The 238819-nt window shown below is 37.2% G+C and overlaps 4 protein-coding genes, 3 long non-coding RNA genes and 1 pseudogene across 13 annotated transcripts; 4 read left to right on the top strand and 4 right to left on the bottom strand.

Annotated features, from left to right (window-relative positions):
- Window positions 1–10818: 10818 nt before the first annotated feature.
- On the top strand, window positions 10819–11107 carry LOC125110013 (40S ribosomal protein S29-like; annotated as a pseudogene).
- Window positions 11108–22403: 11296 nt separating this feature from the next.
- On the bottom strand, window positions 22404–67138 carry LOC125110014 (uncharacterized). The gene is made up of 4 exons (XR_007130414.1): window positions 67049–67138; window positions 51614–51694; window positions 45734–45885; window positions 22404–22557 (listed from the first exon to the last, which is right to left on the bottom strand). It is a non-coding gene; the product is annotated as an uncharacterized LOC125110014 (long non-coding RNA).
- Window positions 67139–67279: 141 nt separating this feature from the next.
- Window positions 67280–97896, top strand: CFAP36 (cilia and flagella associated protein 36). The gene is made up of 10 exons (XM_047745290.1): window positions 67280–67592; window positions 70417–70481; window positions 71232–71333; window positions 83348–83462; window positions 86912–86999; window positions 88669–88720; window positions 91048–91150; window positions 94903–95042; window positions 95234–95383; window positions 95919–97896. The coding sequence occupies exons 1-10, from the start codon at window positions 67478–67480 to the stop codon at window positions 96018–96020; spliced, it is 1032 nt and encodes a 343-aa protein (XP_047601246.1). The 5' UTR covers window positions 67280–67477; the 3' UTR covers window positions 96021–97896.
- Window positions 97897–98151: 255 nt separating this feature from the next.
- On the bottom strand, window positions 98152–167246 carry PPP4R3B (protein phosphatase 4 regulatory subunit 3B). Of its 4 annotated transcripts, none has more exons than XM_047745283.1 (16): window positions 166678–167245; window positions 165328–165383; window positions 155427–155525; window positions 145440–146063; window positions 137811–137888; window positions 136380–136496; window positions 134893–135009; window positions 120851–120982; window positions 119679–119781; window positions 117326–117367; window positions 115169–115327; window positions 111381–111550; window positions 108502–108641; window positions 107943–108106; window positions 105825–106018; window positions 98152–99837 (listed from the first exon to the last, which is right to left on the bottom strand). In XM_047745283.1, the coding sequence occupies exons 1-16, from the start codon at window positions 166817–166819 to the stop codon at window positions 99742–99744; spliced, it is 2433 nt and encodes an 810-aa protein (XP_047601239.1). In that variant the 5' UTR covers window positions 166820–167245; the 3' UTR covers window positions 98152–99741. The 4 variants fall into 4 exon arrangements, with proteins under 4 accessions (XP_047601239.1, XP_047601238.1, XP_047601241.1 ...); XM_047745282.1 differs by having other exon boundaries at window positions 107943–108127; window positions 166678–167242; XM_047745284.1 differs by lacking the exon at window positions 98152–99837 and having other exon boundaries at window positions 105854–106020; window positions 107944–108127; window positions 166678–167246.
- On the bottom strand, window positions 163272–165321 carry LOC125108894 (uncharacterized). Its single transcript, XR_007130041.1, has 2 exons — window positions 164063–165321; window positions 163272–163962 (listed from the first exon to the last, which is right to left on the bottom strand). It is a non-coding gene; the product is annotated as an uncharacterized LOC125108894 (long non-coding RNA).
- Window positions 167247–167322: 76 nt separating the features above from the next.
- LOC125108893 (uncharacterized) lies at window positions 167323–191455 on the top strand. 2 transcript variants are annotated; one of them, XR_007130039.1, is made up of 4 exons: window positions 167323–167535; window positions 177966–178081; window positions 186366–186467; window positions 189803–191455. It is a non-coding gene; the product is annotated as an uncharacterized LOC125108893 (long non-coding RNA). The 2 variants fall into 2 exon arrangements; XR_007130040.1 differs by having other exon boundaries at window positions 167327–167535; window positions 177963–178081.
- PNPT1 (polyribonucleotide nucleotidyltransferase 1) lies at window positions 179056–225028 on the bottom strand. Of its 3 annotated transcripts, none has more exons than XM_047745286.1 (28): window positions 224839–225028; window positions 218252–218312; window positions 217632–217706; window positions 216819–216924; window positions 215916–215965; window positions 214821–214884; window positions 214678–214725; window positions 213660–213773; window positions 208076–208262; window positions 207121–207172; window positions 206661–206718; window positions 204780–204876; window positions 204221–204323; window positions 200080–200150; window positions 198295–198331; window positions 196074–196140; window positions 195902–195991; window positions 194693–194746; window positions 189756–189862; window positions 189221–189292; window positions 189066–189129; window positions 187461–187544; window positions 187063–187146; window positions 185883–185989; window positions 185746–185801; window positions 183787–183865; window positions 180438–180485; window positions 179056–179333 (listed from the first exon to the last, which is right to left on the bottom strand). In XM_047745286.1, exons 1-28 carry the CDS (start codon window positions 224997–224999, stop codon window positions 179175–179177), a joined length of 2355 nt encoding a protein of 784 aa, XP_047601242.1. In that variant the 5' UTR covers window positions 225000–225028; the 3' UTR covers window positions 179056–179174. The 3 variants fall into 3 exon arrangements, with proteins under 3 accessions (XP_047601242.1, XP_047601244.1, XP_047601245.1); XM_047745288.1 differs by having other exon boundaries at window positions 217632–217702; XM_047745289.1 differs by lacking the exon at window positions 224839–225028 and having other exon boundaries at window positions 217632–217737.
- On the top strand, window positions 183021–183547 carry LOC125108892 (guanine nucleotide-binding protein G(I)/G(S)/G(O) subunit gamma-5). The gene has a single exon (XM_047745291.1). The coding sequence runs from the start codon at window positions 183107–183109 to the stop codon at window positions 183311–183313; it is 207 nt and encodes a 68-aa protein (XP_047601247.1). The 5' UTR covers window positions 183021–183106; the 3' UTR covers window positions 183314–183547.
- Window positions 225029–238819: the final 13791 nt, after the last annotated feature.

Genomic DNA, 238819 nt, shown 5'->3' with positions numbered 1-238819 from the left:
GGTGTTGCTGTGTTGTGGAAAAGCTTTATTTGCAAAAAGAGATAATGGGTCAGCTTTGGCCCCTGAGCCATTGCTTGCCTACCTCTCAACTAGTATTTATTATATTTACACTGGATGCTAAGCAAAACAAAAATCAGGACTGAATTCTTTTCCAGTCAGTTAATTAACTTTATAAATAATAAAATTAACCATCCAACTGTATTGTATGATTATGTTCTGGGAGTGCAGAAGAGTTGGTCTTCAAATTGCTTGGAAATGGAATTCCACCATTCTGGTGTATCAGATATAGTTCAAATTGCTTTCAATCTCTCGTGTTACCACAGAAAACCTTTCCCCAGATATAAAGTTATTTTGGGGGGATTCTCTTGAGTCCCAGCAGGAAATAGGGGGCATTCTGGAAGCACTTAACTAAACAGAATGTTGTGAAGGGACAATTTAGATGAGGGGAGTTAAGTGAACCAACGGAGGGTGGTAAAGCCCGCAGGGAATAGCAATAGTGAGGATCCCCTTCAGTCCTCTGCCAGAAGGGGCAAGGGGAGGAAACTGTCACCAGAGTTCTGGAAGACCATAGTTTTGTTAGAGGAGCCACTGGATGGGAGCTAGGTCCATAGAGAATGGGGTCACGGCCATCATCATGGGGCAGAAGAAAAAATTGGGAAAGAATATCCCAATCTCTATATTCCTCTCACATATATTACCAGCCAGCACTCCCCACTGCTGAATGCCATGAGAAGCAGAGAGCAAGAGAACCCAGATGATGCAGTCCACAGAGGTCAGCCTCCTGGCACAGAGAAAGACAGAGAGACTGGAACTCAAGGCCCCAAAATAGAGCTATCTAACATAGAGCTGCATGTGAAAAGTGTGGATAACACCTAGAACCATTTATATAGATTCTCTGATAGCCATACAAGAGGGCAATTCTTTTCAGATTAACAGAAGCTTAACTATTTGGTGGAATGCTGTGATGAAACAGAGGGAGCTGATAAGCATGTTAAAAATAAAATGCCAGGGTGCCTGGGTGGCTCAGTGGGTTAACCCTCTGCCTTCGGCTCAGGTCGTGATCTCAGGGTCCTGGGATCAAGCACCACATTGGGCTCTCTGCTCAGCAGGGAGCCTGCTTCCTCCTCTCTCTCTGCCTGCTTCTCTGCCTACTTGTGATCTCTGTCTGTCAAATAAGTAAATAAAATCTTTTTAAAAAATAAAATGCTATAAAATTTGGGGCTTATACTCCCACATACATGACCTGTTATTGCAAGGTATAAACCAAATCTTTTTTTTGTTTTTTTTTTACTGACAGATCTACAGTATCAGTGCCCTGCAGTATCTTGTCCATAGTATGTGCTCTATAACAGTCAAATGAATAAATTTGTGAAAATAACCAATTTTTCCTTTCATTTAAATGACTTGATTTGTACATAGCAGGAAATTTAATTTATTAAAAAATATTATTTTAAAAGAAAATAACAAAATTAGGTTAACATGACTATGGGGTACTTGTGATTCTCTTCTCTCTGTCCTCTACTCACAGCAAAAACTGGAAGCGCTACATACAAACCAACCTTCACTAAAACCCATTCATCAACCTTTGTTTAGAATGTATTCCTATTTGAAATCCTTAGTCATCATTTTGTTTCATAAAAATAAAATGGACAACAAATCAGAATTAGGTTCTTTACTCATATTTGATAAAATTCAATTAGCCTCTTCCAAAATCACTGTGACATCAACACAGTAGATAGTCATGGTACTGGATGCAATAATGTTAGTAGGTAATATCAGCTCCATCTTCTATATCTCACAAGACATGAATCATGTGAAAACTTTGAGTCTAAATTAGGAAGAGATTGGGGCGCCTGGGTGGCTCAGTGGGTTAAGCCACTGCCTTCGGCTCAGGTCATGATCCCAGGTCCTGGGTTTAAGCCCCGCATCGGGCTTTCTGCTCAGCAGGGAGCCTGCTTCCTCCTCTCTCTCTGCCTGCCTCTCTGCCTACTTGTGATTTCTCTCTGTCAAATAAATAAATAAAATCTTTAAAAAATAAATAAATAAATTAGGAAGAGATTGTTTGCGTGTTAATGTCACCTTTCATAATTGCATGCATACATTCTGTGGAAATTTACTAGCATAAGTCTAACAAAAGGTTTCCACGTCCTGCAATGGACATATTTTGATCCCAGAAGGCTTTAGATCTCACCTCTCTTCTTTTTAGTTTAAGGTATGGCAATAGTGTATCAATTATATTATAGCTACAAACGATTTTCGAGTTTTGGTAATTCTGAGTCATTTACCCAGCTATCTCTGTCTCCTTTATTTTCTCTCTCTTTCTTTTTTTTTTTTTTTTTACTGTGGTCCTCTCTAACTCATACTTGAATTATTTTTAACAAGGGTCATAAGAACAATGGCCATATTTTTCCTGTAGCACAATGTGAAAGCACTTTTCTTTTACTCGTATTGCAAGGGCATATCGAATTACATGGAATTGGCAAAAAGCAACAAGATTTTGTGTGGAGCAAATCCTGCCAAACTAATTTCTTTTCTTTCCTTTTCTTTAACCAACTGCAGAACCTGACAGATGGTATAGTAATGATTACCTCCACAAAACATCATCTGTGTCTACTTACCGATATATATATCATGTGTTTTTAAACATAGTGTGGTACTCAAGTCTGAGGTGGAATCATGAAAGGAATGCTTCCTCTGCCCTCACTGCACTCTTGAATGCTGATCTCAGCATAAAGGCGTAAATGAGACTGGAATCAGTTACTGAGTGTGCCGAGTACACACCGACTGTACATCATCCTTGTCTCCAGAGAAGCCGGAAAGTGGAATTCCACCTGGCCTAGAAATCAAGTGACATGGTGCTACCAGGATTTCTCCATACTGTACATAACACTCGTGTACTTTTGTGCAAAAGGACTCCCTCCTGTCAAGTACTATAAAAAAGAAAAAAAAATCTGAGCACTAAGAAAAGGTGAAGAAATTAAAATTCACCAAAAAGTTCCTGTATATTTCAAAAATAACCCTTGAGTAAGGCCTGATGCTTCCTGAACATGTGAGAAGCACCAGCCACATGCCGCAATGCCAGGCTAAAATTTTATCCAGTGTGATTTGTCCGATATGAGAACTTCCTGCTTAGTTCCTTTTCTTTTGTCCATTTTGTCAGTGAATATGCATTTTGAGTATTTATTACGCCCCAGGCACTAGGGATACAAAGATGAATAAGATGTTTCCTTATAACACATGAACCTTCTGAGACTTTATAGTCAGCTACTCTAGAACAGTGCTATGCGTGGTATGTGCCATTCGAAGGAGAAACAGGGTTCTTTTTTTTTTTTTAAGATTTTATTTATTTATTTGACAGACAGAGATCACAAGTAGGCAGAGAGGCAGGCAGAGAAAGAGAGAGAGAAGGAAGCAGGCTCCCTGCTGAGCAGAGAGCCCGATGCAGGGCTCGATCCCAGAACCTTGGGATCATGACCTGAGCCGAAGGCAGAGGCTTTAACCCACCAACTGAGCCACCCACGCGCCTCCAAGGTTCGGTTTTAATGGAAAGTCAAGAAGGGCTTTCACGGAGAGATGATTTTCAGCCAGGCCTTGAATGAAAAGTAGATGTTTAATGGGGAGAGGAGAATCAGGGAATTTTAGGTGGGAGAACGACAGAAGCAATGCATTTAACTACAGAGGAGCACAGCGTGTCTGGGGAGTCATGAATAGCTTCATGTGGCTAAAAAACATACTTTCCCAGGGGTGAAGAATTGTGGGAAATGACAGTTGAAGTCATTGTAAGAAAGCAAAATATCACACTAAAGAATTGGCCTTTATCCTATAGGTAAAAGGGTTCATCTGCCGCTTAAAAAAAAAAAAAGAAACAAACAAACAAACAAGGAAATGATATCAGACTTCTCCTTTAAGAGGAAAATTCTAGCAGCACTGTAGTGGGGGTGTTGGAAAGAGGTGAGACTGCAGATAGAGAAGCCAGACAGGAGTTCTTCCTACTAAAGTTTTATAGATTCAATTTATGTTGCTTTTGTTTGTTGCAAATTTAATATTGACTTTCTTGAACTTTGGTGACAGACAGGAGATCATGAACTCGACCGCCAATCCACCAACTTGTTCATGTTGCCCTCTATTGGCAGAAAGGAAAGGAAGTTACCGTCGAGGGCATTATTTCATATTTTATTAGCTGACAGTACTTCAGTTTCTATTGCAACTATGTGCCAGTAACTGTGCTGAGAGTAGAAGATTAAAAAAAAAAAAGAATCTCAGGAAATTCATAATGTAAGAATAAAAATAAAATTAAATTATTGTTATATGTTTTAACATATTTAATCTTGTTATATGTCTTAACATCTTGTTATATGTCTTAACATATTCAATAATAAACACGTTAACAAAAACTATAACATATTTATGTAAGTTAACTTGTGAGAATATGTCTTCATTGCAGGAAAATCAGACACTGCAGATAATAAGATAGGAGAAAGAAAGGAAAAATATTGAGAAAAAAATCCACTCACAATCTCAACTACATAGATGCTTCCAAATTGTCACACAGACACACATATGCACAAGCACACACACGAGATCATACCAGAGATAATATATATTTTTTCCCACTTAATAAGATACCAGGGCTATATTTACAGGTTAATAAAAAAGCTTTTAGAATGTAATTTAGATAAGATTGAAACCAATTAAAATTTTTTCCAGCTTTCTTCAGATATCATTGACATATAACATATGTAAATGTAAGTTGTACAAAGATGTAATGATTTGATACACGTGCCACAGTACAATTGATATACCTCCATCCCCCACATAATTACCATTCTTTTCGGTGTGGCGATAACATTTAAGATCTACTTTCTTGGGTACCTGGTGGCTCAGTTGGTTAGGCAACTGCCTTCGGCCCAGGTCATGATCCTGGAGTCCCATATGGGGCTCCCTGCTCAGCAGGGAGTCTGCTTCCCCCTCTGACCCTCTATCCTCTTATTCTATCTCTTTCAAATAAATAAAATCTTTTTAAAAGTCTACTTTCTTAAATCTTACAAGTATATAATAAAATGTTGTTAATTACAGTCATTGTTCTGTATATTAGATCTCCAGAGCTTATGCATCTTATAGCTGTAAACTGGTACCCTTTGACCAACATTGCTCCATTTCCCCCACTCCCCAGTCATTGGCAACCACCATTCTATTCTCTATTTCCAAGAGATTTTTAGATTTCACATGTAAGTAAGAACATATAGTATTTGTCTTTGCCTGACTTATTTTTTAAAAGATTTTATTTATTTATTTGACAGACAGAGATCACAAGTAGGCAGAGAGGCAGGCACAGACAGAAAGAGAGGGAAGCAGGCTCCCTGCTGAGCAGAGAGCCCGATGTGGGGCTTGATTCCAGGACCCTGGGATCATGACCTGAGCCAAAGTCAAGAGCCTGTGGCCCAACTGACTGGTGCCACCCAGGCGCCCCTTATTTTCAATTTTTTGAGGAAACTCCACACTGTTTTCTATAGTGCCTGTACCAGTTTACATTCCTACCATTAGTACATAAGTGTTCCAATTCCTCCACTGCTTTGCCAACATCTGTTACCTCTTGTCTTTTTGATAATAGCCTAACAGGTTATAACATATATGATGTATCACCTGTCAGGTGGTAGTGACTTGTATATCCCTGGTGATTAGTGATGTTGAACACCTGTTCATTTACCTGTTGGACATTTGTATGTCTTCTTTGGAAAAATTTCTGTTTGGTCCTCTGCCAATATTTTAATCAGATTTTGTTTTTGCTACTAAGTTGTATGAGTTTCTTTTATATTTCAGATATTAACTCCTTTTCAGATATATGGTTTGCAAATATTTCCCCCCCATTATGTAAGTTGTCTTTGCATTTTGCTGGGAGTTTCTTTTGCTCTTCAGAAACTTTTTAGTCTGTGTAAGTTCCACTTTATTTTTGCTTTTGTTGCTTGCACTTTCGGTGTCATATCCTAAAAGCCATTGCTGAAGTCAAGGAACTTTTCCCTTATGTTTTCTTTCTCTAGTTTTATAGTTTCAGGTGTTACATTTAGGTCTTTAAGCTACTTCAAGTTAATTTTTGTGAGTGGTATAAGAGAGAGGTCCAATTTCATTTCTTTCATGTGAATATCCAGTTTTCCTAAAGTCATTTATTGAAGAAAGAATCTTTCCCCATTGAGCTTTCTTGGTTCCTTTGTTAAGTAATAGTTGAGCACATATGTATGTATTTATTTCTGGGCTCTGCCCTGTGTTCCCTTGGTTTATGTGTCTGTTTTATGCCAGTTACCATGCTGGTTTGATTAGTGTAGCTTTGTGATAAACTTTGAAATTAGATACTGTGATTCTCCAGCTTTGTTCTTTTTTTTTAAGGTTGTTTTGGCTATTTGGAGTCTTCTGTGGTTTGATATGAATTTTAAGATTATTTTTTCTATTTCTGTGAAAAATGCCAGTGGAATTATTATAGGGATTACACTGAATCTATAGATTACTTTGGGTGGTATAGACATTCTAACAAGAGTAGTTCTTTTTTTTTTAAGATGTTATTTTTAAATAATCTCCACACTCAACGTGGGGCTCAAATCCACAACCCTGAGATAAAGGGTCCCATGTTCTACCAACTGAGTGAGCCAGGCGCCCCAACAGTAATTCTTCTAATCCATGAACATCAGATGTATTTCCATTTATTTGTTTTCTTCAATTTCTTTCATTAATATCTTATAGTTTGGATCTTTCCCCTGATCTTTCACCTCTTGGTTAAATTTACCCCTAAATATTTTATTGTCTTGATGGCATTGTAAATGGTATTGTTTTCTTAACTTCTGTTTCAGATCATCTTTGTTAGTTTGTAAAAATGTAACAATTTTTGTATGTTGATTTAGTATAATGCAACTTCACTGAATTTGCTTATTAGTTCTAAGATGGTTTTGATGGAGTATTTAGGATTTCCTGTATAAAAGATTATGTCATCTCCAAATAGAGACAGTTTTACCTCTTCCTTTCTGTTTTGAATGCCTTTTATCTCTTTTTCTTATCTAATTGCTCTGGCTAAGACTTTCAGTACTGTGATGAATAAAAGTGATGGGGGCAGCCTTGTCTTGCTCCTGATCTTAGAGCTTTTAACCTTTCACCATTGAGTATAAAGTTAGCTCTGGCTTCATATATGGCTTTTATTATGTTCAGGCGTGTTCTTTCTAAATTTGTTGAGAGTTGTTTGTTTTTTTTTTCATGAAAAGATGTTGGATTTTAGGAAATGCATTTGCTACACAGTTTTTTTAAGATTTTATTTTTTTAGGTAATCTCTACACCCAACATAGGGCTTGAACCCACAACCCCAAGATCAAAAGTTTCATGCTCCACTGAACGACAAACCTTGGTGCCCCAAGATCATATTTTTTTAGATCTTTCATTCTATTAGTGTGTTGACTCACATTTATTGGTTTGCCTATGTTAAACCATCCTTGCATCCCAGTGAGAAATCCCACTTGATCATGGTCTATGATCCTTCTAATTTTTTAAAAAAATTGTTATTGTGGTAAAATGTGAATAACATAAAAGTTAACCATTTTAAACTGTATAGATCAGGGGCATTAAGCACATTCACATTGTTGTGCAAACATCACTACTACTCATATCTAGAATTTTTTCATCATTCCAAACTGAAACTTTGTACGCATTATATAATAACTCTCCACTCTCTTCCCTTGATCCCCAGCTATGGGTAACCATTCTACTTTCTGTCTCTATGTCGTTGAGTAATCTATGTACCTCATATAAATAGAATCATACAGTATCTGTCCTTTTGTTCTGGTGTATTTCACTTAACATAATGCCTTCAAGATTTATTCATGTTGTAGCATGTACCAGAATTACATATCAGGGGTATGAAAGCCCAGCTCTCTTGTCTCAATCTGGGAAAAACTCTAAGGTGTAACTAACATCCCAGAGTTCCCCTGTGGAATAGGCTGAAACTACCCTCAGTGGGACTTTGCCTGAAGTCATACCTTTGCGTGGCTTTTCCCCCTTCCTTATCCTGCTTCTCATATTCCCGTAATCTTTGATCCAGGGAGGACTTTCTTAATTAAATCATCTGCACTAGAATCCTCATCTCAGGATTTCCTTCTGGGAACCCAACCCAAGGTGTCAAGAAACAACTTGTACCTCAAATATTTTTTAAAAGTCCTTTAAAAAAAAAAAGGAAAAGGGCAAAAGACTTGAACAGATAGTACATAAAAGAGCATATCCAGATAGTCAATAAACATATGCAAAGGTACCCCACTTTGTTAATCATCAGGGAAGTGTGCACTGAAATCACTGTGGTATACTACCCACACCCACCTGAAAAGCTCAAATGAACTTACCAAGGATTGGTCAGGATGTGGAGCAAACAGAGCTCTCATATTGCTGGTGGGAATGTAAACTGATATTTCAGAAAACTTTTAGCTTCATAGACTAAAGCCAAATGTGCATATTCTGTAATACAGTAATTCCATTCCTAAGTACATATCCATCAGATATGTGTGACTATGCGTCCCAAAGGCATGTGCTGGAATGTTCATGACAGCACTATTTGTAATAGCTTCTAACTGGGAACTACCCAAATACCCATCAACAGTTAAATGGATAAATTAGAGGCACCTGGGTAGCTCAGTCAGCGTCTGACTATGATTTCAGCTCAGTCATGATCTCATGGATCTTGAGATTGAGCCCACTGTCGGGCTCTGTACTCAGTAGGGAATCTGCTTGAAGATTCTGTGTCTCTTCCCACCCCCCCACTCTCTCTTTCTAAAATAAATAAATCTTAAAAAAACGAACAGGGAAATAGCACACTATACAGCAACGAGAATGAATGATGAGAATAATATAGATGATTCTCACAATCTAATGTTGAATGAAAGAAGTGAGACACAAATTAGTGCATATTGTAAAATTCCATTGATACCAAGAACAAAAGTAGATAAAAGTAATCTTTAGTCTTAGAAGTAGATAGTGGTTAGTTACCATAGATAGTGGGGCAGTAACAGGAAGGAAGCACAAGGCAGGCTTTTGAGGCACTAATAATGTTTCATTTCTTGACCTGGTTACAGGTTACCCTTGTATTTTAAAAACTGTATATAATTTAAAAGTAAATCCTCTTAGAATAATTGAATAAACTATTGTACAGCAGCCCAAAAGCATATTACACAGCTATAAAAGAGAATGAGGAAGATCTCTATGAACTGGTATAGACTGATTTCAGGATAAAAATTTTAAGTGCAGGGGCACCTGGGTGGTTCAGTGGGTTAAAGCCTCTGCCCTCGGCTCAGGTCATGATCCCAAGGTCCTGGGATTGAGCCCACATGGGGCTCTCTGCTCAGCGGGGAGCCTGCTTCCTCCCCTCTCTGCCTGCCTCTCTGCCTACTTGTGATCTCTGTCTGTCAAATAAATAAATAAAATCTTAAAAAAAATTTTAGTGCAAAAAGCAAAATACAGAAGGGTATTTACCTTCATGTAAGAAAAACAGGAAAAGAAAATACATCTCTATCTGCTTATTTGTGGAAGAAGGAGAAAGAGGAGGAGGAGGAGGAGGGACAGAAAAGAAAAAGAAAGGAGGGGAATGGAAGTGAAGGGAAGGGAGAGGGGAGGAAGAATAAACCAGAAACCAGTGAGGTTGGTTGCCTACAGGGAGTGGATGAGAGCAAAGTGGAAAAGAAGTAAGAAGAGTAGGAACAGGGTAAAAGGACTGAGAGGGTACTGAGAATTTTGTAGGTAAACTTCCTTGGATAGTGCTGACTTTTAGAACCATGTTAATGTTTCACATTTGCAAAAAATAAGTTATCTAATTCAACCAGGATGTGAGAGACACCAAAATAGAATACAGATAGTAGCAAATGAGCCCAACTATATTACAAAAGAGTAACCTAATCGCACTGAAGGACAGACAAAAACTCATCCAGGTAACTTTGGACATCAATATTTTGACTACATATTCTAAGGAGGTGTTTGACAAATTAAGGCCTACAGACTATATCCAGTCCACTGGCTACTTTTGCAAATTAAATTTTATTAGACTCATCTACGCTTATTCATTTATATGTTGCATATAGCTGCTTTTGCAGTACAATGGTAGGGTTAGTAGCTGCAACAGAGATGGTAGGATACCCAAAACTGAAAATACTTCCTATATGGCCCTTTAGAGAAAAAGTTTGCACACCCCTGCACTAGGGCTAAAAAGAAAATAGAGCTATGCATGAATATTGTACTATAGTTAATAATTTTGTTCTTCAGAAGGGAATGGGTTAGAAATTCTGAAACTACTTTATGTCTATCATGGGATAAAGCCAATAAGTAAATATATTGTGAATACTGACAGCAAGATTTTATATAGTAATGACGTCAAGTGATTCTGATTTAAGCTATTATTTTATTTATTTATTTATTTATTTATTTATTTATTTATTTATTTAGAGAGAGTGAGAGAGCGACCACGAGAGGAGGGAGGGTCACAGTGAGAGGCAGGCTCAATTCTGGGACTCCAGGATCCTGACCTGAGCTAAAGGCAGACACTTAACCAACTGAGCTACCCAGGTGTCCTTAATCTATTATTTTAATGGAAGTTTTAAGAGAATTTCTTTTTCTCTTACCTTTTACCACAGAAAATTTCAAACATAGAGAAATTAGTGTAATAAACCCATGATGCAGTTCAATAGTTATCATTCTCTTTTTGATCTTGTATTATCTATTTACCTCCTGCCCCCGTTTTTTCCTCTTTTGGCTCGTGTATTTTAAAGCAAATCTTACTTTTTGCCTTGCTGCCTCCAAGAGAACAGGATGGGCCACCTGCATCTCTTTTGGAGCGATTGTGGACATTTAGCAGGAGTTCTCGTTCCTGCCGGGTCTGCTCAAACCACCCTGGTCTGATCTGGAAATACTGCCTCAGTATGCGTCGCCAGGGTTTCCGTCAGTACTCGAAGGATATTGGCCTCATTAAGTTGGATTAAGTGGACTTCTTTCAATGGGTCATCCAAGATATCTACCTTAACTGCAGATATCCAAGATATCTACCTTAATGGCAACTCCTTGTACATAAATTAAGAATACTCTAAAAAAAAAAAAAAAAGAGCAAATCTTAGATGCATCCTTTCAAATACTTCCAGTATGCAGCTCTAACTTATAAGGACCTTTTTCATTAGGCCCAGGTGGGACTCAAACTCACAACCTTGAGATCATGACCTGAGCCAAAATCAAGAGTCTGATGCCTAACTAAGCCATTCATGTATCTTAAAATGTATTATATTTTAAAGCTACAGTAATTAAGACTGTATTTGGCCAGAAATGGAAGGATAGGAGTTAGGGAAGAAACGATTTCATATGCTGTTAATAGGTGTAAATCGGTACAATTTTTCTGAAATGCATTTTGGCCATATGAATTAAAAGCCTTTAAAATGTATACCTTTTTATGCTAAGTGAAATAAGTTGGTCAGAGAAAAACAAAAGCTGTATGATTTCACTCATGTGTGGAATTTAAGAAAAAAAAATAACAAGTGAACAAAGAAAAAGAGACAAACAGACTCTTAACTATAGAGAACAAACTAAGAGTTGCCAGAGGCGTGATTGGTGGGGGGATGGGTAGAATAGGTGAAGGGGATTAAGAGTACATTTATCATAATGAGCACTGAGTAACATATAGAATTGTTGAATCACTATATTGTACACCTGAAACTAATACTGCATGTTAACTCCACTGGAATTAAATATTTTAAATGACTATAAGTGTACAGCTTTTTATTATATGCAAATTACCCTTACATGATTCGAGAAAGAAAGAGAAAATTAAGTGGAGAAAGTAATAATTGTTGAACCTAGGCTTCATTTATACTACTCATGTAATTTTTCTGTCGATTTGACAATTTTCGATACACAAAGCTTTGTTTTTTAAAGTGTATCTACTTGGGGGCCTGGGTGGCTCAGTCGGTTAAGCGTCTGCCTTCAGCTCAGGTCATGATCCCAGGTTGCTGGATGAAGTCCCACATCAGGCTCCTTGTTCAGCAGAGAGGGGACTCCCTGCACTTGTACTCTCTCCCTCTCTTTCCCCATGCTGTGTCAAATAAGTGAATAAAATCTTTAGTAAAAAAATAATAAAATAAATGCATCTACTTGACCTGCAAGTTTAGCAATTTTTTCAGAGAACTAAAGATCCATACGAAGATAAACATACAATGAAGAACATGGAAGTATTTTTTTTTTAAAGATTTTATTTATTTATTTGACAAAGAGAGAGAGGGGGAGGGAATATAAGCAGGGTTAGTGGGAGAGGGAGAAGCAGGCTTCCTGCTCAGTGGGAAGCCTGATGTGGGGCTGAATCCCAGGACCCTAGGATCATGACCTGAGCCAAAGGCAGATGCTTAATAACTGAGCCACCCAGGTGCCCCTGGAAGGATGTTCACAGCTATGTTATACATAATAGTGAAGAACTAAAAACAACCAAAAGATTTAAAAGAAGAGGACCGTGAATCATTGGGATACAGGTATATAATTAAGTACTGTGCAACCATTTGAAATCCTCTTGTAGAATATCAATATTGCCATGCAAAATTTGCATAAAATATTGCAGTTTTTATTAGAATGCTTTGTTTGCAAGGGACAGAAAATGATCTGAGCTGCCGGGCCAGTTATCCTCTGACTATCTCTCTGCTTCCTGCCCACCCCTCCTTAGTGTGCTTTGTGCTGTTGGGGCTGAGATCTTCATTTCTTCCTGGTTCCTCCTCCAAGTTTTCAAGTTTTAACAGTCCCAACCATGTTCCTCTGTTTCCTCCAACCCTAATGGTGGTATCTGCTTCCTGCAGTGGCTACCTCTGTGATGCCTTGTTTCCTTTTTATCTTTTCATTTCATCAATAGTTAACACTTTTTTATAAAAAATAATTTCTGTAAACACAGCTAGTGAGGTGTCAGCCTCTTGGCAGCTTCTTGGAGCCAAGAAGGAGAATGTAATCTAAGGATTCAATGTGTCTTCCAGAATCTGAGGGCAGAAATACCTCAGAAGAATCATGGGGTATTAACATGGTTAGCAACCAGGAACCCAGGATATGCCTTCTCATTTCCTGTCTTGGCTTCTCTGTTGAATTGTCATTTCTCTGCCTAACAACTGTCTCTGCTGCTCAATTTGCCCATCAGGTTACCACTATACTCCAGCTTTGAAGTTATAAACTTTACTTCACTCAAGACAGTGGATCAGTCAGAAAAAGAATGTTATGGCCTCAAGTTCAAATTCCTGGTAGAAACATCGGATGGAGCAGTTTTGGGTCTGATTTCTATGCATGATGTGATCATCTGTGGTCAGGGAATGAAGTCATACAAGTAGAGATATGGTTGTGTGGGGGCCCATCTTCAAGGAGAAGGAAGTTAAACTAGGTCATTGTGAGTCGAACCAACATCCAAAAAGAATTGAATACATTTGTTGAGTGGAAACAAAATAGAGCCATGTATAATACAATCCCGGTTCTGTAAAATAGAACTAAGCTAACTTTATATAAAATATCTGTTACTAATACGTATCTTAGAAGATCTGGGAAGGTTTTGGTGAACAGGAAAAAATTTTTTGTCTGTTTAACTTTTCATTATGAAACTACTTCAGCCTTACAAGAGTTGCAGAAACAGTACAAGGAATTTCTGTATACCCTTAACTCAACTTCCCCAAATGCTAAATGTTGCATAATCACATTCTAATGATCAAAACTGAGAAAATAACACAATTAAATGCCACTAATTAATCTATAGACCATATTCAGCTTTTGTCAACTGTCCACTAATGTCTTCCTTTACTTGGACCAGGAGGCAACAACTCAGGATCACACAATACATTCGGTTTCCATGTCTCCTCAGTCTCTTTGATATGGGATAGTTTCTCAACTTTCATTTGCCTGTCGTGACCTTGACACTTGTTCTCTTTGCCATAAGTAAGTATTTTCTGGGGAGATACTTTGACATTATGTAAAAATCCCACTTCTCTACACTCTAGCCCACTACTCTTGGCATCCATTAATGATTCTTGGCGGAAACAATGTTTACTATGTGTCTGGCAAATGGTGATTTCTTATTTCTATCACTTCTTCAACATTTCTTGAGATTCTATTTTAATGAAGAGATTTCTCTACTCCACCGATTGTTTTTATTCAATTTTTTAATAAGATGAACTTATGGACATCATTTTTATTCCATGGGTTATAATATGTTATCATTACTTTTTTTGCATGAATTGTCCCAGATTTAGACATTGGGACCCCCTCCATATTGGTTCCTATGTTCTTTCAACATGCCCTCATCATTTTTGACCACCTATTTTTTGGCATTACAAGATTGTTCCAGGCTCCTTTTGTTCTCTCTCTGTTTCAGCCCTGGAACCCGCCATTTCTCTAAGGAGGTTTGGTTTCTCTTTATTTTTTGGAAAAGTGTATTTATCGAAAAAAATCTGGGCACCAAGTACGTTTGTTGGTACTGAAGTATCACTGCTTCTAGGCCCTCTCAGCAGACAGAGCTAGGAAATATATGTATACACACATATATTAATATCTGTATCTATCTATAGGCACACACCTCTATTTATCCAAAACTATTTTTAAATCAGTTTTATTGAGGTATAATTGGCAAAATTATATATATTTAAGTGTACAACATAATTTGATATATGTATAGATTGTCAAATGATTATCATAATTAAGTCAATAAAACATACATTGTTTCACATAAGTATCTTTTTTTGTCTATGTGGTGAGAATGCTTAAGATCTATAGACTTGGCAAATTTCAAGTATATGATACAGTAATATTAATTATAGCCACCATGTTGTATGTTAGATCCCCAGAACTTATGCAAATAAAGTAAAACTGTTCTTCTTGCCCTCTTCATTGTGTCTATTCTCAGGTTTTTTGTTCCAGTGATGTGCCAGAACTCCTCCAATGGACTGCCAGACACCCACAAAGGTATTCTCATCTGTGAATGATTGTCAAAACTGATTCTGTGGTGAGACAAAAGCAGAAAACTCCTATTTCACTGTCTTGCTCCTGATACTTTTTATTCCCACCCAACATAATAGGGGTCATTCCAGCCTTCCTTCTTTTCTTATTTGTAATTCCTTCTGATGCTGCAAATACTAATAAAAGAATTAAAACTTATTCAGGACCTACTTTCTATCAGAACTGTGCCAAGAGCTTTACATCCAGATCTCACTTAATTGCTGTGATAACCCTATGGTAGGTAATATTTTTAGCTGCATTGTATAGAGAAGAGAGTGAGATATCAAGAGGTTAAGTAATACTGCTACTTATTGGTAAAGCCAAGATTGGGACCCATGGAGTCTGACTCCAGAATTCTTGTGCTTGATCACTATGCAATAGCCTATTAATAAAACCTGAAGAAGCTAGCACAGTATAAACCAATCTCACCCATGCATAGAGATATGATAGTTTAACCAGAGGGATTAAACAATTACATATAAAATTTCAAGTACTAACACTAGAAGAAAATATAAGCAAACACTTATTCAATCTCAGGATGAGAGCGAACTCTGGGACCTTATAAATGTCCACTCCCTAGCTGCATCAGTTTCTTCAGGATGTACCAACTCTTTCAGCAGTAACCAGGCTAAAAAAGAAATGTAACTGTATGTACTTTTTGTCAAAGATCATTGTTGGCTCGTCTGCCTCCCTCCCTGTTTGAACTCTCTTTGCATTTGCCTGCTCTGTCAGACAGATCAGCTTTGAACCTGAGATTCCTCTTCTGCTTGTTCTGATTTTGGCATCCTGACCCTAGACTATTGGTCTTGGCACTACTGACCCAGTAACTCCATAGGAAACTGACCTGGTAATTACCCTCTTGGCTCCATTTATCACAGCCGCATGCCCGCTTCCAACCCAGGAACTCAGGGCTCTACGATACCCCTCAGCCCCCCATCTGTCCAAGGCAGGAGTTCTTGCCAAAATACACATGCGAACAAACAAGAAAAGATGAATAGATATGACTAAACAGTGGCGTGTAAGACTTCTAGTCTTCAAGACAACTTACAATTCTATGATTCTATATACAAATAAGTCTATACACATTTGCAATAATTGATTTTTAAGTTGCTAACATTTCTCTGTACTTAGTCTTTTCCTAATACTACCCATTTTTTTAAACAAATTTGGATTTTGAAAAATTTCAAACCTACAGGAAACTTGACAGTACAGTGAACACCCACATACCTCTTACTTATATTCAGCGATCAAGAATTGAATTTTCCAGGGAGTGGGGGGATGGAGTAACCGGGTGATGGGTATTAAGGAGGGCACGTGTCGTGATGAGCACTGGGTGTTATATGCAACTAATGAATCATTGAACACTATGTTGAAAACTAATGCTGTTACTATATGCTGGCTAATTGAACATACTAGTAAAAAAAGAAATAATGGGGACGCCTGAGTGGCTCAGTGGGTTAAGGCCGCTGCCTTCGGCTCAGGTCATGATCCCGGGGTCCTGGGATCGAGCCCCGCATCGGGCTCTCTGCTCGGCAGGGAGCCTGCTTCCTCCTCTCTCTCTGCCTACCTCTCTGCCTACTTGTGATCTCTGTCAGATGAATAAATAAAAAATCTTTAAAAAAAAAAGAATAAAAAATAAAAATTAAAGAATTGAATTTTCCATCAGGTCTAAATATTTATTGTTTCTACCTCGCCCCCAAAATCATGTGCCTTTTGAATTTTGTTGCATGCCATAGGTTTCAGGGGTCCATTGACCAATCATTCCATGTTTGGCGATTCATTAGAAGGACTTATAAGACTCAATATCAGGTTACACCCTTGGCTAAGGTTTACCACAGCAAAAGGTACAAAGCACAAGTAACAGGAAAGAGATAATGTATTCGGCAGAAGCCGGAGAGATCAGATACAGGCTTTCAAATCCTTCCCTGTTTAGGGCCACATAGGATGTGCTTTCTCTCTAGCAGAGGACATGTGCAAAATGTCTTCATTCAGGGGAGTCAGTTCAAGCATCAGGGTCTGAGGTTTTTAATGAAGGTCTGGTCACAGAGGCGCATTCTGGTACATGGCCATACAGAAACTCAGGACCCTATCAATAAAATCAGTGCACACCAGCAATCTTGGCATTTGTGCAAAGCAGTTCTGACAAGCTGGTAAATCATGGGCCACTGTTCCAGGTGTATATGACAAAATAACTAAAATTCAACATCAACTTCCAAAGACCATACACCCAGGGGTTGGTGATGGTCGGTTATGGGTCTAGGTGAGGAGAAGGTTGACAGACCTAGTGTATTAACTCCTCAAATCACACCTGTGCTCATGTTGTTCCTCCCATTTGAATTGCCTTTCCCAGATGCCTGGCTCAAGTCCCACATTCTCTGCAGCACCTGCGCAAGGGCCTTCTTGGAGCAGGTATTTTGTAAACATGTGCTCAGGGAAGGAAACTTGAATGAAACCTGCCCAGATCTATTCAATCCAGTGATCTCTTCCTCTCCACTGACTTTTCCATTTATTTTATAATTAATCATATAATGCCCAGAGATAGCTCTTCTACTCCCCTCTGATACTGTCATTAAGTTTTTCAAGTTCCTCTGTTCTCTTTGACCATTTTGTTAAATGCTGATCATGTCTTAGGCCCTTTATATATATTCTGCTGCTCCTAGAACAGAGTATTGGTTGTAACATACACTTAAGCATTTGTGGATACTGATTGATCCTGGTTCACAGGATCTTTCCACAATTTAATTTTTAATTAATATATGAATAGTAAGGAGTGAATGGGCTAAGGTTGGCTACAATACATGCTGAAATGATTTTGCCCTGGTACTGATATAGGAAATTCAAGTCTTCCAGTCTTGTGAAAAAAGAGTTAAAAATAAAAATGGATTTTTAAAGAATATATGTTACAGAGAATAGATGCTTGAGGAGCATTAACTTTTAGAGACGGCATTGTCTCTATATGGCATTGGTTAAAGATCACGGAGCTTAGAACTCCAGAAGTAAAAGCAACCTGAGAAGTTCTTGCAGATGACTTACAAAAAGGGAGGATGAAAATGAGACATTTCATTCCATCTAATGTGTGTGTGTGCGGGGTGGAGGGGGGGTGGTTAGGAGAAAGAAGTCATTGCAACATGGGAGGACTACTGGGTTGGTCTACGCTACGAGTAGCAACAGGAGACAAGGGAGACCCAAGCATCACATGTTTCTACATCATCAAGTTCTAGTACTTGGACAGAAGCACAGGCCACCAGGAGAGTGGTCGTCACTAATCAGGATGGTGCTCCCCCAGCATTAGGGTGCACCAGAAGCATGCAGAAGCCTTGTAAAACACAGATTGCTGGCCCGGCTCCCAGAATTTTTGATTCAGTGGGTCTAGAGTAGGGCCAAATCATTTGCATTTTAAACAAGCTCTTGGGTGCTGCTGCAGGACTCCATACTACACTTTGAGTATCCAGGTGCTGTAGAATTCATGCACGCAGAACAGTGTGCATTTTCAGTATCCTAAGTGCAATTCTCAGCAACCAACTAGCTCCTAAGTAGCAGAAGTTAGACGTTATCACTTGTCACTTGGTTAGTATTTTGGTCATATCCACCTACATGAGGTCACTGTCTTTCGTATACAAATAGGAATGCTTTTTTGCTGCAGTGGTACTGCTCTTCAGAATCTACTTTCTTTCTTTCTTTTTTTTTTTTTTTTAAGATTTTATTTATTTATTTGACAGACAGAGAGTACAAGCAGGCAGAGAGGCAGGCAGAGAGAGAGGAAGGGAAGCAGTCTCCCCGCTGAGCAGAGATCCCAATGCAGGACTCTATCCCAGAACCCTGAGATCATGACCTGAGCTGAAGGCAGCGGCTTAACCCACTTAGCCACCCAGGTTCCCCCAGAATCTACTTTCTAATAGGATTTCATGCCAGAAAATTGAGAAGAATGACATCAAAGTGTTTCTGTTAACACTTAAAATGGCCAAATTTGGTCAAATTTTAATCAATACTGCTATTAATTAGTCATCATAATATAAGGTCAGATGTCTCATCACAATTTGTTGTTTGAATAGTGTTCTTGCAATTTGTTTTCTTTGTTCTTCTTTGAAGCTTCCCAGGAACGGAGAGAAGTGGAAAAATAATGGTGTCCACATTGCATGTGGTCAGTTTTTGACCTGGCACACGAATACCCGACAGACACGAAGTGGAGTGAGCTATTACCAGCAATCTGTTCATTCTACCCTCCAGTAGGCACAGCAAACAGGATGTGTTCCAACTAGGCCGTAGGTCTCCTTGAGAGCTAAATACTACATATGGCATTTGTTGAATCATTTTATTGTCCACAAAACAGAGAGCTATTTATCAGGAGCATAATTCACCAGGAAAACCCAGGAGCTTTGAATCTATAGATGATGATTACATGTGCAAAGAGGCCGTCTTAACCAGTCCCCAATTCAATGAATTTCAATGTTTCAAGGACATGTATTTTGGTTATGATGTTTGCTGCTATAGTATATTGGTATTTTTTTCCCTCCAGATCAATGTTAGCCCACTCTGCTTATAATTACCTTCAGACTTCCATTGTAATGGTATCGTGGGGGGTGCAGGGGAGGAAATTCCAGAAAGTTCTAGGCCAGCTGTTCTGCATGGTCTCTGCTAGCGAAAAACAGGAGGTGGATCAAAGTTTATGTGCTACAAAATCTCAAGACATAAAAGCTTTGATTCTTCTTGTTCTCCTAATACCCAATTTAACACACACAAGCCAAGGAAAGTGGGGAAAGAATAGGGAAGGTGGGGGAGGTTGCAGCAGGGAGAGTTTTACCCAGTTAGGCTCCACCCCTTCTTTTGACAACAGTCCTCTCTCACCCAGGAAGCCAAGGTCAAGTGACCTAAAGTACCTCAACCTCCTGCCAGAGGGATTATTCATGGGTTATGATTCAGAGCAGGTGACACAAAATGAGATAATCCTTATCTTTCCTCATCAGGTACTCAAGATCAAGCCCAGAGTTCGTTCCTTGCTCACCAGGGAGTCTGCCTGAGATTCCTTCCTTCTGCCCCTCATCCCCTAACTCTCGCAGGTGTGTGCTCTCTCTCTCTCTCACATAAATAAATAAATCTTAAAAAAATTAAAATAGAGGGCCCCCCTGACTCTGGGGTTATGGAGCTAGAAGGAAGTGAAGCTAAAGGGGCTGGCATGCCTTGTAAAAAGTCGTATCAGTAATAGAAGAGAATGAGGCCAAAACATAGAGAAATAGACCCGTGAGGAAGAAACACAATGCAGAGGGAGAGAGAGAGAAAGAGAATGAGAAGAGATTTCAATATCCTTTGAGTCCCTGGGTCCAGAGTGCCTCTGGTTGGATCCTTCCCTATTCTCACCAAGACCACAATCAGCTAACGCCTCTTCTGCTTAAATTAATTTGAGTAGGATTTTTGCCCCTTGAGTTATAATAGTAAGGCATGTTGCATTTTCTCTATTTCTGAGTCATGGTAACTATTTTTAAAACCAATCTCACTTCCACCCCAGGAGGGGAAAAAAAAATACTGTGAGAAATAAAATTAGATTTAAACATTATTAGTTAAATGTGTCTGATATTTTGTCTGGAATTTGCCTAAAAATACACTAGTTTGACGTATAGGTGTTTGTGCTACATCCCAGATGTCACAGTCTGGACAGGAGTCCAAGCCCCAGGCAGAGGGGATCAGTTAGCAGGTCCAGGGACCTTAATCACTAGTCCGTCCCTCAAAGGAGGCAGGCGCAGTACTTTACGTATTGCTATCCCAACATGCACCAAGAGATAGCAGGTATTTTTTTTTTTTTTAGTATGAAGTATAACTACAAGCATGACCGTACTAGCGGGCGTAACTATACTATCCAGGTACACGTCCACTTCGCATAAATGGAGGGTAAGCACCTGGCAGTTCAGATGGCCAACAGCCGTTGAGCACCCGGAGCCTCTAGTGCTAACTTGTTTCCTTCTGTGTCACCCTTCTTAACACGGAATTCTTCTCCTTGAGCTGATTGGAAGGTTGGCTCATCCTGTCAGCCTACAGTGTGTTGGCCTCCAAGTGAATCTTCCAGGCAAGCTATCTTGTTGGATTGCCAAGAACAAGAAGTACGGACTTCATTGAGGTTAGAGGGACTGTGTGTGCGACCACCCTCTTCAACCTGTTGGCTAATACATGTTGGTATCTGGAAAATTTAGGTCTGAGACTAGGTTATGTCATAAGAGAACATAGTAATGATGTTGTAGGACAGGAAGCATTATCCTAAGGAGGGTCCTTATCCACCTTCGGTATCTGGAATCTGTTATTTTTTCCAGAAGAAGCTGACAATTCCTGAACGTACAAATTGGCTTAGATCAGATCTCACTGGTGAGAGAAGTTGCTCCATTCTCTCTGATGACTTAGAGTCGCAAACCGTCTGGGATTTTACCCAGTTTGGTTTCTTAATATCTGCTTCTAGTTTCACGCTTCTGTGATCTCTTTTTGCTGCTCTAATCCAGTTTAGTTTCTGGGTATTGGTTTTTATGTTTGCTTGACGTCCACCTCTGGTTTTGCACTTAGACTAACTCACACTTTCAAATGCTGTGCAGATCCACCCCATTCCCCCTTCTAGCCCCAGACCTGTTTCATCTAACACAGAAAGAGTTTATTTCTTTTTTTTTTTTAAAGATTTTATTTATTTATTTGACAGAGAGAGATCACAAGTAGACAGAGAGGCAGGCAGAGAGAGAGAGAGGGAAGCAGGCTCCCCGCTGAGCAGAGAGCCCGACGCGGGACTCGATCCCAGGACCCTGAGATCATGACCGAGCCGAAGGCAGCGGCTTAACCCACTGAGCCACCCAGGCGCCCCAGAAAGAGTTTATTTCTATTTTGAATGCGGAAAACCTCTATCACTGTACATATCACTAACAATAATCTGTCCATAACTAGAGTATCCTGCATTTTTACCTGAAAGCAGAATTTATACAACTAAAAAATTCTTCAATCTTTTTTTTTTTTAAGATTTTTTTTAAAAATTTATTTATTTGACAGAGAGATCACAAGCAGGCAGAGAGGCAGGCAGAGAGAGAGGAGGAAGCTGGCTCCCTGCTGAGCAGAGAGCCCGATGTGGGGCTCGATCCCAGGACTCTGAGATCATGACCCGAGCCGAAGGCAGCGGCTTAACCCACTGAGCCACCCAGGTGCCCCTCTTCAATCCTTTTTTTAAGATTTATTTATTTTAGAGAGAGAGAGAGAGAGATCGAGCATAAGTGGGATGGAGAGGGGCAGAGGGGAGGGAGAGAGAGAGAATCTCAAGCAGACTCTCTGCTGAGCTCAAAGCCTTGACTCAGGGTTCCATCTCACAACCCTGAGATCATGATCTGAGCCAAAAATCAAGAGTGGGATGTTTAACTGACTGAGCCATCCAGGTACCCCCCCAATGTCTTCAATCTTAAATACTATGTCACCATGTAATTTCTTGAGCTTCAGCTGTAAATATGTGTTCCTGATGCAGAGACCTTCTTCTTTGGCTGCAGGCCAATTTGTTCATATAGCAGCATCTTCTGCCCATTTGTAGCCACTCCCTTGAAGAGACTGAAAAGAATAGAAAGGTTACTCCACTTCCATCAGGAAAACTACCTTTGGACTCTTCTCACCTATTAGAGAGCATTTCCAACATCTTTGTTTTGGCCTGAAGAAAAATACGCATGGACCCAACAAGCAGTTAAACTAGAGCTGCCCCCATGGAGATGGGGAGGAGGGTTTGATTTTGACAGAGACCTGTGTCCCACAGATATACAATGTGCAGATGGAGGGATGTCTGTATGAAGTTCCAGAAGGATGTTGGATATTAGATGCCATGGCTTGGGAGATCTGCTCACACCCAAGTTCCACATGGAGGAAGGTGAGCCACCTGCTCTCAAGAGACTGTTCCTGATTATGGAACACCTGAAGTGGAACCACACTAACCTTCCCTAAATATCCTAGACTTTCTAATTCTGCCCCTTTAGTTTCCATTATTACCCCAGGATTGTGGCAATATTTATTGTACAACTGTATCATGGAACAAATTCACACATATCATGAGTAAATGCACAATTAAACAGATCTAGATAAAATCATTTATATTTATGCCAACAATGACTTCTTTTTTTTTCCCCCAACAATGGCTTTTTGAGGATATCTTCTTTAAATACTATGTATTATGGAAGGTTGCAACTGCATGAAGTAGATTGATACTTTGGTTACATCAGAAATTTCTATGCAGCAGGTTTGGTTCTAGCTAATGGAGATATTGACTGCCCTAAGTCCTTGGAGCAGCTGGTCAGGACCCCTGGCTGCTTATCTTCAGCTGTAAGGAGTCTCTTCTTCTTGTTCCAGTATGCCATATGAATACTATATTATCATTTCTATATGTGCCACTTTGTTGAGAAGCATTTGTTCGTATGATCCTATAATGGTTTAGTGCTAGGGGCAATGATGTTCTTTAGCTGCATCTCCTACCAACCAAATAATTTTAAACAGTTGCTACCTGAATTCAAGAAATACATTATCAGATGGAAGGGCAGAGCCAGAATAAAAGCAAGATTTATCCCAGGAGTTATCTAAGTTCCTATGGTATTAGGTACTCAGTAAGGTTTCTGGAGAGCATTTCTATCCAGATATAAAGGTGTCAAATGGGATTCAGGAAACAGTTTTTTCCCTAGTTATATAACCATAGAAAAGTAGAGATTAAAGGCTGAACAGAAGTAAAATTTTGAAACTAAGCAGAAGTAAAATTTAGGAACTGAATCCAAACATTCTTTTCCCACCATGAAGGTCAAACCTATCAGAAAGTCTCTAATACACCCTGGAACTCTATCTGACATTCCTTCCTTCTTCCTTTCCTATTTTGTCATTCAATCGAAGTGTCCTGATTTAGGAGGGTTAGGCTTTCTGTACTCTCTGTCTCTCTATAATTAGAGAGGAAATAGTGCTAGAGAAGTAATTTTTCTATCCTGGCTGCACACTGAAAATTGTCTGGAGAATATTTTCCCCAAAAAATCTATTACTTGAGTCTTAGCCCAAATCATTAGTTCCTAAATGTGGCCCCCACACCAGCATATTAGCATTACCTAGGAACTTGCTAAAAATGCAAATTATTGGACCCCACCTTAGTTGGACTGAATCAGAAATTTTGAGGTTGGTGCTAATTTATTACTTAGCAATAAATTTAACCAAGAAGAAGCAAAAATTACTGACTGAAAATTATAAAACACTGCTGAAAGAAGTTATGGAAGACTTAAATAAATGGAAAGGTATTTCATGTGTATGGATTAAAAGACTTACTATTATGAGGATGACAATACTTCTCAAAGTGATTCAATGCAATTCCTCCAAGACTTTTTGGACTTTTTGGAAGAAATAGCAAAGCCAATCCTCAAATTTCTATTTGGTCTCAAGGAACTCCAAAGAGCCAAAACAATCTTGAAAAAGAGGAATAAATCTGGGGGACTTTTCAATTTCAAAACTTACTACAATACCACAGTAATCAAAATACTGTGGTTTTTGCATAAGGAGAGGCATTTAAATCAATGAAAGAGAACTGATAGTCCAGAAATAAACACACATATCTACAGCCAATTGATTTTTCACAAAGGCACCAAAACCTTTAGATGAGGGAGAGAACAGTCTCTTCAACAAATGGATCTGGGAGAACTGGATGGACAACAATGTGTGAAAAAAATGAAGTACACTTATACACAAAAATATATAAAAATGTATGGTTGAAGGACCTAAATATAAGAACTATAAAGCTACAAACAATAAAACTCTCAAAACAGGGGTGCCTGGGTAGTGCAGTCAGTTAAGCATCTGGCACTTGGTTTCAGCTCAGGTGGTGATCCTACGGTTGTGAGACTGAGCCCTGTGTTGGGCTCTGTGTTCAACGTGGATTGTGGCTTGAGATTCTTTTCCCTCTCCCTCTGTCCTCCTGCTCATGCTCTCTCTCTCTCTCTCTAAAATAAATTAAGAAATCTTTAAAAAAAAAAACCTCTCAGAAGAAAACATAAGAGAAATCTTCACACCTTTTTCTTAGTTAATTCAGGCTGCTATCACAGAATACCATAAACTGGATGGCTCATACACAGCACACACTTATTTCTCATGACTGTGGAGGCTGGGAAGTCCAAGATCAAGGTGTGGGCAGATTAAGTATTTAGTACTCATTTTAAACATAAGCAAAGAACTTGAATGAACTTTTCTCCAGAGAATATACACAAATAGACAACAAGCATATGAAAAGATGTTCAACATCATTAGTCATTAGGGAAAGACAAATTGAAACCTCAATGAAATACCACTCCATACTAAGGTTGCCATTTTAAAAAATTTTTATCTTTAAAAGATTTTATTTATTTACTTGGCAGAGAGCAAGAGAAAACACAAGCAGGGGGAGCAGCAGAGGGAGAGGGAGAAGCAGGCTCACCATTGAGCAGGGAGCTCTATGCAGGGCTCAGTCCCAGGACCCTGGGGTCATAACCTGAGATGAGGGCAGACGCTTAACCAACTGAACCACCTAGTACCCTGTATTTTTTTTTTTAAATAGGAAAAAAGAGTTGAGGCACCTGGGTGGCTCAGTCAGTTAAGCAACCAACTCTTGATTTTAGCTCAGGTCATGATCTCATGGTTGTGAGATCAAGTTCTGTGTTGGGCTCCATGCTCATCAGGGAATCTGCTTGAGTCTCCTTCTGCCCCTCCCACCCCTGTTCCCACACTTTCTCTCTCTCAAATAAATAAACAATCCTACAAAATCTTTTTTAAAAAAGGAAAATAAGTGTTGACAAGGATATGGAAAATTAGAACTCTTGTACATTCCTGGTAGAAATGTAAAACGGTATAGCCACTGTGGAAGACAGTTTTGCAATTCCTCAAAAAGTTATACATAAAATTACCATAAGACTCAGAAATTCTGCTTCTAGGTATATCCAAACAAATTAAAAACAGGTATTCAAACAAATACTTGTACATAAATTTTCATAGTAGCACTATTTATAATGGCCAAAGGACTTAACTGTCCACTGAATGATGACTTCATGTAGTATATCCATACAGTGGAATATAATTCAGTCATAAAAAAGAAAGAAGTACTGATACATATGACAATGTGGATGAACCTCAAAAATATTACACTAAGTGAATGAAGCCATACACAAAAGGCCACATATTGTATGATTCCATTTATATGAAACATTCAGAATGGGTAAATCCATAGACACAGACTCCTGGTTGTCAGGGCTGGGTGGAGTAGAATATAAGGAGTGGGCACTAATAGACACAGGGGTTTTTTTGGTGGGCTGGATAATGAAAATGTCTTGGAACTAAATAGAGGTGATGGACACAACATTGTGAATATTGTGAACATTGTGAATATACTAAATATCACTGAATTGCACAATTAAAATGGTTAATAATTATACTTAATGGTGAAAAACGGAGCTTTTCCCTTAAGATCAGGAAAGATAAGAATGTCCACTCTCACCACTTTTACTCAACAGAGTATCAGAAGTCCTAGCTACAGCAATCAGACAAGAGAAAGAAATAAAGTCATCTAAATTGTTAAGGAACAAATAAAATCTTCATTATTTGCAGATGACATGATACTATATATAGAAAACCCTAAAGACTCCACCAAAAAACTACTAGAGCTGATATATGAATTCAGTAAGGTCACAGGATACAAAATCAATATACAGAAATCCATTGCATTTTCGTAAACTAATAATGAAGCAGTAGAAAGAGAAATTAAGAAAAATAATCCCATTTAAAAATGCACCTAAAATAATAAAATATCTAAGAATAAACTTAACCAAAGGGGTGAAAGACCTGTACTTTGGAAACTATAAAACATTGATGAAAGAAATTGAAGATGACATGAACAAATGAAAGATACATTCTATGCTCAAGGATTGGAAGAACCAATATTGTTAAAGATGTCCATATTCCCCAAAGCAATCCACAGATTTAATGTAATACCTATCAAAATAACAACATTTTTTGTAGATCTGGAACAAATAATTTTAAAATCTGTATGGAACCAGAGAAGACCCCAAATAGCCAAAGCAATCTTGAAAAAGAAAAATAAAACAGGAGGTATCTCCATGCCAGATTTCAAGATTTACTACAAAGCTGTAGTAATCAAAACAGCATGGTACTTGTACAAAAAATATACACATAGATCCATGGAACAGAATAGAGGGCCTAGAAATAAACTCATGATTATATGGTCAGTTAATCTTCCACAAAGTAAGCAAAAATATGCAATGGGAGAAAGTCTCCTCAACAAATGGTGCTGGGGGAAAAAACCTAATCTTCCAATTAAAAAATGGGGTAGAAGACATGAACGGACTTCTTTTTAAAAGATTTTATTTAGTTGAGAAAGAGATAGCGAGAGTCCCAATGTGACAGAAACAGGCCTAGAAAAAGATTGGATTGGTGAAAAGATCTACTGGTGAAAAGATTATGGGGGTACCTGGGTGGCTCAGTGGCAGATTACATATCTGCCTTCAGCTCAGGTCATGATCCCGGCGTCTTGAGGCCGAGTCCCTTATTGGCTTGATCCCAGGATCCCGGGACTGGGACGGTTGGGCACTGGGAATTGTTGAGCCACTGTATTATACACTTGAAACTAATATAACACTGTGTATGTTAACTATAGTGGAATTAAAATAATAAATACGTTTAAAAATGGTTATTAATTTTGTTAGATGAATCTTATCTCAATTAAAAAAAAAAACTTTCAGGCAAATAGATTATCAGGTAAGAGATGCAAAAGTGCATGGGAGGACACGCTGGATGCCATAAGGTGACTGGACAGTTGTTTGTGAGTATATGGGCTCCTCGTCTCTGGACATGCCCAGACAGAGGGTTATGCAAGGGGAGATGGCTCATACATATTCAAGTGGAAACACAAACAGGAACATTGTGTTTTGTAAAGTTCATGTGACAATATTTGCACTCTCAAGCTGCTGAAGCTCAAGCCACATGAGATGAATAAAGGCTGTGATGTTGTAAGAATCTTCAGACATTTCTCACTAAAGTTCCATAGCAATAAAAAGGAAGAAGCAATTATGTCTTTTTTTTTTTTTAAGATTTTATTTATTTATTTATTTGACAGAGATAGAGAAAGAGAGAGAGAGCAAGAGAGGGAAAACAAGGGTGGGGAGTGGCAGAGGGAGAAGCAAGCTTCCTACTAAGCATGGAACCTGATGTGGGGCTCGATCCCAGGACCCTAGAATCATGACTTAAGCTGAAAGCAGACACTTAACAACTCAGCCATCCAGGCGCCCCTATTGTCTTTCAAGGGAAAATCCAAACTAGTCCAAACTACTTCAGAAGGCAACTTTCAGAATATTAGTTATACAGTTCGTTTCCTCTAATCCTGAAGATTTCAGCAGTAGGGATCCCTAGTTGGTCTTGTTTGGGTACTTTCCCCTTGTGTTATACTGCTCAAAATGCCAAGTCCCTGATCACACAACATTGTGAAAGTACTTGATGTCGCTGATTGTGCACCTAATAAAGGTTAAAATGATAGGGCTCCTGAGTGGTGTGGTTGGTTGAATGTCCAACTCCTGGTTTCAGCTCAGGCGGTAATCTCAGGGTTGTGAGGTCAAGTCCTGTATCGGGGCTCTTTCTCTCCCTCTGCCCCTCCCCCTACTCCCACGCTCTCTCTCTCTCTCTCTCTCTAAAATAAATAAACAAATCATTAAAAAATGTAAAAAATGGTTAAAATGACAAATTTTATGTTATATATACATAACCACAATAAACAAAAATTAACAATAACTTAACAATAGCTGAATACTGAAAATTTCAGTAAAGCAATTTTAGAGCAATGAAATATAGTTTTTAATCTTTTTAGGAGTTAAATGATACATGATATATATGGACTTAAATAAATCTGATCAAGTTAAGTAAAATTGATGCAACTGTGTTTGACTTTGGGAGTAAGAGAAAGAGACAGTTAGAAAAAGACAGGTGACCAGAACTTGACATTTCTTCTTTCCTCCTGAGAAGAAAATACTTTTTTTCAGGTGTTGTCAGTTTTAGTACTGGACCCCGAAATGACCTTTAAATGTATCATTTCTAGCAAAAAACAATATTTTCATCAAACTAACCTATATTAGTCTAATGGCTTATATTAGTAATAGAGGGAAAAATATTCCTTAATGTTACATCTGTAAGATTGGATTCAAAAAACCATGGAGCCTGGAGGAAATGGAGAAGTGTATAGATAAGTCAGAATAGCCATCTATTAATCATTGTTCAGAATGAGTTTGAGTTTATGGAGATTAACATGTTGTTCCTTTACTTTTGTGCACGTTTTAAATTCTCTACAGTAAGAATTTTATTAAATTTAAAAATAAGAATTTTAGAACAAAAGTATAGTTGGGTCTAGTTTATGTCTCATGCTCACCCCTTGACTACACAGGGAGGTGAAAGGGAAATTTAGGGGGAACCTAGGAGGCTCCTTTGGTTTATGTACCAGGTGAGCACTTGGGTTTACTGTCCGTCAGTGAGACACAAGGGAGAAGAGGTAATTTCTCCCTCTCCCTCTGCCCCTCACCCCCCCACTCTCTCTCTCTCAAATAAATAAATAAATCTTAAAAAAAAAAAAAAAGAGTGACCATACTTTGCTGTTTGCTTGTCACCATTCCAGTTCACATACCCCGTCTTAGTATAATTAGTATTTATATCACTTTTCACTCTTAAAATTGTCACGGTTTGGAGATGCCTGGTCGGTTCACTGGATTAAGTGTCTGCCTTCGGGTCAGGTCATGATCCTAGGCTCTGGATGGAACCCCACACTGGGCTCCCTGTTCAGTGGGGAGCCTGCTACTCCCTCTTCCTTTGTCCCTCACCCCGCGACTGCTCCTGCTCTCTGCCTCTCAAATAAATAAATAAAATCTTTAAAACAAACAAACAAACAAACACAAACCCAAAGATTACTGAGCCCCACACTGAGAGTTTGCAATTCAATATGTCTGGGGTGGGGTCCCAAGAACTTGCGTTGTTAACAAGCTCCCAGGTGATGTTGCTGTTTTCGGTCCACACTCTAAGAACCTCTGCTTTAGAGTATTGTGTCCAAATCTGACGTCTCAGCTTCACCTGTAGAACTGTTAAAAAATACTGCAGGCCTGCAGATTCAGATACTCTGACCGTGGAATTTAAGAATCTGCATTTTTAATAGATTTCACAGGTATTATTTCTTAAGTGTTCCTGACACAATTTTTTGGATAGGCATTTGGGGACCTTAGTAAGATTCTGTGGGCACTGATTAATCAGAGTGGCAAAAGACAGAAGAGGCTAACATGTATCTTCCCAATGTGACAGAAGCAGTCTTGAAAAGAGTGCCTTCTCACTGGTGAAAAGATTATGGGGCACCTGGGTGGCTCAGTGGCAGATTAAGCACCTGCCTTCAGCTCCAGTCATGATCCCAGGGTCCTGGGGCCCAGCCCCTTGTTCCTGCTCAGTGGGGAGCTTGCTTCTCCTTCTCCCTTTGCCTCCCCCCTCCCCACTCGATTGTGCTACATGCTCTCTCCCTCACTCTCTCAAATCAATAAAATAAAATCTTAAAAAAAAGGTTATGTAATTGAAGATGAACATAACCTTACATAAATATTCAGGAAGACTGATCCTTGCTAGTAATTTAAAAATTTAAAACCAGATATCAGGGCGCCTGGGTGGCTCAGTGGGTTGAGCCGCTGCCTTGGGCTCGGGTCATGATCTCAGGGTCCTGGGATCTAGTCCCACATCGGGCTCTCTGCTCGGCGGGAAGCCTGCTTCCCTCTCTCTCTCTCTCTCTGTCTGCCTCTCCGTCTACTTGTGATCTCTCTCTGTCAAATAAATAAAAATAAAATCTTTAAAACCAGATATCAATGTCTACCTCTTAAATGAGCAAAACATTAAAATAGTAGATTAGAGACATTATTATTAAAATAATGTAATAGATTAATCTGATTAGATTAAGGGCAAGATGCTGTTGGCAATGGTACACTGATAGCTCTTTTTGAAAAGTGATTTAATAGGGCACCTGGGTGGCTCAGTTGGTTAAGCATCAGCTGTCAGCTGATCCCAAGGTCCTGGGATTGAGTCCTGCATCAGGCTCCTTGTTCCACGGGGAGCCTGTTTCTCCCTCTGCTTCTCTCTCTTTCTCTGTCTCTCATGAATAAATAAAATCTTTGAAAACACAAGGAAAAAAAAGTAATTTAGCAATCTCCATCAAGAACCAGAAATGTTTGATTTTGTCATTTTTGATTCAGTTACCTTTGACTCAATAATCTCACTTCTGGAAATCAGTCCCAAAAAAGTAATTCACAATATATTTAAATACATTAAATTATAATATATTAAAATTATATAAAATATAATGTATTAAATTAATACAAATGAAATATATAAAAGATTGCAATAGTACAATGATGGAAGCAATCAGAATCTCTAAAAATAAGACATGGGGGAGAAGGAGAGGAGAATTGAGTTGGGGGAAATTGGAGGAGGAGACAAACCATGAGACTGTGGACTCTGAGAAACAAACTGAGGGTTTTGGAGGGGATGAGGGTGGGGTTTGGGTGAGCCTGGTGGTGGGTATTAAGGAGGTATTATGGAGCACTGGGTGTGGTGCATAAACAATGAATCTTGGAACACTGAAAAAAAATAAAAAAAATAGAATATTGGTTAAGTAAATATATGCCCTTAGTGGACTACTATAAAGCAATTTAAATGATGGGTTAATTATTCATTAATGAAAAAATAAATTAGTTGCCAACCTGTCCCCAAAGGGTTAAACTAATTTGTGCCCTTCCCAGAACTGTACCTGTCTCTTCAGTGATGATGCACATTATCATTTTTAAAAAGCTGTTAGTGGTAGGGGTGCCTGGGTGGCACGGTTGGTTAAGTGTTCAACTCTTGGTTTTGGCTTGGGTCATGATCTCAGTGTCCTGATCTCAGAGTCATGGGATGAAGCCCCAATTTGAGCCCTCTGCTTGGGATTCTCTCTCCCTTTCCCCTCCTCCCCCCACTCTCTCTCTCAATAAATCAACCCTTAAAAAAAAAGGTGTCAGTGGTATCATGTGTTGTTTTATATATAACTTCCATACTGGGAAAATGCTTATACTTTTAAAAGATTCTGTCAATTGGGGGGGGGGTGTATATATATATGCCATCATTGAATATCCATATTTTTATTTCTTTTAATTTCTATAATTGTGGGGCATCTGGGTGGCTCAGTCAGTTATTCTGCAGCCTGTGGCTCAGGTCATGATCTGAGAGTCCTGGGATTGAGCCCCACATCGCCTGCACAGCGGGGAGCCTGCTTCTCCCTTTCCCTCTCCCTGCCACCCTTCCTAATTGTGCTATCACTCTGTCAAATAAATAAATATTTTTAAAAATTTTCTATAATTTTATGTGAATTAAATTTCAAATTGGATTAATTCAGGATACTTTCTGCCCCTTAAAGGTACTATTCATTGAGGGTCTAATGGTATCTAATATTTTTCCTCTTACTTAATCCTACATATTTGATTCATTGAATCCTGATTACCCACGAAGAATGCATTTTCATTTGTGTATATTTGTATTTGTCTAAAAAAAGAATAATACTTAAAATATATCATGAGCTGGAGCACCTGTGTAGCTCAGTGGGCTGAGTGTCCCTGCCTTCGGCTCAGGTCATGATCTCAGCAACCTAAGATTGAGCCTGAGTTGGGCTCCCTGCTCAGCATGGAGTCTGCTTCTCCCTCTCTCTCTCCCCCTCCCCCTTGCTCATGCTCTTAATTTCTCTTGCATATGAATAAATAAAAAAATCCTAAACAACAACAACAATAACAACCTTCCATATCATGAGCCTTTAAAATGTTCTAATACTTAGTCCCAGTAATCGTATTTTAGAAAACAAATGCTAGGGTTATAATCCAAAATAATTATAATATTTCAAAAGTATCTAATAATAGAGAAAATTTTAGAAATTTTATTTATGAGGTGGTTTAAGAACATGGGAAAATGTTATAATATTAAGTAGAAAAGCAGGAGATTAAGCTTGAATATTTACTATGATCATAACTATGCAAAATAAATTTATTATGATCATAACTATGTAAAACAAGCATTTAAAATACTGTGAAATCTCTAAAATGCTAGCCTGGTTATACTCAAAGCATGAGAGAATAATTTTCTTTCAGAGTGAGCATGCATTACTTTTATATCTAGAAAAATAAAAATACATGAAGACTACTTTAGTTGAAATTCACAGAAACGCAACTCAAATTAATTTAAGCCAAAAAGGGAAAGGATTTGAACGGAGAGGGAGGAGGAGGGAAAGAGAAGTTCATGGAAGGATCTGGTTTCAGGCCCAGGTGGAAATTATATTATGAAGTCTCTCTCTTCTACCCTCCCCCCAAGTCTCAGCTCAGCTTCCTCTGTGTAGTGACCTCATTTTCTCCCCTCTTCCAGACTGCCAGAGAATTAGGTTGCCCACAGCTCTAGGCTTACAGCATCTGCTTTTGGAATCTCATTGTGAAGAGACCTCTCTCCCCTAATGTCTACATATCAACCCCATGAGGGACTCACAGCCTCTGTGTGGGTCACATGCCCACCTCTATACTCATCACCATGTTTGGGGAATGCAGGATTAAGACTGGGTGGGTTTCTAACATGTACCCATATCTGTTCCAGAAGAGAGGATCTGGTACTGCAAGAGAGAAACAACACGATGGCCAGCCAAATTAAGGAAGGTACTGGGCAGCACAGTACGTTATCACAGTTCGCTGTTATCATTCACACTCTTGCCTTTCTGAAAGGCAAATTCCAAAATGCCCCATAATGAATTAACCTAACAGCCCCACGTACCGTTCATCTCCCAACAAGACAACATAAGGTCTCATCCAGTGACTACCTTGTCTTAAAGTCTATGTCTCTGGGCCATATGCTTTCCTGCTGGTCAGGTGGAAACAGGGCTGCTCCTGGGCCTGCAATACAAATAGCATTCCAATTGCTTCCCTTGCAGTAAGTTCTTTAGTGGTTCAGTTTTGCTGCCCCTAGGTCCGTGCATGTGGGAAACAAGTCTCCCATCCCCATCATATTCTCGGATGCCACTGCCTTAGCCACCAACTTCTTGTTGCTCTCGTTAAGGAGCCTGGGTATTGCTTTAGGCTTTGAACAGTCAAAGGCTTTGTTTCCAAGTTGGGTTTTTCTGGCAATGCAATCCTCTTCAGATCTCAGCTGGCTTTTCCCCAATATCCTATGTGGAGATTTCATAAACTAAGTGCAATACCAGAAATATTACTCTGTCCTCATAGTTTGATTCTCTTAACAGATCTCAGCTTTGCCCACCCTATAGGCTCTGCCCCATGATGGTTACTGAGGCTGCAGCCCAGTGGATGGTAGTGTTCTGCCATGGGCACGACTTTTAACTATACTTGGCAGGGAAGAGCACCACTGTTTATGAGAAAGGGGCAAGGGACACAAGGTTCCCTAAATTTTACTGAGTCTCTGGTGTGTTTTCTGTCTCACGCCTTTGTACTGATTTTAGATTGAGACACGGGATTCAGCTTCTCAAATCTGCAAGAAGAATTACATTTGACTCTCAGTTGTCCTGGAATGCTGGCTAGAGGCAAAAGGGGCCTCTCAGTCGGCTGTCACCTTTGTCCTTTCAGACAGGTGAGCTTGGATTCAAGCTTGTCTCTTCCTCTTAGCCTAGCGGGGTTCTTCCTCGCTCTTCTACATTGGCATCATTCTGGTTTGTTTGCATGACCACAGAAACCAGGCATCATGTTTGACTGGACCGGGTCATGTGCCCACCTCTGACTGAACAGGGCCTATGGGAGAAAGGGAGGAGCGCCAGGAATCCATGCTGAGGTCGACTCCCAGCTGCTATTTTACCTTTATTTTTAAAAGAGGTTGGCACTTCATACAAAAATTAGCCAATTTAATACTGAAAATGTATGAGTAGAAAAGATTCTTAGGATCACACCCTCATGCTTAAAAATTGCAGGGTGATCTCAAACAGAATGAGAAAGAGCCAGAACCAGAGAACAAGGATAATGACAGAAGACTTTGTCACCCCGTTTTACAACATCAGAAATGCAAGAGTCAATTCTGTAAATATTCAGTGACTTCCTTGGCTTTCCGAAACCAACAGCTTCCACATGTTTGACAGGTACAGTCTAAGTTTCAAAGTACTTTTAAAAGGTACATCCATCAGATGGGGCGCCTGGGTGGCTCAGTTGGTTGAGCAACTGCCTTCGGCTCAGGTCATGATCCCAAACTTCCAGGATCGAGTCCCGCATCGGGCTCCCAGCTCTTTGGGGAGTCTGCTTCTCCCTCTGACCTTCTCCTCTCTCATGCTCTCTCTCGCTCATTCTCTCAAATAAATAAATAAATAAACAAATAAAATCTAAAAAAAAAAGGTACATCTATCAGAGCTCAATCCATCATTCTCATCTACATATATCTTTTGTATTTATAAAATATTCTGTTATTAAAATCTCATTTTGGGCACCTGGGTGGCTCAGTTGTTGGGTGTCTGCCTTCTGCTGGGGTCCTGAGGTCCTGGGATCTAGTCTGCATCGGGCTCCCTGCTCAGCGGGGAGCCTGCTTCCCCCTCTCCCACTCCCACTGCTTATATTCCCTCTCTGGCTGTCTCTCTCTGTCAAATAAATAAATAAAATCTTAAAAAAAATAAAAATAAAAATAAAATTTTGCTTCTAGGTTACATTAGCATTTAGTGACTACCTATACTGACAACCTTGAGGATTTCCTCTCCAGTCAAGAGCCATCTGTCAGCTTTGAACCTCCCACCTGGAAGCTCTTTCGGTTCTAGTCTTTTTGGTTTTGCATCTTGCTTCTTTGTCTTGTTTTTCCCCATAGTCGCAAATCTAATCCAGATGCCTGGACTTGCAGGTCTGCTCCTCTTATTCATGGAGATAGACTGGAAAATATAACTTCAACATTTTGCTAAAACTTTTTTGAGTTAAAAAAAATAATCTTTTTATTGCAGAGCAATTTCAGTTTTACAGAAAAGTCACAAAGATATCAGAGAGAGTCCCTGTATGTCTGTCCTTCATCTCCTAATGTCACCTGATGTTATCATCTTACCTAGCCAGGATGCATTTGTCAGAACTAGGAAATTGACACTGTTACATTACTATTAACTAAACTCCAGGCTGTATAAGGATTTTTACCCAGTTTTCTACTAATGTTCTTTTCTAGTCCAGGATTCAATCCAGTATAGCACATTGCATTTAATCTGCTAAATTTTAAAACAAGCTATTTTTCAAGTCATTTCCAGTTAAGCTATGACAATTATGAGGAACGTGACATTTTAATATTTAAGATAAAATATTCATCAACAAAATCAACACAAGTTGTCAAGATGCCACTTGTTCTGTGATTATGAGCTCCTCTAGGAAATAATCTCTATTATTTGTTTGGCATATTTTAGCTATATACAGTTTCGTACATTCACTTCAGGATGTAGTTTTGCAGCAATAAGAGTTGAGAAAAGTACAAGAAAATTCAAAACATTCTAACTTAGTAGAAAACACTTTCATTCTTCCTAACGGAATTAGTAGAGTTGGGATTTTATTGCAGTGACATGCTACAAAGGTAGGGGGAATATAATTTCTGAATACATTACGGATCGGATCCACTCATCATAGTGCAAGCCACAGAAACCACAAAAGACCACAGAAATCGATTCCTGTCCAACCAATTTCTCTGGGGGAAGAGCACTTGTCAACAAAACCCAAAGTTCTCTCTAGGAAAAGAAAGCTCTCTCTAGGAGTAATATCTGGAATAATTTGGAGGAAAGTTAAAGTGGCTTGCAATTTTACACCAAGATCTTTTCAGACTTATAGAAGCTATCTTGATATAAGAACTTTGTTCTAATTTGCATGTGACTTTCATTTTAAGAGAACAATTTTGTAGGTATTATAACAAAAGAGCTATAAAGAATTCAACTTGAGGTCAATTCAAGGACTTCTCTAACTTAAGAAAAATATAGAACTTTGCTAAGTATATATTCCATCAATAACTACATTTAGTAGTTATTTTCAGATGTTGTGATCAATCATAGCAATCACATGTAAAATTCCTATAGTATCTCTCTCTCCACCCCAGAAAAAAAGATCCAAGACTTATTTAAATTATTTTGTAAAACCAAAGAAAGCAAAGATAGGTGAGAAAAGCAACGGGAAACAACAAAATATTTTGCCAAGCATTAGTCTATAAGTAAAGGAGGCAAATGAAGAGATTATGTATTTAGATTTTCATTTAGCAATTTGTTTTCTGGAGGAATAGGAAATATAGTAATTTAGCTAATTGATTTATAAAAGGAAGAAAAACTGAACATTTACATAGCACCTTAGTGCTTCTTACGCATGTCTTATAATTTACTGAATAGTTAAGAGGCAACCTATAATTTAGGGTGAATTTGTAATTCACCCAGTGACCATGGGTGCTGGCACACCTAATTGTCCTCTGAAGGACAATTGTGCTAATTGTCCTCTGAAGCCACTTCAAAAGTAACCTCCTCCATGAAGTCTTCTGCTTACTTCCAGTCCCTCCATCAAAGAAGAATCTGCCCTCTTTCTTCTGTGCTCCCAAGGCATATGACCAACTTAACATACTTGTATGATAGCACTAATCACGTTGTCACCTGTTCTAGGAATAGCATCTTTTTTTTTTTTTTAAAAGATTTTATTTATTTATTTGTTAGAAAGAGAGAGAGAGGGAGCGAGCATGAGCACAGGCAGACAGAGTGGTAGGCAGAGGCAGAGGGAGAAGCAGGCTCCCCGCTGAGCAAGGAGCCCGATGTGGGACTTGATCCCAGGATGCTGGGATCATGACCTGAGCCGAAGGCAGCTGCTTAACCAACTGAGCCACCCAGGCGTCCCTAGGAATAGCATCTTATCCAATATTTTATCTTCATAAGTAAGTGGCAGTGTTATAGGTTGAGTTTTTCTTTCCCTCTTCTTCCAATTCATCTGTTGAAGCCCTACCCCCAATAACTCAGAATGTGATTGTATTTGGAGATGGGGTCTTTAAAGAGGTTATTTAGTTGAAGTGAGGTCTTTGGGGGTGGGGCCTAATCCAATCTGTCTTTATAAGAAACTTGTGCATGCAGGGGGCGCCTGGGTGGCTCAGGGGGTTGAGCCTCTGCCTTTGGCTCAGGTCATGATCCCAGGGTCCTGGGATTGAGTCCCGCATCGGGCTCTCTGCTTGGCAGGGAGCCTGCTTCCTCCTCTCTCTCTGTCTGCCTCTCTGCCTACTTGTGATTTCTGTCTGTCGAATAAATAAATAATCTTAAAAAAAAAAACAAACTTGTGCATGCAGAGACATAGGGCTGAGCATTCACAAAGGAAGGACCAGATGAGGGCACAGCAAGAAGGCTGCCATCTACAAGGCAAGGAGAGAGGACTCGAAGAAATGCCACCTGCCGATATCTTGATCTTAGACTTCCAGCCTGCTGAAATGTGAGAAAATGAATTTCTGTTTAAACAAACAGTCTGTGGTACATTGCTAGGCCTAGCAAACTAGTACAGATTCTCACAGGTGAATGGCAGAGTAAGTGCTTAAAAAATGGTAGTTAGTATGTGTAATCAGCAGTTATTATATATATTATATTGTTATATAATATATATATATATATATATATATATATATATATATATATATACTTCTTGTATACAGATTATTCATGCATGTGCTTGGCAAGTTTTAGGAATTTATGTGTCTCTGCATTCATGTCTCCTTTATGGTTGCCTTTAGGTTCTATGGGTGTCTGTTTGTGCATTTGGCAGCTTAGTGAGTTATTTTTCTAAAGCTTTGCATTCAAGAAATTTGGAAAGTATTCTTAGTCACTACAAAGACTTCTATCATGGATAAAATGGATTCCCTAAGGCTAATAATTTTGTTCAGCAACTCAATTGTACAAATATTTTCTTCAAGCAAAGGACACAGAAGTTTTTCAAGATTCCAATTAATTCAGGAGTTAAGTAGCTCTGGATTTAATTTATTTTTTCCAATGATTTTTTAAATAAATTTTTAGTTTTTTCAAAATTAATTTTTCCTAAGACATGTGGTAAGGAAATAAAGTAAGAGTCGATAATTTTTGATAAAAGCACAAGAATAGAAGTCCACAGAAAAAATTGGGTCATAAAATTTGAGGTCTTACCTGTATGATTTGTGGACCCAAGGGAAACATAATGTGATTCTCGACACTGTAAGAGCTTCCACTCACTTGTCTTGAGGGCCTTGAACAATCCAGTTACAGTCTACCTGTTCTGATTTCACCTTCCACCTTGTTCCCCTTTCTCCTTGTTCTTCAGCCTCAGAAGCTTCCTTGTGGATCCTGAAACATGCTGAACTAATTCCATTTGCTTGGAGGACTGCTTTTTATGCATCCCCTGTCATTCTCTGTCTCCTTACCTCCCAAATTCCCAGCATCTATCAGTATCACGGCATTATGTCTTTGTTTACCTGCTTATTGGCTCTCTCCCCTCTACCAGATTTTCAGCTCCATGAGAACGGAGGCTTTGTTAAGAAATGTTAATTGGACTAGAAATTTGTAGCATCAAACATTACAGCTTTCAATATTCCTTAATGATATAATGAATATTGCAATGAAGTAGTCAAACAATGCTGAAGAGATGTTTTCTACTGTCGATTGAGTATATTAGATCATCCCAGAAATCTGTTATTTTGTACTATGTAGTTGACCCCTTTGAGGGTGTCTATTCTGCTGAGAATTTTTTGTCTAGTGTCTTGGAACTGTCCCTGGTCCTCAGAAATGGATCCTTCAAAGCTATACAGAAGAATGCTGTCCAGGAGAAATATAATGTGTACCACATTTATAGTTTAAAATCCTCCAGTAGTAATATTTTTTAAAAAGCAGAAAGATTAAAAGTAATTTTAATATTTTAATATATTATTTAACCATGATATCCAAAATATTATAATTTCAAAATGTAATAAAAATAAATACAATTATTAATGGGATATTTTATGTTCTTTTTCTCTTTTTTTTTAACCAGTGTGTTCAATCTGATGAGTATTTTCCACTGGCAGCACATCCCAAATTCAGATGGTAAATTAAAAAAAAATAAAAATTTAGTTCTACCCAAATAGTGAAGTTGTGGGTAATGGAAATATATTTTACACTGCTTCAGCTTCAAAATTTAAACCGATAACAAATAAAATGAAAAATTCCTTTACTCAGTGTCCTAGCCACATTTCAAGTGTTCCATAGCTACATGTGGCTCGTGGCTCGTGGCTCTGCCTTAGTGCACAGGCAGAGCAAGCAACCCTGTCTCCTGGCCATCCTTGATTGGAGCAGCCTTCTGACCACAGCTTAGCCAATCAGATTCTCTCGCCCAGGAATTTGAATTTTGAACTGAGATACGCAGAGATCAGAGATGGTGAGCTCTGAGTCATGTTTAATGGCAGAATTCCAAAGGGAAGCTTTGTGAGCAGCTGTTGTCAGGGTCCCCAGAGCTTCCCTGTCTTCTGCCTTTCCAGAGGCCTGTTTAGTAGTTCAGTTCTTCTTGGATTCCATGAGAGAGCCCAATAGATTTCCAGTAAGTTTTTATTTTCCCTTGAGCCAGTGCTAGCTGTTTCTGTTACTTGTAATGACATTAACAACAAAAATAAATAAAATGAGCAAAAACTCTTAAATTTCTTTAAAAGGAGACACATGGGAGGACATAGTTACACAAAAGGGTATACATTTATGCAAAAGTGCTTTCAGTACCTTGGAAAAATCATAATTGTCCAGAGTGTTATCAACTCCGAACGCAATGGAACAGGGTATAGATAATTCAAAACAGTAAATTGTTACAAAAAGAGCATCTATTTGATTTTGGAATACATTTGTGTGAATTGGGGGTGGGGATGAGGACAGAGCAGAAATAAGACACAGCTTCCTAATTGTTTTACAGAGAATTTAATCAGCATGAATTCTCCAAGAATGACGTTGATCACACAGCAGGTGCTTGATAAATGCATGTTGATTAATTGACTTAGAATACACCAGCTGTCGATGAAAGAATGTGATCCACAATCAAACCATTTGACAGAAGAAAGCCAGGATGGCTTTTAAAATTAGTAACAACATGGAATTCTATATGCAAATAATCCCTTCTTTGCTTCCCCTCCTTGATGAGAACAAGATAATCATACTCTGCATTGGGAGGAAGGTGTTTAGTATTTAAGACTGTAAACCTAGGTGAACACATTTTCCAGTTATTTGTTCCCAGTTTCCATTAAGAATTTGGAAGGCCTTTCAGTGGTATATATCAAGTCTGTGTGTGGGTGTGTATGGAAGGGGTTTGGAGGCTGGGAGAAGGAAATGCAATCATAAATGATCTCTCCTGATCATGGGGAGCTTTGATTTTATCTCTTCTTAGCATCAGATAATCAATATTTAAATTTCACAGCGTAGGGAAGAAAAATTAAAAAAGAGGTTCAGAATAACAGGTTTAAATAGGTGGAGATGAATGTAATTAATCTAGCAGAGTATAACTAGCATACTAGCTAGACGCTAGTATAACTACCAGTTTACAGAAATTATCAGAAATAAGAATACAGACAGGGACACAATCAGCCAAATCCAGAATATGGGAAATTCTTTAGAACAAATGACCTGACTTTTTATTTTTTTATTTTATTTTTTTTTTTTTAAAGATTTTATTTATTTATTTGACAGAGAGATCACAAGCAGGCAGAGAGGCAGGCAGAGAGAGAGGAGGAAGCAGGCTCCCTGCTGAGCAGAGAGCCCGATGCGGGGCTCGATCCCAGGACTCTGAGATCATGACCTGAGCCGAAGGCAGCGGCTTAACCCACTGAGCCACCCAGGCGCCCCTGACCTGACTTTTTAAACAAATAAATATTCTATAATTATGTTGTAAATGTCACAACTACTAGAGGATAGTGCCACCCCTGGTAGAACATTATTTTACGGTAAGTTCCCTATGTACAAATTCCGGGGTAGGGGTGGGGGTTGCATGCAGAAATTTATTGGAAAGATACCTCTGAGGAAGTGAGGAAGATAAGACTAGACAGTGGAAAAACTGACCTAGTGAAGTTTCAGCTGAGGCCTCAGTCATCCCATGGGGAGTTCTGGAGCAGGGATGACTCTTCAGAGTTGTCCCAAATTGAGACAAGGGGGCCAGGCTTGGTATTCGTGCCTCAACCAGTCCCTTGATGGGTTCCCTTTTAGGAGGGGCTATAGGAGGCAGTTCTTTGCAGCCAACGGGTGATCCTAGTGAAGGACGTGGTTGTGGGCTAATGGCACTTGATATTCCCAGCAGCTGGGGAAATATAATCATGTCAAGTGGGGCACTGGCTAGGAGATGTGGAATCAATAGATGATTTTTTTTCCCCAAATGGGAGATACTACAGAATGTTTGATACTAATGGGAATGATTTCAGTAGGCAGAAAACATCAATGATGCAGGAGAGGGAAAGAACAAATGCTGGAGAGAGAACCTTGAGGATGTGGAACGCAGTGCACAGCTACAGGAGGTGGCTCAAGAAGGGAGAACCAACATCATATTCACAGTTAAACTGAAGGCGGCAGAAAATGCGGGCTCTGGTGCTGGTAGACCAGTAGCTGTGGTGGTCGCTGTGGAACTTCTCTTCTTGGTGAGGCAGGACGGAAAATCATCAACGGGGGGTCAGGAGATACTGGAGGTTGAAGAGAGAGGAAAGAAATGAAACAGCTCTCTTAGGACAGGCAGAGAGGAATGGGCTAGAGAAGGTACCGGGACTTCATTAAAGGACCATTTGCAGTTGAGGCCATGAATTTACAGTGAGTATCTTCTGCGGGGTTGTTTTTCTGCAGTCATATCTGGCTGCTGGGTGTGACACAGGAGGACAGTTGGCTTGAACTGAGGTGGGAGTTTGGCCATGAAGGGTAGTGAAGGGAGAGAGGAGTAAGGGATTTGAGCGAGTATGCAAATGAGCAATTACAATGATGGAGCATGGAATTTAAACTGAGGACGGAGAGAAGAGAGGTGAAAAGGTGCTAATGGCCTGTAGATTTCAGAAGCAGAATTATGGGAATCAAGGTATAGGGAGAGTGAGCTGGAAAAATAGGAGGTGGTGGTACATATAAAGCGAAAATATAGAGTCAAAAAAATCAGGGATTTGGGAAAATAGTCAGTCTTATGCACTGATAGTGGGAATGTAGATCTGTATCCCTTCTCTTGATGGTGGTAGTGGTGAGGTAACATTGCAATACCTATCAAAATGTTAAATGCCTTTGGCAGACCAATTTTTCTTCCTGGAATTCATCTAACAATTATAGTTACACATTTGCATTAAGATAACAGGGTATTCTTTGCAGCATTGTTTGTAAAAGCAAAATACTGGAAACAACCTAAATATCCATCAATAGGGGACTTAATAAATAATGATACAGTTCTAAAGGCTGGTATACTATGCGGTCATTACAAAAGAATGATTTTAAAGTTATCATTTTAAAATCTCACTGTAGGGGAGGGATGCCTGGGTGGCTCAGTCGCTTAAGTGTCCCCTTTGGCTCAGGTCATGATCCTAGGGTCCTGGGATTGCCCCCTACATGTGGCTCCTTGCTCAGCCTACTTCTCCCTCTGTCTGCCACTCCCCTTGCTTGTGCAGGCTCTCTCTCTCCCCAACAAATAAATAAAATAAAAATCTCAGTATAGGGGCACCTGGATGGCTCAGTCCATTAAGTATCTGCCTTTTGCTGAGGTCATGATTTCAAGAGTTATGGAATAGAGCCCTGTTTCATGCTCATATCTCAGCAAGGAGTCTGCTTCTCCCACTGTCCCTCCCTCCCCTCAACCCTCAATGTGTTCTTTCTTGCTCTTTCAAATGAATAAATAAACTCTTCATAAATAAACAAAAAAACAAATAAATAAAATTCCATCCATCCATCCATCCATCCATCCTCAGTGCAACTGACTCAAGCAAGGGTCATCAATGGATGCTAATATCATCAAGTCAAAGGTGATTGGGGAACAGGATATTTACATTGTCTTCAAGAATCACCCCATAGACTATTTGTTTTTTTACAAACGGGAAGGATACCTTTGAATCTGAAAAAGATGATCAATAGCATCATCGCCAATGAGATGAACTGGCATTTTCTGTCCTCCGATGTGATGCGAGGGGAAGTGCATACTTGTACTATGATATTCTTACAAAAAGTGTTTAATCTTAACAATCTAATCATGATGAAGGACTTAGATAAATCCAGAACGTAGAGCATTCTTCTACAAAGCAATTGTCTGGACTCAGCAAAAGCGTCACATGTACTGAAAAACACCCTCTCCCCACCCCGCAAAAAAAAAAAAAAAGAAAGAAAGAAAAGCAAGGGACAACAAAGGAGACTATAGAGATATTTCTGTTATGTGTAATGAATGAGCCTTGATTGAATTCTGGATAGGACAAAGCTATAAAGGACATTTTGGGGGATAACTGGGGAAATTTGGATATGGGTCATGTCACAGTATGTTAATATTAAATTCTTTGGGTCTGATAATGGGATTGTGGTTTTGTAAGAAAATGTTCTGTTGTAGGAGAAAACGCAAGTGGTAAACTGTCATGCTGTCTGCCATGTGCTTCCAAATGACTCAGCAAAAACAAAAGAGAAATGAAGCAAATGTGGCAAAAACTTTTAACCATTTATGAATCTAGGTAAAAGATGTGCAGATATTTATTGTACTAATTTTTTTCAGATTTTTCTGTAGGTTTGACATTTTTGAAAATAAGCTTTTGGGGAAAAGAGAGTAACGTAGAGCTCTAAGTACTGATTATTATGTTATTATCATTGGAACCAAGATTTTCAGCCTAAGTGAAAAGAGATGGAAATATAAAATCAAACCAGCCAAGTAAAACTCACATCCTAAATTTGAACAGTCTTTTACATGATCTCTAAAGGCCCCTGTGGAGAGGAAAATGAAATCTTTGTATCTAATATTTCCATCAATAATATTTATGTAGTTATATTATTTATATTGTTATGATACATTATTATTAGTAGTAATTTTCAATTTTTAGAGGCAGCCTATGAACCAAACTGGAGAAAATATAAACACCAAGCTTTATAGGGGAATTAATCTTCTCACCTAATGTAGTGATTTATCAATAAATCAAGAAATAGCAGTAAAGGCCCCTTATTCAGAACTAGGGAAGCAGCCACCAAAAAGCCTTGAAAACAGAAATAATGAAAAGTGGTTCCTTTTGGGAAATCAGATTAGGAGTGGAAGAGGATGGGGCAGTAGACAATGGTTTTCATTAAAAGCCCTATTATATTATTGTTTTTCCCCCCTGTGTGATTATTGCGAAAAAATGTCTTAAAATAAGAAAATTTTAATAAAGCAAGGGAATGGCCTACAATTTATAGCCCCTGTGTGGGCATAATAAAAACCCGATGTTTAAATTTTCTGTTTCACAGTTTCCAGGGCATAGTTAGTTATTGGAGGATATATATAAGCATCCTGGGCAGAGAAGCCTCCTGTAGAGCAGGGGAGAGAGGGGCTGGGAGAAGAGGGGAAAGGGAAGAGGGAGGGAGAGGAAAAGGGGGGAAGGTGGGGAGAGGGAGAGAGAAGCTTTATTGAAATGTAAGGTTTGGCTGTCAGAGCAATTTTGAGTATTAATCATATTATTCTCTATCCAGTGGTGTCCCAGCAATTAGAAACTTGAGCCAAAGCTCTGGGGAAAGATGGTTATTAATTTAGACAAGAGTGAATACCCGGGAGCCTCTGAAGGTGTGAGCTGTGCAAGTCTCAGGCATCTGGAGGTGGCAGGGAACACTGCTCTCTTCTCAGCAGGCAGGAAGGCTGCATGGGTCCCAGCAAGGATCCTTGGGCACCACTGGACTCCTTGCAGAAACACATGCAGTGCCTGGTGAGTTTTGAGAAAGAGAGAGAGAGAAATGAGGTCCTGCATTGCTGGGAGCGTAGGCAAGCTAGAAAAACACTGTTTTCCTAATGTTATTATAAGCCATGGTAGCCACAGCCATGTGTGGCCTATAAAAACATGATCAGCACAACTGATTTTATAGCAAAAAGCATTAAGGGAGACAAACAGCATTATAGTGTGATTAAAGATACATTAAAAAGGGAAGCATAAATGCTATAATGGTAAGTCTCAGATATAATCCAAAAATAAAATAGAGTTTTGAATTGACAGAGAGGCAAGGATAAACCCTTCTGGCTGCAGCTTATGGGAGCGAACACGGGGTAGATTATACTATTGTTCCCTATTTTCTGTCGCTCTGCCTATGAACGGATTATGCTCGCCCAGGCATAGCCATCAAGTTTGACCTCATTGCTTTGTCTATGGAATGTATGTGGAAGTGATGTATGCCCCCCATCTGAGCAGAAGCTTTAAGAAACATTTAACATTTAAGAAACATTCTAGGGAAAAAAAAAAAAAAAAAGAAACATTCTAGGGAACAGAGCTGTAGCCAGTTTGTGCAGTGACTGAGTAATAAACCTTTGTTGCCGTTAACCACCAGGAGGTGGGTGGTTGGTTGTTCGTAACCTACTGAAAGCTAACTAATGTATCACAATCTTCAAGCCTTTTACTACCAACACCTAGAAAAGCTAGCTGAATTGTAACAAATATAATTTTAAATGCATGTGTAAACTCATCCAGGACCTTGAAATTAAGGGATACTGAAACAAACTGTAAGTGTTTGAAATAATGCTGCAGGTATAAATAGCAATGAGAAACAAAAAAGAGATAGAAATGCAACAAATTAACCTAGAGAGTCTAAAAAAGGAAATGAGTAATATCCTAAAGCAAGCAAGAAAAAGGGAAATATTAAAATTAAAAGCAGAAATGAACAAATAGGGTAATAGAGAAGCAGAATACTAAATACATGTACCCAATGACCATTCATTTAAAAATTGCTTCTATAATGTATACCCTTCCTGTTGTGGTCCTTTTCTCTTATTATTAGGCTTGATTATAAGCTATCATGAGTTTGATGTTCACTTTGAGAAAACTAGTATGTTTTTGGTAAATTAATAAATAAGAATACAATAAATTACGGTTACATATAGGAACAATTTAAATTCTGAACAAATATTTATGCTTCCTTTAACAGAATGCATTCTCCAGCAGAAATTCTAAATCTTGACCATAGAGTTGTCGTGATCTAAGTCAGTGTTTTTCAGCTGAAGGCTGCAACCTAATGAATCATGAAATCAATTTAGTGGGTTGCAATTTACATTAAAAAATGGAAGAGAATAGGGCTGCCTAGGTGGCTCAGTCGGTTAGGTATCCCACTGTTGATTTTGGCTCATGTCCTGACCTTAGGGTCATGGGATGGAGCCCTGTGTTGGGCACTGTGCTGAGCATGGAGCCTGCTTAAGATTTTCTCCCTGCCTCTCCCTCTGCACCCCCCCCATCCCCTTGAGCTCACATGCACTCTCTTTCTCAAAAAACAAAACAAAACAAAACAAAACAAAACAAAAAAATGGAAGAGAATAGAACGGAAAATATCAGAGTACAGTACATGTAGTAAAGATAAGCACTATTTCATGAAACATTGGTTTTGAGTTATATAATGTGTGTGCATGGGAATTCTGTGTGTATTAGGGTGACATCAAAATGTATATCTTACTGTAGGTAGGCTGGACTAAAAAATGTCTGAAAATCACTGATTTAGGTCCCTGTAATCAAAAGTTATGGTCAAAATATTTCCCAACTGGTAAAGCTTGGGTACAGCAGAGTCAAAGCTGGATACAGTGTCAGAACAGGACTCCAGGGAAATCTGCCTCGGCAGGGCCTTCTCCTTTTGTTCTTGGATTGAGAGTCTCTATGAAAAGGCAGGATGGCCAAGGCAGCAAGTGGGCTTAGGGCAGTGGCATTATGCATAGTTTTCTTTCTTTCATTTTTTTTTTTTAAGATTTTATTTATTCATTTGTCAGAGAGAGAGGGAGGTCAAGAGACCAAGCCTAAGCAGGGAGAATAGCAGGTAGAGGCAGAAGCAGGCACCCTGCTGAGCAAGGAGCCTGATGTGGGACTCGATCCAAGGACTCTGGGATCATGACCTGAGTCAAAGGCAGATGCTTAACCAACTGAGCCACCAAGGAGTCCCACGCATCATTTTCTATTGCTGCAATAACAAATTGCCACAAATCTAGTGGCTTAAAACAACACAAATTTGTTATGGTTTTGTAGGTCAGCAATCAGGCTCAGGTGTCACCGAACTGCAACCCAAGGTGTGAAAAGAGCCTCCCAGGGGCTCTAAAGGAGATTGTTTCCTTGACTTTTTCAACCTCTAGAGGCTACTCACATTCCTGGACTTGAGGCCCTATTCCTCTGTATTTAAAGCCATCAACATTGCATCTCCTCTAACCCTTGTTCCATAGTCTCATCGTTCTCTGATCCCAGCTAGGGAAAAATTGGCTTGTAAAGATCCATGTGATTAGACTGAGCTCACCGGATAATCTAGAATAATCTTATTTCAAGATTCTTTTTTTTTTTTAAAGATTTATTTATTTATTTGACAGACAGAAATCACAAGGAGGCAGAGAGGCAGGCAGAGAGAGAGGAAGAAGCAGGCTCCCCGTTGAGCAGAGAGCCCGATGCGGGGCTTGATCCCAGGACCCTGGGATCATGACCTGAGCCGAAGGCAGAGGCTTTAACCCACTGAGCCACCCAGGCGCCCCTTATTTCAAGATTCTTAATCGCATCAGCAATGTCCTTTTTGCCACATTAGGTTACACTTTCACAGGTTCTAGAGGCAGAGGGAGTGGACATCTTTGGGGACCATTATTCTACCTACCACAATGGTTATGGACATGTTTCATTGTTTGAACAAACAGCATAGCCACACCTGTGCAAACTTTAGCCTGAATGCAAGTACCATTGGTCTGTGAAATGGACCCCTTTAGGTCTCTATGCAGCACTCTAGGAGTGTGTCTTTTTTTTTTTTTTTTAAAGATTTTATTTATTTATTTGACAGACAGAGATCACAAGTAGGCAGAGAGGCAGGCAGAGAGAGGGGAGGGGGGAAGCAGGCTCCCCGCTGAGCAGAGAGCTCGATGTGGGGCTCGATCCCAGGACCCTGGGACCATGACCTGAGCCGAAGGCAGAGGCTTTAACCCACTGAGCCACCCAGGTGCCCCTAGGAGTGTGTCTTGAACGTTTACCCTACTGTCGAAGAGTAGAGAGGGGAAAGTTTAAGTTACACACACCAATATAACTTGATCCACTGCTTCTACCTTTCCAGTATTTTCCTGGAAGGATTTATTATTAAATGAATCGACTACTTTAGTTCAATAAGAACTGGGAGACCATTGTGCATAACCAGAAGAAAAGTACCTTACGAAATATCCTTCCTTTATCACATGTGAAAAATTTAAATGCACATATATATAAATTTACTTTATTATTTTTACATTAATTTTCATTGGTTATATAGTATTTCATGATGACAGCAAGTGGCAGCTTAAAAAAAAGTATTTCCAGAAACCCATTCCAATTTTTATAATAAAATATTTCACAGTTCTGAAAGAAGTCCCTAGAACAGCATTTCAGATTGGTACCCCACAAGATATAGTCATTAACTTAAGGAATCTATGCTTGTATTTATACACTCTGGAAGAAGCAGGCCAAGTTCATTTTAACCTACTGAGCCACCCAGGTGCCCCAGACGAAGTTCATTTTAAGGGCTGTTTTAAGTTCCCAAGATTCTAAAAATTAAATGTACTTTACTAAAAAGAAGAATTTTCAAACAATCTTTGAACTGATCTATACATATTTACTCATAGAATATCATCCTGTTCCGGGGCGCCTGGGTGGCTCAGTGGGTCTCTGCCTTCAGCACCAGAGGTCCTGGGATCGAGCCCCGAAATCAAAATCAAAATCGGCTCTCTGCTCAGCGGGGAGCCTGCTTCCTCCTCTCTCTCTGCCTGCCTCTCTGCCTACTTGTGATCTCTGTCTGTCAAATAAATAAATAAAATCTTAAAAAAAAAAAAGAATATCATCCTGTTCAGCATTACTCATTGAATATTTCTTATACCAACTAACAAAATAGGAATGAACTCATTTTTGAGTCAGATAAGCCACAAAATCCCAGTGAACTCCAATGAAGCATTTTGTGAATCAGAGTGAGGGTGGAGGAAATATAAGGAAATTTTTAAAATTCCACATCAGGCATCAACTCATGGTAATGCGAGCTTTTTACAAATGCTAGTGGATATGCCTGGGTGGAATATGAAAGGAAGCTAATTTGGGGACCTAACTTTATTATGCTGTTTTACTTAGTTATCTAAAAACATGGAAGGATGCTAATTTATGTAGCTTTTGTATTTTTGGTGACTCATTTTTGTTCTATTTTAAAGGAGATTTTACATATAATTAGTAAGCTAGATTTTTTTTCTTCTTATGAAACTCATTGGCTCTTGCTACTCAGACAATAGAAAAGGTTTTTATTGTTCTTCTACCTCAATCTTCAATTTTAGAGGCAAAATGTTTTCTAATTGGAAAGATAGAGTCTTTTTTAAAATGCATGCTGGCCTCTCAGATTAATTATCTAGATGTCTGCCCCTGGACCTGTTCTGTCCTGTCCATTCTTCACTTTCTCCACCATCCTTGGCTCCCGATCTGTCTTGTGGGGCTGCCACCTTAATAAACCTCAACAGCAAGATTTCTCAGGAAATTACTGGAAAGTGATTAGTCCTTTACACTTATCCATTCCATTCAGAAGTAATTTCCCACCAAACATAAATGATGAAAAATGATTAGCATCTACCTAAATGATGTTATTGTGCCGGTTTTTTTTTTTTCTTCTGTTGGCACAATGCCACACTCTCTCTTCTGTAATCTATAATTGCAGGGGAGGGAAGGCTATAACTCTATTTCCTAAATCCTTTACCAACTGGCTTCCAGTCAGGTGTGGCCAATGGGAATCACTCTAGTGGGAGAAAAGAATAAGCCGTTCTAGTCTGGTCCCAGTGGTAGAAGTGTCTCAATGGCAGATTGGCACAGGCCACGGGGTGCCCCTTTGGTGAAGGTGGAGTTTGACATGGGCCACACAGTAAATTTCTGGCAGCAAATGCAGCTGGAGGGCTCCAGGCTGAGTGGCAGTAGCAGCTTACTCATCTCTGGGTGACATTCCTTTCTCTCTCCCTTTTTCCTCTAGCCCTTCCAACACCTTTGCAACCCTTTTCCACAATTAAATCCCTTTCTGTTTGAACTATGTACAGTGGTTTCTGTTTTCCTGACTGGATTAATTGGACTGATCATATATGCTATCAGGTAGGTTTTAGGCACTTCCTAGTCCCAGGCATGTGGAGCTCCACCTAAAAGCAATGGATCATGGAGTTCAACTGAGTCCCGTTTCAAGGGTACAGTGAGATATACCCAGTGTGTGGTCTGGACACTCTGAACAGTGGCTACGGGCAAGTGAAAGTCCTTAGCCAATGGGCAACAGAAATAGCCCAATTGATCTGCAGCTCAGAGATACTGCAGACTAAGTTCTCAGGCTCTGGTAGTTCCTTGAAAACGCACTGAGAATATTTCATAATTTGCAAGTGGGGGACAAAGTTGGTCAGGCAAGAGAAAGTGTAGTTACCTAACTGAAGTTGGAATGGTGGTTTAGGGGCTGTCCTACCTAGTTCTTCATTCCAGTAGGACCATCTCAGAGTCTATTTCCAGGCATTGTTTCACAGATCAGGGATTTTGGATGGGAACCCTAAAAGGAAAAGAGCTAATTAGGGTTACATTTCCTGTGAATGGTTAAAGCCAAATTCAAGGGGTTCCTGTGACTGCCACAATTTCTGGACTCCTCAAATTCTCCACTCCAGGAACAGGTGATGCATTTATCTGGGAGAGCCTTTACTTAATGTCTTATCTTCCCTTAAGTTCTGTTCATGCTCATCACTATAGCCTCAGGGCATACAAAGTGCTACATATATTCATTCAATTAATATGAAATCCCTACTTTATTGCCAACATATCAGCATAACAGCAACGTCCTCAAAAGTTTCAGAAATTTGGGACGCCTGGGTGGCTCAGTTGGTTAAGCAGCTGCCTTCGGCTCAGGTCATGATCCCAGCGTCCTGGGATCGAGTCCCACATCGGGTTCCTTGCTCATCAGGGAGCCTGCTTCTCCCTCTGCCTCTGCCTGCCATTCTGTCTGCCTGTGCTTGCTCTCTCTCCCTCTCTCTCTGACAAATAAATAAATAAAATCTTTAAAAAAAAAAAAGTTTCAGAAGTTTATGGCAACAAATTCTGAACACTTGTAGGGTAATTTTTTCCTCTAACAAAATCTTCCCTATGTATCCTTGAATGCCTAAGCAGAAATGGCTATTTCTTTTTTTAAATCTTTATTTTTAAAGGCTTATTTGAAAGAGAGAGACAGAGCAAGCAGAAGGAAAGGGAGACAAGCATAATCCCTGCTGAGAGGGTAGTCTGACGTGGGGCTCCATCCCAGGATCCTGAGATCATGACCTTAGCTGAAAGCTGAAATCAGGAGTGGGATGCTTAACTGACTAAGCCACCCAGGCACCTCAGAAATTGCTCTTTCTTTCCCCTTTCTTTCTTTCTCTTTTTAATTGCTATTTCTAAATTGATTTGTAGATATTCTGGAGTGTGATTTGGCTTTGTTATCCTAAATCTGTTACCAAGAGCCTTCTGCGTATACATGACAGGCCAGTGCTCCCAACCCCAGCAAGACTCAAACTTTAATAAACATGACATGTATGAAATGAGTAGGTACTACTTTTGATTAAGAAAATAGACAACAAGGGGTGCCCAGCTGGCTCAGTCTAAGTAGAGCATGCAACTCTTGATCTCCAGATCGTGAGTTTGAGTCCCATGCTGGGTGTAGAGATTACTTAAGAATAAGATCTTAAGGGGTGCCTGCGTGGCTCAGTGGGTTAAGCCTCTGCTTTCGGCTCAGATCACGATCTGAGGGTCCTGGGATCAAGCCCCACATCGGGATCTCTGCTCAGCGGGCAGCCTGCTTCTCTCTCTCTCTCTCTGCCTGCCTCTCTACCTACTTGTGATCTCTGTCGAATAAATAAATAAAATCTCAAAAAAAAAATCTTAAAGAATAAAATCTTAAGAAAAAAATAGACAACGAAAGAAACTTTCATTTTAGGGAGAGAAATATACAATACTTTAAAAGTTTGTGTAAAATGTTTGGAAATATATAAAATTGAAATAACATTCATAAGTAACAACAATACTCAGTTTGAAAAATATAATTAAAATGGAATCCTGATTTACAATAGCAGCAGATGTGAATATATGTTAAGTGACTTTTAAGGAAAAATGTATCACTAATACGAAGAAAACTAGATTTTCCTGAAAGATATTAACTAAAAACAAAAGTGATATTATATTTTAGAAGACTAGTATTTTAATACTGTCATTTCCCACCAATTAATTAATATACTTCCAGTTATTAAACAAAGTCCCAATAAAAATATTTCTGGGAGAACTGAGCAAAATACTTCTGAAATTTATTTGAAAAAACAAACAGGCAAAAACAGCTAATATCGTTAGCCATCATAAAAAATGATCTTACATTACATTCATTTTTAAAATGAGGTAATCATGCAAAAACAGATAAAAAGAATTGGCTTTTTTTTTTAAATTTAATTATTTTTATTAACATATAAGGTATTATTTGCCCCAAGGGTACAGGTCTGTGAATCATCAGGCTTACACATTTCACAGCATTCACCATAGCACATAGCCTCCCCAATGTCCATAACTCAACCACCCTCTCCCTACTCCCGCACCCCACAGCAAGCCTCAGTTTGTTTCTTGAGATTAAGAATCTCTTATGGTTTGTCTCCCTCTTGATTGGCTCATATTTTTTATTATTTCCTGTGTTCACACTATTATTTGTTAGCAAAACGTTTCCTAAGAAACAATGCAAACTTAAATTTGTGAGCTGGTGGGGACCCAGGGAATAAGATTATATTTTATCAAAATGCTGGACTAATCTCAATTACTGATCTGAGTGAGGGGTATCATTTCCTTTCTGCTCCTTCCTAAAGAGTTTGCCACTTCTCTCATCCCTCCTAGAGATGGCCTCCACCATCAGTCTCAGTGTCTTGATAGAAACATGGGTTCTTCTCTTAAGTATCCAGGCAGCCCAATATTTCAATGTATTCAATATTTGAATTCTAGCCACTGGTAAATTCATTTAAAATTAGCTTTTGGTTTTTTATATTTAGGTAGCTACCATTATTCTCAACTAGTGAAGATTATGATTTGATTGATGAATTAATTTATTAAATGCTGAAGCTTTAGCTTCAAATGAATGGCTGTCTCAACTTCTCTAAAAATAGTACTTTGCAATCTGTTAATGAAAAGATAACTCACTGAAATAAATCCTTGACCCTATTAGGTCATTTGAAGCCATAAAACTTTTTCAGTATGTGTTCAAATTGCTCCTACAGAAATATAAGAAGCAACTCAATGCAGTAGTGCTATAATAATGTAACCACCAAATCTTAAAATTTTCATAATAATGGAGCTGGGTGTGGGGGCTGTGTGTAAAATTGGTGTACACCGGTACAGATTTTTAGCAAGTTTAAAGTGTAATTACAGTAATGGATTCAGTAAAATGGCTTCCTCTTTGTAAAGGAGTTCAATGATATGGCTGTAATTTCCATACTAAAGTGCCAATTCTATTCTTAAGTTCTCATTACATTTTTTTTGCCAACTCTTGATCATTTTTTTAACCCATATCCAGTTTATTAATGTAATTATCCATCATTATATATGTCATATCCATGTTCATGTCAGTATTTCAACCCAATCACTTTATTTAAAGAAACCAACAAAAATTCAGATGCGAAATTACAAAGACACCTAACAGCAGAGCTGAAAGCATGTGAACAAAGAGGTACAACAACAGCAAAATGCCAGTGAGAGGAAAAACAGATACTTCTCAGAATGGCAAAAGGTGTCTCAGACAGAAGAAAAGTATTAAACCAAATTTTTTAAGTGCAAGCATAAATGATTTTGAAAAGAGCAGAGACTGATATTGATTTTCAGTTGTCAAAATATTGGCAAGTGAAATTTATTTATGCATAATAAGGAAATGTTTCGTGCTGAAAACATTCTGGGTCCATACTGATTAAATTTCGTGCTTTGAAGCTGCATTGTCCAATATGGTAGCCACGAACCACATGTGGCTACTTAAATTAATTAAAATTAAATAAGAATAAAAATTCAGTTCCTCATTGGCACTGCCCACATTTTAAGTCCTCAGAGCCACAGAAGACACAGGTATGCATTGCACACACAGAAATAGAACACTTCCATCATGCCAGAAAGTTCTGTTGAACAACATTGTAATTCATCATGTGAAGGGTCATAATGAAACTTCATCAATATTATTCACCCGGAAGTTTACCATAACTACTTTTTTTATTATCCAAGCCATGACTTAGTTCCAGAGGCAAGTCATACAACTAGATAAAACAAGGGTCAAATTCTTTAGTGCTTCCCACCCCCAACCAAGAAAGACTTCTTGGGATATTGTTATCTACCAGAACCTGAGAAATGCAATAGCTTCTTGTGAAAACTATATGGGCAGCAACTTTTGACATAGTATAACATTTCAGGTGCTGAATCACTAGGCATAATTTTACTCTTTGCATGATTGAGCAGAACAGCTGAGAAAAATAGAGGATTTTATCCACTTTATGTAATAGTGTAACCAGTAGCATGCCCAAACAGAAGTAATCTTATAATGGGTTTGGTAGGCATTTCTTTAACATGTTGGGGTGGGGAAAATAACCTTTATTGTAGCTTGTTAAGGTTCTGAATTGTAAAAATGCCTCTACTGTAATAATACAAGCATTTCTTTATCTTCATTTTGAAATCTTAAAAATAGCGTTCTTTCCAGAACTGCCTCAGGAACGTAATAATAATAATAAAACAGATAAAAATCATTATATATTTATTCTGGAACATAAGACATAGAAAATTATTGGGTGAGATCCAAATTCTTTTATAAGCTAAACGTAGCTCTAACACTATAATCCAATAAAGATATGACACACACTCCAAAATTTACAGACAAACCTTACTTATGAATATTAGGCACAAAAACCTGACACTATAAGGAAACAATAAAATAACGACATAAATTGATTAAATAAGAAAAAGCATATGATCCTCTCAGTAGATGCTGAAAGGCCACTGGATGAAATTCAATACCCATTTATATTCTTAATAAAAACACACTATTATATAAACTTAAACATCAGTATCTTTTCCAAATAACTCAATTATACATAGTTAAGCTATATTATTTATCAATGTTATTAATTTTTTTATGTTTTTATGTCATTTTTAACTAATATAATGACACATGAAATACAAGTAAGAGAAATAAACAGTGGAAAGGCAAATAGAAGAATTTTATATTTTTCAGATTACATAACTGTATAGCAAGAGAACTAGAAAGAACTCATAATAACTTTTAATAAAAACAGAAATTAAACATTTAACCTACAAATATCAATATATATCTGTAAAATCATCAAAATCCGGTTGGAATATACATAAAATAAACCGATCCTCAAGTAAAATTCTTAGAGTGATATTTATGATCTTTATAAGGAAAACTGCAATCCTTATTAAGGGATACAAATGGAGACCTAAATAAACGGGGAAAGCATCGTGTCCTCTCATGAGAAGATGAAATAGAAGGAGCTTGATTTTTTTTCAAATTAACTTATAGGTTTGGTGCTATTCCAATTAAGACTTTAGTCTTGGTGGCCTTAAGAATAATACTAATAACCTTTATGGGGGAAAAAAAGCATAAAAGATTTTATCTGATAATAAAATACATCACATAATAAAGCACATTACTATCAGATAATTAAGTACATTACTACTGTTTAAAACAATGCCTCTGGGCGCCTGGGTGGCTCAGTTGGTTAAGTGACTGCCTTCAGCTCAGGTCATGATCCTGGAGTCCTGGGATCGAGTCCTGCATCAGGCTCCCAGCTCCACGGGGAGTCTGCTTCTCCCTCTGACCTTCTCCTCGCTCATGCTCTCTCTCACTCTCTCTCTTCTCTCAAATAAATAAATAAAATGTTTTTTTTTTTTTTTTTTTAATAAATAAAACAATGCCTCTGACTAATCTTCCGGGCTGCGCGCGCTCGGGCCCACCTCCCCTCCACCCCACCATAGGAAACCAAGTTCTCTAAGACTTCTTGGTCATCCTGGAGCTGGGTCTTGGCAGGTGTGGATTTCTTCCCCTCCTTTTTCTTTTTCCCTGTGGTCTGCCATCTGGTGGCCTGAATCAGTAACTCGGTTTTCAAGGCTGAGGGACACCTAGGGCTGGCTTTCATTACTCCTTTATACTTTTTCTGGTTAGCCAAGGAATTAGAGGTGAGCGCCTGGGTCAAAGGGCTCTAAAAGACATCTTCCAGTCTTACTTGAAAGTACTCCTATTTGAAATGACATGGTGCCTGAGATTTGTAAAAATGTTAATAACTGTTGAAGCATGGGGCTTCTTTTGTGTATATTTGTAAATCTGTACAATAAAAGGTTAAAAATAGAAACAAAGCAAAGAATCACTGCTCCCACAAATATAAATGGCCGGCGAATATATGAAAGAATCCACAGTCTCATTAACAATAAACATAGGCAAATTAAAACAAGTAAATGAGTCACCTGGGCGGCTTAGTCAGTTATGTCTGCCTTGGGCTCAGGTCATGATCATACCGGTCCTGGCATTGGAGCCCTGTGTTTGGCTTCCTGCTCAGCAGGGAGCCTGCGTCTCCGTCTCCCTCTGCCATTCCCTATGTTTGAGCTCACTTGCTCACTCTTTTTCTCTCTCAAATAAATAAATTTTTTTAAAAAAGTAAATATTTTTTAGTTTTCAGATTAAAAAAAAATCACCAAAACACTAATACTTTTTTAGTGTTGAAAAGGTGTGGATAAATAAAAACATAATCTTTTGACAGGAGTATCAGTTGGTATTGCCTTTTGCAGGGCAATTTGGTAATATGGAGGGAAAATTTTAATGTTGCACAAATGTTTCATATCCTTATACCTGGAATTCCACTTCTCTTATCTGAAACTACTCAGGCAAGAATGCAGAAGTATATGTCCACTAATGTTTATTGTAGCATTGTTTATAAGAGCAAAATACTGGACATGAACATAGACAAAATATAGAGATATCCCTATATAATGGAATACTATGCATCCATGTAAAAAACAATCCCTTTGTATTGATATTGAATGATACCCTTGGAAAAATGAAGTAAAAACTGTGTATAAATGGGAATGGTCTCATTTTGGCTGAAGAAGACCGTAATACATGTTAACATGTGCATTTAAAAAATCTGGAGGCCAGGGGCACCTGGGTGGCTCAGTGAGTTAAAGCCTCTGCCTTCAGCTCAGGTCATGATCCCAGGGTCCTGGAATTGAGCCCCACATCGGGCTCTCTGTTCAGCAGGGAGCCTACTTCCCTCTCTTTCTGTCTGTGTCTGCCTCTCTGCCTACTTGTGATCTCTGTCTGTCAAATAAATAAATAAAATCTTAAAAAAAAAAAAATCTGGAGGCCAATAACCCCACAATTACAGTGGTTTTCTTTAGGTGGTAGGAAAACATAGGAGACTTTCACTTTCTTCATTGTATAATTCTGTAATGTTTGAGGGTTTTTCAAAGCACATATATTACTTTTCCAACCGAAAAAGCAATCAAGATAAAATTAAAAAAAAAATTTTTTTTAAGATTTTTATCTATTTATTTGACAGACAGAGATCACAGGTAGGCAGAGAGGCAGGCAGAGAGAGAGGAGGAAGCAGGCTCCCCACTGAGCAGAGAGCCTGATGTGGGGCTCAATCCCAGGACCCTGAGATCACGACCTGAGCAAAAGGCAGAGGCTTAACCCACTGAGCCACCCAGGCGCCCCGATAAAATTTTTAAATGAATAAATAAAAGAGCGTTTCCCTGCCATCTTTAAGAAATGTTCCATTATTGGGCGCCTGGGTGGCTCAGTGGGTTAAGCCGCTGCCTTCGGCTCGGGTCATGGTCTCGGGGTCCTGGGATCGGGTCCCGCATGGGGCTCTCTGCTTGGCGGGGAGCCTGCTTCCCTCTCTCTCTCTCTCTCTCCGCCTGCCTGCCTCTCTGTCTACTTGTGATCTCTCTCTGTCAAATAAATAATAAAAAAATAAAATCTTTAAAAAAAAAAAAAAAAAAAAAGAAATGTTCCATTATTAAGCTGATTCCCTCCTGTCTCCCAAACCAGCACGGTTGCCAGATAGGATGGTGCTATCTATTCTGAAGGTGAGAGAGGCATTTATTATCCTTTTTGTTTAAGAATCTTGATCTCAGTGTGCTGGGCTCCAAAGATGACTCTCAAAATTCACTTTATTGTTTCTCCCAGAATATTCTAAAAGGTAATAAAGCAAAGAGGATGCTCAGTGGCTTCCTTATGATGAGAAGACTAAACCAAGTTTACCAAATCTGAAGTAGGGGCTTCTACAGTGGTGCACAAGATGACCCACTGGCACTCAGGGAAAACATGTTAGAATTTCAACCTACATATTTTTATCTCGCCCTTTGTTAATTTCAATTTTTTTCAGGTTTTGTTTTTAAAATTCTCTATTATACAACTGTGTATATTATACAATTGTGTATACATGTATATATCATACATATTTGTACATATATGTAGTTCATTGGTAAATATATATTTACATATTAAGGGGAGTACTTGAAAATTTTTTACTGGTTAAAAAAATTTAGAGGCCATTAACCTAGGCTGCAGCTCCTTTTAGGAGAACAAAAACCAGATATAAGGCATATATAAACATGTTCTATAAATTAGTTACCCTCCCCAAAGTCAGTAACAGAAGAAAACAAAACAGAGAAATAGGTGAGTAAATACACAGGCGACAAATGTAAGAGTCAGCTTAGTAGATAATAAAAGGTAGAAGGAAAGAGAAGGGAAAAGAGATAGGAAAATTATTTACACACATACAAGTAAAACAGTGGAGAAAAACTCCCATTATAAATAAAGAAAGGGAGGTAAAATAAAAAGAAATGCCACAAAAAGACCCTGAACACTTAGCGATGAAATGAAAATAAGCCATCTGTCATGCACTTGGAATTTAGAATGTACCAGATCCAGAGCTCTTTATTCTGAGTATTGAGCACAGTGGTTGGCACACAGTATGCACTCCATAAGTAAAGAAAGGTTTTTAAGCTATGCCATTTTATACCAAATGCATGTATTTAGCCATTATTTGGAAAGTCATTGTGTTTTTGTTATTTCTTTGCTGCTATCTTATTAAAAAAAAATTTTTTTTAGGTAGACACCACACCCAACCTAACACAGGGCTTGAACTCATGACCTGAGATCAAGACCTGAGCTGAGATCAAGAGTCAGATGCTTAACTGACTGAGCCACCCAGGTGCCCCTTCTTTGCTGCTACTTTAAATCAAGCTGCTATTTTTTTTTTAATAGATTATGAGGAATAGAAAACAAAAGACATTGAAAAGAGAATGAAAATTCTGTGATGCCACATCTGCACATGCAATAAAAATCTAAGGATTCATTGGAGAATTTGAAGATATGGCAGGTAACTATTTATTTGCCAACACGGAAACCTCCTCTATCCCTTTGCTGTTACATAGACCAAATAATCAAGAAAAGATATTTACAAAGAACCTACAGTTTTGAACTTCTAAAAAGTCTTTCCATAGTCAGGATAAAAGCAGTTTATAGGATTAAAGCAGTGACTTTCTTTTCCGCTCTCTTTACTTGAAAGCTGAAATCATAGCATTAAGAGTAGCAATTAGATAGTTCATTACTGATGTTTTAAATGTTCTATAAATTACATATGAAGATGGCATTTCTACTGCACAGGTATTTTTAAGCCTATTCCTGATAATAACTTTAAGCCATCTGACCTAGAATGGCAAGCATGTTTCATTAATATTAAAAAAAACAAACCCTGCTCTGTAGATAATCACACCTTTACTCTCACTCCCAGGGTCAGAAAAAAGAAAAGATTATTTTTAGGCAAATACGAGGCATTGTATATTATATATTATGATCATCATTCACATATTCATCAAATATTCACTGTGGATCTCTTAACGCCAAGCATTGTGTTGGAGATGAATGAGATTAAAGAGCCTGCTTTCTCCAGAATTCACATTTCTCTGGTCATACTTTGATTAAATTAGCATTTTCCAAAGTATCTGGGATGTATTTGTGCACGTGTATAGATGTGTAGACTCATGGATGTAAAGGATAAGAATTACTTAGCATTTAACCATGATTATTGCAGAATGCACAATACTTTCTCTTAAAAAAAAAAACCTTCATGGGTACATATGTCTTTAAGAACTGCAAACTATGTGATTTAGCAGTTCTATTTGTAGAAATTCATCTTCATAAAATGATAAAGATTAGATGCAAAGACTTAATTACAAGGGTGCTCAGTATAGAATTATTTTCTAAATAGTGGATGATTGTTTAATTAAACTGTGTTATGTTTATACAATGGGAAAGTAGGTGCTATAGACTGAATCATGAGTACCCCTATAATTTGTATGTTGAAATCCTAACCCCTAATGCGATGGTATTAGGAGGTGGGTCTTTGGTAGGTGATTAGGTCATGAGGATGAAACCCTTCTGAATGAGATTAGAGTCTTACAAAAGGGATCCCAAGAGAGCTCCCTTGTGCCTTAGACCTGAGGGCACAGCGAGAAGACTGCTATCTATGAACTAGGAAGTGTGCTCTGGTCAAAGACACCAAATCTGCTGGATTGCTCAGCCTCCGGACCTATGAGAGATAAATTTCTGTTGTTTCTTTCTTTCTTTCTTTTTTTTTTTTTTAAATTTCTGTTGTTTCCAAGCCACCTAGTCTTCCGTGTTCTGTCATAGCAGCCTGAGCTAAGACATTAGATAATATTAAAAAGAATCATGCAGAAATATTTTCATTGATAAGGAAAATTTTCTGTGATGCATTATAAAGTGAAAGTTGGAAGGTGCCTTGCTGCTTAAGTAGCAAGTACAGGGAAGTATAAGCCCTGACTTTGCTCTGAACCTGGGCAAGAAGCTTGACCTGAAAAAGTATTGGTTTTCCCACCTGTTGTGGGTTGAGTTGTGTTCTCCCCAAATTCATATGTTGAAGTCCTAACCCCCTACATAAGAATTTTACTGTATTTGGAGATAGGGCCTTTTAATAGGGGTAATTAGGTTAAAACATGGTCATTGCTGGAGGGGCCCTAATCCAGTGTGACTCTGGAGGGAAGGAAAAATCTCTTCCTCTACCCTCTCAGGTTTAGTAGCTGGGGCCTGAGAATTAAACTGACTAAAGAATAACAGGAGAGGGGCGCCTGGGTGGCTCAGTGGGTTAAGCCACTGCCTTCGGCTCAGGTCATGATCCCAGGTCCTGGGTTCGAGCCCCGCATCGGGCTTTCTGCTCAGCAGAGAGCCTGCTTCCTCCTCTCTCTCTGCCTGCCTCTCTGCCTACTTGTGATTTCTCTCTGTCAAATAAATAAATAAAATCTTTAAAAAAAAAAAAAAAGAATAACAGGAGAGAGTAACAGGGTAAGAAAAACACTTAACTTTAAGTATTAATAAAATTGTATGAGCATGGGGGCTTCACAGAAAAGCAGTGAAAAAAGTCAAAGGGCAGATAGACTTGGGGGCTTAGATACCTTTAAAACAAAGGGTGATAAATTGTGGAGAAGTGACTAGACAAGGGAAAGGGGATTTGGGCTTCTTGAGTACATTAATTGTGTAAAAGTGAATAGGAAATATGTGTGGAGGGACAAAGATCCTTCAATGTAAAGTAAGGGTTATTTTAGTAAAGTCTGTTTATGCAAACTCATCTCATCATTGACTCCTTGTCTGCAGTAATAAGAGTGCTCTTCTCACCTCTCCTCTTCCTGGTACTCTCCCAGGGAAAGTCTCTTCTCATGGGAAATTTATGCCCTGCTTTGATGCAGATGGTGAGAGAGCAGAGAATTCTCAGTTGCCTTCATTTTAGCTCAAAATAATCAATATTCTGAAAGTGGCATATTTCGGGATATCATATTCTGACTCCCCTTCAACTGATGTCCTTATAAGAAGAGGAAATTTAGATGCAGATGGGCAAAGAGGAAAGACCATGTGGACACAATGAGAAGGCAGCATCTAGGAGCCAAGGAGAAAGGCCTTAGAAGAAACCAACCCTGCTGACACCTTGATTTCAGACATCCAGTCTTCAGAACTGTGAGAAAATAGGAATCTCTCATTTAAGCAACCTAGTCTGTGGTACTTTGTTGCAGCAACCTAGCAGTCATATAAGATGGAGAAAATCTTAAAATCATCTTTATTTAGCTTTCAAGGTTGCACTGAATCAAACAGATGTAAATACCTTTGTAAACTACAAAGCATTATACAAATGTGAGCAGCTGTTACTCACATGGACCCTGAAAAACCTGGAGGAATGCAGTCATCCTGTTAAGACTGGACTTTACAGGGGTGCCTGGGTGGCTCAGTCAGTTGAGCATCTGACCTTTGGTTTCAGCTCAGGTCATGATCTTGGGGTCGTAGGATTGAGTCCCATGTTGGATTCCACTCTCAGCACAGAGTCTGCTTGAGAGTCTCTCTCCTCCTCTGCCCTTCTCCCTGCTTGCATGCACCCTTTCTCTCTCATAAGTAAATACATCTTTAAAAAGAGGAAGACTGGACTTTATAACCCTTTTTAAGGCAGAGGCTCAGTTCCCACACCGAGGATGGAAAGAAGCAGATTTCAGCAGAACTGTCATGAAGAACACAAATGATTTGGCAGTGAAAGGAGAAAGGCAAAAATAAAAAGAATGGTTCCTTGCTCCCATGCTGCAAGTTGTTAAACAAACAAACTAGACTATATATATATAACAGTAATAGCTAATATGTATTGAGCATTTATTAACCACTAAGCATGGTCCCAAGTGCTTTTTTTTTTTTTCAAAGATTTTATTTATTCACTTGAGAGAGAGAGAAAGAGAGCCTGAGAAGTGGGAAGGTCAGAGGGAGAGGCAGACTCCCTGCCGAGTGGGGAGCCCAATGCAGGACTTGATACTGGGACTCCAGGATCATGACCTGAGCTGAAGGCCGCTGCTTGACCAACTCAGCCACCCAAGCGCCCCTCAAGTGCTTTTTATAAGTGTTCTATAATTAAACCCCTATCAACCCTATGGTAAAAGTAATGTAGATATGTGTGCATGTTTACGTGTGTGTGTGTATGTTTGTGTGTGTGTGAACAGTGTGTATATATATGTTTATGTGTGTATGTGTTACCTATTTTGGTCTCTTGTGTTACAACATATACCTTCAATACAAAAATCTGTTTATACGTAGTAGCTAAAAAGTAATAAAACTGCCAAAATAAGAAGTCATGGTTTTTTAAGAGATGACTAATGTTTTGTACCACTGTGAAATGGGAAAAACACTATCTGATTGAACAAAGTGACCTATGGTAAAATGCATGACACACATTCACATTGTCTTCTTTCTCTTACACCAGCATACCCACATGTGTTGCCCTGAGTACGTGTACTGTTCTGTTGAGCTTGTGTTATTTCATGATGATCATGTTGAATATATTTTGTTAAAACTGTATGAGTACAATGGGTCTAAGATCCTAAGTAGTGAATACAAAGAAAAGCCTTACATTTTGAGGTGAAAGTTGAAATAATTAAATGTTTTGAAATAAATGAGAAAAATCCAAGGCCTGAGGAAATCCACACTGCCCACATTCAGGAATAATGCTGAGAAAATAAGCGAGAGGAGAGCTTGTGTACCCCAGTTATTGTCTGCTTCTAGTGAAATGGATAAGCACTTGGAAGAAACTGAAGAAGACTGATGCCAAGTAATTCCAAGTACAGTTGAATAGCATTTTGTGTCCTCTAGGCTCATTAGAAACCATAAAAAGCAACTTTTTTAAGGTAAATTTTATCATCATTAAAGATTTTATTTATTTGACACAGAGAGAGAGAGATCACAAGTAGACAGAGCAGCAGGCAGAGTTGGCAGGGGCGGGGGAAAGCAGGCTCCCTACCAAGCAGAGAGACCGATGTGGGACCCGATCCCAGGACCCCGAGACCATAATCTGAGCTGAAGGCAAAGGCTTTAACCCACTGAGCCACGCAGGTGCCCCCAAGTAACTTCTTTATAAAAAGAGGAAACTGGCAGAACAAAGGTGGGATTTCTATTTTAAGCTGACTTAGGAAAAAGAAAAACAGAATAAGAAACTACAGAAATCCACCTCTGGTGTCACAATAGGTAGCCTAAGAATGATGATGTTCTTCTTTCCTTTTACCTCTACTCAGTAATTCAAAAACCACAACACTTTACCACACCCATTTCCAGCAAGTGGTGTTTGGAGCATAGCTCTCCACTAAGGAAAATAATTAACTTATAATCTCCCATTTAAAGTCTACATGGATAATACAAAACCTCCATATAATAAAAGGCATGATGAACTAAATCAAACGACAAATGACAAGCATGTCACTGCAACATGTGTCAAAGGGTTAAAATTCTTATAATAATGTATAAAAAGCTCTTATATATCAATAAAAAAAAGAACATCCCAATAAAAAAATGGTCAAAATATATAGAAAGCTAACCCAGGAACAAACACAAAGGTTAATCCATGTCAAATAATGCTCCACTTCAAATTTAAAAAGGAAACTAAAACTATGTTTTATTTTTAACCTAGTAGATTGGCAAAGACATTTTTCAAAAAGATTTTTTAAATAAATTCAGTAATTTTCCATTTGGGAATTTATTCAAAGGAAATAATGAGACTTGGGTTCAAAAATATATGTGAAGTATGTTCATTGCAGAACTCTTTGAGTTTTAAAAATTGAAGTAATTTAATCTAGCAGTTGAAGATTAGTCAAATAAATCAAGACATCTATACTTTCATTTAGGAATTCTGCAGTAATCTACCCCCTAGAATAGTCCATAAAATCAACAGCTCTTAGTGACACAAAGATGTTTATTTCAGCAGTTTGTAAGGAAAAAATGGTAGAGTACACCCACATCACAAAGGGAGAAAAAGACTGCACATTAAGCATCACATTTCTGCAATCACTAAGGTATTCTGGGTGTGTGTATATATATATACACAAAGTAAAAATAGACTAAATGGTAGTTTATAGAATACTATGCAGTTGCAAAAAAGGAGCTCTAAATTTTCACACGAAAAGTTGACCTCATAGTGAAAGTTCTGTGACTACACATATAATATTATCTCTTTTATATAAATATATTGCTAAAAAGAAAACCACAGGCCTAAAATGGTGTCACTTAGGTTAAGGCCCGGAACCAGTAAACCAAGACTTAAAAAAACCCAACCTGTCATTTTGGCCTAGAAATGTAACCTCTAACCAGTCAACATGGGATTTTCTCGGTCAGCATTAGGAAACTTACTGATACACCCTTTTCGTCCCCCTCAGGAGGGTGACCTTGCCTCAAACAATGGATTCTTTGCTAACAATTTCCTTTTTCTCACACCTTTAAAAAGTCTTTAAAAACCTTTCCTTTCCTGGCCCTTTGGGGCTCTCCTCTACTTGCCAGATGGGATGCTGCCTCATTCATAAATTGATACAGTTAATTGGATCTTGAAAACTTACTGTAACAACATACAAGGCTGTTGAAAGAGATTTGGGGACACCGAATACCTTGGCAATGACCTCTGAAGACCCACTCCACAGTGGACCCTAATTTAAAAATTTGAGTTAGTGCTGTCTGACGTAAGATTTGGGTTACATAAAATGTAAACATTTACTTAAATGAACACTGAATTCGATTTTGCCCTTGAAAATCTCCTAATTCTAGTTTTTTCTATCTACCCATGAAAGGTTAAAGACCCGCCTGGAACTATGAGATAGAAAGAGAGACCCGATCAGCAAAGCTCGGCTTTGTATTTTCAAACAACCCTTTCATTGCAAAAGTTATTGGGCCAGTGGGTTTGAAGATGGTTGGCACTGAAGTAGAGGGTATACAACGACGAACCAAAGCTCTTGAAGCCCTTACAGAAGTAAGACCCGTCATCTCGCGTACCTCACTGCGCCATTTCCTGGCTCGCACGCACTGCTCGGAAGAAGAAACGTCGAGTCCTGCTAGGGCCTCCAGCCAATGGCTACACTTTTGCTCTCAGCCCTAGCAACTCCGGGCCAATGGGCGGAAGGCTATCTTTTGATTAGGTACGGTCCTTTTCCAGCCAATCGGAAACGTTCTTCAAATGCGCCTCTCTGAGATCGCAGGCTCCAGCCAAGCAGGCTTCACTTCCGGGAGGCTGTCCTGGGCGGCTGCGCGTGTTGCCATAGCGACCATTTTACGTTACTGGTTTGTAGGTTTCGTCCCGGTACCAGGGCGACTGCGGGGACCACTCTTTCTTCTCCCATTCTTTCTCGGCCCCCTACGGCCCAAGGGCCTTACGCAGGCTCTGGGGGGTCTGGCCTAGGGTTCCGCGGCGCCCCGCGGAGCGGGATGGCTGCGGAAGAAGAGGATGAGGTGGAATGGGTGGTGGAGAGCATCGCTGGGTTCCTGCGAGGCCCGGACTGGTCCATCCCCATCTTGGACTTTGTGGAGCAGAAATGTGAAGGTAAAAACCAGATCCCGAACCGACCATTCTTTCTCTCCTCTCTCTCGCCAGCGATCGGCAGAAGGTGGTCACCACGAACCATCTCTTATCTCTCAGGTCTTACCCCTGTCCGCCAGGTTCAGAGCTGGTTTGTTGGAGGTATTGCTGTTACTGCGTCAGTGTCTTCCTTAATGGAACTGAAGACAGGGACTCCCCCTTCTTTGGGCCCAAGCACACATCCGAAAATCATTAGATTTCAATCCTATGTTGTGTCTCTCACCTTATCCTGCACGTTTCTTCCTTGGGCAGGTGCCCTGTTTGGGTGGGCTTCAACAATTTCCGCAGAGACTGGGGAGGAGAGATAGGAGTTTGCCTAGTGTTCCTTCCTGATCTAACAGTTAACCGCAAAGGGAGCACACGCTGTTACTCCAGCAGGCCCAGAGCTGGCGACCCAGTGGCATGTTTGCCCTTACTGAGATCTCGGACTCTCGGATATACCAAAAATGGGGAGCGGGGGGAGGTATCTTGTAACAACCTTATATATAAGGTATGTAAAGGTGGTCTAATATTCCCTGTGAGGGCAAAGGACCTCCGGGTCCTGATCATTCACGCTTAGATTCTGCGTTCAGTTCTCCGAGACAAACTGGAGCCCAGGTATGGAAAAGGAGCTAGAAACCATGCCATATGAATGAATGCCCAACTGATACCATGGGTGTTTAGCAGGCAGGACTTGTAGGGTAGTAATATCCATCAATCATTTGAACATCTGCCTTATGTTGGAGGGTTTAGACTTGTAAGCTTCAGTGGCATAGAGCTAGGGTTAATGCGTACAAGCCACAGACAAATTTCTATGGAAGGAAGTGTGCCATAGCAGAATGTATCCCAGTTAAGTTAGCCTATCTCAGAAGATAATGAGTTCCCCAGAGGGTAGCAGTGTTTAAATGGGTTTGACAGCAACAATGGAGATAACCATCAAATGGTTGGTTATCCTGGATGAGTTTTTTTTTTTTTTTTTTTTTTCCTGGATGAGCTTTTGAGAGTCCTTTCAACCCTAAGGGTCCATGAATTTGGTAAAGATAGACTTTAGTTTGACCACTGAATCTTTTCGTTACCATAATCAAAATTATGCCATAATAAAAATCCAGATAGTATTTAAGTATTGTTTTTATGTGTAATTTCTAAAGACGTTTAAAATAATTTTTATTTGTGATCTTTTTAAGAATTTAAAATTCTGAGACGGATGAAGCATGTGGAATTCTGACCTCCTTTGGGAGAAAAAAAGAATTATGTCACTCTTTCATTCTATTTACCCCTCTGACACTAAATGCTAAAATGAAAAAAAAAAAAAAAAATTAAAGCAGTGCTCTTTTTATCCCCAAATGTCAAAAGTGGTTGCATCTCAGTAGTAATACATCTGACTGTGTAATTTCACAGGGAAGCAGTAATCCTCAACTTTATATACATGTAATGTAGTAATTTGATTTTAGAACTAACTAGAAACAGTTTAAATTACTGCTGTATTGTGTGTATGCCCAGTGTTACACAGAGCAGATGCCAGTAGAGGTGGAAGTAACATCCCATTGTCACTTGAAATAAGTGTTAATACTAAAGTGACTTTAGGTTGTTAGTGTGCTAGTCTTTAAAGATTAGTTTTGTACAACCTGTGATATCAGCATTTATTTCAATAAGCATTTATGGAGTGTATGTGGGCCAGAAGCTGGGGATAGAAATATGAATGAAACAAAATCCTTGTGGCTGAGAAGTTTATGATTTAGTGTGGAAGACAGGCAGGTAAATGGAATTTAAATCTGAATTGGCAGGTGTTATAATAAAGGAGGGCATGTGGCTCTATTTTGAGTTCAGAGGAAGGGATCTAACCAGCCCAGGAGTTGAAAGTGGGTGGCAGGTCTTAGAGAATGTGCCATTTGCAATGTCTTGAAGAATAGTTGGGAGAAGAGGACTGGGTAAAGACAGAAAACTCTAGGAACACCTGAGCAAATGTACAGGAGTTTGAAGCACGGTGTGTGTTATGTATGGTGATATTCCAAGTACTGATGTATGTTAAGAGTGCAAAGTTTGGGTTTTGGATGACAGGAGATGAAACTGGCCTTCTAAGGATTTTGCATTTATTATTTAGTCAAAGAACAGTCATTGAAGAGCTTTAAGTAGAAAATTAAAGGAGTTAGTTTTGCATTTTGGATCATTTAGGGGGAATTTTAAGAAGTTTATTGTTAACAATTCATGAATTTGGCCTGTTTCCCTAATTAATTGTCATTTCTTGATGGAATATGTATCTTTCTAATCCACATTGTTTCATACATATGATCATTGAGTAAACATTTGTTTTGGTTTTATTTATTTTAATTTCATTACTGATTTATATAGAGCAAAAATGGCCTAGTCACTTACAGTAAAATTTATATCAGCAAATTATGATAACATAATCCAGAGCCTGTTGTAAAAGGAATTAATATTTAAAAACTATTAATAATATTACATTAAAAGTTTATAAATTATTGCCTTTTATTATTGAAAGTAGCAAATTAGTGTTTGTCTTACATATGAAATAGATCTTACATATGAAACTATAAACAAACATGAAACTTGTTTACAGTTAACACTGTTATATGCTATACATATAACATTATTACAAATATACATATATGAATATATCGTGTATATATATGCACATAGAGTTTTTTTAATTCAAGAATTCAAAGCTGAAGAGCTAGGTTATAAGAATGAGAATTCTATTGTAAGATGTAAGGAGTGCACTTTTATATTTGCATTAATGAAATGATTTGTTTTTGCACACTATACAGTAATATTTTTCTTTTAAATTTAGTTTTTGATGATGAAGAAGAAAGCAAATTGACATATACAGAGATTCATCAGGAATACAAAGAACTAGTGAGTATTTTTTCCATTGATTATTAAAGGTAATTAAAATAATTTTAGCTTTTCTAAATTAAAAACACGGACTTTTTCCATTTTAAAATTCCTTAATTAAAAAAATCCATTCTTGGTATACCTGGCTGGCTCTGCTATAGAGCATGTGACTCTTAACCTTGGGATTGTGAGTTCAAGCCCCATATTGGAAATAGAGCCTCCTTTAAAAAAAAAAAAAAAGAATAAAAAATCCAATCTACCCTAATAGTACTACTAGTTCCATCAGGCCCTAAGGCTTCTCTGAGCATTTCATCCTTTTGACTTCTTATCTCTTCTACTCTAGAATCTAAGAAATGAATTTAGGACAACTATTTGAAGGGATCTTGCATCTAATCTTTAAATTTTATTCTTAATCTTCTGCTGATGCATCTAGAGAAGTGTTAGTTATTAATTTGCCATGGTTGTCTTGTGATTTTTAAAAATGCCTCTGAGTAGCAGAAGAGTTGTACCCCATTGACTGTCATGACCCTGACCATTAATTTCAAGTAGAGGAAGTAAAATTTCATTTGATTCTCTGCAAAAATTTTAACTTTCCATTGTTTGTGGGTATTTTGGTAAAAGACATTGTCATTGCCATATAGTATAATTTTATGTAGATTAATAATTGCAAGCAAACATTTGATTATCCTTTTTAAACTCAACACTTAACATGAAAACTGTCATTTGGAATTTTTCTACGTAAATTGGAAAAGTTACACTTTCTCTTTTTAGGTTGAAAAGCTGTTAGAAAGTTACCTCAAAGAAATTGGAATTAATGAAGATCAATTTCAAGAAGCATGCACTTCTCCTCTTGCAAAGACCCGTACATCACAGGTTCTGCTTTTGTGTCATTCTGCTAACATATAGTTTTAATAAAAATGCCCAGCATTTCACTTAAATTTGCTATATTTGTTTGTCGAAGGATACTATTTTAGACATTTTATGAGTAAAAAGCTAATTCATCACATATGGGTTCTTTTTTATAATTACCTTAAGAAATGATAATTTGTGGGGCTCCTGGGTAGGTCAGTTGGTTAAGCGTTCCATTCTTGATTGCTTTTGTCATGATCTCAGGGTCATGGGATCAAGCCCTGTGTGGGGCTCCCTGCTGGACCTGAACCCTGCTTGGAATTCTTTCTCCTGCTCCCTTTGCCCCTTCCTCTCCCCTCTCTCTCTGTCTCTTAAAAAAATAATAATAATAATAATTTGAGATATTAATGAACTAATGCAGTTAATGCAGTTAAAAAGGAACTTTTCAATTGCAGAACTATGATAGATCACAGTTTTTATTTATATACACTGTTCTATTGTTTTATTTATATATTACTGTTTTATTTATTTATTTATTAAAAAAAAAAAGTTCAGGATAGGGATATGTTACTACTACTCAAATAGCCTTCTCAACAAGTTGCTTTAGCTTTCCATCTTCTCTAAATAAACTGTAATTCCTTAGCCAGATGATAGGATTGTCTGTGATGTGACCCTAAATTAGATTTTCAGTCTCCTCCTGCTCTAGTTCCCTGATATGTTATGTACTATTGTTATTCCAGGCCACTTGATCTTGTAAGCATCCATGCGTCTGGATTTGCTCATGCTATTCCCTAACCGTGGAATGTTTGGCCCTCACCTGCCCACCCCAGTATTTTTTCCTTACCAGATAAATCCTTCTTATCATGAGGGCCTTGCTAAAATGTTACTTCTTGTGGCAAATTTCTCAATCTCTGGTATGCTAGGGTGGACCAGCACTCATTCTATCTCACTGGACATTTTCACATTTTTGGTACTCTGCCCCAAATTATAGTTTCTTAGAAGTCTGTTTGCCTTACTAGATTATAAATCCTTTGAGATGTTTTTAGTATCTTTGTACTCCCAGTGTCTCATCTCATAGATGTGAACCTAGTTAGTAGTAGGTAGTTCTTAATAAATGTTTCTTTTTTTTTTTAAGATTTTATATAAATAAATATATATATATAATTTATTTATATTTATATATATAATTTATATATATATATTTATAATTTATATATAAATTTATATATATAATTTATATATATATAAATATATATAAATAATTATTTGACAGACAGAGATCACAAGTAGGCAGAGAGGCAGGCAGAGAGAGAGGAGGAAGCAGGCTCCCCGCAGAGCAGAGAGCCTGATGCGGGGCTTGATTCCAGGACCCTGGGATCATGACCTGAGCCGAAGGCAGAGGCTTAACCCACTGAGCCACCCAGGCGCCCCTTAATAAATGTTTCTTAACTTAAATTACTTTTTATCATGGCTTAGAAGAGGGTGCTTTGACTACTATTTAATCCAGTGCTTCCTACTATACTTCTCTATTACACAAGTTTTCTTATTTCACAATCATCTCTGATTCTAGAGATAGAACATCTTTAATATAACATGACATTTTGAAAAAATGTTTAAATATTATTGGTATGCCACAACTAATGTAAATAAGCATCTGGTTTTATTCATTAATAATGCTATAAAGCAAAAGTGGTTTTAAAGTTCACCAATAGCTTTGGGGCGCCTGGGTGGCTCAGTGGGTTAAAGCCTCTGCCTTCGGCTTAGGTCATGATCCCAGGGTCCTGGGATTGAGCCCCATGTTGGGCTCTCTGCTCGGCGGGGAGCCTGCTTCCCTTCCTCTCTCTGCCTACTTGTGTTCTCTGTCAAATAAATAAAAATCTTAAAAAAAAAAGTTCACCAATAGCTTTTATTCTTTATGTACCATAAACTTAGTTTAAGGAGTAATAACAGGATTTATTTTCTTCTCCTTTTTAGGTGGGCAGGAATAATTTGAAAATTATTAACTACTATTTAGGTTTCTTTTATGATGTTGATATTTGTTTTTCAGGAATGTTTTTTACTTTGGTGAATATTTGTCAACCTCTCAATTAAGTCATTGTGAATGAGCCTGAATTACTTTGTGAATAAAGATGTTCATGCTAATAACAGACATATCCACCTTTTGTTTTCATTATTCAGATAAATTTATTTTTTTTTATTAAAGATTTTATTTACTTGACAGAGAGAGAGATCACAAGTAGTCAGAGAGGCGGGCAGTGGTGGGGGAACAGGCTCCCCCACTGAGCAGAGAGCCCAATGTGGGGCTCCATCTCAGGACCCTGAGATCATGACCTGAGTCGAAGGCAGAGGCTTAACTCACTGAGCCTCCCAGGCGCCCCCATTATTTGGATAACATTAAATTGAATGAAGATGTTCAGAATTTTAAAATACTGTTTTCAGATCAAGAGTAATACATCTTTCTCTTTTGTTCTGCAATGCAATACCTTTTGATTTATTTGGAGTTGATTGGTAATACGGTCTTGCTATGTACAAGGAGGCAAGCCTTTTGATACAGACAGACCTAGATTTGAGTCCTAGATCTTTCATTTACTAGCTGTAAGTTTGTTGTGCTGTTTTCCTTTCTTATCCATTCTGATTCTCAGTTTCCACATCTGTAAAATCTGGATAGTATCTAATTTGAAAGGTTTTTGCAAAATTTAAGAGATAATGATCATAAAGCATTTAGCACAATAACTGACATTTATAAGGTGGTCTATAAATGGAAACACCTCCTAATTAATACTAGCTATTTTGGTGGTTGATTAGCAGTGTGCTAATTAGGCCAGGGTCATTGGTTCAATCCCCATGTGGACTAGTTAGCTGTATTCTCTTCTGGAGCAAACACTTAGCATCGGATACTGAATAGCAACATGATTTAAATCAGCACAAGGCTATCCCCATTACCAGAAAAACAGCTTAAAGCTATTTTATTTACTACTTTGCGGCAATAATGTAGTCTTTTTTTTTTTTTTTTTTAAAGACTTTATCCATTCATTTGACAGACAGAGATCACCAGTAGGCAGAGAGGCAGACAGAGAGAGAGGAGGAAACAGGCTCCCCACTCAGCAGAGAGCCCGATGCGGGTCTGGATCCCAGGACCCTGGGATCATGACCCAAGCCCAAGGCAGAGGCTTTAACCCACTGAGCCACCCAGGCACCCTAATACTTTTACTGTCTTAAAAATCCCCTGTATCCTACATGTTTATGCTTTCCATCCTTGCTCCTGGCAACCACTGCGTTTTACAGGCTCTCTCGTTTGCCTTTTTCAGAATATCATATAATTGGGATCATATAGCATATACCTTTTCAGACTGGCTTCTTTTGCTAAGCAGTATGAAATTAAGGTTCTTTCATTTTATTTGTTGTTTGATAGTTCATTTCTTTTTATTGCTGAATAACATTCCATTATATGGATATACCGCAGTTTATCAATCTACCTTTTGAAGAACATTTTGGTGTCTTCTAGTCTTTGGTAATTATGAAAAGGCTGCTACAAATATTCATATTTATGTGGACAAAGTTTTCAATTCATTTGGGCAAATAAGACCTAGGAGCAAGATTGCTGGATCATACAGTAAGATTAAGTTTAGCTTTGTAAGAAATTTCCAAAGTCTCTTCTAAAGTAGTTGTACCATTTTGAATTTTCACCAGCAGTGAATGGGAGTTCCTGTTGCTGCACATCTTCAGCAGCACTATGTATAGTCAGTTTTTTGCATTTTAGGCATTCTAATTAGGTTTATAATGGTTTACTTTTGCCCATTTTAAAATTGAGTTGTTTTCTAGTAGTTGAGTTTAAGAGTTCTTTGTATACAATTTTTGATGCAAGTCTCCTTTATCAGGTATGTGTTTTGCAAATATTTCACAAAATTTTCCTCCGTGGCTTGTCTTTTCTTTCTCTAACAGTGTCTTTCACAGAGTGGAAGTGTTTTATTTTATTTATTTTTAAAAAATTATTTATTTATTTATTTAAAAAAAAGATTTTATTTATTTATTTGACAATCAGAGATCTCAAGTAGGCAGAGAGGCAGGCAGAGAGGAGGGGGGAGAAGGAGGCTCCATGCTGAACAGAGAGCCTGATGCAGGGCTCAATCCCAGGACCCTGAGATCATGACCTGAGCTGAAGGCAGAGGCTTAACCCACTGAGCCACCCAGGGGCCCCGATTTTTAATTTTTAATTTTTTAATTTTTAATTTTAATTTTTAATTTTTAATTTTTTAAAAAGATTTTATTTATTCATTTGACAGACAGAGATCACAAGCCCAAGGCAGAGGCTTTAACCCACTGAGCCACCCAGGTGCCCCTTTTTATTTTATTTTAATGAAGTCAGTGATTTATCAGTTTTCTTTCATAGATTATACTTTTGCTGTTGTATCTTCAGAAGTCATTGTCAAACTCGGGGTTATCTAGATTTTCTCTATGCTATCTTCTAGAAGTTTTATGTTTTTGTTTTTTACATTTAAGTCTATGTTCCATTTTGAGTTAATTTTTGTGAAAGGTGTAAAGTCAATATTTAGTTTTGTTTGTTTTTTTTTCTTTTTTTGGCATGTAGATTTCCAGTTCTTGTAGCATCATTTGCTGGAAAGATTATCCTTTCTCCATTGGATTGCCTTTTTTTTTTTTTTTTTTTGTCAAAGATCAGTTGACTACGTTTGTGTTGGTCTATTTTCAGGCTCTTTCTGTTCCATTAATTTATTTGTCTACTCTTTCACCAATACCACAGTGTCTTGATTATTGTAGTTTATAGTAAGTCTTGAAATCAGGTAGTGTTAGTCCTTTGACTTTGTTCTTTTTCAATATTATGTGGCTCTTCTGGGACTTTGGACTTTTCATATAAATTTTAAATTCAGTTTGTTGCTGTCTACAACATAATAGCTGCTACAAAATAATTTGCTGGATTCTGTTTGGGTTGCATAAATCCACAGATCAAATTAGGAAGAACTGACATGTTAACAGTGTGGAATCTTTTTATCTATGAACAGAGAATATCTCTCCATTTATTTACAATCCCTTTGATATCTTTCATCAGAGTTTTTTAGTTTTCTGCATATAGATCTTCTGTGTATTTTGTTAGATTTATTCCTGAGTATTTCTTTTATTGTGGAGTTAATGTAAATTGTATTGTGTTTTGTATTTCATTTTCCCATTACTCACTGCAGGTATATAGGAAAACTTGTATAATAACCTTATATTCTGCAGACTTGCTAGAATTACTTACTAGTTCCAGGAATTTCTTTAAACTGATTCCTTGGGGGCTCCTGGGTAGCTCAGTGGGTTAAAGCCTCTGCCTTCGACTCAGGTCATGATCTCAGGGTCCTGGGATCGAGCCCCACATCAGGCTCTCTGCTCAGCAGGTAGCCTGCTTCCCCCTTTCTCTCTCAGCCTGCCTCTCTGTGCCTACTTGTGACCTCTGTCTGTCAAATAAATAAAAAAAATCTAAAAAAACCCCAAAAACCTGATTCTTTGGGATTATCTACACACAGTCCTATCATCTGTGAAGAAAAACTGTTTTTTATTTCTTTCTTCCTAATCTTTGTACCCTTAATTTCCTTTTCTTAATGCATTAGCTAGGACTTCAGTATAATGGGGAATGGGAGTGGTGGGAGGGAACTCGTTTCTGATCTTAATGGGAAAGCATCTATTTTCTCACCATTAAGTGTAATGTTAGTTGTCAGTTTTTTATAGATGTTCTTTATCAGGTTAAGGAAATTCCTCTCTATTCCTCATTTGCTGAAAATATTATCATGAATGAATGTTGGATTTTGTCAAATGCTCTTCTGCATCTATTAATATGACAGTGTGATCTTTCTTTTTTAGACTTTTCATGTGATTAATGAATTACAGTAATTAATTTTTGGGTGTTGAACCAACTTGCATAACTAGAATAAATCCCTCTTGGTCATGGTGTATAATTCTTTTTATACATTGTTGGGATTCAATCTGCTAGTATTTTGTTGAGTATTTTTCTATCTGTGTTCATGAGAAATACTGTTCTTTCTTGTAGCATTTTTGTCTGATTTTGGTATCAGTGTAATGTTGGCTACATAAAATAAGTTAGGGAGTATTCTCTCTGCTTCTATTTTCAGGAAGAGATTGTGAAGAATTGGTGTAATTTTTTTTTTTTTTTGAGGATTCTTATCTAAGGGCAAATTTTCATATGCATGTTCAAATACATGTAAATCCTAACCTGAATCATTCAGGGAGGGCTGGTGGGACAATAGCATGGACACTGAATAAGTTATGTGTAGAAGGGAAAGTGGATTTCAAAGTCATACTTTTTTTCTCCTTAATAATTTGAATCAATAGAAAGGCTTTTACATCAGTTCTGTAGGTTATGCTATTTAACTTCTACAAATAAATATGTGATTATTATTCTTTTGAGAAATAATACGAATCTAAACTTTTCTTCAAAGTTTTATCTTTTTTATTTTGTGGAGAATTGTATAATTTCTTCATTAAATATTTGGTAGAATTTACCAGGGGACCCAGCTAGGCCTGGAGCTTTCTGTTTTGGAAGGTTATTAATTATTGGTTCCTTCTCTTTAAAGATGGAGATAGAGTATTCCTGTCTATCTATTACCTTATTCAGATTGTCTATTTCTACTTGTGTGAGCTTGGCAGATTGTGTTTTTCAAGGAATTGGTCCATTTTGTCTAGGTTATGATGTTTGTGGACATAGAGTTGTCAATAATATTTCTATATTATCCTTTTAAAGTCTCTGGCATCTGTAGTAATATACCCTCTTTCATTCCTGATATTAGTAATTTATGTTTTTTCTCTCTTTCTTTCATAGTTAATCTAGCTAGAGGTTTATCAGTTTTATTGATATTTTTGAAGAATCAACTTTTAGTTTTGTTGATTTTCTACTTTAAATTTAATTGATTTCTTCTCTAATTTCTACTGTTTACTTTGGATTTAATTTCTTCTTTTTTTTTTTTAAGATTTTATTTATTTATTTGTCAGACAGAGATCACAAGTAGGCAGAGAAGCAGGCAGAGAGAGAGGAGGAAGCAGGCTCCCTACTGAGCAGAGAGCTCTATGTGGGGCTCAATCCCAGGACCCTGAGTTCATGACCCATGCCGATGGCAGAGGCTTTAACCCACTGAGTCACCTAGGTACCCCTAATTTATTCTTCTTTTTGTAGTTCCTGAAGTGAAAGCTTAGATTATTGATGTTAGATATTTCTTCTTTTTAAATATATGCTTTTAATGCTGTAAATTTTCTCTGAACACTACTTTAGCTGTACCCTGAAAATTTCAGTAAGTTGTATATTCAGTTAGGAATATTTTAGGAATTTCTCTTAAAAAAAAAGAAATTTCTCTTAAGACTACAGTTGACCTTTGTACAACACAGGTTTGAACTGTGTGGGTCCACTTCTACACAGATTTATTTTTAAAATAAATACAGCACAGTACTATAAATGTATTTTCTCTTCCTTATGATTTTCTTTTTTAAATTTTAATTCCAGTATAGTTAACATAAAGTGTTATATTAGTTTCAGGTGTACAACATAGTGATTCAACTATTCTATACATTACTTAGTGCTTATCATGGTAAGTGTACTCTTAATCCCCTTCACCTATTTCATTCTCCCCCATCCACCTCCCTCTGGTAACCATCAATTGAATCTCTGTAGTTAAGAGTCTGTTTTTTGGTTTGTCTCTTTTTTCCCTTTGTTTGTTTTGTTTCTTGAATTTCACATATGACTGAGATGATGGTATTTGACTTTCGCTGACTTGCTTATTTCACTTAGCATTATATTCTCTAGATCCATCCACGTTGCTGCAAATGTCAAGATTTCATTCTTATTTATGGCTGAATAATATTCCATTGTAGCTGTATACCACCTCTTCCTTATCTATTCATCTATCAGTGTGTACTTGGGCTGCTTCCATAATTTGGCTATTGTAAATAATGCTGCAGTGAACATAGTGATGCCTAGATCTTTTTGAATTAGTGTTTTTTTTTTTTTTTCCCTTGAGTAAATACCCAGTAGTGGGATTACTGGGTTCTATAATATTTCTATTTTTAATTTTTTGAGGAAACTCCGTACTGTTTTCCATAGTGGCTACACTAGTTTGTATTCCCACCATCTGTGCCTGAGTGTTTCTTTGTCTCTACATCCTCGCCAACACTTGTTGTTTCTTGTGTTTTAATTTTAGCCATTCTGACAGGTATATGGTGATAGCTCATTGTGGTTTTGATTTGCATTTCCCTGATGATGAATGACATTGAGCATCTTTTCATGGATCTCTTGGCAACTCCGTATGTCCTTGGAGAAATGTCTGTTCATGTCTTCTGCCCATTTTTAATTGGATGATTTGTTTTTTGGTGTTGTGTAAGTTCTTTGTATATTTTGGATACTATCTCTTTATTGAATATGTTCTTTGCAAATATCTGCTCCCATTCAGGAGGTTGCCTTTTAGTTTCCATATGATCTTCTTTTCTTTCTTTCTTTTTTTTTTTTTTAAAGATTTTACTTATTTATTTGACACAGAGAGAGAGCGAACACAAGCAGGCAGAGTGGAAGGCAGAGGGAGAGAGAGAAGCAGGCTCCCTGCTGAGCAAGAAGCCTGTTGTGGGACTAGATTCCAGGACCCTGGGATAATGACCTGAGCCAAAGGCAGCCGCTTAACTGACTCAGCCACCCAGGCATTCCTCCATATGATTTTCATAATAACATTTTCTCTTCTGTAGCTTATTGTTAAGAATGCAATAATAATACATATAACATATGCAATATGTGTTAATGGGCTGTTTATGAATTGGTAAGACTTCTGGCCATCAGTAGGCTATTAGTAGTTTAAGTCTGGGGCAGTCAAGAATTATATGCAGTTATTTGACCGCATAAGGGTCAGTGCCCCTAAGCCCCGCGTTATTTAAGTATTGACTGTACTTTTACTCACATATTATTTAGAGGTGTGTTGTTTAATCTCCAATTATTTTAGGTTTTTCCAGTTATCATTCTGCTCTTGATGTCTAGTTTAATTCCATTGCAGTCTGAGAGGATACTTTGTATGATTCCTATTCTTTTAAATTTATCAAGATGTTCTTTATGGCCTAGAATGTAGTTTATTTGGGTGAATTTTTCATGTGTGCCCCAGAGAAATGTGTATTTTTCTGTTTTTGGAGAAATGTCAATTTGATCCAGTTGACTGAAGGTGTTGTTCAGTTCAGCTGTGTCTTTTCTGATTTTCTGCCTGCTGGATCTGCCCATTACCAATAAAGGGTATTGAAGTCTCCAACTGTAATCACGAATTCATCTTTTTCTCCTGGTAGTTATGTCTATTAATGGAATACTGTAAGTACATGAAATCACTTGTACCTTTCAAAACTATGGTATGATGAACTTTAAGCGGAGATAATAATAGGGCAACCTAAGGCTAAGTGTGAATATATTTGAATGTCTTATACCCTCGTGTAAGTCAGATTCCTAAATACTCAGTGTTCATTTTTTTGTTAAGGTGCTTTTCTCAAACATAGATACAATCACATTTACTTTACCTCATAGTCTTCTGTCAAAGTAGTTTGACATTTCAATTAATTTAATGGATACTTAAGACTGTTGTTGTTTTTAAAGTACTTGCCAGTTTTTGAAGTAACTCTTGTATTTAGTTCCTCTAAGTGCCTTTAGCAGAAGCTCTTATCCATTTCCTTGAACTGGAAGAATCCCACTACTGTAAAGTTGTCAGGTTTAGTGCACCATTTTGGATACTTAACCAGCCTCAACAGGATTAGAACAATTACTTTTGTAGGTACTTTTCAGTTTAAAAAGTGCCTTCTCATCTTATTTAATTCCAACACCTGGCCAGAAAGTTATGATTGTATTTCTTTCATGCTAAAATGCTAATTTTTCATATTGTAATACCTCTGAAATGAGAATGTATTTTACACTAAATGACATGTTATAATTTAATTGGCGGGGTTTTTCTTTTCTAGTTGGTGCAAGAAGTAAAGCCTTATTTTACTAATCTGGGGGTTTAGATTCAACAAAACACTGTATTATTATTATTATTATTATAGTACCAATTTGCAGATGAAGACACTTAAGCTCAGAGAACTAAAAGACATGCCCAGGGGTGCCTGGGTGGCTCAGTGGGTGGAAGCCTCTCTCTTTGGCTCAGATCATGATCCCAGGGTCCTGGGAGCCCCGCATAGGGCTCTCTGCTCAGCAGGGATAATGCTTCCTCCTCTCTCTCTGCCTGCCTCTTTGCCTACTTGTGATCTCTGCCTGTCAAATAAATAAAATCTTAAAAAAAAAAAGTCACACAGAGTCACGCAGCTGGTACATGGGTAAGTTGGAAATGGCTTTTGATATCAAGGGCTCATTTTCTTCCAATGTGTCAATGGTTCTCGAGCTTTAATGTTATAAGAATTATCTGTGGAGATACATGGGCACCCATCCTCTAAAAATTTAGATTGATTATGTTTAGGGCACGACTTAGGAATATGCATTTCTTAGATGCTTCAAGGTACACATTAAGTGTGTAACTCTAACTCTGACTTGCTGTTAGAAGCTCCAGTTGATACATTGCTATTAATAGGACTGCCCTTCAAGAGTTTATTACTGACGGGGATAAAGTCCTTAATATTACTAATAAGAAGTCTAGGAAGCCCCAGAACAAAGTTATTTGGGGGCATAATCCCATCAAGTTGTCTTGGCAGACATGACTAATCTATCACAGAGACTGTCCACAAGTGGTTTCAATACTGAGCTTTGGGCTGCCAGTCACAGTCAAGCCTACTTGCTGTGGGTCTTTTGAACGGTGCATGTGACTGTAGGGGGAAGAAATTCTCCATTGTCTTTTTCTACAGCTGACTCCTCATACATGTCACAGAGAGAGATGCATTTTTAAGTTTTGTTTTTTTTTTTTTAATTAATTAGAGAGACAGGGAGGGAGTGAGAGCGAGTACAGGCAGGGGGAGAAGCAGGACAGTCCGATGTGGGACTCCATCCCAGGACCCCACGATCACAGCCTGAGCCCAGGGCAGACGTTTAATGACCGAGCCACCCAGGAGCCCCCTGAGAGCTGCTCTTGCATTTTGCTTTGCTTTGCTATATACTGCGGTTTTCTGGTGAGCTGATTGCTGAAGGAGCTGATTGCTCCTTCCTCTTTGCTTCCTTTTTGTTGGAGCTTTGGTTGATGTGTTGACGTATTGCTGCAGCCTGCCTGGTGAACAATAGCATTACATTAGCATTTACATTAATATCATGGAAAGCTTGAAATAAGATTTTAGTCTGGTGCATTAAATTTGAGTGTTTTCTCCTGGGTTTTCATCCATTGCAAATCTTATTCTACTTATTATTGATTAGCTTGGGAAGTGGCAATAGCCCCCTGTATAATTTAGGTACTCCACAGAAGACACCTTTACTTTTCTCCTTAATTTATCACATTTGTTGTTTCTTCCAGAAAATGATTTCACAACATAATTTCTAACTTACTTCTTACATGAAACTTTGTACATATAGGACATTTGTCTTCTCACATTATTAATATATCATTACACTTATTTTCCAGACTCGGTTTTTTTTTGTTTTTTTTTTTTTTTTTTTTTTGCGTTGACTTTTATTCAACTTGGTACTTTTATTGATTAAGGGATAATTTTGTACTTAGGATTTATTATTCACAGTAAATTTCAGGTGATAGAAATAAAACCAAATAGATATTGTTATTTTGGCTGCAAAACAAATCCAGATACTGAACCTTAAAAAACTAAGCCTAATTTCTGTGTTATTTTTCAGAGTTACTGAATGAGCACTGGCTCATTTGGAAAATATATTACCGTTGTCAGCCTTAGCTTCTTGGAGGTCTGGGGGATGGGAGAGTCTTACATTAAAGGCTTTTAGAATCTTAAAATTTTCCTCTTGAGTCATCTGACCATAAGTACTACTACAGCATTCTTGAATTAATAGAAACGATTTGCCATAGAAATGATCTGAGTGTGTGGAAATAGTTTTAAAACTTGAATCTTCATTTAACTTCCAGATTTCTTTTCCATAGGCCATTTTGCAACCTGTGTTGGCAGCAGAAGATTTTACTATCTTTAAAGCAATGATGGTCCAGAAAAACATCGAAATGCAGCTGCAAGCCATTCGAATAATTCAAGAGAGAAATGGTAACATGTTGAATTTAGATATCTAAGTGCTAAATTTTTGTTATTGTTTTGCAGTTTTGACTACTCTGATTCTACTATGGTCTTAAATGTAGCTGCTTTGTATAAATGTATTTCAAGTTTGCTGACTGAAGAGATTCAAGAATGTAAACTTTCCTGATCAGTTTGTGTTTGCCATCTCAAAGAAAGCAGACCAGAATTTGATTTAATGATGTTTTAGGTCTCAGAGAGCTTGATTTTTCTTCCTAGCCATTTTGTTTATGAAATTCAGTATTTTTGAATGGTCATGATTTTAGTTACTGTGAAGAGAAGGTAACTAGTCTTTTTTGTCTGGCTTATGATACTTAGGACCTTTCTAGGAGACAATGGCTCTCCAGCATTAGTGAGCTTTTGGAGTTGTAGGAGGGCTGTTGAAACACATATGGTTGTTTCCCTCTTCTGACTCAGTAGGTCTGGTGGGACTGAGTGCTTTGCATTTTTAACAAGCTCCCAGGTGATACTGCTGGTTCTGGGACCAAACTGAGAACTGTTCTAGGACAATGGGCAGGTATGACTGCACTACTGTCAGGGAAAGGAAAACCGAACTCAAAGCCCTCATAGCCCTCTTTAGTTATTCTCTTCCCTGACTCTCTTGTCCAATTTCAGTTTGTCCTTAGATTTTCCTGCTTTTGTTCCTGTCTTGTGTATTCGAGTTACATTTGACATCTTGACTTGACACGTGTGTTTCTAACCGTATTTCTTATTGTACTATCTCCTTTTCAATCCAGATTCAATCCAGATTCTTACTACCTTTCAGATTTCTGGCTGTAGTAACCTGACCTTAATACCTGTGTGTTCCTTTGCTCAATAGACTGCACTGATATTCTTGACCATGCCTATATACTCTTTAATGGTTTGGCAGGAGGATCTGTTTTAAAATTGCTTCTTGAAGATGTGAGAGCTATAGTTCAGTTGTACTGTTTGCTTTTAAGGGTCTGGAACATGCAGCAAGAAGCTTCTATTGTTGTAGGGCAAGCAGGGCCCTTGTGGATTCTTCTCTCATTAGTATCATGAGAGTAGAGACTATCTCTTAGAGCCTAAGCACCACCATAAGTGTCCTGTAAAATTCTAGAATGCTTTTCACAGCAGGTGTGAGAGCCGATGTCTGTGGGTAGGAGATAACATCACCCTAACCCTGAACGATAGATGACACTGTGCTGTTGCTTTGGTGTAAGTCAGTCTGGGAAACAGTCTGTCTTTCTACCATGGTTTGCTTTATAAAATCCTTTTCTCTCAATGTTCCTGAAATTATGCCCTATTCTGACCTATGGGTTAAGAGGGTGCGAATAATTATGTTATAGCTAAAATTGTTTTGGGGGGGATCAGTTTTGATAAAAGATCTGGTGAACTTGATATTGGCACTCCATATGTTTTCAGTTTGGAATTTAACTGGAAACTCATTTAGATTTTAATATAAAGGGAAGAAGTATATATAGCTTATATCAGCTGGATATCACTTCACGCTGCCGTGAGCAGAAAAAGCCTCAATGAAAATGTCCTAAGCAGTAAGAATCGATCCCCACAGAATAAGAAGTCCAGAGGAAGGGGAGAAGGAAGACAGTCCATGTCGATTAAGTTAGTAACCCCGTGATATTATTAAGAACGCTGACACTTTCCATCTTTACACTCTTTTCTTCTGAGGATCTCTCCTGATTGTTCTCTAGCTGCATTGGATGAGACTCAATGATGTCTCATGAAGAAAGGGGATATATTTCTTCCTGTACATCTCTTTTTGATAGCAAGACAAAATTTGCATGGAAACCCCCAGAAACTTCCCCCTCAGGTCCTATTGGTCAGGATTGGGGTCACATGCTTTTCTTAAACCCTCTGGCATGGAAAATGAGACCATTATCATGAGTCACTCTCCTGTGGTGGAGTGGGACTAAGTCTCCCAGTACTTGGCTGCCTGTTAATTAAACAAATCTGGGTTCTATTAGCAAGGGAGGATGAAGCAATGATGCAGAAGAGTGCTAGTATCAAACCACAGGGTGGGAATGTTGGCTTACCTTTAAATAAAATCTAATACTTTGTTTCTGCCATAGCATTTTTAATACTTGCATTTAAGAATGTTGCTTAAGTTAGATCAAGGAGTTAGTACCTTAGAGCAATGTTGAGTGTACTCAGAACTGCAGACCATTTGAAAATGTCTTGGGAGTAAGAGTAATTCAAAGGCTCTCAGGATTCTTTGTTGTATTTTATCAAAGAAATTTGGGGAAATGCAAATCAGAGCATTATTTTGATGGTTTTGAAGCACTGCATACTATTGCATCATTCTTTTCTTAGTTCTTTTAATTTTCCTCAGAAATACTACCAGAGCATACTAATTGTGTATCTTTTGACTGGAAAAAGTACAAAAATGCACTTGAGATTGATCAGTTTTTTTTAGTCAGTTCTTTGGCTGTAGATGCCACACTGTCTTTTGCAAGATGTTACCGTTGGGGGAAAACTGAATAAAAGGTGCATGTGTAACCTCTCTCTGTATTATTTCTTACAACCCGCATGTGAATCTGCAAGTATCTTAAAATAAAAAGTTTAATTAAAAAAAGTATTTAAATGTCAAGGGGATTAGAATAATAAAGCTACTTTAATTCAGAGCAGATTAAAAATCCCATAGTCATCTGTGGATAAAGAAATGGAAGGTAAAAATTAAGACACACGCTGCTGATGTTGTGAGAATATACTAATAAATAAGATATGAATAGAACACTGATTACCAGTCTGCCTGCTTCTTAGGAAGATGTAGGTAATAAAGTAAATTCAAATTTAAAATTACTTGCCATGAATTATAATTTGCATTGGGCTGAAGTTGGTACTGCCCTGGTTTATAGTTATTGGCCCAATATCTGGATAGAAGCTCCGGGGGCAGAGGTTGTTTTCTTCATCTTTATATTCCTCCTGAGTGCTCAGCCCTGTGCTTTTTCCAATGTAGTAAGCAGGACCCTTTTCAGTAGCATTTGCTGTAGCATGAATGAAGCATATTAACCTGCTGTTTAAATTAACAAAGTATTGTATATTTTGTTTTGTAAACTCTTTTCATACTTAAGGGGTACTTCTGAGAGCACACTTTCATTATTAGGAGCTTAATGATTTCAGTGGTCTATCCTCAGACTGTAGATGATTACAGGGGGTGATAGTTTATATTAACTAATTTTAATTGCTGTATTATGGTCACTTTTAATGGGTAATACAAATAATTACTAAGAGAATTTCTAGATAAAACTGTGGTGTTTGGGTGGGGCTGATTCTGTAAAACAAGAAGAAGTAAAAAAATATAATAATTAGATAATAGCTTAGAACATTTTTAAGTGAACTGTTAATAAACTCATTTGTACTTTTTGGTGAGTTAGAATAGTGAGCAATAAATGTTTTCAGTAGAGTTCATATTCTTTTGTGTGGTCTTTGATTTTCAACAGGTGTATTACCTGACTGCTTAACAGATGGTTCGGATATGGTCAGTGACCTTGAACAGGAAGAGATGAAAATCCTGAGGGAAGTTCTTAGGTATCATTCTTTAATTATTTTTTGAATGAATCATTACTAATATTGTGACATGATCTGTGTATGTTTTCTACCCTCATAATGTTATGAACTCGTGAAAGTAAATTCTCTACTGAAAAACCATAAAAATGATGTATCATTGTATTTGTTTATAACTATGTATAACATTTTTTAATGCATGGAAAAAATGATTTTCAAGTGCCTCATACCATATCAGCCTAAATGGGAGGGGCTTCTTCCCGTCCCTTCATGGGAACGGGAAACCAACCAGCAGACCCAGCCTGGTGCCAAGACACTCGATGGCTTCTGGACCCTGGTGTTAGAGGTGGCTCATTCCAGGTGTCTAACAGCAGGAGGCTGGACATTCACATTCCACAGACGAAATAGCCGGCAGGGTGGCAGTTAACCTGCAAGGGAAAAGTAGGCAGTGGGAAGTGCCCATCCCAGATGATGTCTTGCCGGTCTCTTCTTTGCCCCACTTACATGATTCTCAGCCAAATGCCTGGCATGGAGTGTGCAGGCCACTAAAGGAGCATTTTTTTTTCCCCCTTGGGCCTGTCATCTCTTGACCCCTCTGGCAGTTTTGGAAGGGAGCAACAATTGCAATACCTAATTTTTAAATCTCCTTTGAGAATGTAGAGGCTTAGGGCAGAAGGATACTTATAGCCATTGTGTCACCTGCAGAATCCGGCCTTGTCCTTTGGGAGCCCTTCCTTTTTCTTCAATTCTAACCACACACATGACCGTCTTCTAGCATCCTGTAGTTCTACCCCTATCCACCTTGTCCTCAGCTCCAGAGCAGAAGGGAGGACAAGGCAGGATGGTGATTGGGAGGATGGGTCTAGTGGGGAACTATGGAAGGAGCTCCATGACTTAGTGCTTAATTCCAGGGGATTTAAGTAGTTGTGGGGAGGGAGGCAGTTGTGCTGGTAAACCCAGCCTCTTCCAGCCAGATCCTACTTTCCACAGCAGGGGCAGATGGGAGCCCGAGACAACACAGAATGCTTTGAGTTTATAGGTTTGAAGAGTTAAGGAAATTGTTAATAGGTTTAGAGGATTGGTAATTTTGACTTGAGCTGGTTGCTTTTGTTGGTTGATTGGTGGTCTGAAAATTAATCAGCATTGTACTTTTAGACTTTATTTTCTAAAGGCTTTTGAGGGGAATGTGCTCTGTAAAGTAGTAAAACTTTGTTATGAACGAGAGTTGACTTGGCTATTTTCCTAAATCGGAGGCCCTCAGTGAGCAGTTTACAGCAACTGATAGGGCTTTGGCGTGATGATATCAGGAGAGCTTTGTGATAGCTCTGGTGCCCCTGGAAAAACTAAAATGAGGGGAGAGATGGATCTTATCACTTTAAAGTGAGAGATCAGATTTGCCAATCAGATTTGGGTTTACGATTTCAAATCTGTAGGTCTTTGTTCAGCTAGGGGTCATTCACATTTCCAAAAGAAATGGGTGAACCTGTAGTTTTGTTACTATATTATGCTGTGTGTGCCTATCATGTATCTCTTTCTCAGTTGATTCTAAGTTGCTTTAAGAAAAGCCTCATTATTTCCATCTTGGTTTCCAAGATTCCTTGCACATGTTGTGAGCTTAGTTTAGCATGTTGCTTGTTGGTTCTTCGACCAAAAAAGAAAATTTACTTCTCTACCTTATTTTTGTATATTTCAGAAAATCGAAAGAGGAATATGACCAGGAAGAAGAAAGGAAGAGAAAAAAGCAGGTGCCCACAGCACATATTAGTATAACAACAGAAGTATTTCATTGCCGTTACCCTTTGTTTTTTAAGCAAACTCGCCCAACATAGGGCCCAAACTCATGACCCCCAGACCAAGAGTCACACATTGTACTGACCAAGCAGCCAGATGCCCCTCATCGCTCTCATCTCTTTGGTTTACACCTAGGTTTTGCTGCTTATGTGGAACTACACGGTTCCTCAGAGTATCATATTCTTTTAGCAGTTCTAGGCATTTGCGTGTGACTTTATAACCATATTCACTTTATAACCCACACAGCAACCTACCTTTTAAGTACCCAATAAACACTGAGATTAGCTACCAAAAACTGTAATATCATTCATGTTATTCATATCATTCATATTATTCCTTATAAAAATTCCCCTTAATTTTATGAATAAGAGACAATTGAGAATAATATTTTCCTTTCTCCCTCTCCTTGATTCCTTTACTGTTTTGAAACAGCAACTGCAGGGCCCCCTGCAGACTTTAACGTGATCAGCCTCAAGTAGAATGAGTCAGTTATGATATTCCCTGGCATATTGTTCTGCCATTAAGAACTATTTCCATAAAGTGCCTAATCTTTCCTAAGGACAAATTAAACATGTATCTGGCTGAGGTGAAGGAAGCTAGTAATTATTCCTTCCTCTCTTCCTATGTTTTCCCAAATTTCTCTGAAGGGAAAGGGAAACAATATGAACTGTCTCTTGGTCACTCGAAAGTCATTTTCCTTTTCTCCCTTCAGTCACTATGATACATCCTTGTATCATGCACTGTCTTTGAAAAGCCTCATTGTACTGCAAGGTGCCCCATGAAGAGCAGAAGGAATAGAGATGATTTAGCATTAAGAGGTGATTTATGTATCTTTAAGTAAATCTCCTTTTAGTAAATCGAGGTGCAATTGATAGGTGCTATATTTTTTAACATAAGAGTATAAAACAGGGATGACTAGGTGGCTCAGTTGGTTAAGCATCTGCCTTTGGCTCAAGTCATGATCCCAGGGTCCTGGGATCAAGTCCCATGTTGGGCACCTTGCTTAGTAGGGAGCCTGCTTCACCCTCTGCCTGCTGCTCCCCTGCTTGTGCTCTCTCTCTCACAAATAAGTAAATAAATTTTTTAAAAAATTATTTATTTGTGAGAGAAAGAGAGAATGAGAGGAGAGAGGTCAGTGGGAGGAGCAGACTTCCTGCCGAGTGGGGAGACCAATGCCGGACTTGATCCTGGGACTCCAGGATCATGATCGAGCCGAAGGCAGTCACTCAACTAACTGAGCCACCCAGGTGCCCCCAAATAAAATCGTTTTATAGTATAGAACAGATATCAGCTCAAAATTGCTGTCAGAAGACATTACTATTAACTCTGGTTTATAAGCAAACTATATTTGACTTCTTAAATAATACTATGTTTTAGGGGTTTTATGTATGTTTTTTTTTTTTTTTTAAGATTTTATTTATTTATTTGACAGAGATCACAAGTAGGCAGAGAGGCAGGCAGAGAGAGAGAGAGGGAAGCAGGCTCCCTGCCGAGCAGAGAACCCGATGTGGGGCTTGATCCCAGGACCCTGAGATCATGACCTGAGCCGAAAGCAGCAGCTTAACCCACTGAGCCACCCAGGCGCCCCTATGTATGGTTTTTTTAAAGACTTTTTAAAAAGACTTATTATTATCGAAATTTTCAAACAAGAGTAGAGCTGATAGTATGGTAAAGAATTGTCCTGTGTCTTTTACCCAGCATATAGGGGCATATGGCATGAGTTAAGCTGCATGTGATTAGATTTTCCTCTGTTTTTAAGAAAAACAAATTATCAGTTTACTTAGTTTTTCCCAAGATTTAAATGATTTATTTGGTTTAAATACACTATCCCATTTTAGAAATGGAAATAAACCCATTTGTGGCTTCTTCAGGCATACCATGGTGTAGTGGTATATAGATTATTTTAAGTGGAAAAGGACCTTATGATTCAGTGGATTTCTTTCTCTTATTAGAGTATTTTTCCTCAAGGTCACATGAGTAATAAGGGTGAAGCCTGGGTTTGAACCTAACTTCTTGTTAAGTTCAGAGTCCTCTAAATATACTACTTACTTATTCTTAGCAGTGCATGATTTGAAATGAGAATGTTTATCTACCTCAAAAAATAAAAGATACAAAATGCTGGAAAGTTCTTAAAAACTTTGGAAACTCTCCTGTTCATTGTCTATTTAGTGGACAATATATTTTTTTAAAGTAATGTCTTTGGATCCCTTAAATAGTGAATTAGTCAAAATTAATCTAAAAAACTTTTTAAAATTGTATCATGTATTATGGATTCCTGAAGTTCTCAGAGGCTAAAACAGAAGAGCCTCCCATGCATGCTAATGAAACTGCAAAAATGAAGAATTCCCAAGGGGATGGTGAACATGTTGCACACCCACCCTCAGGTAAGGTTGAACTTTCTTTTTTTTTTTAACAAGATGGATACATAAACATTATAAAGCGTGTATTACTTTCTCATACCTACTTACCCTTCAAAACCCCTGGGAGGGAGTGTTGGATGGCCACTGGTATTTAAAATTCTTTTTAAATTTAGCTATGGAGGGTGGAGGTAGGAAATACTCAGCTGACAGAGAGGGGATAGTCCCCAGATTTCTAAGTGAAGCCTGGAACCCAGAGCAACAAGTGAAATCTCTTGAGGGAGTCACCAGCCTTTGTGCCACGGCCAAAGCCTCCAAGATATGTTCACGTCACGTTTGTATTCTCTTCCATGACCACAGTTATATAGTGTTTGTGAGTTAGAAGCAGAACTTGGAAAGGTAAATTATTTTCCTAACGAATTAAAGCATAACTAGGAAACAAGAAGTAGCCAGTTTATCCAAATGTTTCATCAGGAAATACTGAAACTAAAATTGATGAGAATCCTTGTGGAAAATGTTAGTGGGTGAATTTGTACAATATATGGCAAATCCATTTTCAATTCTTTCTGATTTTTTTTTTAAAGATTTTATTTATTTATTTGACAGAGAGAGATCACAAGTAGATGGAGAGGCAGGCAGAGAGAGAGAGAGAGGGAAGCAGGCTTCTTGCTGAGCAGAGAGCCCGATGTGGGACTCGATCCCAGGACCCTGAGATCATGACCCCAGCCGAAGGCAGCGGCTTAACCCACTGAGCCACCCAGCGCCCCTCTGATTTTCTTTATAAGAAAACAAGTAACTCTGAAACAGAACTTGAGTCATGATCATGAATTGAGTTCATGTTGTCACGCATTTCTCTGGTTTTAAATAAATGTCCTTTTCTCATTTAAAAAAAGCCACACCCATAAGATGTGATCCTTATTTTTATGTTTATTATTTTTGTTTTAGAAGAAATTCCAGGAAGCTGAGTGACGTGTCCAAAACCACTGAGCTTTTATTTATTTATTTTTAGATTTTATTTATTTATTTGACAGAGAGATCACAGGTAGGCAGAGAGGCAGGCAGAGAGAGAGGGGGGAAGCAGGCTCCCCACTGAGCAGAGAGCCCAATGTGGGGCTTGATCTGAGGACCCTGAGATCATGACCTGAGCCAAAGGCAGAAGCTTAACCCACTGAGCCACCCAGGCACCCCACCACTGAGCCTTTAAGTGGTAAAACTGTAACTTCCTTTGGTCTTCTGCCTCCGAATCTTGTGTTCTTTTATGTTTTAGTTTTTTTTTTTTTTTTTTTAAAGATTTTGTTTATTTGACAGAGAGAGATCACAAGTAGACAGAGAGGCAGGCAGAGAGAGAGAGAGAGAGAGAGAGGGAAGCAGGCTCCCTGCTGAGCAGAGAGCCCGATGCGGGACTCGATCCCAGGACCCCGAGACCATGACCTGAGCTGAAGGCAGCGGCTTAACCCACTGAGCCACCCAGGCGCCCTTATGTTTTAGTTTTGAAGAGATTTTATAATTGAGATAAGATGAGCTTGATGTTTACCCATTGATTTTAAGGAACTGTACTGACTTGATAAAACAATGGGGCATATGAAACAGAAGCAGGTTTATGAAATTACCTTGCTTCTTTGTAGCAAATTTAACCATTTTTCTTTTTTCATGATCAGATTCTAGGTAGAATAACTTCATTTGAATTATATTTATGAAAGCATCTCCTTTTTTTGTCTGAGCTCTTTTTTAATTTGCTGGCTCAAACTTAACTTTCTGTTTTGTACAGACCTAAGTACACACTTTTCAGTCTTGTGTCTGACATAATCTGAATACATTTGCTTTGTCTAGTTCCTTATCGGACTATTAAGTCAACCACATATAACTCAGGTATGCACATAGGTGGTACAGAACATATAGCAGATAATTTCTAGAGTAATGACTTCAGTTTTCAAAACTATTCTATATTTAAAAAATGAGTATATCTGATATTCCAGGAAATCATTTCATGCACATTTCATGTGGTAGAAGTCCATTTGAAGATCTAATTTGGGAAGAATCAAAAAGGAGTCTGATTTCCTTTTTAATTCCTTTTTTTTTCATGTGTTTCCTTGGTTCCTGCTAGAAATGGATAGCATCTGTTCTCAGACTGGTGCAAAGAGTTGCCAGAGAGAAGATGATCTTTCTTTAAGCTTTCTGGTTGTCTGATTGTCTATTCCTAGAAATCAGCAAAGCTTAAGCATTTTGGTTTCAAGTAGTTTCCTCTCTAGATGTGAGTGAGAATATACAGGTTGTTCATAGCTAATAAATTCCAGGTAAGAACTATCCAGAACAGGTTCATGAATTGAACATAAATGCTTATGTGCCTGGGATTTCCCCCTCCTCAGAAATAAATGGAATTGTCCCTTCTTCTGCTGTGTGCTTCTGTATCTGGGGCATAAGCCTACCTCTATGTAAAGTCACCATCAGTAAGAATGGCATATTTAACTCTTGCTGGTAGAGACCAACTTGCTTGAGTGTGTCTTTTTTTTTTTTTAAAGATTTTATTTATTTATTTGATAGGCAGAGATCACAAGTAGGCAGAGAGGCAGGCAGAGAGAGAAGAGAGGAGGAAGCAGGCTCCCTGCTGAGCAGAGAGCCCGATGTGGAGCTTGATCCCAGGACCCTGGGATCATGACCTGAGCCTAAGGCAGAGGCTTTAACCCACTGAGCCACCCAGGTGTCCCACTTGAGTGTGTCTTTATTTCTAAGTTCTATAGCTCCCTGTCTATGCTGGTTGGAGGTTAGCTACAGCCTCATCTCTTCTATGGAGACTTTTACTGTCCAAGAGCCTTGAAGACCGTTTCTTTTTCCAGCCTCCCTGGCGCTGCCATCCGTGCATTCACTCCATGCTGAAGCAGTGGTCCTCTGGCCAAGTTTTTGCTCATGCAGTTTTATTTCCAGTTTCACTTTGCTATCAAGATTTTTAAACTTTTCGAGGCATGTGTATTACGTTCACCCATCCTCGTTTTAGTTCTTGCTATCATTTTTATCTGATGCTTTTGTTTCACTTGCTTTCATAGTTCAGGTACTTAACCTGAAAATGTTTTATCTTAAAAGAAATCGTCTTGTCTTATACTAAAAAATGGCTCAGAAAAGCAATTATCATGTTAATCTTGTCTTTTAGCACACTCACCAAATAACTAGAGAATAATCAGTGCTCTGTTATGTCTGCTTCTAAGTTCTACTTAACTTCAAAATCTTTGCATTTTCTTACAGCGTTAGTAGGTTTATTAAGGTTGTCTTTAGTATGTATTACAAACAAAAATTAATGATCTTCTTGGCACTTTCTTGTCCAGTCCAAAAAATTGTAGCTTTAACTTGATTGTTCTGAAAATATACAGGGTCATTTGCAGTTTCTTCTGTAAGCAGAAGTTTGGCACCAGTTACATTGCCAGTGAGGGATTTTAATGTCCTGTTTCTTTAGCTTATGTGGCAATATTGTAATACAGTATAGTGTAGTTCTAATCTTTAGATAAGAATTATACTTCTTGTAGCTGTTGTGACAAACAGCAGTAGCTTTGGAATTTATTGAAATGTCCTTATTCATGAGTAACAGTAGTTCAAGCTCCTTGAGGACAGAGACCATGTTTATTGTTCTCACCCAGTGCTTGAAACAATATAGACATTGATTGAATCAGTGTGTGTTGATTTAAAGTGAGGGGGTGGGGAGTGAGAAAAAAACACACTAGGCATTTTGGTGAATGAATACTTGACATTGCTTATAATATACTAATTGGTATCTATCTAATTACTGCCAGAAGTTAAAGTGCATTTTGCTAATCAGTCAGTACAACCTTTGGCAAGAAAGCTGGAAATGCTGCCCGAAACTTCCTCCTTCCCACAAAAAGGCCTGAAGATCCCTGGCTTAGAACATGCAAGCATTGAAGGACCAATAGCAGTAAGTAAAACACATTACTTTGTAAGAACTATGAACAGAATGACAAAATACTAGGAACAATGTAAACAGCCATACACTGGGCTTTTGTTATTATCTTGAACTCAAATTTTGAGTTGAATCAGCCAGTGGTTATCTGTGCTGCTGCTTATGTGGACTTGAATTTAAATAGTTCCTTTTCTTTTTTGACCCAGAATTTATCAACACTTGGAACAGAAGAGCTCCGACAGCGAGAGCGCTACCTCAAGCAGAAGAGAGATAAGTTGATGTCCATGAGAAAGGATATGAGGACTAAGCAGATACAAAATTCCGAGCAGAAAGGAAAACCTGCTGGGGAGGTAGAGGTATGGCTGGCTTTAGTGTGTCAAACTTTGCAGATTTAGAGGTGGAATTGTCAAAATCAGAATGTGTGCAAGACAGCCTTGATAATGAATGTTGCTTGTAGATGCAGTCATAGTAACCTCCCCGCTAGTATAGCACCTGTTCAGTTTTTTTCGGCAGTGAGGTGGCTATGATACGAGAATTTTGTGAGATCGAAATGATAGAGGTTTCATTATACATTTTTTTCTTTACTTACCTTGCTCTGAGTGCTTAAGGGTCAGCAGTGTATTTTACCTAAGCCTCTGAAGTATTTTATCCACAAAGCAGCAACAGTACCCTCGCCACCATCTCCAAGAGGCTTTCTTCCCTAAGAAGAGATTTTTGCGGAGAAGAGATATAGGGAACCCAGTGCACATGTGGCTTTTACATTTTTATTTACTGAAAATGCTCTTTGAGGCAGTATGTTGGGAATTTTAGACAAATGAACCCATCTTATACTATAGCCAATTTTTTTTCTGTTTTTTTTTTTTTTTGTTTGTTTGTTATGTTTTGTTTAAGGAAATGACAGAGAAACCAGAAATGACAGCAGAGGAGAAGCAAACATTACTAAAGAGGAGATTGCTTGCAGAGAAACTTAAAGAAGAAGTTATTAATAAATAATTTTAAAAACAACTTAGCAAAACATAAGTTCAAATTTTCTTAAAAATAAATTATTTAATCCTTAAACTGAGCCTATTAGTTTCAAATACTTGTGTTTGTAAATGCAAATGTAAGCTCGTTCTTAATACTTAAACTTTTGAGGTAAAGGGTGGTGGGGAAGGCAGCTACTTGGGCTGAGAGGGTATAGAGAACTGATAGTGCATTTATTCATTCCAGCTTGGTTTTTGTTTGTGCTAAGCACCGTGCAGGTGTGGGGGATACAGTCATCAACTAGATCACCAGAGACCCTGCCTTCACGGGGCTAGAAGGTGGCCTGCAGAGCCAAGTGTACAAAGGGAAAAGTGCAGTACTCTAAGCAGGGCTGGCCAAGCCTCCTTGAGAAAGCCATGCTTTAGCTGATTGGAAGGCTAGTTACAGGGAGAAATGGGAAGGAACTACTCAGGTCCTGTTGCAGGAAAGGAGGAAGCAGCTAGGAGGAGCAGGCAGTATGACGAATATACACAGAATGAGGGCAGAAGGCTGGCCTATGAAGTTGGAGATAGGTGGGGGACTGATTTGCAGGGCCTTGTAGGGAATGTAAGGTTTTAAATTTTTTTTATGGCAGGAGGAAGTCACGGAAAAGTTTTAAAGCAGAAAAGTTACATCATAATGTTCACTTTAAAAAAATGTGTAGGTGCTGTATGGAGAGTGGGTGAGTTAGAATCGTTGTAGGTATACCAAGCATAAGGAAATCCAATCAGAAGATCAGTTATCCTGGGCAGGAGCAAACAGCACTTGGAAATTGGATGTGAAGGATGTTAAACATATTCGCTCTTTATAGGAAAGCTACCATTAAAAAAAGATAATGGGAACCATTGAATACTGAGGGAAATGCAGCCATGGGTATAGATCTTTTTTATGTGAAGGGGTCCTAGATGGTTTTCTGTGGTTGGCTGCTTACAGAGAACCGGAATAGGGGGAGAGACCCTTCTTTCAGAAAACTTCCTATATTGTCTTCCAGCAAGCACCCTCTTTTCTAGTTATGGGTTGTTCCTGAGGTTTAATTAATTGTGTCTTATCTCCTTAAATTTACAGTTACAAACTTTTAGAAAGGGATACCAAAATTTGTTTAGACCCAGTCTTCAACCTGCAGAGAAAAACCAGCATTATTTTACATTTGTCACATTTCATCACTTTAGATGGACAAGAAGAAAAACTAGTGATTAAAACACAGAAATCTGTTTCATGTAACTTTTTATTAAAAATAGTTTTTATAGTGGATACATGTTTACAGATATAATTTTAAGAAAACCTCAGGCATGCAAATGTGGGCTCTGGCTTGGTTCACTGAGTGAAGATAGATATATAAAAATCCTGATCTGCCCGAGGGTAGTCATTAAGACGGCAGCTAACATGTGGAAATTGAATAGTTATTCTTTCAAGGGATATTGTAAGCCCTGTTTTCATATCATTGTGGGTGAGCATATGTACCATGAAAACTATTACCCTCTAAGTCAACAAAAGATTCACATTTCTGTGATAAGGTTCCTAAGATGATGATGATCTAAAGGTTTGACTCGTAATTCTTCAGAAAGGAAAATTAAAGAAACTCTTCATAAGATATAAAGATAATACTTCTTACTGGAACTTAAAAATTACCTAACCAGGAAGAGTCAAGAGTAAATAGGGAAATGCTTTAGGCCTGAGCTTCTTAGATGACAAGAGGAAATTTATTAAGAGCTAAAAGTAAAAGGGGCTTCACAGATTTTGCTTGAAAAAAACCGTATTCAGATGGTAACTGTACTGATCTCAGTTTAAATTATCCTGAATCACTTGCCTTATAAAGTGGAAGGTCTTTTTCATTATGTGTACTTTTAATCAAAGAGTTGAGACTAGCCCCACACTGTGATGTTTTGGTAGTGGGACTTCATTTGCGCAAGGCACACCTTCTGTAAGTAAAATCAGTAATTCTTAAAGTGCAGTCAAATCTTTGTTTGTTTAGAATTATTTCATTCAGATTGGTGTAGGACTTAGTGGTTTATAATAAATATCTATGGATAACTTATTGGCTTTTAAAAGATACTATAAAATGGACAAATCTCAAAATGGAGTTAACTTATATTTACAACAAACCAAACAAAAGCAACAATCATAGAATTACAGGGTCACATTTTAATTCCTGAATTTTACAGTTCAGCATTAATATCACCACATGTATACAAATGGTGTAAAACAAGTACAGTGGTATTTTTAATACAAAATAAACATCTGTTTTATGGAAAAACTATACTTCATATCTACACAGACAGCCCATCTTTTCCAAACAATAGCCAAAATTAAAATAAACTACAAAATCTCCAAAACAAGGGAAACTGCTTCAGTTTAAGCTATTCCAGGAAAAATGGACCCATAACACATTACAAGGTGATCTGAAGATTGTAGCTGGAATTCCTGTTTTTAGGTTTTTTGTTTTTTTTTTTTTTCCAATATATGAAATTCAGTTTGGGGGATGTTTTTCTTACTTCAGCATGATCTCAGATCACAGATGAGCAAACTAACATTAAAATATTTACAGTTAACTTGCTGTTCTAAAAATAAAACCTCTTAACTGTTCACCTCAACTTATCTTAAATTCATTTACGTACATGGAATGTGCTTTTATTCTTTAAAAAAAGCAGCTTTCATATTACACCCCTGTTTGTTTATGGAAAAACTTCATGTGCCGCATACTAACTTTGATACTGAAGTAACTTCTCGGATCAAAATGGCCTCTAGATATTAAATGCCACTTAATTCAGCACTGATTTTTGTATATGAGTCTTTATAAATTATACTTTAAACCTTGCCTGCAGCTCTGGAGAGAGACAACTTTATGAACAAAGCAGAAAGTGACTTCAAAGTATCTTGCACAAAAGACTGTAGTACTACCAGGAGACATTTGGAAACGTTCTGTTAATCCACTCCCAAGTTTCTAGAGAAGATCATTTTGAAATACTACTGTACCGATTCTTGGCATCAGTTTTCTCTAAAAGTGCTGTCAAGTTATATGAACAAGACTGTCCATTTTGAATCCAGCTTGTTTGTTTTCATCAAAATACACACTGAAAATTCCTGGTGTAGAAAACTCAACATGTACTGTAACACAGAGTATACTTCCCTTCAAATATCTGTAAGGCTGAATTTGTTAAATCTTCAAAAAATGGTCCCAACAGCATAACTTCATTTTTATGATAGTTGAATTTGGTTTTAATAAAAATTTTTTTTTTAAAAAGAGGCAACTGATTAAAAGAACAACATGGCCAGCACCATTATACAAGTAATGTTATTGGGTTTGTAACTAAAGTTTTATAATCGTTTCTAGATCAGATACCCCCCTGGAGCAACCCTGCATTTAATATAATTTTATCAACCTTGTTCCCTCCCCCAAGCCATCCCCAAACCTGAAAGTTTCCTCAGGAAGAAGCTATCTCCCAGGTTCTGGTTACTAACCTTTTTGTTTTGTTTTGTTTTGTTTTTGACAGCCTGAAAGGCAAACCCCTTAATTACTAGCAAGCAATCAAGTTCCTGGGAAGCCTGGTTTTTTACAGAACTAAACTCTCCTAGCTGATATACTGAGTATCTTTAGCTACTCCTTGTATATTTGTAAGTTCAAGTGAGAAAGCTTTCTGATTCAGATTTTCAGCTGACTGAACAGTTGCAGCATTATAGTAAGACCACGCATTGAGGGTCCCCATTAAATACTTTATGAGCCAAGACGAGGTCTTTTCCTGGGAGAGGTTTCTTCTTCTTCATCTTCTTCTTCATCATCTGGGTAATCCACTAAACCAACCAAACTTCCCTATTGAAGAATAAAAAGAATTTTTTAACACATGTAACTTAAGGAAAAAAAACCCAACTTATTAGTATAATCACTTTTAAAGACATCACAAATAACTTTTCTAAACTATCTAATATATATCTCAGATTTACTTATTTGAATTTGATAAAGAACTGCTTGAAAATTATGAACACTTGGTACCACTGGTGGCACTCTAAGTTACCCTCAACTTTTCTATTTAGCTCCTGGATTTTTAACGATACCTCATAATTCAATTCAATTTAGCAAAACTTCACTGTGGAAAATGTATCTCCAAACAGCAAGACTCACAAATCATGAGCTGGAAGGGTCATGGGAATGAACTGGTTCATTTCTCCATGTTTAAACTAGAGAGTGTAGTCAGTCAATGGCAGGAAGCCTCCTTTTGTCTCTATACTTCACATGTGTATTATTTCATTACTAAGTACATACCATTGTTTTCATTATGCTTTTGATAATAATAAACAAATGAAACTGTTCCTAAAACTAACAACTAAAAAATTTAGGGCTACCTCTAACCAAAAGGAAAGTAAGGATGAAGTAATTCAGGTGTTTGGCCTTCTATGAGTCATGAAACCCTTTAAAAATCCTATTAAAGTTCTGGACACTACCCAGGAAATTAAATGTCCTCAGGTTTGCACTCATTTTGAATCCACAGGTTAAGAGCATTACTGTAAACACTGGATTTAGTGAAAACCCTTCAGACCTCAAGGGGATAAGCAAAACTGAAATAACTCATATTTCAAAGCTAAGCAGCTTCATATATAAAGAACCCAGACATTTGGCAGTAACACTTTGCCAATATATAACTGAACCACTGTAGTATCAACAAAGGCCACTAAGCAGCTTGAAACTGTTATCAGAAACCCTGGGAATTAAAAATCAAACTTATTTATACCATATAAACTTATGTAAGAATCCTGCTTTCTCAGCTTAGTAACACACAAGTCTTAAGTTTGATAAGCAAAAGACAGTATGGCTAAACTGGTAAAAAAGTATTGATTGTATTGTAGTCTGCCTGACGATTTAGTATCTCTATGCCTCATTTTCCTTATCTGTAAAATTACTATAATAGTATTTAGGGGCGCCTGGGTGGCTCAGTGGGTTAAAACCTCTGCCTTCGGCTCAGGTCATGATCCCAGGGTCTCGCATCGGGCTCTCTGCTCATCAGGGAGTCTGCTTCTCCCTCTCCCTCTGCCTGCCTCTCTGCCTACTTGTGATCTCTGTCAAATTAAAAAAAAAAAAAAATAATAAAATAAAATAGTATTTAGACCTCAGTGAACTATTTTGAAAATAAAATGAAATAAAACATAAAAAACACAGTGCTTGGTATGTAGTTAGTGTTCAATAATTGCTTTTATCTGCTATTACTTATATCATTCTTGTTCATTCGGTTTCTAAGCCAAACAAGTTAGATGGGAGGAGACAGAAGATGTAATTACCTTCAAAAGGCACCAGTCTGATATTCACAAAGATGACAAGTTATCAAGGGAAGTTTTAATCATGCTTAGGATTACAGATTATATATAATAATGTACAAACATTTTAGCTTCTACTGGCTAACATTTAAAATGACTTTTTCCTTAAGATTAGTAAATATTCTATCCAAAACACTCAGCCACACAATTTAATATCAATTTTATCTCTTATTTATATATATATGCCATAAACAAACTCCTATACATTAAAACAATCATTTTTATTGAAAATAAAAATATAAAATGTTAAATATTAGAGGTTAAAAGGCCTGTGATCCATAGATGCACCCTGTAAAGAATCTGACAAATTCCAGACTTAATATACAAACATAAACATACTTTTTTAAAATAAATTTTTTAAAATAAATATCAGATTGCAATTAGACCACTTATGCCAATTACCCTTTAAGAAAAGTTTCCAATATGAAGGAGGGGATGAAAACAAATGATAATGATTAATACCTATGAAGACACAATGACTTTTTTCTGAACCTAACAAATTATAAGTTAGGAAACTATTAATATAATTAATCATATTAAAAAACCCGAGGACAGAGAATTCAACAATTATCCTCTACTCAAAAAATAAAGGACAGATCTTCCATAAATATGATTAATAAAATTTTTAAAAATCATCAGCAAAAGTGATGGTTTTTATCTTATTTTGATAGCTTTAATTTCTTTTTTTAAAGATTTTTGTTTATTTGACAGAGTGAGAGAGCACAAGCAGGCAGAGCAGCAGAGGGACAGGGAGAAGCAGGCCACCCACTGAGCAGGAAGCCTGATGCAGGGCTCGATCCTAGGACCCTGGGATCATGACCTGAGCTGAAGGCAGTAGCTCAACCAACTGAGCCACCCAGGCGCCTCTATAGCTTGATCTCACCTAACTGCACTGGCTACAACCTCAGAACAATTGTTAAATAACAGCAATCACAATGGTATCCTATCTTGTCCCCAACTTTGGGGGGGAACACTTCTAATATGTCCATAAGTATCTAGCAAGCTTTTGGTACTGGCCATATATACTGTGTTAAGGAACTACCCACATATTTCCATTTTACTAAGTAAATTTAGTAACTAATCAAAACTGTAAATACATATTCTATATAGAAATATGTACGTATATGAAATATTTTGTGTAGAAAGTTACAATTGTTTTAACTGCAAAAAGCTGGAAACAACTTTAAAATGCATCAAGAGGGTTAGTTATAAATTAAAGTATATCATACTGTGGAATTCTATGGAGGAAGTTCTTTATGTTCTAATATGGAAAGCTCACCCAGGTTAAGTTTGTTAAGTGAAAAAGCAAGATCCAGAGTTCTCTTCTATTAATCTGTGGCAAAAGAAGTGTTTGTTTTAGCACCCACTAATGGTTTCTGATTAGGACTTTGTAAGTCTTTTTCTTTTTTTTTGGATAAGTATTCTTGTTCAAGGAAAATGTGCGTATTTTACAGCTCTGTAAGTTAAAAAAAAAAAAAAAAATCCTTGTAATTTCATTACTAGCTAATGTCTCACCAGCCTTGAAAACTACCAAGTTTTCAAAGAATGCAAATTTTAATAGCATATTAGAGCTTTAGAATGCCTTGCCAAGGAAAATAGACAAGTTCACACCTGATCTATTTAATTTTAAGAATCAATCAATTCAACTGTGGCAATCAACAGATAGTGAATTTCAAACTTTTATCATAATCTAGAGTGACGAGCTATTTATTTTCCAAGAGCAATCACTGTTTTCTCCTTGACCCCTCCAAAATGTGGTAAAAATGTATTCAGTAATCTGCTGTTAGTGTCAAAAAGGGTGAAAAATGTGTTAGTGCTTGTACTTGATATTGCTAAGTCGTAAGTAAAAAATTATCTGGAAGGATAATGCATTAAGAACTCTAAGAAATAACCCAGAAAACAGAACAAAAAGAGGAAAAAAAAAGAGTAATAGGAGAGAAAAATTATGAAAATTTTAAGATCAATACAGAGGGCCCAATCTCGAAACAGTAAGTTACAGTGAAATAATGTTTCCAAACTGAAGGACATGATTGTTTAGCTACTTCCAAGAAGAAAATAAAAACTCACACACAAAGGATCAGAAATAAGAATGTCTTTGGATTTCTTGGCAGCAATAACTTCTAAGTTTTAAAAGAAAATGATTTCCTATTTGGTTCTACATTCAGTTAAAACTGGCCATCAAGCAGGACGGAATCATCACATTTTCACAGATGGAGGGGCTCAATTTTACCTCTCCTGGGATTCTTTTCTCAGAAAACAATTATTAGAGGATGTGCTCCATCGAAATGGGACGGTAAATCAAGAAAGAGTACAAAGACATAAGACCTAGAAACAATACAAGAAAAAGAGAGGCAGAAGAAGTGTCAGGATAATGGCCTTGGTGGCTGTGCAGCAAGTCTAGGGAGCAAAGGATCTAGGTCGGAACCAGACTGGAGATATCAAAGAGAACACAGAAACTAACCTGAAAGGTACTGAAAGAATTAACAATAGGCACCTAACTACTGCAACAAATGAAAAAATGGTGCCAATTTTTACTCTAGAAAGAGAAAAGTTATCCAGAAACATGCAGTATAGAAAAAAGACCAGGAAAAAAGTCATGTATAAAGAATATTTATGTTGTCATTATAGCTATAAAATTATCAAATGCTATTTAAGGCAAAAATTGTGACGCAGGGAGAAAAACGGTTAAGGAGTGTTCACATGTTCAATTCCTATCTATCATAATAAGAATCTAATGAATTAGGTCTAAACTTGATGAAACAATATCTAATATTAACATTACATTTAGAAATAGAAGAAACAGGTACAAGAAGAAGAGTTCTAAGCTATCTCTGACTTTTCTCAACATTTTAATATTATTTTGACTTTTGAAAGTAAGCGCATCTATTGCTTTGATTTGAGAAAGAAAAGCTAGTATATATACTGATAAAGTGCAAACAGTGTTCTAAGCTCTTTACGTTTATTAAATAATTTAATATTTACAAGCCTATAAAGTAGATGCTATTTTACCCTTGTTTAAAATAAAAAATAAGGTCCTGAGAGATATACTAACTTACTCAAGGTCAAATAGCCTAGAAAGAGGCAGAGCCAAGATACGAACCTGAACAATTTAACTTCACAGCAGATATTGTTAATATAGTGACACAAATATTACACCAGATTTTTTTTTTAATCAAGAAGTGAAAATTTTAAAATTTCTAGTTAGAAAGAGCTTACGACAGTGAATGAAGACTACACTTTTGTGAAAGAAGAAACTCAAATTGTATTTTGTGTTCAAACTGAGAACATTAGGTTTTTTACTCCTATGGCACTGCCGCTTCTACCCTTATGTTAACAGCTGTCTCAGATTTATGCCTTTTTATTTTAAGCCACTTCTTTTTGGGGAAAAGGATGGTTACACAAAATAACAGTATAAGTGAAAGAAGAAAATTTTATATAAAATTTAAACTTGTTTAAAGGTGCCTGGGTGGCTCAGTCAGTTAAACATCATCTGCCTTCAGCTCAGGTCATGATCTCAGGGTCCTGGGACTGAGCCTTGCGCTGGGCTCCCTGCTCAGCCGAGCCCAGCCGGGAGCCTCTCCCTCTTCCTCTGCCCCTCCCCCCACCTGCTTGTGCTCTCTCTCTCCCAAACAGATAAATAAAATCTAAAAAAAAAAAAATTTTTTTTAACTTGTTTATATAAAAAAATAACGAATGGAAAATACATTTGCTATGCAAATGACAAAAAGGCTACTATCCTTATAACTAAAGATTCACTCATATTAAGAAAAACATAACCCAATTTTAAAAAGGCAAGACCATGAAAAGACAACTTGCAGAAGAGCAAATTCAAAAGGCTAATAGTCAACCTCAACTAACAAAGGACACACAACTGGGAATGAGAGCTATACATTCTCCACTACCTAATGGACAAGGATTAAAAATAACTATAGTAACACTGGCAAAGCTGCAGTGAGTCAAGCACACTCACAATGGTTATGGTAACATAAACTGGTAGAAACTTCCTGGGGGTATTTGACAATATGTATGAAAATATTCTTCTACTCACTGATTCAAGAAAATAACTTAAAATGCAACACCACCAACAGTCCTATCAATGAAACATCAGAATCAACTCCAGTGCTCCAAAATATAACTGGGTAGGTTTCTTACAAATATTATGATACAGCTAAATAAAATGAAATTCTGTAGTCATCAACAGTGTTTTAGTAACACAGAAAAAATTTTTTAAGAAATAAATGAAAGTAGTATACAAAAAACTGTGTTTACAGAAAGACCTCAATTACGTGTCAGATAAACCCATATACCTGAAGAATCAATCAAAGGGTATTAGCAGTCATGTTCTCTAATGATAGTGTGTACAACTTTTCTCCTTTTTACCTTTTTTTCTTCTTTGAAATTACTTTTTTTATCCAAAATTTTCTTTAGTAAACACGAGATAATTTTAAAGATGGGAAAAGCAAAGTTTGTGTTTAGAATAATTTCACATACCTTGGTGGCTGTTACCGATGTGGCCAAGTTTGTAGTTTTGGAAGAGGATCCATTAGAGCTTGCTGGTGGTGTCTGAGCCACTACAGATTTACTGTTTGTTCCATTAGCAGCACTGGCAGAATGGGAGAAAGTAAATTTGAAGCCACTCGATGATGTCCTTTTGGGAAGGTTTTCCTTGTCTTCACTTTCTTTTGCTAAAAAGAAAGTAAAAATTTTCATCTTTTCCAGTAAATATTCCTAATAGGCAAAGCAACTGAAAATAACAATAACTTAAAAACTTATAAAACACTGCCTTTGCTTCCTAAGAGCTAAGAGTAGAGCACGGTATATACAGTGCTAAGTCTTTAATTAGCCAGAATCTTAGAAACCCAGGATTAGAAAGGACCTCAAGAATCATCTACCAGAATCAGCTATCCTACACTAGAATCCCACACTGTTGTATGTAGGATGAGTCAAGGATTCACTACTTCTGACTCTTCCTTTTACTGTCCCTCTGCAGCTTCACTGCACTGATCCTATACTTCTATATTATAGTCCTTGATGGACCTGATAATCTCTGTCATAAATCAGTATTTCAAGTGCCCAAAGACAATGATATGATCACGTTTATCAGTCTCCTATTTCCTGAATATTCTAGGGTCCTGTTTCTCTTACGAGTTAGGTATCCAGTATCCTTTCATATCTGGTTGCTACTTTTTTGTATCTGATTCTCAAGTGGATGCAGTACTTCAAGTATGGCCTCACCTCCCCTTTTCACTGTTCTCAGGGCAATGCCTATAATGAGTACACGTAGAAGAATTAGGCTACCAAAACCTAGGACATTTTGATAGGCTATTTGCTCTGTGAGGCTGAAGTAAATAGAACTTTGGGCACTAACAAGTACATAATGAGTGAGGCTGGGAACAATAGTTGCAGGAAAAATGTAATAAATCAGTGAAACACTAAGGAGAAATGCTTTTAGAAAATCTCACATTCAAAATCACAAATGCTTTTGCCTTTCAAAATGTAAACTTTTAGGGGCGCCTGGGTGGCTCAGTGGGTTAAGCCGCTGCCTTCTGCTCAGGTCATGATCTCAGGGTCCTGGGATCGAGCCCCGCATCGGGCTCTCTGCTCAGCAGGGAGCCTGCTTCCTCCTCTCTCTCTGCCTGCCTCTCTGCCTGCTTGTGATCTCTCTCTGTCAAATAAATAAATAAAATCTTTAAAAAAAAAATGTAAACTTTTAGTAAACATTAATATGATATATGCAGGACAATAAATACTCTAGTAATTTTTCAGGCCACAGAATTAAAGTGATTCTTTTGAAAGATAAGATCTTTTTTTTTTTTTTTTAAAAGATTTTATTTATTTGACAGACAGAGATCACAAGTAGGCAGAGAGAGATAGAGAGGAGGAAGCAGGCTCCCTGCTAAGCAGAGAGCCCCATGTGGGGCTCGATCCCAGGATCCTGAGACCATGACCTGAGCAGAAAGCAGAGGCTTTAACCCAAAGAGCCACCCAGGCGTCCCTTTTTCAAAGGGCAAAAATACTTCTTTGAGCTTAGTTTCCTCAAAACTATAAAAGGCAGAGTGCTCTGGAAAGTTTCTATGTATCTATATGGTCTCTATTATTTTTGTTTTTTTTTTTTTAAAGATTTTATTTATTTATTTGAGAGAGAGAAACATAAGAGGAAAGAGGTCAGTGGGAGAAGCAGACTCCCTGCCGACCAGGGAAACCAATACAGGACTCTATCCCGGGATTCCAGGATTATGACCCAAGGTGAAGGCAGTCACTCAACCAACTGAGCCACCCAGGCGCCCCAATATATGGTCTCTATTATTATCGGGATCTCAGTACAGAAATAAATCCAAGATTGTTCATTGAAGGCAATGTATAAGTAGACAATGTAATTCTAAACAGCAAATGACGAGCACTGCAAAATGGCAAGTTTCAAGAAAAATAGTTTAAACATGAAAATAACTCCCAGATTTGGAAAAAGATGTGGAAATTTTAAAAGGTCCCAATTCACTATAAAATTCACGTCTTTCATGCTTTATATACTATGACCAAACCTTCACAAGCAACTGATAATTTCTGTACCTAATAAATGCTACATTATTCCAAAATTCAAAATTTTAATACCTTTTTTTGTCTCCATAAATTTTTCATAAGTATCTGGAAAATCATCGTCTGGCTTAGATTTTTCTACTGGTGCCACAACTGCTTTTCCTTCCTCCTCTTCATCTTCATTAAACCACATTTCTTCATCCTCTTCCAAGGCTTTTGCATCTCTGCGAAATCTGTTACTACGCAATATAGATGGTACACTGTAAGAAACATCACAAACACTGAGTAATGATTTAAAGTTTGTGACCAGATTAAATTTGAGAATAAATATGTATAACCAAAAGGAGCGAAAGTAATTTTAACTATGTATAATTTACATCATAATCACCTTGACTGTGATACAAGATGTGACCCCAGAACACTCCAAAATATTGTAAATTAAAATAAAAATTATCTTGAGTTATGATATGTTCACATAAAAGATTTGGGTAGGGAAAATATCCTACCTTTTATACAACCCTGTACTATCTAATGATGGAAAGAATGCTCCTGGGTAAAGTTCATATGTGAGATCCGAACAGAAGATTCTGGATATAATTTTATAGCCTATAAATACAATATATTTAAACAATACCTGTTCAGTTTCTGATTTTGTCTGTCTTTTTCTTGCTCATATTTAGTCTTCAATCCTTTGAATGTCTGAACATATTCTATTGATTCAAGTGCTTTATAAAAGTTTTCAACTATATGTGCAGTAAGAGACTTGATATCTTCCTGTATGAGGACAAAATTTACAATTCAAATATAATTCAATGACTGTTAGGAGAAAAACTTAAAAGAACTTTTTTATAGTTCCAAAGCTGATCAAAAAAGGTTTTTCCAAAATCACATTACAAAAATAAATGTCCTAGTTTCTTTACACATGAGCCAGGCCTCCAGAGAAAACTAGGAATAAAAAAGGAGCTCTTGGGACACCTGGGTGGCTCAGTTGTTGGGCGTCTGCCTTCAGCTCAGGTCGTGATCTCGGGGTCCTGGGATCAAGCCCCGCATCGGGCTCCCTGCTCTGCGGGAAGCCTGCTTCTCCCTCTCCCACTCCCCCTGCTTGTGTTCCCTCTCTCACTGTGTCTCTCTCTCTCTCTCTCTCTCTGTCAAATAAATAAATAAATAAAATCTTTAAAAAAAAAAAAGGAGCTCTTTTGGGGGGCTACAAAACATTTGAAAGTAACTAGAGTTAGTTTAGGTCTTCTGTTTATTCTTTGCGTTTACATAGTACTTTACACTTTAAAAAGTACTTTAACATATAGTTTCACGTGATCCTAACAATTCTATGAAATAGGTTTTATTACCCCCATTTTACAGAAAAGGAAAATTGAGGATCTGAGAGGTTGGATGACCTGATGAAGAGCACACAGCTAGTTAGAAGGCAGATAGTGAAATTCCACTTTTAACAAATTTTAGGTATCAAAATGGGATAAGCCTTACCTAAATAATAAACACAGACTCCTATAACTATATTACATATACAGATCTGAAAAACTATTAACTTGAATTCTACCTGTTTCCACAGTTTTCCAGTGGTATAGTTTTTGTGAAACAAACTGACAGTAATAACTCCTAAATTCTTTTAAATTCTAAATGAACCATTCTAAATAATCATTGCAAATGCCTGTATGCAAAGTACACTCATTATTATTAATAACTGAAATTGTGATTCAGGAATTTAAGATTAACAATAAATATACATGCCACTTCTTTAAAAGATACACCATAATCTTGTTTTTTTTTTTTAAAGATTTTATTTATTTGACAGAGAGATCACAAGTAGGCAGAGAGAGGGCAGGGGGAAGCAGGCTCCCTGCTGAGCAGAGAGCCCGATGAGGGGCTCCATCCCAAGACCCTGAGAACATGACCTGAGCCAGCCGAAAGGAGAGTCTTAACCCACTGAGCCACCCAGGTGCCCCATAATTTTTTTTTAAGGACTTTTAAGTCTTCAAACTAGTTTCTCTGGAAATCTCAAATAATATGCAAAGAAGAGATATTAGAAACCCAGGTAAAATGGTTCTGTGTTATATACTGAACAAAAAAGATGAGTTAAGTTTTGGGGTACCTGGGTGGCTCAGTCGGTTAAGCACTTGACTCTTGGTTTTGACTCAGGTCACGATCTTGGGGTCCTGAGATTGAGCCCCATGTGGGGCTCCATGCTCAGCAGGGAGTCTGTTTGCGATCCTCTTGCTCTGCCCTCACCCCCACTTGCACTCTCTCTCAAATAAATAAGTCTTTAAAGAAAAAAAAGATGAGTTAAGTTTTGGGATTCAATGTACATTTATCAACTACTCAAAATTATTTTCTGGTTGTGAACCCTACAAGTCATTTTTATCAGTTTCTCACTAAACATTTTTTTAACTTTTTAAAAGATTTTGTTTATTCAACAGAGAGAGCACAAACAGGCAGAGCAACAGGCAGAGGAAGAGGGAGGGGCAGGCTTGCCACTGGGCAGGGAACTTGACGGGGGACTCGATCCCAGGACCCTGGAATCATGACTGAGCTGAAGGCAGATGCTTAACCAACTGAGTCACCTAGGCGCCCCCTCACCAAAAATTTTAAGGGGGTGGGGAATCTATATATATGCCAATCTCTGGTTCATTACAACAGTACATTGTGAAACAGGGTTCAGATATACTTGGTAAGCTAGTTAACTATGTTCCCTCTTTTCTAAGGCTAAAGACAATAGTTCTATTCTCTTCATCCTTTTGAAAACCATACTCTTGGCCAAGTGACTATTAGAAAAGTAATCCTGCTAGCCAAATAATCTTTATATGAGAACAGCATGTCATGAGCAGAAATCTGTAAGAGCCAAAACTAGAGAATGAATTTCTAGCTTTGACTTTATTTTTTTCAAATTCTAACCATGTGGCCATTTTCCCTGATGGAATGATTTCAGTGTGTGGGAGAGGGTAAATTTATTGTATTGGTCCTACAGTTACCTATCTTAACCCTATTGTTCACGTAGAGTTCTCTCCAGATTTTTTTATGACAGACCTTCTGTTGCCCAAAACTGAGCTGTGACCTGTCTTCAAGCTCTGACTATGCTCCTAACCAAATGGATGCTCCTAAATAAAACTTGATTACTCTGGGTGTCTGAAGCCCCTCATCTATAAAATAAGGCAGTTGGAGTGGTCCGCCTCACTTCCTGGTCTCTTCAACTTAAATTTACACGATAATAGCCTACCTTTTATACATCATCTAGCAGTTTGCCAAAGTAATTACTTTCAACCTTTCTATTTATCACTACCCCTACAAAGATAATAGAGATCTCATGAATGGCATACTTGACTAAAATGTCTGCATATGCCAAATATAATCCTGAAACATCTGGCCAATAAAAATGGAACTGAGAATAATACAGAGTAAACATGGGTTAAAACACCAAGCTAAATTTCACAATTTAAAATATTAACATTGCTAAACATGTAATTATTTTATTTTACTAAGAATCCTTCAGCATAAACTTACCACTCTTATAAATTCAAATAACTCAATAACAGCTGAATTCAACAGATTGTACCGAGTTCCATTATCCAGAAGAGCATTTATAACTGGCTCAAAAAGATTTCCCTTCGTGATGTAACGATTATAAAATTCATCTTTAAGGCCAATTATCCGCCTCATAAAACGAAGAGCACCTAATTAAAAGTCATACAGGGAACAAATTGATAACCACATTAATAGCAATTATTATACAGGCATTTTTACATAAATTAATGTATATATTCTAAAATAAAAAGTAAAAATGTGCACTAAAAATAACTGGGTTTTGAGGAAAAAATAGAGTTAGGGTAAGACCACTCAAATCTGTGTTAACTCATGTAGCCAGAGCTAGCAAAAAACCCAATAACTGGTACTTGGGAGATAAAGTACCCAGGCAGGTAGCTCCATGGTATAAAGATTTTAAAAAACCCACAGAAACCATCGAGTGCCAATGCTGGCAGTACTCAGAGCAGTGCTGGGAGACATGCAGATGATGTAGTGATGGCAGCTTAGAGCCAGGACAGGGCTGTCTTTCTTGAAGGTGGGCACAGGAGTGGTGCAACCTGCCCAAAGCTGCCTCACCGCCCCACAGCGGGAGCTTTGGAGGTAGGTACTTCTCGATTTACTGAAAATAAAGCCAAAGTGGGGGCGCCTGGGTGGCTCAGTGGGTTAAGCCGCTGCCTTCGGCTCAGGTCATGATCTCGGAGTCCTGGGATCGAGTCCCGCATCGGGCTCTCTGCTCAGCAGGGAGCCTGCTTCCTCCTGTCTCTCTGCCTGCCTCTCTGCCTGCTTGTGATCTCTCTCTGTCAAAAAAAAAAAAAAGCCAAAGTGGTTCCTGCTGCCAGCTTAACAGGAGAGCTGAAGGTCTTGTACTTTTTCTGATCAAGGCTATAGTTCCACTCCCACTATTTCAGTTCTCTTTGCCTTGGAAAAATCATCCGTGAACCGACACTACCTATACATTATACCATATACATTTTAATCCTATACATTTTAGCCCTTGTTTACCAATTGCCTATGAGCTGTTTTGTATTTGGTAAACATGAACTGTGGCAGGTCAGGCAGGCTTTTTGAATTTTAAATACTGAAAGGAAATGTCTCTCATTTCCAACCTGTTGTTCACAGATTGAAGTCATTAAAAGAAGCTGTGCCTGTCAAAAGAGGTTCCAAATACTATCTAAGAATAAAACTGAAATGGGCCACATAAGGTTTAAATGTATGATAACTGGAACACTAAACAAGTGTGAAGAAAAAACCTCCAAACCAAAAAAACACAAACAAGTGTGAAGAGAAGCGCTAGACTTATATAACATCGCCTTTTTGTTTTTTTTAACATTGCCTTTTTGTAGCAGGACTAGAAATAGTTATTTATGACTGAAAAGACTAAGTAAGTGAGCAAGCAGGCACTCTCATACACTGCTGGTGAATGGGTGAATGACATGGTATAGCTACAACTGCACTACTTATGATGGAAATCTTGACCCAATGCAAACATTTAAATACTGGAGGTTTGTTCAGCTGTGATATATCCACATAAACAGGATACTCTGCACTCATCCAAAAGGACTATTTACAGAAAGCCAGATAGGAATACCTATCATGAGAACATCAATCCTTCCAAAATTGATAGAAAATTTTAACATAATCTGGTCACAATGAACTAGATAAAATTATTTTTTATTATGGAAGAACAAATATCTGAGAACCAAGAAAACTATGAGAAGGAAAATAAAGCAGGGACTTAGCAGATATTAAACCTTACAAGAGGCTCAGTGGCCTAAGAATAAACTTTCCTATTTATCTCATCTAATAAAACGACAGGTTTAGAAAAAATAGCTCAGAAACAAGACATAAGCTATATATAGCAACTAACTATACAACAAGAGAAATTTTAATTCAGTAAGAAAAACACAGTTTATTTAATAAGGGAACTGGCACAACCTGCTATCCATTTGAAAGAAAACAAAGCAAGACCCTCCAAACCATATATAAAAACAGACTTCAAACGTATTACATATATAAGTAAAAAAAAGAAATAATAAAAATGAGAAGTAAACTGAGGAGAGTATTTTATTTGCATAATCTTAGGACATAGGAGATGTTCCTAGGCAAGATAAAAACCCCAAAACTCATAAAAGGAAAAGAGACATATTTTTCATCATAGAGAATCTTAAAACTATTATATATTTAAAAAATACTATAAATAAAGGCAAATGCAAAAGATAAATGAGACTGGGACATTTTTTCCCCCCAAATGTGATAAATTAATATCCCTAAAACAAAAAGAGCTCTAAGAAAAAAATAGGCAATTCACACAGATAAAATTCAAAAGCACTAAAATAGGAAAATATATAGTATGTCAAGGAAAATGTAAATTAAAACACAAGTGGAATACCCCATTTTCCATCATCCTCTTCATAACATTTTAGGAATCAGTAACATAGTGCTGCAAGAGTGTCAAGTGCTTCAATCTTTTGGGAAAGTAATCTGGAGGCTGTATATGAAATTCAAATTTAAAAGGATACATTAAAACTAAACATTTTGTCCTGGCATTATCATTATTGGGAATCCATACTATGGAAATAAAGAAACCAGTACTTAAAAGATTTATATACTAGACTATTTACTACAGTGTTCTTTGGAGTGGCATAATACTCAACAATCCCATACTCTGTGCACTACAGAACAGCAGAATATATTATGGAAGAGCCACTCCATCAAGTGTTACTCAACTATATTTAAGAAAAAAATATAGTTGAGACCATATTTCATCACGTAGAGTAATACTGAGAGGCTGAGAAGTATGTTAATATGATCCTGTTTTTATAAAAATAAAAAGACGTATAGGAGTGTGAATGTTTGCGTAACTTAGTACAGATGTGTAAAAAAGAATAGGAAAAATTGTGCACGCAGTTAATGGTGGTGACTTTTAAGGCCTTAAAAAAAGTAGCTGGGAGATTAATCTTTTCTCTATACATTAAATGTTTCAATTTTAACACAAAGCTCTTTTTATTTGGAGGGTGAAGGAGGTTGCTTTATCTCTATTTGCAGTAAAAATATGAAGAGGAAACTTAACAGTTTGACAAAAATCAACACTGATGCTAAATATCAGAATTTAAGTTTGCTTATTGTTGGTCCAAGTGGTATACTGAGGGGGAATACTGGTAAGTTATTTCACAAGTTCAATAAATAACCCGAGTTAAACAAAAACATTTCAAGGCCCATATTTCAAAGGTATAAAAAAGTCATTATATGGGCGCCTGGGTGGCTCAGTTGGTTGAGTGTTTGCCTTTGGCTCAGGTCATGATCTCGGGTCCTGGGATTAAGCCCCACGTTGGGCTCCCTGCTCAGTGGGGAGCCTGCTTCTCCCTCTTCTCCACCCCTCTGCTTGTGTTCTCTGTCACTCAAATAATAAATAAATAAAACCTTTAAAAAAAAAGGCACTATAAATGACAGTTTGGTGAAGAAGATGTGAAAGACAGCAGGACTTGTTCTATTAGTGAAATGTTGTCATTGTACATGGTATTTTATTGCAAGAGTTAAGCTAATTCAATCTAAATGTGAGTAATATGTGGGTAGGAAAGCACCACGACCTATTCCTCTTATCCTTTAAATAAAACAAAAGATTAGTACTTCTCATAATCATCTCTTTGATAGTATATATACTGCTAAAAAATAAATCAATTCACATGGATAACTTCAGGTTTTATCTCTATTAAAAATACTGATCCTTAAAATACCTTACAAGAATATTTTTTTAAATTGTTACTTACACAAGGCCAGGAAAGTGTGCTTTGAATTCATCAAGACCAAGACTCTTCTTAGCAAGTCCTTGTTCATAATATAGTTTTTTATGTGATACGTGTGATGTTCCACACAAAATGTGAGTAGTTCTAAAATTAAGGCAAGCAGCTGTGCTGTTTGATAATTATCTACAAAGAAAGTCATCACAGGAAAATAAAATAAATATTATAATTCACCTAAATAAAGAGAATACAGTTTATGCCTCATATTTTAGAGCAAAAGTAAAACCCTATTTCTAATCCTCATTATTATCAATTAAAGAAACTACAGATTTTTAGTTTTTCATTAGCAGACTCTCCAATACTATTCATTTTTATTGACTAGATGGATACCTTCTATGGCTTTTGTATAAAATACTTATTAATGTTAAGAGGAAAGAAAGCCTCAATAAAAAAAATACATACATGATAAGAAAACCCTCATTGATCTCATTGAGATCTTCTTAGAAATACTTCCTTAATGTGTGCTGCTTTCATTATTAATATTAACAAATCTATTAAAGGGTCCCCAGTAAAGAGGAAATACCTCAAGCTTTTTGCCTAACACGGTGCAACGAAACTTTCTAAGAAAAATTAATATGCTTTCCTTAAAAAGACATCTTTAAGGAAAGGACATTTTTGGCTACTTGAATATAAAGTGAAAAATATTACATTGAGATTTTTTTTTTTCAGAAAAACTTTATATACTTTAATTCAACCAAGAACATAAGGAATTTATTTTTGTTTATTGCTGCATCTGTGCTTTTTTTTTCTTTTTATATTTTATTTTTTATAAACATGTATTTTTATCCCCAGGGGTACAGGTCTGTGAATCGCCAGGTTTACACATTTCACAGCACTCACCATAGCACATACCCTCCCTCCCCAATGTCCATAACCCCACCTCCCCTCCCAACCCCCCTCCCCTCATCAACCCTCAGTTTGTTTTGTGAGATTAAGAGTCACTTATGGTTTTTTTTATCTTTTTAACATCAAAATATGATATCCATGAGAGGCTTACTAAAGTAAAGCCTTTTCTTCCCTCAAGAGGCCTTGGTATATACTTTAATGAAATGATTTCAAATTGGTTCCTAAACATCGAAACTGAATATATGTCAAAGGGCTTATGTCAGTAACTACTGACACCTATTATAAATGTTTTAGGCAAGAAATATTAAACTGTGAGGAAATTTTGGAACCACAGCCTTACAGAATAAATCTAGTCCAACTATTTTATTTTTCAAGAAGATTACACACATAAATATTTTGTGGAACTATGATGCTATCAGGAATAAATCAGCATTCTTTTGATAACAGAATAGCCATTAAAAATACAAAATACAGTTCTGGTATTTAAAAGATCCTTCCTATGCTAAATGCAAGTAAAGAGTTTTACTTGTTTCAGGCCCATCTGTGTAACAGCAAACACCACAGTCAGTATCTGAACTAGTCCCTCACCATTAAAAAAATTACATTCTCTTAATTTCTCAATTCCCTAATTTTATTCACAAAAGATTTTGTAACAATGATCTGCAGTGTTAATTAAATATCTTGTTTTCACTTTCTCAAATTAGGACATGAAATTAATAATTTCATCTCTAACTAATCCAATCTCTGAAGGTCTCCTCATTTGAAACTGGCTCTCCTAAACCACTACTGAGCCCGGTAGAAAAGACAGGATGCTAGGTGCACACAGCGTATTTTCTATTCTCCTAGCCCCATCCCTGGTATGCATGTTCCAAGTAGAAGCAACAGTGCTTACACTCAGGTTCATAAATAATACGTAAGCATAATGCTGTCATGAAAACTAACACTAGTTCCTAGCTGGCCTTAGTTTACTAGGTTTCAAAAATAATGAACTAAAATAAAATTCTCAACTTTCAGATGTCTTCTCAAAAAAAAAAAAAAAAAAACAGAAAACAAGCTCTAAATTTACAGTGAAGAACAAAAACAAAATTCCAACCAGTTTTCCATCTTTTATATTAGAGAAAATGGAATGTTTTTCTTTACAATAAAGGAAATAGGTAAACTTTTTTGGATTTTTAAAAAAATAAGCCTTTCTAAGCCTTGTATAAATAAATGCATTATACTCTGAGCAATAAAAGCTTACAATTTTGTATTAGTTCATAAAATAAAATTCATACTTACCAGGGCAAATCGTGCTGTTTTTGTTAGATCCAACTATATTATCTAACAAAAAAAATAAGTCAGTTACTTCAGTAATAATTACTTCTATTTTCCTAGTCCTTTACAACATACAAAGGATGTCTTTGGTCATAATCTCATTTTACCTGAGTAACTGTCAAGAATTAGTTGTGAGGGGGTTGAGGGGATGGGCAAAATGGGAGAAGGGAGATATAGGATTCCAGTTATGAATGTATGTCACAGGGATAAAAGGTACAGCACAGGGAATATAGTCAATGATACCGTAACAGCATTACATGAGGAGAGATGGGAGCTACACTTGTGGTGAGCGAAGCTTAATGTACAGACTTGTGAAACAACCATGCTGTTTACTGAAAGAAACGTAGCATCTTGTGTCAACTATACTTTAATTTAAAAAAATAGTTGTTTCATTTAAATATTATACCTATATCTGCCACCTTTTATAGAATTGGGTATGGATGAGGAATTGTTAAAAGACAATAAATATTCTGATAAAAAAGTGAGGTTACAACCAGAGAAAAGACGGACACATTTTCTTTTACATCTTAGTCATCCTCCAATAATTAGGGTATCTTTCTCTCGCTACAAAAATTTCTTAAACTCCAGAATAACACAGTATTATTATAATTTATGTCTTGAAGTTTTAAAAAAGTAGGATATTATAAGTTCTAAATTTTAGACATATATTTTACAGCACATTTGCACAGGAAAAAATATGAATGTCTATCGCAGCAATGTATGTAACAGCAAAAACTAGAAACAACTTAAATGTACGTTAGAAGCAGAGTGGCTAAATTACAACATACTCATAGAGAATACTATACAAGACTTAAAAATAAATAAGAACTCCAGGTATCAATATGGATAGATTTCAAAATCTTACTGAATAAGAGAAAAAAAAAAGCAGAACAATGTGTACAACAGAAATCAATTCATATCAAGTTTGGAAACATGAAAAATAATACATTACACTTATAGTAATATAAACAGACACTGGGTGATAAACCTCAAATTCAACATTCCTTGAGGGATGGGGGTGAAGTGAGAATATGAAGAGGTGCATAGGAAACTCCAACAATTACTGTAATTTATTTTCTTTTCAAAAAAATTTTGAAAAAAAAAATTGGGCAAGTTAGTTTTGATAAAGCTGACAGGAAATATATGGTATCTGCTATATAATTATCTAAACATTTCTGTATGCTGCAAGTGTTTTATTTTAAAATTAAAATTAAAAATGCATTTATCTTAATTTATACAAATAAAACCGTTCTGCATGAAAACATTCTGCAACATGCTTTTTGATTTTTAAAAAAAATTTGTCAGAGAGAGAGAGCACAAGCAGGCAGAGTGGCAGGCAGAGGCAGAGGGAGAAGCGGGCTCCCCACTGAGCAAGCAGCCCCATGCGGGACTCCATCCCGGGACCCTGGGATCATGACCCGAGCTGAAGGCAACTGCTTAACTGACTGAACCACCCAGGCATCCCTGCAACATGCTTTTTTATCCAATTTTGTATTTTCAAGAACTAGTTAATAGTTCAAAATTCAGTTTTTAACTGCTATCGAGTATTCCACTGTATGAATATACCACATGTTCTTTATTTTTTTATACATTCTTGTACTTGTCACACGTATGCATAAATGTTCCCTCAGAAATTGAAGTGATAGTATTATGTAAGCTGTGCCCATTTTACAACTAATTAATTTAGCAAACATTCTCTTTAATTGACTCCCTTTTAAAATGACTCATTGGATTAACCAACACTCTCAGAAAACTACCCCTCCCATCCCTCATTTAACCAGTTGAGTTGCATGCTTATCAAAAGTCCTTTGTTTACACTATTTTTGGCAGTATGATTACATACTTTAAATATCACAGACTGATGAAATATCATAATAATGTACCATCTATGGCTAAGCTGAATACAGTCTACAGTCTAGAAGTCAGTAAAACTAGAAGTAGCTGATGAATTATGGGTGTAGTTTATGGATAAAAGATGACATGGAAATTTAAAAAAAAATACATTAAAAAGAAAGTCTTGCCCCTATATAAAGTATTAGCAAATGAGTCAGCATTAGAATGTTTACAGAGTTTACTTTTTTAAACCGTTCTCTACTTTAACCAACTTTTTTGATTAACCCATCAACTTTCCATCCTTATGTTGTGAATTAAAGAGCTTTACTATGTTGCCAAATTATTCTCCAACATGATGGTTCCCCTTGGATTTTCTAATTTTTCCTTGTCATATAATGCACTGAGCAGACAGCCTGTTACAGTTATACTACTTATTTCACTCTTTAAAAATGGAAATCATAAGCAGGTAAGTAAGAGACCCTACCCTTTTCACACTTGTCTTCTGAAGTATTGGTCAAAAGTGGTGCTGTGAGAACATGCATACAATGGTTGTAGAAGAAATTTAGAAATTCACTTTTTTCAGTTTTCTGAAACATACAGAATTAAAAAAATATTTTATTATCTTTTAATTAATATCTTTAAGAATTAGTGATTATATACAACAGATACTTTAAGATATCATTAAAGAACAAAAAAAATAGTTATATTCACCTTAACTGTATTTCTGCAGAACTGAAAAATCAAATCTATTTCATATTACTAAATTAAAATGAAAATAAGATTATAAAAAAATTTTCTGAGGAAAATTATTCAGAAGAATTTTTTTTCTAATATGCTTATGATCTGAAATGGAATGAAGATCTACCAAGCAATGTTGAGAGGAGCAACTTATTAATTGCTGAAAATTTGAAACTCCATTCATAGAATATTCAAATATGAAAAAACACCAAACTGATTTATGAAGCCATTTGAAACACGACAGAATTTAGATCTATTTTCTAAATTTCAAAAATTTCTTAATTGGAAATTTGGGAAACAGTGCCTTTTGATTTTTTTGACCACTATTTTTATACAATGGTCTCATAAACAAGTAATGATTTAAAAACAATATATTCTTCTCTAAATATGAGAGAATTTTATAAAGAAAAAAATCCCAGAATTTTGAGACAATTATTAATATTTTGGAATACTTCCATAAGTCTTTTCTGAATGATTTCTCTTACTATGCAGTTGAGATCATTCAGTACATATTAATTTTTTCCACTATGATTAAAAAACACGTTAACATTAAAATTTACCATCTTAGCCATTTTTACTGTTTACAGCTCAGCAGTGTTAAATATGTTACTTATGTTGTATATTAATTTTTAAGAAGTTAACAGAATAAGGCCAAGAGCCATAAACAGAAATGCTAACATTTTACTAAGATTTTCCCAGATTACAATCTTCTATTTTGCCACAAATAAACTGCTACAGGAACACAACAGCTACTTGGATACCAAGTGTACAAATGCTCAAGTATTTATTATTTTTAAAAATTGTACAAATTTTAAGATTTTACATTTATTATTTATGCATTTATACATAATTTATTATACATGAAATCCTCTAAAACTGCCTAAACCAAAATATTTTTATCTCAGAATAATTTCTTACATTAGTTGTAGCCAGCATGTTCTCTGGATCAATTAGAGTACGAAGAAGTCCCATTAACTGAACAGCACCCCCTAGCTCAGGATCAGTATCACAGATCATTTGTTCAATTACTACATTAATGAGAAGGATATCCTGAAAGAAAATGTACTTCCATTAGAACTGGTTTGAATATGCGACAAATATACCAGCTGAAAGAACAAAATCAGAACCAAAGAATACATGAACTTATTTAAACTTTTATGTTCCTAGTATTTTTTCCAAGTTCTATAAATACACTAGAGTGAAAAAGGCCCACTAAAAAAAGCAGAGCACACTAAAGCTTACGGCAACATCAATATAGGGAAGTGAGAAACAAAATCATTTACCAGTGATTCTTGTTCACTGGAGATTCTAATAGATTCTCATTCTAGGTTTCAGCCTCAGATATGAATTTAGAAGCTGACTGAGGAGGATCACACACCATGTGACCCTAAAACACAGATTATCTGAGCTTCAAACGAGAAAATCCTTTCTAGCAAAAAAGTGAGAAAACCCAGTATACAACTCTCCATAGGAAGCAAGTGGATGTACTACACTGTTACATAATAACCTAACCACAGAGATATGCATTAGTTGCATGCTTTTCGGTCTTAACTTTGAAACTACAAAGTAGCTTGCAGATACAAAATTTATTTACCTTTTGCCTGTATTTTTAAGCAATCTTAACGGGCGCCTGAGTAGCTCAGTCGTTAAGTGTCTGCCCTGGGCTCAGGTCATGATCCCAGTGTCCTGGGATTGAGACGCACATTGGGCTCCTTGCTGACGAGAAGGCTGCTTTTCCCTCTCCCATTCTCCCTACCTGTATTCCCTCTCTCACTGTGTCTCTCTCTGTCAAATAACAAAATAAAATCTTAAAAAAAAAAAGTCTTAGAAATTGAAGTACAGTATAAAGAAAAACGTTTTGACATCAGTTGATTGAGAACATGTTTATTATTGGGGGAAGAAAGGTAGTAACTGAAGATGAAATAAGGGAACTGCATGGAATTAAGATGAACTTTTAAATTGGGAGAACTCTGTAAAGTAATAAAAATATTCAGTATAAAGCACTTAAAAAATGACTTTATTTACTTGAGAGAGAGTGTGTGTGCATTTGCAAGAGCAGGGGGAGAAGCAGACTCTTTGATGAGCAGGAAGCCAGATATGGGGCTCTATCCCAGGACCCAGAATATCATGACCTGAGCAGAAGGCAGACGCTTAACTGACTGAGCCACCCAGTCGTCCCCAGTATAAAGCACTTTTTGTTATTATTTTGTTGTGTTAGCCCCTTAAACTGAACATACTGTGGTTTCCAAAAATATTTCCCTGTAAAGTTGTTTGTGTTCTTAAATTCTGTTAAGAACCAACAAAAGCATGTCACAGGGACTTAGCTGCTTAAAATTAGAATCCTAGCCCCTACCATGTTTCAAAATTTCAAGACCAATGAATCAATTCTGTCATGGCATTAAAAACAAAATAAAATCTCTTCAAAGAGGAATTACGATTTATGAAATAAAATTCATAGAGCTAATTAATAAATCCAGACCCAAGCCTCATTTCAATTGGAAGAAATGGTAGATTCTACACTAATCTGCTGCTCTTTCTTATAGTGGCACGATTGGCAAAGCTTAACTCATGTAAAATGTTAACATATTATGACAAGGTGTCATAAAATAAACTTTCCTCAGAACAATGCTATGGCATTTACTTACTTTACATTTATGTCAATGTGTACTACTTACATTCTACCAGTTAATTAGGTCCTCAGATAATTTGAATTATATATAATCCTCTTTCATAAGTTCATTCATTTAAAACTAGGCACAAAAAAATAATAAATGATGAATTTAGGTTACATCTAAATAAAACCAGAGAGGCAAGAAATACTTAAGGTATAGCTCATACACTGAAACGTCATTTCAATACAGTCTTCAAACTTTTTTGGTCTTCTCTCTTACATGCAGTTTCTCATAAATCCTGCTCCAGCAGTATCAATGCCAAACTGAGTACCATAATTCAGTAACTTACAAAATTGACAAAAGCTAATTTACATATTTCATGGTGAAACAGACTGTTAAAGAGAACTATAGCCTTTTTAGGAGGTAAGAAAAGAACTGCCTTTCTCAGGCCTGTAAGACTTCCCTGCCAGAGAGAGGTATATACACCACTGAATGCTATTCTTTAAAACATTTCAAGATCCCCAGGCTTCAGATAGGAAGGGCAGAGGTCAGCAGATAAATTGAAATCTCTAGGTTTAAAGTTTATGTTTGGATACAGGGTACTTGGATGTTTCAGTTAGTTGAGCATCTGACTCTTGGGTTTTTACTCAGGTCATGCTTTCAGGGTTATGAGACTGACCCCAGTTGGGCTCTGTGCTCATTGGGGAGTCTGCCTGAGATTCTCTCTCTCTCCCTTGGCCCCTCCCACAGCTCCTGGTACACTCTAATATATAAGTCTTAAAAAAAAAAAAAAAAAAAAAGACTACATTTGGATAAGATCTTTAAAATCCGTAAGAAGCAAATAGTCTGGAAGGCTACTAAATAGTTGAGGAAGCTTAATTGTCAAGAAAGTTTTAAAATAGGCAACAGTCCATGACTGTTCAATCTTTAAGACCACCACTTGGCCAGAGAACTCACACCAACAGAAAGGAGACTGTGAAGATTATATAGATCCTTGGAGGAAAGGCATCTTCTATTGCCCAACTCAGATGTAGCCACAGCTGATAATATCCTGAGGGAAGAAAGGCTTTGGAAAAAAATAGGCAAGGGGCATTTCTTTAGAGACAGCTGCTTTTGTTAATCAAGAACCTCCTGGGACAAGGAGTCCAAGCTACTGCTATTCAACAAGTATCTGATGAACTAGTGTATCACAGTTATGAATGAAGGTTTGCTGTAAGTATGTTCTCCCTCTTCCCAGACAAAAGCAGTTTTGCTTAATGTTGGGGGCAGATAAATTATCTTTCTGTTTATAGGTTACTGAAATACTAGGAGTCTTACCTGGACTTGAAGAAGACTACCTAACACTCAAATAATGGAAATTTGATTTATGTCCCTTGAGGGAAAGGTGGGTGAGGAAAGAAAAACATGTATGAAAGTTAGGTAGCCAGAGAGGAGACAATGTGGCTGATACTATGAGGCACCCACTTAGTCTCTATTTTCGTTGTTTTGCTAGCAGAGCCCAAATTTTGTTTAGAGGCAATGTACTTAGCTAAAACACAATTTCCCAGCATTCTTCATAGCTAAGGGTAACTTACTTTTGGACAAAGAAATCCAAGGAGAAATTTTTAATTGGAAGCTCCAGGAAAGTGTTTTAAAATAAAACATGAAAGCTTTCCAGCCATTATTTTGCTCTCTGCCCTTCTTATTCCTGGAGGTGGAATAGCCATCTTACGATCTCAAAGTAATAGACATTAAAACCAGAAAATGAGGATGACTGACTCAAAAGATGAAAGTCTTCTGTCATCATGGAGCTGCTTCAAGACTTACTGTGACATTACTAAAACTTTCATTAGGTAAAACCATTCTAAGTTGGTTTTTCTTTTTTTCTGTGATATAAACACTTAACATAGTATCTATTTTCTCAGCATATTTTTAAGCATACAATATTCTTTTTTCTTTTTTTTTAAACGATTTTATTTATTTATCAGATAGAGATCACAAGTAGGCAGAGAGGCAGGCAGAGAGAGAGGGGGAAGCAGGCTTCCTGCTGAGCAGAGAGCCCCAAGCGGAGCTTGATCCCAGGATGCTGGGATCATGACCTGAGCCGAAGGCAGACGCTCCAACCTACTGAGCCACCCAGGTGCCCCAAGTATATAATATTCTTAACTATAGGTACTATGCTGTAGAGGAGATCTCCAGAACTTACTCATCCTGTATAAGTGGAATTCTATACCCTTTGTCTAATATCTTTCCCATTTCCCCCAGCCCCCATCCCCTGGCAAGCACCATTGTTCTCTGATTCTATGAGTCTGTATTACTTTTGTAAGAAGTATCATGTATTTTTCCTTCTGTGTCCGGCTTATTTCACTTGGCAAATTGTCCTCTAGGTTTATCCAAGATGTCAAGAATGGCAGGACTTCCTTTTATTAAGGCTGAATAATGCTCCACTGTACATATATGACAAATTTTCTTTATCCATTCATCTGCAGATGGACACTGAGGTTGCTTAGATGTCTTGACTATTGTGAATAATGCTGCAGTGAACATGGGAAGACAGGTATCTCTTCAAGATCTTTTGGATTTATGGACAGAAGCAAGATTGCTGGATCATATGGTAGTCTATTTTAATTTTTAGAGGAACTTCCATCTGTTTTCCATGATGGCTGCTCCAATATATCCCCATCATCAGTGTACAAGGACTCTTCTTTAAAGGGAATTTATTTATTTATTTGACACAGAGAGATCACAGGTAGGCAGAGAGGCAGGCAGAGAGAGAGGGGGTAGGGAAGCAGGCTCCCTGCTGAGCAGAGAGCCCAATGCAGGACTCAATTCCAGGACCCTGAGATTATGACCTGAGCCAAAGGCAGAGGCTTAACCCACTGAGCCACCCAGGTGCCCAAGGACTCTTCTTTCCATATCCTTGTCAAGACTTGTCATCTTTATTTTTGATATTAGTCATCCCCCCCCTTTTTTTTTTGAGGACACGTTCCAGATTTTATTTACATTTTAAGACTAACTTTAATCTCAAAATCACATATCCATATACTTATTCCTTTTTGCTGGTTGTACTTAAATGCGTGGTTTGTCAAACACTGTAAACAAATACTTACATTGTCTGTTAAATGTAACACTCAGGAACGGCTTTTAACAGAAATTCATCGGCCTCCCCCACAATATTTTTTTAAATTATAAATACAGGTATCTAAACAATCCTGAACATATTGTTGATAGTACTGTAGTCAGGACCCAGGGCCACTTCAAAAATTAACACAATGTGAAAACATACATTGTATCTGCTACTTCAGATAGTTTCATCTGAAGCTCTTTCACTAAGAAAGATGGATCAAGAATGCCATTTGTTTTTCCTTCTTGAGATTTTTACTTTTCAGAAACACACATGCTTCCACAGCATGATTCTTCTCTCCATGATTTCATCTTGTAAACCTGAATTCTATTTTGAGTACTCCAGGTTTATGCATAAATGACAGTGCCACTGCCTACTACCTTTTGTCCTTCAAGTTCTTCCAACAGGCAAAAATTACAAAGAACTTAACTCTTGTGGAGACCACTTTCTCCTACAGCCCTGATATTAGCCATCCTAACAGAGATGTGTGTACTTAGGAGAAATGTCTGTTCAATTCCTTTGCCCATTTTCAAATTGGGTTGGTTTTTTTTTTTTTTTTGGCTACTGGGTCGCAGGAATTTCTTACATATTTTGAGTATTCATATCTCATCAGCAATTCCAAACAAATTCTACATTTCTACTCCCAACCTATATACTATGTTATTGATGTCAGAATTTATTATTTATGTATTTAAAAAAAAAATTTTTTTTAAAGATTTTATTTATTTATTTGTCAGAAAGAGAGAGACAGTGAGCACTGCAAGGGGAGCAGCAGGCAGAGGAAGAAGCAGGCTCCCCGCTGAGCAAGGAGCCTGATGCAGAACATGATCCCAGGACCTGGGGCTCATGACCCAGGTGAAGGCAGACTTGTAAGTGACTGAGCCACCCAGGTGTCCCAGAATTTATTTTATACTGTGTATCTATTAAAAACTTTTGTAGTTATAGTTTTTCTTAATATTTTGCCTTTTATACTAGGGTTAAAAGTGATTTATACACCATGAGTAGGGTTTTATGTTATTCTGTATCTGTCTATATGTTTATCTTCCCCAGTAAGATTTACACTTTCATATGCTTTCTTGTAGCTGTTTAGTGCTCTTTCATTTTAAACTTTAAAATTCTCTTTAAGAGGGGTGCCTGGGTGGCTCAGTGGGTTAAAGCCTCTGCCTTCGGCTCAGGTCATAATCCCAGGGTCCTGAGATCGAGCCCCACATCGAGCTCTCTGTTTGGCAGGGAGCCTGATTATTTCTCTCTGTATGCCTCTCTGCCTACTTGTGATCTCTGTCTGTCAAATAAATAAATAAAATCTTAAAAAAAAAAAAAAAGAATTCTCTTTAAGCATGTCTTATAAGGCAGGTCTAGTTATGCCAGGTAAAGTATTCTCAGTTGGCAGGGGTTTTTTTCAGCACTTTGAATATATCAGCTTACTATTTCCTGGCCTGAAAGGTTTTTGCTGAGAAATTTGCTGAGATTTATGGGAATTCCCTTGTATATGATGAGGCTTTTTGTCTTTTTTCTTGCTGCTTTAAAAATTCTCTTTGTCTTTGACTTTTGACAGTTTTATTGTAATGTGTCTTAGTGAAGACATCTTTGGGTAGAATCTATTTGGGGACATATAAATTTCATGTACCTGGATGACCATATCTCTCCCCTCATTTGATGCTATTAGCCATTATTTCTTTAAATAGGTTTCTGTCCCTTTCTCTTCTCCTTTGAGGGTACCATAATACATATACTGTTTTTCTTCATTGCACCCCATAATTCATGAAAGCTTTCTCTTTTTTTCACTCTTTTTTCTTTTAGTTCTCTGACTGGATAATTTCAAATGGCTTGTCTTTGAGTTCTCTGATTTTTTATTTCTGCTTGAGTGAGTCTGCTATCAGAACTGTTTATTGCTTTTTTTTTCCCCCTCAGTTTAGTCAATGTATTCTTTAGCTCTACAATTTCTTTTGGTTCTTTTTTTTTTTTTTTTTTTTTTTTTTTTTTTAAGATTTTTATTTATTTGACAGAGAGAGAAAGCAAGCAAGTGTACAAGCAGGGGGAGCAGCAGGGAAAGGGAGAAGCAGGCTCCCCAGCTCAGCAGTAAGCCCAAAATGGGACTCGATCCTAGGGCTCTGGGATCATGACCTGAGCCGAAGGCAGATGCTTAACCAACTGAGCCACCCAGGCACCCCTCTTTTGGTTCTTTTTAAATACTTTTTCTCTGTTGAACTTCTCATTTTGTTCATATCTGTTTTCCTGATTTCATTTAGTTATCTGTGTTCTCTTGCAGTACAATGAACTTCTTGAAGACAATTATTCTGAATTCTTTGTCAGTCAGTTCAGTTTTCCATTATTTTAGGGTCAGTTTTGATAGCTTTATTTTCTTTGTTTTGGTGGTGTCAAGTTTTCCTGATCTTTGTAATCTTGCACTGATATCTGCCCATCTAAAAAAGTAGTTAGCTCTTTTAGTCTTTACAGACTGGCCTTGGCAGGGAAAGTTCTTCACCAGTCAGCCCAGTCAGAGATTTTGGGTGGGTCAGTTGATTAGGTTCATTACTAGGGTACATGGACCAGCTTTTGAGATGTGTGTGGTAGTTTTGAGAGCCCCTGCCTCTTTTCTTTGTTCTTAGCTATTGCAAGGGGATTCCCTCACTGTTCTGGGTAGGACCTGAAAGAAATGGCCCTCATGGGTAGCATTCTGAAAGGCTGGAGATGTCAGTCAGACTCTCACTTTGTTCTCCCTTTCCCCATGAGAGAGAATCTGTGGGGCCAGAGGATCTCTCAGTACTGTGCTATGCTCACTTGGGGAGAAGTGACAAGGATAAACTGAAACTATTCTTACCCTTTTTCAATGTATCTTTTCTCATTTTTGTGCTCCACTAAAATGCTATTACCTCTCACCTGGACTCTAAAGTCACATGGAGGTATTCATGTCTGTTAATAACTGCTAAATCAGTTTCTGTTGTGGGGACGAGACCTGGAATTTCCTATTCTGCCATCTTGCTGATGCCACTCCTGGTTTTTCGGATATATGAAGCCAAACCCATTTCTAAGTAATACATTAATTTCTTACTCTCCTACTTCCTTCTGCCACAGGTCAGGTCTTCCTTCTTCAGTTATCTGTAGAACTATACTTCTAAATCAGATACCTGATCAAGACATCCTTTGTTTAGAATGGTTATAAGATAAAAGATTCACTCCTTAGGGGCACTGGAGTGGCTCAGTTATTAAGCATCTGCCTTGGGCTCAGGTCATTATCCCAGGGGCCCCAGATGGAGTCCCGCATTGGGATCCCCACTTGGTGGAAAGCCTGTTTCTCCCTCTCCCCCTGCTTGTGTTCCCTCTCTTCGTGTGTCTCTGCCAAATAAATAAATAAAATCTCAAAAAAAAATTTTTTTTAAATAAATAAATAAAAGAGTCACTCCTTAGACTGGCTGTATAGGTAACAAATATTCTAATCCTGTGCTGTTTAATATGGCATCCACTTGCCACATGAGGCAGTTTAACATTAAAACTAGTAATTCCTCAGTCACACTACCTGTAGTTTAAGTGCTTGGCAGCCACAGTTACCAAGTGGTTACCTTGTGGTTACAGAGTAAACATTTCCATCATCACAGAAAATTGAACAGCACTCTTCAAGCCTATTATTATAGTTTCATTGTTAAAGAAAAGGGAAAAAAAAAAAAAACATGAAAATCAGACTTAGATTAAAAAAAAAAAAGATGCAGGGGGGAGAGAAGGGCAAAATATGGGAATTTTTTAACAATCAAAATACTAATTGCCACTGCAATGATACAAAAGTCTTTAAACTTCTGAATCCTTGTGTTTATTTTTTACTACTCTTAAGTGTCACTTTAATGAAACAAATAATTTATTAAAATACAAAAGAGACAGGAATCCACATTCTAAATCTGTAATAAGAGTTAGACGTTTGTACTAAAATCTGCTGTGAAAATACATATAAAATCAGACTTCTGCTTTTGATCAAGAAAGAGTGACAGGAACTAGATTTAGTTTTTTATCTGGAACAACAAAAAAAAGCTAGACAAAATACATGAAACCACAGTTGGTAATACAGTAGACAATGGCCAGTAAAAGAAAGATGGGAAAAAACGAGGTAAGCCCTAGATACATGTCAGGTTCTATTATTATTATTATTACTACTACTACTATTATATTACTGGATCCTGCCAAACTAAGTAAAAATCAACTCCTAAAATACTAGAATTAACTGCAGATTTATAGTTTCTGCCCCATAGAGCAGTATGGGACAGCAAGACAGTCTTATTCCAGAGGTACACCCACCTCAGTAAGTAATTATAATTAGTCCACTACAATGCATGACTACACCCACTCAAAAGTAATGGTATTTTCAGAAACAATGAACAAACAGTTCTGAAACAATTAATGAATGGTTGAACATACGTCTATGAACTAAAAGTCTTAACAACATTTAAGTTTTCTCTAAGGCATGTTTCATTTCTTAGTTAACATAACGGAGCAAGCCCTGGTGAACAGAAGGAAGAGCTGAATCAAAGGACCCAGCCTCTCTAATTGCAGTACAGCCATCTAAGATACAAAACTATCTAAGTGACCTTATTAACTCTCCCATACCTATTTCTCCAATGGTGGAACAAAGGAAATGGAATAGAAAAATCACTATAAGTTGGATCACTCTTTCAAAATTCAAGCTAGCTAGAGTTGAACTGTCTGATTTCTAAAGCTGTTTGCTGGAGTTCTTTACTGGTAGCATTAAAATATTATACAAACAAATCCAATTTTCCTTGACCTGCTTCCCCAACAATGACATTACTCAGGCTAGAAAAAAATTCATGCTCAAGCAAGTGCAGCTAAATAATGAAGAGGTACAAAAAAACCACTGGAAAATTCCTTCTTAAAATCAAATGTTGACTTGATGTGCAAACAAACCATTATAGAGTAACTCTAGTTAATATGTGTCAATGCTGGACTACCAAATCTATTCTAGGGAACACCCTCTTAAAAAATATATATATATACATATATATATATGTATATATATATATAATTTTTTTTCTCCATCTCTCTTAAATTTATAATCTTAATTAAGAGTGCCCAATGACTTTCTTTCCATTGAAGACTGCTTATTCCTATGTTCTCTCTTTTAACTTCTTTTTACACTGCCATAGTAGCTTCTGCAGTTACAACCTCAGAGTCAGCCTTTGAATGCCACCATCACTGTCTTGCAATATTCTGAGAAAGGGGTCTAAGTTAGGGCTTGGCAAACCACAAGACCATTTTGTTGGTTGCCTACTTTGTACATAAAGTTGTAAGGTAGGGACGCCTAGGTGGCTCAGTTGGTTGAGCTGCTGTCTTTGGCTCAGGTCATGATCCCAGTGTCATGGGATTGAGTCCCACATCGGGCTCCCTGCTCTGTCTGCCTGTGCTCTCTCTCTCTCTCTGACAAATAAATAAATAAATAAAATCTTAAAAAAAAAAAAAGTTTAAAGTTAAAAACATTTACTGGAGCACAGCTACACCATCTTTGGACAATTCATTCTTACAATGGCAGGGTTGAGTAATTGCAACAGATACCAAAGGGCTCATCAAGTCTTATTTATCTTCTGGCCTTTTAAGGAAAGTTTGCTATCCTTCACCTAAATAGCAACATTCAAGTGAGTTTAACCAAGATTTCCGAGAGATTTTTCAAGGTTTTAGTTATATCTAAATCAAAGTTTTAGAGAAATAATATTCCCATTGGTTTCATCACACTCTAACCTCATACTATTCTTAGAAGCACATACTATTATTTAAAGTACAGTTTTGTGGGTTTAAGAATTTGCAATATTGCAAAAAATAATCAGCAAAAGCGGGGAAGTTCTGGGTACCTACACATGGAATTGAGAGATTATCCAGGTTATCAGTTGGCATCTCTATTTTCTGATTGGGAAAGATAAAGAACATACTTCATTTCATTGTTCTAAGATTTCTTAAAACTTTTAACTTCTTGATACTGAGATACATTTTATAATCTATGGCATTAGACAGTTATTGTAAGCTACGTGGCAAGCATGACAAAAAGCCAAATGAAAATTTTTCCACTAACACTTCCTGGTAAGATCAAGAAAATATTAGCATCATCGGGGCGCCTGGGTGGCTCAGTGGGGAGCCTGCTTCCCCCTCTCTCTCTGCCTCTCTGCCTACTTGTGGTCTCTGTCGAGTGAATAAATAAAATAAAAAAAATAAAAAAAAAAAAGAAAATATTAGCATCCATGTATCTTAGATCCAATGAATATAGTAAATAAGAGGAAAAGAAAGAATGATAGGAGCAGGAACATTATTCTGAAGTAGAATAAAAACTGATGGATGTTGTGGAAACATCTTTGTTTTTAAATGTATAAATTATTTTAAAAATGCACGTGAAATTTGTTCTGCAGCAACTTGAATGAGGGCTAAAATAATTAGAAAAACAATACTTCTTTTGATCCATTTGACATGTCAGAAGAGAGCAAAAGCAGCTCTTCAAATTCTACAGAACTTAATGGTCCAATTCCTTAAGTCTGTGAAACAGCAAAATAGTCTGAACAAAAAAACCCCTTTCAGTTCATTTTTTAATTTTAAGGGAATTCCTTGATGTGATGCGCTAAAGAAAACATTACTTCTGTACCATTTCTGATACAAAGAAATAACCTAAATCAAATCATGGGGAAACATCAGACAAGTCCAAATTGTTGGACACTAGACCAGAAAGTTTTCAGTATTGTCTTGGTTAAAAAGAACATTACTGGGACAACGGACAAAATCTGAGGCAGGACTGCAGTTAGATATTAATACTGTAAAAATGCTAACTTCCTGATTTTGATAATTTTACTAGACACTGAAGTAGATACGGGTAAAAAGACACCTTGTGATCATTTCTGTACCTTATTTTTCAATGATTTAAAACAAAAATAATTATTTCTGTAGGTAAATGTGTATATACAAATATAAGCAAAGAAAGAATAAGGCAAATTAGAGATAAAATATTAACAACTGGGAATCTGGGTGAAGTGTATATGGGAGTTCTTTATACTATTATTGTAACTTTTCTGTAAATTTAAAATTATTTCAAAACAAAAAGTTAAAAAATGGGTGCAATTTTAAGAAACGCGTTATGTTCCATATAAAATATCAAATAGTTAGCTCAGAGATTAGCTTATGTATTTTTTAACTTTATTATGGCAAATTTCATCTTCCAGAATAATTGTAAATTCCACATATATAATTCCGTTAAGTATTTCAGTATAAAACTTTACAAAATAAGAACTCTTAAAAAAATCCCAATGCGATTATCGTATCTTTAAAAATTAACATGAGTTTATTTTTAAGTGAGAAGTACAGTGAAAATACCTGCCAAAATAAGTGGTTCAGTAATAGTTGTTTACTTATCCCGTGAGATTCTAAAATAAGTTTTACTGAGCAGTTCAAAGAACATTAGCATAAAAATATGTGAAATCTCTGGAATAACAAAAAGATAGCAATTATTCCTGTTATCTGTCCAGCTTAGAAAAAATGACTACAGTAAAAAAATGTTAGTATTTCCTGTTGTTTAATACGTATTTTAATATGTAATCCAGGTTCCTAAAACAAATCTGCTCCATAATACTGGAAAGAAAAGTTCGAATGTTGTGAATTTACTTTAAAAGGGCTCCAAAATAGCAACTGCCCACCAAATACACAGGTAAGTCTTTTTTCAAAGGTTACCAGAAGTCAACAAAGAATTTAACATGCAGAATCCTTAATTTTGAAGAAAAAAAATTTTTTTATCCTCTTTTGTGGTCTAACTCCATTATCTTGAGGCAACAGAATTTTTAAATTGTTAAACTGCTAGATCTCAGAAAATCTGGGGAAAGACTTTGAAGACCTTGAAGACTAGGATTATAAGAAAAAGACTGAGACTGGAACTTTACATAGTTAAAGATCAGTAATTGCTTCTCTAAGTCTCATTCATCAACTGAATATAAACAAGGAAATATTTCTAATGAAAACAGAAATAAAAGCTTTCAGAGTTAAGAATTTTAAAGTTTACTACTTTCATGATCTGAAGCAATTTTATAATGAATGTCCTTAATCATATACATCACTGAGAATGCACCAATTAAGAGTGTTAAATTCAAAGTTACCTTCTGTAAAGGATGGCACAAAGATACACATACCAACAGTGAGATTATAAACTGATTAATAAACCAGGTATTTATTTCTTTGAAGTCAGATGTAGTACCATTTGGGATGAAGGAAAAAAAAAAACAAACACCTTAAAACATACTTAACATAAAGATTTCTTCTATTTCTTTTGTACTGCCTAAAACTGCAGCATTAGCTCAAACGGATTCTAAAATAAAATTGCTTAAAAATAAAAAAAAAAACAACACTGGAAATATCTAACTAAGAATGTGGAAATCTAAGGAGAGAGTAAGAGATTAAACACAAAACATATAAAAAAAACTGTAGTTTAATTCAACAATGACTCGTAACAAGGGTCAAATTAACAACAGAAATCAAAATCTTTTTTAGGATGGAACATAATTATATTTATTTTCTATTTAAACTATATTTGATGTAAGAAAGGGTACTTTAAATTACAGCTATATGCTCATTTGTCCTTAAAAGAGTTTAAGGGGAAAGTTTAAGTATTTCTATAGTGGGAAAATACACTGGTCTCATTAATAAACATTTATTCACATGGGAAAAAAAGACACATTTGAACAAGTGAAGACAACTTGTTAGTATAATTAGAAGTGATTGATGTAAGGGCCTTGAAATTACACATCATTAGACTTGAACTTTTTTTTTTTTAGACTTGAACTTTTTTGAAGAATTTGATTCTATTATAATCTATCTCAACTCGAGTTTGCATATAGCTTTTTTTTTTTTTTTTAAGATTTTATTTATTTATTTGACAGAGAGAGATCACAAGTAGACAGAGAGGCAGGCAGAGAGAGAGAGAGAGGGAAGCAGGCTCCCTGCTGAGCAGAGAGCCCGATGCGGGACTCGATCCCAGGACCCTGAGATCATGACCTGAGCCGAAGGCAGCGGCTTAACCCACTGAGCCACTCAGGTGCCCCACGTTTGCATATAGCTTTTTAAAATAAACAAATCAAATGCCACATATTCTAGGCTTGCTGAAGCCGTAGCTGATCAGAAATCTATTTTGCTTCACTGAAGATTTAGATTGTAGTTATCTTTTTTTCTCAATAGTATGCAAACAGTAGAGGTAATTCACACAGAACCAGAGCATTACTACTTACATCATCACTCTGCTGGGCTTCTTGCATTACAAATTCTCGGACCATGGATGGGCTAAACTCTACTAGATAAGAAAATATATCTGTAGCTGCTGATCTGACTTGCAAATCATCCATGCCCTGGTAAAAGGAAAATTGGGTTAAGGACTGTTAACGAAAATTATGCCACATTCCCTTTCCTTCCCAAATCTATACACACCAAGTATTTGGATTTAGATATTGTACTGGAATCTTTTCTTCCTTTCCTTGTATAAATATTAAAAGCTTTAAAGCAGCTCAATTAGTTTTAGTTTTTGCCATCAGAAAGATAAATATTCAGAGAATATTTAGCAATATTTAGGAATCAGCATAGGATTATACTATTATACTTTACAAATGCTATAAATTTTTTTTTTTGATTTACATATATGCAATATGTGAATGATGTTACCTAGTTAAGACTTCAAAATTTCCAGAATCTGTCTTTGGTCCTGAATTTGCCAGTTACTCCTCAGAAACTGATTCTCTCTTTTATGACTCTCCTAACAGAAGATGCTTTTGAAAAGCACTCTGGGTATTTTTACTCTTTGTCCATATCTTAGTTTTCTAAGGTAGTGATCCTGAATGCTTTTCCCTCTTTGATAGATGAAGGATAAATGACTCAAAAGTTACAAAATCTTCAAGTGATTCTGAAAACATTCCTTAACTCATTCTCAAAGTGTGGTCCAGGGACGTGCATGAGATTAAAACTATTTTCATAAAAATAAACAATACTAGGGCATTACTGGCCCTTTTCACTCTCAGTATATCACAAGTATAGTGGGGTTTTCCAGAGGCTACAAGACATATGATATCACAACAAATCAAATGCAGAAGTTGCTATGAGAATCTAGCTGTCTTCTCTTACACCAAATGTTAAAGGGATGGGCAAAAAAGGTGAAATGCCACTCCTCACTAAAATTTTTTTTGTTTCTGGAAAATTATTTTTTCATAAAAGTTATATTATTTGTAAAATATGTTTATCATCTTAAGTAAGTATTTTTAAAAATTTTCAGTTTCAATTTTTCATACAACACCAATGGATAAAAATTATATAAACAATTGTGTGAGAACCACTGCCCTAAACCATACTGCAGCATGAGCCACCTTGGTCTAGTCTGTCCTCCATCTACTCACTGGTCTAAAAACAAAAGGTATTTTAATAGTTTCTATGAAACATAATATTGTTACAGAACAAATAACCGTCCTGAAAAAACATGCAGGATTTTTATTCACTTGAAGCCATATTATATGGAGGTACTTACATATTAATATTACAAATTTAAGTTAATAAAAATCCAAAAGCTGAACACACACTTGTGAATTATTTGATAGTAATTCACTATTAAGTGAATCATAAGCTAATATATATAATTCAATATGCATTACTATAATAAATATTTTCACATACATAGTATAGAAGTACTACGAATTCACAACTTCAGAAACATGAAAAGAAACCATATAATTACCATTACAATTTCAAGAGCAGGAAGAATTCCCAACTTTGCCAAAGTTTTGAAAAATGCATCCCTGTTTTGAGGTTGTAATGTCTGAGAAAATGCACAAAATTCCTTGAAAAAGTTAACCTGTAATATTAGAAAATAAAGTCAGAAGTTGACACACATAAGAGCAAACCTGGGGCACACTTTAATGTGATGTACCACAGTATAATATGCCCTTCTCAAGGACCTTGATTTCTTAGGGTGTCCTGGCTCCTTTAAAGCTGTATTCAAAGAACATATTAAAAACTAGCATCTCGGGGCACCTGGGTGGCTCAGGGGGTTAAGCCTCTGCCTTTGGCTCACGTCATTATCTCACGGTCCTGGGATGGAGCCCTGCATCAGGCTCTCTACTCAGCAGGGAGTCTGCTTCCCCCTCTCTCTCTGCCTGCCTCTCTGCCTACTTGTGATCTCTCTCTGTCAAATAAATAAATAAAATCTTAAGACAAAACAAAACAAAAAACTAGCATCTTTCTAAAAGTGAACTTTGCATTATTTCTGAACACTGAACAATGAACTCTCCAAAGACATTACAGTGTGCATGTTATATGTAGAGTCCCAGAGGGTGAATGCAGATATAATATTCTTAACTAACGATTTAGGTGCAAAAATGTCATGTAAGGCATGTATCTTGAATTACAGCCATGTACTTTCACAGAAACATGCTGTATAACAAATGGAGGCTGGGTTCTCAGAGAGCTCTCAAAAGTACAATTCCGTTTTTAAGAATTGGAAAGGACATTAGACATTCCCGAATTTAAAGAACTAATTTTATAAATGAGAAAACCGAGTAGGCAATCAACTATACCAAGATGACTTGGCTGACTTTAAGTCCGCATCTTTCTTCAATTCTTTTTTAAAACCCAAGCACCTGATTTTAAAAAATGATAAACTGCTAGTAAACAGCAACTTACTAGCAGTTTCTTCCTCCAAAGCATGAGTTATACCTCAGAAAATACATACATTTTGAAAAGAAAAAAAAAAACATTTCCAAGAACCAAATTACTTATCATGCATTTACTCAAGAAGCACGGTTCTTACCTTTTTCCCCCGCTAAAAGAAAAAAAAAAAAAAAAAAGAGCCGTTCTATAATGTAACTATAGCTATAAAAATATATGAGTTTGCAATTCTGTCCTAACATAAACCCTGTATCTAATTTTGGGTTTTGTAAGACACATAAGTCCCCTCACTGCAGGGTAAAAATCACATCAAGATACTTTAAGAAACTGGTAAATATACAACACAGTAGGTAGGAGAAACCTAGAGAATAATTATAAAATATAAGTATGTATCTTTCATCTCATATTTATAAAAAATTCTCTTAACGAACTCAATATTAAAAGCTGTATATGCCAAAAGTTAAGTGTTCTTTAAAGGTTCAAATTTCAATAAATAACTTACCAATTCACGCCGTTTATCATCATCTGTAGCCTCATCGGTTAACTGTGCAAAAACTTCAGACAAAAACTTCTCATCTTCCTACATAAGAAGAAATAATTACTATGAAACAGTCTAATATAAAAAGTTACAATCATTTGTATGATTTACACCAATTATAATAAAAAAAGCTGAAAACCTAATAATAGTTTCATCATGAAACTTAAAATTCATGTTAGGGGTGCCTAGGTGGCTCAGTGGGTTAAGCCTCTGCCTCCGGCTCAGGTCATGATCCCAGGGTCCTGGGATTGAGCCCCACATCGGGCTCTCTGCTCAGCAGGGAGTCTGCTTCCCCGCCCCCCCACCTGCTTCTCTGCCTACTTGTGATCTCTGTCAAATAAAATTAAAAAAAAAAAAAAAATTAACGCTACAAGTTTCAAACCCTGACTATACCAGTTAGTATTAGTTATACGTTAATACCTCATTTAACCAGAAACTTCAGCTATAAAGAACCCTTGGCGGGGGCAGAGTGGGGAAACCAGTTATGTTCTAGAAGTCATGCATGAAAACTCACGTATTTTAACTCTATAGTTAAAGGATCTGCAGCTCCCTCTCAGGGTCTATTCATTAACTTTTTTTTTTTTTTTAAGGATTTATTTGAGAGGGAGTGAGAGAGAGAGAGAGTGAGAGAGAGAGAGAGAGAGGAAAGAGAGAGAGAGAGAGAGTGCGCACGCATGCCCAAACTGAGGAAGAGGCAGAGGGAGGGAGAAGCAGACCCCCTGCTGAGCAGGGAGCAAGAAGAGGAGCTCCATCACAGAACCCTGGGATCACGACTTCTGGGATCATGACCTGAGCCAAAGGCAGATGCTTAACCGACTGAGCCATCCAGAAGCCCCCATTTATTTACTTTTAATTTAAATATAATTCAAACAAGTTTGAAGATCTCATTGTGAATCCACCATAGATTAGAAAAATGAGAAATTACAAATATGACACAGGAAAAGCAGTAAAGGAGACTGAATTCTGGCAGTGGTTAAGACTACAAAACCTTTTAAAATATAAGAACTCACAAAATATAATTATCTAGGGCCATTTGGGGTACAGGAATACATTTTCTTGTGGTTCCCAAGGATAAAACTAAATGATAAAACACAGTAACTGCTTTTCACACTGATGACACTGAGGTATTATAGGGCAGATATGTGTTAGTTTCTATAAGCACGGTTTACAAGGACAAACAAAAAAAAATACAAAAAAATATTGTATCAGCTTATTTTTAATATGAATTTGTGTGTCTAAAGTCTAAAAGGGGTAAACATTAGAGGCGGTTAATTGTGATTATCTTTTGGTGATGGATTATGAGTGCTTTTCTGTTTATCTATATTTTCTTATTTTTCAAAATAAGTATGGACTATTAAATTACAAAGGAAAAAACTGACATGAATACTGAAATTCACTTTGGAGATTTCCAAAAAACCTGCTAAGAAAAAAAAAAAAACCTGTGCTTTTAACAATGAATTTTGGAACAGTGAAAAAATACAATTAAAAAAAAAGAAGAAATCTAAAACAAAAAGAAACCTGTGCTTTTTTTTTTTAAGATTTTATTTATTTATTTGACAGACAGAGATCACAAGTAGGCAGAGAGGCAGGCAGAGAGAGAGAGAGAGAGGAGGTAGCAAGCTCCCTGCTGAGCAGAGAGCCCGATGCGGGGCTCAATCCTAGGACCCTGGGATCATGACGTGAGCTGAAGGCAGAGGCTTTAACCCACTGAGCCACCCAGGTGCCCCAGAAAATTTTATATAAAAAACTATATTTCAGAATTTTATTTTTAAAATTCACTTTTATGAAATATAACTTGCATTAATTTTAATTAAGGTAGTATGTTCTAAGATGTTCATAATAGAGATATCTTCATGGCTGATTATCAAATCATGACATGTTAAGCATATGCCTTAAATACCTGCCATTTTACTTAAGGTGGATCATCGGTGAAGCAGTATTAATTCCTTAAGTAAGTTTTTCTAAAAACAGATAAAAGTGTATATATAAAAAATATGAGTAAAAACCACTAGATAGGATCATGGACGATGTAACCTATTTTCCCACTAACCACTCATCAATGTTACTCAAAACCACCCCCTTTCCCTGGTTCATTAGTCTAACTCAGAATGGTGTTTCTTTTGTTCTTTATTTTGTTGACTTCTTCTAGACCTTATATACCATGGCCTGAATCATCTTTTTCTGAGAGAATTCAATAGCATTATACTTACTTCTCAGATTACTTTTTCCAAATAATTTTCACCTCAGTATTTTAGGTTTTGGTGAATAACTATGCATTTATTTCCACTTAAACCTTTTATAAATTTCTTCTTCTTCCATCTCTCCCAGATTAAATCTTCCTTTCTTGTCTAAAAGTTTTTTTTTTTTTTTAACTTTTTTGGAGAATACTTTCATAGGAAAATAGTTTCAATTTTTGATAAATGCAATTTCTTCCATGATTCATTATTTGTGTGCTGACAGCTAGAACTGTGTAATGTATTATGGAGGCAATTTCAAGTATAATAGGCTGCTAGGAGAATATTTTAACTATTATTATATTAATTTTTTCTGATTCCTAAACTTACTCTTGATAATACTCTATAGAAGCACTCTGTTCCGATGTACATTAAAAAAGCAATTAACTGGGGTGCCTGGGTGGCTCAGTCAGTGAAGCATCTGCCTTTGGCTCAGACTCTGGTCTTCAGATTGAGCCCTGAATCAAGCTCCCTGCTCAGTGGGGAGTCTGCTTCTCCCTTTTCCTCTTCTCCCCCTGCCCCGCCCCCACCCCGCCTGTGAGCTTTAGAGCTATCTCTCTCTCAAACAAATAAAATCTTAAAAAAAAAAAGTAATTGACAACTTATAAGTCCATTATAAATGCAGCTATAATGTTTCCCCCTAAATACCTGTTTCTCCAAGTAATCAAACTAGTCTCTTTAGATAACTTTAGTTTTTCTTTTTTATTTAGTTTTAAAAGCCTTTGTTTTTAATAAAACATAACTTTTAAGACAAATTGTGTGTGGCTACTTTTTTGACTTACACAGCAAAATCTTATGGGGGAATGAAGAGCCACTTTTATAAAGTCTGAATCAAACTTTCCTTTGCAGTAATATAAAAATAGGCATAGGCTCAAAATCCAAAAACCCAGGGGTGCCTGGTTTACTTAGTCAGTAGAGCATGCAACTCTTAATCTTAGAGTTCCGAGTTCAAGACCCACACTGGATGCGGAGTTTATTTGAACAACAATAACAACACCACCCAAACCCAGAACCCATTTACCATTACTCATCTAATGCAGAAATTTAGATTAGATCAGGCTTTAAAAGGTTACATAGATTGCCTAGTCTAATTTTAAATTTCAAGAGACTGATGTCCAAAGAGTGGACTTATCTGAGGCTGTCTAGTAACAGAAATGGATTTAGAATCCAGGTCTCTGGCATGATGAGATTTTTGTCATTCCCACTGTATAACAAACTATAGGTCAGAATCCTAAGTAGTCATTATTATGCAACAAACCAAAGTAAAACATACATAACAAAGTAGAACAGGCCAAATCTAGTAAGATAAAATGGAATATGTTAAATCCTGTATGAGTTCAAAAACCTCTAAAACAAAATGGAGAACTATATTAAGAACTGTATTACTGTAAGTTGTTTTCTTAAAGAAACTGAAAGATTTTATATATTTACTTAGTAACTGGGAAGAAAGGTTAGAAATTTCCTTTTCTAGTGCTGAAATCCACAAAATATGTCAAAAAAGAACTAAACTACTGATTTCACTGGTTTTTGACTCAATTCTCATTTATGAAATAGTGAAAATATATATGTTAAAATGTCAACATTTGCGATACCTGTCCTCCACCATTCCTAGTGAAGGAAGAAGTTAAAACTTCCTGTCGTGAAAAGGATCTTATCTGTAGCTCTCTGTGTAAAAATAACCTCACTTTACTGGCTGTAAGAAATTTAATTTTTAAAACATTTTTAAGAATATTTCTCAATTCTGGGCACATGGGATTTTGATCTGCAGTTAGTTAGAAAGTTAAGGTTAACTAAACTCTTATGCCCCAATCAAGCTTAAGAGAATCTCAACATGTATTAGAGCACATACCAGGAGCCAGTGATCACAGTAAGTACTTTCATATAATTTCTGTTAATTAACCTAATTCAGGCTAGGAGTTATTTTATGTACCTTCACACTTATTTATTTTGGTACAGATAAACAGAATTTTTACATTTTTACTTGCTTATGTAATTCATACAGAAAGTTAATACTCATTTAAAAAGCTATAGTTATCAGGGCGCCTGGGTGGTTCAGTCAATTAGGCCTCTGACTCTTGGTTTTGGCTACGGTTCTGAGATGGAGCCCCACAGCTGGCGCTGAAGATTCTTTCCTCCTCCCCAGCTCATACGTGTGTGCCCATGCTTGCTCTTTCTTTCTCAAATAAATAAAGCTACAGATGTGTATTCTAGCTAGAAGGGTATCTGGAAATATCTAATACCTAGACAAAAAATTTGTACATAGAAGCCTCAGAGCTGGGCTTTAGGAAATGAACCTTTAGAGGCCAGTCACCATAATCCTAATTCCTCTGTTCTCACATACTGTTGAGAATAAAAAAAAAGAATTCGGCATCACTGCTGACATATAAGAGATAACTAAGTGGTAAACCCTGGATAAACAACAGGTAATTCACAGTATCTATTTCATAAATTCATCTAATGGACCAGAAATGAGTAAGACTTTCTTTTCTTAAAGCTACATGTGATTTATATAATTACAGCCTTTATAAATAGTTCTATAAGAAAATACATAAAATGACACTATAAGCATTTATTTATAGATTAGTTTGCATAATTTATTTTTTAAAACAAAAAAAAAGCATTTATGATCAAGTATTATAGATTTAGAAACCCTTCTGAAGTCAAAAGCAGTCATTTGAAAGCTTCTGCACTTGAGTTTGCTGTCAATGAGTTCTTTACATCAGCTTATACTGAGTCTACTTCCAAACTCCTGAACTGTAACAGAAGTTAGCAAGTCAAATGGGACCTTGAATTGTACAGTAAGTATGGGTTTTTTTTTTTTTTAAAGAATTTATTTATTTGACAGAGAGTGGGAGAAGGAGAGAGAACACAAGCAGGGGGAGGAGCAGAGGGAGAGGGGGAAGCAGGCTCCCTGCTTAGCAGGGAGCCCGATGCGGGACTCGATCCCAGGACCCTGAGATCATGACCTGAGCTGAAGGCAGAGGCTTAATCCATTGAGCCACCCAGGTGCCCTGGTTTTTTTTTAAAAGCAGGTCCTATAGAGCGCCTGGGTGGCTCAGTGGGTTAAGCCGCTGCCTTCGGCTCAGGTCATGATCTCAGGATCCTGGGATCGAGTCCCGCATCGGGCTCTCTGCTCGGCAGGGAGCCTGCTTCCCTCTCTCTCTCTCTGCCTGCCTCTCTGTCTACTTGTGATCTCTCTCTGTCAAATAAATAAATAAAATCTTTTAAAAATAAAAAAAATAAATAAAAAAAGCAGGTCCTATATACTTAAATGGAACCTCATTCATAAGTCTAATTTTCCTTATACCTGTTACTGTGGAATAAAGAAAAACTGTGAGGTGAAAGAATGATCTAGAGAAGTAAATCCTAAACAGAAAATACAGTAACAAGAGAAAGGTGAATGGTGGTTGGAAGCAACATAAAATGGAATCTCATAGCTAAGTAACAAAAGACAGAGATTCTCAACTTTTTGGTCTCAGGACCACTTTAAACTCTTAAAAATAATGGAGAACTCAAAAGAGCTTTTATTATGTGGATTATGTTTATCAATATTTATAATCACAACTGAGACATTTAAAAACATTAATTTGTTCTAGAAATAAATGATTGTAAGTTTATGTAAATATTTTATATGAGCAAATTTTATAAATTAGAAAAAAGTGGCTCTGTTTTACATTTTTGTAAATTTCTATAATGTTTGGCTTAATAGAAGAAAGCTATATTCTCCTATCTTCTTTCACATCCCGTCTGTGATGTTATGGCTGGAGTATATGAAGAAAATATCGCCTCACAGTAACAAGAAGCTGGAAAAGGAAAAACTTCACAGACCTCTCTGAAAGGGTTTTAGGAGCCCCAAGAACACACTTGAGAACCCACTACACTATGTACACAGAAGCTACACGAAAAATTTAATGAGTGATATGGACATAACAAAAGCAGTTATGTAGGAAACTATGGATATAGTATACTACAAGCAAAACAAAATCTTCAAAATCATCCTTACTACACTGTTAGGGTATAAAGGATTAACATGAAAAACATGGCATAAACTCCTCTATTTTGCAACTGAAGGAGGCAATAAAACCAACCTCACATAGTAAAAAATCTAACTGTTATTTCCTGAAAATTAATGTTTCTCAGTACTGGCTGCACATGTGAATTGTTTGGGAAACTTCAAGCACACATACAAATTCATATATACCCCTAATAATAACTAGGTCTCACAAAATGGACTAAAAGATAGTCTTTAAATAGCTGCTTTTGCTCAAGATGATGAAAAAGTTCTGGAAATGGATAGTGGTGATGGCTGTGTAACACTGTGAATGTATTTAATGCTACAATTATATACTTAAAAATGGTTAAAATGATGAATTTTATGTCATATATATTTTCTAATTTTTTAAAATACATGCAAAAATGAAGTTTAAAAAAAATTCCATCATAGAACACTTAAAAATGTACAAGGTCAACAGTAAAGGTTTACTGTCAACAAGACAGTAAACAACAAGTGTTGGAGAGGATGTGGAGAAAGGGGAACCCTCTTATACTGTTGGTGGGAATGTAACTTGGTATAGCCACTTTGGAAAACAGTACGGAGATTCCTTAAGAAATTAAAAATAGAGCTACTCTATGACCCTGCAATTGCACTACTGGGTATTTACCCCAAAGATACAGATGTAGTGAAAGTAGGGCCATGTATACCCTATGTTCATAGCAGCAATGGCCACAGTCGCCAAACTGTGGAAAGAGCCAAGATGCCCTTCAACAGACAACTGGATAAAGAAGATGTGGTCAATATATACAATGGAGTTTCATGCCTCCATCGGAAAGGATGAATACCCAAATTTTGTATAAACATGAAAACATAATCAAGAGATTATGCTGAGTGAAATAAGTCAAGCAGAGAGAGTCAATTATCATATGGTCTCACTTGTGGAGCATAAAAAGAGTAACACGGAGGACACTGGGAGATGGAGAGGAGAAGTGAGTTGGGGGAAATTAGAGGGGGAGACAAAACATGATAGACTTCGGACTCTGAGAAACAAACTGAGGGTTTTGGAGGGAACGGGGTGGGGGCTTAGGTGAGCCTGTGGTGGGTATTAAGGAGGGCATGTATTGCATGGAGCACTGGGTGTGGTGCTAACACCGGAAAAAAAAAAATTATCAAAAAAAAAAGGTAAAAAGTCGCATTAAGAAGTGAACTTCCTTCAAAAACTCATGAGATAAAGTCCTGTTTTCTAGACAACGGTATATTTAAAGTAAACACAAAAGAAATCTTTCAAAAAGGAACGAATACCAGCCCAAACTATTAAGGGAAGTAAGCATCTGAAAAAACGTAAGAACACCTTTGTTTACTTACCTGCAACATGCTGACTATCTCAACTTTGTTGAAGAAAATAAAAGACGTAAGAGTAGAAAGAAAATTCTCTTCAAAAACAGATGGCGTAGGCAAAATGATGTCCTGAATGTACTGTACCCTGTAAGTCTGATGTATTTTTTGCCTTAGTTCAGAGTCTGTTATTGGTATAACTTCCTTAAACTTTGCAGTTTTGGTCAAAAATTCTCTATGCCTTTTTGGCTGAGCCAAAGCAGGGTCATATTCAAGGCATCCCACAACATCCATGATACACTCATCAGAAAACATTACTTCAAACAAAGTTGCCTTATTTAGGAATAAGATTCCTCTAATAATTTCATACAAATGGTGTAAGCCTTCAGTGTTTTCCAGATTCTCACAAGCTTGAAACAGCTGCAGTAGTTTTTTAATATAGCCTTCATTTTCCAAGGCCAGAGCCAGCTTTTCCCTACGGATAGGTGAGGAGAGAACTGAGGTAACTAAGTCAGCAATCTCTTCAAGTTTATTGAGTTCACATGTGGGCAGGTCAATTAGATGACTGGTTTCAGGCATTTCTTCAAATCGTTCTTCTTCTGATTCATCAATGAGGTCCTGTGTGACTTCCACTGATGGATCCTTACCTTGAACCTAAAAACATCCAAGTACAGCTGGTTACCTTAAAATACAAAAGAAGTCAGAATTTTGGAAATCAAATCACTGACCACTGAATTTAAGTAAAAATACCCTGCAAAGAAATATTAGCCACACAGTCACTATTAATTAGAAGTGAATTCTAGGGACACCTGCGTGGCTCAGTGGGTTAAGCCTCTGCCTTCAGCTCAGGTCGTGATCTCAGGGTCCTGGGATGGAGCCCCGCATCAGGCTGTCTGCTCAGCGGGGAGCCTGCTTCTCTCTCTCTCTCTGCCTGCCTCTCTGCCTACTTGTGATCTCTCTGTCAAATAAATAAATAAAATCTTTAAAAAAAAAAAAAAAAAAGAAGTGAATTCTAGAGAGGGAAAACATATCCAGTTCAGAGTCAATTACTTGATTCCCAATTTTATCTCTAAATTTCCCAACTTATAACTTCAGGTTAACTCTGATCCCTAACAATGTGCACATTTAAGCTAATGTTACATTGATTTATATGATGTTACGTAATAACCACGTGCAGTTGTTTAGTAACTTCACTATTCCTACTAATTTTGAATTCTGCAGAAGGTTAACTCTTCTGTGGGTCCCCCAAATCACTATGTATGACTCTTAATGCACCATCATATTGGCCTGACAAAAACACTACTAAGTTTATTATTTTTATTACATATACATGTATTATATGTGTATGTGTATATATATTTTATATATGCTTCTGTGTATATATGTATGTGTGTGTTTGTGTGTGTGGGTATATATATTTTAGAAGGGGTATGGGGGAGAGAGAGAATATCTTAGGCAGGCTCCATGCCCAGCCTGGAGCCCAATGCAGGGCTTGATCTCACAAACCTGAGATCATGATCTGAGCTGAAATCAAGAGTCAGATGCTTAACCAACTGAGCCATTCAGGAACCCCAAATACTACTAAGCTTAAACCAAACTAAAACCCAAATCTTTGTATATTCAAGAGTGAGAAGATTCCCTCAAATTACTTTTGAAATTCACTTTTGGACAAGTAGTTGCTTTTCTAAAAAAACAGAATATTCGTGGGGTGCCTGGGTGGCTCTGTCAGTTAAGTATCTGCCTTCGGCTCAGGTTATGATCCTAGAGTTCCAGGAATGAGCCCCGCATCAGGCTCCCTGCTCAGTGGGGAGTCTGCTTCTCCCTCTGCCCCTCACACCCTGCTCTTGTGCTTTCTCTCTCTCAAATAAATAAAATCTTTAAAAAAAAAATAAAAAAGAACAAAGAATATCCTTTAAAAACTGGCATTCATTTAACATCTGTGATAAAACCTCCAAGTTATAATATCTAGAAAACATAATAAAAAACTTTTTTATGATTCATGTTGACAGCTCAACAAAAGCATGGCTAACTTATAACAAGTTTTCTATAATGATTTCTATAATGACTAACATAAAAACTTTATTCTTTATAAATTTCTTCTAATTCCTAACGTAAGAGTACAATTATCCTCTTTTCACCTCAATATATCCAAATATCCAGATGAAAAACCTCCAGAAATTTCCAAATCCGCCAAAACAACATGAAAAAAGTCCTAAGAACTTAGAGGAGGTAGACCGATATACTGGTGCATAAAAGATACTTTTTCTCCTAGAGTACTTTTACTTCTGAGTCCTCAACAGAGTTGCTGGATTTAGGGAGACTGACACATAAATATAAGAGAAAGGGTGGGTAACAAAGTCATAAGAGCAGTTCAGATAAAATACCATGGAAATTCAGAGGAGGGGAAATTCCTTCCAGCTCTTGGGGAGTACAGAGGGTGGTGAGGAGAGACTGTAAGGAAGAAATCATAAAAGCAGTGGTATTTGAGATCTTCAAAGTGGCATCTGTACTTTCAAAGATGAGTACGATTCAGATGAGGATAAAGGCATGCAAAATGCAAAGGGAATAGTAGAGGCAGACATATGGAAATGTGACATGCATAGAGCAAACAGCAAAATTAGAAATGTAGATTAAAGCCAGATTATAGAAAGTCAAGCTAGAACACTTGGAGCTATTGTCCAGGGAAGTAAATGTACAGCACTGTCCTTTAGAAAAGTCAACCGGGCATCAGGTGTTTGGAATAAATTTGAGAATATAGATAACTTAGGGTGCTATTCCAAAGTCTACATGAACAAGTAAATTTGGATAGTGATGGTGGGACTGATAAGGGACAAAAGAGAGAAGGAACCACAATGACCCTATAGTTTTAAATCTGTCATTGGGAAGATTATGGTTCCTTTAATAAAAACTGATAGTATGGGAGAGGAATGGTTAGTAAAAGTTGAGTTCTATTAAGTTTGAGGCAACTGAATACCCAGCTGGCAACTAAATCTGTAGATATACTACTCTGGAAAACAAGTAGGTCAGAAGGTAGAAATCTGGTATTAGGGTAACACTTAAAGCTGGAAGACTCTGACGGTAACCTAAGAAACAGAAGTAGAGTACAAAGTGGGGAAGAAAGAGGAAGAAGAATCATAGGTTATAACGAAAGAATAAGAAATCAGAAGGGGGCGTCTGGCTGGCTCAGTCTGTGGAGTGTGCAACTCTTGATCTTGGGGTTGTGAATTCAAGTCCCAGGTTGGGTGTAGAGATTACTTAGGAATAAAATCTTTAACTCACACTTCAAATGAATTTAGTCTGCATGTTTCAGAATTAAAAGCACAGCTACAAAGGCATTTACAAGGTTATAGTATGTCCATTTCTATGTTATCCAGTATTATTCCTACAAGCTTCCTGGACGCTCTCCTAAATTTAACACTCCCTGATACGATCTGTCAATCCCACATAAACCCAAGTGACTGTCTGGATGTCAATAATGCTGTTCATCAAGTATTTCTGGTTCTCTCCCTTTTGTGGCACGAGTTCCTTGTTTCCATGAAGTTATATGTAATTGCGTGATTTGTTTTGGCCAATGAAATGGCCATGAGGAAAAGTGTCATCTGTAACTTCTGGAAGAACTTTTAAAAGCCAATGCTCTGACTTGCCCCCTTTCATTCTCACTTTGAAATGATATTGGAAGTATTAAAATGAATTCTCTATCAACCTGGGTCCCTGAGTGGATGTGGTAAGCACAACCTCTTCCTGTCCAACTCCGTCACTCATTGGTCAAATAGCATTAGGGAAAAACAAACTTTTGTTGTGAGCCACTGATATTTTAGGAATTTGTTACTTAATATAACACAATCGGACCTTAACATTCTCCCTTCTGTGGCACAAATCAGTCATCCAACTATGGCATGAGTCTGTCAACTAATTGTGCTGAGTGTGTTCAAAAAAAATTTACACTATCAGTAGGCTTCTCAACAGAAATTTCTTTTCCACACTTCTAGCTTACTTCCTTACAGCTGTTGCTCTAATTTCCCCCCCCTTTTAAGTGTCAAACACTATTACTTTCTACTTTAAATCTCAGGAGACAGAATTTTTCCTTTGAAAAAAGAGACCACTGTTATTTAACGTACTCTAACACCCTTCTTCATCTCACAACTTATTTTCACTTTTTCTTAATTTCTTTCCAAAAAAAATGTCCCTACCCTCCCATTTTCTGAGGTTAATGCTTCCATATGTACTTTTGACTTTATGCTTTCTAAGAGCTACATAAACAGAAATTATCTTAGCTCTTTTTATAAGTTCTTCCACACATAAAAGAATCTGAGTGAAGCCAAAAAATTTATAGGGACCTAACAGAGACCCCACATTTTTGGGGCATTAAGCACTAATGAGGGCCAAGGTGGTTACCAGCGACTTATACCCTGGGACTCTATGGTAACAGCTCAGAGAGACATAAGTAGAGTGACTGGTTGCATCTTTGTGTGGCCTTCTGGGGCTTTCCCACATGCCATGCTCAATCCTCTCCCTCCTTCTGTCACGGCTGCCCTTCACCCATTTGTGACACACAGGCACACATCTCCCTGTTCTAAATCTTACAGTGGTGCCTTGCCCCACCAAAGGGACAATTCAAAATATGGCATCAATGTTTAGAAAGTGAAGGATTCTAACGACTAGTAACAAATCTTTATCTAAGACAAAAACAATTACTATTATTCACCACTCCCCTTAAGAAATTTATTGTCCTTGAGCTATCATACTTTTCAGAGTTGTTTTACTTTCTCACTATAAGGAGTTAAGAAGTGACTGAGTAATATGATTTTTATTGAAATTAAAGTTGTTTTTTTCAAAGGTCCAGCAATGACGTCTCAGAAATGGAAAGTAAAACAGCATATGGTTCTGTGGAATACCAGGCAGTTGTGACAAGCGATAAACTAAATGTATATTCAGCAACATGCATTTAAAACGTACAGTACATGGGGCACCTGGGTGGCTCAGAAGGTTAAGCATCTGCCTTCGGCTCAGGTCATGAACTCAGGGTCTTGGGATCGAGCCCTATGTCAGGCTCTCTGCTCAACAGGTCTGCTTCTCCCTTTCCCTTCAACCCACTCATGCTCTCTCATTCTCAAATAAATTTAAAAAAATCTTTAAAAAATTTAAAAAAAGCACAGTACTCAGTAGTTTAGTACAAAATTAAGCTTCCTGGACCAGCAGAGTGGCCAAATCTAACATCCCTTCCAAAGATAAAAAAGTGTGAGTAAAAATCAGTGACATACAGGAAGAAATAGTAACCAAGTGCAAAGGAATGAACAAATGGGTAAAGCAACAAGATAAATCCAGTATTAACACTAGACCCTCAAGAAGGGATCGGAGCAAGAGATGATATTCTCTTAGCTCAACTGTATCAGATGCTTGAAGGGTAAAAGCCATATGTTTGCTAAAATCACCTATTCTTGGGACTTAACAAGGTTGAATGGAGGCCTGTAAATCAACCTGATGAACTGAAACAACTGTTAATGACTGTTAACGATTCTAGTAATGTGCCAGACTCCTCCTTTTCAGGTTACATCTACAACCATACTGCAATATGATATAATACTAGCACTGTTGCTCCCACTACCTTAGGTACATAAGCCTCATAATTTTACTCTAATATTAATACTGGGAAACTGAGTTAAAGCCTCCTCAACATCAATGCTGATAGAAAATGACTGGCACAAGGAAAAAATGGATTTTGTTAACTGTCAGTTGATTTCTATGCTAAATACTTCTGTACAAGTTTATCATAAGGTACAAACTGCAATAAATCAAGGAGGAAAATGAGTAATCAATATGAAATATATAAAAAAGTAAATCATGGCAGGGCGCCTGGGTGGCTCAGTGGATTAAAGCCTCTGCCTTCGGCTCAGGTCATGGTCCCAGAGTCCTGGAATCGAGCCCCGGATCGGGCTCTCTGCTCAGCAGGGAGCCTGCTTCCCTTCCTCTCTCTCTGCCTCTGCCTACTTGTGATCTCTGTCATATAAATAAAATCTTAAAAAAAAAAAAAAGTAAATCATGGCTTTATCAGACAACCTGTTTCTTTAAATATATCCCTACCCTAAAATGGCTCCTCTAAATATTAGGCATATTCATACTGATATTTGCTCTGTCATATAAATACTATACTAAATATAGATGCTTAGACAAATATAATCATTTTGCTATGAGTCTTGGCAAGGGGTGGCCTTTGCAGTTAAGGATTAGTCTTGCCTAAAGAAAAGATCTGGCTCTTGCCTAACTCCTGAGAGGTAACCTCTAAGCACTTTTAATATCCTGTCTGACATGAGTGTTTTCTGTTCACCTGGGAGCACTGGGCTATGCCAGACATTCTGTGTGTGGGTAACTAGGTGGTTTATAGTGGAGGTCTTGGACCACACAATATCAGATCAACCTGTGGAGGTGCTGTAAACTAAAGTCAGGGCAGTCAGCCTGCTTATAGGACTAACACCCAATGAAAATACTGGACACAAAGGTTGGGGTAAGCTTCTCTGGTCAGCAATACTATGTGCAGGTTGCCACACAACATTGCTGGAAGTAAGTGCTGTCTGCATAAGAATCCTGGAAAGAAAACTGGAAGCTCAAGCCTGGAACTGCCCCAGACTTTGCCCTATGTGCCTTCTCCCACTGGTAATTTTAATCTGTATCATTTCATTGTAATAAACTATAATGATAAATATAACAGCTTTGTGGAGTTTTGTGAGTCTTTCTCACCAAAAAAAAAATAAAAGTGAATCTAACAGTGGCTGTGGGAACTCCTGAAAAACATGAGTGAAAAATAGTAAACAAATTTCAGAAAAACTTTCCAGGACAAATGTACCAAGTTTTCAGCACCAAATCTTCAGAATATATATAGATCCAGGAATTAATATTAAACAGTACATGCTAATGTGTGGGAGGGGAGTAGGCATAATGTAATATGCTGAAATATCATCCAGCATATAAATATATGTTCCAGGAGAAATGTAATCCAACAACCTACTTCTTTTTTTTAATTTTATTTTTTTTAAAGATTTTATTTATTTGACACAGAGCAAGTGAGAGACAGAGAGCAAGCACAAGCAGGGGGAGGGCGAGAAGCAGAGGGAGAAGCAGACTCTCCGATGAGCAGGGAGGCCGATGTGGGACTCGGTCCCAGGATTCTGGGATCGCGACCTGAGCTGAAGGCAGCCGCTTAACTGACTGAGCTACCCAGGAGCCCCTAACATCCCAGTTCTTTTTTTTTTAAAAGATTTTATTTATTTATTTGACAGAGAGAAATCACAAGTAAGCAGAGAGGCAGGCAGAGGGAGAGGAGGAAGCAGGCTCCCTGCTGAGCAGAAAGCCCAATGTGGGGCTCGAACCCAGGACCTGGGATCATGACCTGAGCCGAAGGCAGCGGCCTAACCCACCGAGCCACCCAGGCGCCCCTAACATCCCAGTTCTAAGTAAGATGTTTATCTTCTATCTTATTCATTCATTCTTTAAATATGTACTGAGCACACACACAATATGTGCCAGTTGCCACACTATTGGAGGAGGGAGATTACAAAACAAAGTATCACTTTTCAGGAACTTATAATAAAAAGTTTAATCTTTATATACTATTAATATTCTTTTTTTTTAAAAGATTTATTTTATTTATTTCGTTGACAGACGAGATCACAAGTAGGCAGAGAGGCAGGAAGAGAGAGAAGAGGAAGCAGGTTCCCCTGCGAGCAGAGAGCCTGATGTGGGGCTCGATCCCAGGACACTGGGATCATGACCTGAGCCGAAGACAGAGGCTTTAACTCACTGAGCCACCCAGGTGCCCCTATACTATTAATATTCTGAACAGTAGTGTTTCCCTTTTTTATTTTTGAAGTTTTATATCCTTCAGTATGCTTTCATTATTTTCATGGACCAGTTTTTTTCCCCTCATTTTATAGATGAATGCATGCATGATTAAGGTTTCCTGAATCCAGAACAGAGCAGCAAGTTTTTGTGGACTGCATGTGTCTGAATCTGCAACAGAGATCATTTTTAAGTCTTACATCTCACTTTACAGAAAACTTGGCAAACATAAAATTCAATCTCAATCTTGCGGAGAGCACACAAGAATAAGTATTAGGACCTTCTCATCATCACTGCCCATAAGTTTAAAGACAGGCAAAATACAAAGGCAAAATAATAACAAAACAATCTGTGTTATATTCTTATGTATATTTTAAATATACATATTTAGCAAAATCATATTTACCAGTGTTTTCACCTGTTCGTCAATGGAAATTCTTCTATTTAATAGTGCATACTAATAATGCTCCATTAATATCTGATACATACCTAGTAAGATATGAGGTGGAAAGAAACAAAACATCTACTTCCAGTTTAGATTTGTGACCTAGAGCCAGCCATTAAATAAGCTTTATATAGAATGAGAAGGTTCATATTATACTTTCTTGCACTGTGTGGCAATGTTACTGAGAAGACTAAGGAAAAAAATTACTGTGGTCAGATGCATTAAAACTAACTCAAGAACCTTCAGTAATCAGAATCACTATAAAGAAAAGCTGATAGAAGTGAAAATGACAAGAATTAAAAACACTAGAACAGAATATTACACTAGGCAACTGCTGAAAAAGTGATCCAATTTATAGAAAATAATAGTTAAAATGCTATGGTTAATTTAAAATTCCAGTTACCAGCTGTCACAGACTGTATCTGCCTAAGGACACATCCAACTACTAAATGTAGTATGGTATACTGAATGGAATCCTGGAACAGAAAAAGGACACTACGTCTTAAACAGAAAAACTAGGATGACTGGGTGGCTCAATCGGTGGCTCAACTGGTTAAAGCAACTGGCTCTTGATTGCAGCTCAGGTCACGATCTCAGGGTCGGAAACTTGAGCCCCGAGTTGGGCTCTATGCTGGACATGGAGACTGCATAAGATGCTCTCTCTCTCTCCCTCTCTGCCCCTCCTATGCTCAACTGTATACACTCTCTATCTAAGAAAATAAGTAAGTGAAATAAATAAACTGGGGAAATCTGAATAAAAGATAGCCTTTAGCTAATAATAATGTATGAGTAATAATAATAATGAACAGTAACACCGTATGAATATTAACTCATCAATTATGACCAGTGTATCCTACAAATACAAGAGACTATTAACAGGAAGAACTGGAGGAGAAGGTGTCAGGGAAGAAAGTACATAGGGACTCTCTCTGTATTTTCTACTCGTATTTTCTATAAATCTTAACTTCTAAAATTAAAACTTTCCTTTTTAAGATTTATTTACTCAGAGAAAGAAAGCATGCACAGAGTGTGTGAGGGTGCACTGGGGGCAGGGAGCAGAGGGAGAGGGAGAAGCAGGCTCCTGGCTGAACAGGGAGCATGAAGCAGGGCTTGATCCCAGGCCCCTGGGATCATAACCTGAGCTGAAAGCAGATGCTTAACTGACTGCATCACCCAGGTGCCCCTAAAATAAAAACCAGTTAAAAAAAAAAAAGAGCTAGGGGTGCCTGGGTGGCACAGCGGGTTGAACATCTGATTCTTGGTTTTACCTCAGGTCATGATCTCAGGGTTATGGGATTGAGCCCTATGTTGGGATCTGTGTGGGGACTGCTTGAGAGTTTCTCTCCTGCCGTTCCTTCCACCTGTGTGCTTCCTCTATCCCTCTCTAAAAATAAATCCTAAAAAAAAAAAAGTTCCAGGTACCTGAGAGTTACCACCTATCTTATATTCTGCCATATTATAAATTCTTTTAGAATTGAAGTCATGAGCACTTTCAATCATTAGTGTCTGGCACACAGTATTCATAAACATTAGGCAAGCAGGTGACCAAATTTTAAAGAAAAACCTCAAAGACTTAGAACTTAATTATTTACTGACCTTTTATTAATTATGAATATATTCTATCAAACTTTAAAGTGATAAATACATGCTCTCTCCACATTCTAATATATTCTTTCAGGTAAAAAAGAAAAAAAAGTCAAGAATGCAAACTTAAACTAGTATTATTTAAAAAACCTTACCTGACAAATTTTTTCCCAAATCTCATCGCAGCCAGCTTTTTCCTGAAAACTTAGAGCCAGATCATAGTTCTCAGCTTCCGACCAAACAATTAATGTATCCTGTTTAAAAATAAAGATTTTTACATCATCACACTAGAAAAGCTAAAAAAGAAGTAACTACGATGTAGACATCAAGAGAACAGGAAAAAGCATAGTGATGACAAATGCCCTCTGATGAGTGTAATTAATGTACACTCAATTGACATAATGTAACTGTATTTTGCTAGCCTTTGAAACTTAGTAATATACTGGCAATGGAACAGTTTGGGTATTAAAATGACATTGAGCTATTTTCTGAAACAAAAAGTATTACTTATTAAATATTAAAATATATACTTTTATTTATGTATTTTTAATATAAATTTATTTAATGTAAAATATTAAAACAGAACTTAGCAGGCTCTAGCTCAGGTTACCAAGATAATGTCGAGTGGAAACTTTAGCCACTCTTGGCCAAGCTGTAATGTAGACATTTGAATCCTCTACTGCCTCTCTCCTCTGAATCTGGAAAAGCCTTCAAGATATGAAAGAATTCAAAACAATGATGCAATGAATATACTCTAGCTCTAAGTATTACCAACACTTCAGCAGCTTAGTTTGTAAAGAAATTAAGAACCCCAGGGTTTAGGTGTTTTTCTACTAATGTCCTTAATTGTATCACTAACAAAAAGTCAGTTAAGCTTTTAGGAAAAAGTTGTCAACCCCTTTATTAAAAACCAAAGTTTGGGTTTAAATTAAAACACAGACACATCTAAACACAAAAAATCATTATGCAACACTCAATGAAATGGACAGTTTTTTTAAGGATATGTAACAACGAAAGTTTAGTATGATTAAAACTTTGACTTTCAGAAAATACACATTAAGAAAAAAAAAAAAAGAAAATATATGGGGCTGCCTGGGTGGCTCAGTGGGTTAAGCCTCTGCCTTCAGCTCAGGTCATGATCTCAGGGTCCTGGGATGGAGCCCGCATCGGGCTCTCTGCTAGGCAGGGAGCCTGCTTCCTCCTCCTCCGCCCCCACCCCCCGCTTGCCTCTCTGCCTACTTGTGATCTCTCTCTGTCAAATAAATAAAATCCTAAAAAAAAAAAAAAATATATATATATATATATATATATATGTATATATATATATATATACATGTTTACATCCTAATTACCAAGTATATAATCTACAAAAATACCTTATAACTAATAATTGTTCATCTAATACTTCTAAATATTGTGACTTGATATTAAAATATGTAATACTAAAAAGAGTCTCAGATAAACAAAGTCTTCAAAATCAAAGCACTTTAAAACTCTGATAGCTTTAATCTGTAAAGGAAAAATATCCTTCGATTAATCCAGGTCTCAGATTAATACTTATTTGCTGTGTAATCAGGTAAGAAAAACAGCTGGAAAACTGTGTTCTCTCTTCTGCCTGGCTGTGCTCCTTGGAAGGAGAATTTGCTAACCACATATTCTAAAATTTTATCAGGTAACTCCTTCCATTTAAAAACTTTCCGTGGGGCACCTGGGGGGCTCAGTTGGTGGGCATCTGCCTTCGGCTTGTGTTGTGATCTTGGGGTCCTGGGATCAAGCCCCACATCAGGCTCCCAAGTCAGCAGGGAGCCTGCTTCTCCCTCTACATCTCCCCTCTGCTTGCACTCTCTCTCTCAAATGAATAAATAAAAATATTTTAAAAAATTCTACATTTTCTAGCTGTGTAACAAAGAAAAATGTATTTCACCTTCAAAAATAAAATAAAACAAAAACTTTCTGTGGCTCCTGCCATATACAGAAGAGGTTTTGAAACATTAAAAAAAAAAAAAAACCCAGCAGAACTCTTTTTACAAGTAAACTTTTACTAAGAATCTTCAAGTAACAAGGGGTGCCTGGGTGGCTCAGTGGGTTAAAGCCTCTGCCTTCAGTTCAGGTCATGATCCCAGGGTCCAGGGATGGAGTCTGCTTCCTCTTCTCTCTCTGCCTACTTGTGATCACTGTCTGTCAGATAAATAAATAAAATCTTAAAAAAAAAAAAAAAAGAAAAAAAAAGAAAAGAATCTTCAAGTAATAAAGAAGATATAAAGACAAAGCTCCTCTGGTTAAAGGTCTAGGAAACACACTCAGGCTCATGTACTTTACTCAACTGGAATCAACTTCTTAGAGCTCTCCTTCAAACAGCTTCATCAAACAGCAATCTCCAGTACTCTATTTGTATGTCTTGAACTATTTATACATTACACTCAGGAATATTAGTACAGCAATACTCTATAAAACATACACTAAAATAGAAATAAAAACCTTTATATAAAGATAAAATAAGCATCATTTAAAAACGTTTGAACTGTTTGGGCTCCATACCATTATTAGTCAGCATTTTAAGACCCAATATACACTTAGGGCACAGTATATACACACAAATGACAGTAGATACAAATCTGTATTTAATTCTAATAATTCTAATAATTTAATTCTAATAATTCTGAATTTGGGGGGAAGAGCAACTTCTTGTGAGATCTATTTTTTTTTAAGATTTATTTGAGAGAGAGCACACAATCAGGGAACAGAGGCAGAGGGAACCCAACATGGGGCTCCATCCCAGGACCCTGAAATCATGACTCAAACTGAAGGCATCTACACCCAACTGAGCCACACAGGCACCTTTGTGAGATTTTACGATTGTTTCTGAGTTATTACTTGCTGACAGATTAACAAGGAGTATAGATGTCAGTTTTACCATTATCATGTTCATTTCTACTTACATTATTGCTTTCAGGCCTTTTTAAGGCATATGTTCATTAGGGTTACAGGTCAGCTTAAATTGGAAAATATCTATAAGTAGTTATCTACACATGCAGGCTACTGTAATTCACAGTAGTTAGGGAACTTTTTTATGGAAGTGTTACTTTTAGAATACCATGTCTATTTTTTTTTTTAAACTTCTGACCACTTGCTTATTAAGTATTAGCAAAAGTCAGCTTCTTCTTTTGATTAAAATATTTAAGCAGGCTTCTTCTCAAATCTCAAAGCTTTATATATAATGTGCATTCCATCTTAGAGATCACTAGTACAACAGGATGAAATCCAGAATACTTTATCCAAGCACCCAGGGCCCTTTCCAATCTTCTGAGCAGAAGTCCCAGTAAGCTATCAAGTCTGACTTAAGGTAATTAAGTCCCCTTCTTCAAAATTTTCTTGTTTGTTTCTTCTTAATGTAAAGTCTTCTCCCTAAGCCAGTCAAAACCCCAGAAACTAAATGGGATTTATATTCAGAATCCTTTTTCAATATAAAGAGGACTGACCTTGGGTGATGGTTACATATACAAATTCCCATGCTCCCTTGGAGTGAAGCCCCAAATTCTTATTTTTAACAAGGGTCTCTGATAATTCTTTTGGTAAGTCAAATTTGAAAACATTACCTAAGTTTATCTCTGGCTGGTTACAGAGGATAGGGAACTGTGCCATCAGAGCAGGCACTTTCCAGCTCTATAAAATCTACTCAAAATGGGTTACAAATCCCACCCTTTCCTCTTCCCCTCCCTGGAAACCTACTATTTCAATTAAAAAAAAAAAAACAACAAACAAACAAAAAAAACCCCTAAGAAGTACTTCTAATAACTGCTTATCACAAAGATCACAGTAAAAGCTCCTAGGTAAGAGAGCACAAAGGTGGCATAAGAACATTTAAAACAAAACAAAAAGTGTCAAAAGGCAGGGTTTCTTACATATCCCAAAGTCAAGCTCAGTTTTAGAGGTAATGTCTGTTTCTAAATGCTGTGCCCTTTGTATTATATTTTTTGCTCATTTGTGTGTGACACACAAATCTTTGTGACATTATTAAAGCCTGTTTAAACTAAGAGAAGCTTAAGAGTTTTTCTCTACCAACTAAACATTTAACCACCACTATATCCCCATGGAAATCAGATTTAAAATGAGCCTGCAGGGAAAATAGAAAAAGTCAGTTTTATTTGGTCTGGTCCCTTAAAAAAGTAAGAAAGGTGATTAAGTCTAACACCAGGATGGAAGTTAAGACATAAGCTGGAGAGGCTTGATAATTTAGCTTTTACTGAATCAGATTTTTACAATGTAGTTTTATTATAAGAAATGGTCACTTCTGATCTTAAATATTAAAAATACATTCTTGAGGTGAATACTGTTTAAATCAAAGGTTCTTAATTCAAGGTCTAAATCATACCTTAGAATTGTATTTAAAACTGGGTGCTTTTAACATCTTTTCTATGGAAAGGGTCTCTAGGTTTTACATTACACTCACAAAGCACCTGTGACACATACACAATAGTCTAACAGACCAATGGATTATCAGTGTCAGTTTACCTATCTAGTGCATTAACATGAATGAAATCCACTCATGAAATATTTGAGATCCTACTGCCTGTCAGACCCTATCTTTGCCCCAACCACTCTGATGAAATTCAATACAGACAGAGCTGAAGTTTTTCAAAAGGATCGCTTATTTTTTTAAAAGGGAGAACAGAAATAATCAGATTTGTAGACTTGGATTTGCAGATTCAAAATCAATTTAGAAGTCTGAAAATAAGTGTGATTAACCAGACATATGATGCAACATCTAGTTCTCTAGTAGCTTCTAATGGGTATTTGACCTCAACTTATTCTGAGATGGATTTTTAAAATATAGTATGGTATAAGATACAGTCTAAGACAGACATGATGCTATTGCTAAAAACAATACTAGTATCTTCCTAAAATCCAAATATATTTGGATATAATGGGAATAACCCCAGACTTGCATTAGGACCTGAGCACCACTCAGTTTCACTGTCCACTATTTCCATGACTCAACACAGTATTTAACCTCTTTGATTTTTCTTTCTTCATTGGAAAAGAGGAGTACGACTGATGAGATTATTATGACTACAGTTCTCTTATTGAGCTTATTTGTTACATACCATGCTAAAGCATTTTCATACATTAATTCACAACTATTACATGACGTAGGTAGTATCTTCATTTAAAAGGTAAGATTCAAAGAAAATTTGCTCAGGAAATTTGAAATAATGAAATAAAAAATTAATAGTATTCAGCTCTAAACCCATGTCCCTCCTACTATGCCCCATAAAAAATATAAACAATTCTAAAAGAACACAAAGTTCTCAATAATTTGCTTCCTAACCTCCCGCCCAGAGGAACTGTATTTATCTAGGCATCTATCTGGACTCCTATGTAAGAACCCCCTTCATCTGATTTCCAAGGATTTCTCCTTAGTCCCATTCCAAAACACCACCTAGAACATCCCTCTATCCATTACTGCCCAACCTTCCCAACCTATTAATTCACGTCCTCCACTCATGCTTGTGATCTATAGCTAGAACAGCCTCTACTCATTACAAACCCATGCTGTTATTTTAACTCAGCATTCAAAACTTTCACCTCCACCTTTATCTTGGCAAATGTTCTTCTAGCTAAAACCTAGAATAGTCTCAATCTTACCTTTGAAGGATATGAATAGCCATTCACTGACTGCCCCTCTCCTTAACAAAATTCTGTTCTCCCTTGGTTTCAGGACAACACGCTTTCCTGATTCTCTACTCTTTCCAATTGCTTATTCTTCCTCTTGACTAGATCTTCTTCCTGATTACCAAATACCTAACCCAGCAGCACGTCCTGTCAATTCTATCTTCTATATATACACATATCTCAAATCCATCCGCCTCTTTCCATCTTCACTGACATCACCCTAACCCAGTTCAACATTATATCTTGCTTGGATTATGCTGTGATCTCTCAACTACTCTCCCAGTTATTGCCTCTCTTCAATTCCACACACTGATGTTACTAGTTTGGATCACGTCATTCTTCTACTGAAAATATTCAAAAGCTTTTCAACTTTAAAAATCTAAACCACAGGTGGAGAAGGGGTGAAAAAAATAAAAATCCAAACCAAAGATAACAGAACAGTATATAGTATGCTATCATTTATGCAATGCATTTATGCATTTATGAAAATGTGTATGTGATTGTATACCTATTTGTTTACACATGCATAAAACCTCTAGGAAGAAACGCAACAAACTGGCATACTGGTGGCCTCTAGGCAAGGGAAATTATGGATGGAGTTCAGGGTGGGAGAGACTTCACCAAATACTTTCTAAATTTTTAAAGATGTGAATGTATTATCTATCCAAAATAAACAAAGAGGGATTTTTGCTTTTTTGAAATGAACAAGCCACTAGCCAAATGACCTGCCTTCTTGTCACCTTCTCAGTTTCTGGATAGAACCATCATTTCCCTGGCCCCAAGACTGAAAACACTACTAGTGACCCTTGATTCCTTCTCTGTCATATTTAATCATTCTCCAAATCTTCCAGCACTTTCTTGTTAATATATTGGAGCTCTATTTCTTCTTTACAATTCCATTTACTACACTGAACAGTGTTTCATTTTCCTGCATCTGAATTATAGTAAAAGGTCTTGCTTCCTAAAGCTCTTATTTCCTCTCTACCCCCAATTCATTATTCGTAACATTGCCACACTTGCTTCCTAAACGCAGTAACATTTTCATCATGTTAGGCCCCTACTCAAGAATCTAGAATAGCTCCCTTTTGTTTAGTAAACCAAGCTCACAAATAAGAAACCTCTGCTGTCAAGAGCCTTAATAAAACTTTTGTGTCAGGTGTACTATTTCCTTCCCTATCACAATTCCTTCAACAGACACCATCAGGGAGAGTGAAATTTTTCTTAAAAATTCTAGCTCAAATTAATCTCTCCTTTTAAAAATTTTCTACTGTCCCAGTCTGTGGAATGAAACTGCTTTATATAAATTCTGTGTTGGTACATACTTTTTGTAAAATCTCAGTCAAGAAACTTGAATTTTCTGTTCCCTAACTGCCTCATCTGTTAAATGCTTTCATGGGCTTTCAATAAGGACTGGGTTAAAACCCTTTATCAGATAGTTTATTATCGATACATTAATTGTTTCACCTGTTACATCTTGTCTCCCAATAAAACCAAGATTGGGACTTCCTTGTACTTCTTTCCTAAACCCAATTAACACAAATTGTATTAAAACTGTACTAAATATGAAAGGTATACATCTCTATGACTCTGCTTTTGATTTAGTCAAGATCCATAGGATGGATTCTAAATAACTTAAAATTTTGACATGTATCAGACACTATTTTCATGTTCTACTATATCATCATTCTCTTCTGTTTCCAATGTATTTAAACACTTAACAAGTTTATTGGCTCCTTTAAGTTTATCTTCTTCCCATTAACAACTTCACTACAGTCCACAGTACTGAAGCAAGAAAGTGTTGTGAATCAATGATGACCTATCGATATGGGGTCATTTGACATCCCAATTCAACTCATTCTAACTTATTTTGAGCCCATCATTCAGAATTTGGCTCATTTTAGAACTGCAATGTTAAAAAAGAATCTTAAATAGTCTGCTTTGAATTTATTCAATGTATTTTGTAGCAAAATACCAACTATGAACATTCTCATTCACTCAAGTCTTTTTAAAATTAAAACCCAGAATGATTCATATATTTCATATCATCTTTGGAAATGGTTATTTTCTGGACTAATATATTGCATAACTTAAACAATGACATTTAAAAAGTAATTCTAATGAACACAGAAAAACATCATTGGGTTTTGGAAATCCCAATTTGTAACATCTGGTAAAAAGTGCAAACTGAACAAGATTTTGGTGAAAAAAAAAATGAAAAAACCATATCCATAACAAAAAAACTAAGAGAATTCCTAAATTGCTCTTTGATTCTATTAGAAAAGTGCACTCAATTTAAATAAAAATAAACAAGTGACCCCAATTACACATTTTTCAATCTTAAATACAAAGCTTTTCCATATTATTTTCAGTGCCACAAAGTTATCTTATAGTTTAATGTTATTTGGTAAAGGTAATTCAGTTAGAAAAAAAATACTTAAAAATCCCAATAGTATATTACTGAAATATGATTAATTACAGAAAACATTTTTCCCAATAGCATAAAGTTTTAAAAATAAGTACTTTTTTTCTCCAATACTTAAGTTTTCGAGCAGAGTAATATTACACAGAAAATCATGTTCCAAAGTTCTTAATGAGACATCATGTATTTTTGGACAAATGTTGGAGGGCTATTTTATACACAAACCTCCACCACATGTGATCTGATAGTAACAACAGTTAAAGAATCTTATACACAATCTGAGAAGAACCCATATTATAATTAATTTGTAGGAAGTCACATTTAAGAAGACAGTTTCTGAGAATTTTATATTTGTGCAGATAGGGGGAAAAAAGATAACAAAACAGTTATTTCTTTCCCCACAAAAAAGGAGGCCAACAAAAAATAAAACAGAAGGAGCTACCTGGTAAAATTCCATGCAAAGACAGAGACTAACCATCTGCTTGGCTGACTTAGAAATTACATTTACTTAAATGTCTAAGGTATAGGAAACATTTTTCAGGTGTTTAATACAGGACAAATGTTTAATTTGATTCTCCATCAAAGACATGCAGTACTTTCTAAGCAGAAGGAAAAAAATTATTAATTGAAAATTGAAATATTTCAAAGACATGATTAAGAATGTATTGCATACACAAAAAAATTGTTTAACAGTTAGACCTTTACTAATAACGAGCTGTGCAACAGACATGATTTCATTCTTCCAACTGTGAAGTATTTCTGGGCATCCAAATTTTCATTGAACTTGAAGTACGTATTGATGATGTAAATATACTACTAAAATAATTTATCTTTTCCTTCAAAAATCTGTCATACTCACTTTACACACCACACACACACACACACACAAACACAGAGGAAATAATCCCAATGTCTAACAATATGTGTATATCATAAAAGAAGAATGCTATACAGTTTTAAAAAAACCTAAATCTACATTGTTAACATCAACAAATCTTCCAATTAACTGCTGAGTGTAAAATCAGAGTACATGTAAGAGCATGAGATCAACCGTGTAAAATTTAAAAACACACAAACACTACATATCATTTATGGATACATACATATGCAGATAAGGTATATAAGCATGTACAGAAATAATACAGCAACTTCAGAATAGTGGTTACCTATAAAGGATGGAGAATGGATAGAATGAGATGGGCACAAAGGGGGCTTTAACTCTATCCACAGTGTTCAACATTACAAAAATTAGAAACAAACATGGTATAATGTTAACATTATTAAATTTGGTGGTGTTACACAGACACACATTTTCTATACTTATCAATTTTAAAATCTTCCATGATAAAAATGAAAACATTCACAGAAGATAGGTCGAATCACCGCTGCCATTTCCAGATTAAGTAACTGGGCACACTAAAACACAACACAGGTTTTCTTTTCCCAAATAAGACAATAAATATTAACAGAAAATATTACATGATTGGCAATGTACACTTTTTATAAAGTATCCACTGATTATATTAAAAATACACAATTAAAGAACAGGATTTACGTGCTTCTATTTCAAAAACTCTACCTTTGCTTGAGTCAAAGGCTTTCCTTGCTTTATAGAGTACCCCTTTTAATTTTCTTTTATGTCATTTCCTTCAATGTGACTGAGAATAAAAGGCTTAGTATACAGGGTAAAAAAGATACCTGACTCTGTAAATAAGACCAATGAATACACTGTATTCTAACATAAACCAACAGTGGCTCAATTCAAAGACAATAAATTACTGCCAGTACAAAAACTTTCACTTTCTCAGTTTGCAACTTTTGACCTACAGGGAAATACATAGAATGTGTAACTCTGTTTACCAAACATGTTTTTTCTTGTCAGGAAAGCTTTCCCATCTTTGTCAGATTAATACTTCCTTGATCACAGATGAAGTCTTTCAAATTAAAGATAAACAACTACTTGCCTGTTGTTTCTGATATGCAGTGTTTGGATTTATCTTTGATTCCAAGAGTAGTGATCCTGAAAGATAAAAAATAATATTTGTAAGTTTCAATTTGTAAAATTCTGAATAAAATATCTGAATATGAATTTAAAGAAAAAAACTTGTTCTCGTCCCCTAGCTAGACATGTGAAGTAATCAAATGTATTCTGATTCATGTTCTTCTCTTCAGATCTGTGCTTTATATAGAACACACCATCTTATCCCCCATATATAACCCTTAGAGGAAAAAAAACCCACCTAAGATCAACATTCAGACCCAAAATATAAGGAGACTAGATGTCCATTAAAGTTTTATTGAAATGAAAACTTTGAGGTCTAAATGACTACTTGAAGCCAAGCTCTTTTTAACAAAGTTATTTTATTGCATTTTCAGTTTAACAAAACAAATTACAAAGGACCACAACAGGAATCTAAGTACTTAGTACACAAATAACAGAACGGCATTTTTGCTTTACTCCTTAACAAAATGAAGGACACTTCATATAGAAATAAATGTCCATACCTATTCAAAACAAAAGGTAAAGAGTACAAAGTACAAGAATAAATCCAAGATTGTTATTTTTCTATTATCTGCACATAACTGCTCAAATCGAGGCGTTCAGATTACAGTGAGAAAGGTTTTCATTACGCTCTACATTTTATAATTAAAATACTTCACATATGACTCGTACAATAAACCAACGGATTTAAGTTTACAATCTGTACTGGTGTCCTAACTTGTTTAGGTTGTAAAGCACCCACTTTTTCATGGCAACCTCTACAAAGGCAGCCTGGGGGGATCCTAGACTACAGATATGCTTGTGCGTGCATGTATCGTGGCAACAGTCTGCAATAACTGCAGGAAAAGGTGCTTTTTGGTTTTCCCCAGCACCTGTCGACTGGGGCAAGCGCGTTTTAAAAAAATGGGCTTTAAAAAAAAGTCCACTCAGAAAGTAAAGTTTCACTAAGCTTTTTGAAATAGACATATAATGGATAAGAAAACAAAAAAATAAAGGGAGGGGAAGGGTCAGCTCCCTAGGACGAGAAGAAAACTATTCTCTCATTACTTCCTCCGTTTTCACTCAAAGGCGAAGACTGGAGAGGAAGGGGTCAAATCCTCAATAGGGACAGGAGGCGGGGGAACAGAATCAACGTTTGACTGAGGGTAAATCCGGACAAAGTTTGTTTTTACCGTACAGAAGTGCAGGCACAAAACCAATGCGCCGTCCCAAGATGTGGTAGTAACCGTACCCGGCCCAGGGCCTAAACACCAGGGCTGTGCCCAAACCGGAGGCACTGATTGCCCCCTATCTTATGTTCCAATAACCTTACCGTCGGATTCAGCCCGAACCAGCAGCGACATCCCCTTGAGTTCCTCCACATAAGTGGAGGAGACATGCCCGGTGCCTCGGTCGTCCCACTGACGGTCTTCGTTGAGGGTGTAGACCTTCACTCGCCGCCGCGTATCCGACATGGTGGCTGCTGTCCCCACCGCCCCGGCCACCGCCTCCTCGCTCACCTCGTCCGCGCCCCTCACTCTTGAGAGACCGTTGCGGCGGTGGCGGCAGCGGCGGCGGCGGCCCCAGAGAGGCCCGAGTTCACCATGGCTCCCAAGATTCAGTCGCGGGAAGGGGCAACAAGAGTCACCAAGACCTCTCCGCCCGGAGTCCCGGTAACCTCTCACTTCACCTCCGCACACACCCACCCTCCACTCCCTTTGCCCCCCAGAGCTCGCTCTCCCGCCGCCGCCGCCGCGGTAACTACTACAGATCCGCCATCTTGTAACCCGATTCTCTCTGCCTTTCTCTTCCTCCTCCAGCAGGCTCGCACGGGCTGTCCTAGCAGGGGCTACGGCGGCCGACGAGCCCAATGCGCGATGCCTCGGCTTTCCGCACGCGCTTCCCGAGCTTGCGGTGCTCCGTGTTCTCGCGAGGCGGGCGGGGTACAGGATCTAAGTGGGAGGGTCTAAGTGCGACTTCCTCTTTTCTGGGTCCCGCCTGCTGGCGCGGGATCTCGGCCGGGTGGTCGGTTCTCGCGAGTTCCTTGTCGCTTTTGGTGCTGGGAGATTCCTTTCAGAGCCAGACGCGAGAGCGGAGGCTTGGATCTTCCTTCGAGCGGTTGCTGGCTGCACCGGGTGTGTGACGAGCTGTGGGACCCAGCTCTGAGGAAAAAGTAAAGCATACCTGGGAGGTACGCATCATTGGACGGACTAACCCTGGGCGAAAAGGAAGGAAATGTGCCCTCACTCCTTAATGGAAGCTGACCCTGTCAGCCTAGGGGAGAAAAATAACTTAAATTTCTTTCTTTGAATATGTAGGAACTTTGAGCCCTGGAAGTTACGGGGACCGGAAACCCACTAAAACTCGTAGAAGCTGTTGGGAGTTAAACATCTCAGGAAGCGTTCTATGGACCACCAGGCGATTATACAGTGGAACATTAGTGTGTTGACAAATTCCTATTTCCCGCCAAAGCCTATCACCATTAGGCATTTGGTAGCTGGCCATTGAAAAGCATACTTTCCACTTTGCGAAAATGCAGTGCTCTTCCAGTGTTTGTAAGCTCGGAAATTAGTTTTCAGAGAAGTTTAGGGAAGTGGAGGGGACCTACTTTCCTAACACATCTAAGAGCATTCTTTTGATACCCTTGAGTTTCTCTTACGAGCATTTTTTGCGTTATCTTTCGGGAGGTGGTCTGCGCTGAATAAGCTGAGGAGGAATTCTCTGGGCATTCACGTTGTCAAACATCACATTAACTGTCAAATATTCCCCTGTGGATACCAGTCATGTGCTGGGCAGTCGTTTATTTCAGTCCTCGTTCGTTCTTCACAGAATACTTTACGTTTTTAAAGAAATTCCTAGTTTGCTCTGTCGTCAGTTCTTTACAACCCATTAGTCTGAAAGGTGAAAACAGACACGACGCACATCTTGGGGGTTGTAGTCATTACTTATCAGGGGTTTCGTCAAAACGTGGTTTTGTTTTGACCAGATCATTTGTGTGGACACCCTTCGGCGATGCACTAAAAACGTGAGACGTCTTACATAGAAAGACGCCTGATAAAAAAAATTCTAATTTCAAAATCTGGATACATCGCATTTTTGAAAGATCTATAAAGGACTTGAGAAAATGTGTTTGAATCAAGGAGCTATATGTAATAATAGAGCCATTAATTGCCGTGATTGATGTGCACAAATGCATTTTGAGCCCAGAGAAAATAACCTTTCTGTCTTGAGTCAGAGAAGCTTCACAGATAAAGTTTTGAACTAGGTGTTAGAGGATCCCTAAGTGGGAGTTTGCAGTTTGGCTTGGGAAGGTGTTCAAGGCGGAGGGGACAGGGTGAGCAAAGTCATAATATGTTGCTGGCCTCAAAGAACTTACAGGTTAAGTTATATGTAAGTTAAAGGAATGAAAACTATACAGAGGTCACCTTAACACTATATGTGTTGAGGTTAATGTCCCACAAATGGAACTAACTCTGGACAAAATTGTGAAACAAGAGTTATTTCCTGGGGCACCTGGGTGGCTCAGGGGGTTAAGCCTCTGCCTTCAGCTCAGGTCATGATCTCAGGGTCCTGCGATCAAGTCCCACATTGGGCTCTCTGCTCTGCAGGGAGCCTGCTTCCTCCTCTCTCTCTCTCTGCTTGCCTCTCTGCCCACTTGTGATCTCTCTCTGTCAAATAAATAAAATCTTTAAAAAAAAAAAAACCAAACCAAGAGTTATTTCCTGCAGGGGCGCCTGAGTGGCTCAGTGGGTTAAACGTCTGCCTTTGGCTCAGGTCATGATCTCAGGGTCCTGGGATCCAGTCCCGCACTGGGCTCCCTGCTTAGTGGGGAGCCTGCTTCCCCCGCCCCCCACCGCCTCCCTCTCTGTCTACTTGTGATCTGTCAAATAAATAAATAAAAATCTTTAAAAAAAAAAAAAGGAGTTATTTCCTGCATTTACTCAATCATTCAAATATTTGTTGAGCATAAACTATGTGTTAGGCACTGTTCTATACAGTGAATAAATAGAAAAGGTCCCTCTTCTCATGGAGCTTACATTCTAGTATGGAAAGACAATAAACAAATACATGCCAGATACCGATAAATATTAATGCCAAAATATAAGAGTAGCAAAAGTTTAGTGAGCTTGGGAAAGGTAATGGTGTTATTGAAGAAGGCCTCTAAGGGAGGCAGGCAGCCTTGCATTTTCCCAAGTGAAGAAAGCATGAGAAAACAGAAAAGCAAATACAAAGTCATGAGATTGTAGTGAGAAGGATAGTAAGTAAACCAGTATTTTTAAACATGTATATAATGGAATACTATACATATTGTTCATACTGTTGTCCACAGGAACCCTAGTTTATTTAAAACCTGTCCTATTTATGTATATATGTGTCATTTCCAGTGGTTTCCAACCTAAAATAATGATTTACCAGAATTATTTCAGGTGTTCTAATATACTTGATATACTTGATGTTAAGTTCCTAGAGTAGGGTTTTTCAGCATTTGCATCACTAACATTTTGGGCTGGATAATTACTTGTGAGATTGTTCTATGCTAAACAGGATGTTTAGCAGCATCCCTTATTTTTACCCATCAGATGCCAGTAGTATTGCACCCTTTCTTCCAGCTGTGATGGCCCCGATTATCTACCATCATTGCCAATATCCCTGGAAGGCATGTTATATTTTTTAATTCTTGGAGGGTTTAAAAATATATCCTTTTAATCTGTATAGGGTAAACTGGGTTGTCATTTCACTTACTCATGCCCTTGAAATGTCAAACTTTCTGCTTTCACCCTTCCCATTCTGTTAGATGTTTTTATGAAAATACTTTTATGAAAGTTTTTTTGCTATATTCACTCATTTTTTTCTTAAGGTGATTAAGTCACATTAAATTTTTTTCCTTAAGCAATTTAAGTAAACCATCAAAACTGATAACCTATATCCTCTTAGCCACATTCCTATTTCTTTTCCTCTTTACAGCCAAACTGTTTAAGGGTTAAAGTTGTTTATACTCCCTTCATTTTTTCACCTCCCACTTATTCTTTAATTGAACCCATTCTGGTTTCCATCACACTGCCCACCCTAACACCTTGCTCTCATCGTGAAGCTCTTTATAAACTAACTTAAGATATCTATGTTAATAATGCCACTGAACATTTTTCAACCTGTTTTACTTGATCTAAGTTAATATTGACACTTTTTTTGTCTGAACTTTGTTCCTTCAGTCATATGGAGATTCTTGCTTTATCCTTCAGATGTTGCCACAGTTATCACTTTCATCAAGGACCTTTTTGACTTCCCTATCTAGACTATGTCTTTTGGAATATTACAAGTACCAGAAATCCCATTTCAAAGTGGTTTAAATGATAAGAGAATTTATTGGCGCATAAGAAGGAAAGAGGAACCTCAGGTAGATTTGATTGGCCCAACAGTATCAGCGAGAACTTGATTTCCTTATGCCTCTCAATTCTATATTCTGTTCTGTCAGATTCATACTCAGGCTAACTCCTTTTGTATCTTAAGATAGTGGCCAGGAGCCCCCAAGTTTCCACAGTTCTTCACAGCAAAAGGAGTTTCTTCAGGTATTCCCAGTTGCATTGTGATTAGACTAATATAGGTCACATGCCTACCCTTGAACCCAGAGATCTGAGGTCCAGGGAATTTCAAGCACTGATTGGCTGAGTCAAATCAACCTGTCTTTGGAGCCTGGAGTTTTAATCCCACTCAAATCCTATGGATATTACACCATGCGATATGGTAAATCAGAGATAGGAAGACAATCAGAATATCAATTTTACCTTCAGGTTACACATAGCACCATGCATCCTTCAGTTGTAAAATTTGTCATACTTGTAGCTTTACATTTATTTGTATGATTTCTGATTAATAATTGTCTCCACATCTAGATGACAAATTTCTGTGAGTTCAGGGAACTATGTTTCTTTTCACCATTTTATCTCTAGTACCTAGCAGAGGACGTGGAACATAGCAAATACTCAGTAACTGTTGAAAGTTGGAAGTTTATTACTCAATTTGACATTCTCCCTAGCAGGTAATTTAGTAACTACCCTGTCAAATCAACTGAAATGAAATTACATCTTTGAAAGCTCCTCATTGGTATCTCTAGCTTCTAACTAGTCAATTCTTGACACACTACTGAATGATAGCCCTGAAACAAATTTGGTCATATTATATTGTTTTTGCATCTTTCAACAGTTTTTGATTTCTTGTAGGATAAAGTTCTTCAGAATGGCATACAAAGCTCTTCATGGTTTCGCCCTTGCCAAACCCTGGCTGGCTTTCTGCTCTCAAGAGCAACGCTATGGACTGTTGGGGTGGTTTTCCCTGGGGGTGATTTTCTTTTTCAGTCACAGCCCCTCCCATTCGCCTTACCAGATGTTTTTGGAAGTCTTTTCTCTGGGTGAGTGTAGTTTCTCCAGGTATTCCCTCATACGCTGATGGAGAAAAGACAGAGGAAGGAGGCAAGAGGTCCTTCATGTTTGGTATTTAAGCTTTCACTTAATCACTCCTTTTAACTCTGCTGTCACAATCTCCTACTACTGTGACTAATATCTTCAAATCAAAAGTCTCTCCTATTTCATAAAATAAATCTCAGTCTCCTGAGTTGGCGATGGGGGTGGCACTGTTCAGAAGGCTTGTATGGGTATGTGTGTGGAGGGAGATGGTAGTCCTTTGGTTATGTGGGATTGGGAAGGTGTCCAGTTGTGTAGCCCCTCTCTACATAGACTTTGACCCTGTCCTCAGATTCTGAACCCTGGTCCTTTCTGATTTGTTGTAGAGATAATTTGTTCTCTGCTCACCTCTGTGGCCATTTAGGTTGTAACTTCCTCTGTTCTAAGGTCTGCTATACTGCTCTACCATCTGCTTGTCATGCAAATGACATTTGTTAAAATCTTTTGTCTGCTCTTGTCTCTTATTATGTTTGCCCTTTGGACTCTATACTTAAAAAAATTTTATTTAACTGTGTGATTAATTTTGCATTTTTGACAAAGGTATGATTGTTTTTTTGTTCATGTTTTTATGTTTTTTTTAATGTTCTGTGTTTCCCTTGGATTTTTTTTTTGTTGTTATATGTGAAGTAGGATGCCAAAAGTGTTTCCTCCAAATGAAGAACCGCTTGTCAATATCATTTATAGATTAAATAATTTGAAATGCTAATCACATTCTTTATTAAATCTACAGACACTTATACATACATGTATGTGGATTTGAGTCTGAACTCATTACTCTGTTTTCATTGTTTTAGTTAGTCAACTGTAGTTGACAGTTTTAATTGCTATAGCTGTATATTTGTTTTGGTATTTGGTTGATGCAATGGCTGTATCAGTGCACCATTTAGATCTCCTTCAAGAGAACCTACTCTGGGGAACATACTGGACTGATAGCCAGCTGCTACCCCTTTGGATCCACCATTGCATTTGAGCTGAGGCCATAAAGACCTTTGGCTGCTTCCAGCCATTAACTGAGCATAGCACAGGTACTATACTTGTCTTTTTTACTATCTAGTGCAGAACTCCTTCAATGGGCAACTTTGCCTTGGGGAACTTCTTAGCAGTTTGGATGAGACTTTCTCAGAAATACACTGTAGTCAGAAGCTCTTTCCACCCAGTATTTCCTTACCTTCCCTCTTTTACAGAGTTCAAACTTGTACTATAGTCTACAGGCTGTCCCTTTGAATTCCTTAGCCTATTTTATCATTCACATACATTTTCTCTAGTCAGCATCTTACATGTGTAATCCCTTCTTAGCATCTGTATTTTTTTTTTAAAGATTTTATTTATTTATTTGACAGAGATCACAAGTAGACGGAGAGGAAGGCAGAGAGAGAGAGAGAGGGAAGCAGGCTTCTTGCTGAGCAGAGAGCCCGATGTGGGACTCGATCCCAGGACCCTGAGATCATGACCTGAGCCGAAGGCAGCGGCTTAACCCACTGAGACACCCAGGCGCCCCAGCATCTGTATTTTTGAGAGCCAGAACTGACATAGGTGGTACAGGGAGTAGTGTAAGAAATCAGGCAGTAAGATGGGGTTTGTGGAATGGTGTACTCAGTCCTTGGCATGAAGTGGTCATTTGACTACTTATTTGACCAATAGTGACCTAGGAAAACATCCCATAAGAGGGGAATGTTGTTGTCTATACAATGATTCAAGCATTTAAAAAATATGGGGAAAACAATGCCTACAAGGATAGCAGAACTGGCCAATTAAGTTGTACTACTGCCTTGCAGAGGGATAGTGGGCTTCAAAAAAAAGGCCTTTATTTCCTGCAATGAAAGAACAGACATAGGATTTGACAGAGTTACAGAGCTCTAAAGATATCTGAATGTTGAGCTATGCAGTTAGGGTCCTGGTTGGGTAATCCTAAAGCTTGAAATATGGTATGGGGGTACCTGTGAAGATGTTGGTTGTGCAGATACCCCTAAACCCTCAGGGATTGCAGAAGTGGCTTATACTTCCTATAAGAGGTAACAATTCCCTCCCCTTGCAAAAAGACCTCTTCAGTAGTTGCTCTCATTTCTTATCCTAGCTGAGAGGTTGTGGTAGCTGGGTTAAATCTCAGCATAATCTGCCTAGGGACTGCTGGGCCTAGGGAGGAAGGAGATTACACACTGAAGGAATTGAAAAAATAATCTGGCATTGTATTACTAAGGAGCCAGAGAAGTACACTTGGGATTGGACTTTGAGGGTCCTTGAGCAAGGGCCTTAGATACTCAAGATTTCATTGATCTGGGATACCTTTGGAACAAAAGATTTAACCCAAGGGGATGGGGCAGACTTACTGCTAAGATAGCTCTTGGAAGCCTGGAAAAGTGAGAGTGGAAATGAGCTTACATCATGGCAGCTTTTGACTCCTGGAGAAGATACCTATTTATTTTGGCATACCCCATATAGTTATTGCACACTTATTAGCTCTAATTGTTTTGTACCAACTGAAAGTGTTTTTAAGAAAATCACCTGCAAGGGGCGTCTGGGTGGCTCGGTTAAAGCCTCTGCCTTCAGCTCAGGTCATGATCCCAGGGTCCTGGGATCAAGGCATCAGGTTCTCTGCTCTGCAGGGAGCCTGCCCCCGCCCCCCCCCCCACCTGCCTCTCTGCCTACTTGTGATCTCTGTCTGTCAAATAAATAAATAAAATCTTTAAAAAAAAAAGAAAAAAGAAAATCACCTGCATATGTTTTTGTTCTTCTCCTCAACCTCTTTTTAAAATTTTTAATTTTTTTTTAAAGATTTTATTTATTTGACAGAGAGATCACAAATAGGCAGAGAGACAGGCAGAGGGGGATGGAGGTAGCAGGCTCCCTGCTGAGCAGAGAGCCCCATGCAGGCTCAATCCCAGGACCCTGAGATCATGATGTGAACTGAACCAGAGGCTTAACCCACTGAGCCACCCAAGCGCCCCTACGCAACCTTTTTTAATCTTATCTTGTTGGTTAGAACCTGAGAAAACTGATGAGAGTAATAGTGGTGATTCTTGGTTTTGTTCCTGACTTTAATGGCAATGTTACCAGTGTTTTATACAAGTTCTTAATTTCTGATAGATCCCACTTAGTGAGTTAAGGACATTTCTAATATTTTGAAAATTCTTGGAAATTTTATAATTCCCTCTTCTGTATCTGGTGATCAAACAGTTTTCTTCTTACCATTCTTGCATTTCCATAGATCTACTTACTTGGTCCTAATAGCTTTTGTCAATATTTTATTAAGACAGTTTATCAGGAGGACATTCAAGATGTTAACATATAAGGGATCCTAAACTCAACCTCCTCCCATGAATACAACTACAGCTATGTATGAAACAGTTCTCTATGAAAAGGACCCAAAAGCTAGCCGAATAGCACCTCTACAACAAAGGACAAAAAGGCCACATTGAGATGGGTAGGAGAGGCAATACATGGTCTTTCAAAAAATCCCACCTAAGCATAAAGACCAACATCTGGGAGGAATGTCATAACACAGGGCTTGTCCCCCCCCCCCCCCCCAGAAGTGAGGGGTTTGTGCTCCATAGCAGGTACCTCGGCCCTTTGGGACTACATCAGAGAGATGAGCACCTGGCCTTGAAAATCAATAGGGCTTAACAAATATAGGGCTTTAGGGAATGGAAAATCCACTATTAAAGGACTCATACACAGACCCACTCATCCCAGGACCCAGCACAAAAGTAAGTCTCAAAGACACTTAGACCATATGCTGAGGAAATGCATTTGCTAATCTTATAGCATCTGCCAGAGACAGGAACCCCTTGGGACTCTCTGGGGACAGAGATGCTGGTAAACACCATTTCTGTACACTCCCCAGCCCCACCCAGCCTGCTAGCTCAGGAAGAAGTGTCCTGCCCCCACCACAGCCCAGGTCTACCCTCCTCCTGCTGAGTGCCCTGCCCCCATGGTCTACCCTGCCAGCCAGTGGGCATGTGCAGTCTACACAAGGGACACCGTTTGAGCACCTGGCGCTGGTGGCCAGCAGGGATTGTTTTGGACTCCCTGGGCCTAAAATACTCAGTTCTTCACAGGTTATCACCCCCAAGGGCACCGCACAACCAGCTGACTAAAACATACCCCTAGAGTTCATTTGAAAAAGGTGTATTTTCTTCTCCTTGAGTTTCAACCTGAGAGGCAGGCAGGATTCAGGTTTGCTATATATTCATAGGCTACATGGGTGCCCCCAGATAAGATGGGCAGGGAGATAACCATATTAGTGCTCTCCCGTGGCCATATAACAGTTCACGGATGCCTCCCAGAAAGGAGCTATATATGCCTAAAGCAAGAGTTTTCCAGTTGTCACCCTGGGGATTAACTCCAGATTTCCTGGTCTCAAAGTCAGCAGGGTTTATGATTCTGTAATCTTAAGACTATATATTTACATAAGACTATATATTTACATACTTTGAAAGCTGCTGCCTGTGGATCTGGCTTACTCTATTCCTAAAAGAACTAGAAAAAGAAGAAATAAAGCCCAAAGTTAGTAGAAGGGGGAAAATAATAAAGATCAGAGTGGAAATAAATAGAGACTAGAAAGATAACAGTAAGGGTCAGTGAAATGAAGAGTTGGTTTTTTTGAAAAGAGAAGCAAAACTGATGAATCTTTAGGTAGGCTCACTGATTTAAAAAGACAGGGCTCAAAAAAAAAAAAAAAAAGACAGGGCTCAAATAAATAAAATAAAAAATGAAAGAGAAGTTATAACTGATACTGTGGAAACACAAAAGATCCTAACAGACCACTACTAACAATTATATGCCAACAAACTGGACAATCTGGAAGAAATGGAAAAATTCCTAGAAACGTATGATTTTCCAAGACTGACTCTTGAGGAAATAGAAAATGTGAATAAGCCAATTGCTAGCAAGGAGATTGAATGAGTAGCCAGAAATCTCCCAACAAACAAGTCCAGGATCGGATGGCTTCACTGGTAAATTTTACCAAACATTTGAAGATGTAATACCTATCCTTCTCAGACAAGGATACCACAGAGAAGAATCCAGGCCAATAACCCTGAGGAACATAGATGCAAGAGTCTTCAACAAAATATTAGGAAATCAAATTCAACAGTACATTAAAAGGATCATATACCATGATTAAGGTTGACTTATCTCAGGGATGTAAGTATGGTCAACATCCAGAAATCAATCAGTATGTTAACATTCGCAGGTAAGAATATGCTGTTGTATGTAAAATAGAAATGAGAGGTCAAGAGACTCCAAAGCAAAGGGTAGAGCAAGAACGCCTTTGTTCATAATGATGTACTGTTATGGCGCCAATCAGCCACAGGAAGTGTGACTTGGCTTCTGTGAAATAAATTCACGGCCCTGTGATCATTCCTACCATCTCCCACCCCTCCCCCACCAATTGCTTTAGCTTATGTTGGTACCCTTCCATTGACATGTGTTCTTTAATAAAATTTGCTAAAATTTTACCCACCCAGTTTTTTCTCAAAAAAAACTACTACCACCTGACATGTTATATACTTTACTATTAGTTTCCATCCACTAGAATGTGAACATTGGAACTCGATCTGTTTTGTTTACCAATGCTTTCCTTGCACACATTATAGTGTGTGGAACATAATAAGTACTGAATTAATGAATACTAAGCTTGGCAGAACTGAACTAAGAAAGATACTGATATTTACACTACTACATCTTTGATCTATCCTGTAAGAGATGAAAAAATTATTGCATAAAAACTGTAATTCATGTGCAGGGGAGTGTCAATAATAAAGAATATGAAGGAAAAAGTTTTGTAAGTACCCACACTGCACTACCAAAGATGGCATTTCAATTTTAGTCGTGGTGTTTTTAGCATATAATTGCACTTTTAGAAGTACTTTATAGAGAGTAGGGAAACTACCAAGATTTGAATGAAGATAAAAATAAAAGTTCAGACATAAAGTGTGGGATCTTGGTTTAAGTGGAAATGGAATCTTTTTGGTGGTTTGTGGTTAGTGGGTTATATTGTCACTTTGTGGAACCACTGGTCTCTAGAATTTAAGAAGTAGCTTCATTTTTCTCCCAGTAGTAGTTGGGAGGCCATTTGAAAAAGAAAAGAGAAAACTTAAGAAAAGCATAAATTACAATTTTGAAATGCTACCATTAAAGCTTGTCTTTTTTTTTTTTTAAGTAGATTCCATGCCCAGTGGGGAACCCAATGCAGGGCTTGAACTCACGACTCTGAAATCAAGGGTTGGACACTTATACTGAGCCACCCAGGCACCCTAAAGCTTATGTCTTAAACAGAAGGTAGGTGAGAATGAAAGATTTTTGTCACTATTAGAGAAAAACCAAATGTATAAAGTATATAGTTTATATTAAATGTCATTTTCAGCTAATCTTCAGTATTTCAGAAAATGTGCCTGCCACACTATTTTACACACTATTTATAAAATCAGGGTTTACTGACTTAAAAATATACATATTTAAAAAAATATTTGACCGACTAAATTGTTAATATTTTACAAACTATTTATGAGTCATGAATATACAAACATTTTATCAGATTCCTAACAGGATTGCATATTCTAAATTAGGACTTCCTTTAGCCATTTTTTTGTGGAATTATGTAATATATCATTAAAATGAACATCTTATAGCTATTACTAATAATTATGTCAACAGCCTCTATGTAGAACTGTTTCAAACATTACCTGAAAATCATGATTTTTTCCCTCCTTTATACCAAGAACATCCATACATTTGCAACATTTACTCTATTTGATAAATAAATGATTTTTCTATATTTTCTAAACAATTATATTTTCTAAATTTGAAAAATGTACTCCCTCATTTTAGTTAGGATCCCATTTATAATATTTATTCCACTACATTTATGGTTTTGTGACCAATTTGAAAGGTGGTATATCATTAAAAACAGATCTGTACTAAAGAAACTGGCTTTGATATGGCAAATCCCAGTTTGTAAGACAGAGGTAGTCAAATACCACTCTTGTGCAGAGGTGAGCCATTAGATGACTAAGAGTAAATTGTCTCTACTGTATACAAAGACAATAAAGAAGGTAGGAAAAGATCCATTATGGTAACAAATGGGATCTATTATATCTGAGGTTTTAAGGTATTTCAGAATTATAGGAATTAAAGGGCAATCTTTTTAAAGATGTATAAGTGGTTTAGTTTTAATAATATTTATTGATTCGTAATGTAAATAAAAATAAGAATATAGGTAATTCTTGAAATAAAAAAATAGACCACATAAAATGTGCATTTTAATACAAATCATTAGGATATATTTATACTATATATAAATCTACACATTAGAAGATAGTATTGAAATTTTACTCTACAGAGTATCACTCTAGAATTCTTTTAAAAAAAAAAATCACTGGGTGGAATTAGATGATGACTGTGAAATAGATTCTCCCATTACAATACTGCTTCTGTCATTTAGAGTTTTGACAACACTTGTAGCTGGAGACTGTAGCACTTTACGAGAAAGTCTCATTCTTCCATCAGCTGGATCACGCCCAAAGTATTTCACCTGTATTAAAGAAGCCAATTTACCTTTACAGTTACATAGTACAATGATCAACATCCAAATTAGAAGATACTTACATTTATATGGTGCAAAAAAACCCAATGAGTAATGTTTTTACTTTCCTGAAAGCACAGCTTAGGACTAAGTAGAGGTATATACTAATAAATATAATTTGGTTAAATAGCCCTTATAAGAAAAAGAAAAGAGATGGGCATTTAGTTGCTCTATTAAAATCTTCTGTTAGACTCAACTGTGCTTTCTTATTTTCTCTGGGCCAGGTCCCTATACTGGAAGAATAGTGAAAGCCATGGTCAATGATTCTAGACAAGGGCTTTCTGAGCCTAAGGTACCATAACCTATACAGGATTATGGTTAGGTCATTCACACTATTCCCCAAAGGACCATCAAACTGGAGATTATTTGGCTTGACTTTATACAACACAAGTCGGGGGAAATGTGGCAGTTTTAAAGTCCCTTCTCATGCAAAAACACAACCTTATACAGATACTGGGTCTTAGTTCTTACTCTTCCCTAGAGGCTCCTTGAACAATGGACTACAGATTAGGAATAAACTAGAAGCCTTGGTTACTCAAGTCATGGGTAATAGGTATAGCTGGAACAAAATGTGGTATGGACAAGTAAAACAGAAACCAAACCACACCAGACTGGCAAAGACTTCCTTTATACATTCATAAAAAACTATAAAAAGGTCAAACAACATGGCTTTCTTTAAACTCAAAAATTTTAGCTATGAACCAATTGAAGTCTCAACTCAAATATGTCATTCAAGGCCTTTAACAGAGTTACATGTTCAGAGTTCTTCTGTCCTATCTGCACATCACTGCATAGCTATTACTGGCCTCATGCATTTTTAAAAGCTCTAAAGTGGGGGGACTATTGTTCAAACTAAACTGCAAGCTCCCTAAGGGGAAGAATTACACCTTAAATCCTTAGTCTGTTTAAAAACAAACCTAAAGTTAAAAAAGCACAGCACATAATACAAATCACAAATGTTGATTTGCTTCTTTCAGCTTTTTGGAAAAAAAAAAAATTGAAACTTGGAGTACAGTTTACAACTCTTAAGGCTAAAAAGTTGAATACAAGTACCTGAATTTCTTGGCCAACTTCTAATCCAAGGGCGGTGGGATGTTTAATCTGAAAGAGAACATGTTCATTTGTTAGTTGCTATGCATAATTTCTTAATATCCATAGCAGTACACATTTTTTTAAGTGGAAAGTTTTAGTGTTTTTCCTGATTATGAAATCTGTTGATTACAAAGGCTTAAAATACACATTCAAGTGAGAGCAAAAATCATCCAAAGCTCTCTACTTTTTAGATAACTACTGCTGATACTCTAACAAGTATCCCTTCAAATGTCTACTTAGTATGTACTCCATTTACAAAAATGGACCTTATTGAGCTTGTTGTTTTCTAATACGTTGATTTTTCATTCAATAATATGTTCAGGATATCCTTTTAGATCAACAAATGAAACAGCAGAATGTTCAAACTATGTAATTTGTTTAACTGATCCCCTAAAGGTGGTCATTTAATTCGTTTTAAATTCCAGTATTTTTTTTAAGACTTTATTTACTTGGGGGCGCCTGGGTGGCTCAGTGGGTTAAGCCGCTGCCTTCGGCTCAGGTCATGATCTCAGGGTCCTGGGATCGAGTCCCGCATCGGGCTCTCTGCTCAGCAGGGAGCCTGCTTCCCCCTCTCTCTCTCTCTCTCTCTGCCTGCCTCTGTCTGCCTCTCTATTTGTGATCTCTCTCTGTCGAATAAATAAATAAAAATCTTAAAAAAAAAAAAAGACTTTATTTACTTGGGGAGGGGAGCAAGAACGAGCACAGGCAAGCGTGAGAGTACATATAGGGCAGAGAGGGAGAAGCAGACTCACTGTGGTGCAGAGCCCAATGCAGGGCTCGGTCACAGACCTGAGATCATGACCAAAGCTAAAGGCAGACGTCTAACTGACTGAGCCACCCAGGTGCCCCTTAAATTCTGGTATTGCAAATGTTAATAATTACTGAATCTAGATGTCAGGTATGTGGATGTTCAGTGTACTATTTTTTTCAACCTTTCTGTAGGTAACTACAGTGTTGCAACAATTATGTAGTTACTCAAATTATCCTTTCAGAATAAAGTCCTAATGTTGAACTTCTAGGGCCAAAGGTACTCATACACATTTATCAAACACTCTCCAAAAAGTCTTTCCCAATTTACATTCCTACAACAGTATCTCAAGTGTATGAGAATGTCCATTTTTTTCTTCCTTATTTTCACCCACATTGGGGATTTTCAACTATCTGAAAGTTGAAAAATGATAACTTAGTTTTATTTGCATTAAAAAAAACTGCTGTTGGGGCACCTGGGTGGCTCAGTGGGTTGGGCCTCTGCCTTCTGTTCGGGTCATGATCTTAGGGTCCTGGGATCCGCATCGGGCTCTCTGCTCAGCAGGGGAGCCTGCTTCCCCCCACCCCTGTCTTCCTCTCTGCCTACTTGTGATCTCTCTGTCAAATAAGTAAAATCTTAAAATAAAACAAACAAAAACAAAACAAAACAAAACTGCTGTTGAGGTGCCTGGAAGACTTGGTGGGTTAAGCATCTAACTCCTGAATTCATCTCAGGCCATGATGCCAGCGTCATGAGTTCAAACCCTGTTTTGGGCTCTGCTCTCAGTGTGGAGTCTGCTAGAGATTCTTTCCCTCTCCCTCTGTTCCAACCCCTGCTCACCCATGCTCTCTGTCTAAAATAAAAACAAGTAATACAAATCTTTAATTTAAAAAAATTGCTGTTGATATTGACCTTTTTTTTTTTTTTAAAGATTTTATTTATTTATTTGAGAGAGAGAGAGCATGAGAGTAGAGAGGTCAGCAGGAGAAGCAGACTCTCTGTCGAGCAGGGAGCCGGATGTGGGACTCGATCCCGGGACTCCAGGATCATGACCTGAGCCGAAGGCAGTTGCTCAACCAACTGAGCCACCCAGGCGCCCGATATTGACCTTTCTTACTGATCCATATAAACCCTGTGCATATGAAGCCTCTCTCATTTGTTATATACATCTTTTTCCCCTGAGTTGGTACTTGGCTTTCACCTTTATTGCAATTTTGCCATGTATTTTAAAATGACATCAGGAGCACCTGGGTGGCTCAGTCAGTTCATCTGAATCTTGATTTCACCTCAGTTCATGATCTCAGGGTTGTAAGAAAGAGCCCTGCGTGGTGCTCTGCACTCAGCAGGGAAGTCTGAGATTCTCTCCCTCTGCCCCTCCCCTCACTCAAGCACTTGGGTTCTTTCTCTAAAATAAATCTAAAATAAATAAAACAGGAGACATTCTGCTTTATGAAAACCAGCTATTCCAATACAATGTATTAAATAATCTTTGTTTCTTCAGACTGAAAATGCAACTTTTAGTATATATTATATTCCCATTTATATAACTGGATAATTTCTGGTCTCTATTTTCTGTTGCATAAATTGTCTAATTCTAGGTCAGTAATACACTGTTTTATTCTATATAGCTTTATATTTCAATATTTGGTAAACTAAACATTCCTATTATCCTCTGCACCTAGAGTTTTCTTGAATAGTTTCATATTTTTAGTTTTATCTTACCATGCTTGGTTGGCCAAGAAAGTTGGGAAGACAGGGCTATCGCTAGGTATTTTTAAAAAGTAACTGTTACCCGCCGCGCTGCCCCACCGTCTGGCCCCGCGGACCCACGAACCGACAGATCCACGCACGCACGAAAATCGGCCCCGCTCCTGAGAGCGCCATGTCTGGTTCCTCCAGTGTTGCCGCTATGAAGAAAGTGGTTCAACAGCTCCGGCTGGAAGCCGGGCTCAACCGCGTGAAGGTTTCCCAGGCAGCTGCAGATCTGAAACAATTCTGTCTGCAGAATGCCCAACACGACCCCCTGCTAACTGGTGTATCTTCAAGTACGAATCCATTCAGACCCCAGAAAGTCTGTTCCTTTTTGTAGTAAAATGACTCTTTGGATGGTTTTCTAGACCACTTTTCATGAACCAGTGACTATTCAAAGGAGAACTAAATTTGAAGCTTATCCCTGTAACACGTGCCATACTATATAAATTTTTACTTTTGTCAGTCCTTAACATCTACCTCTCTGAATTCTCATAAATTTCTATTTCATAAGGGTAATTGTTTTATATACACTGGCAGCAGCATACAATAAAATACTTAGTATAAAAAAAAAGTAACTGTTACATGTTAACTCTAGATGTGTTAACTCAAGAATGTTTCTATTCCATGATACAAGGACAAACATAAATACCTGTGTTAAATAGTGTAAAAACCTTCTGTCAGCAACATTGCTGTCATTTTCAGCTTTTTATATTTAGGCTAGTAGTGGACAAAGTGCACAATTCTCGACAACCCAGGTAATTTCACTATGATGATTTTAAGGTGGTTTTAAACATATTGTTTTGTTTTTACCTTTCGTTGATCAAGTTGTGTGTTATGGAGTAGTACCGCAGTCATATTTGGATATAATTTAACCATCACTCCAGTGTCTCTGAGAAGGAAAGGAAATAAGCCTGATTAAAACAGTATCTGAGTATCTACTCATAATCAAACTTATTATGTATCCATTGGAGAACAAAGTAAACACACACACAATTGTAAAAAGGATTATCTAAAAGAGAAACTTATTTTTTCAATTGAACATACACCTTGGATTTACATTTTTTAAAAAATATTTTATTTATGGGGCACCTAGGTGGCTCAGTGGGTTAAAGCCTCTGCCTTCAGCTCAGGTCATGATCTCAGGGTCCTGGGATTGAGCCCTGCATCAGGCTCTCTACTCAGCGGGGAGCCTGCTTCCCCCTCTCTCTCTGCCTGCCTGCCTCTCTGCCTACTTGTGATCTCTGTCAAATAAATAAATAAAATCTTAAAAAAAATTTTTTTATTTGAGAGAGTGAGAGAGCATGAGCAGGGGAAGGGAGAGGGAGAAGCAGACTCCCCTGAAGAGCAGTGAGCGTGACAAGGAGCTCGATCCCAGGTCATGACCTGAGCTGAAGGCAGATGGTCTGAGCCACCCCGCTCCTACACCCTGTTATTTAAATACTTGTAAATGAAAGGACAGAGAAGAGATAAAGGAAAATTGTGTTAATGACAAGCTTTTAGACTATATATTCTTCTATAATTCTCTATTTCCCCATTTTGAAATGACATTAATTATTTATTTTTTTAAAGATTTTATTTGAGAGAGAGAGAATGAGAGAGAGCATGAACGGGATAAACATTAAATATTTTAAAGTAGTGTAGATGAATCATCAACCTATTAAATAATGGTTTAAGGAAGGGGGCTGGATAAAATAAGGTATTTATTTCATTACAAAATCTGTCTTTTTTTCACTAGTCTACTAAAATAAGCCATCCCATTTCTCAGTTTTTCACCTGTGATATTAAACAAATTATTCCATTGGCTTTTGTTATTCATTTCAAATAGCTCTGAACACTCAGGCTACATCTGATATATATATGTTATTTTTTTCCTTAAGAAGGGGATTTTTCAGGGGTGCCTGAGTGGCTCAGTCTATTAAGTGTCTGTTTTTGGCTCAGGTTATGATCCCAGGGTCCTCTGGGATTGAGCCCCACATTGGGCTCCCTGTTCGTGGGGAGTCTGTTTCTCCCTCTCTTCCCTGCTTGTGCTTTCTCTCGCTACCTTTCTCTCTCAAATAAATAAACAAAATATTTTTTTAAAAAGGAGGGGATTTTCTCATCCCCCCAAAATCAGTCTTTTTAGCTGATAAAAAGTACTTTGAGGTTGAAATTGACATTTAAAGAAATGTGCTCCTTAGGCATTAAATAGTACTATCTTTAAAACAAACAAACATGAAACTACTAGGAAAAGAAAAAGGAATACTGCTAGGTCTATTTGGGCCTGTTTTACTGTTTATTGGGAAAATTTAAGTGGTGGGAAATTTGGTTCAAGGAAACAATTCACTTAGAAGAATCTATTAGTACAATTATAATCACAGAATCATGTTACTGAAAATCAACAAACTGGCATAGAAAATAAATTATACCTTAAAAATAATTTATGGCAGGTAATTGATATAAAATCTAAATACCTAACATTTTCAACATATATAATGCAAATGTGAAGTTAAGATGTGCTTATAATATAAATCTTATAAAAACCAGCATAGTGGGGGCACCTCGTGGCTCAGTGGGTTAAAGCCTCTGCCTTTGGCTCAGGTCATGATCCCAGGGTCCTGGGATCGGCCCTGCATCGGGCTCTCTGCTAGGTGGGGAGCCTGCTTCCCCCTCTCCCTGCCCCCGCCTGCCTCTCTGCCTACTTGTGATCTGTCAAATAAATAAATAAATAAAATCTTAAAAAAACAAAGAAACAAACAAAAACCCCCCAGCATAGTGTATGGTTGATATTACCTGATTTCAGTTATTGTGGCGGTATACACTGCTCCAAATTCTAGTTGCTGCTCTTGCTGTAAGTGCAAAATAAGCCATAAGATGAATAAATAGCAAAAAATATAGAAAAAAGTAAGTATTATAAGATCTATACTTACATCATCTTTGCAGATTTCAGTAATGAAGTCTCTTGCTTCATGCATAGCACTTGGTGTTGGTGCAAATACAGAAAATGTTTCTTCATCCACCTGACTAACAGTTACTCCTTTTAAAAAGATAATTTAACATATTAAAGTTAACTTGCTCACTTTAGTGAAGTCTAATCTTACAAAGTAGATGTGAGAGCAGGGGACTGACGTATAAGTAGCTGGGCAGAGTTGTGTTATATTTACTCATTGCTTTAGGAATGAAGGGATTCATTCACCAACATATAACACATTGCACACCTGCTATGTATCTGACACTGTACTATGGCCTGGGGAAGCAACAGTCAGTCACTGTCTCTGTGTTCTTGGAGCTCAGAGTTTGGTATGAGAAAGCACATTTAAGTTCTAATTTTTGAAGATTTGGTTTTGCTCTTTTAATTATGAGTAGCTTCTATACTGTAACCTTTTCCTCACTTTTTCTTTCTCTTACTCTAGAGTAGTGAACAGATGGATGAGGGATGACATGTCAGTTTCTCAATCTAAAGCGCTGGCTAAGACAACTATGCTTCTCACCTTCCTTCAATAACCTCAAAGCTGGTAAGTACTAGGTAACTCAAAGATTGCTTCTAGAAAAAAGAAAGCATACTATTTCTACACATAGTCTACTCTTCAAATAAAAGTCTAAATAAGACTAAGTGAAAAACAGCAGAATAGAAAATGACAGCAAAATCCTCTGAAGTGAAAAGCTAAAGATTTTTCTAAATGTTCAATTTTAAAATGTCACAAAGAAATCAATGAATTCTAGGTCATCCTTCTTGAATATAGCTAAGAATGACTGCTGATTTATTAAGAGGCATACAGAAAACTTAAAGACATGACAGAATTATATTCTTTTCTCTTGTTCTCACATATCTCAAACATATTTTTTGAATATAATGGGGATGAAATGGCAACTTATGGGGCCTACCATTAAAACCCTCAAACTTGGGGCACCTGGGTGGCTCAGTTGGTTAAGTGTCTGACTTTTGATTTTCGCTCAGGTCATGATACAGGTTTGTGAGATCAAGCCCTCAAGTTGAGGTCCATGCTGAACATGGAGCCTGCTTAACATTCTCTCTCCCCCTCCCCCTTCTCCCCTTCCTCTCTAAAAAACATAAAAAAATAAAACCCCCAAACATCATACAACTTTTACCTGTTTCAGCCTGAAGCTTTTTTAAATGATATCCACCTGGTCCAACAAATTTTGCCCGTTTTGATAATGGAACCTGAATAGTTTCTAAAATGTAATAAAGACAAACTGTAAATAATTCAAATACATATATGAACCTAAAACATATCTTGATCAAAAATTTTTTTTGGCATATGCACATGTAAAACTATTTCATGGGAAATAGAAAAATAGTTACTTGACTCAAGTTTCTGTAAGTTCTAATGTCTAAAAATACCTCCCCCAATTTAAAAGTGTTTATAGAAATACTTAAAATATTTCTGTTTTGTGTATGGAGTTAAAGGAAATTTAAATATAATAATATACTTTCATATATTAATGTTCACCTTATGACAGAATAAATAATAACTTTAATACATTACCTACAACAGGTCCATTTTCTTTTCTAGATGCTCGAGGTTTTGAAATAGTTTTGTTCATTATCTGTAGTATCTCCTTCTTTGCCACTATAAGAGATAAAAACATAAAAACTATAATCACAGTTGACCCTTGAACAACTGGAGATTATGGATGTCCACCCTTGCATCGAAAATTCGTGTAAAACTTTTGATTCCCCAAAACTTAACTACTAATAGCCTACTACTGACTGGAAGCCTTACTCATGACAAAAAACAGTTAAGTGACATATTTTGTATGTTTATGTATTATACTTGATATTCTTATAATAAAGTAAACTAGAGAAAAGAAAAGGTTAAGACAACCTTAAGACAACCATAAAGAGGGGCACCTGAATGACTCAGTGGGTTAAACCTCTGCCTTCAGCTCAGCTCATGATCTCAGGGTCCTGGGATCAAGGCTTGCATCAGGCTGTCTGCTCAGTGGGCTTCCCCCCCCATCTCTCTTACTGCCTCTCTGCCAGCTTTGATCTCTCTCTGTCAAAAAAATAAATAAAATCTTAAAACAAAAAAAGGAAACCATAAGGAATAGAAAATATATTTACAGTACTGTATATTTATTGAAAAATATTTGCATAGGCATGGGATAGGGGGCTGGCTCTGGGATGGCAGAGTTCCACAGCCTGGTGGCTTAGGCTCAGCAGTGGCAACCCCTGGGTGGTCTGCAGGCTGCAACAATTGCATGGAAGCATAGTAATGTTGCTTCATCTGCATGGACGTGTACCACTGACCTATGGCCATATACCACATGTGAGTGTGCTGGTCTCCAGGAGGCCTCAGGGCCAAGGTGCCATAGTGGGGAATGGGTCCCCTCCAAACCCCACAGGCACAGAGGACTTAGTGCAGGGACTTCCAATACGTGCTACCCCTTCCCTCTGGGCATATTTCTCCACTTCAGCCCAGTTTTCTGCTGGCCAGCCCTAGAGGCTTGATGGGACCACCTTCTCAGCATACTGGGTAACCTGCAGCCCTGCCCAGTCACGACCCCCCCCATCCCCAGGAGCTGCTAATTGCCTCAGCAGGACTCATAGGATACTCAGTGTAGCAGACATGACCTCTGTGTCAGCTGCCTTCAGTTCATCTGGTGGAATGGGCAATAGTAAATAAATGCTTTGCTGCTGTAAATAAATGCTTTTGTTGCCAACTCTTAAAAAAAAACCCACAAAAACAAAAAACCAAAAAACAATCCACGTATAAGTGGACCCGTGCAGTTTGAGCACACATTGTTTAGAGGTGAACTATATATAAAAAAAATGTGATAAAATATAGCAGTAGTCTTAGTTTTTATGGAGTAAAATCCAAATTCTTAGTAATCAAACTTAGTAATCAAAGCTCTTCATATCCTAATTACCTTTACAATTCTACTTATAGTCCCTTTTCTCCATAAATCTTATCTTAGGGAGTCACTTATAAAAATTGAATTTTCTCTGGTCTCTCATAAAGGTTTGAAATTTCATTTCCAAAACAGTATTTTATAAAAAGCCCATTTTAAATATGCCTAATGGGAATTATAGTTGTCATGAATAAATGAAAAATGATGGAAAGAGAATCAGGCACACTAGCTTAGCTTACCTGAGGCTTGTTGAATGGCCTCCATAACAATTTTTATTGGTATTCCAGGTAATTTAATATCAGCCTGATGTGGAAAAGTAAAAAAATTATATAAATATTGATTCATGACATTATTTAAATATTACAAAAGTGAAACAAAACAGGTTTTAAAATACCTGTAAGGCGGTTATTCCCTTATTGGTGCCGGCTATTTTGAAATCCATGTCACCATTGTAATCTTCAATTCCCTGAAGGAATTTAAGAAATGATATAGTTTTAAACAAAAACAAAATTCATCCAGGCACTATGGAGGAAATTTAAAAAACAGCTAGAGAAGTAAACCATTTCCTCTAAGTCTAAACACAAAGTCCTCTAAGACTAAACACAAAGAAGTATCTTCTACAGTAAACTATTGCTTCTAATTTGTGGTTTTTTCAGTTAGAACGGTTTCATCAGAAAATTACTTTAAGTTCATGTTGTCCCCCCATAAATGCACAGGGATTCATTTATGATCCCCCTAAAGTGAGCCGTTATGGATATTTATACTGCTTTTTGTATATTTTAACTCACATCCTATAAAATCCAAGGCTAATATGCAGAGGAGGAAAGTAAGATAAGTAATATCAAGTAATGTATTCTTCTAAGCATCCAATGCTTATAAAATATGTGTCATCTTCACTACTGAATATTTGAAAACATGGATATACTTGCCAGAATATCTGTCAGCAAACGATAATCTTCTATTTCACCCTTGTCAGGATTGTTTTTGGTGACCAATCCTATTGCCACACCTGCGACAGCAGATGAAATTGGAACTCCTATAATTGAGAAGAAGAGCTTGTATGTAATGTGTACATCAACCTAACACACACATTTATCATTCTGTTCATTATTCATTCTGTTGATATTTAATGTAAGTGAGTGCTATTTTAAATTTGACATCATCAGAGCCAAGCTGGAAAGGTCATCTATCTACCTCATTTCTTCTTAAGCATATGAAAAAAGCCCCTTAAAACAAACAGGTAACCACTTTTCTCACAAAAATCTCTATAAAAATAGCACACTTAACTCTTAATAGAATCCATTTGTCTTTTTACTTTTGGTATGTTTATCTTCTTTTTTTGGAAATGTAACCATGTTAATGGTAAATCCCTCCAGCCTAAACCCCTCATCTCACCTCTCCATGAAAGCCATCAGTAGGTTTTTTTGTGGTGTATCCTCCCAGAAAATTTGTGCCCAAATATGAACCAAAGTGTAATCTTTTGTTCTCTTTACTTATGGAATCATAGTGAATGTGCTCACTATTCAGCACCTTGCTTTTTTCCACTTAATAACATATCTTGGATAACGACACATAATGCCACACAAAGTTCCACCTTATTTTTTTGAATGGCTGCTCAGTACTCCCTGAATGGATTTATAAGCCACATAATAGAAGTGGGATTACTAGGTCAAAAGGTATGTGGGTTTACATTTATTATAAATCTGTCAAACTGCCTTCCAGAGTGTAGCATTTTATATTTCTACCAGCTGTATTTGAGGGTGCCTGCTGCTCTACTTTCTTGTCAATTCCTGTCAGATCTTTTGACCTTTGTTATATAAAGGGCAAAAATGGTAGCTTATTGTTTTTAATTTGATGTTTTTATGAGTGAGATTAAACTTTTTTTAATGTTTATAAACTGTTTATTTAATTAATTAATTTATTTAGGCTCCATGCCCAGCTATGGAGCCCAATGCAGGGCTTGAACTCACAACACTGAGATCAAGACCCATGATGAGATCAAGAGTTGGACGCTTAACCAACTGAGCTACCCAGGCACCCCTTATATTTCTTTTTCTGTGAATTGCCTGTTCATGGCTTTCAACCATTTTCCTACTTGTTTGTTAGTCTTTTTTCTTAATGATTTATAAAAGCTCTTTCAACATGGACAGTACATCTTTGTTAAATATAAATGTAGACTATTAAAGGAAATATATTATTTTCCTAGTCAGTTGACTTTGTTTATTGTGATTTATTTTCCTGTATAGAATTTTAAAGGTGTATGTTATCATGGTTCCTGGATTTTGCTTAGAAAGGTTTTTCCTAAGATTTTGATAAAATTTTCCATGTTTCTTTTTTTTTTTTTAACAAAACATTTAAGGTTTTATCACTTGGAATTTAACTGTTAAAAAGGATTGTGGCGGGGGATATCATTTCATATTCTCTAAGCAATCTCACTTATGATCTTGGTTTTTAACCATAACCTATAATGTTGATGACCTAAAAAAATCTCTCTCTCCTGCCTATTTCTCTTTACTACTAAGCTCTAGAGCTGTATAGCCAATATGGCTATTGGACACTTCCAGCTAAATGTCCCCAAAGCATGTTTTATGTATGTACATATATATAAAATGTAATCATACCCAATAAATCCTTTTTGTCTTGCTTTTCTTATCTTGGTTGAATGCAACTAAGATTCTCATCCAGAATCAATACTTCTTTCCTCATTTCCTAATATGGTCACAAAGATCTGATAGTTTGTCCTTTAAATTTCTGTAGAAAGTTGTCCTTTCCTCTAAATACTGAAACATCCATTGTTACTCCTTTAGTCTAAGTCTCCATTATTTCTTGCTCTGACAATATTCTCCTTGTCTGGTATCCCCAATTTTAGTCTCTCCCCCGTTTCCATTCTCTCTCACTTCATCCTCTAGGTCTATCACCTAAGCTGGGAAAAACTACCAAAAAGAAAATAAATCAGATTCAAATCACACCATTCCACTACATAAAATTCTCCTGAGTTCCCCACTATTTGCTTTCAGTAAATTTTATACATGTTCTATGGTCAAAAACATGTGGGAAATAGTGCATATCTTGTTCCTAGAGATTCAGAATTCACAATAGCATATTAAAGTTTATTTAACTCATATTAAATAAAACTGCTTAACCCTGCTTAAATGTAGTTTAGAACAGAATGACTTTTTTTTTCATGGTATACAATAATCAACATCCAGCAGGAACACTAGTCATAGAATACTGAGTTGTGAAATACTAGCTTTAAGTTCAAAATCCATAACATAACAATGACTTTTAAAAGGTGGTCCCAATTTATTACTTAATTTTTTCAAATACATTTTAGAAACATACTATACTGCTTCATAACTTTGCCCATTATGTTCCTTTCACATGAAATATGGGTCCTGCTTACTTAATTTTTTCAAATACATTTTAGAAACATACTATACTGCTTCATAACTTTGCCCATTATGTTCCTTTCACATGAAATATGGGTCCTGCTTACTTAATTTTTTCAAATACATTTTAGAAACATACTATACTGCTTCATAACTTTGCCCATTATGTTCCTTTCACATGAAATATGGGTCCTGCTCCTAATGACAGATCAACTACTCAGCCTTTAGAACCAGATGAAATGTAGCTGTCTTTATGAAGCCAAGTACCTTCAACCTAATTTTTCATCCATATTGTACATATTTGTGCCTTTTACCTATTTGAATTAATCTCCTTGATCTTATGTTTTTTGTGCCTATAAGCTTTTTAGAAAACAGGTACCATTTGTATCCCTAAAGTAAGATAGTGCCTGATGTGAGGAATGACAAGCATTCATATGTTTGAGCTGAACTGCACACCCTTTGTTAGCTTTTCCCACGGGACTTAACATTCATTCTTGTCAAATTCAATTGTTTTCTATTTGGCTTCTTATTTTTTATCTTAACATTTTTTAAGAGATCAAAATTGTCATTTAACACATCAGTCATGCATTCCTTTTTAGCAGTATCCTTTTTTTTTTTTTTAAAGATTTTTTATTTATTTATTTGACAGAGAGAGATCACAAGTAGACGGAGAGGAAGGCAGAGAGAGAGAGAGAGGGGGAAGCAGGCTTCCCGCCGAGCAGAGAGCCCGATGCGGGACTCGATCCCAGGACCCTGAGATCATGACCTGAGCCGAAGGCAGCGGCTTAACCCACTGAGCCACCCAGGCGCCCCTTAGCAGTATCCTTTTAATTAATTAGCAGGCCAGTGTTCTAAGTCAATTCAATAATAAAAACACTGAAAGGGACAGGGCTTAGAAAGAAACATCTTTAGGCATTCCACTTGACCAAACCATCCTACTGATCAGATTTGCTTGTCTCCTCTGCTCATGCTTCAACCAGTTATGACGGTGCACCTATCATCCATCTCAATTTCTGTATCACTTACAGAAAAATCATGAGCTGCCAAGCTACTCTAGAAACGGTGTAAGCAGCAATCACCCTCCCCACTCCAAATCTGGTAATGTTTCCAAAGTGAACATTATTTTACAACATGATTTATTTTAAATGAGTCCCTCTCGTCCCTTCTCTTCACAGCCCCCTCCTTCCTAAAAATACTTATAAACGCTTTTTTTCTTAAATAATCTCTTTAAGAGTTTTGCTAAGGGTGACTGTCAAGTTCACTAGGTTATGCTTTATAGAAAATACCTTACTTTTTTTTTTTTCAAAATTAAGAACTTTTTGTGTCCTTCGTATATTAGTTTCTGATTTTTCAAATACTGCCAACATTGGTCAGGTGTATCTCATCCTGAAGTTCTCATCTTTACTTAGGTTGGGTTTTTGTCAAGACCAAAAGATCTGAATTCATTTAAAGCATTTAAAGATCTTATAATCTCCTTTTACTTTATCTTTCAGTTCACCTTTTTGAGAATATATTGTTTCCCTGTACGAAAATGTGACTGAATGCAAGCTGCATCAGGACAGGGGCTTTGTTTTGTTCATCACTGTGTCCCAAAGGCTTACTTAGCTCAGTGCTTGGCACAGGGGTAGCATCTAGTAAAGACTGGCTGAATGAATGCATGAAGGTGAAAACAAAAAGTATTTTACCAGCAACCTTAAATATCACCTTATGCTTTTCTGGCACTGAACACAACTAGAAAAGTACTTTTAGGGTTCTTTTTTTTTTTTTTTTTACTTTGGCTTAAGTTTTCGTCTTTCTAGATAGTGTTATTGTATATTCACACAATTCTTCTATCTCACCCTTGGTTATAGTATCCTTTCTATCTTTCTGTACTATAAATGTGTGAACTTAGGGGAAGCTCCATGTAGCCTCTTGAGTATCTTTAGGTTTCCTTCCTTCTTGAACAGCAACATTGGTGAGATACAGAAATTGTTTTCAGAGCCTTAACATGTTGACCTTTTCCCCTTTTAGTGTTTCAAACTGAGAGATTATACTGAATCTCTTATAGTCTTTCTTCCTAAAATTCTGTGTATCCTTCTGTGAGTGGTACTGTTCTTCTCATGGTTTGCAAATTGAATGGAAGATTACATGGTTATTTTCCTTTACGGGTCCTAAATACTTCTGCTTCCTGGTCCAAACTTTATTGGTAAATGGAATCAACTACAGAGCTCTTTACCTTTTGGAAGGTAAGAAGGCTCACTGGATCACCAAGGCAAGTAAATAATTTCAGTGTTCTCCCTTTTACCAGAAATAAGAATTCTAATAATTATCTGTATAGCTGAAGCTGCACTTTGTAACTATCTTGCTCTGGCCTGGTTTAATAATCTGTAATCTGACTTCTCCAGGTCTTATCAAAATGTAATTTTAAAGAGATCTTATATTTTATACTAATTAAATAGAGATAAAGCATTAGTAGCTTTGACACATAATTCTTTTACCTGCGTCCATTAATGCTAAACTTCCACCACATGCAGATGCCATTGAAGATGATCCTATTGAAACAAAAAAATACTTGTTTATAATATACTGATTTTTTAAAATGTAGAAAACTGTTACTATTGGTTATTTCCTTATAAATATTCAATATTCTTTCCTTCTTTCTTTTTAAAAGAAATTAAGGCAAGCTCTGTTAAACCACAAACTACAGGGCTACACAGTCCAATATGATAGCCATTAGGTACATGTAGCTACTAAATTTAAATTAATTGAAATAAATTCAGTTCCTCCACTGTATAGTATAGAAATAATTTCCATCATCATAGAAAGTTTTATAGGACAGCAGTGCTACAGATTCTAAGAAACCTCCCAGAAAAACCACCATGCCTCTTCTGTTGCTTAATCAGAAGGCAGTTAAAGATATAGGCTCTGGTTCTCTCACTGGACCCTAAGTTACAGCCTAGTTACACCCTGTAAAGAACAGAAAGTCTCTAGCTTAAATTCAGAGGGGTTTTTTTGTTGTTGTTTTTAAGTATCTGTGACCATCACTGTGACCTTTCTGTCTTTAATTGCTGTACTTTGCCTTGACGTGGGTACTTAATCTTAATTTAAATTTGATCTTTTAAAATATATTTTTAAAAGATTTTATTTGAGAGAGAGAGAGAGAGTGCATAAGCAGAGGGAATGGCAGGTAGAGAGAGAAGCAGGCTCCCCACTGAGCAAGGAACCTGAAGCGGCACTTGATCCCAGGACCCTGGGATCATGACCTGAGCTGAAGGAAGATGCTTAACCGACTGAGCCACCCAGGCATGCTAAATTTGATCTCTCAGTCCAGCTGCTCTCTCCGTGCTGCCTGCTTATATTTATGATATTTGATAGGTATCTCCTCCTTGCTTAATGGATCAGTCTCTTTTGTCCTTTTCTCTCTGGAAGCTGGCCTTGCTCTATGGTTTGTTTGTAAAAACAAATAACCCCTACTGGATCTGCTATAAAAGATACATAAAGAGAAATATTTGTTTTTATATTGCTTCCAAAACATCTCATTAGCTAAGAATAGCAATTTAGACAGTCTATGATTAACTAAACACATTTTTCTTTTGTCATAGACTTGGGCACTGTGGTAATAAGCACAATGTAACATAAGTCATGAAAAGACTATAACGGAATTCTGGTCTCTTTGACTAGAGGAAAAATTTATTTTAATATCCTACCATTTGACTCTAGGACTTCAGATGTTACTCTTATTGTGAAAGGAAAATCCTTGGGGATAACAGGATACAAAGCTTTCTCAGCAAGAGCACCTGAATTAGAATAGAAAATAATAAGCATAAATGTACTAAGTCCCCATAAGAATACCAAGTAAGTTTATAGATTTGTACTCACCATGCCCAAGTTCTCTTCTATTCACCCCAGTTACTTTGCCAATTTCATTAGTGGCATAAGGAGGAAACTTAAAAACAAACAAAACAGATACATAAACAGCTGACATGGAAAGACCCAAGATATAGTATCAATATAATAAAAGAAGTTACAAAATAGTAGAATTCCATTTTTTTTAAAGTTCATTTATATACACAGAAAATGTGTATCTGAAATTTACATCATATTACTAAACATAGCTATTTCTAATGTGTATTTGAACCAGAGTGGGAAATGGATAGTTATGGGGATTCACAACATAAGTTTCTATTATGTTTAAATTATTAACACTGATGAAGTATTATATTTTTACAATAAGAAAAATATATATAAATTTAAAAAGAAATGCTCATTAATGAAACAGATCTTTTCCAGTAAGGGTTTTCTTTTAGTCAGAGGTTGCAAACTATTTTATTTGACCAATATAGTGTCTCAAAGGAATATGACTTAGTTGCAATCACTTAAAATACTGGGAAATACCCCATAAAAGCTTGGAATTCCAGTTTAACAAATATTTTTAAAAAGGAATACATGAATCTTCAAGCATCTGGATCTAGCAGTCAATTTTCAGGACTGCAGTCAGTTTTTAGGAGATAGAAAGACAGAGAAACTTGCTGGGTTGCCCCATGAGTGTGTAATCAGCAATACCCAGACTGCAGGGACCTCTACAGGTAAATGGCTCTGGGACTTCAACAGACAGACTAAAAAGAAAAGAACATGTTGGAGAAGAAACTATAGATTAACAGAGACTTACAGAAATACCAAATTAAAAAAAAAATGGACAAGATTACAGTATACAGATGTATACCAGAAATGCAAGAAGTAATTACTATAAAATTTAGGAAGAGTAGTTATTTTCAGGGAAAGAAGAGTGTTGAGACTAGGATGAAAAGCATAGAGGGGCTTCAGGGGTGACTGGGAACATTTCTATTCTCTGATTTCAGTGGTGGTTATAAGATTCTCTGCCGTATAAAAACTCATTATGCCGTCCTTTGTTTTATATCATTTTCAGTATCTGTGTTTTATTTTACAATAAAAAGTTTTTAAAAAATGAAATGAGGTAGCAGTAACAGCCCATATCCTTTTACTGCCCCTCTCTTCACTTCTGTTGCCAGTCATCATCTAGAGGTGCATTTTTCACAGCTACCCTTTTTATTATTTATTTTTATTTTTTTTAAATACTTCATTTATTTATATGACACAGAGAGAAGAGAACAAGCACAAGTGAGAGGAGCAGCAGGCAGAGGAAGAGGGAGAAGCAGGCTCCCCACTGAGCAAGGAGCCCAATGTGGGGCTTGTTCCCAGAACCCAAGGATCATGGCCCAAGCTGAAGGCAGACACTTAACTGATTGGGCTACCCAGGTACCCCCACAGCTGCCCATTTTAAAGACTGCCATCCATGTGCTGTGCAGCTCATGGCAAAGGATATGCTTTACTCAATTATAATTCCTTTCTGGCCTCTGCAGCATCTGAGTATATTAAGAACAGGATATTTATAAGGGACGCAAATCTGTGAAAATCTCCAGGTTTCTGTATATTCTCTATTAATCATAGTATGCTCAAAAAAATTGAGATGTTGGGATTCTGGGCAGCCAGCAACAGTCACTCAAAAGTTAAGTGACTTACTGCTTTTACACTAGCTTTCCAGCAAATATGCTCCAAATACTAAAAGTGCTAAATATGTCTAATGTACCTTAGGACTTAGTTGTATATCAAGTCAATTACGAACTCTTAATAGTTTCACATAAAGTAATTTACTATTAAATACCTCAGAGTTCTTTTACTACTAATCAACTGAGTAAAAATATGAACATTTAAATGAACTAAAGGGAGGAGGTGATTTGTCATCTGAGGCATTGAAAAGCCCCACTTTTGTTTGATACTAATGAATGGGTACAATGTTTTCTTGATTAAAATAAAATTGTCTACTATAATTTAACTTTTATGTATGACTCAGAACATGAAGTTACTGACTGAAAACTATGACTTATTTCTCTAACTTCCCTTCTGCATGCAATAAAAGAACATGCCCAAATCCATCTTAACAGATATATAAAATCAGCATAGTAAAATGTTAATAGTAGAACCTAAGCAGTGAGCATATGGGTATTCACTCTAAATTTCTTTCAACTTTGCTATATCCTGAAAATTTTTCATAAAATATTAGGGATAAAATTCACCTTACCTCATAGTGCAGCATGAAATTTTTATCTTTTATTCCACTATAAACAAAAAGCATAATATTAAAAACATCATATAAATACAAAAAAAAGCATAAGTTAAAAACATCATATAAATACAAAAAAATAACTTCAATAAGCAACTAAAAAGATTTAAGGGGATTTAAAAAATAATTATGTATTAAAGAGAGTTGGTCTGAAATTGAAAACCAGAATCGGAAGAATGAATGTCAGAGACAGTATTTTTTTCTGGGGTTTTATGAATGAATTTTACAAAGATTTAGGAAAACAATTTTGCTTCAAATAGAAACACTTAAATATTCTATTTGTATACTAAGACAGTAGACATTTACTTTTAAGCATTAGTAACTGCTGAGAGAATCTTAAATTTTATAAATACATTAAATCTCAGAATTATGATCTTTCTCCAATCAGTATGTGAAATGAACATCAGTAACTGAAATGATATAGGGGAGAGGAGGAGATCAGACAGGCAAAGATTTTTCCAGGGTTTGAAATGAGAAATGTTATGACTATTTCTAGAACAATGAGGAAAATAAGGATGAGAAGAAATACAATTCCTGGAAGCAGGAAACCAGATTTATCTACAACTGAGGAAAAGACTGACATATTCAGGGTCTTAGCACAGTGTCCCCATCGAGTGGGTGTATTACAAAAGGTACCTCTCTGTGCAAAGGCTTGAAAAGTCCTGGGTTAGGGCTAAATATGCATAACCATAAACCACAGTCTGAGGAAGAGAAATCTAAAAACCTACAGAAGACTAAAGGAATAACAGATTTGAGGGGCTAAAGAGGAGGATACGGATCATTAGTGCAGCACCTCCATTTTACAAGATGAAGAAACCAAAGGCCAACATGGCTGACTGATATGTGCCCTCTCATTTACACAGGTTACAGACCTAAGACTAGAATGTAAAGAGGTACCCTGGCCAAGTCCAGTGCTCTTTCTTATGAAGCTGTGTTGCCTTTTAGAAAAGAAAGGAGTCAATGTGAAGAAGGCAGGGCAACCAAGTTTGGGCTCAGATGGGAATTTAAAATAAAAAGTTTAAGAGCTCCCCCAAAAGGATTATGATTACAGTAACAATCTCGCCTATACATACAGCTGTATTGTCAATTCTGTCAGCTATGTGAAAAACAATTACTGATGCCATCCTCAAGATACTGAGGGTTATCCTCATCAGTTGAGCAGTAGGAAGAGGGAGGCAGAGTCTTATGGTCTTCTGAGACCCTTACCAAGGGAAAGGGAAGCAAAAGTAGGCACTGAGCAAAGAACTGTGCCTGGTATAGTAGCGCTGGTGAGGACTGTAACATAGGATTCTCATCATCTGAAATTGATGAACAAGATTTTACTGCTGACTCTCTAGGAACAGAGGAGGAGAGCCAAGTATTTCTGAACATAAATTTCAATGTGGCTTGGGATTAAATAAGGCTTTCTTTTTTTTTTTTTAACTTATACTAACAGCCTCCAGATTCTTTTAAGCAACTGAGACTCTTTCTTATGTATTTGCTCTCTTCTTTATAACAAAAAAACCTACCCATATCTGTCCTGACGTTCTAGAGACAGAGACTAAACTGAATGTACCCATGTTAAAAATACCCTATAAACAGAAAAATAAAGTAGAGGTAATAGGTTTAAAAAAGTAATAATAATAATATACTACTTGAGCTTCAATTATATACTGGAACATTGTAACTTACTTTAAAACATATCAAATATATGTTTTAGGACATACCAACACACTTTAAAACTTACCAAAAAACATAACTTACTTTATGGCTGTTATAATTCGATCTGACTTCAAACTAGATTCTAATGAATCAAATGTAACAGTACAAAGCACCTAAAATAGAAAAAACCTGTCAGGTTTTAATTTACTAACAATGAAGAGGAAAACTAAAAACATTTCAAGAACCCAATTAGCTATTAGAGAAATGGGATAAATAAATTCTATACAAAACTTGCCATGCTAGAGTAAACATTTATTCATTCTATAAATATGAGAGCTATGTGGAAATCTCAATAACCCAAAGGTCTAACATCGTAGACTACTATGTAAAGAACTATACTAAGTACTGAGGGAGGACAGGAAGAGGATGGTATATTTGTAAAACCTGGCTATAAAGGAAGCCTCAATAAAGGTCTAGCCAGGAGGGAAAAATAAGATGGGATCAGAGAGGGAGACAAACCATAAGAGACTCTCAAATATAGGAAGCCAACTGAGGGTTGCCGGAAGTGGGGAATGAGCAGGTGAAGGGGTAACTAGGTGATGGGCATTAAGGAGGGCATGTGATGTAATGAGCAATGGGTGTTCTGTGCAAATGATATATCACTGAATTCTACCTCGGAAACTCATAATACACTAAATATTAATTAACTGAATTTAAATAAAATTTTAAAAAATAAACAAGTAAAGGTCCAGCCTATAAAACTGCCTACATAAAAAAAAAAGTCCAATCTTCTTTGGAGGAACATAATGTAATCCAAACTCATCAATGTATTAATCAAAACATCCAGGATACAACCAACAGAAAAATAGGAAATGGTACCCATTCTCAAGAGGAAAGATGAGTAGTTTGCCCTGAGCTAATTCAGATGTTGGATTAACAGAAAAGGATTTTTAATAGCTCTTATAATTATACTCAAAGATATAAAGAAAAACAAATGGAAATTCTAAAATTGAAAGATACATTATCTTATGTATCTTGATAGAAGTCAATGAATATGGAGAAGGATAACAGAAATTGCCAAATCTAAAGAACAAAGAAGGGGTGTGGGGTGGGGTAGGGAAAAACATACCCTCAGTGACCTGTGGGACAATTTCAAAAGGACTAATATATATACTTACAATCCCATGAGGAGAGATAAGAGAATAAGGTAGAAAAGATATTTGAAGAAATTATAGCTGAAATCCCTAAAGTTTGATGAAAGACACAAATTTACAGATTCAAGCTCAGGAAATTTAGTATGATAAATACAAAGAAAACTACCTTTTCACAGTTATATTGTTGAAAACCAAAACAGAAAGAAAATCTGGAAAGCACCCAGATGGAGACAATAAATAGTATACAGGGAACAAGAATTTGAATGCATCCTGACTTTTTATTAGGAAAAAAATAAAAAATAAAAAAAGGTAGAACATTCTTTTAAGTGCTAAAAGAAAAAAGCATCAGCCCGGAATCTAAATCTTGCAAAATACATTCTTTGTACATAAAGGCAAAATAAAGATATCTTCAGATAAATGAAATGTGAGAATTTGTTGTCAGAAGGTCCACAGGACAACAGTAAAGAAAGTCTTATCAGATTGAAGGAAACAATACTAGATGGAAATTTGGATCTTCGGGAAGAAATACAAAGCATCAGGAATTATAAATACACAGGTCAATAAAAAAGACAATCTTCTCCCTCCTAACTTCTAAAAATGAATGATTATTTAAACTACAAGTTATAATACTGCCTTGTAGAGTTTATAATATGTAGATGTAACTTATAAGAAAGACAATTACAGCACAATGTGTGATGCAGTACTAAGAAGTTAAGGCTATACACTATATTCTCTATTATAACCACTAAAAAAATAACGCAAAGTTACAGCTAGAAAACAGAGACATATTAAAATGGAATTTAAAAAAATGTCCAGTTAATTCAAAAAGAAGGCAAAATAGAAAAATTAAAAACAGGGGGCAAACAAAAATAATGAAATGATAGGCTAAATTTAATCACATCAGGAATTAAGTTGATCATTAATGGACTAAACACTCTTAAAAGGCTGAGACTGTCAGAAGAGCTAACAGAAGTATGCAGGCTATCTTAATGGAGTTATTTTAAAAAATTTAATAAGGGGCGACTGGGTGGCTCAGTGGGTTAAAGCCTCTGCCTTCAGCTCAGGTCATGATCCCAGGGTTCTGGGATCAAGCCCCACATCGCACTCTCTCTGCTACGTGGGGAGCCTGCTTCCTCCTCTCTCTCTGCCTGCCTCTGCCTACTTGTGATGTCTGCCTGTCAAATAAATAAATAAAATCTTAAAAAAAATTATTAAAGGCATAAAAGAAAACCTGAATTAAGAGTGAGACTATTTATTGAAAAGACTGTGATTTAAATTGTAAAAATATAATTTCTCTCCCAGTTTATAAGTTCAATGCAATACCAATAAAAAGAAAGATTTTTTTTTTTAATAACTTGATTCTAAAATTCAAATGAAGGAACAAATGTACCAGAACAGCTAAGACAATTTTGAGAGGCAGGGAAGAATAAAAAGGGAAGATATACTTCTTGCCTATTAATATATACCTGCAAAGTACAGTTGCTAAAACAGTGTGACACTGGCCTAGGAAATTCACAGAATGATGGAAAAGAATATAGCCCAAAATGTATTTATAAACTTTGAATATAAATAAATTGATATTACAAGTCAACAGAAAAAATGAATTATTAGTAAATGTGTTGTAAACATGGCTTACTCTGGAGGTTCCCATCTCATACCATATCTAAGAGTCTAAATGCCAAAATGCCAAAACAGATTAATGATTTAATTTGATAGCTACTACTAGAAAATTAATTAAAAAAACTAGGTGCCTAATTTTGTGACTTTGGGGGTAAGGAAAGATTTCTTAAGTAAGACTATTTTTTTTTTTTTAAAGATTTTATTTATTTATTTGACAAAGAGAGATCACAAGTAGGCAGAGAGGCAGGCAGAGAGAGAGGAAGGGAAGCAGGCTCCCCGCTGAGCAGAGAGCCCGATGTGGGACTCGATCCCAGGACCCTGAGATCACGACCTGAGCCGAAGGCCGCGGCCTAACCCACTGAGCCACCCAGGCGCCCTTAAATAAGACTTTAAAAACACAAATCACAAAATAAAAAAGGGAAGCATTAACAACATCAAAACTAAAGATTTCAGGTTCACTCTAGACAAAGAGTAGGTTACCACAAGCCAAGGTAAAAGGCTTATGATAAAGAGGAAGATAATATATTCAAATTCTGGTTCCTGAAAAGGATTAATGTTTAAAACACATTAAAAAAATCACTTAAAAATAGGAAGAAAAAAGGGTAACAACCAGATAATTCACAAAAGAGCAAACCTGAACCAGGGCCATCATATTGCTCAAGTTTTATGTGATAAGAGAGCCCTGAAAGGTGTACAGCCCCCAGGGTATGATTTATACAGTGATGACATTGACTTATTATGATATAGAGAGATCCTCAGCTGCACAGGGAAATAAAAACGAAAGCAAGGAATACCAGTTGGTACCAATTTGACTGGCAAACTTAAAGTAGTGATTAATAATGAGAAAAAGGAGGAGGTATAAAGCAAATACCATACAAAAAACAATGGATACACATATATGTTAAATACAAGAGCACAGGTACTAATATAAGGGAAAAAATAGGACTGAGGTATAGGCTAAATAAAGAAAAAAAATGAGGGCCCTGAAAAGACCAAAAATAAACAATATGCTAAAAACTAAAGAGTGTATGAGTTACTCAATTTTGTGCATCAAGATTAAAAGAAAAATATCATATATGATAAAGATACCAGGTAATTCTAGAAAATGCAAAGCAATTTATAGTGACAAAAGCAGATCAACAGTTGCCTAAGGAAGGGGAGGGGAGCAGGGAAGAAGGGATTATAGAGAGGCAGGAAGAACCTTTTGGGGGTGATTATATGTTCATTGACTTTGGTGACAGTTTCCCAGTTGTATACACGTGAAAACCTATTAAACATACACTTTAAATATGTGCATTTTCTTGGATGGCAATTATACCTCAAAAATGCTGTTAAAAATATTTTTAAAAAATCAGGTATTAACATTTTCCATATGATAAAAATCTATACTGTCTACATAATGTACTTCTATTAGATGTAATTAAGCAACCTGGAATCAGCAAATAATTACAGCATTTTATATATATTACCTGTGTTTGTCCCCTCTGAAATAATGCTGATCCATGAAGAGTTTTAAACATATCTACCTCACAATTTATATTCCGAAGTGAAGTCAAATCTCGACCATCGCACCTATAGTAATAAGGGAAAAAAGTATGTAAAGCAGTGTTCAGAATCAGAAATATCACCTATTATTTCTTATTCCTACCAAGGAGTGGTCAACTCCAGTTGTGTAACATATCACCTGAGAAATTTAAGAACTTTAAAAAATAATACAGATATCTGATCCCCACCCTAAATCCCACTGAATCACAATCTTAGATTGTGACCCATTCACTTCTACTGTTAAAGAAGTTCTGCAAGGCAATTCTGATGTGCATTCAGGGTTCTGAACCACTGCTTTACACACAAGTCCCACAGAGAAACAGTCAGACACATCCACACATTCTTCAACACCCATTTATGAAATACCCTAATTCTTTAATGTTCACTTAAAAAAAATCATTTCCTTGCTTTGAGCAAGTTGCCACTTTCAAGACAACTTACAGAGGCACGTACTTCAATTCCATCAAAAAAGGATATATTTACCTTTTGTATTCATTCAAAATAATACTTCTAAAAACCTCCTTTGCAACAACATTGAAGGATTCTATTATTTCGAATGTATCAGCCTCTGGAAATTTTTCTACAGAAAGAAAGACAAACCAAAACAAAGGTTTTCTCTTTTTAGAAGACACGATTTCTCTTCAATTCATAGTATCAAATCAGTTAATTATGGTAGTAAACCAAGGGAGTTGATGCTGAACTATTTAGTCCTCAAGCAAACAAGGCAGACAAATCAAATATTCTCAAGTAGGAAAGACACAAGTATTATACCTCAAACATATTGTTATTGAGAACTTAATTTGTTTTCTACCAGAACAACAGAGCTTTGTTATTAGCTCTCTATTGTATTATGTTACTAACAAATCCAGCCATATTATTAAAAGGTCTGAGTGACACTTTTAAGATTAAGAGTAATCACCTTCAATGTTTTGCCTTAGGAACCTTTCTCTTAGTCTGCAAATAGAGAAATAATTTGCTTTGTATGTTACAAGTCCCTACTGTTGCCTTTTTAGTTAACATTTATTAATTTCTTTCAGGACCCATGTGCTATACATGTTCTTTCTTAATGCCTTTAATCTTTGAAACAACTTACGAGGTATATTTTATTATTACTACCATTCTAAAGAAGAAAAAGAAGGCTTAACAAAGTAAATTGCCTGAGATCATACAGGCAGTGACAGGTAGAACTGTGACCTGAATACTGGTCTGTCTGCCTGTCTAGGCTTATGTTTTTAAATGTTAAGCTACTTTATCAACTGATTAATACCAAGCCTTAAGCACTGTTCTCTCAAGCATTTGGTTTATTAAATATAACTTTCACCAGGACATAAAAAATGGACAGAGAGATATATATATATTAAGAAATGTATCTTTGTTAGTTAGGAATAATTTTTAAGTATTACACTTTAAATGTCATGCTTGGTACACATTTAGTTTGTGACTGATATTTACATAATAAAATCCTTTGCTTAGTAATTTCTAGAGAGCAAAATTCTCTAAAATCTAATTTTACAATTCCACAACAGCATCAGTTAACATTTTTTGAATATTTGGTTATGTGGCAGGTACAAATGCAGATGACTTACCTATTTAAAGCAAACCAGATATTATCATAATTATTACCATAATACCATAAACCAGATATTATCAGTATTACAATTTCACAGATTAAGAACTCAAGAATTTTAAAGAGTATTTTTCAGATTTTTAAATGACATGATACAAAGTTTCCCATCATAGAGTGTAAGAACCTGATTCAGAAAAGATTGGGAATATTTCACATTCAACGTTTTACTGGTGCTCACTCTATCAGGTACAGTGATGACCACATTCACAGAAGTTCAAGATTTTATTTATTTATTTAAGAGAGAGAGAAAGAGCAAATACACATGCATATGAGCAGGGGGTGGGGCGGTAGAAGGAGAGGTAGAGAGAGAATCTCAACCAGATGTTGTGCCGAGTCCCACGTGGGGCTTGACCTCATGATTCTGAGATCATAACTTAAACTGAAATTAAAAGTCAGATACTTAACTGACTGAACCACACAGGTCCCCTCATAGAAATTTTTTTTTAAGATTTTATTTATTTTTCAGAGAGAGAGAGAGCGAGAGCGCACATAAGCAGGGAGAGCAGCAGACAGAGGGAGGAGACTTCCCACTGAGCAGGGAGCCTGATGTGGGGTCTCTCTCAGGGCCCTGGATCATGACCTGAGCTGAAGGCAGATGCCTAACTGACTGAACCACCCAGGTGTCCCTCACAGAAGTTAATTTAACAGTAACCTTGGGATGCATCATTATTTACCAAAGATGAAACTAAGGAACAAGGAAATAACTGATTCTCTGAGGTTAATAAAGCAAAGTTTACCTTTTAGTTGTTCCTCTGTATCCAATCTTATCTTGTTAACAGCTTCGTCTCTGGAAATCTAAAAGAGAGGTGAGGTTCAGTATACATGGAAATATATAACATTTCTATTTTTACATTTAACAATTAACATTGCTATGTTGTTAACTGCTAACAATTATATTGTTACAATTAACACACATAATAGTACTCAGATTTCTCTACTGGTAGTATTCTTTAAAAGATGAGAGCTAGTTATTGATTTATAAGAAATATTACCTATTTAATTCATTCAAATATATTTACACACTTCCCTAAAACTTGCATTAATCAACAAAAGGAGAATGGAGAAGCAAATAACTACACTTTTACTTAGCTTTCTGTTTAGAGATTTTTGATAAAAATTCATAAATCAGATTATGTGAATTATGACAAAAAAGAATTCCCAGAACAATTATATAAGACAAAATTCAAAAATACCTACTTTATCGTGTTTATAATCAGTGAAAACTGCATAGAGTCTTTCCATGGAGAGTCTATTTTAAGCACAAAATAAATGTCAGCATAATAGTTCTTATGTTAATAGTATAACAATACTATTATGAACAAAACTGCAATACTTAATAGTAAGCTAAAATATTTAATAAGCATTTCATAAAGAATTTTTAAAAATGTATTTATTGTTCTTTAGCACAGCTAATCTGTTTACGATTTATAATACAATATACCAAATTTCTTTCTCCTCATCTGTCAGGTAAATCACTCACAGGTACTATGCCCTTCCTTCTTAATTGTTCAATTTATTTCACCTTAGATTTTTCTTACATACAAACTTTCTCTCCCCACTCTTTTTTAACTTCTTGCTTTTTTCTATTCTCTCCACTTTGGCTGTTATTGCAGGCAACTGTTTTGTTGGGGACAATTTACATCTCTTTAGTCTCTGACTGACTGATGGCTATAAGACTGATACTAAGGGAAATATTAAGTTTTTCAACTTATTTGAAATAAAATGAAATACTCTCTGGTAATTTCATTCATACTTACTGAGTGCCTGCCTATGAGCTGACACTGTTTTAAGCACTGGGCATACAGAGGTGGTTATACTTGATTTCTTTTCAAGAACCTCAACAGTTTCCTTAGATATTCAAATATCTTATGATTTATTCTTTTTCCTTGTTTGACATAGATATGCAGATTTTCTGAATCTTAACCAGTCAACTCCCTCCCCTTTTCACTTGAGACTTAAACTTAGGCACTTTAAGTGAGAACTGGCTTACCCTTTTTAAAGCATTAGATTGGCATTTATGGCGCTCACTTTGAAAATAGAAGGATGCCATATAAGAAGTAATGCATGCATGCTTCCATGGGAAGTTTTTAGGCTTACAATTAAATTAAATCTGGTAATGACTTCAAATTTTCTTTTGTACAGATATTCTTACTTATGAGTGTATTCCACAATCTCTGGTGAAGGGGTAAATAACTTCTGAGGTGTCCTCTTGGTAACACCAATTTCTTTTACCAATTGCTGGATGCCCTGAATTATTTGTTGGGTATATTTTACCCCCACTTTAATAGCATGGCAAAAGTCCTGTTGTAAAATGTTCTCCGCAGAGGCTTCCATCATCACTAAAGGGAGGAAAAAAAGATTGCCATTGAATCTTTTACCAGTATAGCATTTTTAAGCACCTTGACACAACATAAACACTACAGATCAGTTTTGCTTATTAATGGTATATCAACCGTTTTCTTTCCTTCGAATCAGCATCCTTCCAAAATGTAAACAGCAGTAAATGAATAAAAAAACCTTAATACTTGAAATTAGGCTTACAGCTTTCTTCAATTTAGTAAAGGATTTCTCATAAAAAAATGAAACAAAATAAACTATGCATACTTATTTATTAAATAAGTTTTGAGATATAATTCAAATACCATAAAATTCCATCTTTAAAGCATACAGCTACATTTATTTTTAATACGTACTTAAAATGAAATTTAAAAATATCAATAAAGTAGGAATCCAGTGAATTTTTTTTTTAAGGATTTTATTTTTATTTATTTGTCAGAGAGAGAGAGAGCAAAGGCAGGCAGAGTGGCAGGCAGAGGCAGAGGGAGAAGCAGGATCCCTGCCGAGCAAGGAGCCTGATGTGGGACTCAATCCTAGGGCGCTGGGATAATGACCCGAGCCAAAGGCAGCCGCTTAATCGACCGAGTCACCCAGGCATCCCATGTTTTCTGTTTAACAATTATTTGATGTGACCTCCTACTCAATTATCTCATTGTCACATTGTCTAATGCTTGCACAGGTGGGGGGAAATCTTTTGCAGTGATACTGTGTCAAGTAAGCCAACTAGAAGACTGTTGCTACTCCCATAAAAAAGCTGCTTTTATGGTTTTGTGATAGTAAAACTCCTGTGTAAAGGAGGGAAGCGCCAAGTAGCACTTCTGGCTCCCAGTGTCACTTCTAGTAACATCTGCTATTCAAGTTTGGCTTTGGTTTCTGCCAGGCAGCGAGATTCCTGCCTCCTCATGTGTCATTTTTGGCCCTTCTCGATTTGTACAGTTAAACATCATGCAATGCACAGATAAGATGGTAACTATCATATTTAATATTAAAACCACATCATGTTGTCATTAAGATTTATTATTATCTAATCATCACTTGTAAAGCTTTTAGGTCTAATCTAGAAGGAAAAAAAATATTTTGTGCTTGGTATTTTATATTGGAATTCCAACAGTCAGTTGAAGCTGACCTGTGAAACTAAAACAAAAGATCTAACATTTGTGTCATGGAGTTCCAGAAAGGAAGGATAAAGATGGCAGGCTGAAAAGTCCTGGAAAAATAATAGCTGAAAACTCTACAAATTTGGCAGAGACATAAACGCACAGATTCAAGAAGCTGAGTAAACCCCAAACAGGGTAACCTAAGGAGATACATATCCTAATTAAACTTTGGAAAACCAAAGACAAAAAGATCTTGAAGCCAGCCAGAGAAAAGTACCACCTCACCCATATGGGAAAAGCGATTAAAATAATAGATTTATCATTGGAAACCATGGAGGTTGGAAGGGAGTGGCATATTATATTTTAGGTGTTGAAAGAAAAGAACTGTTGACCCAAAATCCTATGCCCAGTAAAAATATTTACAGAATAAAGGAATGAAGGAATATATATTTAGGAATGAATTGAGACTCTCAGATAATTAAGAAAATTTGTCACTGGCAGACCTACCCTAAAAGAATGGCTCAAGGAAGTTCTCTAAACAGAAAAAATAAAAAAAGAAACCATGGACTATCAGGAAGGAAAAGTACTGCTAAGCAAAAATGTGGGTAAATACAATATGCTTTCCATCTCCTCTTGAGTTTACTAAATTATGTTTGATGGCTGAAGCAAAAGCAAAAATTATAACTTGGCCTATTGTGGTTCTAAATGTAGAGGAATATTGAAATGATTTTATTACAAATGGAGGAGGGTAAGGCAAGGTCAGGTTTCAGTACTTCATTTGAGGTGTAAAGCAGCTTTCCTGACACAATGATACCGCAATTATACTTACATTTTTGTTCTTATCAGTATTCCCATGACATCCTCCCTCACTTTTTGCAGAATTAAACTGGAGATTTTTAAAAATGCATTTGATGTATGTAAATTATGCCTCAACAAGTTGATTTAAAAGAAAATATGAAAGAAATGATATGGTAAAGAAATCAATATTCCTTAGACTTTGTTTTCACTAATTAAACTTCAAAGCAATTCATTTTTGAAAATACTTTAGAAGGAAATTCCTTAGTTTTTTTTATCTATAGATCTGTGCTATCCAATTTGGCAATTACTAGCTCCATACGGTTATTTGCATTTAGATAAAATTGTGTAAAATTAAAAATTCAGTTTCTTGGCTACTCTAGCCACATTTCAAGTACACGGTAGCCACATCTTCACATATAAAACATTTACTTCATTGCAGAGTTCTACTGGACAGCATTGCCATGTAGACTAAAAATTTACACAAAAAAGTGCTGTCTAAATGATTGCTGTTAACCATTTTTAGTAGTCGAAGATTAAAGATTTTTTTTTTTAAAGATTCTATTTATTTATTTAACAGAGTAGGCAGAGAGGCAGGGAGAGAGAGATGGGGGGGCAAGCAGGCTCCCCACTGAGCAGAAAGCCCAATGTGGGGCTCAATCCCAGGGCCCTGGGACCATGACCTGAGCTGAAGGCAGAGGCCTTAACCCACTGAACCACCCAGGTACCCCTAAAGATTTTTGAGATTCGTTGAAAACTGTGAATTCTAGATACAAATTTCTTCTTAAAAATAGTTACTGGTATACTGTTTCCTAAATTATATCCTAGCATACATAGAAAGATGAGTGATATTAAGTGTACGAGCTGAAAGCAAGCAGAATGTGCAGAATGGTGCTGAAGTCATCTAGCAGCCAACCGCATGAAGAAATTGTTCTTTAGGTCTTATTCCAAAGATTTGTTGAATTACTAAATATTTTAATAATGGAATGGCAGCAATTACTTTTTTGTATTTTTCTATCCCACAAGTTCCATGGTGATGGTATTGGACTTGGGCCCAATATTAAGTTTGACACATGAACATGAAGTCAAAACAACCTTCTGATGCTTTATGCAGTCTCTAGAGTCTAATTCATCCATCTAGAGAGCAAGAGGTAAGAAAGGCAAGCTAGAAGTTGCTTATTATGGGGTTTTTACAGCATGCCACAGTTGCAACAAAGATCTTCAGTGCATTCCTCCCACATCCCCATAAAATTAGAGGGCTTCAAAGTCTAAGGCAGGTAGAGGCTATTTATTTATGGCCATTCAGAAGCAAGTTTATTTCTGTGTCTTCATGATAAGAGCAGGTATTAACAGTATGCCTATTAGGTACTAGGTATTATGCTTGGCACTTCACAAACCCTGACTAATCTTCACAACAACCCTGTAAAGTAGCCAAATCAATTTACTAAGTGAAAGTAATGAACACTATAACTTTAAGCAAAAATAAATTTCACATGCAGACCAAGTAAACTTGAGACAGTGAACCAGTACTCTGCTCAAGGCTCTTTCTGGGATGCTCAAATATGTTAAGGGTCATCTGTTATTCATGGCTTCCCCAAATCTTTGGAATGTTCTCTCCACATTGTGATAGCCTACCACAGTAAGAATCTCATCTTCTGGAGCTAGAATCCAACAATCATTTCCTTGTTTCTCCAGTAATCAAGATTGCAATCATGTGTTATAGTTCTGTCTGGTGTGATGTAAGTGAAAGTGAAAATTGCTATGTGAGGTCTTTAGTAAAGCACTTTGAAAGGGAAGATGACTTACTCAGGTGGCATACACCTTTTAGTTACTCCCCTCATTTTTTTTCCTCTAGCCTATAGATCAGGTTAAGTTGCCCAGAGCTCCAAAAGCAAGTTCATAAGCATGAAGTTGAAGGCCACACATTGAGGATAGCAGAGCAGAAAGCTGGAAGGAATCTAGATTTCTTAAGGTGTCATGGAGCCAGGGGCACCTAGATGGCTCAGTTGGTTAAGCGTACAACTGATTATTTTAGCACAAGTCATGATCTTAGGCTCATGAGATCAAGTCCCTGGACGGCTCCCCACTCAGCATGAAGTCTGCTTGAGATTCCTTCTGCACCTCCCCACACTGGCCCATGCACGCACACGCGTGTGTGTAGTCTGTAATAAATACCTTTACTGGGGCACCTGGGTGGCTCAGTCATTAAGCATCTGCCTTTGGCTTCAGGTCATCATCCCAGGGTCCTGGGACTGAGCTCTGCATCAGGCTCCCTGCTCAGAGGGAAGCCTGCTTCTCCCTCTCCCACTCCCCCTGCTTGTGTTCCCTCTTTCACTGTCTCTGTCTAATAAATAAATAAAATCTTTAAAAAATAATAATATCTTTACAAAAAAAAAAAGATATCATGGAGCCACTATAATTGTCTTGGACCCCCCTGTTATTTACTTTAGCAACACGAACCCTAATTAATATGTAGATAATGTACAACTCCTCTTATATATGTTTTAACTACCATAGAGTCCTTATTCTATTTCCATCACTGACTAATATTCCAAAGAAGCTGGAAATGTGTTTCACACATTAATTGTACATAAAAGTACTAAAAGCTTAATAGTTTACATTTTATCAAAAATATTCCCATATCAGAAGATCCCATTTCAAAAAGTCCCAGACATCAAATACCACACAGTAAAATTAACTGATAAGATCTTAATTAATCTGTCCAAGGTTACACAGTGTGACAGCTGCTGGGTTTCAGATACAGGTCATTCTACTGTCAAAGCCAATTCTCCTTCAAGAGAACTGGGCCAATTTTCATTCATGCAGTTATGACATTTTTATTACAAGGAGTGAGGGTGACCTATGGTCAGTGCATTTCTTATATGTTTTCTACCTTCCAGAAACAGGTGACTTTTTTCTCAAAGGACATTAAACAAGCGCTGAATGATGAATTAGCTAAATTAACATATTTAAACTAATAAAACAATTTATTACCAGATTTAAAAATTTAATTTTTAGACTAGCTTATTAGTTTAAAAATAATTACCAGAATTGTCTTGGTAAATAAAGATTTTTATATATTTCAAGTAAAATTATATCACATTCTGTTTTTTTTTTTTTTAAGATTTTATTTGTCAGAGAGAGCACACAAGCAGGGGTACAGCAGGCAGAGGGAGAGGCAGGTTCCCCACTGAGGAAGGAGCCCGATGCAGGACTCAATCCCAGGAACCTGGTATCATGACCTGAGCCAAAGGCAGATGCTTAACCAATTGAGCCAGCCAAGGCTGTATCACATTCTGCAATTTCAGGCTGTATCGCATTCTGTAATTTCAGGTATTGTTTGATATGAAGCAAGAGCACCACCAAAATAGGACAGCAATAAAACAGAACAAAAATCTTTATGGCTAAGTGACAAGACACACATACATAGAAGAATATAAATGCATTTTTAAGAAGCCAGAACTTACACTTAAAATCCAGAACAAATGTACTACTTAAATTACTTACCAATTTGACCTTTAGGTGCTCCAGCAACCACTAAATTTAAAGTACTGGAAGACATTTCTTTCCGTGTTGGATTAATAACACATTCTCCATCGATCATTCCTATTCTCACAGCCCCTAAAATACATCAAAATACTGGCAGTTGTGTAATAAAAAGTCTGTTTTCAAGACACTATCCCAGTGATAGCTTTGATCCCTATCTTTAACTGTCACTACAATAAAATCCATATTTTTACTATGGTTTTTAAGGCCCACAGAACATCCTACCCCACCCTACCTAATAGCCTCACTAGAGCACTGCGCTGCTGAGATACATTATTTTTTCCATACTTCTGTGATTATGCTCGTGTTCTTTTCCCAAGCTAGACTACACTTTTTCCAAGGCAAATGCTTACCATTTGATCCTACTAAGGTTCAGTTTAATGTTGAGTACTCTGAGAAGCCCTCCTTGACAACATGATTTCAAAGACTAAACATACCTTTCTCTATCATTTTTACTATAGCTTTATTTATAATACTGTTTATAAATAATTATTTGTTTGTTTCCCCTATTTACACTGAAAGCAAGAACTATTCCTAGACTGCCTTTCTTCCTTCAGTTCTTAGTATCTGACATTTAGGATAGTCAGAAGTTACTCGATGAATCATTTTTATATTTCATGATTATAATTTGTAAGAGTTGTAAGTTATAAACGTATTTGTTTTATCCTGAAAGACCATGTACTATAACAATTTCCTATCCCCACCCCCCACACCAAAAGTCCTCAAATAGAGAGACAATTAAGAAGTCAAAGTATCTAGGAACATAAAGTCTCTAACACCATAACATTTTGCTATCAAAAACAAAACCTAAGGCAAGGATGAAAATATCTTGAGCTGAAAGGAGTCTTAGAATATCATCTAATTAAACTCCCTACGAGATAATAAGTCAGAGCTAATTAATCTATGCTCTTGCTATAGCATGCTCACTAGTATTTCAAGAAAAAAACATAATGTTTCTTATTTTCAAATCTTAACTTACCAATAGGTCCATTCCAAGGAATATCTGATAATGAGAGAGCTACAGAAGCTTAAAAAAAAGGAAAAAAAAATAAGAACTGAAGTAAAAAGATTTCATTCCTTTAAAAAGACCATGATAATTTTAATCTTGATTTTTATACTTACCACCATTAATTGCTAAAATATCAGGTTCATTAACACCATCTACTGCCAACAGATTACAAAGTACCTGGTACAAAGGAAAAAATTCAGAGTACTTAAAAAAAATCTACTTGATTTAGGAGGACTATCATTTTGGCTAACATCTTGGGCTAATATAAAGGAGCCCTATGTGTTTAAAAGCATGAGCTTTGTAGTCAAACCCCTTATTTCTGGCTATCATTTAACTAAATACATGCTTGACTATGGCAAATTACTTAAGCCTCAAAAGTTTCTCATTTTTAAAAGGGAAAAATAATAGCATTTTCTTAAAAGGTTTTCTGAAAATTATAGGAAATACTATTTGTAAAGCATTTACAATACTGGGCATGTTGAAAATACTCAGTAAATGTCAGCTATTTCTATTACATAAAAACATTGTTTTCCGCTTAGCATATAGAAAACAAAATGATGAATTCCTTTATACTGCAATAATATGCCTATGTCATGTACTTAAGAAAACAACTTATTAAAAAAAGAAAAAACAACTACTTGAGGCAGTGACATCCTTGCAAAGGCATATCTGCAAGGCATATTTATTTTTATGAAATAAGTAAAGGTTCATTAAAGCATATGGGTCATTATTCTGAAAGAGAATAATATTCACAAAAATATCAAAATATAATAAAGTAGAAGTTTAGAGGACCCAATAAATAGGTAGTAAAGACTAGTTTGTATCAATTGTCCTAGCTTCTGACACTAATATGACTTAACAGGTCCCAGAAGGGTCTGTCCCCACCTTCCTCAATTACTCTAAACTTTAAAAATCACCAGTTTGTTTCCTGTGGGCTTTTGTGCTTCCTATTCCATCTGCTCAGAATGTTTCCCCCACAATCGTAGGTTGGCTAACTCCTACTCATAATTCAGGTATCAACTCAAAATGACACTGAATAAATATTAATTTTTAAAATTATTAATGTTTTAAAAAATTAGCTTAATATAAAACAGCATTACCAAAAATTCTTATTTTGTGTTCTAATGTTTAGCCTAGGAAGTATTATAGAAATTCATTAAGTAATTTTTTATTGATTTAGAAATAAATAAACCTAAAGCAGAATATACCTGTGTATCATAAAAGTAACCAGCTGGAAAGAGAGGTCTAATTGAACGATCTGCCAAAAGAAAAAAAAGACAAGACACTAAATAGTACTGACAAGAGTCACTTTACAGTTTATCTGTTTCTCCTATTAAACATCAGGCTGAAAAATAATATAGCTAGCTGTTCAGTATATTAAAAAAAAATTTCCTTGGACTGATTTACTGAAGGGGTCATAGATAAATGTCAATGATTCAATTAATATATATCCTGTCCTAATAACAAAAAACTAGCAGGGCACGAACAAACAAGTCTAAAACTGGGGAGCAATTTTTCATCCTGGTTCCATAGGCTTAATTACATATATAAGCCAAGGAAAGAGACTTAAGACCAGCAAGAGACCAAAAGAAATCTTTCCTTGGTATTCTGTGTCTGAAAAAATGCATATAAATTTACACAAAATAACTATTTCTTTATAGAAGAGCTATAAACTCAAATGATCCCACAATATTTAAGGATGTCAAAGATTTGAAAGATTATGGGCCTTATTTCAGTAGTTGATTAATATAATGCTTTCAAAATTTACTGCGATGAATATGAAAATGAAAAATACTAGGGATAGATTGAACTGAACAGTAGAGGCACGAGCCACAGAATTTATATGCTCAATAGAGATTCATTCATTTCACTGACATACATTTATTGAATGCCTATTCTGTGTCAGGTAGTATAACAAGTACCCAGGATTCAGTAGTGAATAAACAGTTTTTTCTTTGCTGGAGCCCATATCTGAGTGAGGGGATACAGAAAGTAAATAATCTCAGGTAGTGTTAATGTAATGGAAGAAAATTTAAGAGAACTGTAAATATAGATAGAAGAAATACTAACACAGGTGTAACAGAGTTAATGCCTCTATCTTACTATCTTACCTATTACTCGACTTGTAAGAATTTCTTTATCAGAAGATCCCATCTCTCTTCTGAGATAGTTTGTGGGAATTCTACCTGCTGCAGCAGCCTTCTGTCTATAGTCAACCTGAAATAGTAATGAAAAAAAAAATGAAGTTCATTTGACTCCTTTCTATGGCAACAAACTATTTCCCAAGAACCACTATATATGTACTAATTTTCCTATATATACACTATATATATATACTAACAACATGGTCCAGATTAAGAATTAAGGATATTTTATTTACTTTTAGCATTTCGCATCTCTTTGCAAAGGGAAAACTGATAGAAATATTTCAGTAAACTGATTTTTAAAAAGTCTTCCACTTAGCAGTGAACTATACAGCTTTATTATTTCCCACAGTGGCTTATTCTGGTCAAATAAAACATTCCCTTTTTTGTATCAACTCTGTTACATAAAATTGCATTTCTGTTTTCATAACAGAAAGAAGCCATAAACTCCTAAAGCACTCCTTACTTCTCACTGAACATATACTTGCAAACTCATACTGAAGGGAAACCTATGAGAGCAATGAATTCACTGCTATTCAACATCAAAATCTTCATGCATTTCACTGTTCTTACCAACCTGGCCATTCTAAAGCAGCTTACTACTAATATGAGAATTGATTATGAACAGTCAGTCTAAATTCTTTTAATGACTCAAACTACAAGAGAAAAATCCTTTGTTGTATGAAGTTTACACTGTGTACTTGTTAGACATTAGACAAAAATATTACAAATTCTACATTTATGCCATATTACTGTTCAGATAAATCAACAAATACTTACCACCAAAGGCATGAACTGGGAAGGTGAAGGTTTTGTTTTACTGACCGCTGTGACCATCACCGCAGTGTCACCTGACTTAAACATAAATAACAACACGTGCAAATTCCTTAAAAAACAGACATTAACATCTAAGTAGTAAGTGAGTGAATCCTTGCTCCAGTTAAATACAAGGAAAAAGGACTGTTATTCCATGACACAATGAAAATGAAAATAATTAAGCACAACTAGTCAAATCTTGATCCCTTCTACGAGATCAAGAAAAGGCTTACAAAATAGCTTAGTCACAAGCAATCGTATTTTCTACTACTTAAGAAATTTCGGCTACATACAAAGAAAAATTTCTCACTTATCACAATTAAAGAAAATAGTAAAGTCACTTTCTCTAGAGAAGTATTACAGAATTTATTAACAGAACAAAACAGAAGCCCAAGTTTCAAACATATCTTAAAAGTCACTTAGTAAATCCAGCCCCCTGACTCCCTGGTTCTCTGGAATGGTTCTGAAAACAGAAATGGCTTACAGTACCACAATTCTAATAAGTGACATGATGTTGTAAAGATAGTCAGTAGCAGTTCCATAAGCATTTTTAAGATGAAAGTTTAAAAATCTGGACTTTTTACCTGTACTACAGCAGAGCCATCTGCAAATCTGGCCAGCTTTCCAGAGGATATCTCTAGTTTTCTGTTTAAAAATAAAAATTCAATACAAAAGGACTTAGGTCATCAATATAAATCGCAGTTCAGTATAAAATAATCTAAGATTCTAATAGAAGAACCAAGCCACACAGGCCTCCCCCCCCAGCAAAAAACAAATAAAAAAGGAAAAGAATTCACAATTGTTATTAAAAGTACCAGAGGAATTTAAGAGCTACTTAAGGGAAAATACAGAAGGCGCAGGAGAAATCTGAATGAAAGATAAAATACTTTGGGGGTGGAGAAGTTGTACTTAAATATTAATACCCATTTATAACCTTCGTTTAGTCTCTCATCCCTTGTTGATAAAAGTAGCCTTTTGACAGACAAACAAGATCATTTCTCTACTTAAAATCCTTTAAAGTATCCCTAGTACTTTCAGGACAAAATATAAATTCCTAAATATTGTCTACAAAGACATTCGTGTTCAACAATGGAGCCAAGACAAAGTCAATGGGGTGGAGGTGGGGAAGAATAGCTTTTATAACCAGTGGAACTGAGACAACTAGGTACCCATATGCAGACAAGTTAATAAAGTTGGATCTCTTTCCTCATACTATAAATAAAAATTAATTCAAAATGTAGTACGAACCTAAATGTAAGAGCTAAAACTGTAAGATTCTTAGGAAAACACATAGGAGTAAATCTTCATAAACTTGGGTTAGACAATGTCTTATATATGACATCAAAAGTACAAGCGACAGAAGAAAAAATAAATTGTACTTTATCAAAATTAAAAATTTTCTTGGTTCAAGGGATATCAAGAAAGTGAAAGAAAACCCACAGAATAAAAGAAAATATTTGTAAATCACATATCTAACAAGGACTTGTATCTAGAATATGTAAAGAATACTTATAACCAAATAAAAAGACCAACCTAATTTTAAAATTGGTGAAGGATTTGAATAGAAGTCTATATACAAAGAAAATTTACTAAATATCCAGTTAAGTACATGAAAATATGCTCATGTACATAGGGAAATGCAAATCAAACCATAATAAGATATTACTTCACATCTACTACCATGGGTGCAGTAAAACAGATCAATAACAAGTGTTGGTGAAGATATGGAGAAACTAGAACCCTCATATAGTATTTATGGAAATATAAAATAGTACATATCTCTTGTGAAATAATCTGGCAGTTCCTCAGTGGGTTAAACACGTAAGTTGCCAAATGATCCAACAATTCTACTCCCAAAGTAAATACCAAGAGAAATTAAAACTTTTTATGTCCATGCAAAAATTTGCATAGGAACATTCATAGCCACAGCATTATTCATATGGCTCCCAAATGGAAACAATCAAAATGTATATCCACTGATGATGAATAAACAAAATGTGGTCTCAGTGCATACAATGGAATATTATTCAGCCATTTAAAAAAATGGAAGTACTGGGGTACCTAGATGGCTCAGTTGGTTCAGTGTCCAACTCTTAGTTTCCACTCAGGTTGTGATCTCATGGGTCATGGGATCAAGCCCTCTCAAACCCCTCCCCCAAATCAGCGCCTCACTCAACAGGCAGTCTGCTTGAAAGATACTCTCCCTCTGCCTCTCCCGGACTCTTGTGTTTTATCTCTCCCTCTCTCTAAAAATAAATAAATCTTCAAAAAAAAAAAAAAAGCAGTATTGCTATGTGTTACAACATGGATATAACTTAGAAACATAGTAACTGGGGACACCTGGGTGGCTTAGCCATTTAAGTGTCTGCCTTTGGCTCAGGTCAAGATCCCAGGGTCCTGAGATCAAGTCCCACATAGAGTTCTTTGGTCAGCAGGGAGCCTGCTTCTCCCTCTGCCTCTGCCTCTCACCCCTGCTTGTGCTCTCTCTCAATCTCTGGCAAATAAATAGACAAAATCTTAAAAAAAAAAAAAAAAGAATTTTAATACCTTAAAAAAAAAAGAAACATAATAAATGAAAGAAGACAGTCACAGGAGACCATACACCATTGATTCTATTTTATGAAATGCTCACAAGAGGCAAATCCATAGAGACAAAAATTCTCTAGATTAGTGGCTGCCTGGGGCTATGGAGGTTGGGGAGAAATGGGAAGTTACTGCTAATGGGCCTGAGATTTCTTTTGGGGGTGATAAAAACGTCCTAAAATTGATTGTGGTGATGGCTGAAACATTGTGAATAGTACATTCTAAATGGGTAAATTGTACAGTATGCAAATTATATATTAACAAAGCAGTCTTTATAGATATTAAATAGGTGGTATTATCAGCCTTATTCCCCAGCTTCTGCAGAGTACAAAAAGAGGTTACTTAAGGCTTGAAGCAGATCAGCAAAACTTGTCAAAGAAACCAAAATTCTTAAGAGTATTGTGAAGCCAAACCAACTCAGAGACTCCTGAAGATACCGAGAGAGATGTTGAAGACTGCTTCAGAAACATTCTATCATGGTCCAGTGCTGAATACATATACATACACACATACGCAAATGCTAATGCCCTGCCCACCCTCTCCTTCATACGCAAAAGGGATAAAGAGAGAACTCAATACTTCTACCCATTAAACACTTCTTCAGAAGCCTCAGTTCATGAAAAGCATATTTATCTATTCAGATAGACTCATTTTGTTAAATTTGAAAGCCAAAAAAAAAAAGCATGTACACTTGTACTGTCATAACTTTGAAAAATTGATTTTAACCACAAGAAATATATGAGAAATTCTAGATGGATTTCTGTTACTGTTCAACACAGATGTTGTAATGACAGCCTACAATAAAAACAGGTCTACCCCGATAGATGGAATGAGGAAGTGCAGAGATAAGGCTTGAGCTGGCATAGTAGGTGGAGGGAATGAGATGCTCAGAGCCAGTCACATAGTGTAGACTCAAGTGAAGTCCCACCAACCTATAGCTAAAATCAGTATTAAGGTTTTATGTGTAAAATGTAAATTTGGGGTCTTGAATTTTTGTTTACTCTGGGGTAAGAATATGCAACTAGTACTTCTCAAGACCTAACAGGAATTGGCATTCCATCCCAAAATGTAAATTGAGTGATTCCTGTGAAAGAAAGGGGAGTATTCTCTAAAGTAAATTGAAGTGGCCCCAAGACAGAGAAGAGGAGCTGTGAAAGCTCTAGTTCTATTCCATTAATGGGGATCTTGACCCAGAATTTTTGAGATTGCCCACAGTGGCATATTCTTTTGCATATCCTCAGTGATAATAAGTCTTTATTCTTTAATGGGGATATAATTTGTACAGGGGACCAAAAGAAGGCAGTAGAGAACAGAGGTTAAGAATGTGGGTTCTTTCTGAATAATGGTAAGCATCACTGGAATAAAATACTTCAGTCTGCAAATGACATATATCACTTTTTATTAGGTTCCACTAGTGAGCAGCAGTCACATGGCCCCACCTATGCAGGGACCAGCAGTGTACCAAAGAGAGCACACATACTCAAAAAGCTTGAGGCAAGGAGTACGTGACCCACTCCTCTGCTAAGCAGCCCTTCCCAGTTATATTAGCAGGCAGAGAAGTGAAGCTGAGGAAACACTGTTAAGCTTCTACAGCTGACCTATTTACAATGGGAACTGATTGAACCAGTGAGAAAAACAAATAGGCCTGCAGTACCCCTAGATATTCTCATACATGTACACTTCTATTTATATGCTTATTTAAACAACACTTGGATTTATATATTTATTCAAACACCACATTCTCCTGCCTTCTTTGTTCCCTCTGTTAAGTCTACTCAGTATCTTCAGTAGGGGTCCTGGCGCACCCACCAGATAGTCCTATGGTCCTAACTTGGTGATTGCCCTGATTTGAACTGCTTTTCTCCCAGGTGTGTGCAATTTATATTACACAAAGAACCAGGTGGTTACTTTTCATTATATCTCATGATCTCAGTTGGTGTTAACTGACCTATGTAACTTTTCCTGTTCATGCACTTTTAGTTCTGTTTTTGGTGCAAACTTATTACTTTTATATATCAGGACTGATTTTACCTCTTATCAATTTACTCTTCAGTATTTTACATGTAAAATATCTCCAGATACAGACAAGATTGATAACACACAGGCCTTTGGGAGGCTAGGAAGAAGATTTCTGAGCCTTTTAAAATGTTGAGCCATGTGAATGTTTACCTAATGTGAATGAATAACTAATACAAAAAAAACACTTGAAGACATTAAATAAAAAGGATTAGGATGAGTAGTGAGATTCTATTCGTGGGAAGGGAAGAAGGGTGGGAAAAACATGGCTGAAGAGAAGGTTGAACAGAGCCAGCTGCCACAGGGAGTACAACTCCAGGGAGAGAGATGTTTTAAAAAAACATTTTTAGAAACATCTGTAGAATGATGTGAATGATGTGGAATGTAACCACCTTCCTCCAACTTCCACTGAGAAAAATTCACTACTACAACAACAACAACAACATCAACAAACAAAAACCCCAAATATCTTTATGATTCAGCCTCTGCCTGTCACTTGGCCCTACCTTTGATGCTAAATTCACATTTCACCTATTGCTTCATACGCAGTGAGTTATTTGTAGTTACTCAAATGCACTGTCACCTACCTGTAATTGCACTTCCACTTTCTCCTTGCTAATTCCTTCTCCTCCCCCTTCAAGATTCACCTCCCATGACAAGCTTTAGGGTGGGATAGAAACGCCTTTGTGCTCCTTTGGCACCCCATTCACACCTCTCTCACAGTGATTTTCCTAGCATCTGTGTTTATCTTACTCCCTATCAGAATCTGTATCTACAGTGCCCTGTACACAGCAGATGCTCAATAAAAGCTTGTTGAACTGAAAATTAAACAGTTGCCTCAAAGGCTACTCTGAGTATTAAGTACAGCATTTGAAAAACACAATAGTATATAGTTTCCTAAAGCACTGTATATAATACACATGGTAACGAGTATAAAGTGAATGGTATATAGTAGTCAAATTCAATAAATGTTGCAAAAAAAAAACTTAATATAAAGATGAAAGAATTGATTTACTCAGAAGGTATGATATGTAGGAATCTAGTTGTTGCAACACATGACACAGGTTCAAGAACTAACTACAAGAGATCCAGGTTTACTGGTAAATGAAATATTTAAAGTAGATTATGGAAAATTTGGAAAGCAGGGGCTACTATACCGTTGCTTTGAGTCTGTTAAAAAAGTCTGTTTATTGCACAGCAGTTGTTTGTTCTGAGGCATTTATTCAAAGAATGGTAAGTTACTGAAAAATGGAAGAGATATTTTCTCCCTCAAAAAATCAGAATCAGAGAATGCCAGAGGTGGAAAGAGCCTTAGAGGTCATCTAGTCTGGGGATCAACAAAGTATATAGCCTGTTTCTGTACAGCCTTTCAGCTATTTCTTTCTTTTCTTTTTTACATTTTTAAAGGGTTTGTAAACATACACCAATATATGACAGACAGTATGCAGCACACAAAGCCTAAAGTATTTACATCCGGCCCCTTACAGAAAAAACTGACCCTTGACCTAGGCCAGTCTCATTTTGTGACAAAAAAGTAACTTGTTCAGGATCAGTCATTCAGTAAGTTAGGAAGGAAGACCTGTAATCAATGGCAGATTTTTTGGTTTTGTACACACAGGGTCAAAGATTTTAAAGTACCTATGAAAAATGTAGATATATAAAGTAAGCATTAGCAATTTCAGTTACTCTAAAAATCTGTTTTTAAAACGTGACTTTATTTTTTTAAGATTTTATTTGTCAGAGAAAGAGGCAGCACTTGAGCACAGGCAAGGGGAGCAGCAGGTTCCCCCTACCCCCCACCCACCCAGCAAGGAGCCCAATGTGGGACGCGATCCGAGGATCCTGGGATCATGACCTGACTGAGGGGAAGGCAGACGCTTAACCGACTGAGCCACCCAGGCGTCCCTAAAAAGTGATTTTAGACATGAATTATGGCAAACGGACTCATGGAAAAAGTATGCGCTTGGAGAGAAGCAAAATCCACATAGTCTCAAAGTAGGTGACTCTGAGAAAGCTACCCTTTTTGAGCTTCTGTTTGAACCATGAGATGAGGTAAAAGCACCTTTACTGCAGGTTTAAAAAGCGTGTATCATGTAACTAGCGTTCAATAAATTGAAGTTTTCCTTCCCTTCCTACCCAGGGTCATACTGACCATGCATTTAGGGAGTAAATTGGATTTGATGACGCACGCATCCACTGTCAACTCCATATCCTGAAGTGAAATGTTTCCCACTTCAGAGTCCAAGAGTCTCCGCAAATAAAGGGGGACGAAAGTCAGGTGGACTGACTCAGCTGGAGAAAGGAGCCGGAAAGGGGTAAAAGGGAGGACCGAGAAGCAAAGGACACGAGGCTGAAACAGTGCGGAAAGGGGAATGGTGCCAGGAGACATACACCAAATCCAGAAAGACATACCCCAAATCCAGAAATGCCAGAAATCTGGCATTTAGGTTGGGGGTAAAGAGGGGTAAATGAGACCCGCGCTGCCAGATTCCTAGCCTGGGAAATCAATGTACCTCGGGCTGCCTGGACGGGACGCCTTGTGAAAGGACACAGGACGCACGTTGTTCCTTACCTGCTGCCTAAGTCCACAGCCACGGCTCGGAACCTCGCGCCACCCCACAGAGCTCGCACCTGTAGCTGGCTGAGCGTCCGATCCCGCCATGGCAGACGAGGGGGACCATCGCAAAGCGGCCGAAGTCGGAGGCACGAGCAGCAATGCCTGCAGGCCGCCATGACACCCGGCACGCGATCACCCCGGGCTGCACCCTGATTGGCTCACTCTGACGGCGGGGCGGAGCCTGATGCAGTTTCGTTTCCGTGGTGCGGGGCTTGGGGAACTCCGCGGAAGCGAATACCTTCGTCGCTTGCTACGAAGACTAGAGAGGGTCAAAACTATCTGAACGCAATTGTGACAACCTATCTTTTCTGTTTAAGTACCTGCCAGTGAAAGGCAATTGGAAAGTTAATGCCTTTTGTGTATGTGTGTGCTATCGTAATTTAAAAGAAAGTCCCAGAATGATGCAAATGTTGAACAAGTAGGGTAAATATAGTAGTAATAGAAGTCATCAGACAAAACATTATTTGGCTTCTGTGAACTGAGAATTAGAGGGGAATTTGTGTAGTGGACCATGGAAAGAGATCTCTCTCTTCTCTCCTCTGCCTTGGTTTTTATTTTATAAATTTCACACAAATATTACAGCAAAGGTTTATGTTAATTTATTTCTAGTAAGTTAATTTCACTTCTTAATGACCTATATTATCATTTTAGATCTTTGACATCATTTGTTATTCATTTTCCTCTCTATTGTTAATATTCAGCAACTCATTTCTCTGCCCCTTTTGATCAAGTGTCGTTATTTTTTAAACCAACTCTTATTAAATGCAAAATGCCAGCTACTATTTAAAAGAAATGTTTTGGAAAAATGAAGAAAAGTAGTTTTTGGAATTTGAATTGGATAAATTTTCAGGGAGTAAATCTTTTACACCCCTTTTAATCCTGTTAGAACATCTTCATATGGTTCCTTGAATGAATCAATGATAATTTTTTTTATTATGAGGGTCCTATTTCTCTTTTAAGATCATAACCTCCTTCATTCAAAGAAATCCAAACAACAAAATCCAACATACACTCAAACATGGTTTTAAGAACTAAAAATGTTGAACTTCAAACAGACAAATGATTTAGTAGCAAAGCAGCTCCCTGACACCTTGGTTTTCATGAGATATTAATACTCATTTGGAATGTCCATGTCAATAGAAGGAATTATTACTAACACTGCTAGGGATACTTAGTAATAAGTTATTTTCCCTCTTCCTTTACATATGACTTCACCGCCATTACTACAGTGTTTTCTAGACCAATCTATTGAAACCTGTACTAATGACAAATCTATCATAATCTACTTGCCATAATACAACCTGGTTTTGGATTTATAAAGCACTTAAGTACTATTTAATCACTTCAATCAGGTGATGTTGCCTAATAGTTCAGAGCATAAACCTGAAGTTAGCCTTGAGTCATCCCAATCTTAGCTCTGCCCATTTTCTAGTTGTCTGACCCTACCTCTCTAAGCCTCAGTTTCCTCATTTGTAGAAATGGATACCAATATGAATCTCATAGGGTTTTTGTAAAGATTAAATGTGACAAACGATGTAAGATGTTTATCACAGTACCTGCCAACATTGTCAGCCTCAATAAATGGCAGATTCAGCTTTGACTAGACTTTTCTTAATTTTCCCTCTAGTTTCCTGTTTGAAATACTGAACAACCCACTTTGCTGTAGAGCCCCATGAATCTGTTATGCTTTCATCCATCTGGAAATACTGAAAAGCAGTATTTACACATTAAGTCCACTTATTTCCTCACACCAACCCCAAATAATTGATATGGTAATAATTATTTAATAAATTTAAAGGCAATGAGGGTGTTGAAATTTATTATTAGGTGGTCATAAGGATGATCCAGACCTATATTAAGACCTATATTATATCCACACCTATATTAAGTGTGGTGTCTCTCTTAATGTTGGACAATGATCAGTTGGAAGCCAGTGACGGGGATGATAAAAGGATTCACCCAAGCTAGAACCTGAGAGATAGAAGTTTAGTGGCTACACTGCAACAGAGGAATGAGCAGGACAGCAAAGAAGAGACTGTCTGCAAGGAGGCAGTGGGTGAAGGCTGTTTTTAAAGGGGGAAGGTGAGGTGTGCAACTTAGGGACTTTTCTCTTTTTTGGCAACTATGCCTAGTTGTAAGTAGCCCGTTGGTTATTAGGGCCAATGGATATTTTTGGGTGGCTTGGCTGGTCAGCCTGTCTGTATTCAGTCAGGGGTTGCTCCAGGCCCTTTCTACATTCTGTTGGTCACCCTGTTTGCCTAAAAGCAGCCTCTACATTAAGCATTTTAAGATTAACAGAGAAACAGAAGTATAAAAAGTTTAAATTCTTGTGGTTGTGTGATAGGGAAACTGAAGGACTCCATAAAAACATGGTTTTTGCTCTTTCCCTGCTTCTGTTCTTGCTAGGACGTGCACCTCCACTTTATACATGCTTCAGAATGCAAATAGTGTATGTCCTCCTTGTAAAGGACAAAGAGTTAATGATTTCTTTAGAATAGATAACATCCAAGGAAAGACCAGATGAGAATGACTGTTCAAAGCTGTCATATGCATATTTCAGACCACTAACACTGGATTTTCTTGAGGCCAAGACCCCCCAGCTCCAACGAATAACACCTGGGACCTTATCTTTATTCCAACTGATTCCTGGATGCCTGGGAGTATATAATACACCAGACCACAATCCTCAATACAAACCCTGAACAGAGATGAGACTCATGCTCCTTTTATTTCTGAGTTTCCCAGATACTCCATCTGTATCTGCTCTCTCTGTGTGTTCAGTGAACTCTGCTATCACTTCCTGCTGGCTTGCATTTGAATTTTTATCCTGCCAAGAACCCTCTTAGCATGTCCTGGAGACCCTCTTTGGGTCCCTGGACTCAGCCTAACCAGCATCAGTTGTATTTATAGAAGCTATGATCCATTGAGGTTCAATCTGAGATGTCACATTCTAGAAATATAGTTCTGCCAAGTATAGTTCAACAGCCAAAATATAATTTAAAAGGAAGTTCTTTACCTATAACTTCTGAAGGACATTAAAGATGATCTAATTTAAATTCACCAGCAATATTTCTCAGATCTCCTTTTTTCTTTTCTTCAAACTTCAATGAATGTGTGTCAAAATAGTTAATATGACTGCTGGCTCTGAGGAGGAATTTCATTTAAGTAATACATCACTGCATTAAATTACTGTTAATTAAAATTTAATTTGGTTTATAGTTTGGCTTATAAAATATATACAATTAGTTTTATGACTGTATAAGAAGTACAAGATTAAGGAGTTTGTGTCTTGTTATATATCTGTACAAACATTATCAGTGGACACCAAGGGTGTCTATGAAAATTTTTTTCTCTTGAAGGATGTATCCAGAGGGAACTTTCTAAATTGCAAGCCTAATTGTGTCTCCATTCTGATTTTCTTCAATCACTTCCTAATCTTTGCTTTGTGTTGACTACAAACTGTTCCTATTTAGCTTCATCAATTTTTACTACTTGTTTTCTTTCTTCCCTTCCTCTCATTTTATAATCCAAGGAAGGTGAAGTACTCATTCCCCTCTAACATACAACCCTCTCTCCTACGTCTGCATCTGTATGATTCTGTGTACCTGATACATATTCTTTCCGACGGTGTCAGTCTGGCATAATCAGTCTTCTGGTCTTAATACTGGAAGCCTTCAATACTAACATCTCTGACTTCCCCTCTTTGACCTGTGGGTACAATCTATGTCTATTTTTCCACTTTATTCATTAATTTATACAGTCATTATTTTGTCCATGGAAATGCATGTGGGAGTAGGTATTATGTAGTGGTTAAAAGTGCTGGCTCTGGCATCAGATTGTCTAGGTTCAAATCTCGCCTGTCATCGCCTAAACATGTGACTCTGGATAAGTTGCTTACCCTTTCTATGTCTCAGTTTCCTTACTTGCAAAGTGAATATGATAAAAATATATACCTCTTAGGGTTGTTAGGGAGATTTAAGTGCAATCTTATTTTTATGGAACTTGGCATAGTCCCTGGTCCATGGAATACTTGCTTTATGCCAGGCACTATGCTAGGCTGAGGGGATATGAGGGTGTCAAGACAGTCCTAGGGCATAATAATTCCTGCTTTATGGAACTTGAAGTTTAGTATGAGAGACTGATAAAAACACACCAAACAAAAACAAAAAGAACAATTAGAGTGTAATTAATAGTAAGAAGGAAATAAACTAGGTGAGAAGATAGGGAATAATGAGATGGAAGAAAATACGGTGGTCAGGGAAAACCTTTCTGTGGAGACATTTAAGCTGCCCTGAAGGATGAAAAAGAGACAGGTTCAGGGGTGCCTGGGTGGCTCAGTGGGTTAAATCCTCTGCCTTCAGCTCAGGTCATGATCTCAGGGTCCTGGGATCGAGTCCCACATTGGGCTCTCTGCTCAGCGGGGATCCTGCTTCCTCCTCTCTCTCTGCCTGCCTCTCTGCCAACTTGTGATCTCTGTCTGTCAAAAAAATATATATATATATTAAAAAAAAAAGAGAGAGACAGGTTCAGAAACATGGGGGCCAGGAGGGAGTATTGACTTGTGGGGGGAGGGTTGCCCCTGAGTTAGGAGAGAGTTTGGCTTCTGTGAGGACTTGGTAGAGCCAGTGTAGCTAGAGTGTGGTAAGTAGGAATGTAGCAAAGATGACGTAGGAGAGGAAGACACTGGAAAGTTTAAACAGGGAAGTGGCATGACCTAATCTACATTTTAAGATGATTCCTCTGGCTGTTGAGCCTAGAATGGATTGGAGGATGATAAGAGAGAGGTGTAGAAATCAGGAGTAATGTGGTGGCAAGGGTGACAAGGAGAAAGGATGGAGAGATTTGGAATATATTTTAGTGTTGGAATTAATAGGACTTGTTGATAAATTGGGTACCAAAAGGTGTGAAATTAAGACTGTTAATAGGCTTAGATTGGTCATAAATGTAGTGTCTGAGACACTTGAGAGTAGCTGACAGACTGTTGGATTTGAGCATAGAACTCAAGGAAAAGGACTAGTGTAATTATAAGAGTAATCAGCATATCGGTGATATCACAAGCCATGGAAACGCTTTATATTACTTAGAAAGATAGTATAGAGACATAAAGGGAAGGCCCAGGTTTGATCCCTGAGGAGTGAGAGGCTATCAAAGCTATGGAGATGGAGCCAACGTTGATTCAGGAGTCAAGGTAGGTTGTATCATGCTGGGTATTTCCCATTTGCACCCACTCCATCCATACCCTTGGGTCTTCTCTGTGCCATTATGGAACTAACGTATAGGTAACAACCCCCAACTACCTGACTCTTTTTTGGCTGGGTCAGCCAATGAGAGACACTGGCAGGAGGGTAAAATGAGAGAGAAACTGAAAATATAGAACTGTAATTCCTTATGCTGTGGCAGTGACTGCAACCACCTGTCACTGCAGCAGCTGCCAGGTTGTCCTGCTTGTGTGGCTCTAGCTATCACTCTAATTACTCTGTTTCTTCTTGCCTCTTTAAGCCTTCGGAGTTTCCTACTATTGATCATTACTCAGTGGCTTCAGCCTTCCTCATCGTTAGTTCAGCTCTTCTGAGAGCATGCTCTGACTTCTCTCCCAGCATAGACCACTATTGCTTGTTAGGAGAAACTTGTTACCCTGGAGGTGGGAGGTGAGGGGCATGCTGTTCTCTGCTGTTCCGACTAACCCTCAGTCTTAGGAAGGTACTGTGTGCCTGGATTCTCAGTGCTCCTGTCTCTCTCCCAGCTGTTCTGGGCCAAGGGTAAAGGGTTATGTTCTGTTCCTTCTTCTACCTGCAGTGGGTTTTCACAGTGCCTTAAGAGTAACAGTATTTGTCACATTCCCACAGTGCATAAAGCTTTGATTCATATGGAGGCATAGGAACCCAGTAGGGCTTTTGCCTTCCTCACAGTGGCTGCTGTGTGCCTTCTCCAGGCTGGCACCTTTCTCAGGAGGCTTGCTTTTACCCTAGTCTTTTTTTGTGAGCACTCAGTGAAGTTCAAGAAGAGCCTGTGAGGTGTTGGGAATTCCTGTGTCTGAAGCTCTCAGAGATTCTCTTTACTCTTGTAAGTCCACACTCAGCCCTTAGTGATTGGTTAAAAAGTCTAGTTGAATTCTTCTTCTTTTTCCCCTTCTGACTCCACAACTACTATGGAGCCCTGTGTGGGGCTTGAACTCACCACACTGAGATCAAGGCCTGAGGCAAAATCAAGAATCAGATGCTTAACTGACTGAGACACCCAGGCAGCCCTAGTTGGATTCTTCTTACCCTTGTGTGTTGGTGACTATACTGGGTGAGCAAGAGCTCATGTCCTATTTCTCTTTGGAGACTCATCTTTCCTTAGATTTCAGATTATTTGGTTTTCCTGTCACTTTTAGCTCTCTGATGGGTTCTGGAAAAGTTGTGAATTTTCAGACTGTCTGGCTTCAGATTGTCTGGTGACTTCTGCTGGAACCACCAAAACAGCATAGTTCCCTGATGTGGGTACTCTCTGGGTGAAATTTTATGACCTTTCCAGCCTCCACTCCTGGTGGTCTGTTGTACAGCTTCTTACTACTGAGATCCCCCTTGACTAAGAGAAGGCTCTTAGCCTTCTAGGGGGAAATACCATCAAAATGGCTTTCTTGGGTTCTTCTGGCCCACATACATCCACAAACAAGTAGAATTGAGGCCTATCTTAAACACTGATTTCTATTCTTGCCCTGTCATTGTGGGTGGATTCAGTAAACCTCTACCTTTCAAATTCTCTTATTGGGAAGCAGGCACTAATGTCTATATTCCTAAATATTTCTCATGGTCACTTTGCTACTATTTTGTAGTAGCGGAATGGACCTTCATCCAAAATTTGGTTTGAATGTCAAGACTGATATGTCTCTGTTATTCTCTCTCTGGCTCTCTCTCTCTCTCTCATACACACACACATCCCAAATGGGTATGAAAAGCTTTATTAGGTGAGTAATATTTTATTTTTGTTTGTTTATTTATTTATTTTTATTTTTATTTATTTATTTTAAAAGATTTTACTTAGTTATTTGTCAAAGAGAGAGCCGAGCAAGAGTGAACACGGGCAGACAGAGTGGCAGGCTGAGGCAGAGGAAGAATCAGGCTCCCTGCCGAGCAAGGAGCCCGATGTGGGACTTGATCCCGGGATGCTGGGATCATGACCTGAGCCAAAGGCAGCCGCTTAACCAACTGAGCCACCCAGGTGTCCCTGTTTGTTTTTTTAAATAATTACTTCTGCTGGTGCCAAAGGTGAGAGCCCTAAACTTTCTTACCAGTTTGCCCAGCGTAGGGCGTAAGGGGAAGAGAGTGATGAGGGTTAGAAGTTGTCAGCAATTAAACACCAAAAAATTGATTCAAATTCCTTATTAATAGTCCTCCAGCTCTAGGGGACATACATGAAACCTTCCGGAAAACTTACTGTTTGCTCCTATTTCATGGTAGTACAGGGCTATTCTATCGCTTAATAAATGTCAGTATTTTCCACATTCTCTAGCAGTAGTTCTTTTGGCCTCCCATTGCTTGGTGTGGTTGAGGGTGGGGCAGGCAAGGAAGGCTCTCTTTGTCTTCCTCCACAGAGTGGGGAGGAAAGATATCATGTAATTCCTAACTAAACTGGAAATTCTCTGTCTCAGTGACTCTTCAATTTCATTTTCAAATTTCTAGTATTCTCTATTTTGACTGGAATGGAAGGAAGATGGGAGCTGATAACTATGGACTCATTCTATTTAAGTGGTATATCTTCTTCAATGTTGGCATAATTACCACTCATAATTTCCAGTTTTGGAGCCTTAACCCAAATTCTAATGCAGTATGAAATGTCCTCATTCAACATCAAGGAAACTTCTTTTGACTGATAACAGGAGAGAAGGAAAGGGTAGGAGCAAATGCAGGTGAGTTTTAAAGTTTGTCTCAGGGAGAATTAGGGAGATCTGTTTGACTTTACTTTGTAATGAAGTCGGAGGCAAGGCCCGCAGTTGAGAGGGTAGAGTGGAAAGAGAAGGTACATGAGGTTTAGGAAGGAAGTTATTTTGACGAATGGAAAAATGAATCTACTCAAGAAATGTGATGGGATTGCCTGACAGTGATGAATCGCTGTGTGCACTTTGAGACTTCTGATCATGAATTTCAGGGGAAACTAGTCCTTTCAGTTGGGTAGCAAATTTTACCTGTTTGGTGCAGAAATGGAGAAAGCGAGGGGTAGGATTCACTTAGGGTTGGGGTTTTCTAGGTGCTATGGACTTAACTGTGTCCCCAAAACTCTTATGTTGAAGCCCTAGCTCCCAATGTGACTCTCTTTGGAGTATAGAAATAACTAAGGTAAATCAGGTCCTGAGGGTGGAGCCCTGATAGGATTAGTGTCCTTAATAAGAAGACATACCAGAGGGCTCCCCGACCCTAATATGTGAGGACACAATGAGAAGGTGGTCATCTTCAAGACAGGAAGAGTGCTCTCACCAGGAAGCAACTCTGCTGGACCTTGATCTGGAACTTCCAGTCTCCAGAACTGCAAGAAAACAACTATATGTTGTTTAAGCCATTCAGTCTATGGTATTTTGTTATGGCAACCTAAGTTAACCAAGTTACCAAACATGGATGACAGAAAGGGGGCAAAATAATTGTGGGTACCCGCAGAGAAATGATTCTAAGCATGAGACTATGAAATCTAGGCTGGACAAGTAGCTCCCAATAGGAAGTCAAGAGGAGGTTGATGAATAGTGAGAAATGGTGGGTTCAGAGAATTGAAGGTTGAATTATAGCTGTGGGAACAAAAAAATGGTTGGTGGATGTTTTCAAGGTTCACTCATGTTATAATTTATGTCAGTATGTCATTCCTCTTTATGGCCAAAGATTATTTTGTTGTATGGATATATCATATTTTATTTGTCCATTTAGCAGTTAATGGATATTTGAGTCATTTGCATGTGAGCAAATCAATAGATTTTTTTTTTTTTTTTTTTTTTTTTTTAGTGAGTCTGTTTTGGGCTTCTGACATTTGCACTTAAAAGAGTTCCAATAATAAATACATGGTCGGGGCACCTGGGTGGCTCAATTGGTTAAGCGTCTGCCTTCAGCTCATATCATGATCCCAGGGTCCTGGGATCCAGCCCCACGTTGGGCTCTCTGCTCAGTGGGGAGTCTGTATCTCCCTCTGCCTCTCCCCCTGGCTTGTGCTCTCTCTCTCTCTAAAGTAAATAAATAAAATCTTTAAGAGAAAAAAAAAAAAGAGTTCCAGATAATAAATACATAGTACCTGTGGCTGTATGTAATGAAACCATCTAGAATATGCCACCTCAAAATTTGGCACTTTGGCTTTGAATTATTTTGAGCTGAAGGAAATTGAGAATCAATAAATATAGGAAAAGCTTTCTGCCCTCTTCTTATCTGCCTTAAAGCAGAGCATAAATTTCTCTATGGGAAAGTGGCATAGATTCACCCCATGTCCTGTGCCAGAATGAGAAGAGTGACCATTATCCCAACATGGAGGGCTGGCATTAGGATGTGTATGCATAAACATACACTAAAATAATTCTTCCATTAGGCCTCATATATTTCCTTCTCATTTTCCCACAGTTTATCACCTCTAGAAGCCCAAACCTCCCTTTGCTTAGTCTAGTGGCTTTTTTTTTTAATAATTTATTGCCCTTTGTTAAAATGTACAACCCCTGAATCTAATTAGTTCCTTAGGCTTTTACTTCTTTTCTATGAAGCTTCTGTGCATGTAAAAATATTAACATCAACAATATTTGTAGGTCTTTTCTCCTGTTGATCTGTCTTTTGTCAGTTTAATTCGCAGTCCTCAGGAATGAAATCAGTGAGTAGAGGAAAAGTTTAAGAAAACACCTTTTCTTCAAGGTCATATATTCATCAAGAAAGCTGTGACTAGGGCACCTGGGTGGCTCAGTCGCTTAAGCATCTGCCTCCGGCTCAGGTCATAATCTCAGGGTCCTGGGATCGAGCCCCATGTTGGGCTCACTGCTCTGATGGGAGGCCTGCTTTCCCCTCTGCCACTGCCTGATGATTTCCCTGCTTGTGCTCTCTCTCTGTCAAATAAATAAATGAAACCTTAAAGAAAGAAAGAAAGAAAGAGAAGGAAAGGAAGAAAGAAAAGGAAAGCAAGCTGTGATTAGATTTCTCTCCTTTGGAATGGGCACCCAGCCTTGCTGGTATAGATAACAGACATCTCTTCTGTATCTTCCCCAGGAAAAAAAGTGACACGAACCGTTTTGAGGTTCTGGGTCATTTTGATAACTGAAAGCGCCCACCTGCAGGGAAGAAGCCAGGAGCAGGTTAGGTAATGTATGGAGAATACTTGCTGCTATGTGTTTGGACAAGAATTAGGAATAGTAAAAACCCCTTCAGCTGGGCACTTGGGTGGCTCAGTCATTAAGCGTCTGCCTTCAGCTCAGGTCATGATCCTGAGGTCCTGGGATTGAGTCCCACGTTGGGCTCCCTACTCTGTGGGAAGCCCACTTCTCCCTCTCCCACTTTCCTGGCTTCTGTTTCCCCTCTGGCTGTGTCTCTCTTAAATAAATAAAAAAAATCTTAAAAACAAAACCCTTCAGCCTATCTTTGTTTCTTGGTGTACTGAAAATTTCCTCCATCCCAATAAAAAAAACCAGAAAGAGATCTGGCCCAATGAGGGGATCACCCTTAATTTTTTCATACCTTATAACAGCTAGAGTTCAGTTTCCAGATCCTCAGTCTGTGGGTGTCCCACTATGTGTTAAGATACCTCCAATCACCATCATGGTTATTTGTTTCTTCTACCACCAGTAGTCATTGTCATTTTCCCTAGTAGAAGGATTTTCCTGTACTGATCACACTCCTGATATCTTCAATTCATTGTCCTAATTGGTTCAGAGAGAGTGTTACAGAATTGTGATGAATAGAATCAATTTACAAGTAGACTTTTGCATGGGTCGTGTGTCCTTAGGCTTCTAACTAAATGCAACCTGCATTAGATTATTTAAATTTTCATGTCAGTTAGTTGTTTTTAGGGTAGTGGGATCATTATTCCCTCTCACAGAACAGTTTCTTTAAAGTCAGCTTGAATGAACAGTTAATTGAGCACAAAAGACTGACCTCAACAGTGCTGCATTACATGCTCAAATTAGTTCAGACAATTATGATTAATACTAACTATATTTGTCATTTATAATTAACATGAAAATTTGGGGGAGATTTTTGGACTTGTTTTTGGTTGATTATGCTCATGGGAATTTCAGACCACATTAACGTTTTCTCTTGCTTCTTAAATTTGTTCTGTGTTTTCTTAACAGAATAATTATGTCTTTGACCTGATTTTGGAATTGGCTGACTAATTTTGCTCAGGAAGAATATAAAATTGTCCCTTACCCAGTTTTCTCCTTCTCTCTTTGACAACTAACACAAAAGTTTGATCAGGAGAGAAGCAATCTGTATGTTTGAGTTCTGGCTCATTGTGTAAGATGATGGTATTGATCCAAATTTAGAATGTCACGGAGACACTTAAGATTTTGTATTAAAATCTGCTTACTACTCTTGGGTACGAAACAGGTGGCTCTGCAGACAGGCCTGAGCTATTGCCAATGAACAGACTATTGTGTGCAAAATAGCTTTCCATTATCATTGTTAAGTCTCATTAAAATCACAAGCCTTTAGCCTCTCACAGCTTTGTTCTCTTTGAAAGAGATGATGTTCAAGGTTTTTGAAATGTTTACATTTTCTTGAAATATTTTCATTAGATCAGTCTTCTAGAGAGGAGGAGTCTTTAATACTAGCTTTCATATTTTGTTGTCTTTTTCAGTTTTTCATAAAACTTTCAAAAATTGATTAACAAAAATTCCATTTAGGTATCTGCATTTGCATTTTCTCTTCCTTTAAAAAATCCCTGTGTCTTTTTTCTTGCTTGCAATATGCATCATTCTCACTACCACTAAACACTTATGGAACATATGCCATTATATAAGAAAACAGTAATTTCTGTAGCAAATGCCTGCACGTTTTCCCCTTTAAATACAGACTCCCATGGACCCCTGGGCAAGGCAATACTGATGTGGGAAACAACGGCAGAACAAAAAATTAAGTTTCCTTACTGCCTACAGCCCATTGACAAATCCTTGAAACAGGCAGAGTGACATTCTTCTAGGTGAAACTCAGCTGCTTCAACGTTAATACATTGCTAAGGGCAAAAGGCAATCTTCGCTCAATCCCCAGGATCCTGTGAGTCTACTTTAACATATAAAAATTTCTTTGGAAACTTCCTTTATCTCTACCCCCCAAGATACATGTTGGCAATCATCCCCCAAGCATGTGACCCACTGATGTACATCTGAAGAGTCTCATGACTAACGTTTTACTAGACAGTAATAACCCAACAATAACTAGTAATATTCCTAAAAATAGCTAGCCCCTCAAGGTCTGGGAAATCTTACTTCCAAAATTCCTTAGAGATTTAGGCTCTCCCTAACCCCCTCCCAACTTGAAAGTATATAATCAATCAGCCAGTGCTCATTTCAGTGCCCCTCTTTCTGCCCTCGAGCCCTGTCCTTGTGTTTTAATAAAACCACCTTTTTGCACCAAAGGTGTCTCAAGAATGCTTTCTGGGCTGTTGGCTCTGGACCCCAACCATTTCCTACATCAATACTGGGGTGAAGAGGGCATTTGAAATTTCTTTTAGGCTGCAACCTAGTTCTCGTTAGGCCTCTTTTAATTTGGTTTTGGCCTTAGAAACATCGCTTAGTTTAACTGCTCATAGCTTGGTTTGCTTCACTTTCTCCATCAAAATTTAACTCTTCTCATCCTGCCAATATTTTCTCATGGAAAATTTTAGTTTGAGTTTTTATCTTTCATGAAGTTTGGTTACTTTTTAATAGTTTGAAAGGCACATTTCATTCAAACCTCAAATTCTATGTGACATGGGAATGTTGGGGTTCGGAGTCAACAGCCCAAAAATCATTCTTCTTTTTTTTTTTTAAGATTTTATTTATTTATTTGACAGAGAGAAAGATCACAAGTGGGCAGAGAGGAAGACAGAGAAAGGAGGAGCAGGCTCCCTGCTGAGCAGAGAGCCGGACACAGGGCTCAATCCCAGGACCCTGAGCTGTGACCTGAGCCAAAGGCAGAGGCTTACCCCACTGAGCCACCCATGCGCCCCCCAGAAAGCATTCTTGAGACGTTTTTGGTATAAAACAGTGGCTTTATTATTGCAAGGGGACAGGACAGATGGGCAGAAAAAGCTGCCCTGGGATTGTGAGGAACAACTGATTATATACTTTGGAACTGGGGGAGGTGAAGACAAAGGAAATTTCAGAAAGGACTTTCATAAGCCAAGGAAAACTCATAGGATCCTGGAGGCCCAGTTATTGTCAAGCTAACGTTGTTTTTCTCTCTAGCAAAGCATTAACATTAAGATTTGGAGCTCCTGGAGGAATGTCAAATTCTGACTGTCCCAAGTATTTGTCTATTGGCTGCAGGTTATAAGGAAATTTAATTTTATCTACATTTCCTTTTGCCTTTGTTCTCTACATCATATGCACTTTCAAATTGTTAGTAAATTCAGAAATGGTACTTAGAGTATTAGGGTTCATTTTCTTTCTTTCTTTAAAAAAAATTTTTTTTTTAAGGTTTTTTATTTGAGAGAGACAGGGAGAGGTCATGAATGAGAGGAGGGGCAGAGGGAAAAGCAAACTCCCCGCTGAGCAGGAAGCCTGATGCAGGGCTCCATCCTAGGACCCTGGGATCATGACCTGAGTCAAACGCAGATGCTTAACCAACTGAGCCACCCAGGCATCCCAGGGTTCATTTTCAACAATAATTTTTATTGAGTCTGTTGGTTATAGGTACTATGTTGTTTTCACATTTGTTATTTTACTTCTTATAAAGAATAGGGGATCATGGCCATGAAGACTTGGCTTAATATAAATTCATAAGCAATATGTTATGGGGGAATTTAG

This window comes from Lutra lutra, chromosome 9, assembly GCF_902655055.1.
Source record: "Lutra lutra chromosome 9, mLutLut1.2, whole genome shotgun sequence".
Classification (NCBI taxonomy): Eukaryota; Metazoa; Chordata; class Mammalia; order Carnivora; family Mustelidae; genus Lutra; species Lutra lutra.
Note: the sequence above shows the minus strand (reverse complement) of the source record. Positions and strands in the feature narration are given on the sequence as shown.

Bases quoted from the DNA above. Each gene is read 5' to 3' on its own strand.
- CFAP36 (XM_047745290.1), top strand. From the start codon at position 67,478: ATGGCTGCGGAAGAAGAGGATGAGGTGGAATGGGTGGTGGAGAGCATC. The intron at 67,593-70,416 runs GTAAAAACCAGA...TTTTAAATTTAG, and splicing joins TGTGGAGCAGAAATGTGAAG to TTTTTGATGATGAAGAAGAA. The intron at 88,721-91,047 runs GTGCCCACAGCA...GGATTCCTGAAG, and splicing joins AAAGGAAGAGAAAAAAGCAG to TTCTCAGAGGCTAAAACAGA.
- PPP4R3B (XM_047745282.1), bottom strand. From the start codon at position 166,819: ATGTCGGATACGCGGCGGCGAGTGAAGGTCTACACCCTCAACGAAGAC. The intron at 165,384-166,677 runs GTAAGGTTATTG...TTTATCTTTCAG, and splicing joins GGTTCGGGCTGAATCCGACG to GATCACTACTCTTGGAATCA. The intron at 136,497-137,810 runs GTAAGTTATTTA...CTAATATTACAG, and splicing joins ATGATAAACGGCGTGAATTG to GTTAACTTTTTCAAGGAATT.
- LOC125108892 (XM_047745291.1), top strand. From the start codon at position 183,107: ATGTCTGGTTCCTCCAGTGTTGCCGCTATGAAGAAAGTGGTTCAACAG.
- PNPT1 (XM_047745286.1), bottom strand. From the start codon at position 224,999: ATGGCGGCCTGCAGGCATTGCTGCTCGTGCCTCCGACTTCGGCCGCTT. The intron at 215,966-216,818 runs GTAAGATAGTAA...TTCTTTTGGCAG, and splicing joins TCTTACAAGTCGAGTAATAG to ATCGTTCAATTAGACCTCTC. The intron at 208,263-213,659 runs GTAAGTAATTTA...TCCTCCCTTTAG, and splicing joins AGCACCTAAAGGTCAAATTG to TGATGATGGAAGCCTCTGCG.